Source organism: Pinus tabuliformis, chromosome 6 (genome assembly GCF_031772625.1).
Source record: "Pinus tabuliformis cultivar Carrire ecotype Pingquan chromosome 6, CPIR1, whole genome shotgun sequence".
Lineage (NCBI taxonomy): Eukaryota > Viridiplantae > Streptophyta > Pinopsida > Pinales > Pinaceae > Pinus > Pinus tabuliformis.
In genome coordinates, this window is record NC_142292.1 from 1,226,570,506 (window position 1) to 1,226,858,863 (window position 288,358).

The following is a 288,358-nucleotide window of genomic DNA, read 5'->3' on the forward strand; positions in this document are numbered from 1 at the left end:
TAGAGGAAGAAAAACTTGGATCTCCAACAGAAGGAGTAGCCTTTTTCACCTCTACAGGAGAACATATTTTAGTTGAAGAATTAAGAATACCTAGTGGAGAAGAAGAAGCAGAACCTTTCTTCCACATACCATTGATAGAGGAACCAGAGGAAGAGAAATTAACCTTGTAGGTTGAATCTTATATTAACTCTGAAGAAACTATAATGGTAGAAGAAGGAGAGGATGGAGAATTTTCACTATTTGTAGGAGGAGGAGGTAGAGGAAGAGGTAGAGGAAATAATGGAGAAGGTAGAGAAATAATGGAGAAGGTAGAGAAATAATGGAAGAGGTAGAGGAAATAGGGAAGTTTATAATTCTTTTGGATTCCCTATAGTTGATGAAGAAACATATGCCACAATGAAAAATATCTCACCTTCTGTCCTCCCAAATTTTCATGGATTAAAAAGTGAAGATCTTGAAACCTTCTTATTTGAGTTTGAAGTCTTGTGTAGAACTTACGATTATTTACAAGACTCTTAAAAATCAAATTATTTCCTTCAACATTGAAAGGAGCTACTTTAAAATGGTGCATGGGATTGGTCACTAAATCTATTAGAACATGGAATGACATGAAGAAAGTGTTTTTGGACAGGTATTTGGATTATTGCTTGCCTATCAATCACAAAGATGAAGTGTTCAAAATGATGCAAAGATAGGATGAAAACTTGGAGGATTTAATTGAAAGATACAACTATAACATAAAAAGAACAAAAATGGATAACTTAGATCTAGATACTTTAAAAGCTCTTTTACTAAAAGCCATTAGAGATGAATGGATAGATATCCTTACAATGATGGGGAAGGGAGATATCTCTCAACTCCCATTAAGTGACTTTGGAGAATTATGTGTTCATCTCTCAAGAGGAAAGTCCAAAACTGGGAAAGGTCCAAGAGATCCTTCTCTTGTTAGAGTGAATAAATCTACAACTGGATCAATGAGTTGGGAAGAAATTGGAAACATGCTTGATGAATTTAAAACAGATATGCTAGGGAGCCTTAGTGAACAGATAGACACCCTTAAGTTACAAAACAAGCATAAAGCCGAGACTAATGCTTTATCTATTTTCTATCCCAAATGCAGAAAGAAGCACACTTTAAGAGAATGCCCTTTGGATGAAAAAATCATAAAGACTTATGTGATTTGTTCAGAAAACCATGAGACCAAAAGTCATCCTTCAATTCCTGGTCTTAAGGCTATTTTTCAAGAGGAAACAATTTCAAATCCAACATAATATCTTTGCTTTGTCTCTAGAAGACCTTGGCAGGGGCAACAAATCCAGGGTTTTAACAACCAAATTTATATGCAGCCCCCTCTAAATTGGAATTCTTGGTAGCAACCTTGGCCTCAATATCAATCTCAAACTCAACCTTGGGCTCAAGGAATGAAAAATACTTATGGAAGATTCTCTCCATACTATCAATATCCTCCATCATATCCAAACTATTCTCCCCAATAAATTCCTCAACAAAATAAACAGCCCCATCTTCAAAACCAAAACCCTCAACTTTCATTGCCATTTCCACAGAGACCAAATTAGTTACTTTCCAAACCATTATCAAACCCCGACAATAAAAATCCTCAGAATACCTATATGGTGGAAGGACAACAATTCCCAACTTATATGATCACTCCATTATATCTCAATTATGTCCAACTGAGATCTGGTAGGATATTAGAAAAGAAAAATCCTTCTGTAGTTATTCAAGAACAAGACAATTCCGAGGAAGATTCTCTACAACAAAATAAAATTTTTGAAGGAACATCTCCTCAAAACTAGAATATTGAAAATTAAAAATAGAAAGAACCAATAAACTCAACTCCTATAATAGAGCAACCACCATTATCCACTTCTACACCTCCTTTTCCAGAAAGGTTACAAGTTGATAGAGGGGTAGAAAAGCATATTATGTTGTGTAATTATGATTTTATAGATGAATTGAAAAATGTCTGTATCAAAATCCCTTTGTTACAAGCCATTAAGGAGATCTCAATTCTAGCTAAAACAATAAACGAGTTGAGCATGAAGAAACCAGGAAGAACAACAAAAGAAGTATAAAGAATTCAGCTAGTAGGAAAAATAGCAGACATAATGATGGGAAAAATTGTCATACAAAAATATGTAGATCCAGGAAATCTAGTTGTAAAAAAACATATAAATGGAGTTGAAATTCCGAATACACTGATTGATTTAGGAGCAGCAATAAGCATCATGAGAAAACAAACCATGGAACATCTCAAACTTCCCAATCTTCTTTATACACCTACATTACTGTAATTGGTAGATAGATCTGTAATCAAATCAGATGGTATGTTAGAAGATATTTCAGTGTCCTTAGACTCTTGGGAGTACCCTATTGATTTTATGATCCTAACCCCAAAGAACAATCTAGGAGGACATCCACTTATATTAGGAAGACCTTGGTTAGCTACAACTGATGCTTTCATTAGCTGTAGATCTGGTGATATGTATATCTCTGATGGTAATTCAACTAAGAAATTCACTCTATATCCTCCAACAAGAACAATCACAGAGATAGATGACAAAGAATGGATTGATGATGAAAATGATATTCAGCCTCTCTTTACTATTTCAACCATTAGTGAAGATAGTCAAATCTTAAATACAATGGAAAATTTTGAATCATCTCCAGAATATGAACATGATCAATTTCAAGAAAAATCCAATATTGAATATTTGTCATCTAGGCAGATGTCTCTTTATTCTATGGAAGAATTTGGTAGCTCTATAGTTGAAATCTTTCCAGGAAAAACATTGAACATAAACAATAACTCGAAAAAATTACAACAGGAAAAGCTAATCAAAACTTTACAACAACACTCTTTTGCATATGCATGGGAATACACTGACATGAAAGGAATTAGTCCTAAGGCTTGTATACATCACATCTATATTGAGGAAAATTGTAAACCTATCAGACAATCTCAAAGATGGATGAATCCAAATCTTAGGGAAATTATGAAAGAGGAGTTGCAAAAATTGCTGAATGTAAACTTCATTTACCCAATTTCAGACAGCCAGTGGGTTTCTCCTATAGTGATTGTGCCTAAAATGAATGGTAAATTGAGGGTATGTATTGATTATCGAGAATTGAATAAAGCTACCCTGAAAGATCATTTTCCTTGCGCTTTATAAATCAAGTGTTAGATGCATTAGAAGGTAAGAAGTATTTCTCATTTTTGGATGGTTTTAGTGGTTATAATTAGATTCAGGTAGCACTTGAAGATCAAGATAAAACCACATTCACTTGCCCATGGGGAACTTATGCCTACCAAGTACTCCCTTTTGGATTTTGCAATGCACCTGCAACATTCCAAAGAGCAGTACTAGGAATTATATCTAATCTAATACATGATTGTGTAGAGGTGTATATGGATGACTTTACAGTTTATTGGAATACAATTGAATAAGCTTTAGAAAATTTGGAAAAAGTTCTTAAAAGATGTAAGGAAGCAAACCTTTCACTAAGCCATGAAAAATGTTTTGTGATATTTATAGAAGGGATTGTTTTAAGACATCACCTTTTAGGAGATGGAGTTAAGGTTGATAAATCTAAAGTTGAAGTCATCTCTAAATTATCAATTCCAAGTTGTCAAAAGGATGTTAGAAGTTTTCTAGGACTCACAGGATACTATAGAAGGTTTATAGAAAATTTCACTAAACTAGCATCCCCACTCTTCAAATTACTCACCAAAGATTGTGAATTTAATTGGAATCCTGATTGCCAGTTGGCATTTGAGACCTTAAAAGTAAAAATTTATGAGGCACCCATCTTAAGAGGTCCAAATTGGAAACTACCTTTTCACATTTCAACAAATTCTTTAGATACAACTCTGGGAGTTGTATTAGGACAAAAAGATTTGATTCCTTATGCCATCTATTACACAAGCAAGAATTTGACTCCCACTAAGTTAAATTACACTATAACTGAAAAGGAACTCTTAGTTTTTGTTCATGCCATCAACAAGTTCAGACATTACATAATAGGCTATGAAACCTTTGTTCATACAAATTACTCTGCAATTAGGTACTTAATGAATAAACCTATTACTAATGGCAAAGTTACAAGATGGTTATTACTCCCACAAGAATTCAACATCATTGTTCTAGATAGACATGGAAAACAAAACACAGTTGCTGATTCCTTGTCTAAAATTAAAATTATCAAAGATGACACTCCAGTTGAAGATAAATTTCCTGATGAATATCTTTTTGTAGTCACTACTCAAACCCTTTGGTTTTTAGATATTGCTAATTACTTAGTCACAAGAAAATTACCTTCACATTTGTTTCCTAAGGAGAAAATAAAAATCATTCAAACAAGTGCAAGTTACTCATGGATTAATAATGAATTGTATAAAACAGGTCCAGATCTCATGATAAGAAGATGTGTTCAAGAAGATGAAATGCCTGAAATTCTTAAGGCATGTCATGACGAACCTTGTGGTGGACACTTTGTTGACAAGATGACAACCTATAAAATCCTTCATTTAGGATATTATTGGCCCTCCATCATCAGAGATGCCAAAGAATATGTCAAAAGGTGTGATAGCTGCCAAAGGATAGGGAAACCTTCTCCTTCAGATGAAATGCCACTACAAACTCAAGTACTCATTGAACCTTTTGAAAACCGGGCCTTGGATTTTGTTGGACCAATTAATCCTCCATCTAAACAAAAGAAGTATATTTTGGTATGCACTGATTATGTCACCAAATGGGTAGAGGCTAAAGCATTACCTTTTTCTAATGAAAAATTTGTAGTTATTTTTCTTTTTGAGGACATCTTCAGTTGTTTTGGTGTTCCAAGAGAAATTATGACAGATCAAAGATCTCAATTTATATCTAAAATGGTGGAGAGACTTGTGGAAGAATACAATATAAAACATAGAAAGTCTACTCCTTACCATCCACAAGAAAACGGTCAAGTTGAATCTACCAATAAGGTGATTGAAGGAATTCTCACTAAGACTGTACATGTACACAGAACAGATTGGGCAGAAAGGCTTTCGGAAGCCTTATGGGCCTACAGAACTACATGGAGGAACACAATAGGACATACTCCCTATGAGCTTGTTTATGGGAAGCAATTCATGTTCCCTATAGAGTTTCAAATCAAAACCTTCAAGATGGCAATCCAATTGGGACTGGATTTATCAGAAGCACGGAAACATAGATTGGAGCAACTCAATGAGCTTGATGAAATCAAGCAAGATGTAGTTCAAAGAACCAGTTTAGTACAACAGCAAAGGGCTAAATGGCATGATAAATATATCAAGGAGAAGAAGTTTCAAGAAGGGGATTGGGTACTTTTGTTCGATTCAAAATTCAAATATTTTCAAGGGAAGTTTCAGACTCATTGGCTTGGGCCATGAGATTAAAGAAGTCTTTAATAATGGAGTAGTGAGAATAAGGACAATGGATGAAAGAAAGGTACCTCTTCTCGTGAATGGTCATCGGTTAAAGATATATCATAAGCCAATTTCAAGAAAGGATTTTGTCAGAATTTTCAAAGATAACACTGAAATGATGTTGGTGAAGAAGAATTCTTCTTCTCCACTAACTAAGTTTTTCTTGTATATATATATATATATATAAACATAAATAAAATGTATAAGTATGAAAACCAATTGTTCATTGGCATAATTATACAGGAAATACAGGGTGAAAATCAGAGATTTCTGACATCCTATATTTCCTATTTTCTTTCTATAATAAGTAGTTACATAAAGCTACATTCATTTGTAGTTCCTAATCCACAAATACACTTCATTTCATTTCATCTCACTTCACTTTCATTCCCTTTCACTGTTATATTCCATTTCCATTTCATTTCACATTCATGTTCCATAGACATACATCATTTTTATCATGTTCTGCAACTAATTCCATTCCACAGCTAAATTGATTCTGCAGCCATATCTCATTCTATAGCTCTATTCCAAATAAATGATGATTGTAGAGAATTGAAGAATCTTATTTTTGAATACCGATAAGGGTATCTGTGGATCAACATCAAAGAAAACAATAAATGAAAAGGTTAAGTTCTAAGAGGTAAAGTGCAAAAAATTATTTAAATAGCAAGGTTAGAACATAAAGCATATATAATATGGGTATTCATATGTTTCCTTGATGAATCATCATTTGATTTGATTGCAATCTCCATCATACTGCATATCTGCCACATCTTCCATATTTTGTCACATAACGGTCCATAATTAACTCCCTCATTGTTTTTAACGGTCATGATTACGAAGTGACATACTTATCCACGTTTCTCCAAAACCGCTACCATCTACTTATTTCATACAAACGCGCAGTTCCTTTCACCATATTCGTAGTCAGTCCATCTCATAAAATAGGAAGGGTAATTCTGAAGGTTGAAGAACTCTGCGTAGTAGAAGGCATGGGCTAATTGTCAAATCAGAATCAGTAGGAGCAAAGTACATGGAAGGATACCCACAGCTCAAGGAAATTTTGCAGAATGATGGATGGTTCGAATTCATCAAGAAAATTGATGGTTTTCATAAGGATATTACAAAATCCTTTGCTAGATCTTTTGATGGCACAGAGGTAGAAATTGGAGATATTAAGTTTGTAGTAACTGAGTCACTCATAACCAAGGCTACAGAACTTCCAAGACATAGTGAAAGATGGTTCAAAAACAAGGAATTCCACAGTGAATCATGGAAAGTAATACTCAAAAACCCATGTATGGATGTCTTTGTTTTTAGAAAAGGAATTCCCATTTCAGCTCTTAAAAGTAAGTGGAGGAACATGCTTTAATATTACAGAAAACAGAGAAATGGGAATTCCTGATGAATTTCCTAGAAAACAGAGAAATCAATCTTCCTTTCTTCTTGCTAAATAGTTCACAAAGGATGGCCCCAAATGTGCAAACGAAAATAGAGTTCATAGATACAACCATGTATCATCATGGGTTGATAAAGGTATTGATTGAGTTTCATTCAAAAATCATAGGAGATACCTGGGAGAATTTCCTCATTAGAAACCATTTCCAAGAAGCACCAGAGTCACTTAAAGAAGATAATGTTAGAAGAAGAAAAAGAAATAAGACTAGTATAACTATTAAAGACAAACCTGAGTATTCATTATAGAAATATGATGAAAAATTAATCTCTGAAGCACTAACAGAAATCAGGAAGAAAATCAGGGAAGAATAAAAATAAGAAAGGAGAAAAGGGTCACATAGGAGGAGAATGTATGTCATCCAAAACCTAGAAGAAGCTCTAGACTCCAAGATTTGGTAAAGAAAACATCGTCAAAAGGGATAGAGTTTATAAACTTAGATGAGGAAACCCCAGAAACATCTCCTACTAACATCCCTTCTGCACACAGTCCTCAAAATTCTCTTGATCATCATTTTGAAGGTAGCCCAAGTAGAAGATCTCCAGGCATAGACCCAGTGCAACAACAAATATATGATTATATAGAATCAATGGAGAAGAGAAGTGCCTCAATGAACCTAGAACCTTCTGTCAATCCATAAGAACCTCTAATTGACTCTCTCAAACAGGAAATTTATGAATTAGAGATATTGAATAGACATATCAAACAGGAGAATGAAACCTTGAAGGAACAAAATAAATTGGACAAGGAAATTCATGATAATACCATTCTACATCTAGGACTGTGGTACAAGGAAAATAGGGAGTTGAAAAGAAAGAATAAGATTCTGAACAGAACAGTCATTAACCTCAAGTACAAGCTTCTTATGAGAAAACCTAGAATGACAGACACTTCAAAGAAGAGCAAAAGAAGAAAATTGGATGTACTAGCAGAGGTGTCTGAGCAAATCCATTAGAGAAGAAGAACTCACATTTTTGCCAAATTGCATGAGGACATACAATGATTTTGCAGTGGGGGTATGTCGAACCTCAAAATTACCTTCTCCTTAACATTTTTTCTCTCCTTCTTCACCCATTTTCTCATAAGACTACAGACCCAATCAATGATAAATGCTAGGTTTTGTCTTAGGAAAGCATTAAAATGATCACCATATTATATTTTCATGTTCTTGATATTTTAATATATTTTTACAAATTAGCTACAGAACGCAACTTATTCTGCAGCTAACTATGGATTCCATAGCTACTCTCATGGTTTGGCATGTTACAAGTGTCAAATGAGGAACTGGGCCACATGGGCATTTCTAGAATCATCTCCACATGGATTCTATGCTATTCACTCAGTCCAGATCGACAGAAAAGCGTGCCTAAAGTCATGGTCAAAGATGGAGTCAAAAACGTTATCTGGAAGCAGTAGGACTCTTGATTTTCTCTTTTGTAGCTAATCAAGAGTCTAACAGTTATGTTGAAGATTTAGTTCAAATTGAGCCACCTGTAGCTGTTAAGAAGTTAAATAGTGTTATTATAATTTGAATTAAGCCACTTGTAGCAAGTTTTTCTCATAAATAGTCGTGTTAGATTTAATTTGAATTAGCCACCTGTAGTAAGTTTTTCTCCACAACAGTTATGTTATTTTCCTATAAATATCAGTTGCATGGAACCGAGAGGTAGTTAGAAGCTAGAAGGAATTATAGGCTTTTTGCTGATACTTTGTATTCAGACTTCGTTTTATTCATAATACAAACTTAGTTTTGTCAATGATCGTTTAAAGTGCGTCTTTAACTAGCTAGCATTCCAACCACATCAATTGCAAAGGGCCCCTGCATTGAAGGAGGTTTTTCACTTGTTGTTTTTAGTTTAATTTCTATTACTCTGTTTTCAACAAGTATGTCTTCTTTAATTTAGAATGATGTTTCTTTTCAGTTTTTAACCAATAGTGTAAGGATAAACTCACAATTGTGCAACCTTGTTCTTTTGAGATGTTTTATGAAAAATGACTTTGTTTCAAAACTGAATGAAGATTGAAGTAATAAGAATACACATTTTCTTAGTTTTCTTACTGTTTTGTTATTCATTTTCTTAGAACAAAACTGTCAATTAATTGTGTTGATAGATGTTCTCAAAAACCATTTCAAAATGATGATGATCCTAACTTAAATGGTTAAATATCTAATTCATACAGTGATTGAATTTACTCAGTACATTGTTAGTTTTACATGCTTTTACCTTTTCTTTTATGCTTTCAAGTCCTTACTTAGTTACATCACTTGACATTCCAAAAAATCATTTCAAGGAGATTGATTCCATCATATTCCAAAATTGAATGGTTAAATGTTTAAATGGTTGCAATTACTGAGTTACCTTCTGCATCAATATCACTTTTGTTTATAAGAATTAGATCCATGGATTAGGACTACTGATAAGATAAGATAGATGCTCTTTTTTCTTAATAGATTCTAACTAGTCAATAGTTCTTGGTCCATTTTTAGGAGATTAGACTAACTTAGGAACCTACCCTTTCCTTTAAAATTCATTAGATACATTTAAATCTCTCATAGATTGTATATTCTTAGACATCAAAGAACAGAAACCCCCAAAACAAACATAAAAATACAAAACAACGAAGTAAGAGAAAAGTTAACTAAGCAAATATAGTGCATCACACTTCATCAATCTACAAACCTCAATTGATAATTCATGCAAGAAATTTAGGACCCTAAATTGACTAAACAATAGTTTTTATGCAAGGAGGTAAGCCAGTATGATATCATTCTAATATGCTACATGGGGGGGTCTTGAACTACCCTGCATATGATAAAGAACTTTATTCCCTAGTTGAAGCTATTAAAAAGTGGAAAGACTATATGATGTGTAGGGAAACCATTATGTGCAATGATCACTGGACATTGTAGTATTTATAGGTCTAGATTAAACTTAAAAAATCTACACACTACAAGTACATGGGTTTCTATAAAATTTTCATATGGTTATAAAATATAAGAAGGGAATCACTAACAAGTTGGAAATCATGCTTTGAAATCCACCCACCTCCAAGATTATAATGTTGGAACTCTTATGCACATGAAGCCTTTACTGATGATGCATGGAAATAGGTATAAATAGAATATGAGGATTTTAAAGAGGTGTTTTAGTAACTATAGGTCCAAATTTGCATAAAATAAGCTAATTAAGGCTAACTATCATCTTTGGAATGGGTTACTCCATAAGGTTGACAAGTTTCATGTCCCTAAAGATTAAATAATGTGACTTATCATAGAGGTTCACACCTTCAATAGGACATTTTGGTGTTGGGAAGACAGTTTCCAACTTACAAAGGTATGTGTACTGACACACAATATAATAAGATGTAGCTTCATATATTAGAGAATGCATAATTTACTATACTAGCAAGCCTAATAATATAAAGCAAGGTATATGATCTGTTACTCATACCCACTTGACCCTAGTAGAGAATTTCCATGGATTTATTAGTGGTTTTCCAACAACTAGAAAGGGACATAATTATCTATTTGGGGTAGTTGATAGATTTAGCAGTATGTGCATTCTTATATCCTGTAAAGTTCCATCAAAGGAAAAGAATAAATAAACATGTTCTTTGAGTAGGTTTATGTGCACTTTAGGATACCAATGAGCATCATCTCAAATAAAGATACCAAATTCATCAATGCCCTTTGTATCATTGTTGGTACCATTTCATTGCCATCCTTTTCTTCTAAAAACACCATCATTTGTCTATCTTTTTCTTCCATAAACCCCTCATATCCATTGAAATTGATTAATCAATAGCATTATAGTTGTTAGTTTACATTAAAGTTAATTTGTGAATTTTTATGTTAAAAATTAGGAATTTTCAACAAAAAGATTACAGGATGTCAAGACTTCCTGTAAATGGTTTATGATGTGACACGTGGCATGACAGGCAAGTCAAAGTAATGGATAGGAATGTGATCTGGAATGTACATGCATGGTGAAAAATCGATTCAATAGCAAATCTAACGCTCCTGGATATGCGTTCAATGCTGCTCAAACCTAGCCTTTTTGGTCACAAAGGCAACAAAAAGCCATGGTTTCCCAAACTGATTTCGTTTTGCTTTTGGAAATCAGTTTAGATTAGAAAGGACAAAAATCACTCTTTTGTAAAAGCAGAAACATCTGCTTAATGTATGTACATTCGATTTAGATAGGAGACAAGCAGATAAAGACTGCGTATTGTATTGTTTCAAAAACGACTATTATTATCTCTGTGTATTGTTCTAGAACGCTGCTCTTGTATGTGATTTCAATATTCAGAACTTAATTACAGTCACCGTTTTACTCCAACAGTGCTTATGCGTTAACATTCTCGTTGCTTGAGGTTTCTTCAGTGTGCCATTGAAGCGTGGACGGGCCCTACGTGGATTGGTATACTGTTAATTTCATTTCCATAGCGTTTTGAATTTGAATAGTGTGCATAGTGTTTAATGTTATTTCCATGTCTGTGAGTTTATCGATTTGATTAGAATTTCTTGTAAATAATATTCATGGTGATAGCTTGAGAATTCGATTTCCAGATCATTGAACAATATCTTGTAAAAGATTTGATCAATAATTAGATTTCGAAGTATCCCTGTGGACTCTGTTTTTATGCATTTAAAATTTCAGTGTGTTTAAAAGAAATTTTGATTTTCATGAATTCTTAGTGTGTTAGCTGGAAAGAGATTTTGTGGATAATATCCTTGTAAGAGGGTTGAAAACTCAGTCTAGCAACACGTTGTTTCTTTAGAACAGTTAGATAAACTAGATGATTTGAGTGCTAAAGTGTGAGAGGAAACATATTTTAACCTCCTATAAAGGAGTGTTGTAGCCTGTCACAGTAAACACTTAGTTAGGTAGACGAGATCCTTTTAGGTCTATAGACTTTAGACACGTGCCTCTAATTTTACCTACCTTGGTTGATAATAATTCTATTCTAATCTAGCACCCTAGATTGGCCACTACATTTTGGCGCCGTTGCCGGGGGAGGCGCAGCTAGAGGAATTCTAAAAACAAAATAAATAAATAAATGAACAAAAACAAGCAAAAACATAGATTTAATTTTAATTCATCATTTTAGAAGTCATGTTTACTTATGCCTAGATCTAGAGATAATAAAGGTAGATTCATAAAAACCCCCCATCCAAAAACTAACCTACCATCAAAAGTAGACCCTTTAGGAAAAGTTGAACACACAACACCAGCTGAGGAAGTCACCATACAAACATTAGAGGATAAACAGAAATCAGGGCAAAGACTTACACTCATCGAGAGGCAAATTCTATTAGCACACGAATCACAGAAGAAACATTTCCCTGAATCCTCTATAAAAAGAGAAAGTAGCACAGTAACTCAACAATCTTTCCTTGAACTTCTCTTTGAAACAAGTGACACTAAACAAGAAATTAAATCAACAGAGGAACCTATCAAAATGGCTGAGGAAGGAGATGGATCAGCAAGAGGAACACCAAATCAAGGTCGAAGAGAGGAGGAAGAGTCAACCTTTAAATTTCCTATCCAAGAACCAGAAGAGGATGACGAAATAAAAATGAAAAACATACCTCCATCTGTGCTACCAAACTTTTATGGTATGGCTTCAGAAGACCCAGATTCATTCTTGTTTGAGTTTGACATAGTATGTCGAACATATGGTTACACAGATGATGCCCATAGGCTTAGACTCTTCCCAGCAACATTAAAAGCATCAACATTAATATGGTTCATGGGGCTTGGTGAACATGCAATAACTGATTGGGATGCCATGAGAAGAATATTCCTAAAGAAATACCAGCCTTACTGTAGATCGAAATATTCCAAAGATGATATCTTTAGGATGAACCAACAAGAGGATGAAAATTTAGAGGAGTACTTAGAGCAGTTTGTTTACAATTTACAAAAATCAAAACACAGAACCATGCCTCTTGATCTGATTCGAACAATATTTTTGAAGGGAATTCGAGAGGAATACTTAGATGATCTTAATTTCATGGGCAAAGGTGATATTTCCACTTTACCTTTTGAAGAAATTGTTGAGTTATGTGAAAAGTATTCTAGGAGCAAAGCCAAAATTGGAAAAAGAACCATATCATTCAAAGCCAAAAAATCTGCTTCAGCAAGTGTCACAAGAGCTGAAATAGGAAACCTGTTAGAGGAATTCAAAACAGATCTATTGAGTACCTTAGAACTCAAATTGACACTCTCAAAGCTAAGAAAAGACAAGAAGAGGAAGATCAAATGATGGCTATTTTTTGTCCAAAATGCCGGAAGAAACATGCCTTAAAAGACTGCCCATTAGAAAACATTCAAGTTTGTGCCTTTTGTACTGAAAATCATGATATATTTCATTGCTCTAAAGTCAAGATTTTGCAGAATTGTAATGTGGCATCAAACACAGATATGGAAAATGTATATTTCATGGGCGCAAAGAGACCATGGCAGCCAAAACTTCCACCTCAAGGTATGTTCCCAAACCAGAATTTGCAATTTTCTGCACATGATCAGATGTATGCTCAGAATTCGTGGAATGTACCCATGCGATGGCAGCACCAAAATTACCCACAACAATGATGGAGACCATCTCAGCAATACTCTCAACAATATCAACCATATCCTCAACCATACCAACCATATCCGCAGCCATATCAACAATATCATCAGCCATATTCACCATATCCTCAACCATATCAGCAATATCCTCAGCAGCAAGTTGTTTACCCACATCAACCCCAACCCACTCAACAAGCATTACCTGCTCCTCCACCAATAAATCCACCACAATTACAACTTCCATCTAACCCACAACCTCCTAGACCTACTCAAATCCCTGCTCAACCTATACCAAATCCAAATAACAAAGCAGAGAGACCAACTTACAATGTAGATGAGGGACCCTCATATCCCACATTACCCTTCCAAAATATCAATTTGAGGTTTGGTAATATACTTCATAAAGAATCTCTAGCAGCTGATAAACAAGAAGAAAACGAAGAAAATGAAAATGAAACTCCAATTCAAAGGAAACAAAATGATGACATCAAAAATAAACAAATGCAACCGTTGCATCCACCACCTTTTCCAGACAGATTGGTCCAAACAAAACTTCCCATGTCTATATCACAGTTTGATGTTTTAGATGAGCTAAAGAATGTCTATATAAAAATTCCACTACTACAAGCCATAAAAGACATTCCCATATATACTAAAGCCATCAAAGAACTGTGCCTTAAAAAGCCTACTAGGAAAAGAGTTGATCCACAAACCATTCATGTTATTGGACATTTAGCTAGCCTTATGACAAACACCATTTCAATGGAAAAGTATGTTGATCCTAGTATTCCCAGAGTCACTACAATCATTAACAACATACATATTCCAAACACCTTAATTGACCTTGGGGCCGCAATAAATGTGATGATTCTTGAAACCATGAAAACACTTCAGCTCACAAACTTGCAGCACACAACAATTGTTCTAGAACTCGTTGATAGGTCTAAAGTGATTCCTGAAGGGATTTTGGAGGAAATAATTGTTTCACTAGACTCTTGGGAGTATCCAGTGGACTTTTTAGTTCTTCAGCCAAAATCCAATTTAGGAGGACACCCTATCATCCTTGGTAGACCATGGTCAGCAACTGCTAATGTATTCATAGGATGTCGATCAAGTAATATGATCATTTCACGAGGAACTAAAAGAAAAAAACTCACTCTTTACCCATCAGCACAATCACTAGCAGTAGCACACAACTTATGGCTTGACGATAAATACAATGACAAGGCAGAAGTTCAATCTGTTTTCAGCATCAACCAAATCTATGATTTTCAAGAACATAATAATGATGATCTGGTAGAATTGTTTCTTTCTCAACCTGATGTTTCTGAAGAATTGAGAAATGACCAATACCATGCTGCAGATGAACTTTTGGCACAAAATTTTCAGGAAACATGCACCATTCATTCCTTGCAAACAACATTTCAGAAAAATTTTCCTATCCAATCTATCACAAACACACAGAGGAAGACCATAGAGATTAGTCCAGGAAAAACTTTGAATATTGGCACTCACCTAGACTCATCTCGAGAGGAAAAATTGATTCAATTATTGAGAAAATACTAGAAAGCATTTTCCTGGGACTACACCGATATGCACGGAATTCACCCTGAAACATGCACTCACCATATTTATACGGATAGTAATATCAAACCATTGAGGCAACCGCAAAGACGAATGAATCCCATGCTTCAGGATATTGTTAGAGAGGAATTACAAAAACTGATGAAAGTCAATTTTATCTATCCTATCTCTGACAGCCAGTGGGTATCCCCATTGGTAGTAGTGCCTAAGAAAAATGGTAAGTGGAGGATTTGTGTTGATTACAGACAATTAAACAAAGCAACCCTCAAAGATTATTTCCCACTACCATTTATTGACCAAGTGCTAGACACATTAGTTGGGAAATCATCATTCTCTTTTCTTTATGGTTTCAGTGGCTACAACCAGATCAGGATAGCCTTAGAGGACCAGGACAAAACCACTTTTACTTGTCCTTGAGGTACTTATGCTTATAATGTTTTACCATTTGGACTTTGCAACGCTCCAACTACATTTCAGAGAGCTGCATTAGCTATTTTTGCTGATTTAGTTCATGATTGTGTTGAAGTTTACATGGATGATTTTTCAGTGTATGGTAATTCATTTGAGCATGCATTAGAGAATCTTGAAAAAGTTTTGAAGAGATGTATTGAAGCTAATCTGTCCCTAAGCAATGAAAAGTGTTTTATGATGTTAAATGAGGGGATAGTATTAGGCCACTATATTTCTTTTCAAGGCATTAAAGTTGATCCATCAAAAATCCAGATCATTGTCAACTTGCCAATTCCGAAGACTCAAAAAGAGGTAAGAAGTTCCCTTGGATATGCAAGCTATTACAGAAGGTTTATTGAACATTTTAGTAAAATAGCTTCACTTCTGTTTAAACTTCTAGCAAAAGATACACCTTTCAACTGGAATGAGAATTGTCAGCAAGCATTTGAAACACTCAAAGAAAAGTTATCAACCACAACAGTCTTAAAAGGACCTAACTGGAACCTACCATTTCACATCTTTACAAATGCATCTGATACTGCAGTAGGTGCCTCATTAGGCCAAAAAGAGGAGTCTTTTCATTATGCCATCTATTTCATTAGAAAAAATATAACACCTGCAGAATTAAACTACACAGTCACTGAAAAAGAAATTCTTGCCATCATACATGTTGTGAATAAATTCCGACATTATATAACTGGTTATGAGGTTTTTGTACATACCGACCATTCTGCCATTAAGTATTTAATGAATAAACTAGTAACTAATGGCAGAGTTACCAGATGGCTATTATTATTACAGGAATTTAATATCACAGTGTTAGATAGACCAGGTAAGGAGAATCAGGTGGCAGATTTTCTTTCTAGATTGCAAAATTCAGGTGAGGTTGTTCCGGTTGAAGATTCTTTTCCAGATGAAAATTTATTTGCAATTTCAATAGTGACTCCTTGGTATGCTGACTTGGCCAACTATTTGTCCACAGGAAGAACACCTCCATATTTTACTCCAAAGGAAAAGAAGAGGCTAATCAAACAAAGTGCTCGATACTCATGGGTTAATGGAGATTTATTTTACACTGGTTATGACATGATTATTAGACGATGTGTAAGAAATGATGAAATAATTGATATTTTAAAATCTTTCCATGATGAACCGTGTGGTGGGCATTTTTCAGCTAAAAGAACAACATTCAAGATTCTTAGTCTTGGATACTACTAGCCATCTATTTTTAAGGATTCCAAGAAGTATGTGAAGAGTTGTGATAGTTGTCAAAGAATGGGTAGGCCAACAGCTATAGATGAGATGCCACTTCAACCTCAAGTACACTTAGAGCCATTTGAAAAATGGGCTCTAGATTTCATAGGACCCATCAATCCCACTTCCAAAGGTAAAAACTACATCCTAGTATGTACTGATTACGTGACAAAATGGGCTGAAGCCAAAGCACTAGTCTGAGCAACTGAACAAACCGTGGTAAACTTCCTTTTTGAAGAGATTTTTGTAAGGTATGGAGTACCAAGGGAGATAGTGACATATCAAGGTACTCAGTTTACTTCAAAGCTAGTTAAAGACACCACAGAAAAATATCAAATCAAACACAGAAAAAGTACACCTTACCATCCACAGGCCAATGGCCAGGTGGAATCTACCAATAAAACATTGGAAGGAATTATCACTAAGACCGTAGCAATGAATAGAAAGAATTGGGAAGAGAAGCTCAAAGATGCACTATGGGATTACAGAATCACGTGGAAGAACACTACAGGATTTACACCATATCAGTTGGTGTATGGCAAAGAGGTAATGCTTCCTATTGAATTCCAAATACACACTTATAAGATGACTGCAGATTTAGGAATTGATCTCAATGAAGCCCAACAAGAGAGGATTCAACAATTGAACTAGCTAGATGAAATGAGGCAACAAGCAGAGGAGACAACACTCCTAATGCAGAAACAAAGGAAGCAGTGGCATGATGCACACATCCAGAAGAAACAGTTCAAAGAAGGAGACTGGGATTTACTCTTTGACTCTAAATTCAGAGATCATAAAGCCAAATTTACCACACATTGGATGGGCCCATACGAAATAGTTCAAGTTTATGAAAATGGATCAGTCAAGCTTATTACCATTGATGGAGAAGGCCACCCCTTTCTTGTCAATGGCCATCGGTTGAAACTTTACCATAAGCCCATCAGCAAGGAACATTTTCTTCAAACTTTATCTTAGCAAAGGGAGGTTGAGATATTGCAGCCTTCAGCTGTAATATCTCTACCTTAGTTCATTTCATTTCAATTTAAAAAAAAAATTAAAATAAATAAATACATACATACATATATATATATATATATATATATATATATATATATATATATATATATATATATATATATATTTAATAATGGTTTAGATGTGAAAACCAGACTCTCGCACACTCTAACTCAGAATTCTTACTTGAAAACCAATTCTTTGGCTAGTAAGAATTCTTTGTTTTATTTGTTTCCTGTTTGATTCATAGATTCAATAATGACTTGAGGACAAGTCAAAGCTTTAGTGGGGGAGAAGCATCAGCACATACATTTTTGTTTTCCTTATCTCATCTCCTCATTGTAAATTCTCAAAGAGTTTGTTTCAGCACTTCAGTATTTCAATAAAGAAGTTGTTTTTGTCTTTGTTCTAATCAGAGGGACCTGTTCAAGCAATATGCAGTGGGACCTGTTCAGAAGACTATGTTACCAACACCAACATTAGAGGGACCTGTTCAACAAACATCAAAGGGACCTGTTAAAGACTGCTATCTCAAGCTACTTCAGCAAAGCTTCAACAAGGTTTCAATAGAATTTCAATGGTTGCTTATCACCGAGGCTCCATCAACACCAAAGATCAAGAAAGCTGCACACACATAGTTCTTTTCCAGATTTCAAAGAAGCTGCACAAACATTCTCCAGATCTCAGAGGGACCTATTGTATCCAAATTCATCCCAAAAGGGACCTGTTATGTACAGTGAAGATTAGTCATATCTGAACAATAAAGATCAGTCCTACCTATGCATGCCAACTCAACTCTTGATCAACCAATAAAATGTAATGTATTGTTGTAATTTTTATTTTTAACATTTAAATTCTTGGATTATTTTAGTGTTAAATGTGATGACTATGATTGCTTATGATCAATTTCAAAAACACCCCTATACCCATCACCCTTGTCATATTCCTAACTACTATCATTTCCCAACACACTCTAGCCTATCACCATACTCCTCCTACGATTTTTAAATCTTCTCCTACACCACCCTTCAAACCTTGTTATTAACTCCTTATTCTTGAATCGACCATCCAACCTTATTATCGGTCCAACATTCTCCTAATCGGCCAAGTACCAATGAGCAAGGGACAGGTGGTGAATCATTGGAGAGCCAAGTGTTCAACGATTTCATTCATTGTTTTTTTTGAATCGGCCAAGTTATAACATGATCGTTCGACCCAAGTCGACTCATGCAAACAACTATCCGTTATCATCACTCCAGCACTCCATATATGCTTACGACGTTCTCATGATGGTACCTATATAACCCAGTACAGCTACTCCTCTGTCTTTGTAATATGAATACGCTCTGTCATTATCATTATAGTGAATCGGGTCAAGTCAGTTATTAAAGTTCCATTTCATTCTCAGTTTGTAAAAAGGGCGTTCCATACTAGTAATTTAAACGTTGTGATTTCAAAGAAGGCCGAGAACAGCAAGTGCTATGAAGGGAGAGCATAGTAATTGGACTCATGAGTTTCCACCTCCGCCATAATCCAAGGACATTCATCCGGTCGCTGCCTAAGCCATTGAAGAAGCTGACCCCGAGAACAGAGGGTGCTACCAGGTCAGTTGAGTGGAGCGAAAAATAGAGGTCACAAATCAAGAGACCCTTGTTGAATTATTAAGCATAAACGAGGAGGGTTAGAACAGGAGTTTCTTTGTCAAAATGACTAATAGAGCAGAGCCTAATACATTTTATAGTTCCCAGTATCATGATGACTATATTACAATTTTAAGGGAAAAGCAATGGCTACCCTTCTTGGAGAAGTTTAATGGGAACAATGAAGAAGTAACTAAGCAGTTTGCCTTTACATTTAATGGAGAGAAAGCATTGATAGGCAACTTCTCTTTTAGGATTTCAGAAGACACCATAGCACAATCCTTGGGGATCAGCCCAGAAGGAGAAAAATATTTCAAAACAAAACAATTCAAGGAAAAATCATGGACCCAATTCATGTCTAGGTCGAGGGTTTCATCTGTTAACTAGAAAAAGGGTGTCCCTAGGAGCTGGCTGATGCACCCATGGGATGAAATGGTGTATATTATTCAGAAATTTGTTACGTGTGAGGGTCGTTACAACATAGTCTATTTATATCACATCAAACTCATGTTGCACTTAAAAGGGCAATGCACCATTAATCTACCCTATTTCCTCTTACAGAGCATGAATAAGATGTCAGAAACTATTCAAAAGCAAAAGGGTAATGTGGATAAAAGCTTATATCATTTTGTGTTAATTAAAATTCTAATTGAATTTGAAGTGCAGAGGAGGGGAAAAACATGGAAGGAATTTCTGGTTGCCAATCAAATCAAAGATGTAGAAGATGAACAGGAACAGTAAGAGCACTCAGGATTTATGCTTGACATTGATGAGGAAATCCCTATGCGCAAGACAAGCAATGTCCCTCCACCCAGCAGTAGTGTAAGGACGAGAAAGATGAGGCAAGAAGCTGCCCAGAAAATTGAACAAGACAAGATTTTCACTACATATACAAGAAGATCCAGGAGAATACAAAAGACCCAGACACAAGAAGATCAACCAGAGTCAAATGCACATGCACCGATGGACATTGAGAGTAGTGCTCATTCACAGCTTGGACCGGAAGCCGAAATGGAAGTTGAGAGCAACAACAGACAAGGGAAAGAGTCACCACCTGCAAACAAGAAACAAAGGAGGTTATAAAAACAAATTGAAAAGTTAAAAGAAGAACTGATGGAGGCCAACATGCTAGAGAAGGTCATCAAGAAGGAGAATGAAATGTTGAGAGATCAGAGCAAGGAGACTTAGCAGAAAAATGAGAAGCTGAAGGAGCAAATTAAAGAACTCGAGGCTAAACAAATCGACATTTGCAAGTGGGCAACCAAATGGTATACTCAAAATAAAGCTCTCAAAGAGAAATACAAGAATTTAAAACATGAGATCCACATTCAGAAGGATGCCCAAGCTCAAAAGAATATAGATGCATTGTTACAAGCAGCAGAGGCACAGGCAAGAACAGAGTATAAAGGGAGTACATCACGATTAGCATGAGGACATGCTAGAGCTTGGGGGAGATGTTGGTACCATTTCATTGCCATCCTTTTCTTCTAGAAACACCATCATTTGTCTATCTTTTTCTTCCATAAACCCCTCATATCCATCGAAATTGATTAATCAATAGCAGTATAGTTGTTAGTTTACATTCAAGTTAATTTGTGAATTTTTATGTTAAAAATTAGGAATTTTCAACAAAAAGATTACAGGATGTCATGACTTCCTGTAAATGGTTTATGATGTGACACGTGGCATGATAGGCAAGTCAAAGCAATGGATAGGAACGTGATCTGGAATGTACATGCATGGTGAAAAATCAATTCAACAACAAATCTAACGCTCCTAGATATGCGTTCAATGCTGGTCAAACCTAGCCTTTTTGGTCACAAAGGCAGCAAAAAGCCATGGTTTCCCAAACTGATTTCGTTTTGCTTTTGGAAATCAGTTTAGATTAGAAAGGACAAAAATCACTCTTTTGTAAAAGCAGAAACATATGCTTAATGTATGTACATTCGATTTAGATAGGAGACAAGTAGATAAAGACTGCGTATTGTATTGTTTCAAAAACGATTATTATTATCTCTGTGTATTGTTCTAGAATGCTGCTCTTGAATGTGATTTCAATCTTCAGAACTTAATTACAGTCACTGTTTTACTCCAATAGTCCTTATGCGTTAACATTCTCGTTGCTTGAGGTTTCTTCAGTGTGCCATTGAAGCGTGGACAGGCCCTACGTGGATTGGTATACTATTAATTTCATTTCCATAGCTTTTTGAATTTGAATAGTGTGCATAGTGTTTAAAGTTATTTCCGTGTCTGTGAGTTTATCGATTTGATTAGAAGTTCTTGGAAATAATATTCATGGTGATATCTTGAGAATTCGATTGCCAGATCATTGAACAATATCTTGTAAAAGATTTGATCGATCATTAGATTTCTAAGTATCCCTATGGACTTTGTTTTTATGCATTTAAAATTTCAGTGTGTTTAAAAGAGCTTTTGATTTTCATGAATGATTAGTGTGTTAGCTGGAAAGAGCTTTTGTGGATAATATCCTTGTAAGAGGGTTGAAAACTCAGTCTAGCAACACGCTGTTTCTTTAGAACAGTTAGATAAACTAGATGATCTGAGTGTTAAAGTGTGAGAGGAAACATATTTTAACCTCCTGTAAAGGAGTGATATAGCTTGTCACAGTAAACACTTAGTTAGGTAGACGAGATCCTTTTAGGTCTATAGACTTTAGACATGTGCCTCTAAGTTTACCTACCTTGGCTGATAATAAATCTAGTCTAATCTAGCACCCTAGATTGGCCACTACAATCATACTTTGTGAGAACATGGACACCAGATTTAAGAGATATATAACTTTCCATCCATGGACATATGGGTAAAAAAAAGTAGTCAAAATAAATTTGGTTCATCATTTAATGGGTCGCAATAAGAAATATTTGATAACTTGGAATGAAATATAATCTATATTGAACACTTATAATGGATTAGTCCATACCTCTATTGATAATTCCCTTTTCAAAACTTGCTTTGGGTATTTTCCATCATCATCCTTGTATATTGTTATATATGGAAAACAAGGAGGAGTGAGGGAAGATGTCACATAAAAGGAATTGAAAATGGAGTTTTTTCTAAAAGACTAGGGAGACCCATTTGCAAGTATAAGATACATTGAAGAATAGCATGAGAAAGGTACAAATCTACATGATTATCACAAAAATGTGAAAACATTAAATGTGGGAGATAAATTTTGGTTGTAACTGAAGAAAGAAAGGCTACAAGGTCTTGGTAAGAAGATCAAGGCTCTATGATATAACTATTTTGAGGTATTAGAGAAGGTAGGTGATAATGCCTACAAACTCAATCTAGACCCATACATGTGCATTTACTCAATAGTGAATGTGGAAAATATGAAACTCTATGAGTCTTCCACGTTGGATGACGAAACTGAGGAGTAAGTCCTACCTGCCATATAGGAAATAACACTAGAAGCCTAGGAAAACTTGACAAAAGATATAGTTTTGAAGAAGAAGTATAGAACTATGAGATAGGGGAAACATGAAATTTGGTAAAGTAAATTGAAATAAAAACTTCCAAGGAAAAATGGTACTCTAGGCAAAGGATAAAGGGAAAATTTATTCACCTCATTTTATTCAAGCTTATGGGGACCAAAATAGGGAGATGTGATCCAAAGTGAATTGTTATATAATTTTCATCCATCTTGATATATTTTGGATGGAAAAGTTGGATGAATTGTCTTGCAAGACCCATTTAAGTGGTAGCCTTAATTTGGAGATCTCGGGTTTGCAGCCTTCTAAAACCATTTTGAGGCATCAAAGACAATTTTCCTAGTCAACATTTTGTAGGAGGATCAAAAATCCCCTCAATGTTTTTCTACAAATCAATACCTTCCCAACAATGTAAAAATAACCTTAATTGAAATCCATATGTAGAAGTTATAGCTCCCATAAGTTGACCTACCTTATTGACCACCATGGTAATAGGTGGATGCCACATCAACCCCCATTACTCACATGTGGGGCTAGTCAAATGTGGAATTTAAAGAAGATTCTAAAAGTTCTAAAACTATAACACTAATTGAGGGTTGAGGCATGAAAATTCCTTAACCCTAGAAAACTACTAGACTATGTTAAATACCAAGCAGCTAGGAGAAGCGGGTCTTCCTTTCTTTTAGCATTGTACTTGTTCCATAGTTGAGCAAATAATCTAGGAGTTGGATTTGAAAGCCTAATAAAGACACAAGAAGTATATTTGGTGGTCATTCAAGCCACATTGTTAAAGCAAACTCCATAGTGAGTTCCCATTTCTTTGTATTTGTATTTCCATGATTGAAGAAAAGAGAGAAAAGCATAGGCCTCACATTATAGCTAGATTCTCTTCTATATTGGGTTTCCTAAAATACATTTTGTGTTCATTTGTATGGATGGTGTGTCCATTTGTTTTTTCTTTCATTTTCACATTATTCTAGTAACAATAAATCTAAGTTCTAAGGAAATAAATTGAATTATAAAATATTTTAGTATATTGCAAGATATATTGTGATGAATTATTTAAATGGAATATCAATAGTAGTATACAAGTCATTATTAAAATGTCATATATAGGAGAGATTAGTATCACAAGCCTATCAACATTTTAGCATACATAATTGTAGATATAGTAATGGTTTTTGCTTCGTATGTCAATGTACAATGTTAAAGTGTTAAGTAATTAATCAAAGGACATTTTTTTAAACCACTAGTTTTGACACATTAATGTCAAAATAATGTCATTTTTTACTCCAAAGCTAATAGTGCCATCATCAAACTCATTATGCATGTACTTTAAATGGTCCTTCTAAATCAAGAGATACTTGTTTTTTCAAAGTTTCATTGCTAGTAATCTATCATAAGGGACCATCATAATTATGCATTCGACCATCGTTCTTTGCATCAAAAGAAGGAAGATGCTCCACAACCTAATTGGGTTGATGTTACATATACCAATGGTTTTCGCTTAGTATGTCGATACACAACAATAAAGTTTAAGTAATCAAAGAAAGGAAAATTTTCTTAAAACGCTAGTTTTGGCACATAGATGGCAAAACAATCTCCATTTTAGACTCCAAGCTAATAGTGCCATCTTCAAATTCATTATGCATGTAATTTAAATTGTCCTTCTAAATCAAGAAATACTTGTTCTTTCAAAATTTTATTGACATTAATCTATCATAAGGGATCATTGTAATTATGCATTCAACGATCATTCTTTGCATCAAATGAAGGAAGATGCTCCACAACCCAAGTGGGTTGATGTTGCATATATGTATGTATGTACAATATTGCTCATATATACATGAAGACAATCCAACATCTCTCTCCACTTGGGTTGTCGAGCACCTTGCTCCTAATGAGCAAATATTATACCAAGACACAAGTTGTCTATATAAAGAAACGTATAGTTTATTTGTACATTTATACCTATTAGTAAAAAATAACATAATTTTCAAATCTTGTGATTATAGAGAAAAATCATATTAATATTCACTTAAACTAATATAACATAATAAAACATTTTGATGATAAAAAAAGTCAATCTTTAAAGCTAAACATAAACACCTTCTCTTTCATTTACATGAAATTTTTTTACCCATATTGAAGTTTGAAATTTTGAAATTCCAGAGTCTCCATAACAAGACTGTCATTGAGTCATAACGCGATCAAATATTGAAGTTTGAATTTGCACAGTGTCCATAACAAGACTGTCATAACACGATCAAATATGATGATAACCAACAATTAACATCCACTAAAACTTATATGACCTTATGATAAAAATACATATATATATATATATATAAAAGATTAATTGAATTTTAAATTTGAAGGAATATCGGATATTCTAAATACAAGTCATAACATACGGTATGTTCTATTAAATCTTAGATAAGATTAATGAGAATTCTAAATTTGTAAAGATATACGATAAGGGCGTTTTTCACACTAGTTGATAGAATTTTGTTTTCCACTAAATATATCAGCGTTTTATTTGAGCTGTCGAAGTGATCATAACTGTCATGTGACCATATATATGTCAAAGACAACCAACAAAAATAATAAAAAGACAACCAACAAAAAATAATAAACATATACCAAGAGAACGTTCTTAATGTACTCAAAGTTAGGAAATGACATAAATCTATAGGCAGATTTAGATTTTTTTATATATGTTTAGGATGGATTGGGGTACGAAATAAAATTTGGTTTTGGTTAAAGTGGGCAATGAAGTTATTAGGATGGGATCGGCGATAACATCAAGAATGCAATTTTTGTGGGGGAGGTAGGGAGGGGGCGAGTTGTTAATGGTTTTGAAATGCGTTTCTCAGTCAATCAGACAAATGGAAATGGAAAGAAATCGGAGGGAATTGATTCCCGGAACTAACAAACCAAGACTCGCCACCATTTGTCATTTAATATAACTATTTTAAGGTGGGACAGGAGCCCATGGATGAATAATATGGATATAAATAGGAACATACATGATGCCAAGAAAAGGAAATCGCGCGCCGTGTCTGTTAAGTGGAATGCCCAGGAACAGAAATTCCGAGGGAGGGGGAATCGGAATCAGGGTGGTGTTGTCTGGTTGTTGGTTGGCGAGATGAGCGTTACGCTAACCAAAAATACATAGATACCCTGTAAAGAAAACATGGCTGCTAAAAATAGCAACGAAAATCTTGGCACGATATCTGTTATAGCTATACCTGGCAAGGGGAAACCCCGCCATTCCCTTCTCTGAATGCAATGCAGGTTTCATATATACAATTTTCTCTGGAGTCTGTAGGGTCCAAAAACATTCTAACCAGGGCGGCCTGCTAGGACCCACGTAAAAAACTTGCCTTTTCCAAAAGATTTTGTTGACTGATACGCAAATTTCTAATATCAAAATCCAATTGCAGCCCCGCTCTTTGTTTTCAAATGTCAATCACAGTTGCATTTTCTGTGTGTCACGTTCCTCAAAAGCATATATTAAGAAACTTTAGGGCAACAGCAATGGTATTTATCTAATAAAATGAACACAAGGCATGTGCAAGGACTGTGAGAGTAGTAGTGTCCCTGTCATTGGCCCAATCTTGTTTTCTGTCAATGCTTTTGGCAAATTGTTTGGGTCGGTGGATTGCCTTTCCATTTTAAATTGGGTTTTGCCTTTTTCTCCATCCCAACTTGGAAAGTGGGTTCCTATCTGTCCAAATCTTCCTCTCATGTGCTTGTTTTTTTAATCATTCAGGAAAGGAATAGAATAATCTATCCATTTCTTTCCATTTTTTTTGCTTTTTCCTACTTCTGGTAATTGCCCATAACCCTCTCTCTGCTCTCCATATGTTTTTCCCAGCCTCCAACTTTGGCTGCCTTACAAAACCCAATTCCAGGGAGAGAATTTTGTGATATGACAAGCCTTTTCAAAGAGCTTGCAGGGAGGATTCTTCATCATCATTAGATCTCATTTGCGTATCGTTCTGATAAGGCCAGAGATGGGTCGGGGCAAAATAGAAATCAAGAGAATAGAAAATGCAACCAGCAGGCAAGTTACTTTCTCAAAGCGACGAGGTGGGCTGCTAAAAAAAGCACAGGAGTTGGCGATCTTGTGCGATGCAGATATTGCACTCATCATCTTCTCCAGTACTGGAAAGCTCTTTGAATTCTCAAGTACCAGGTATTTATTTATTCTAATCTCTCTTTTCATTTCTGCTGCCCTGATTGATTGAAATATTGCGATTTTCTGCTACAAGTTGTGACTGCGAATGAAAATTTTCGTTGGGTCATTTGCATTTTGCTTTCAGATAAATATTGCCCTTCTGCTCTGCATTGCATGGTACAAAAATTAATAGAAAATAACTGTATTTGCATAGACCTGGCACTGTTTATGCTGTTACTGCATTTGAAAACGAAAATAGCCAAGTCCAACAATTTATCACCTTATTTGTGAATTCTTCAACCTCATAATGGATATTTCCAGGAATCTGCGATGTTGCAGTATTGTGCTGAATTGATGATAATAGAAATATGCCGTGGTGCATAAAGTGCTGCAGTCCCTCGGTTGTATATAGTTTTGTTTCCCGATTTTTTTATCTGAAAGCTTCTGGTTTCTGTAATAAACACAGTTACACAACCACTCGGGGTGGACCTGAAACGTATTGAGCCAATACAAACCCTGGGCCATCTTTAACATTTTTTAATGTAGAAATATGGGAATCAATGGCCGATGTAAAATTTTATTTAATAAAATAATAATCAATTATTTAATAATGTTATTAATAATAGATTAGGTTCACACCTAAATCTTCATCATAAATAATAGTGCAAAAATGTCTCGAAAGGAAAAGACATCGTGATATTGAAAAGGCTGGCTCATAGTATTTTTTTCCTTTTAATATATTAATTTGACTTGAATATTGATTATTTATAAAAGAAATTCATTTTTAGAAATTTAATTTTTATCCAATTCAATTATATATATATATAGATAGATATACGTTTATATATTTTTTATCATCTTACAGTTATAGGATTTGTTTGATATTGCCCAATTAAACTATGCATGATCTAATTCAAATTGTAAAATTGTGTGCAGTTCATTAAATCAGTTATTATGTACTCACTAATATATAAAGTAGATGGAATATTTTTAATACATTAAACAAATTTTAAAACAGAATGTTAGAATTATAAATAAAAATTTTGTTTTTCATAATCAAGATATTGTATTTAATATGTTATAATACAACAATATTATTTTTAAATTTATAATTTATTAATATTATTTTTAAATTTATAATTTATTAATCTTAATGTAATATTTCTATTTATAAATTAATTAATTAGTGTAAAATTACAATTAATTCAAATTAGATATTATATATATATATATATATATAAACTCTTCAATATTTATAGCTTTTTAAAAGTGCCTTATATTTATATAAATCTATTATATTTATGTTTGTATAAATTTATTAATTTTATAGTAAATAGAAAATATAAAATAATTTTATTAATTATTATTAATAATCATGTTTTTATATTGAAGTAAAATAAAATGTTAATCACATTAAATTAATATTAATTTTTTAATAAAGAATTCAAAATTAAAATAATTTTTTTATATATTTAAAAGTTGTTGCAAATAAATTAAGCAAAACTTTTTGGTAGAAATCACATAAGAGAAATTTGTGGCCTATACGTTTCGGCTTCAAAGTCTACTTTCGCCTATTCAACGACATCATCCTTAGCCTTCATTCCATGTTTTGCTACATTTCAAATCTTCTTCTTTGGCAGCTCCTCACTGGTGTTTGAGTCATCCTGCTAGCCCTTTATCTCTTTGTTGATGCTTGCCTCCATGTTGTTTAGTTTGATTTCCAGAACAACTAATTCAAACTCCATGATTGCTAGCATTCTCTCAGATATTCACTGCACCAATTTGTATTTTTATCCAACAAATCTAGGTGTGCCCTCATTTCCCTATCAACCATGTCAATCCTTTTCTTCATGATGACCAACATGTTCTCCACAACCTCTTATAATCTTTCTAGCAATTTTTTTCACCCTCTTTTGTATCTATTCAAGGGGTTTCAAGTCACTACCTACCTTTATAAATCCCTGATGCAGTGGTATGCTTTGGATGATGCCTATTGTATCATGCTTCTTGACCTCTTTGATTTATGTTTTCAATATGATAAATATGGCCATACTTTTATTAACTATGTTGAGGTATGTTATCCAACTCCTTCCTTGAGTTTTCTTTTCAAGGACATTAAATTCCATATCTTCCATATTCATGGTGCTAGCGTTGCAGTTCCCCTCTGTTAAATCATTCGAGCGACAACCCATACAAAGATTTTGTGCATTTAAATCGTCTTTGAAATGGTTTTCTTTCTTCTTTAAGGCTAAAAGTAATTGTGCCTATGACTGCCATGCATCACCTTATGGACATTCAACTTGTTGCCACTTGTTTGTCCAAATGCTACCATGTTTTAACCAAATGTGGATGCCATTAAGTTGGGGGTACTCTACCATCAAGCCCTATTTATGTGGGGTGTCATTGTACCACCATTCCGCTCTCCATTTTTATGAGCATGTAAACATCGTTGATAGAATTATATGTTGGCATATATTGCTGATTTGTCATTTGATTTTCCATTGACATATTCTGTGATTGTAGATGCCACTCAAGTTTGTTAACAAGAGAATTATTCCGACAATTCATGGAAAAGGTGAATGTAATATTTTCATTTGATCCTGCTCCATTCTTCCTTGATCCAAGGTTGCTGCTTTGTTCACAAGTGCATTGACCACAATGTTCAAATGCCAATATACGTGATAAAATTTAGTTTCTTTGAAATTCTGAATTTGTAGTAGTATCCTTGATAGAATAGGGGGGAAGGGAGTCGTAAGGTATTCTGAATTTGTAGTAGTATCCTTGATAGAATAGGGGAGAAGGGAGTCGTAAGGTTTTCCTTGACTTGCCTTACCTATTTGATCACTGTTATTGAGTCATTAAAGAACAATAAATTACATATTCTTGATATAACTATTTCTAAAACTTACTATAAACCCAAATATTTTGCTTAATTGTTAATTAAGATACTTAATCCCCTCACATATTGTGACTCTTTTTATCATCAAAAACATAAAATAACTCTTCGTGCTCTTATCAATCCATATACCCATATATATTATAAATTACAAAAAAATAAAAACATAAAAACAAAAAACTTATTATCAAATAAACTTATTATTCTAGATCAACTATTTTCATAACAAGTAAAATATATTGGACATTCCTTATTTTTTTTCGTTTTTATGTTTAAAACGTATATATTGATGGTTTGAAAATTAGTTTTCTTTCTTCTTATTTGAGGGAGTGTGGATTCTATAGATTCCGAAAATATATTTATGTAAATTTTAGTTTTGAAATATATTTTGTTATGTAAATCTTTGTTGTTTTTAGTTTATTATTTATATGTTTATAAATTATATACTATTTTATAGTATATATTATAGGTTGTATTAATTATTTTATGTTAATATATTTTTTAATATTTTATTTGATTTTATTATATAATTAAATTTATTTTTATATTAATATTTAATTATATATTTTTGTTATTTTGGATGTCAGCATGAAAAATATATTGGAGAGATATAGCAAATGTCCAGAAGGATCACAATCTTGCCTTATTGAATATGATAATGATGTAAGTATTTTCTCTCCTATGGACACAACACAATATAACACAATGTCATGCATTGATATATAAAAAATGTATATGCATATATTGAATGGTTTCCATAAAAGCATATATATTCGAGTTATTATTATTGCAAATTGTTTTCTTATTTTTCAATATATAAATTGTAACTTACTTCAGTTTTTAGTTAATAAAATTTGTGTGCTTATCAAGGGCTATCCAAGCTCGACCAAGCTTCACACAATCCTAGTGATAACATCCCACTAGTGTATTGATCATTCTTCCATCCAACATCGGGGTTGGCCCTGGCCTAAACTCTCCCTAGTTTTAATGTTTATGTTTAGTTTAAATATTCTAAGAAAATATTATAAACCTTTAAAAGAGAATTTTTTAAGAAATTTGATTTTAAATGTTCAAAATATTATTACAATAAATATTTTATTTATTTTGTAACAAAATTATAATATTATTTATTTTCCTAATTTATAAATTGAAAAAATTATCTTAGTATAGTTTAACATTTAATCATTAGCTCCCGATTCGGTTGACATTCATGTAAAATGTGCAAAGGGGAAGGGGGGCCAACCCTCCATCATCATCCCACTCCTTCGAGGTGGGAGGAAGAACCAATCCCCCCTCCATTTGGCACAACTCATTAATACCCTAACACACATGGAACACACACCAAACATTGCAAATATCAAAGCCTTTTCGAAATGGGGTTCAAAAAGATTAATGCCATGAAGATCATTCCTTCTCAATGCACATCCTTTGCTAAAGAAAAGCTTCATCAAGGGAAACTTTCCACCCAACTTCTTCAACCTATGAGCCTCTATGTTGTTTCCATTTCTAACGAAGGTATAGATCCATGACCCCTTGGCTTAGCTTCCCGTAGGCTTGAAATCTTAGGAAATCACTCAGTTGTGAGTCTAACTCAACCCTCTCTCAGATTGATGATTCCTATGCTAGTGAAGGAAGGAGACTCCTAGTGCAGACATAGTTAAAAAAACATTTTCTCTCATCGCTATTTTAACTTTAGAATTCTTCCCCCTGCGAGCAGGTGCCTCTCAATCTTCTTGGTTTATGGTTTATTTGAGTTGTTGTCGCTCAGTTAATTAGTATTCTAGAAAAGGTTACATTTACCATTTCTCTAATGGGCTTTTGTAATTAAAATCTCCTTATTTTGCTCAGTACATTGCACTCAGTGTGTGTAACACTTGTGAAGTTTGTTTGGCTTGAAGACTCTTTTCTTTGTCCTTTTCTATCTAGTTTTGATTTCTGTAGTCATTTGGAATTTTGTGCTCCTTCGCACCTCCTTCTATTTCTTAAGGTCTATCTTTCATTGTACTAGAGAAGTGTGTCTTTAGTTGTCTCTGCCCTCATCCTCCATAGTGATGAATTTGGATTTGACTCCCCTTCCCACTGTCTCCCTATTGTTATATATACTTTTTATACCCTCTTCTTCCACCCACCATGTCTTTCCAATGGATGCGTTGCAAGCATGGATCTATTAGTAGAGGAGTGGGAAAATCCTGGAATTGATGTTGAGCTCAAAATGTGATGAAAGGATATTAGGAAGCCATCCCTAAGAATATTCAACATAGTCAATCTAGTGGTGGTTAACGCCATGCATGAAAGACAAGCCCATTCAAATGAAGAAATTCTCACTGATGTTGTAGATTGGATATTGTACCCAAGTCACACTTTGTCATCAAAATCAATACCTATATATAGTAGAAACCTACTAGCGCATGAAAACGCTCCTTGGCAAGGTGCTTGAATAGAAAGAAGATAACAAGTGAAAGATTTCTCTCCAACTTAGCATCCTTCACACAGAAAATATGAAAATGTCACTTGACAATTGTGATATGGTGATGAGGCTTTCTAGAATCAAAGCCATGATATTTAAGCGCAAAGGACCAACCTCTCTAGGTACCCATGTGATGGTGATTGATGAATCCTCCTCAACTTAGTCAACTTCATGGTTTCTTCTACATTTGGTAAGAGATATTATAGGTTTTACCAAATACCCCCCCATCACCACCCCCAACTTTGGAAAAATGAATGTTGAATTTCTTGATAAATTTAAGGTTTACAAAATGTTTGGACATTATTGTACGTATAATAATAAAATATTTACAATAATAAGTGGTTGTGTAAGCCATTTAGTTCAACATTTTCTCCTTGGTTGCTTAATTTATTCAATTCAACCATTTATCCCTAGAACATTCATCTTTAATGACTATAAGATGTAAAACAGGATTTAGTCATCACTTTCATTTTGGTAGGGCATAAGGTTTTTGATATTCATTTGTGGATGAGATTAAAATTATGTTGGATTTCATTAAATCAATATGTGATATAATTTGTTGTGAATATATAATCCATATTGAGAAGAGATATATGAAAATATTGACTTATATGTGAAAAGTTAAAATATATCATAAATAAGAAATATCTCAACATATACTCAAAATTAGAAGATACATATGGGTGGAAAAACATCTTGAACATAATTTTTTCCATGATATCTTATTTTTGGAATCCAAAATCTCAATAGATGCAAGATAGAGACCTCCTTCCCATAGTAAAGTTCATGAAGGAATTCATGTCTAGTGAAGAATGTTTATGGAACAAGAGAGAAGGAATCCATCATCAATGCTATTTTTTTTAGTTTAAAAATAAAAATACGAGTTTAAATAGTTGAGGATTTAAATAGGTTTCCTATAGTATGTCTATATGGACCTAAATTCATACTAGTAAACCCTTTATAATATGTACACATTAGATGTACTAACATTATATACATTGTTACTTGTGAGGTCTAGTATTTCTCCTTTAATGAGTAGAAAGAGATTGGTACAAAAATATTTTACATCCATAGCACCCTTCAATATTTAAAATATATAGTATATGAAAGATTCAAATTTTAATAAATGGGAACTCAATGGTGATTCTGCATGCATGTGTGATTTGATTGAACTTGATGCCTTTATTTAGCTACACATGATTACAAACCTTTGAGTTGATCTAGGGATTAAGAGCAATCAATATTAAGAGTGCATATTTATGACAACACTTTTCACTATCCTTCTTGTAAATATTGCTATGAGTTATAATTCATGTAAATAATGTGGAAATGCAACATTGATTGGATGAGAGGAGTGGACATGGATTTAGAGGTATGTGGAGGAGGGGTTGCTTGTAAACCCTAGCTACTATATTTATTTCACTACTTAACTCCCTAACGAATTAATGACATTATCAATAGAAGTATTGAATTCAAGTATGTGCTTCTTAAGTGAAGGATGACCCATATAGTTCCTACATCATGGATCGTGTTAATATGGTCAACACACACGAGAGGAATGGGAAGAAAATATTTCAGGGAGATGGAGGGAGAGATGGTATGCATAATAGATTGCTATGCTTAGCAGTGCAAGTGAAAAAAAATGTGAGAGAACTCATTGAGGAAAAGGAAAGTGAACATTAAAGAGAAAGAGAGCGATATTGGTAGCATACATGGATTTGCTTGAAGAAAATATCATTTTTATATGATGTTATGTGATCAGGATAATTCCTATGCTTTTTCAAGGACTATGATGTGTTCCTATGAATCAGCTGACCAATGAGAGTTTGGTGGAATTGAAATACTTAGTGCTAGAGTCGAGGATGAAAAAACACTTGGATGCTAGCTAGAGGGTTAATACACCACTTAATAGGCTAAGACACCCAAGTGTTAGCTTAGTAAGTAGATAAAGCACTTATATAGTGGAATTTTGATTCCTATAGTGATAACACAAAGAAGCCAACTGATAAAACACCCAGATAGTTCATTCATTCTCTTGGAACTAAGTTTAAACTCACTGAGCCTTGGATGAATTCCTATGGTTGAATTCTACTAGCACAAAGGGTCACTATGGTTTTTACTACTGGAGGAAGTTGATAAGCCACATAGTGAACTCCTCTTATTGATTATGTGATTGATTGGTATTGGTGTGAATACCCTTGAGCATTTAACTCCTCAAATTTTGAATCCAGCTCGGGGGTGGTTAGATGCAAGAAATATTGTAGTGTAATTGGCCTATGGTTAGGTGGAGAGTTGAAGCCCCTCTTTCATCTTTCAATCATTCAAACTAAACAGATAAGTGTGTCTAATTAAAATTATGTTTCACTTTGAATAGTGGATGATGTTGTTATATGTTATAACGTTGTATATACATATATATCATCATTGATTACAATGGAATGCATTATTCTTATTTGTATGTAATGAAATGGTTATCTGAATGATTATCATGTTTGTGAGAGGTTAGAGGCCTTTGTATGGATGTGATGGTACTATTCTAAGTATCGAGTTATTTTATGATCATGTATGAATGTTTAACATGCTCAGTTGAATTATTATAGTGCATGAAATTCTATTATTGGGCATAATATAGTTTTTGTGGGTACAGGCCCTTGTAGACTGTTGAAAGTCTATGATTGATGTTGTGCATGATATGTTATATCAGTGGATCTGATACAACCCGATTGGGACCCATTGTGTGATTGTTATGATGTTGTTGTGTTTGAAATTACAAAGAATTGCTAGCCATGGCTAACCTTGCTCGGGTTCCTATCAGTAGGAATGTTATTGAAGTTATTTATTGTATTTATATCTTGAATCAATGGTTGAAATGCTTGAGTTGGAATGAAGCTTTCATTATTATATAAATAATTGTTCTGAGTAACATTGTGCATCAATGGAAGCCTGGGTCAAGTCCCTGAAATTCATAAAATTTCTAACCTATGTAATGTAGGATCGGTGGATGTGTCTGAGAGTCTAAACATTGAGGCCGATTTCCCTTGTACATAATCCTGAAAGAACCAAATCGAATTCGATCCAGGTATATTGTAGATAAGGTCAGTTAAAGATGTATCTAAGGTAGGGCTTGTTTTGGGAGCCTGATAACTGGGAGTTGGATACATTTGCGACTTGGATTTCAACTAAAAATATATGATAGGTCCCTTGGTAATAGTTTAGTGTGGGACCATATTTCATCACTGTTGGTGGATGCATATGGGCATTCGATGGTGGATGAAAGTCTGGGAGGTATCATATGTGGGCCAAAATTTGATACACTCAAGGAGGTATAGTGATCTAGATGTATCATGGGATTTGGTAGTCTAGATTATTTGCAAAGCACAAAGGTTGTGTGCACCTAGATATGAGTAAGAACCAAATATAAAGGAAAATCATGGCTTGTACCAAGGAGTCAGTTCTAGTGGGAAACACAAGTAAATATGATGTGGAAAATGCCATGGATGCACTGATGAAGTCATGTCGGTGCCATGGAGGTGTCACAAGTGATGTAAAAGGGCCACTTGGGTTACATGTGGGTGCCACACGGCGGATCTTGATGACGTGGTGAGATTTAATTAGGTAATCTTTGAAAAGGCATAACTCTCAATCCAAGAGTTAGATAGAGATAAAATTTACATCATTGAAAAGCTCTCGACAAGTTCGATGTGATTGTGTTATCCAAAAGTTAATTATGCTAGATTTGGAAAGGAAGGAAATTTTGTAGCCCCATTTCCATAATGAGACATTATAGGTTGGGTTAATTAAAGGTAACACCTACCATCATCCTAGGAAGTCCAAGGGGGTGGGAGGGAGGATTACAAAGTGGTATCAAAGTACGTAGGCTTAATACTAATACTAAATGGGCCTAGAAGGATAAAATATAGAGCCTTGTTACTAAGTGTGTGTTCTCCAGTGATTCTCGGTTGTAGCACTTTGACTAATGATTATGTGCTCATTATAGATTGTGTGTTGCATGCATATCCATGCTGATATCAGAATTGTGAAATGATAAAGATAGTATATGCTAATATTTTTGTAATTTCTAACATGCATGCTAACTTGAAATTTGGTGTTTTAGACAACCTTACATCAACATGCTTACTACACATAAGCCAAGGTGATGGCTAAATGTGTTTAATTATATTTTTGATTGGCTAAAATTTATTTGTTTGTAACAACACATAAGAAGACACCAAAGAACACCAAGAGGGTGAAAGGGTGATAAGTAGAATTGTGTGGTACAACACTCATAGATCCAAACATGGTTAGGAATAAGATTTAGTAGGAAAGAGGAGAGAGGAAGGCTCCCCTGATTGGATGGACTCTCACAAAAGTTTAAGGGTGGAGCTAGGAAGTTGCAAGGTTGACAATGAGAATATTGTAGGAGTTCAATAGAAGTAAGTTGAAGTCAATGTAGTTATACTACAAATCCTATTAGAATTACAAAGACATAAGAAACATGAGCTAGGTGCCAACCACTCCTAAGTATAAATATAGGAAAGGATCATTAGGACATTGGAAGCATGAATTGAGGATTGATAGTGTAGAAGGAAACACGTCTAAAAAAAGAAATGTGTAGGCAGTTGAGTATATAGTGAGAGGTGAAACTCCATTGATTAATTCATAGAGTAAGTCAGACAATCATGAGAAACTATCTAGTGCCACAACTAAGAGACATTTCCAACATAAAAGGAAAGAAAAAGGACTGTTTCCAAAATAATTTAAGAAGGAAAAACCTTTTACATTTGAGGAGAGGTGAAGAAGGTTGAGGAAGCAAAGGCATGGTTACTAGGAATGAAGTAATATTTCAAGGTGCATTATTATTTGAAACATATGAAGGCAAGTGTAGCCACTTTCAACTTGAAAGGAAAGGTGGATATATAGTGGGAAGATTGGAAGAATATCAAGAATATTAAAGAGGAGGAGTTATCCTGGAGGATATTTGATAGATATTTCCTAAAAATGTACCTATATAAAAGGTACTATGACAGTAAGACCAAATAATTAGGCCGATAGGCCTTCCTATGCATCAACAATCGTCAACACTTTTAACCTACTCCATTGGATCAGGTGAGGCACTTTCAACCATTGATTTGAAGTGTGATTGCTTTTTCTAAATATCATTGAGTTGCATTACTGCTTTTTCCCCTTCTTTTATGTCACTATTAAAGATATTTTCACTGCTTTTTCTCTGCCAGTTGTTGTTGCTGTTCTTCTTCCCTGGCTTTTGACCAGCACTGTTCTTCTTCCCTGGATTTACTTGTAATGTCTATTGTAGTTACACATCCAACGATAACAGGGACAGGTGAGTTGTAATGGATGCCGGTACAATACATTTAAAGAACGCTAAAAGTTAGATGTAATTTTGAGATCGACATAAAAATACTTTTCAAGCAGCCAATAGTTCACAGAAGGTTCACACAAGGGCTCTGGTAGATTTCATCAAGTGGCATCTCCGCCTGCCATGACTGCCCTCAGTTCTGATAAGATAAACATGAATTCCAATCTGCAGAATGCCTGGACTGTACCATCTTATATTATTGTTAAGAAGATGAAGATGAGAAGAAATCCCCAAAAAAGCAGCAGCATTGTCAGAGCTCAACTGGTACAGTTTCAAGCAAAGAGAAGGATGGATGTTCCATTCAGACAAGGAGCTAGGAAAGGAGAAGATTATATAAAAGAAACAGAGAGGATGGTGAAGATTACATTTCCAAATTCTTCGAGGGTTAACTATTTGGGTGACAATCTCTGGCGAGCTCGTTTGAGGCCTGTCACATTCTTCACCATTACGGCCATCCCCTTCTGTGATGTCAAGTGAGTTCATTCATGTTTAGAAGCTTCTTAAACATCACCCAGTTTCAATTTCTTTGTTTTTTCATCTTTTGAAAGCGACCAAATGTAATATCTACATCGTGTTCTTTTCAAATTTGGAATTATTGTAAGCTATTTCTGTGAAAAATCTGCGTTGCAGGGTTTTACACACAAACTACTCCCTCCAATTAGCATCCAATACATTGATTTTAGATATAAAAGTTTTTCCAGGTCAGAATAATGGATTCGATTTCCAATTTAATTTGCAAGGAGAGCTTCTTGTACACAGGGAGTCATCTTCGGTTTTAGAAAGTGAGCAGACTCCCAGCTTCAGAGGGTGGGTTACAATGGGGTTAGATGCGAATCTTCCATTACCCTTCTCTTTGATGCAAGATTATATTGTTCTCCCGGTTGGGAATGGTATCTTGGATCAACTCTTAGGGGCCGTGGAGAGAGAATTGTCTTCCAGAATTATAATGGATTACAACATTTGGTGCCATGTTTCGACTCAGTTAACTGGTACAGTTCCACAACTGTCCGCTCCATGAGTTTTTAAATATTCTAAATTCTGAGTTTGAACATATCAAAATGTATCACTGTTTGTTATTTTAGTGAATATAATGTATGTAAATCGAATGTTAATAGAGGTTAAATATTTTCTGTACTTATGAATCAGAGAACAAAGCCGGTTGAAATACATTGAAGTTAAAATATTAGTTAGTCCCATGAATAACACAGATACATCTCAGGTTAACGTATTTGATATCAAGAAATTGAATGACATGGCCTTGGAGTGTTGGTGATGTTCTTCTGTTTTCCATTTAATGCTACAATATTCTTAGCTTTTTTATATCTATAAAAACATTAGATCTCTTCTGATGCAAATTTGATGCACCGAGATTTCTTTTCGAACATTTTAAAAAGTTTCAGACAGCATTTCGTCAGTATATTTTTAAGTTTTGCATTACAGTTAAAAATGTTAAAAAAAATAGCTAGATGTTAGGGTGGTTCAGATAAATTTGACTTGGTAAAGTTGACGTGTGGTTTTCATGTTTTATGTTTATAACAATTCATAGTTTTATTTATGGTATTATTCTCTAATATAATTTATTTAAAAACTCAAAAAAATCAATGATGATTATTCCCAGCGGCTATTAAAATCAAACAATAGTGTCTTTAATTGACATAAAACATATCAATATATTTTTATTTTACTTCATGTTTGGTAAAATTCCATGGAAGCCAATATATCCCTTCAAGGATTTATTTTATTTTGGGCAATTTATTGACTAGGTTTAGTTTGAATGATTGAATTACTATAATATTTATTATTTTGAACCAAAATACAATTCTTTCAATTTAACATTTCTATCGGCCTCCCTTTGCACCTTTTGGGGCAATTGCTAGTTTTATGAGCACAAACTAGGGCAATTGATAGCTTATGAATATACAACTAGATTCTTGAAGCTATTGATGTATGCACCTTACCTCGAGGATGAGAAGGAAAAGATCCAAAGGTCTCAGTGGATCGCCATAGGAATTCAGGGACAAAATAGAGTTGGATGAGTGAAGAAATCTAGAGGACACCATCATCTAGAAGATGAAGTATTTCTATGAATAGTCCAAGCACATGACTAAGTCCTAAATTGATTGGAAAGCAAAGGAAAACCCAAATTTAAAGGAAAAGGGAATAAAACTATGAGACATCATTCAGGTAGGATTGTGCAGTTCACTTCTCTTACAAGGGGTGAGTTTTGGTATAAATCAAATATTACTAATTAAGACTAGCCCCCTCAAGTTGCAAGTGAGGAAATGGAGGAGCCCAAGAGAAGACCCATAGAGTGTTGGAAATGTGGGGAAGACCACTTATGGATGGATTTCCCTCAGTAATTGAGGAATATTCAAAGATTGTTCAATGTGTAGGAAGTGGATACAGTGAATGATATGGCTTAGAGCATGCCATGAATCTATGTCATATTAGGGATAGAGAAAACACTAAGTGTTAGTTATCAAGATGGAAGGTATGGTCAATAATCAACTTGTTTAAATTTTGATAAACCTAGGTTCTAGTTTCAGTTATGTTAATCCAAGGATTGCAAAGGAGTGTGCATTGTAGAAGATAGCTCATGGAAAGTCATGGTTAATATAGCTAGTAATGAGGACTAAGAATAAAGTCAAAGATGTGGTGAGGTCATTCAAAATGGTGATGAATAACATTCCCACATGCAAGGACTTGAACATATTCCCACTGGATTCATATGACCTGCTAGTTAGCATAGACTGGCTAGTGAGTCACAAAACCAAAATTTATTACTACAACAAGTCGATAGAATGCCTCAATGAAGAAGGTGAAAGAGTGACACTACAAGGGAAGAGAAAACCTGTGATGGTTTGAAAAATATCAATGCTGCAATTGAAAAGGTGCAACCAAAGGGGTGTGAATTGTACATTGTTCAAGTAATCAACAAATCAAAGGTTAATAAGGAAAGAATGGAAGAGTACCCCATTAAGGTAGTTCAACGATGTGTTTCCCGAGGAAATCCTAGGATTTTTGCCAAGAAGGGAAATAAATTTCTCAATAGAATTGTTTCCATGAACAACACCAATGTCAAGAGGCCCATATATGATGAGCACACTAGAGTTGGTGGAATTAAAATTGTAGTTAAAAGAGATTCTAGATAGAGGATACAACAAACCTAATGTATCACCCTGGGGGAGCACCTGTATGATTTGTAAAGAAAAAAGACGACACTTTGATACTTTGTATTGACTATAAGAAAATTAAACAAATTCACCATAAAGGGAAAGTACCCTTTTCAAATTATTGATGACTTGTTTGATTAGTTAAGAGGGGTTATCATATTTTCAAAAAATGAATTTAGATCTCGGTACCATCAACTGCGAATCAAAGACGAGGTTATTCACAAGACGAAATTTAGAACTAGGAATGGTAACTATGAATTTGTGGTCATGCTCTTTGGACTCACAGACACCATAATAACATTATGTGTTTAATGAATAATGTTCCAAAGTCTATTTTTGGACAAGTTTGTGCTGGTTTTTGTTAATGACATATTGGTTTATTCAAAAACCAAAGAGGAGAATGAAGAACATTTGGTAGAAATGTCGCAATCGCTGAGAGAGCACAAGTTTTATTCCAAGCTCAAAAAATGTGACTTCTTCAAGTTCAATATTTGGGACACATTGTCTGCAAAGGAGTAGTAGTGGATCCAAATAAGGTCGAAGCCATGATGGAATGGAATACTCATTAGAATGTAGCAGAAGTTGGATCCTTCATGGGATTGGCCATTTATTATTGGAGGTTCACTCATAATTTCTTCAAGATTGGACATCCAATCACAACATTACAAAAAAAAGGATTAAATTCTAATGGATAGTGGAATGTGCAACAATTTTTAAGCAATTGAACATCTACTCACACATGCACCAATATTGAGAATATCATACCCAACAAAGTATTTCTTGGTGTGCATGAATTCCTACAAGGAAGGGCTGAATGGATTCCTAATCCAAGAAGGACAAGTGATCTGTTATAAATTGAGAAAGTTGAATGAGCATGAGCAAAATTATGTCACTCATGACTTCAAGCTGGTAGCAATAGTGCATGCATTGAAAATAATGATTCATTACCTCCTTGGAAGGAAATTTGTTTTAATGTTAGATCATGGAGGGTTGATATATTTATTTGACCAAACCAAGTTGAATGCAAGACAGGCAAGGTGTCTATTCTTGATTAATTAATTTTATTTTGAAATCAAGTACATCAAAGGCAAGGAAAACAAAGTAGCTAAAGCACTTAGTAGAAATCTAAAAGTAGTTCATGCAACATCCATTGGTACTTATGAATTTAACATCCAAGAAAATATTGAAGGGGAAATACACTAGGATGAGCATTAGCAACAAGTAAAGGAACACTTGTATTAAGAGCCAAAATGAACATTGAGTAAGAACTACTCCCTCACAGAGGATGGCCAGTTTAAATTTAAAGGAAGTTGGAATCTACCATGCAAGGTTGATTTGAAGAAGCTCATCTTGGATGAATTTCATAATAGACCATATTTTGGTCCTCCTAGTTATTAGATTTTAGCAACCATGAAAATGATATATAATTGGCTAGGTATGAAAAAGGATGTGGTCAAATATATTGTTAGATGGTTGGAGTGCCAACAAGTAAAAGTGGAATGTAGAAATCCAACAGGATTGCTACAGTCAGTCCCTATTCTTGAATGGAAGTGGGAAGTCACTTTAATGGACTTCATCTTTGGGTTGCCAAGGAAATCTAGGCAACATAATGCCATAATGGTGGTGGTAGATAAGTTTAACTAGGTATATGATTTTCTATCTATTAAATCCACGTACAAGGAAATTAACATTGCTCACTTTTTTATGATGGAAATATTTTGATTATATGGTATGCCCAAAAAAATTATTTTAGATCGGGATGCCAAGTACACCTCAAAGTTATGGAAATAATTGTTTTCTTATTTTGGGATAGAATTAGCTTTTGTCATAACTTATCATCCTCAAAAAAATGGGAATATTGAAAGAGTTAACAGGGTGCTAGAAGGCATGCTTAAAATTATGTTATGCATGAGTCGAAAAGGTGGGAAGAGTTTCTTCCTTTGGTATAGTTTTCCTACAACAATGTTTACCAAGAATTGTTGAAAATAAGTCCCTTTGAGGCTCTGTATGGCAAGAAATGTAACACACCCATTAGCTAGAATGATCTAGTGAAAAAGTTACTTGGAAATGGAACAAGAAATAATTACTATCAAGAAGAATTTAAAAATAGATCAAGACAAGCAAAAGAGCTATGCAGAGCAACAAAGAATGCGCTAGGAGTTCCAAGTGGCAGAACATGTTTACTGTCGCATTATGCTAAGGAAATTTGCATTGAAAATTGGATCTTTTGCAAAGCTACCACCTAGATTTTGTGGAACATTTTAGATTATCGAAAGAGTGGGGCTAGTGGCATATAGATTGACCTTACCACCGACAGTGAAAGCACATGATGTTTTCTATATTTCCTTTCATAAAAGATATGTTGAAGTGGTTGGAATTCTCAAGTTGGAGTGAATCAATGGTTAAAATGCTGAAGTTGGAATGAAGGCTTCATTCCTATAAAAATGAGTATTCTTAGTAACACTATGCATCAACAAAAGTATAGGATAAGTCCCTAAAATTATTTAAAGTTCTAAGCCTAAAGAACTACAGAAAATCTGGTTATATTTTAGTCTGGATGCCATATTAGTGTAGTCTTATATCCGAGGCACATATAATGTGAGCTCGGGGTATGTATCTCAGAGTCCAGACATCTAGATTGGATACAATGTAGGATCACTAGATGTATCTTGGAGTCTGTACTAGTGAAGCATGACTTGTATTATACCCGCGAGTACCTGCTGGTCTTGACGGGTTCTAGAGCGATTTGGGTAACTCACAGAACCTATGTTTAAGACCCAGACTTGGTGGGTATCTTGTAGAACCCGACTACCCATATAAGACCTGCGGTTGTGCTATAGGACCCGTATTGGACCCCTATAGCCTGTCGAGCCTCAAAAGGCACATTTTGTTCAATTTTATTATTTATTATTTTTATTTTTTCGTTTTGTTTTGGAAATGAGGTGGACAGAAAGGGAAATTGGAGGGAAGAAAATTCTTTATAAGAACCTATCTCCCTTCGATTTGTCATTCATTTGGTATTTGAGTGTTTGGCTAATTTGTATGAGTGTTGAGTGACTCCATTACATAGTGAAGGATCTCTTGGAGGAGGCTAAAGGAGGCTTCATCGAATCATACCTTGCTTCAGGTAGGCTTCATGAACCTTGTTTGAATGTTTTCCATGTAATTTTTTTGTATTCAATTTAGTTTTTTTTTTTTGAAATTTTTGTAAATTATTATTATTATTATTATTATTATTTAATTTTTGGGCCTACACATCAGCCCTGTGTGAGAAACTCAGCCACAGGGCCAAAAAAATTTGCAGATAAAAAAAATCAAAACAAAAAACTAAAAACTAAAAATTTTCCAAACTTTGTCACCATGCCACCAAAGGGTTCTAGAAATTCTCTTGATTAGGCATGGGTACATGGTCAACGAATCATTTCCTGCAATGACCACCATGTCAAGTGCAATTATTGCAATGCCACAATGCATGCAGGCTTAAGCAGGCTAAAATACCACCTAGCCATAATTTCTAGGAATGGTGTGGGATGTTGTAAAAATTGTCCTAATAAAGTCACTACTGAAATGGTAGCTGCTTTGGAATCCATTAAAGAAGAAAGTTCTAAGAGGGAAAAAAGGAAGGGTGAGATTATTGGGATAGGTAGATCTTCATCTCTAGGTATTGGTAACTCCTCTTCAAGTGCTATGACAAACAAGAGTATAACCTCTTCTTTCTTGAGTCCTCATACAATTCCAAGATCTCAACCAACCTTACATATTTTTAATGACATGAAGATGGAGGCAGATATGGCAGTGAGTAGGTTTTGGTACCATAACAATCTTTCATTCAACTATGCAAAGTCTTATTTTTATCAGCCCATGGTGGATGCCATTAAAAGTGTTGGACTTGGATACAAAGCCCCATATTATAATGGACTTAGGGGCAAAGAGATAGATGAGGAACTTGAGTGTGTCAAGGAACAATTGGAAAGCATTAAAATCTCATGGAAACTTATAGGTTGTACAATTATGTCTGATGGGTGGAAAAATCAGAGAGGTAGAACAATAATAAATTTTGTTTTAGCTTACCCTAAAGGAACCGTGTTCCAAAAAATCCATTGATGCATTTGCAAATGTAAAATATGCACATTTGATTTTTACATTGTTGGCTGATGTGGTGGAGGAATTTCGGGTTACAAATGTTGTCCAAGTAGTCTCGGAGAATGCAGAAAATTATGTGGTAGTTGGAAGGTTTCTTTGTGTCAAATATCCCACCATTTTTTAGACTGCATGCACTACCCATTACATAGAATTCATGCTAGAGGACAATGGGAAGTTGGAGAGGATGCAAGATGTTGTGCAATAATGTAAGAAAATTACCAAGTATATTTATAATCATGCTTGGGTGTTGAACCTTATGAGGGAATTTGATGCCAACCCAAGCTAACAATACCCACATTATGAAAAATAAATTGCATGTCATATACATGTCCCGGAATTCTAAAATTCCATACTTAGGAAACCCTCCATAAGTCAAGGTTTAACTCTCTTAATTAAATGTTTAAGTGGAAACGTTTTATTTAACTATCCAACTGTTAAACTTTAACAAACCCTTTGAGCAGAACCTTATAAACCTTCATAAACTTTTCTTAACTCTTATTGCCCATGCATATTAACCATACCATAGTCTTTGGTTAAAAACCCGACTTAAGTCATAATACATTAATTTCGCTTATTTCTATTATAACTCCCGTATAATAGAAATATTACATCAACACACTTAACCTTACCTTTCCACTATTCTTCAACACTTTGCACATATATCGGTGCTCTCTTTATTGCGTTCAACCTCCACCATTGATTTCACTCCTTCAAATCAACGGCTAGCGTGCGATCTCCAACTTTAACCCATTTCCTGCCGGAACTCAAAGAGGTTAAACTTCTTTGAATAATTCATCGGGTCCGCCAAGAATGTTAACTTGTGCACACTTTTCCACGTGATTACCATCCAATTAATCACCGAATGAACAGTCACGATTATCGGAACTCAACGAAGTTTTAACCTTGTTTGATAAACCCTCATCGCGTCCGAATTCCAAATTAACCTCCATGCGTGTTAGCATGCAATATCTGTCTGATCAATCACACAACGGATGATTGTGATCTATCCAGACTTCAACTGGATTTAGTCACTATTCATAACTTTCTTGGGTTTGTTTTTTAATTACCGCTTATGGTTTTGAGGTCGCACGAGAAACCACTTCCGTCTTTTCAAGACCGCCCCGTCCTTCTACTAACACGTGGCTTAATCTCCACCATTCATCTTCTTCACTTTATGTTGTGCGACTTAATCCTTGTCATCTATCTCCTTCGCTTTCATTCATTGATCTGATTGATCCAACAACTCTGCTTTCCTACTATGCTCTTCTATTCTTTACTGTGTAATAGTCCATTTGTTCGGGTTTTTGCCTGTGTCTTTGTTCTCGCCTTCTGGTCTTTAATTATTCTGATCCGATCTTCAACTTCGTTCTGTATTCCTTCGCTCTTCTACGCTTTTTTTGCATAACTCCTTAGGTTTTAAGAAGCTTACAGTATACCTTCACTGTAATGTTAAAGGTTTCCTCCAACACTGTTTGCATGTAAACCCGATACACTCTTCCCTGCTCTTGATCTCTGCATTCTTCTTAATTCCACTCGCTACACATACTATGCAGAAACACTCTAATTTGCACACAACTAGAATTCCATTATTTATACACATCCCACAACTCAGGAATTGAATTCTCTATGTATATAGAAACAAATAATTACATCATGAGTCTTTGCCTCTCTCTGGCCTGATTTTCTTATCAGTGGCCTTTTCCCTTTCTTGCCCGTAGGCTTACAATCTGTTAATTTTAGGTATGTTCTATGCTAGAGCAATTTATTTCAATTTCTTTTCCACATTAGCAATCACATCAGCATAAAGTAAACTATAGATAGAACATAAATATAAATCACAGAAGACAAGCCAAGATAAGAGGACACAAGATGTGGTGCTAGCTAGGGACAAAACCCACAATGTGGGAAAACCCTTGATCAATTCTTCTTTTATGTTCTTCAAAGTTCAGCGGAGAAAGTGAGAGAGATATTACATTTACAATAGAAGTCAATCACTTTGACCTTTGATATCAGCATGAAATCAGTTGAAGACATATTGCTTCAACTGATTCTCTAAGGTGACTCGTTCACCTATCATAGTGTTGCATCTCATCTATTTGTTGCACATTACCGTGTGACACCTTGCTGTACTGTCACATGTGTTGAACCTTGATGACTGAGCTGCTCTCATCTTCATGCTGCTCATCATGCTACATCTTCCATGGTCTTATTCATCATCAAGCTGCCCATGCTTTTGATCTCATTCATCATTATGCTGCCCATGCTCATATCATCATGCATCATTATGCTGCTCATGCTCATATCATCATGCATCATTACGCTACCCATGCTCATATCATCATGCTGCTTATTATGTTGCCCATGATCTTATACATCATGCTGCCCATGATCTCATACATCATGCTGCCTTCCTTTGGAGACAGATGCTTCGACTGTTTCGACCGTTCCCGGTAGTTCTGACTTTTCCAGCAGTTCCGGCTTTTCCAGCACTTCCGACAGTTCTGACATTTCCACCTTTTCCTCGTTTTCTGGATTTTCCAGTATTTCTGGCTTTTCCGGCAGTTCTAGCTTTTCCGGCAATTCCGGCTTTTTTGGATTTTTTGGCTTTCCTTAGGATCTCTCCTCCTACTAAAACCCAAAGACAAGTAGAGAGAGGAAGAGATCCAAATGTGTGTAGAAATGACTTGAAGTCCTCTTCTATTTATACTAAAATGTAGAGGTTGAACAGGCATGACTGTTGGGCTTCTGAGCCTACATAAGTTGCTAGCCGACTTAACAACTTGTCCATAACATAAATAAATTCATAACTTCATAAATACTTATCGGAATCAGATGATCTTTAGATCAATCCTACACCTCTCAATGAGAGGAATCCAATAATAATATCAGCTACCATAAATAATATGACCCACATGGAGTTTGACCCTAGTTGCCAATTTTAACACAATCAAACCTATCTAACTCTCGAACTAATTCCTAACTAGCTAACCTTCTTCTATGCCTTTTAGGCTTACATTTATACAAAAGGATTCTATAACCAATTCATAGTTTATATCCATAACCTTCTCAACAAAATCCTAAAATCTCTTCGTTATCTCTAAGGATCCTCTCTAATCCACAAAATCATCAACTAATTCTTAATCTAAGCTTTTACAATTAATTCCCAAATCTCTCAATCTCTCAACTATCCTAATTCTCTCATGTTCTCCAACATTCAAGAACATTTACAAATATGCCTCACAATACTTAATTAAGCCCTATTCTAGCTTCTCTCATTAAAATCACTTAAAACTTTAATAATTACATTAATCTTACACATAGGAATCCAACTTCCTTGAAAACACAAGACCCCCTAAGTTAACTAGAATAGAATGAAATTGGTGAGCCGAATGCTCCTGCATCAGAATTCACGTCGGGTGAGCTTAGTCACATCGTTGTCACACTGTTTGCTACAAACTTTCTTTCCCTCCAAAGCATTTTCTATGAGTACCAAGCTTTGAGAAGAATGTTTTGTAGCCAGCAATGGGTATTTTGGAAAGATAGCACAAAACCAAAAGCATTTTCTATGAAAGCATCTGTCTATCATGATAGTTTGTGGGACAAAGTCTTTGAGATTGTCAGCTTCACTGAGCTCCTTGTGAAAGTCGTGAGATTGATGGATGGAGAGAAACCTACAATGGGATATATTTATGAGGGTATGCACAGGGCCAAAGAGGCCATCAAGACTTTCTATAAGGGAATGAATGTAAATATATCCCTATATGGAAAATTATTGATTTCAAGTGAGATAGGAAATTACATTCACCATTGCATGTAGCAAGAGCATATCTCAATCCGAGCTTATTCTATAATGATGGGTCTAGCATTTAAAGAGATCCCAAGGTGATGAGAGGTGTCATGATATGCATTGAGATGATTTTTCTAAATCAAGATATTCAGGACAAAATCAACATACAACAAGATATGTACAAGGAATCATTTCGCATGTTTGTATTTAGCTCAAGCGAACGTCTAAAGGAAAAGAAAATGCCTTGTAACTGCAAATTGTTAGAACTTAGTTTTTAATTTTTATAGTTCTTTTTTATATGCTTGGTATTGAAAATTGATAATATTTTTTGCTATTTTTTTACATCTCATTGGTGGATAAATTGTGGCACTGAGGCACCACAATTACAAGAATTTACCATCAGAGTTCTGAGTCAACCCTACAACGCTTCTTCTTGTGAGCGCAATTGGTGAGTGTATGAGCACATCCACAACAAAAAGAGAAACAGGTTGGAGCATGAGAGGTTGGAGAAGTTGGTTTTCATCTACTACAACCTTCAAATGCTCACAAAACAAGTGCAACCAAAGGATACATATCTAATTTTATTGGATATTATCGATTTAGAGTCTGATTGGGTTGTGGAGGAGGAGTCCCCTAATTTGAGTTGGCTTGATGAAGAGACTAAGGATCTCTTTAGTTTTCCATCTCAAATGGAGACTCCAAATACACCTACCTCACAGTTTCTTCAGGCTTATGATGTTATCTCTAGCTCCACAAGGGCTTATTGTAGGCGTAGTCGTCCATGAGTGATGAGACTCAAGATTGTTATAAACTTATGAGACAATCATTTATCACTTATCACATATGTATTTGAATTTTGAACTTGGTGAAATTTTTTATTTTAATTATGGAATCATGAGTCCTTTTCTTATTTAGTATCTAAATGTCTTTCTTATAAAAATCGAATATGTTATGTTGTACTTTTATATATATGAGATGATGTTATGAGTTATAGCATATATTGTGGTTTTTCTAACTTATAAGGATTGGAATTGTCATTAATTTCTTTTTTGTGCTTAAAATTTACCATATATTAATGTTGTTTTATATTTTGACAAGTCTTATACGAGTCTTATAAGGGTCATTCCCGAGTCTTGTGCGAGTTGACGAGTAAATGTCGTGACAATTCTTATATGATTACGAGTCATGAAACATTGGTTTGTACATCTAGGCTGCATGTAATGCATGATCAAAAGATGTATTTAGGAGTTTGGACATCTAGGCTGATTTCCCTTGTCCATAATCACAAAAGTGTTGGACCCAAATCAATTCAAATATATTATGGAGAAGGCCAGTTAAAGTTGTGTCTAGGGTCGGACCCATTTTGGGAGCCTAACAACTGGGAGCCAAATACATTTGTGAGCCAATCTTTGGATAAAACTATGGGGCAATGCCCTTGATGATAGTTTAGTCAGGGACTAGATTTCATCATTGTTAGCAAATGCATCCAGGAATCAGAGGCATCCAATGGTGTATGCAAAATTGGGAGGTCCTAGATGTGGGTCAAACTTGAAAATGGTGGTGTAGTGATCTAGATGTATCCTGGGATTTGGGGTTCTATAGAATGTTCCAAGCACAAAGGTTGTATGCACCCATATATTGGTAATAACTAGATATAAAGGAAAATCAGAACTTGCACTAAGGAGTCGGGACTAGTTGGACCCACAATTAAAATTGATGTGGAAAACACCATGAATGTGTAGATGAAGTTGTGTAGGTGCCATGGAGGTGTTGCAAGTGACATGGTATGGCTGCTTGGGCTACATGTGGATTCCATGTGGAAGCTCTCAATTATGTGGCAAGAGTTAATTAGGTAATCTTTGGAAAGGCATAACTTTTGATCCAAGAGTCAGATTAAGATAAAATGTATATCGTTGGAACCTCTTAACAAGCTAGATATGATGATGTTATCAAAAATTTGATTCCACTAACTTTGCAAAGGAAGAAAAATTTGTAACCCCATTTGGAGGTTGGGTCAATTAAAGGTAACACCTTCCATCAGCCTTGGAAGTCCAAGGGAGTTGGAGGGGGCATTATAATATTAACTAAGGATATTTAGGATATAGAAGACATTATAATTTATTAGAATAATACTATTTAGTGTTTAATGCTCATTCTTATTAGCTGTTGCTATTTTTATCATTTTAGCAGAAACTGGTTGTTTCTATTTTCTAATAGAAACCTGATGTTTCTATTACTGTAAATATCTCTGTATTACTTATTGAGCTACATTATGCTCATGTAATTTCATTCAATTCATTCATTGGAAATCCATATGCGTGTTTCGCACTGTTTTATGGTATCAGAGCACAGGGATTTTTTTTCGAAATAATTTTTCATAGTTTGAAAAATTCAATACTTCATTTCGAAATTGCTCTTCTGTGGAGAATTTTTTTTTTCTCTCTTCGTCAGTTTCTATTAGGGTCATTGTGAGTGTCTTCGGATCTGGGCAATTTCGTGGAAACTACGTGCCTGCAATCGATTGATTGTGGATTCCATTAAACGATTCAGCGTGATTTCAAAGAAAGTGACAGAAATGCGAGACGAAGGGTACGCGTGGTCACGACAGAAACAACAAACAACATATCGATAAGAAAGCGGATGCATTGATCCTTATATCTCAGATCCGGCAGTGGCTACTGATCTGTAGCTTCCATTTGTAACGCAGATCTATTCACAGCATCCATCGTGAATACAGTAATATAAGAATACAGTGTCCATCGTGCATGTGCGACACTCGACGCCATATTATCCCTTGAATTACACGACGTAGTGTTTAAGGGAACATCACCGTCTTCTGAAGTCTGAGCTGAGTGTGCTACACTATTCCCAAAGAAAAGAAAAAGTGAGGTACGCAGCAAGCAAATTGAAGTGCAGGTTGAGATCTCATTTTTTCAAATTGCAAATTCCATCATGGTTCGATTTCATCCCCGATGCCCTGAACCATGACCGAGAAGCCATCGTGGAAGTATATGGAACTGCGTAGAGATTATTGCTCGTCTTCTTATCGGCACAACCATCGATAAAGGCGTAAAGAAACAACGTAACAAAACAACGAAATTTTTTCTGAATTTCTTTATATATATTTCTTCTACGCAGACGTGTGAGAGTCTGCAGCGTGGTGGAGCATTTACGGCAGATAACGTAACACATATCAGGTGTGAGTATCTTCGTTTTCTGTGTTTCGGGTAGCGTTTGTGTATCTTCGTTTGCTGTGTTTCGGGTAGCGTTTGTTGTGTTTCGGGTAGTGCTGAAAGCCTGTGGGGATTTTTGCTGAGTAAGTTATTTTAGTAAACGATCATGCTATATATATAATTTCTTGAACCCGCTCCTCAGACCGATTTCTGGTTATATTTTCTATTACACCAGCACCTGTCAGATTTTTGTCCAAACTCAGCCGGCATCTGCATTAAAATCTGTGCCAGATTTCTTTTGTATTTTCTATCTTGGGAAACGTGCAGATGGCTTCGCTAACCAATCTGATGTTGGAAGGTAGTCAGCGCTTTAAGGGCACAAATTATAACATCTGGAAACAGAGAATGTTGACCATTTTTGAATATAGGTGTCTTGATCAGCTTGTTTTAGCCAAAGAGCTCCATCTTGGTACAGCTGGTAACGATCAAGATAAGTTTGATGATCGAAATCGAGAGGTTGTTATGCTTCTCAAACTTTCTGTAACTGATGATCAGTTACTGCAGATTCCTTCCGGCAAAATAGCTGCTGAAATTTGGCAACATCTTAAGGAATTGCACAAGACATCCGACAAGAGCAGAGCCTTCTTTCTCAAAAATCAGCTGTTCTCCATCATGATGGACGAACATATGTCGTTACAGGAACATCTTAACAGGATTAAAGACATTCGAGATCAGCTTGAAGCCATTGGTCGGACCATGGAGGAAGAAGATATGGTAGTCATTACTCTGAAAAGTCTATCGAAATATTATGAACACTTCATAGAAACACTCAACATTACCACCACAAATGTTGATCTGAAGTTTCCAGAGTTATGCACCAATCTCCTGCAGCAGGATCGGTGGAAACAACAGTTTGGTAGTGGTGCTTCATCAGTGTCCTCTGAAAATGCTTTTGCTGCCAAATATCACTCCCCTCAGTCCTTTCAGCAGAAAGTTTCTTCGCAGCCGTTTGATCCGGCTAGAAAGAAAAGTGTGCAGTGTAATTACTGTCACAAGTTTGGGCACATGAAGAAAGATTGCCGACAGAGGATTGCTTCTGAGCAAAAGAAACAGGGAGGGCCCCATCAGACAGCAAATGTTGCAGAACATTCCGAGCAGACAGATTCTGCCTTTTATGCCTTTATGGCTAAAAATTCTTCAGATCATGTCCCGTCTTCTGCCTGGTACATTGACTCTGGTGCATCACGCCATTTCTCTCACAGGCGTGACTGGTTTATTGACTTCTCACCTTTCAGTGATTCTGTGGTATTTAGCGGAGGTGAAAAGTACACAGTGGTTGGCAAAGGTACAGTTCAGATTCAGTCTGGTGGGCGCACACTCATCTTCCTGAATGTGTACTATGTTCCTGGTATGGAAATTAATCTGCTGTCTGTCAGCCAGATTATGAGGAACTCTCCTCAGCTTGATGTAGTGTTCAGTGCGCACAAGTGCTCTATTATCGACAGGGAGACTAGTCTTACGGTTGCTGTTGGCCTCGAAGATCATGGTCTATACAGGCTTCTTGACACTGGTGATTCTCCAGAAGTGGCTCTAGTGGCTCGTGTTTCTCCAATCAGCACTCTGTGGCATCAGCGATATGGGCATCTAAACATGCAGTATCTCTCTCAACTTTCTCGGGAGGGACTTGTGTCAGGGTTACCTGATATTCAGACTCAGCAGTTGGGCGTATGTGGCGCCTGTCAAGCTGGCAAGCAACATCGGTCTTCATTCAAGGATGGAGAATCTTGGTGCGCATCTAAGGTACTCCAGTTAATTCATGCTGATATTTGTGGTCCTATGAATACATCTTCTATCACTGCTTGCAAATATCTTTTGCTTATTGTAGATGATTTTAGTAGAAAGATGTGGGTGCATTTTCTAAAATATAAATCTGATGCTGATGCATTTAGTACCTTTCAGAAGTTTAAAACCTTAGTTGAAAAAGAGTCTGGCTATAATATCATGACTCTTCGGACAGATAATGGGGGGGAATTTTGTTCTTCTTCTTTTTCCAACTTCTGTGATACTCATGGCATCAAACGCCAGTTAACTACACCCTACACTGCTCAGCAAAACAGTGTTGTCGAACGCCGCAACCGCACGGTTGTTGAAATGGCTCGTTCCATGTTACAACACAGGAGTGTTCCGAACAAATTCTGGGCTGAAGCAGTATTTACTGCTGTTTATCTTCTTAACCGATCACCCACTCAGGCTATTAAGGGGAAGACCCCCGAAGAGGTTTGGTCTGGCCGTAAGCCTACGATCAGTCACCTCAAAGTATTTGGCTCAGTTGCATATGTTTGGATTCCAGCTGCTAAGCGTTCTAAGTTGGATTCCAAAAGCCAGAAACTCATGATGACAGGGTACAGTGATCATCACAAGGCCTATAGACTAATAGATATAGCCACTGGTCATCTTAGCTTCAGTCGGGATGTAGTATTTGATGAAGACAGAGGATTCTTTCAGTCTTCTTCTTCTGAGCAGTGTTCTGAGGATCAACCTCACAGTGTTCTTCTTCCGGTAGGTCCACCTGATGGGAGGGATGATGCAGCATCAGTGTTTGATAATACACTATCTGAGTTTTCTCCGGAAAATAACCCTCCTCTTGCTGCACCTATTGTTCTTGAGCCTTCTCCACCTCCTCCCGATATTGGTTCCTCTACTCTTCGGCCAAAATGGTGGGCTAAAACCATTGGTGATCTCCGGGATGATGAGCTCCTTGAAGGTAGAACTTCTAGACATAAGAGCAAACAACAGTCTACAGTAAATTTTGCTCTTATGGCTCACCTTCACAGTATCTTTGAGCCTAAAACCTATTCAGAGGCTAAGGGTACATCTGAGTGGGAACAGGCTATGGAAGCTGAATTCCAGAGTCTTCAGAAGAATCACACGTGGACCCTTTCTGATCTTCCTGCAGGGAAAAAGCCCATCAGCTGCAAATGGGTGTATAAAGTGAAATACAAAGCTGACGGAACCCTAGACAAGTATAAAGCTCGTCTTGTGGCTCGAGGGTTCTCATAGAAGGAAGGCATCGACTATGAGGAGACTTTTGCTCCTACAGCCAAGATGAGTACCATACGGCTTGTCCTTGCTCTAGCAGCTCAGTTCAATTGGAAAGTTCATCAGATGGATGTAAAGAGTGCTTTCCTAAATGGTGACTTACAGGAAGAAGTCTACATGACGCAGCCTCTAGGATTCAAGATTATCGGTCAAGAACAGAAAGTGTGTAGATTAGCTAAAGCACTCTATGGATTGAAACAAGCTCCTCAGGCTTGGTACATGAAAATTGATCAGTACCTGACAGATCATGGCTTTCAGCAGAGCCCATCTAATGCAAATCTATATATCAAGCATACTGGTGATGATATTTTGTTTGTAGTTGTCTATGTGGATGACCTTATCATTACTGGCAGCTCTGCACATTTGTTCCATGGGATCAAACAAGACTTATGCAACACCTTTGATATGACAGACTTGGGACTTCTTCATTACTGTCTGGGGGTTGACGTCTGGCAGACTGAGAACAACATCTTTCTCTCTCAGTCCAAGTATGCAAAAAATCTTGTGGACAGGTTCAGAATGCAGGATTGCAAACCGGCCATGACTCCTATGGAACCAGGACTCAAACTTTCAGCTCAGTCATCCTCCCCCCTTGTGGATGAAACTTTATTCAGGCAATTAGTAGGCAGCCTCATCTACCTTACTGCCACTAGACCTGACATCAGTTTTGCAGTGAGCTACATTTCCCGCTTCATGTCAGCTCCTAACGCTGATCATTGGATAGCAGCAAAGCGTGTGCTACGATATGTGCGTGGCACTCCTGATTATGGACTCCTATACACTCGAAGTTCCGATCCTATACTCAGTGGTTACACAGATTCTGACTGGGCCGGTTCAGTTGATGACCGAAAATCTACCGCTGGGTATGTGTTTAGTCTAGGATCCTGTGCTATCACCTGGACTAGTAAGAAGCAGCAGGCAGTGGCTCTCTCCTCAACAGAAGCAGAGTATTGTGGAGCAGTTAAGGCATCTTGTGAGGCAGTTTGGCTTAGACGTATGCTTGCGGATATTCATGTTTCCCAGACAGGTCCTACTCCCCTTTTTTGTGATAATCAGGGAGTGCTCAAACTTGCCAAGAATCCAGTCTTTCATGAACGAACAAAGCATGTGGAAACCCATTGCCACTACATCCACCAACTTGTTGAAAACGGATCTGTTCAGTTGCGATATGTTCCCACAACAGAGTAGCCCGCAGACATCTTCACCAAGCCTCTTGGTCCTGATATATTTGTAAAATTCAGAGGGTCTATTGGCGTTGTAAATAGATTTAGCATTAAGGGAGGGTATTAGAATAATACTATTTAGTGTTTAATGCTCATTCTTATTAGCTGTTGCTATTTTTATCATTTTAGCAGTTTCTTAGATGAAACTGGTTGTTTCTATTTTCTAATAGAAACTTGATGTTTCTATTACTGTAAATATCTCTGTATTACTTATTGAGCTACATTATGCTCATGTAATTCATTCAATTCATTCATTGGAAATCCATATGCGTGTTTCGCACTGTTTTATAATTCATCTGTCAATTAAAGGTAACACCTTCCATTAGCCTGGGAAGTCCAAGGGGGTTGGAGGGGGCATTACAATATTAACTAAGGATTTTTAGGATATAGAAGACATTATAATTCATAATTTTTTATTGATGATAAATTAGTATTGAACATCAAGTAATATATTTGTATGATTGAATCATATAAAAAAATCATATCATTTAATGTTGAAGTTTTGAATCTTCATAATTTTTTTATGGTATTACATGAAGGTATAAAAATTTCCTTTAGAGGCCCCTTGAAACATCATTCCCAATTTTATCTACCAAAATGGAAAAGAAATAATGAAATAACAATTAAATGTCTAGGGTATTACCTAAAATTTGAAATGTTTGAGCCATTCTTAAAACATTTCGAGAATTATTGGAAACATTTCATGCATAGGAAGGGAAATTTTCGGGTAACAAATTAGAAAAACTTAAAAATGGAAAATGAAACTTGTTATGGAAAAATCGAGCAAGCCATTGAGAGGGAGACCCTATAAGGCATAAACTAGACCTATAAGCAACAATGGGTAGTGGCCCACTATCACCACAATTATGGACTTTCACCAATGGGATGAGCCTCAATAGAAAAGAGATCTCTTATAATAGGTATTCTATGGTTAAATTATGAAATGATACTAGGATGCCTTCACGAAATACACAATTTTGGTCCAAGACTTCATAAGGAAGCAATTCACTTTCTATGTAGGTTTTCATATAAATGAAGTTACAAGACCTAGGGTTTGATTTATTTGAAAAGTGTTGGAGTAACTCAAGGTCAAGGCAAGGAGAAAATGTTTCTTACAATGTATATTAGTTAAGCAAAGGCTCATGAAACCTTCAATAAAGGCCTTAAATCTAGGAAAGAAAAACTAATGTTTCACTCTTAGGGAAAACTTCTAAAGCAAGACAATTTGTGGATTAAATTGATGTGGATGCCAATCAAATTGATAGGTTTAGTGGCAAACCCTACCTACTTGATGTCTAGGCTTTCCAACAACCCAAATTCTTCCTCCCTAGAAATTTGTATGAATCCCTAGATCTCTTCTCTAGCCTTGAAAGGAATGAATTGAAGAGAGAAAATATGGATAAAATGTGAGATTGATCACCAACAAGTTGGATAAGTTCCTTGTTCCTTGAGATAATGGAGTCTAGGATGATTTAGGTTAGCTAAACTTGTTTTCAAGGAGGCTGACATTTGATGCCCTAGAAAGCACATTTCAAACATTTACCCACTCAATGAAAATGACTTTTTATGGGAGAGCTACAATGAGTTCACCACTAGGAATTGTCAATACATGTTATCCATGAGAAATGTATGCAATATTCATCTTGAAAGTAATTCAATTTATCTTCAAAAAATTAGGGAAAAATTTCTCCATGGCCAAGAATAAATAATTCGATACATTAGACATAGAAAAATAATTTTTCAACAATATAGAACAGTTGCAAGACAACATGCAAGAACTACTTCCATTATCCAAAGAATAACTCCAAGAAATATCTGATAATAAGCTCCAAATGTCAAAATGCATCCAATAGATCTATGTCCTCCACAAAAGAACACAATTTGATTCTCTATATAGGTTGAATTATCCAAAGATGCCAAATTTCCAAGTGTGCTTATGATGAAAGATCAAATGATATGATATCTAATTTACATATGTCCTATTAATGTCTACTTTACCTACAAGCCCCAAAAATTATAAAACAATGGGCAAAAACTAGCCAAGTTCATAAGTTGACCTTGAAAGCAATGGAAAGAAAATGAAATCTCCCATAGGGAGGCTAAAATGTTGACATCATTCTATCGTTAATGCTTATAGGGCATCCATTGAGATACTCTAGTGCCATGACCAATGTACAGGGCTCTTAAAATCATGGTCTAGGGGTTGGCCGCTATATTGCTCTGCAAATCATCCTGTAACCCCCAAATGTGGTTTGTGGGACAAAATTAGGTCGCATGGGTCTCCAAGTGATAAATAAGTCTGAATTTGCTCCAATATTAAAGGCACTGAATATGGTGTTATCCATCCCATGTCTTAAGTCAAGAGACGAATCTCATATGGACTCTGGGTCATGTTGAAAAGTATAACTAAGGTTCGGTCTTCATAATGACTTGTAATTGTGATTTTTATGTAAATGATGTAAAGAAGAACATAAAATTATTATTGTAATGCTTGCCCCATGGGTTTCATGAACTAGGAATTTTATTTTTAGATGGCTCCCATTGTGAGCCTTTAGGAATTGTCATCTAGTCATAAAATTCAAAGGGAGTCAATGTCATGCATGAAGAACCCTTCTTCGGCATGTTTCAAATGTATATCAATGAATAGGATTGTCAAGTAGCCCTCCAAGACTAGCACAAGTTATCCTTCTTCAAGTCGACTTCAAGATGAAATGTAGAACTCATGTTGGCTCACCTAAATTGGATACACAACTCTTCATATGGTCATGTCAACTAATATACATGGACATACTACTATAAATAGGTATCTCATCCTATTCCACAGTCAAGCAGTTCAATCACCTCTGAAATTTGGATGACAATTGTAGAGAAAAAAATTAGTGAAAGAACTCGAATAAGGGTACAAAAACTCAACCTTATTGCAGAAATAATTTTGGATAATTTTAGAGTGAAGTTTAGATAGATCACAGGGATATTCTTTGCATAATTTTCTGAGATAGAAAGTGGATTACAGTGAATATCAAGAATTCAAAACTTCGGTGATATATCATAGTAAATGTTTCAGTGCTATATCTTGGTGCCTCCACAGCAAATAAGTTTAGTGCTATCACAGTGATAAGGGTTCAAACCTATTATAGTGAGAGGATTTCGGTGCTACCACAAAAAGAGGATTTCAGTGCTACCATAGCGAAAGGATCTTTGTGCTACCAAAGTGAATAAGATCTTAGTACTACCACAGTAAGAATATCTCGGTGGTGATAGTGTCCCGGTGCTAAGAAGGTTGAAGTAGAAGAGGAATCGAGAAGAGGAAAGGAGAAAAAGGTTGATAGTCAAGAGAATTTGTGTCTTGGTCTTGGAGTGGAAAATAGGTCAAGGATCACAATCTTGGTATTCGTCAATTGGAATCTCTATAAGATGAATTTGTGCAGGTTTTCCTCTCAAAGAGTGAGAGGTTTTGGCCCTTGTTAATAGCCTACATTCTGTGTCTCTTGTCTATTTATGTTCATGCATTGGTAGTTGTTTGATGAATAAGAACACTAATAACCAATGTAAAGGAAGATCCCAATCTAAAGAAGTAAAAATCTCTAACAAGAAATTACTAATTAAAGAGAAATCACTTAATATATTTGCCCTAGATTTCTCAACATGGTATCGTAGCTAAGGTGACTAAGACAAGGAAGGGCATCTAATTAAGGGACACACAAGGATCAATCTCAAGGAAGGCATCAAAGAAAAGATCATATTTACGTCAAAGGAAGCATCATAACCCTAGATCAAAGAAGTCTATAAAGAAGTATTGGGATCATCATCAAGACACGAAGAGTTGAAGAGATCTATGAATCAAGTTAAAAGACTATTCATCCAAAGGAAGCTAGATATAAAGATAGTGTCATCAAGAACCCCTCTTTTTGAAACAAGAAGTCATCACTGCTCTCCATCAACAAGACTTCACCATCAAAGGGGATCTCTCTCTCTCTCTGAGATCAAGGATCATTATTGAAGAAAACTATCTTCAACAAGGAGAAGTTTTCTATTCTCTATATCATCATCAACATCAAGGAGGAAGGAAGGAGAAAGGAGCATCATATCAAGTAAGTATATGACCTTATCTTAATTTGTCAAAATTTATTTTTGCAAGGAGAGCAGAAAATTGGTTAGGGCTTCAAAATATCTTCCATGGAAGAAAAGGATAGATCTAAATCTCATTGCAAATGAGGTCATGGGTCGTGTCAAAGTATCTATCACCAAAATAGGATAAGAAGATGCTCAAGAACTTGTAAAGTATATGAAAGGGGAATTTAGGGCTCAAAGGATTATCATGTAATCTATCAAGGATCCCCTCATCCCATATGTATCTAAACTTAAAACTTAAAAATAAATCTATGACAAGCTGGTAGAGTTGTATGTTGTAAGAACTAATGGAGAAGTCATTTCATTGAGACAAGAACTCTACAAGTTGAAGATGTCTAAGGAAGATGCAATAGCCTTATACTTTATGAGGATATCTAAGATCTAGGATATCTAAGATCTAAGATGAGTGGGGTAACTTTACTTCAAGTATTTATGGGAAGAAAGAAGCTGCGACATTCCAGGATCTATGGTCACTATGCAAGATTGAAGAATCTAAACTAAAGACCAAATCTGTTGTGGCCGTAGGTGAGCAAAATCAAGCTTATGCTACCATGACAAGAAGAAAGGGATAATTTGGAAAGTTTGGTCTTCAAAAAAAGAAGCAAAACATGGCTAAAATCCAATGTTATGGGTGTCAAGAATATGGACACTACAAAAGAGACAGTCCTAAGATCAAGAAACACAATAACAAAAGAAGAAGAGAAGAATCTCATATCATTGAAGAAGTGGAGGGAGATGAAAATAAGAAGTCAAAGATAAAGGAAGTAAGAGATCTCTACTATGACTAAGATAGTCTTTCTCACCTTAGATCTTTTCAAATTCCTAAGTCTTCTATTGTAATATAACTATCATGATTCACTAAATGGGATACATCAAGGCATCCATAGAAGCATTGGAAACAAGAGCTCGAGACATTATCATGGAAAAGCATGAAAGATGGTTAGAATCTATGGAATTCAAGGATATATCTCATAGATATCTCATTGGAAACATAAGTGGCAATGTCATCTAGTACACGGTTAATCATATATCTGTCAAAATAAACATTTGTTGGTGGGGATACTTTAGATCCTCAAGATTCTCTAATGGAATAATCATTGAAAGGTTCATTGATCATGAGGGAAAGAAAATGTTTTCATGGGATGGTGGTGTGATGACATAAAAGTGAAGTGGACCAAGGGATTGAATATCTTTCAATCAAGGAAATTGTCGTAGGAAGCTTGGATGACCCAAAGGAAAAATGAGGTATGTGTGATGGAAGTCATGTCATATGGTTACAAATATCTTGAACCATTGCTCTATCTTAAGAACATGATAAAAAAGAAGGATATCCTCCCTCTAATGAATGAATGGAATATGGTTACAAATATCATGAACCAATGCTCTATCTTAAGAACATGATAAAAAAAGAAGGATCTCCCCCCTCGAATGAATGAAGGAATGTATGGGTCACACATTCACTAGATGAAATCAACATAATATGTATTCATATGAAGTATGAGGTAGTTGAAAATAATTGAGGAACTCCGAATGGAAGCTCCTAGGAATGAAATGTTTGATGAAGGGAAGGAAGATATCGTGGAATATGCAACCATGGAAAGAAAATCAACGTCAGAAAGGCCAAGGAAGATTTGACTAGATATCTCCATAAAAGATATAAAGACTCTGATGGAGTTTGAAAATGAAAGAGATCCTTCAAAATATATATTTTTAAGAGATATGTAAATATGTATGCATGATACTGATACAAACTTAAATATGTCATAATGAAACACCATCACAAAGGTAATTTTAATTTAAAACAAATACCTGGATGTGCTTATGCAAGGCTGCTAAGGGAAGAATTGTGGATGTCTTCCAAGGGGACCATGAAGCAGGATGAAGCATCCTTCCAGAAACATGGCATGAAGGAAGGCCACATATGGACTGATGGATCACTTTCTAATGAAAGGAATGATGACATAACTGATTCATGGATGAAAGTAATGGATGGTATGTGCCCTATGAAGAAAAAAATGAAGACTACATGACAAAGAATAAATTCATGACATTGAAGGAAGGAGTTCTTCAAGAAGCTGGTTGCCCCATCATCTCCACTTGAGGAGCTACTTAAGGTCCCTAATTAAGAGGGATCTTGGAAATAAGTTTCTTACTTTATAGAAACTTGGAAGAGAAATTCCTAAGCCAAGAGGGAGCTTAGGTACATCCCTTTCCTAGGAATGAGTACATTCCTTTAGTGGAATAGATATATCCTCCCTAATTAAGAGGGAGAGATAGACACATCATTCTTGTCTTCACTTGGGAAGACATAATGGAGGATTGGGCAAACATTTGGCATAGAATTCTCTTTGAGGATGAGTTAGGGCATCCAAGATAAAAGTAGTTGTAGAGGACTGATATTCTTAGAGGACTAGGAATCCAAGATAAGAATAGTCCTGGAGGAACACACCCTGAGAACCCAAGTGGCATATGTTCTAGGAGAGACAATGATGAGGGTGTTTATAGATCATTGGTCTCGCAAACATTGTGCTTGAATCTCGTGAAGAGATAGAAATGTTAGTCAAGGCCTTTCTATGTGACAATGCTAGTTGATATGATGCTATACAGATGGGTTACCAATTCGATTCTTCCTAGGAGAAATTATTTAGATTGAGAATGACCAAGTACCATTATGAATACCTCCCTAATTAAGAGGGAGTGTTGAAAAGCGTAACTAAGGTTTGGTCTTCATAATGACATGTAATTTTGATTTTCATGTAAATAATGTAAAGGAGAAAAATAAAATTATTATTGTAATGCTTGCCTCATGGGTTTCATGAGCAAGTAATTTTATTGTTAGATGGATCCCATTGTGAGCCTTTAGGATTTGTCATTTAGTCATAAAAGTCAAAGAGAGTCAATATCATATATAAAGAACCCTTCTTGGGCATGTTTAAAATGTATATCATTCAATAGGATTGTCATGTAGCCCTCCAAGACAAGCACAAGTTATCCTTTTTCAAGTCAGTTTCAAGATGAAATGTGGAACTCACGTCGGCTCACCTAAATTGGAGACAACTATTCATATGGTCATGTCGGCTAATATACATGGACATACTACTATAAATAGGCATCTTAACCTATTCCACAGTGAAGCAGTTTGATCACCTCTGAAATATAAATGACAATTACAGAGACAAAATTCAGTGAAAGATATAAGATAAGGGTACAGAAACTCGACCTTATCGTAGAAATAATTTCAGATAACTTCATGGTGAAGTTCAAATAGATAACAAAGATATTCTCTGCATAATTTTCTGAGATAGAAAGCGGGTTACAGTGAAGATCAAGAAGGCAGAACTTCAATGATATATCATAGTAAATGTTTAAGTGCTATATCTCAGTGCTTGACAACAAATAAGTTTGGTGCTATCATAATGATAAGGGTTCAGAGCTACTAAAGTGAGAGGATTATGGTGCTACCACAACATGAGGATTTCAGTGCTACCACAGCGAAAGGATCTTTGTGCTACCAAAGTGAATAAGATCTCAGTGCTACCACAGTAAGAAGATCTTGATGGCACTAGTGTCTCAATGTTAGGAAGGTCGAAGTGGAAGAGGAATCAAGAAGAGGAAAGGAGAAAAAGGTTGAATGTCAAGAGAGTTTCTGTCTTGGTCTTGGAGTGGAAAATAGGTTAAGGGTCGTGGCATTAGTATTAATCAATTGGAATCTCTATAAGAATAATTTGTGCATGTTTTCCTCTCAAAGGGAGAGGTTTTGGTCCTAGATGATAGCATACATTTTGTGTCTTTTTTCTATTTATGTTCATGCATTGGTAATTGTTTGACGAAGAAGAACACTAATAATGTAAGTAAAGGAAGATCCTAATCTGAAGAGGTAAAAATCTCTCACAAGCAGTTACTAATTAAAGAAAAACCACTTAATATATTTTCCCTATATTTCTCAACAGATCAATCTACCACACCATGTATATGGCTAAGCTAGTTAGGGGGATATAGGTCTAGGTGTATCATCCCATGAATAATAAGGAAAATGTAGGAATGCTATAGGTGTTGAAGGTGAAAATGTCTATGAATAATGCTTTTTAAATTTCCAGAGTCCCTTGGCTCTCAACTCATCACCTATGGGTGTCAATATTTCCATCTAGAGGACATGGGCCCTATTTAAATTGCTCAAACCTATAGGTGGACCCCTATCACTTATGCTGAATTTCCAATGCTGCAACTCTCATCATTAGGTACATTAATCATTATTTCATGTAAGTGAATCAAGATTGAAATAAATCAACATAATAAAACTTCATATGTGGCTTCTCTTACAAAATAGGGGCCTTAGTCACCTAATGGTGTTACCTACCTAGGTAGGAGTGGCTGAAAGATGACTCTGTTAGGTGTTCCCAACCCCAAAAGGGAAGTGACATGTCATTTTTCCACCCTTCAATCGATAGGTTCCATGTGAATAACAATGGAATGGAGAGCAAAAATACTCCATGGCCAAGTGACATGGTCAAAGGGATAAACTATGATGGAATACCTCATCCTAGGTGTATAGATGTGAGGAGGGAGAAATTGTGGATGCATTGGTTACCTCAGAATTGGTTGTTCCACCCCTATATATTTCCATTTATTTTTTTTTAATTATTTTTCCTTATATTACCACTCATAGCTCGAGGAATGAGAGCTTGTTTTGTATCATGTAGAGTAGCTATTATCCCCATGAGGATGGGGCAAGTCATCACCCATCAGGGGTTGGGACGTGCAAGGGTTCCTTTTCTTCTGGGAGATAGGGAAGCATTGGCCAGGAATTGGGTGATGGCCATATGAGAGAGGTAAAGGTCATGCTTGGATTTTTCCCATGTGTTAATTTGCAAGTATCATCTTTTTCATTTTTATTATTTTTCGATTATTTTTCTATTATTTTTATTATGGCCATCATTTTAAATTTCTTTTTCTTTTAGCTACATCAACCTCCTAGGGTGCATTTCCAGGACCTACCTAAGGTATGAGGATTTATGTATGCCAAATACCAATGAACCAATGGTAAGTTGAAACTTAAGAAGGGAGGTGGAATAAGGGCTTGTAATGCAAGATAGGAAATGGTAAGTATGGAATAAGGGTAGATGGGGCTACACTATCTCAATCATGGCTTCCTAAGTAGTGGCCCTTCCTAAATCCTTGGGCCATTAGGGAAGGACCCATTGATTTAGTACTAAAATCTTGTAACGTCATCTACGAATTGAGGACAAATGGGAAGAAGTAGCCTATCAATCCCCGTAAACTATAGTCCTTCCAAAAGTGGGGAAACCCCAAAAATTCCCATTGTTAGGCAAGTTTTGGGGTAGCTAGGTGAAGAAACCCAAAATTGGGGCTTGTAGTAAAATTTACTCAATCATTTTAAAAGAAGAGACCCCTCTAGGAAATCTATGAATATGAGAGGGATGAATTCATTTTGGATCATAAAAATGGATCATCATATTTGTTTCTTGAGCGTTAGCTCTAAGGGTTTTAAGACCCCATTTCTCTTGTCAATTTCGATGGTGAAATATTCCACCCTAGTTAAGACCCATATATCTTGTATTCAATATGTTTTGGCATAAGAATACATTTGAGGAGATTGTGAAATTCGGGGAGGAACCATCTAGAAAAGATTGCAAATTTCTTGTTGATTTGAGTTCTTTTATTGGCCAGAGATATTATCTAAAAAGGAAACAAAATCCTCTATTTTATGGATTTGATTCTAGAAGATGTTTGTCCTTTTGAAATAAGCAACGAGATTTTTTTGTGCTAGGTCCTATGTTCACCTTGGCAAGGATTTTCTAGCTGAAATTGTGGTCATATCCCCTTAAGACAAACAAAGTCTGAGCAAGAAATCTAGCGGGTCTCTCTCTGTCTTGATCAGAGTTATATGGATGAAGGTTTTGAGGCTTGGAATCCATCTACAAGGAATCCACAACAGATCAAGTTATAGTTTAAAGTTAAATGCTAAATTTCAGTGGAAATTTGGTGGACAACAAGACATTTTGGGGGCTAGAGCTAAAATGAATTTCTTCTAAGTAGACCGAGATACATATCCTGAAGAAATAGTCGGGTCAAAGTACCTAGGGTGTTTGCAAAGTTTTGTGGTTTGAGTCTAAATTAAACGTGTCACTCAAATTGGTGCACGTTTGACTATTCGTGGAACCTGCCAGAGGAGTGAATCACTTGTTGTAGTAGGTTTATATGTTGAAGAACATACTTGTAGTGACTTTCTTTGGTCAACATTACAATCTAATGATAGATACAACAGTCAAGAAAGATAACCATTTAAAAAAGAATGAATTCAAAGTTTGGTCTAGTTTGGGTATCATCAAATCATATAAGATTGAAATTATGCCTAGCGTATTTTCTAAATTGAATCCAGTTGTCAAATGTGGATTGTATCATGACCCGATATCATCTTTAAACATTACATTGTATTACTAGGGTTTTCCTATGGTATTTATTGAAATAATAAAATATATTTATTGGTTGTTTAATTTATTTCCAATATCGGTACTATTTATTAGAAATGATATCATTTGTGTTGAATTATATATATATATATATATATATATATATATATATATATATATATATATATATATATATATATATATATATATATATATATATATATATATATATATATATAAAGATATATAGATCTATATTGTTGAAGCCCTAGAAATCCTTGTGGGGGGGGAGGAATTCCCTAGCTTATTACAATGGCATTAGAGCGCAAGCATCCTGCCAGCTATGAGTATATCAGCTTTGTATGTTTTTTGCAGATACAATCAATGTCACTGTAAGAAGAAAGAGGGGTACTCAACATTAAACCGTGAGGCATAGAGTAGGGAAGGGAGAACATGACCCTGACATTCTTTTAAATTAATTACTCCATGGAAAACATCAATTGAACCAGTAGTTACAACAATAAGGGAAACAAATGATTCAAGAGCAGTAGGAGATTGCACAGGTTTTAGCTCAAGGAAAACAACAAATTTCTCAACTAATTTTTCATCTCATAGGACAACAAAATGTTGCTGCCAACAATCGAACTGCCACTGAAGGTAGCGGTAACCATAACCCTCGTCTGCCCATTAATCGAGCAAGCAGTGAAAGAAATCACCGACCATTACTTCCACAATTCACAAATAATCAAGCAATGGCAACCCTAGAAGTAGTTGAGCCAAATAAAATTCTTAATGAATATGTTCGAGATTACACATGATTGGAGGAAAACACTTAAGTCGTCATCTCATAAAATTAATACAAAAAATTTAGATATAGAAATGGACCCAGGGGTTAACCAAATGTTGAATTAGCATGCAAGGTAGGTAAAATTTTTGTACCTTCATTTGATGGATCATCTAAATGTACGACGAGGGGTTGGGTGCAAAAATTGGACATCTACTTTAGGTTCAATCCTATGGTGGAAGCAAATGAAATCTAATTTTCCACATTACATCTAGAAGGGGAGATGCATGAATGGTAGTATCATGGTCTAGTAACATTTGGGCATGTCAATGTCACTTCTTATGAAGATTTTACGCAAACGTTGATAGAAATATTTGATCAGAAGAACCCATGAATCCACTTCAGAGAATTAGCATTACTCAAATAGAGAGGATCGCATGAAGAATTTATTGCAAAAATTGAATGAAATGTAGTCATGGTAACAAATATATCTGAAGATAAATTAGTCATGATTTTCACTGAGGAATTATACAAACTCCTACAAGGTTGGGTCAAGGCATTCAACCCTGCCACCCTTTTGTTGAGATTTGTAGCTTAGGAGGTACTCCAAGCCTTAAGGATCAAGGGTTTAGATGGAGGAGCTCCACAGGTGGCCTTGTGGGCTTCAATCCCAAGCCTGGGGTTTTACACCCAAAGTTTTTGGGCCAGAACCATGATGATATTTTGACATGTGATGAATGGAGATGATAGAGGACTTTGAGAGCAACCAATGTTGGAAATTGTAACTAGGTTCGGTCTTCATTTAATGTATTTGAGTCATCATGAAATGTACTTGTCAAAAGAATAAAGAGAATAATTTTTATTATTGTAACAATGACTTATTAAAGCATGGGTTTCATGCTTAGGTCATCATTATATTAGTCAAAGTCCCCATTATGGACTCCTAGGATTAATATTGAGTTTATAAATTCATTGTACATTCAAAGAGACCCTTCTTGGGCTTTTGAATCATGTAAAAAGGTTTATTATTGAGTCAAAAATAATTTATGTATCCTCCACACCAATTCAACCTAAGGACACTTATTCGACCTCACATAAAGCCTATAAATACAAGCTAGTCGAAGTCATTTCAAGTATCACATCTCAAGCTAGTTCGATATCTCAAGAGTAGTTGGGGAGGTGCAAAGTTTATTTCCGGGAAGCCAAAGGAAGTGCTAGTTTGGGGAAGTCTAAGTATAAGAAAAAGATCAAATATTTGGTGCCGTTCTCTCTCTATTTCGTGCCCTATATTGGGAGATCAAAGCCTTCCAAGTTTCACTTTTTCCAGAAGCTTCTTGATGCTAGAACTTGCTAGAAAGGGGTCGAAGATCTAGGAGGCTAACTTGGTCTGGAGTGAAGGTCTATTTTTTGTCTAGGGTGAAGAGTCTCAAATAATAATATTGAAAGGAAGAATTTTTTTCGCTGAGTTTTCCCCTTGAGGGGGATTTTTCCCTATCGTAGTGCATACATCTTGTGTCTCTTGTTTTTTGATATTCATACATACATTATATGGTAATTTCTTGATGAAAGATAAGATAATAACGAAGTAAAAGAAGCCAACACACTCACAAGTAATTATCAAGAAAGGAGAATCAAACCCTAATATAACTACTTTGATTTTCCAACGTGGTATCAGATCTAAGGTCAAGAAGAATCGAAGATCACTTTGTTGGCATCGATTCTCCCTTTATGATAATCTACATAAGAATGGGTATCAACATTGTTGGAAGTTGGATCATGAAGGTCATTTACTACTTGTTTGAAAAGGTCAAAAGAAAAGGATTCTTGGTTGCTCTTACAAGATCTCTTAATGATGACAATGCATGGATCATTAATAGTGGAGCATCAAGACACATGACAGGAGAAATTAAAAAACTTCATTCACTATCAAAGGAGCCATCTTCTCATACAGTGGAATTAGGTGACAATAAAATCTATGATGTCATAGGCCTGGGATCAACATCGTTGGAGATGGAAAATGGATTAAAGTTCCACCTCAACAACATTCTATATGTTCCAGGTTTGAAAAAGAATTTATTTCTATTACTTGTTTAGAAGATAAAGGGGAAAGAATTTCTTTTGTTGATGGAAAAGTATTGGTTTGGGGAAAATACTTTAACATTGATAAAGCTAGGGTTATTGGAGTTCGTGAAGGAAGCATTTATAGAGTCATTACACCACCTCCTCAAGCTTTGGTTCATATGGAAATAAGTTCCATTGAGATGTGGCATAGGAAGTATGGTCACCTACATTATACGGTCATCCCTACTCTTAGTCCACTGGTTCATGGTATTCCTAATATTAAGTTAGATCATGAAGGTGTCTACAAGGGATGCTCTTTGGGAAAGCATACAAGAAATCCATTTCATAATAGTGAAACTAGGTCTAAAGAGATGTTATACCTCATCCATTCCAATGTGTGTGGACCCACGTCTAAAAAATCACTTGGAGGTCATCTCTACTATCTGACATTCATTGATGACCATTCTAGAAAGACATGGCTCTACCTCCTCAAAACAAAAGATGAATTATTTGACAAGTTCAAGGAGTTTAGGGCAGAAGTAGAAACCCTAACCGAAAGAAAGATAAAAACTTTGAGGTCTCACAATAGTGGGGAATACAATTCTAAGGAATTGATTGCATATTGTAAGGAAGCAGGTATTACGAGGGAGCTCATTGTTCCCTATTATCCTGAACAAAATGGATTGGCTAAAAGGAAGAATAGGTTAATTGAAGAAGGCATTCGAACTATGCTCCTTGATCAAGACCTACCAAAGTTCACCAAGTTTGGATCACCTCCAAATATTTTGAAATCCAACATATATCCATATTCCGAAAGACAAGCGAAATAAGTTTGACTCTACAGGTATCAAGGGAATATTTGTTGGATATAGTCTCTCTTCAAAAGCATATAGAATCTACATCAAGGAAAGAAGATATATTGAAGTAAGCAAGGATGCCATATTTGATGAGAATCAAGCATACAAGAACTCAAAGGATATTCCTATTGATTCTGATGACGAAGAAGTTCCCATATTTGAAGAATAAGAAGTTCATCATGAAAACTCTACTAAAAATCTCAAAGAAGAAGGACCAAGCGATCCTATTCAATCAGTGGTCATCCCAACCACAAGAAAGAGGATGAATTGGTTGAAAGCTACATTGGAAGATGCTAAAGGACATGAAGCTGCAAAAGGAACCTTCAGGGAAAGAAAGAGAATGAAAATATATTCTTGTTCTGTTGCATATATGACAAAATTTATTGAAGTTGAACCATCCAAATTTAAGGAAGATGTGCATCAAGAGGTTTGAAAGAAAGCAATGCAGGAAGAATATCAATCCATCATGAAGAATGGGATTTGGGAAATCATTCCTAGACCTAGTGACAAATAGGTTGTCACATCTAAATGGATCTATAAGATCAAACATGCAGTTGATGGAAGTATAGACATGTATAAAGAAATATTCATTGAAAGGGATTTCTCTCAAAAGGAAGGCACTAATTATGAAGAAATATTTGCACCTACAGAAAGGTACGCTACCATTAGATCATTGGTTTCATGTGTTGCACAATCGAGTGGAATATCCATCAAATGGATGCGAATACCGCATTTCTGAATGGGACCATTGATGAGGAAGTGTACATTGAACAACTTGAAGGATTTGAAGTTAATAGGAGGGACTCTTATGTTTGAAAACTTAAAAAGGCCCTATATGGTTTGAAGCAAGCATCTAGGGCATGGTATGCAAGAATGGATGCATATCTACTTAGAATTGGGTCCATGAAGGGTTTTGTTGGTTCGAATATCTACATCAAGGTCATGAATGATGAGCTTGTCATTATTCTACTATACGTGGATGATTTATTCATCACATGCGTGGAGCAAAGAATTCAAGAAATGTTGGCTTCTGAATTTGAAATGAAGGATCAAGGACTGATGCATTATTACCTAGGTCTAGAAGTATGGTAGAGACCTAGGGAGATATATTTGGGGCAAGTAAAATACATTATCAAGTTGTTTGTAGAAATTTGGGATGATGGATTCCAAGCCGATGACTACTCCTATGATCACCAATCTCAAGAAGTTGAGGGACTGATTCTAGTCTTATGGATATTACCTCCTATTGACAGTTGGTGGAATCCCTAATGTAGTTGGTAAATACTAGGTCATATATATGTTGTGCAGTAAACATTCTTAGTCAGTTTAAGTTGGAGCCTTGCCATGATCATTTGATAGCTGCTAAACATATATTGAGGTATCTTTGTGGCACTATATATCACTGCCTAAAGTATGATAGTAATAAATTCAAGTTAATTGGCTTCACAGACTCTGATTCGGGTGGCATTGAGACTGATGGAAGGAGAACTACTAGAGGATGTTTTAGGCTGGGAGCTTCTATGATCTCATGGATGAGTAGGAAGAAAAATCTTGTTGTGTTTAATAGTGACGAGGCAAAATATGTGGCTTCATGTGAAGTAGGGAAGGAGGTTGTTTAGTTAAGGAAGCTTCTGACAGATTTGTTTGAGTAGTATCTGGGTCCTACTATGATTATTTCTGACAATCAAAGTTGTATCAAGATGTCTGGAGATCCCATGTTTCATTCGAGAATGAAGCATATCAATAATATGTTCCACTTGATTAGGAACCTTATGCAGGATGAGATTGTGAAGTTGGAGTATGTCTCGACAGATGAACAAGTAGTAGACATACTAACAAAGGATATTCCGAATAAGAAGTTTGAGTATCTGAGAAACCTATGGGGTTTTGTATCCATTGTTGATTGTATTGATGATAAGGAAATGGAAGATATTAGTTGAGGATTTGCGACTGAAACACTTCCTAGGAGGACATTTGGCCGACACTTTATGTTGATGTCTAGGTCCCAAAGTAGGGAGGGTGGTGTGGGTCACAGAGATCTGACCATGGATACACACTTAGGTCCTTGGGTTGGTGGTTAGGAAGTAAGCTTGATAGTACTTAGAGAGGCTGAAAGCTTGTGTCCACCTTATTCCCACTTGGATAGATTTCCTTGGTTAGGAATCTAGTCCATGGCATTACAGTGCCTAAAGTTCTTCATTGTTCATATGGTTTGAGATCTTCTATTTTATTTGTATATGATGAATACCTCCCTAGTTAAGAGAGTGTTGGAAATTGTAACTAGGTTTGCTCTTCATTTAATGTATTTGATTCATCATGAAATGTACTTGTCAAAAGAATAAAGAAAAAATAATTATTATTGTAACAATGACTTATTAAAGCATGGGTTTCATACTTGAGTCATCATTATATTAGTCAAAGTCCCCATTGTGGACTCTTGGGAGTTTTGTATGTTCAAAGAGACCCTTCTTAGCATTTTGAATCATGTAAAACGGTCTATTATTGAGTCAAAGATGATTTATGTATCCTGCACACCAAGTCGGCCTAGAAAGGATCAAGTCAGCATAAGGACACTTATTCGACCTCACATGGAGCCTATAAATACAAGCTTAGTTGAACTCATTTGGAGTATCACATCTCAAGCTAGTTTGATATCTCAAGAGTAGCTGGAGAAGTATGAATTTTTTTGCCAGGAAGCCAAAGGAAGGGAGACTTTTGGGAAGTCTAAGGAGAAGAAACAAATTGAACTTTTAGTGCATTTGTCTCTCTGTTTCGTACCCTAGATTGGGAGATCGAAGTCTTCCAAGTTTCAATGTTGACGAAATATTATACCTAGTCGAAGTTGCTGGAAATGGGTCGAAGATCTGTGAGGTTGACTTGGTGTAGAGGGGAGATCTGGTCTTTTTCTAGGGTGAAGAGTCTCAAAGAATACTATTGAAAGGAAGAATTATCTTGACTAGGTTTTCCCCTTGAGGGGGTTTTTCCCTGGCATAGTGCCTACATCATGTGTCTCTCATTTTTTGATCTCCATATATACATAATATGGCAATTGATTGATGAGCAATAATATAATAAAGAAGTAAAATAAGCCAACACATTCACAAGTAATTATAAACAAGGGAGAATCAAACCCTAATATAACTACTTCAATTTTCCAACAACCAAACACATTGAAAATCATTGAAATATGAGTTGTAAATCATGAGATATTAATTTTTGAAGTTAATGGGGGGTTTGGTCATGGTATGCCTAATGTTAGGTGACCTAATGACAAGATGTACAATCCATAAAGATATTCATTGGAGGCCTCTATTGAGTGTATAAAAAGAGGTGAAGTGTGAGGCTATTTCTCAAATCCCAAGTGAATTCATCGTCAAAAGAAGCTCTAAAATTAGTGTGAATCTATGCCAAGAAAGTTTGAGGTGAGGAGCCACATCTGAGGAGATATTTTCTATGTCTTAGGTGTGAGTTTCTTAGAAGAAGGAGCCACAGCTCTAAGGTAACTAGTGAGGAGGCTTGAGGGAAAATTTGTGACTATTTTGGAGCAAGCTTTCCTTGAAGACCAGATCAAAGATTTTAGATGATTTGAGTGATTGTCTTATGCATGTTTTGGGCATCTAGGTCTCTGTCTATAGGTTTGTAGTGAGGGGATGTTATAGAAGCATTTGGGAGGTGAAGTATTGAGGGCCAAAATGCTTAGAAAGGCCCTCCTAAGGGGTATTATCCTTTTATATTGGGCTTGTTTATAGTGTTGGAGTGGGAATATTAGTTGTGATCTGAGTTGAGTGTTGTAGGGAGCCTTGTGGAGATTCCAAGGCCTATAACATCACATTAGATACCTTACAACCAATAGTTGAAGGATATGACCTAGTTGGAGAAGGTTAGGGCACTAGCTTAGGGTTGGTGTGTGCCCTAATCAGTCTTGAGAATGCAAAAAAATCAAGGTCATGGAGGAAGCAACAATAAGTTGTAAATGTCACCTTGTTTGATGATTGGATGTTAGATGGATGAGCATCCTAAGAGAGGATTGATTGGTGGAGTTTGTTAGCAATTAGGAGGAGGGGTTTCCTAGGTGTTGGATGCCCTAAGAAAGAGGAAATGTTACAACAAGGATTGTTCACCTATGGAATGTTGGAGGGCAGTGTGAGAGTGGACCAAGTGTGGACAGTGGATTGGGAACTTATGGTCTATAGGAGGACAAGGTGAGAGTGAACCAAGTGTGGACAGTGGATTGGGCACTTATGGTTTGTTGGAGGATAGCGTGATATTGCTCAAGTGGGAGCCCAGTGTGCAACACTTTGATGGATAAAATTAGCTGCTAGAGTGGCAGTTGTTTAGCTCAAGGTTCTAATCATCCAGGAGTAGTTTGAGTAGCCCTAGACTTATGTTTGGAGAAGGACATCTACAACATAATATGGGCAGTCCTCTGAGTCCTTGTTCATTGTGGGAGAAGGACATCTTGTAGTGATAGGTGACAACCCTCCATGCCCTATGTTAGTGTTCATTGAAGCAACACAGGAACACTATAATGGGTTGAAGTCCTTGTTACTGCTCAAAATAACAAGGGTCCTACGAGGGGATCCTAAAGGGACAACTATTAGGTCAAGGGAAATAATGGAGCAATAGCCCACTTACACCTCAGCTAAACCTCCCTGCTCTTTACAGACTTTCACCAATGGGAGGAGACCCAGTACTAAATGGAATCACTAGAAGGATGAATCAATGAAGAGAAGAGGAGTGAGTCCTAAGGCCTATTCACAAGAGAGAATCAATTGTATGTTTCACTTGCTTGAGAACAAAGATGTAAGGCTCTCTAAGAAGGGCCAAGGGAGTTTCAAGGGTTAGGGTTTACAAATGAGACTTATCAAGGAGGAACCTAGTCCTAGAAACCCTTACGAAAACTTGGTTTCCAAGTGGTCTTTGTAAAATTATCTTCCATAAGTTATGGGACAACATAGGACCAAGTGGACCCAAAGTTAGGTCAAGTGGGTCGATTTGATGAATCAGGGGTGTGGTTGACCTAATTGAGGGTGAGAAGGGGATCAAAGGAGAAATATTTAGTGATATTAATGTAATGATCTCTATGTACGAGGTCACTAGCCAATGGGAAACCAAGGGAAAGAATCGATCTTCAAGCTAGGGCTTGGAATATCTCCAGATCCCACCGTCAGAATTGCTTCAAATTTGGAGGGATCCTAGGAGACACAACAACATAGTACAGGGCAAGAGATCAATTTTTTTTAGTCGGTGAATTGTGAGAAATTTTATTCCCTAGGTCACCTATTTTGGGGCTAGGCCTAGAAAGAAAGAGAGAAGGTGAGAAAGATGTGCTTTAGAGTGATCACCAATGGAGGAACAATGCCTAATCCTTTGGAAGAAATGGAGTGAAGGATATTCCAATGGTTGGGATGATTTCTTTTAGTGAAGGAGGCTTCTAGAACAATTTCTCATGGGAGTTATGGTATGGGATAATTGCTTCAAGGTATTTACACTTCAATATGCAATATATGATGACTTATAAAGGTAAAACTTTGATAAAATATCTCTAGGAATATTCACTTATTCAAACATGGCCCATGACATGATGGAATGCTATAAAAAGGCAAATTTCCACAATTGCACATAAGAAAAGTAGTAAATTTAAGCCTAGTAGTGAAAATCCCTAGCAACATGCATGTGACATAAGAAAATGACAAAATGGCATTAAAAGAGTACTTAAATGTAAGAAAACGTATACCCAATCATCATTATATACCAATAGTGAAGCTCCAAGACAGAAATGAAGAGATCCAAACATCCAAATTCATCCATTCATCCAATTTTTTCCTCCAAAAATAATAACGAAAATCTCACAAGAGAGAATGATCCAATCCAAGTGATGATGATAAAAATGATTCATAACACTTGTATTTATACACTTCCTAATGAATTTGATTGAGCTAATTAGGCCTAATTTAGCCCCTCAAATAAAATAATGTGCATAATAACAAAAACTTCCGTGACAAGCCCACCAAATAGCTCAACAATGTAAAGATAAGCCTCTCAAGAGGGTTGAATGGTCAACAAAGTGAGTCGTTGGGTCTTTGAGGGAGCCTGATGAAGTCCAAGGGGTGCCATAATGAAGAGATGGACTCCAAACATAGTGGCCAAGGGGTTGGCCCCTTATTATCCAATGAAGAACATGTGGTGCTCCCAAGTGGGTGTGGGGGCACAAGGACATCCTCATGTGTCTCCAAGTGGATCAAATATGTGTGTATACCATATGTAATGGCTGGACTAATGACATAAGCCCTCCCTTTGTAGCGGGAGGCATCCTGGAATATCTTCCAAGTGTGTGGTGCAACTGTGGAGCCTGGTGGGCATGAGGGACTAGGTGCATCATACTCATCCAAAAGGTGGAACACGAGCAGTAAATGAATGTTGTTGGGGATATATGAAGTAATATCTACTATGGTGTAGGCTTGTGGATCTCAACGCTCATCCTACAAGTGCCAATGTGGCCCTCTAGAGGGCTAGGACCTTGTATAGGGAGACCAAGCCCTAAATGAACACACACTTACAATTGTGCATAAGATCCAATGTGTCCCCTTTCCCTCCAATGCAAAAAATCATTGGAATAATCAAGTAATAATTCTTATAAATCATGGGATCAATTGGGCACTTCATGGTGGTATTCCCTTCCATAGTGGGATTTGGCATGTAAAAGTGTCTCCACCCTCAATAAGGGGTTAAACAAGGACCCTATGAGGTGGTTTCAACCTCTAAAGTAGGTGGCATGTCCATAGTGCATCCTTTAAGAGGTAGGTGGAAAATGATATAATAATGGAATGGAGTGGGGGATCAAGGGAATCATAAAGACCACATGTCAAGGTGCATGACTAGCTATAATAAGGGAAGCCCACACCTAGGTATATGAGTGTAGGAGGGAGGAAATCATGATAGATGAGTAACCCTGGCCTTTGGTTTTCCACCCTTATTCATATTCCTTTTACATTTGATTTATTTTTCTTCATAACTGATCAAGGATATAGAGGATGGAGATCATGATGTGTAGTATGCAACAACGGATACCCCCTTCAAGTGGGGTAGTTCATCGCCCACCAAGAGTTGGGACAATCATGGGTTTCTTAATGATGGAAGGGGCTCATCTAGGGCCCATAGGAACCAAGGTGATGGCCATAGAAAAGGGGTAGAGTTCATGTTTTCCCACGTGCTAAATTTGTATGTCCCAACCATCTTTTGCATTTTGTGGTACATTTCCTATTGAGACCGACCAAATTATACCTTTTATTTTATTTTTAGCTGCATCAACCTCTTGGGCATTGTTCTAGGCTTGATCTCAGGTGTGGAAAAGGGTACAGGGAGGCTAACCCTATGTGGACCTAGACAAGAAAAGAGATGAATGGGGCTCAAATCAGTGGAAAGGGATTAATGTAGGTGGTGTTCGGAGGTGAGACCATACAACCAAAATCGGGATTTCCCATATAGTTCCAACCCTAGATCTAATAGCCAATAGATAATATCCTACGGGACTAGGATACAAGGGTAACCACGAAACCAGGAAATAGAGACAAGAATACAAACCTAACCCACTCTTTCCGTTGAACCCCCCCACCAATTCATGCCCATATTTCCCATGATAAATAATGAAAACTACTCAACTATACCAATGAAAAGCCTTACCTTTGGGGTTAGGAGGCTCACCTTCAAACATACATCCATAACAATTGGGTGAGGAACCACATGGCTGGCTCAGATGGTGGATAAAATGACACATCGAGCTATCTGGGGGTTGTTGGCTTCCAACTAATGACCATGTAGGAGAAAAGATTTCTCCCATATACACTACCCACAGGTGGTGGGTAATAGTTCTTGAGGAGCTAAGGAGCAACAATGGGCAGTTGTGAGTTGTTTAGAAACAGAGTTGTGAACAACTTAATAGGAGTCTCAATGTTTTGGCGTGTTGATGGACGAACGATCAATGTGAGAGCATATTAGGTAGATGAGGTTCAGTGGCCATATGGACTTGGATCATTGATAAAGGTAGTGTTTCATATTAGTAGTCGAAGGACTAGATAGGTACAGGATATAACCAAGGCAATTGTGAGGAGTTCTACATTAGCTAGATGATCAGAGTATCTTGTTGAGGGTAGATTGGTTATCGATGGACTGACACCAAGCCCCAAGTTTGTATCTTTGTATCAGTGGATGTATGAGGGCCATTATCCTTTGTATGGAAGCCCTATATTGTTTTATGTTCAGGCTAATTAATATAACAAAGTTGGGTTATTGTACAAAATTGTGTAAAATGTTATGTATATTTTGTGCAATAGGGGATTTACTGTTGTTTATATTCCACTGTGTAAAGTAGTTTTGTTGCGATTCTTGGTTTGGTAGCATTAGAGATTTAAGATTCTATCCTAGACACCAAGATCATGGAAAAACAACATCTTCAAGAGACTATCAAGAAGAATCAAGATATGTAAAATGCAACCGCTAATTCTAAGGCTCCATCCAAGCCTTTCATTCCTCCAAAAGATAATGAGAAGAAGCCCTTTCAACAAGATTGGCCCAAAAAGGACATCCTAGATGAATAAATGCAAAGTGAACTCAGGCGAAAGGAGCTATGTTTTAGTTGCAAGGAGCCATGGGAACTAGGATGTTCTTGTTTAGGTAAGGGAAAGTTTCACTACATCAAAGTAATATCTGACGATGAGGAGGAAGGAGAAGAAGCCACTCCATTTACCAAAGAAGAGACATGGCAGAGGGAAGAAAAAGAAAATCTTAGTAGTTCCAAGGAAGAACCACCAAAGAGTTCGAAGGCCTAAATGTAATAGTTGTGAATGGATACAACTACGATTGCACCCAAATGATTCTAGGTTTAAATGTAACAATTGGTAATTATAATTTTACTAGTGATTTCTATGTGATATATCTTACAAACATCAATATGGTATTGGGGGTTCAGTGGTTGTATTAATTGGGGAAGCACATGATGGGCTACCAGGAATTGGAAATGGAATCTAAAGCTCCTAATGGTAGAAAAGTAGTTTTGAGAGGAATAGGAAATGGCAAGCCACAGGTTGTTTCATTTAGAAGAATGGTAGCTATACTCAGGCATAGAGATGTTGCATATGCAGCAAATTGGAACATCATGAGCTAAAAAGTCCCCAACAACAATAAACTATAGTACAGGGAAGAAGTTCAACAAATAATCATAAGCATGCTTCAGTGTTTGGTGACATTCCTACAGAATTTCCTCCTAAAAAAGGATTCGAGCACACTATAGAACTAGAAGAGGGAGGTAAGCTTGTGATCATCGCACCCTACTAGCATCTAAAGAAATTCAAGGATGAAATAGAAAATATCATCCAGGAGCTATTACAAATGGGCCACATCAAACCTAGTTCAAGTATGTTTCACCTCATCCATTTTCTTAGTAATGAAGAAGGATGGAACATGGATAATGTGCACTGATTACTGAGCTATCAATAAGAAACTTATCAAAAACAAGTACCCTATCCCAAGGATTGATGAATTATAGGATGAAATTCATGGAGCAATTTACTTTTCAAAGATTAATTTACGTTGACCAAATCCTAGTTCCAGAAGAGGATGTGTTGAAAACAACATTTCGATGCCATTATGTAAACTTTGAATTTCTGGTCATGCCATTTGGGCTAACCAATGCACCTACCACTTTCCAATATTGTATGAATAATATCTTCAACAAGTATCTAAGGAAGTTTTTGTTGGTATTCTTTGAAACCCTTCTCATTTACAATAAAACATGGGATGATCATTTGGGGCATTTGGATACAATTTTGAGCATATGTAGGAGTAGTTTCTATATGCCAAGGCATCAAAGTGCAAGATTGGGTTGATAAATAATCTTTATTTGGGACCCATAATCAACACAAAGTACAAGTTCATCAAAAATAGATTTAGGCAATATTGGATTGGGACACACCTAAGGACCTAACAAAATTATTAGGATTCTTCAGAATTTGTAGATATTATGGTTGATTTGTGAAAGGTTTCTCTCAACTAAGTGTGCCCTTAAAAAAATTAACCAAAATAGGGCATTCAAGTGGATAGACAAATTCGAAAATACATTTAACAAGATCAAAGAAGTGATGAGCTCATGTTCTATGTTGGCCCTCCCTGACTTTAGTCGGCCATTTAATTGTAGTGTGATGCATTGAGTGAAGGCATAGGGGTTGTCTTAGTGAAAAAGGGTCACCCTATTGCATTTGAAAGTTATAAGCTTCAAGACACAAAGAATATTTGTTCCATATACAACAAGGAGATTCTAGCTATCATGAATGTGTTGGCAAATTTTAGATAATATTTAGTAGGAAACAGGTTCATATTCAGGATAGATCACAACAACCCATGTCATTTCCTGGGACAAAAAGACCTAAATGAGTAGCAACAGAAATGGGCAAGCAAGATCCAAGCTTATGATTTTGATATTGAATATGTGAAGGGAAATAATAATGTTGTGGCTGATGCACTTTCTAGGAAACTGACAACATGTGCCCTTATAGGACTTACTGAAGATTGGAAGTCTCATCTGAGTCAACAGAGTATGCTAAGAACCATTTTTCTTGCGCAATTATCGAGTGGGTCATCCAAGATGACATGCACAAATTAGTTGTTGGGATTATTTATGATAAGGACAAAATATAATTGGTTCCTAATTTTTCGCTCAAAGATAAGATTTTGAAGATCACACATGACATCCCATCGGTTGGACTCATGGTTTTTTCATGATGTACATAAAAAATTAGGAATGGTTCTCTTGGAAGGGTCTGAAGAAAGTTGTGATGAAATATATCAAGGAATGCATGACATGTGAACATAATATGGTTGAGAATATGAATCCTGCATGTCTTCTCAAACCTCTACCTATTCCCAAACATAAATGGGAGATCAACTCGATGGACTTCATTACAGGGTTTCCTAAAGTGCAAGGTAAAGATTGCATCAACACCATGGTGGAAAATTTGACAAAATTCACACATTTCTTTGCAATCTCATCTGATTATTCAACCAAACAAGTAGAACTATTTTTTAGAGAAGCCTTCAGACTGCATGGACTGCCAAAGAATATAGTTAATGACCATGACAATAGGTTTATGGGTGTTTTTTGGTAGAAAATCTTTAGGCTGGTGGGGGCTGAATGAACTCCTAGTGCTAGCTATCATCCACAAATAGATGGTCTGACAAAAATCATGAATAAGTGGATTGAAGGGTACCTACACAACTATGTGATGGGCTAGTAGAAAGCATGGATCAAGTGGTTGTACCTTGGGTATCATTGCTACAATGCCACCTACCACTTATCGATTTGGATGTCACCATTCAAATCTCCATATGGGTTTGATGCACCCTCCTTTGTAGACAAGGTTTCGATAGTCTACCCTTAAGAGTGACATTGAAAAGTTGCAGCTTAGGTTCTATTGGCCATACAAGGTCCTCCAGAAGGTTTGCGGAGTAGGGCTTGTGTTAGAAGGACAACTAGAGTTAATCCTAGATACTATCATGGTCATGTAGGAAAAAAAAGTTAGGAGGAAGAGTAATTAAAGAATGCCTTATCAGGTTGAAGTATTTTCTAGAGGAGGATGTGACATGGGAAATGGAACATATTCTACAACTCTCGAATTTGCAATTGCTTGAGGGCTAGCAATTTCAAATGACGAGGACTATAACGTTCTGTACGAATTAAGAATGAATGGGATGAAGTAGCCTATTAATCCATGTAGGCTATAGTCCTCTATTAAAGGGAAAATACCCAAAAGTTACCACTGTTGGGCATGTTTTGTGGCAGCTGGGTGAAGAAACCCAAAATTAGGGGTTGGAGCAAAATTTACTCAGATCATTTTAAAAGAAGATACCCCTCTACGAATTTTATAAATATGAGAGCGATGAATTCATTTTAGATCATCAAAAGTGGATCATCTTATTTTTTTCTTGAGCATTAGCTCTGAGGGTTTTAATACCCCATTTCTCTTGTTAATTTCAATGGTGAAAGATTCCACCATAGTTGACATCCATCTATCTTTTCTTCAATCTATTCTAGCATAAGGATACATTTGAGGAGACAACGAAATTATAGAAAAATCATATGGAAAAAATTATCAAATTTGTTATTGATTCGAGTTCTTGGATTGGCCTGAAACACTATCTGAGAACGAAACAAAATCCTTTCTTTCCTTGATTTGATTCTGGCCTAGTTTTTCCCTTTTAAAAAAGCAATAGGATTTTTTTGTGCTAGGTCCTAAGTCCGCCCCAATAGGGATTTTCTTGACGAAATAATAGTTGCATCCCCTTAAGGAAAACAAATTGAGCAATAAATTTAGCGGGTCTCTCTATGTCTTGACCACAGTTCTATGTTGATAAACCTAAAATATTGGTGTATGCTTAGGGTCTACTTTGAACGAAGTTTATGAGGCTTAGAATCCGTGTGCAAGATGTTTGTAATAGATCAAGTTATATAAATCCAAATGCTAAATTCAGGTGGAAATATGGTGGAAAACAAGACATTTCAGAGGTTGCATCTAAAACGAATTTGTTCCAAGTAGACTGAGATCCCTAGCCTGAAGCAAAAGATGGACCACAGTACTTGGAGCATCCACAGAGTTTTGTGGTCTGGTCTTGAATTAAATGAGTCACTTAGATTAGATTGGTGCATGCGTGACTCTTCTTGGAACCCGTCAGAGGAGTGAATCACTTGTTGTAGCAAGTTCCTACGCTGAAGAATGGATTTGTAGCGACTTTCTATGGAAGAATTACAATTGAAGGAAAAATACAAAAATCGAGAAAGATAAGCATTTAAAATAGAGCAAATTCATAATTTAGTCAAGTTTGGGTATTTTTAATTCATATAAGGTTAAAACCATGGCAAGGGTATTGTACAAATTGACTCCAGTTGTCAAATCTGGATTGTAACGTGACCCAATATCATATATGAACATTACATTGTATTACTAGGGTTTTTCTTATGGTATTGATTGAAAGATTAAAATAAATTTATTGCTTGTTCAATTTAATTGGAATTTTTTTACTATTTATTAAAAAGGATATCATTTTTATTGAATTGATTAATTGTGTGTGTGTGTGTGTGTGTGTATAGATATTTTAAGCCCTAGAAACCTTAGTGGGAAAAAAATTCCTTAGCCTATTACAAAATTAACCCCCAATTTTAGACAAAGGAGAAAGTATATGGGCAAGACCCTTCTTTCTTCCAGGTCACCCTATAATCCATTCCAAAATGTCCAAATATAAAAAATCATAAGCACTCGATTGCAAAATGAATAAAGTACCTTTGATCATAAGCCCAACTTCCAACATGTGCTCTTGATAAATGGGCAAGGCAACATATTATTAATGCAGGTGGCAGAGATATGAACGACACATCACATTGACTACAAAGTGACTTTTAGGGATTTTTGGCTGCTATCTTGAAGAGATGAATAGGATAGAAGCTTCTCCTAGGGGTGACCCACTTTTGGTGGGTAACGAAACCCTAAAATGATATAGTCTAACCTTTACCATAAAAGTGAGCTTCAGAAATTATGAATATGTTATCTACATCCTCCTTTAAGTAGGGATAATTATTAATACTTTCCAAGTGTATTTTTTTTCTGTTCGAGAGAGAGGTTAGTGTTGGATGGTTTTTTCTTGAACTTAAAATTTTTGTGTAGTTTTGTGTGCCTTTCGCTCTCTTAATTTTGTTTCATCATGTGCAAGTTACCCTTAAAAATATGAAATAATTTTAGCGTTAACTAAATTTTATTTGTAACTTCTTGAACTCTAGAGCTACATGGAAAATAGTTCTTTTTCTCGACCAATATCATGGAAATTGTGTAAAGGCCACGTTTTGTTCATAGATCTTGAGTTAACCTCTAAACTTTTATCTTATATTGGGAAAAGTGTTGGGTGTGTTGGATCAGAAAGAAAAGAGCAGAATAAGATTGTGTATCTAAGATTCAATATTGTTCAATATATCAGGGGAAGCTATGGCAAAGGCTTTGTGGGACAAGTTAGGGACTTTGTATGAAGCCAAGTCTTTGGTGAACAAACTATTCCTAGAGAAAAAGTTGTATAACCTGAGGATGAAGGATGGAGATTCAGTGATAGAGCACCTGAACAGCTTTAATACTATGGTAAGCTAGTTGTTATCTGTTGACACTAAAATTTCAGATGAAGATAAGTAAATTAGTTTTTTGTGTTATCTACCAGATTTGTGGGATAGTCTAGTTTTTGCAATAGGTGACAATGTAACTACCTTGAAGTTTGATGAAATAGTCTCATCCTCACTATGTTAGGTCCCTATACTACTAGTGTAACCCCTTATTGTTATTAGTACAACCCCCTTATTATATTGTTGTGCCCATGTAGTCCCCATATTATTATTATTGTGCCCCATATAAGCCCACTATTGTTATTATTGTGCCCTCACATTATTATTGTTATGTTGGCTCTGATTATATTATGACAACTTAGACAACTATATATAGAAAGGAGGTCTTGTCATCTGTATCATCCAAGAATTGTTGATTTGTGTAATGTAAAGGAGGTATCAGAGCTTTGGATTCTAGGGTTTCGCTGCTCCAAACAGGTCATCATCGAATTTTCTGTATAACTGTTTCGCTACGAAGTTTCAGAAGCTAAAAAAAACCATTTCTGACGAAATCGGTCCGATCCTCGGGTCCGAATTTCAGATATTGTCTCGCTATATTTTCAGAGATATAATCTGAGGAAGTTATGGTTTTTACAGACCCCTGAATTACATTCCAAACAGGGGACCTTGGGAAAATCATCATAAATTTCGCTCTGAGCATCAGATTGAATTTTCATAAGAAGTTATAGAAATAGGATGGACTGTAGCTTTTTGGGTATCATTTTCAGAACCTAAGGTTGAAACAGTGACCCTTGGAACATCATACAAGTTCGCTCTACTGAACTAGTCTATACTCAGGTCATCATGGGAGATTTGGCATAACTCTTCCTTGGAGAATCAAATTCTAATCAGACTTGTGGTGTTGGAAAGAGGATGTCGAGGGCTACTGCAGGACACAATTTCAGAATTTGGATATCTAAAATCACTTATTTACAGTGGTTTCAAGATCAAGTTCCTAAAATGAAGAAAAGGCGATATGAGGAAGTTTGATGGCAAGGATCCGATAAATTGGATACTACAGATGGAGCAATATTTTGATCTACATGAGGTTCAACTATTACAAAAGGTACATATTGCTTCTTTATATTTAGAACCAAATCAATTTTTATGGTATAAAGGGCTTTGTTCTCGTAAAGCACTTATCACTTGGTCAATTTTCACAGAAGAAATGATAGCACATTATGAGGATACAAAGAGTAACACCTTCTTTAGCCAATTGATAAATATCGAACAAAAGGGTTCAATAGTAGAGCACATTGAGGACTTTCAAAAATTGAATATAAGGGTAAATGATATTCCAGAGAAACAAAAGATTGATGTCTTCATAGGGACTTTAAAGGATAAAATTCAACATGAGCTTCATTTTTGGGAACTTGATTCATTGGAGAAGGCATTCAGGTTGGCAAGAAAAATTGAAAGTGAAATTATGGAAACAAGGAATCCCACCACTCACGACTATAATTATGGATTTTTTTTTTTCTTCTAGCCTTCCACAACCTACAAGGTTTACATGTCAAAAATTGGAAGAAAAAACAGAAAAAGGGCTTTGTTACAATTGTGATAGCAAATACCCTAAAGGTCATAAGTGTGTTGAGAAGAAATTATTTTACATAGATTATGAAGAGGGGGAAGAAAAGGATCAAGAAACATCAAAAGAAGAGGATATACACTAGGAACCAACCCTAAAGAAAGAATAAATTAATCCCACCATATCTTGTAAAGCATTGGCAAGAATTACCACTCAAACTCGCAAGATAGAAGGACATATCAAGAAGAAAAAGGGTCAAGAAGTGAAATATCACATCGAGAAAGAAGAAATGAATCCGACCATATCTTGTAATGCATTGGCCAAAATTACCACTCCTCAAACTATCAAGATAGAAGGACATATCAAGAAAAAAAATGTTCAATAAGTGAAAGATCACATTGAGCATCAAGAAATGAAGCCAACCATATCTTCTAATGCATTGGAAGAAATTACGACTCCTCAAACTCTCAAGATAGAAGGACATATCAAGAAGAGAAATATTCAAGCAGTGAAAGATCACATCGATCATCAACAACAAGTTCTCCAACTTTTAAAGGATAACGCCACTTTGGTGCAGAATCGAATGAAACAACGGGCACATCAACATCGCACTGAAAGAAGTTTTGATGTAGGTGATCGGGTATTTTTACGGCTACATTTCAAGCAAGATATTAATGAGAAGGAAATGCTGGCAATACTACATGCACTTAAGAAATGGTGACCTTACCTAATCGGAAGACACTTCAATGCAAAAATGGATCATGATAGTCTTAAGTACTTTTTAGAACAAATATTATCTTTAGAAGAACAGAAAAAATGGGTCACAAATATGTTGGGTTATGACTTTGAAATCATCTACAAAACAGGGAAGCAAAATGTTGTTGCAGATGTACTCTCAAGAAAGGATGAGGATGTGCAAGAATTATTTTTTGTTATTTCTATTATCCAACCAGATTGGATAAATGAAGAAAGGGATGAATGGAAGAAGGACGAAGAAGTGTGGCCACTCATTCAAAAGTTGCAGAAGATCCCAGTTCAAACAATATTTCCAGAACTTGAAGAGGAAGGAAAAATCATTTGGAGCCTCGAGCAATTACAGAAACAAGAACCCGATAGCTATGAAATCAACCAATTTCAATGTATCTCATCAAGTGGAAGAACTTATCCGCTGAAGATTCCACTTGATAGGACAAGAATTTTATACAAAAGCATCAAGAACTACTCAAGCGTTGAGGACAACACATTTTGAAGGAGAGGGGCATGTTAGGTCCCTATACTACTAGTGTAACCCCTTATTGTTATTAGTACAACCCCCTTATTATATTGTTGTGCCCATTTAGTCCCCATATTGTTATTATTGTGCCCCATAGAAGCTCACTATTGTTATTATTGTGCCCTTACATTATTATTATTATGTCGGCTCAAAGTATATTATGACCCCTTAGACTCCTATATATAAAAAGGAGGTCTTTTCATTTGTATCATCTAAGAATTGTTCATTTGTGTAATGTAAAGGAGGTTGCCCCCTCGAAGAGGCTGAATTCTAAGGCGTTGATCTATCTTTTCTATATTTTTGTGAATTGGTTTCCATAACACATTGTTGGAGGAGATGATACTGAAAAACATGGAGGTCCAGAAGGGATATGTGTTTTCTATATGAAGACGATCTTAGAAAAGAAACAAAAATAAGTCCTCGAGTGGGAGATCTAAATCTGGAAGGAGATCTTAATCTCCAAGAAAACTTGTAAAGGTGTGTTGGAAATGCGAAAAGGAAGGGTACTTCCAAAAGGACTGTAGATCTAAATCTCCTGAGAAAGGAAAGGGCACTGATGATGCTCCTTCTACAAAGGTGAAAACCACCTCAGATGAAGGTAGGAATGCGTACTTGGCCTCTTCTTCAAGTACACATGTATATCATGAGGCATGGTTGAATGACTCGAGTGCATCCTTTCACTTCAGTCCTGATAGGGATTGATTCTGCGAGTATGAGGTAGATAATGGTGGTGATGTCTTCTTAGGGGATGACGGGAAGGCTAGAATCGTCAGACGCAGAAAATTCAAGCTGAAGTTTCAAAGTGGAAGGAATAGAACACTTCCTGGTGTTCTGCATATTCCTACATATATCTTGGAATCTTGTGGAGTTGTCGGTTGGAATGAAGCCCATTGGAAGAAAATAGGTGTTTAAGAAGAAGATGAATGCAAAAGGCAAGGTGGAGAAATAGAAATCTCGGTTGGTAGAAAAAAAAATTTCCCAGGTGACGGGAATTGATTTTGGTGATATTTTTTTCTCTTGTTTCTAAGGTAGATTCTATTAGATTAATGTTATTTTTTGTTGTTGCTTTTGGTTTTGAGGTAGAATAGATGGATGTGAAGATAACATTTCTTTGTCAAGATCTGGAAGAAGAGATATACATGAAGCAACGTGAAGCCTTTGTAGTGAAGGGGAAGAAAGAACTGGTATGTAGGTTAAAAAATTATTTATATGGGTTAAATCAGTCACCAATGATGTGGTATTTGAAACTTGATACATATATATGGGGACTTGGCTTCACCTGAAGCAAAGCAGATCACTTTGTGTATTTTAAATTAATTGGTGACCGTGTTATTTATTTAGTCTTGTATGTGGATGATATGTTGCTGATTAGAAATGACATAAATTATCCAAGATTTGAAGACCCAATTATCCTCCAAATTCAACATGAAGGATATTGGTGCTACAAACTTTATTTTAGGCATGGAAATTAAACGAGATAGGTCAAAGGGGAACCTCTGGTTAAACCAGAGGAATAATGTCAAGACAATACTATAGAGGTTTAATATGTGGGATAGTAAATCGGTGAAGGTTTCTATCCCTGTAGGTGTAAAGTTATGTGCTGAACAGTTTCCCAAGACATAAGAGGAAGAAGACATGCCCTGTGTTCCTTACACAAGTGCAGTTGGTAGCTTGATGTATGAAATGGTTTGTACTAGACCATAAATTACACATGAAATGGGAGTATTGAGTAGGTTTATGTCAAAACGAGGGAAGGACCTACCTATGGGTAGTGCCCCATAATTTTTTTTGGACCCTATATTAGTTGGGTGGACCTACCTATGGTTTTGTGCATGGGTTTTGCACATGGTTTTGGACTTGATGGTTTTCTGCCAATGGTATTTTGTAGATCCATTCAAGGGAACTATGATTATTTTCTAATCTAGGGTTAATGGATTAGGATTTATGAATGCTTCGACATGTATATATGTATTGTAAAATTGAAAGGAACATAATGAAAAATCAATCTAGTAGTCTCGGATTTGGGATACAGGGTAAATATTTGTGCATTTGCTTTATATTCTCGTCACTGTTTATTTTTGGTTTTTTAGAATTTTTCTATAGGTAATTTCTATACAAGGTCAAAACCTAAAAAATGTACATATAGATTATACTATTTGGTGGATAGTTGTTCGAGCTATGATCTACATGTCTTTCAAGTGGAATACTTCATGGTTTGAATTATTTTGTGATGTTGTGTATGGATTTATTAGAGATATAATGGCTCATAATTAGGTTGTTCACTTCCATGGATAACATAACACGTTGAAATAATATTACTCCCTTTGCTTCTAGGTAACTTTCCATTCAATGCAGGAGAATGATTTTTTGAGGGTGGATGGATAAACCTACTGATTTAGTATTTTTTATTTTCTAAACTAAACCTAATAATAATGTTTCTTAGTTTCATATAAAATTGGAACTATGATCTACATGTCTTTCAAGTGGGATACTTCATGGTTTGAAGTATTTTGTGATGCCATGTATGGATTTATTAGAGATCTACTACCTCATAGTTAGGTTGTTCACTTCCATGGATAACATAACACGTTGAAATAATATTACTCCCTTTGTCTCTGGGTAACTTTCCATTCAATGCAAGAGAATGATTTTTGAGGGTGGATGGATAAACCTATTGATTTAGTCATTTTTTTTTTCCTAAACTGAACCTAATAATAATGCTTGTTAGTTTTATATAAAATTGGAACTATGATCTACATGTCTTTCAAGTGGAATACTTCATGGCTTGAAGTATTTTGTGATGTCGTGTATGGATTTATTAGAGATCTAATGCCTCATAGTTAGGTTGTTCACTTCCATGGATAACATAACACGTTTAAATAATATTACTCCCTTTGCTTCTGGGTAACTTTCCATTCAATGCAAGAGAATGATTTGTGAGGATGGATGGATAAACCCATTGATTTAGTATTTTTTATTTTCTAAATTGAACCTAATAATAATGTTTCTTAGTTTCATATAAAATTACACTCCCAATATGACATCCACTCGCCCTATTGGTATTAGAAACATACATAATATGTCTATACCACAATATCCCTTGTGACTAGTGAGGTTTTTCAATACTAGCAAGGTTTCTTATATGATATAATTGTGCTCATCTATGTATTTAATCAAGTTCCCAAATACATGGAGTGTCAAATAAGACTTTCTCAATTATCACATGAAAATTCTTTGGGATTGAAGTTTGTTTTAAAAATAGTTTTGGGATGGCCCTATTATGAAATGAAATCCTAGAACAACGCTCTAAATGGGAAAGAATCCTCTTATTGCACATGTTTCACTAAAATTCCTTAGTTCCAGAGAAGACTCTTCTTCTTGAATTTTTCATGCTTACACTAAATTTATATTTAAAACCATATTAACTTAATATATTAAAAAATCGAACTTGTTAGTATTGAGCGATGGAAATTCAGGAAATAGGGATACCTTTCCTTTATACAATTATAATAGTATTATATTTGATTATTCCATGAAAAATAAATACCATTGGAAGTTTTGGAATTTGACACCCTATAGATCCTAAGACTAATACACACCACCAATAACAATAAGAGGAAATGAGAGTGAAGGATGAAAGGATCATGGAGAGTGGGATCACCTATTCACCCGAGTAATGTTATTTCCATACAACACATTAACCAACCTAAGGGAGAGTTTTTTATTAGCAAGAATTACTCTCCACAGGCTATATGATTATATATCAAGTTGATCAGTTCTTTTTTTTTTTAATTATATGTGAATTTTCACTCTTTCTAGGATTCAATCTCTCTTTTACACCATAGTATATGGATAACCACTTTGTATGATGATAATTTGGACTTGAGAGAAGGATTGGCATTCATGAACTTCAATTCCCATTAAATTATGATCTTACTAATGCTATATGAAATGGATTCATGTTGCCAAGGATGAGGATTCCATGTATGTGATGGAACATAAATGCTATAACATTTAATGAATGTATAACTTTTTGGGATACACCATGTTATCATTAAATGATTGTGTTACTTTGAGTTACATTCACAACACTAAAATGTAAATTCAATTTCTTTTTTCCTTATTGCGACTATACGAATAAACAATTGGGTTAGGCTTATACTCACATGACATGGGGTCGATTCTCGCCACTACCACAATAACCTTTAGGTAAATACACTTGTCCCAACACATGGCTCACAACACAAATCAAGGGAATTTGAACCTTGAATCACATACTTTACATAATAATTCATAACACAACCATCACCAATTGAGTTTCCCCAGGGGAAAATCATAAAATCAGTTTGAATTATAAAGTATAATGTGAATAAAATTGGGCACATAAACTAATAATTAAACATTATTTGTGACAATTTCCACTTAAGTGGTTATGTCTTTGCAAAGAATTTATTCAGAGTAGAATAGAGTAGAATACTAATGACTTGAAGCCATAATTTCAATACATAATAGGTTTAGAAAACTCCATTCTGAAAATATTTGAAGATATGGTAATACATAAGTCAAAATAGGTGTTGGTTGTTGTTGTTAATCCAAAGTATGGAGAAATGGATTATATCATGATGCTATGTTATGTATATTTTGATTGGTACCTTGATATTTACTAATGGTGAACTATTAAATGAACTAATGGTGAATGCCTCTTAGACTGGTACACCTGCAGTGAAATATTACATAGAACATAAGGTGGGTTTTGGTTAGGATTATAAAACTATCATAAACATAATATTATGTGTGTCAAAAATTTGAAGAACACTCTCTTAGTTGCTTCCTACATCACCCAATTTTTTGTTAAGTATTAGAAGCACAATTGAGTTAACCAAATTTTTAACCTTAGCAATGTTTACTCCTTACTACAAAGTAGTGCCTCAATATGATACAAATGTTGATGGATATATAAATTTCTTTCATAATAAGAATCCAAAATAAAGGAGGGATGTTAGTTCTCTAATATATATCTCTTGTTTTTTTAAATAAAACATTTAATTTGTCAATACAGAGTGTGAGTCAATACTAGTGGGTGGGCATACTTAAATAAAACATTTTTTTGTTAATTGGGTTTATCTTGGGTGGTTGGATGATTTAATTTTATCCTCCCCACACAGGTACAATTCCCATAAGTGACATGATGAGATTTTTTGTAATGGAAGAAAGAGATGGCTTGATGTCTCCATTGGAATGCATATAATAAACTTGGATAGAATATTCATTAACAATTCTCGTGTTCTTTTTTTTTTTTTAGTTATCTAAATTTCTGATGAGTGTAGGTTTAATTTACCATAGGTGTAGGGTTTTTAAATTTTCTTAATCCTTCCTTCTACTTGGTATAGATTTATAATACAAGAATTATGAAGCAAAAAAAACCCAAAACTAAATATCAAATGAAACCATTCTTGTCCCATGGAAATGGAGTAAATATTCAGATATATATACATCATCATTTGCACGAGGATGATGCTTCAACAGTAAATTTTGCGATTGATTCCTAGTACCATTGGTTTTATAAATATTAGTGCATTATATGAAGTCATATTAGGCTTGGAGCCACAATGGCAAGTAGATGGAGATATAAACAACTTTCATATTTCAATGTAAGAAACTTTTGTCTCATATAATGCTTGTGTATTTATCCAATGCCACACTATCAAATATGGTGTGTTATTTAGAATTCTCTTTATATAAAATCCATGGTATCCAAACCATCAAAGTAATTAAAATCTCCAAATCAAACCATTTGAATGCACATGGCTAGTTTTTGTTTACATCTGTATTTTGGAAAGATAAATCTCAAGATTTGCATTTTCATTTTCGAGAAATAAATCTTGGTATTTGCAACATTGCTTAGCAAGACAAATGATTGTACATTTTTAGTATGTTCCAAGTGGGTTGTAGTGCAATGGGATAACCCTTTTATTAAAGCTTGTTATGGCCATAACCTATTCAAGTCTCTTTGACAAAAGTAACATAAGTTCAATAAAAATTATCAATAACACTCATTTAACCTTGAAATTGCTAACTCTCCATAAATTCATGACCGATAACAGCGACATAATTCAACCCCTGATCTAAGTGGTATTTTACATATATTGACAATATTTCCCATCTCCACATTTTCTACCATGACAAAAAATCAACTCTCCATGTGTCTCAACTATGTATTGCGTGTAATTAAATAGCTCTGAGAGCCAATAAGAGCTACAAAAAGTAAAAATGAACTGGTATCCAAGTAGCAACTCTTCCCCATTACCTATATTACTATTGGGCTTTCTCATGTAATTTTTCAACATGAATAGCTTCTTGGAAGTGGATTCATTAACAATCCCAATTGTTCCATGAAACAATAGATGCCTAATGTCGTATTTAAGGACCTGACCTTGGCTTGGTTTTCTTCAGCCTAGATATTAGCACGAATGGTACCATGCAAGAATGAAAACAAAAGGAAGAATTAGTGTAAATGGTATGGGGATAGGTTTTTTAATCACCAACCAAGAATCCATATTGTCCCAACAATCATGAGGTAATATACGGTGACTCTATCCCCCTAGAAAACCATTGTTAGTAGAAAATATTTTTACTTCCTTCAAGCTATCAATCAAACTAATGGGCTTGAGGGAATAACTCTATTTCAATCCTTTTGCAAAGGTGGGGCATATTAGGGAAGTGGTGAAACCCTTCTTAACTCTATTCTTTTGTTCCTATGATATAAATAAAGTAATAGTTAGTTTCATACATGCACTCAAACATCAATGATCTTGGGTGTTTTGTTATGGATAAGTAGGGACAAATGAGAGTTTATCATATGCTAGAAGATGACCTATACCCCAAGAAGGAAGAATTTTCTTGGACTAAAGAAGCGACAAAAGCATTTTAATAACTTAAGGAGGCTATGTGTGCAACTCTTGTCTTGGTGACAACTAACTACAAAAAAATATTCATTATGGAGTGTGATACCCTAGGCAATGGCATTTGGTGCAATTTTGATAAAAGAAGGAAGTTCCCTTGCCTTTAAAAGAAGAAAACATAAAGGAAATAATTTACTCATACCCGTGTATGAAAAAGAAAGGTTGACCATACTACATGCAATTAAGAAATGGCATCTATGACTAATAGGAAGACACTTCAAAGTAAAAAAATCTCATGATAGTCTAAAGTACATCTTAGAGAAATGGCTCTCTTCAAAAGAGAAACAAACATGGGTCATAAATATGTTGGGTTATCAATAAAAATGGTAAACAAAATATGGTGGCAGATGCACCCTCAAGGAAAAAGGAAGACTCAAATGATTTATTGTATGCTATATCCATTCCACAATTTAACTGGGTGAAAGAATCCAAGGATAGAATGGAAGCAAGATGAGAAGATACATAAGATCCTTCAACAATTGCAGCAAGACCCTAATGCAATAAAATAATTTATGTGAAAAAATGGTTTGTTATGATATTATACTTATCTAGGAATTCTCACCTCAACCAAAATTTCATTTTGGAGTTACACACTTCTCTTATAGGAGGACATTCAAGGTTATTGAAGACATACCATAGGATGTTGAAATTCTTTTTTGTGAAGGTCTTAAAGAAGATATGATTTTTTTTTGTAGAATGTGTGGTATGCCAACAAAATAAGGGAGAGCCTATAAATAGCCTATGGCTCCTTCAAGCATTAGCTATACCAAGCCAATGTTGGGTAGACGTTTTAATGGATTTTATTACAGGTTTACCCAATATGAAGCAAAAAGTGTCATTATGGTAGTGGTAGATTGAATGACAAAGTATTCATATTTTTTTTAGTCTCTTTCTCATCCTTTTAAAGAAAGTACTATGGCATAAGAATTCATGGAAATAATGCAAAAGCTACAGGGTATACAAATTATTATTTCAAGTGAAAGAGATCCAATTTTCACTAGAAATTTATGGATTGAAGTATTTTATTGTTTGGGTACTAAATTGGTTCAAAACTCATCTTAAGATCCTCAATTTGATGGGAAAATTGAGATAGAAAATAAATGTTTAGAAGAATATCTAAGATGCTTTGCATATGATAAATAGACACAATGGGTCAAATGGTATACCTTGGTACAATGGTGGTACAACACATCATTTCATACCTCATAAAAAATGTCACCATTTGTGGAACTTTATGGACATCATCATCCTTCCATCACATCGGACTTGAAAGGTATTGTAAAGGCTCAAGTAGTAGAGGAACAAGTATGGCACCAACAAGAGATTCTCAAACTATTGAAGCACAAGTTTGTTATGGCACAAAATAGGATGAAACAATAAGTAGATCAACATCACAGTGAAACGAAATTTGAAGTGGGGGATTGGGTATTTTCACGACTACAACTATGTAAAAAAATTTCCCTTAAGCAAAAAAAGAATTAGAATATATTAGGATAGATGTATTTTTTCCCAATAAGGTGTTGCAAAGGATTGGAAGTATAGCTTACAAATTGGAGTTGTCTCCATATTCATGTGCATATCTAGCCTTCAATGTTTCTTGTTTAAAGAAGGAAATTGGTGATAAGATCTCAATCCATACCAGTTTTTTTTAAAACGGTCGAGCCGACTCCGACTTGGCCGAGCCAAACCGACCCAATTCCTGGTCGGGTCAGCTTGGTGGCCGAAACAGAATGATTGTTTGGGTTGTTTTCAAGCTGGCTGAGCCAGTGAATATTTATAGCGCTAGGATCCTGCACAAAAGATAATCTCCAATGTCATAACCTAAACCCTGTCATGATCCTAATTACATTAAATGAACAATTAATATATATGGAGGAATATCATATTATGGATGGCATAATTATGACACATGAAGTATCTCTAAATACTAGAAAGAATCCTAAAATGATGACACAAAACAGGATATTCACTCTATGAACATGTGATATAGCACATACTATTAATGGGATATTAAAAAACACTCTTAATTTCACTAGATATTGAAAAATACCTTCCAAATCCATTTGTTGAACCCTCTTCCCTATACATATTTCCAATTAAAAAAAACTATTTTTACTAAATACCCCTTTGCCCTCCAATACCTATAAAACTCCTAATAACCTACATCAACCCCTGCCCCCCATGCTCCAAAATACCTATAATATGTTGATTTTTTTTCACAATTATAAAAACCTCCTAATGAATGAACATGATAAGGTACTGGTACATAAGGCGAACCCTTTATGTAATAAGCAAACAAATATAAAAAGTCTTTGATCACCTAAAATGTGGGTTTATGGAGAAAACTCTAGGTACATTTGGTTTTAGGCAAGAAAGGACTACTTGGGTTAATAATTCAATATTATATACCTTATTTTTTATTATTTGTAATGGCTTTCCCTTCATCCCTTTCAACCCTTCCTAAGGTATCAAATAAGGAGATTCCTTATCCTACTTTGAGTTTATCTTAATGGTGGAAGGTTTTGGCACAAGTCTCAAAAATGTCATCATGGGTGGTCCTCTCTACATAATAAGCTTTCTTAGAATGCATTTCCTACCTGACCTTATTTTTTTAGGTGATATGTTGAATTTTTAAGTCTATCCGTTAGAAAATTAATCTATATTCTATTGATTTATTTCTTCTAATTATAAATTCTAAAAAAATTATTTAAAAAATTTAAATACTAAAATAAACACAATAAAGTCACAACATCTACAGATCGTCAGGTAAAAGAAAATAAGCACACAAGTGACATCGTTATTTTTGGACAAATGTCCCCGAAAAAACCCAATGTAGGAAAGCTAGTGCAGCTATTCTGATGGTTTATTATTATGCAGTATTTCCTTGAGTATAACTGGGTGCCTAATCAGCTCACCCAATAGAGAAAAATACACAGTAGAAATACCTCTATATTCGGAAACAAGTATTCAGAAAATTTGTCCCACGAAACCCTCTCCGACGACTCTGAAGCTCAACATTTGGCCCTTCTGGCCTCTGCGTCATCCTCCTGCTGACCTACATTATCCTAGGAGCCTTTGAGGCATTACACAGCCTCTGGGACCTTCTATGTCACTCCAGCAGCCTCTGCGTGGATGACTTAGTCCCTCTGGCCTCTGCATTGTCTTTGCTGGGCTCTGTGTGGCCTGAACGTACTATTGCTCTCTATCTCCCTACTTTTGCGCTGGTCTCTCAGTACGGTCTCTGCCTTTCTGTCCAGTACTCACTGCTAATCACTGATTCACTTTTGCTTAGCATCCCCACTCTAGCAAAATGAATGGCTAATCACTTTGGTGTGTTCTCCAACTGACCCTCAAGCCTCATGTTATACTTTTCTCGTTGGTCCATCAACAACCGAGATTAAAGTTCTAAACGATGGCTAAGACTAATTTGTCTTGATCCATGACTTTTGAACCTTCTAACCCAGTTTTATATTAATACCCATTAATATTTTATTTTTCCTAAGTTAGACTTAGGAACTCTATTAAAAATATTAATTATTTTAATATCTCTCAAACCGGGTACAATCTTCCCAAACCATTTTTGGGTCTTGGAGATCTCATGTGATTTAGTCTCTCCACCAATTTTTATGGATAGAGCACATCCGATGCTACCACAAATTAACACTCCCTCTTAGCAAGGACTGTGCTCTAGTAATACTCATCACTAAGCATTACTCTAGTTGTCTGGCACAGGTACCCATGTTGATGCTAGGCCTCCTCGCCCAACATCCTCTATACTGCTACATCCTATACTACTGCCAATGGCCCTACCACTGCCACTGCTACATCCATACAACAACTCCCTTTGCATCTAGCTACTGCTGGTCCATTCTCCCAACACTGCATCTGCACTGCATCTCTCTCTCATCATGTTGCATCATGCTACTGCATACTGCTACTGCACTACAACTCAGTTACTGAGAAGTAAGTAACTAGTCGACCCAACTTCTGACATCCCTGTCAAGATAGAAACACTGTCGATGTTGAAGCTCCCTGTGCTGCTAACAAGTGCTCCTTCTATTGACCTCTGATTTGTTCCAACAACTCCCTACATCTCACACCATTGCACACCTCTCTGTGCCATCCTACACTGGTGCAACACTCTCGTGCCTCGCACACTATTGCATCCTACTAGCCTCGTGTTTCCTAAGAACTCCATCATTGTAGCATTCTCTATCACTTCATCTCCATCTATCTCTACTGACATCCCCAGTCCTGCTACTCCTCTTCGAGGCTCCCGTAGTAAGCTATAATCCAAGAGGTTGGGTACCTCAAGGATCCTTCCCCTCATCGCATGTATTCTTCTTGACTATAGCTCGATGTCTCCCCACTTTTTCTCAAGTGGCACATGAGCACTCATGGCACAATTGTCATCCTCCTTGACTTCTTTCTCAACCTTCGTTGGTGCTCCCTTCGAGTTAGAATCCTCTCCCTTACTCTTCTTCCTCAAACACTAGTTCGCATAGTGACCCAATTCCCCATAATGGAAGCACTTGACCTTGAATAGGTCCTTCTTCTTCCTTTTGCTCCTGCTTTCCCATAGATGCCAGAGCCGCATCCTCTTACCCTTCCTTCTTGATCCTGACCCCTTTGCTGCTACTCCCTGTCTTGGTCAACCATCTGATCTCTTCTTGACAAAGAGTTGCCCACAATTCTTCCCAATATAGAATACTCGCCATGCCTAGTATGCTTTGGACAAATGTCTCACACTCCTCGAAGACTGCGTTAAGTGTGGTCCTCACCATCAACTCCTAATCCGGCGTGGCCCTTATGGAAGTCAGTTGGTCATGGATCTCCTTCAACTAACAGAGGAAGACATCTATATCCTCTCCCTTCTACATCTGGTATGACCTTAGCTGATTCTCTAGGAGCATATTCTTCTGCACAAAAGTATGCTGGTGCAATGTCTTCAAAGTGTCCCATATCTACTTTTCCATTTCCTTCTCAGCAATATGTGGGACCACATGATCCTTGATCCAATCAAGGATGATGTACTTTGCCTTACCCATTACCTCCTCATACCTTTCAGTAGCTACCAGGTCAACTGGGAGAACCATTAATCTCAAGTCAAAGCCCTTGATATGATGTCTATCTAGAATGGTCAAGATCATGGCCTTCCAGACCACAAAGTTGGATGCTCCGTCCAACCTATTCTGATCCCTCAGCCCATTCACGACCATCTCTCTGCTCTTGTCTGTCAACTCCTCTTAGTCTCTCTACTTCCCACCTTGAAGTTCTTGGTTTGACTCCTCTGAGTCTCTCTACTTCCTGTCTGGAAGTTCTCTTCTGGACTCCCTTTGAGTCTTGATTTCCCTCTTGGAAATCCTTCTGCCAACTATCAAGTTGCTCCTCTCCGATCATCTGTGTAACTGCAACACTGATCCGTGTTCCTTGGATAGAAATCTGCCTCGGAAGAAACTCCCTCTACCTTGGTTTTCCCCTGTTAGGTATTTTTCTGACCACAGTACCCCCCCAGCTTTTCTCCTGCAAACATCCCACAACCTCCTTTGCCCCAAAAACTGAAGGATTGAGCCTCTTGGCCCTACGCAATCTCGACACCGGAAAAACAGCTCCCTCTGCCAACTGCATCAGCCCTCTTGACCTTAGCGTGGCTTGCGTGAGCCTATTTCTACCCTCCTCAGCCTCTGCATTGGCCTCTCTCAGTCCCAGACTGATGACACAATCCCTCTGTGTCAACCATTCCTCTATCACTTCTGCAAGGATCAACTATTGTCACTCGAGATAGCTAATTTTGTTGCAAATGCTCCACTCAACTAATGCCTTCATCTCTCCCGTGATCTACAACCATGCTCTGATATTATGTTGAATTTTCTAAGTATATCCGTCAGAAAATTAATTTGTATTTTGTTGGTTTATTTCTTCTACTTGTAAATTTTGAACAAGTTATTTAAAACATTTAAATACCAAAATAAGCACGATACAGTCAAAACATCTACAGATCATCAGCTGAAAGAAAACAAGCACACAAGTGACACCATTATTTTTGGACAAATGTCCCCGGAAAAACCGAATGCATGAAAATCGGTGCAACTATTCTGAGGGTTTATTATCATGCAGTATTTCCTTGAGTACAACTGGGTGCCTAACCGACTCACCTGACAGAGAAAAATACACGGAAAAAATACCTTTATATTCAGAAATAGGCATTCAGAAAACCTATCCCATGAAACCCTCTCCGGCGACTTTGAAACTTAGCGCTGGTCCTTCTGGCCTCTATTTCATCCTCCTGCTGACCTGTGTCAGCTCTAGGACCCTCTGCGTCAGCCCTCTAAGGCATTGCACAGCCATTGGGACCTTCTGCGTGGATGACGTAGTCCCTCTAGCCTCTGCATTGTCTTTGTTGGGCTTCGTGTGGCCTGAACTGAGTGCTGCTCTCGCTCTCCCTGCTCCTGCACTGGTCTCTCAGTATCGTCTCTGCCTCTTTGTCCAATACTCATTGCCCCTTGCTACTGATCATTGATTCGCTTTTGCTTAGCAACTCCTCTCTAGCTAAATGAATCACTGATAACTCTAGTGTTGGTCCATCAATGACCGAGATTAAATCTCTACTCAACAGCTAAGATTAGATTTGGCTTAATCCATGACTTTTGGAACCTTCTAACCTACTTTTATATTAATACCCATTAATATTTTATTTTTCCTAAGTTTAGACTTAGGAACTCCATTAAAAATATTAATTATTTTAATATCTCCCAAACTGGGTACAATCTGCCCAAACCATTTATGTGCCTTGGAGATCTCATGCATTTTAGCCTCTCCACCAATTTTTATGGCTAGATCACATCTAATGCTACCCCAAATGAACATGATATTATACTTCTTATTTTTCGAATAGTTAAAAATTACAAATCCTTTTTGACATATTTTTTCTATCTTATGGCACCCTAATTAACCAAGCTAGATATTTTATTTTATTTTTAATACTTATAGGGATATCTAAAATGATATAGTCTACGATTTATTCCTTTTAAGGAGGTATACATCCGTTATAATATCATGGTTCCCTTCTCGTTGATAATTTTCGTAGAAATATATCTTGGGAAGGAAATTAGAGGAAAAAATAAATAGTTGAGCCTTCCACTTTCTAGCCAAATATTATAAGGCCACCAACATAATTAACGGTAATTTTTATTAAATAATAACTAATCTAGAAAAAGGCCCTTGTGGCTTAGGAAAATTTGTTTACATAAGCGCTAAAGTGCTTTGGGAATCCATGCCCTCCAATAAATGAAAAAAATATTGGTTGGGAGAATTTGGTGAAGATGGATAAAAGGAAATAAATGAAGTACAAGGAAGGCTATGGGAGTGCACATATATTCAAGATATGTAACAACATGACCTAGTCAAGATGGAGGGAACTTGCTTAGGACAAATGATTTGGAATAATTCCTATAAAACCAAAGGTTATGGTTCAAGAGCATTTATTTCAGGAAAATCACTGAGGGAACTTAACTCTTTTTGGGAGGAATCCTACAAACAATAACAACCAATGTTGATGTTACATTCTTATCTTCATGAGAAAAGAATATATTTCATCATTTTTAACTATATCCATAACAATTAATATTTGGTAAGCTAGGAGGATGGAGGAAACAAGGAATAGAGCTAGAAAGATCAATATTCATTTCCCGTAGACTATCTGTAGAAATATAAAAACCATGGAGAAAATTCTAGAGATAAAATAATCCAATATAGAGAAGTGGAAGTTATGCTTTGATGTGGGTGTTAGGGAGGAGGGATGTATTATGTCAATGCATCTTATTCACTGAAATAAAAATATCAATATGAGGAAAGAAAACATTGGCACTGTTACCCATCAAAATGGGTAACCCTATAGGAGAAAACTTTTCTCTTACATTTGATAGCATATTGGTCAGTGAGATAGACAACCCCTACTAGCCACCATTAGTTGATGATATGCCATGCACCTTTTCCACTTGCAACTGCCTTTTGCTTCTAACCCATCCACCATTAGCACTTAGAAAAAGGTGGGTTGCCACTTAAAAGGTACTTTGATCATTTTGCAATTAGTTGCTTACACTTGTTTGGTTTTGGTAACTTAGTATGGATTGTGGGCTTATTTGGAATATTGATCGAAGTTAATCGCATTAGTTCTCTCTCACCTCACTAAGGGGGGTAATCTTGGACCATAGTCTAGTGGGACCACCCTTGAGGCCCTTTAGGTACATAGGAGGGGCACTACCTTGGAAGTCATGATTGAGATAGTGTAGTTCCATCTCCACATATGTCATAATTAAAACCTTCCATCTTGAATTATAAGCCTATATTTGACCTCCTTTTTTCGAGTACAACAAGTCATTGGTTCTTTGCAATTTGGCACTCATATGTCCACATACCTTGTGTAGGGCTCGAGAACATTTCCGTGGGAGGATGATGCAGCTAAAAGAAATGGAAAGAGAAAAACATGACCACAATTAATAGAAAGAAAATCAAAATAAAAAGGATGGTCAGGGACATAAATAATAGTAGCACGTGGGAAAATCCTGGCATGAGCTCTACCTTTCTCATTTGGCCATCACTTGGTTGTTGAGTGAATGTTGATCCATTACATCAAAAGAAGGAATCCTTTAATGTCCCAAGTCAGATGAGTGAAAAACGAGCTCATCTAAATGGGTAATAAAACGACTACATCATACAAAGCAGGCTCTAACCCTTGAACTATAAGCAATAATACAAGGAAAATTTATGAAGAACTAAAAGGCACACAAAAGGGGTGGAAAAACAAAGGTAGAGATGCAAAATCATGCACCCATGACTGATCTCCTTCCTCGCATATATACACTGAAGATGTGGACAACTCCATCAACTAGTCCCTTTGACCATGCACTTGTCCTAGGAGGTTTTTCGTCTCACTGATTATTTGTGTTTCTAAACATAGATGATTAACAAAGTTTTTCCCTCCAACCGCAACCCCAAAGCTAGGGTGGAATCTATCAACAAGGCCTTAGGTGAGTGCTACTGTTTTAGTCGAGTCTATTGTAAAATTGATTTGGGAATAATTTGCGCTAATTAGCTAAATTATTTTATTACAGATCACTTGGTCTACTAGATCATATTGTGTCACAGTAGTGGGTAAAAATTATGAGGGTCTATAATGAATGGATATTCCCCCTTTGAGGGTTGAAATGTAATTATTTGATGTAAAAAATATTTTATTCCATGGTCCCTCGCAATCAGAAACCATGGCTAAAGTATTAGAAAGTGGAAAAATAATTAATCCCCTCAAGTGCCAATTAATTAATTTTTTGGTAAAAATAAAATTAAATACTAAGCGAGAAACTTAATTAATTTATAGAAAAAATTAAAATTAGAGAAATTAATTTCTCCAAATGGAAAATGACCAAAAAAATTGCGGGTCATGAATAAGTCAAATTTTTGAGTTCCCGCACCAAGGAAAAATTGGATATTTTAAGAAAAATTAAGCCCCTCGACCTTGGTGGTTAAGTCAAAGTTAAAGTTTTGAGGAAATTAATCCAAAATAATTATTTTTGGATTAATAAAAAAAAAATTAATGATAAATTCGAAAATTACTAAAAAATAAGTATTTTCGACGACAAAGATTAAAAGTTGATCAAGTATTTATCGACGACCGAGATTATTTTGTCAAGGATCAAGCCAAACTAGTCGTTATTTTCCACTTGGAGGATTCATCTATAAATTAGAAGCCATTCTCTTCTCAAGATCGGAATGTTAGTGATTATGGTCTAAGTGTAATTCTTTAACACTAGTGTGAAGCCACTGTTCTGTTGGGAACGTTTGAAATTCATAATAAAGGACTTTGGGGTAAAATTCATGGTGTCTTTGTCTCATTGATCTGTGGTACATGCTAGGTATGTGATTTCCTATATTGTGCTTCAATATTATATGAATTGTTATTTAATTTGTAGATCATAGGAACATTCTATTAGTAAGTTTTGGGCTTATCTTAGGTGATCTAATTCATTGTATGATCTAACAAACTTCTATTAAGAAATATATAGAGTTTGCAGGATCTCCAACCCTTGGCCTCCAAGTTCACGAACTATGGGAACACGCTGACCTTGTTTGGGCACTAGGAAATTTATGTGATTTTCTTACTTCGCTAAGGCTCTCGTTAACATCTATCTTTTGAAATAAATCAAGCTATTATCATTATCATAAAAAATTATTCTTCAAAAAATATTTCAAGCATTGAATATTTGTATATAACTTGTAAATTGTTTTTGTAGAGTAATTTTTGTAAAATAATTTTCTAACCATTGTTTGCAGCTAAGGTTTGGGGTTTATTTTGATTTTTTGTGTATATTGGGGTTTTGGGAACTTGTATTTTCATTTGTGGAGGTGAAATTGAAGAAGATTTGTTGGGTTGAAGTTAGATCTAGCTCCTTTGGGGTAAGATCGAGTCTCTAGGATTTTTTCAGGGACACCATCAAAGGAAATTGGACAAAATTGCAAATATGAAGAAAAATTCAAATTTTGGTGAGGGTTTTAATTTTTTTTAGGTCCTTTGGGCCCAATGTCCTCGTCAATCCCTAACAGCTTCCCTTTTATTCCTTTATCCCTTGCCTGCAAGCCTGGTTTGGCCTCCTAGGGATGACCGTGACCCTTCCTCTCTCTGTCGTGGGCATTTTTGTGCCCTATGGGCTTGGTCATAGGCCTAAAGTTCTAATCCCCTACCTTGGCCTACCTCCTATCCTCTTTTCAAGCCCTCCTTATCCCTTCGCTGACATTCATCCCTCCTCTCCTCTCCTTCAATGCCTCCTCCAGCGCTCAACCTCCCATCCTATCTATGTTGTAGGCCCTTTTCAGGGCTCTGCTCCTTGACAACAACCATTTGTGGAATTTTCCCTCCTCTCAGCAGGCCTTCAAGGACTCTATTTCCTGGTTGCAACCCTTATTAGGCTTCTCTTGTCTAGACAAAAGGCCTATTATGTTTGTTGCCCTTGGTCGTGACCCCTCTTGGCCTTAGAAGCCCTAAAGTCTTGCCTTCTTGGCCTTGTTTCCCCTTCATCTAGCTTATTCTTCCCTTTTCTATCCTTATGCGTAATCATTGTTTTCTGGATTGATTTTTGGTGTATTTTGTAGAGGCATTGAAATCAAAATCTTGGGTTTATAGGTAAGAGAGATTGTGGGCAAGTACTCCTTCCATCTCAAAGGCTTTGAGCCTCAAGGGTTTGATCTATAGACCTTTTTTCCTCATTGTTTTCTACAACAAGAATATAAACTCATAAAAATGCTAAAAAAACTAACTTGAATGCCCTAAAATCATTAAAACATTTTCTAATTTCATAAGTTAATCATTGGACAAATAGGGAAATTTTTGTGTGGGTGAAATTTCATAATATTGGTGACTATCATCTATGTTTTAAGCACAATTTAAGGTTTGATCTATACTAGTGATATAAGCCTCCTCATTATTTATCCCTATTTAAAGTGCTCTTAAGGAATTGGGTAATTTTGAGGTTGTTTGACACATTTGTTATAAGTTTACTCATTGGTAGCTCACTGCTCTCATAATTTGTCTACTGTTATCATAGAATTTACTTATTGCTTATTAAATATCATAAGAACATATATGACATAAGTGATTTCACTTGCTCATGCTATGTTGCTCATAATTAAAGGCATTGTTTCCAATTACATTTCCTAATGATTTGACAATTATTGCTAAGAAGAGGCCTAACACTTGTGGTTCATTGTGAGTTTCAAAGTCTCCAAATTTTGCACCTAATGGTATCTTGTTATATGAATGGTTACATCACTTATCTCAAGATCTGATTAATTGGGATGTGAAATTTGGAAACTAGTGCTCTCATTATTTCCATTCTTATCTCATCGCTAATATCTGTTGGTGAATGATAACTTTACATTGGTATTAAATTTCTAAGAGTTATTACCTTGAAGACTTCCTAATTTAATTAAGCATCTATCGAATAATTGGCATGTTGAAATATGGAAACAAGTATATTCCAATTTTAATTTGTCCTTGAATTAAAATCGAGAATTAAAATTGTAATTTAGTCTCATCAGCTACTTGAAAAATAATTAATTAATTCATCTTTAGTTAATTAGTTGGAGAAATTCAAGCTAGAAGTTTTTGTGAAGTCATGCAATATTTATCCCTTTGATTGAGGAAGTTATCCCTTAATTAAGGAGATAAGGATGATTTGTATTTGAGTTGTAATTAGTTAGCTCAGTTAACTAAGTTAAGTCCAATTAAATTAGTTCCAAATAGTTTTGAGGAAATAATTGTGAGTTCAGTTAGTTAATGCATGCATGCATGAAACTAGTGTACTCCAGATAAATGAATATTATCTCATAAATAAATCATGCATGTCAGTTCATACAAAGACTCAGTTGAGATTAAAGGTAGGGTCAATGTACTATTAGTTGCAATATTTTTCCTATAAGAAAATCTCTTGCATGCAGAAGAAATTCATTCCTTGAGATTTGCACAGTTTTACAGTGTGTTGGAGCAGTGTGTGAGATCAGTTTCACACAAGGTTACAGCTGGAACACCCAGAGAAAATAGCGCAAGGAAATAGGAGGCTTGGAGGGCAGAGGAGAAGGTATATGAGTCATCTATTCTGTCTATGAGCAATGAGAGGGATTGTACTGAGAGCTGGAAAGCTATGAGAGCTAAAGCTTTGTGTTATCGTGAGATATTTCCACTTGTATGATAATACAGATAGCGGGGTTTTTAGCTGAGGCTTTCCCCAGAGTATTCTTCTGTGTTTCATGTGTATTGATTCTTCTTCTCTATTATATGTGTTCTATTTGATCTTTCTCAAATCGATTAAGATTCCGCAAGTTTGATTGTAGAAGTAGATTAGGTATTTTGCTTTAGTCTATTGCATAATCAGGTTAATATACAGTGAGAATTTCTACATGGTATCAGAGCAAAGGTGAACAAAGGTGTGAATAGTATACTAAGAAGGGAAATTTGAAGTTTGAAGTTCTTGATTGCAGGTACAAAATCGAATTCTTATCACACCTCAAAGTTCACCAATGGCATTCAATGGCTTGAGACTCAAGTATGCACTGGATGGTAGCTCGAATTACATAGAATGGAAGGATCACATGGAAGCGGTATTAGAAGATAATGGTTTGAATGATTTCATTGATCAAGAAATCCCCAAGCCAACTGCAGCTAATGTACAAGAATTGGCTGAATGGAATAAGTGTGTATCGAAGGCGAGGAGGATTCTTCTGGAGGGAGTTCGAGACCATATTTTCTTGAGTCTCCATGGGAAGGAGACTCCGTTTTCAATGTGGAAGGCATTGAAGGACCTATATCAGAACAGTAGTGACCAGAGGAAACTAGCACTAAAGGATAAGCTTCGGAAAATGAAGTATGAGAAGGGCGACACTATTTCTACATATCTGAACAAGCTCACCACTTACAGATATGAGCTTGGTAGTGTGGGAATAACGACAGCCGATGATCATATGGTGAGTCTTGCTCTCCTTGCTCTTCCTAAGAGTTGGCATAGCTACCAAGACTCTATGAATGGAAGAGAGAAACTTCCGAATTGGGAACGACTATGGTTAGATCTGATGCAGGAGGAGATTAGGAGGAGCACCAAAGATAGTTCTTCATTGAAGCATGATGATGAAGAAAATCTAGCCTTCGCAAGTAAGGCAAGGAAAGGGAAAGGGAAGGCTTCCCATTCCCAATCGAGTTCTTCTCATCAAGGGAAGAAGATTAACAAATCTAAAGTGATATGCTTTAATTGTCATGAAGTGGGCCATTATGCAACTAATTGTCCATTGAAGAAATCCAAGAAGGGATCCTCGAAAGGATCAGAAGGTGGGGCATTGGCCTCTCAGTTCGAATTGGATTTTACCCTCCTCACATGAATGGTTTCATTGATGGTGGGCTTTTTTTGGTATTTGGACAGTGGAGCCTCATTCCAATGATCGACGATAAAATTTTATTCAGTACCTTGGAGGAGAAAGACCTCAAGATGCACATAGAGATGGGCGATGATGGAAAGTATTGTGTCTCAACAGAAGGCACGGTTGCTTTTCAGAGGGAGCATGGAGCTCCTCTCACCCTAACTGATGTAAAGTATGTGCCTGGACTGAAGAAGAACTTGGTATCAGTCGTGATGTTGGAAGACAAAAGCTACGATGTTGTCTTCAGTAAAGGAAAGGTGTTCCTGAGACACATAGCCATGGGTCAGACCAAAAGGATTGGGATTCGAGTGAAGAATCTCTATAATCTAGAGGTATATGACTGTGGTGCATTAAATTTGAAAGAAGAATTGACGCAAAGAAAAGACATTGGTGAGTTATGGCATAGGCGGTTGGGCCACTTGCATTGTGGGGCCTTGAAGATAATGCAGCAGATCTCTACCGGACTTCCCAAAGGTAAACTTGAGCAAGTGGACACATGCAAAGGTTGCACCTTGGGAAAGTATGCCAAGTCTTCCTTCCATGATCGAGATAGTCGAGCTAAAGTAATCATGGAGTAAGTTCATAATGATGTGTGTGGACCATTCTCGATAGCATCCACCACAAAACAAAGGTAGGATGTGATTTTCCTTGATGATTTTTCTCATAAGTGCTGGATCTATTTCATGCAGAAGAAGGATCAAACCTTCTCAAAGTTTTGTAAGTTCAAAGCTTTGGTGGAGAAAGAATCAAGGAAGAAGATCAAGGTCTTGAGAAGTGAAAATGGTGGAGACTATGTCTCTCAAGATTTTAAGGACTTTTGTACAGTGGAAGGAATTAAACGGGAGTTTAAGGCACCTCATAACCCACAGCAGATTGGGTTGGCTGAGAGGAATAACATGATGATTGTGGGGACAGCTCGGGCGATGCTGCATGACTAAGGCCTACCACTCCATTTGTGGGATGAGGCATGCAACACGACGGTCTATTTGCAGAATAGCAGCTCGCATCGCATTCTTGGGATGAAGACACCAGAGGAAGCCTTCTCTAGGGAAAGACCAGATGTGGGTCACTTCAAGATCTTTAGCTCATCGTTATATTGCCATGTGACCAAGGATGGCTGAAAGAAACTTGAGCTGACAGTAGAGTTGGGAATACTTGTGAGGTACACCGATACACCTCACGACTATCGGGTGTACTTTCCCACCAGTAGGAGGACAATGGTTTGCAGAGATCTCAAGTTTGATGAGCAGAAGGCCATGCAGGTTTCCCTTGAGTGGGAGCTCCAACTATAGGCTGTGGAGGAAATTTTGGTTCCTAATGAGGAGGAGCCTCAGACTGATGTGGAGTAGCCGCATGCAGAGGTTCCAGGAGTGGAGACATCCACTCAAGCAGAGTCTTCCAGAGAGGGACGGAAGCACATAAGAGAAGCTGACAGATTGTTGTCAGATGCAAGAGAGAATGTGGGAGAACCATATTCTTAGTGCAGACAAAGGAGGTCACCTAATAGGTACACTGGATACATGGCCCTTATTGGGGAATATGTTGAGACCGAGCCATATTCCTTTGAGGAAGCAGTGCAACAGTCGATTTGGGTTGATGCTATGGTGGAGGAGTATGACTCCATAGTTTGGAACAGTGTTTGGGATGTGGTTCCAAGATCGAAGAACAAGTCAGTTGTGAGTGCTCGTTGGCTTTACAAGGTAAAGCAAGCTACTGATGGTAATGTGGAGAAACACAAGGCAAGATTTGTTTCTCGTGGTTTCTCATAGGTCGAGGGGATTGACTATGATGAGACATTTTCTCCTGTAGAAAGGTACTCATTTATCATATCGATGTTGGCACTATCAACATAGATGGGTTGGAACATCCATCAGATGGATGTGAAGACTGCATTCCTCAATGGCAAGATTGAGGAAGAGGTGTACATAGAGCAAGCATAAGGTTTTTAGACCTTCAATCATGAGTTGTATGTGTGCCGACTCAAGAGAGTTTTGTACGAGCTAAAGAAAGCACCTCGTGCTTGGTACACAAGGACCAACAACTACTTCACCGGGTTGGGCTTCACAAAGAGTGAAGCAGATGTGAACCTATACCACACCATGGTAAAAGGTAAGCAGTTGATCATTTTTCTTTATGTTGATGATCTCATATTGACAGCTGATGATCATTTGATCATGTCTTGCAAGGAGGACCTTGCAAGAGAATTCGAGATGAAAGACATGGGCCTCATGCACTACATCCTTGGCATGGAAGTGTGGCAGAAGGATGGGGAGTTGTTTGTGTCTCAAGGCAAGTATGCCAATGAGATACTTGGGAGATTCCACATGGAGAAGTGTAAGCCCATGCAGATTCCTCTAGCAGGTAACTGGAGGAAGGAGGATTCTACTTTAGGAGAAGTAGTAGAGGCTACTGTGTATCGACAGCTTGTGGGTTCACTGATGTATTTAATGAACATGACTAGATTTGTGTTATGTGGTGAACCAGCTGAGTCAAGCTATGGTTCATCCTACCAAGATGTTTTGGAAGGCCGCTAAGCATGTTTGAGATTCCTTAGAGGCACATCTTAGTATGGATTATGGTACAGACAGACAGAGGGAGTGAAGTTATAGGGCTTCACAGATGCAGATTGGGTAGGGAGTCCATCAGATCAAAAGAGCACATCAGGGGGAATTTTCAACCTTGGGTTAGCTGCAGTTTCTTAGTATAGTAGAAAACAAACATCAGTTCCACTCAGTACAGCAAAGGCTGAATACATGTCTACAAGTCAGGTAGCATGTGAGGCCATTTGGATGCAGAAAATTCTAGTTGGCTTGTTTGATCAGAGGATGGATCCAAATGTGATCTATTGTGATAATCAAAGTTGTATCAAACTCTCTGAGAATCCAGTATTTCATGATAGCTCCAAGCACATAGACATTCGGTATCATCATCTCAAAGACTGTGTGGTGAGGAGGATCATGTTATTGTAGTATATTTCGACTGAGGAGTAAGATGCTGACATTTTGACTAAGGCATTGTCAAAGTGTAAATTCGAGTTCTATAGAGACAGGATCGGGGTGGCAGATAATCCCTTTCTTGTTGAGAGGGAGTGTTGAAATATGATAACAAGAATATTCCAATTTTAATTTGTCCTTGAATTAAAATTCGAATTTAGTCTCATCAGTTGCTTGAAAAATAATTAATTAATTCATCTTCAGTTAATTAGTTGGATAATTCATGCTAGAAGTTTTTGTGAAGTTATGCAATAGTTATCCCTTTGATTGAGGAAGTTATCCCTTAATTAAAGAGATAAGGATGAGTTGTATTTGAGTCATAATTAGTTAGCTCAATTAACTGAGTTAAGTCCAGTTAAATTATTTCCAAATAGTTTGAGGAACTAATTGTGAGTTCAGTCAGTTAATGCATGCATGCATGAAACTAGTGTACTCTAGATAACTGAATATTCTCTCATAAATAACTCACGCATGTCAGTTTAGAAAAAGACCCAGTTGATATTAAAGGTAGGGACAGTGTATTGTCAGTTGCAAGAATTTTCCTATAAGAAAATCTCTTGCATGTAGAAGGAATTCATTCCTTGAGATTTGCGTAGTTTTACATTGTGTTGGAGCAGTGTGTGAGATTAGTGTCACACAAGGTTACAACTGGAACACCCAAGGAAAACAGCGCAAGGAAATAGGAGGCTTGGAGGGCAGAGGAGAAGGCATATGAGTTGTCTATTCTATCTATGAGCAGTGAGAGGGATTGTACTGAGAGCTGGATAGCTGTGAGAGCTAAAGCTTTGTGTAATCCTGAGAAATTTCTACTTGCATGATAATACAGATAGTGGGGTTTTTAGCTGAGGCTTTCCCCAGAGTATTCTTCTGTGTTTCATGTGTATTGATTCTTCTTCTCTGTTATATGTGATCTGTTTGATCTTGCTCAAATTGATTAAGCTTCCACAAGTTTGATTGTAGAAGTAGATTAAGTATTTTTCTTTAGTTTATTTCATAATCAGGTTAATCTACAGTGAGAATTTCTATATGGCATTAAGTAGTATTGACATATCTTGAAGGTTTCCAATCTTTCTCATATCTTTGAGTAATCATCATTGGAATTTTGGATCACTGGCTAATTATTCTAAGTGGATTAAGTGCTCTAATTATCATTTTGATTTATAGTATTATGAATTGTTCTTGTCTTTGAGATCATATATCTTGTAATTTAAACACTTAAGCAATTGTACCTTGTGGGTATCTATTGGCACTTGTTGGAATTTGGCACATATTCTTGTTGATGAGATTGTCTTTTACTTGTTATTATTAAGTACTTGTGGGCATAAATCAAATAATAACTAAGTACTTAAGGAAATCTTAAACAATCTTAACTCAAAAAAACACACAATAATATTGCATTAGCATCTTAAACTAGTCTTGCATTTAATAACTTACCTCCAAGTATGAGCTTGGTTGAAAGAGAATAAGACCACCTTTCTCATATATCTTGAGGAGCCTAGCACCTCTTTATTGGTTAACACGGTGGCCTTGCAATCGTCAAAGCCACAGTCTCTGCAACATCGTATTCACCAGGTGTTTATTACCTAAGGGGAGGTATTGTTAATCAAGTATTTTCTTTCTTCCCCTTGGCCTCTTTCTCACAACCTACTCTAGAGACTAGCTTCAAAATAGTTAAGAAGAAGAATACACTTGGAATATGCATTTAATTAAAAGTAACCAAGATCCTTGCATCACACCTGAGTCTTAGGATTTTCATAACATATAGGATAGTTAAGCATTCAAGCAGTGGTTGTTCATCTTGTTACTTTGTCTTTAATTGATATAAAGTAAGAAATTAACTCCATAAGACATTGGTATCACATCTAAATCTAATATAATATATAAATATTGCTAAATCAACCAAGTGGCCAGGCCATTCAATCACATCTCCCGGGCTTGTTGGTTTCTAGCAAGTCTTGAATTTCTATCTTCCATAGGGACTACACCCCATAGCCTATTATTGGGAGACATCTAGAAAGGAGACGTCGGGGATCAGAGTGACAACCCCCGACCTAAGTCATTGTCGCACCATGCCTGTACAATCTAAATGACAACAAGGTGAATCAATCATCTCTTAAGGAATTTTGAATCCACCCTAGAGACTCCCCATTTGGTTTTATGTAAGACTCAAGGAATTAGATCCTTAGGTTCTGCATGAGATATTCCTTACATTGGATGTCTAGTAAATTTTAGGGTATCTAAATCATTGTGATACAAATTCTATGACAGATGTTCTAAAATTTATTACTCATCCTTGCATAGTTGTGGATCATATTTAAAAATTTATCATGTATGTTTTAGGCATCAATATGGTTCATGTAGATGCTCTCATGACGTTGTTCATTAATTATTTTTGGGTTGATCAAAGAGAGTGGCTTAAATTTTCTTGTAAGCCCAAAAGCATCCCTTCCATTAGGATACTTATTGAAAAGTTTCTTAAGTAATGGGGGTCATGGTGTAATTTTGAACATATCCTTAAGGATTTAGCTTTATCCCTCCAAGAGGGATGCCTACTTGGTCATTTTGAATAAGATAATTTCCATCCAAAAGAGAACATCACCCATGATTATCAAGTAGGTCATGTTTGAGAAATTATTGATCATTCTAATGATGAAAGAAATAAAGGATATGTGGAAGAAGAATACCTTGATAAAAATGAGTTATTTTTGGATCATCCAGCCGAACACATTGAAAGTCACCTTGAAGATTATCAAAGACAGGAGTATGGTGTGGATCATGCTGAAGATGATGCCTTGTTAACTGGACTTGAGGAAGAATCCACCTTTTTCATGAATTTTAAGTTTGATAATGCATTTTATGAAGAACTTGAAAAGGGTTACCCCATGATTTCCCAAAAGATTGAAATTTATGATTTTCTACATACCAAATAAGGGAAGTGGGATATGAATAGCCATGATTTTGAGAAGGAAATGATTTATGATACTGATGATGATGTTGATAATGAAATTTCCTCTCTTTCATTTCAAGTAATCAAGAAGATATGGTTGTTGATTTACTTGAGCTATCCTTAGATCTCATCCTTAGATATTCCTCTGATTGTCCCATAGTCATATTTAGGTCGCTTAATGTTTTAGCATGATGAGCGACCATTTGTTGAAACTTTTGAATTTGTTTGTTGTGGCAAGAAACATAGTTGTCTAGATCTTGTCATCCATCGATATTTTCCATCATTACACTCTTAGCATGTCCCTAAGGACATCATTGAGAGTTTTATTCATGAGATAGATATTCGGAAAAACTTGAAGTTGATCATTTATTACTCCATACTTAGGTTACAAGAAAGGATTAGCGGGAGTGATCTAAATTTGGATTCCCCTTTTTCATTCTCTCCCCTTTCTTATCATAGTGAAAATTATAAATGGAAATTTTATTTTCCCACCTCCCACCCATGTGACTTAATATGTGAATGTTATGCTATGGATTGTGATGTTTTCTTGTTCTCTCTCATGATTATACTTAGTCAACATGTTATATAATCATAATACTTAGTTGCATTGCATATTATGTGAGCATTCTAACATCTTCCATTTTCATATTATGTTTCATAATAGATTATATCTCACTTAGCCTATATCTTATTCTTTGTATGAATTTATGCCTTCATATAAAAAATGGTGATAACCTACACCTAGTGCACATGCTCCTAATCAAGTTGATTGGAATGTGCAAGTTACAAGTATGTGATCCCATGGATTGTTGGATTTATCATGAAATCCTCATTTGATCTATTAAATAATGCACTCTAGAGTGAGCTCATGTCCCCTACTTGGAGCAGAATTCTACCCACCATATTGGGTAACCCCGTAGGAGAAAAAATTTACCCTACTTTTGACATCCAACTAATCATACAGATAGCTAACAACACCTTCACAACACTTTTAGCATACCATTAGGCGATGATATGCCATGTGCCTCCATCACATGTATCATTCATTTTCTTCTCACCCATCCAACATTAGCACTTGGACAAAGGTTGGACGCTACTCAAAATGTACTTTGATAATTTTACAGTCATGGGCTTACACTTGTTTCTTTTTGGGCATTTATTATGGATTATGGTGTGATATGGACATTGACAAACCTTGACCACATTCTTATTCTCTCACCTCACCATGGGGTTTAATTTTTTACCTTGTCCTAGTGGGACATCCCTTAAGTCCCTTTAAATATAATTTGGGCACTACGTGGGAAGCCATGATTGAGATAACATAGTTCCATCTCTCCTATGTCATAATTAACACCTTTCATTTTACATTATAATCCCTATATTTCACCTCCATTCTTCGGGTGTAGCTTGTCATTGGTTCTTTGATATTTGGCACTCATATGTCCACATACCTTGGGTTGGGCCCAGGAAATTTTCTCTAGGAGGTGATGTTTTCTTGTTTTCTCTCATGATTATACTTAGTCAACATGTTATATAATCATGCATAATAGTTAGTTGCATTTCATATTATGTGAGCATTCTAACATCTTCCATTTTCATATTATGTTTCATAATAGATTATATCTCACTTAGCCTATATTTTATTTTTTGTATGAATTTATGTCTTCATATAAAACATGGTGGTAACCTACACCTAGTGCACTTGCTCCTAATCAAGTTGATTGGATTGTGTAGGTTACAAGTATGTGAGTCCAGGGATTGTTGGATTTCTCATGAAATCCCCATTCGATATATTAAATAATGCACTCTAGGGTGAGCTCATGTCCCCTAGTTGGAGCAAAATTTTACCCACCATAGTGGGTAACCCCATAGGAGAAAAAATTTATCCCACTTTTGATAGCCAACTAATCATACAGATAGCTAACAACCCCTTGCAACAACCATTAGATGATGATATGTCATGTGCTTCCATCACATGTATCATAAATTTTCTTCTAACCCATCCAACATTAGCACTTGGACAAAGGTTGGATGCTACTCAAAATTTACTTTGATCATTTTGCATCAAGGGCTTACACTTGTCTCTTTTTGGGCATTTATTATGGATTATGGTGTGATATGGACATTGACAAACCTTGACCACATTCTTCTTCTCTCACCTCACCATGGGTATTAATTTTTTACTTTGTTCTAGTGGGACATCCCTTAAGGCACTTTCGATATAATTTGGGCACTATCTCGGAAGCCATGATTGAGATAACATAGTTCCATCTCTCATATGTCATAATTAACACCTTTCATTTTACATTATAAGCCCTATACTTCACCTCCATTCTTCAGGTGCAGCTTGTCATTGGTTCTTTGATATTTGGCACTCATATGTCCACATATCTTGGGTTGGGCCCAGGAAATTTTCTCTAGGAGGTTGATGCAACTAAAAGAAATGGAAAGAGAAAAGCATTGCCATAGTGAAATAAAAGAAAGAAAAATCAATGTTCAAAGGATGTCTAGGGACATAAATATTAGCATTTGGGAAAAAGCCTAGCATGAACTCTACCTGACTTACTTGGCTATCAACCGGTTTTGAGCACATGTTGCTCCTATACATCAAAGGAACACTAATAAGTAATAAACAGACTCATCTTAGGGGTAATAAAATTGCTATATCAAGGGAAAAATCAAGAAGAAGTAAAATGCGCACAAGAGGGGTGGAAAAATAAAGGCCAAGCTAGTATCTCATGCATCCAAAAATGCTCCTCCTCACATATATACACTCAAGATTTAGACACCCCCATCAGTTGGTTCCTTTAACCATTACTCTTGCCGTGAAATTTTTTCCTCTCCATTACCATCATTACTTTTCACTAACACCTCTCAATTGAAGGGTATACCTGGGAATTATTACTTCCCCTTAGGGTTTGGAAGCACCTAATAAGTTTTACCTTTAGCCACCCCTACCATGGGAGAAAACACCTTTGTGAGATCTTGGTCTCTATTTTGGAAAGGGATGCTTGTTTGAAGTATTAAATTTCCTTTAAAAATCAAGTTTAGTTTTCTTAGATGCATTATTGATCTTCATTCCCAACGACTTGTTGCTTTCACTATAATCTTTGTTTTTTTTAGGTGGTTCAACAGCCCATGTGTAGGGCACCTACTCAATACTACCCAATCCCTTTTAAGTAGTACTATGGCACTGATAGGTGAATCATTGAGATTTTGGAGTATCCTAGTAGCATAAGCATTTGACACATGTTCCGGAGCTCCTCTAGTACCTAGGACATTGGTTGACTTCAACCAAGATTTAAGTATCCTTCAAGAGGACAAAGCTAGGCTCAACATTCCCTCAGGTTGGGTTTGATACAAATTGATGGGAAGTAGTTACATTTCAGTCTAGATGAGGATGGTGTCACACTGAGATATTAGGGAGGGTTGGCTACACTATAGGATTCCCTAATGCTAGAGGAGAGGAGGCTAGTTTTAGCATTTAGAGACCCATGGAGGCCACTCTTTAGTGTATGGACTAGAACTTGGGATCCCACGAGAGGATATGAGGTGAATTTCAGGGCCAGCCCTCAAATCATGTACTTCACATGCATGTACACCATCTTGGACACCTCATCACCTCTCCACATGGGATTTGGAGCATTTATTATTGATGGCATCAACTTGAGAGAGCTTACAACTCACATGCTTGGGAAAATTAGGGCATATTTTGATCAAGCTAGTGGGTTGGCCTATAACCTGAGGGAATTTTAGCATAGAACTTGTTTTAGGTGCTTTTTAGGCTAATTATTAGTCTTAATAATCATATATATAGAGGATATGCTCATTGTATTGGATCATCATAACTTGTGACTTATTTTGGCCCTATTGGATATTTTTAGCCTTCTTGTGTTATTGTGGAGATTTGTCTCTATGATATTTTTCTATTTGGAGCTATTTCTCTAGTCTTGGAGATGTCATTTTGTAGTAATAAAGGCGTGTTCATGCATTCTATTTTGTAAGTGCAACTTGTATGTGAAAAATATTTATTTTTTCATCTAATGTATGGAATGGATGATTATAAATAATTTTTCTTTTGTGCTAATTATTATTGAAAATCAATTGTATGGAATCTAGATGATAGAATTGTATGCATTGCTCACCTATAGAATGTGAATGGCATTCCCATTGGTGAGTAGCTAAGTCACAGGACACATCCCTCAGGGTCTCGTGTCCCGTATTTCATGTGTCGGACACAAAAGCCACCCTAAAACGTGTCGAAAACGTTTTTCTTCATGTCCTCCAATTGAGACATGTGTTTTGGACGTGTCGAAAATGTGCCCTAACATTTTTGGTTCTTAGGACACGTGTCCCATGAAAAGTGATATTTAAAACCTACAACATGGTTTATTTTTGGGTTTTTTTTGTCATTGTTCACCACAGAAGTTGAGTTTGCTCATCGCTGGAATCCAATTTGTTGTGCAGTGTGAGGAATTCCATCAAATTCAAGCACAATGCTCACAACTTCACATCGACCTAGACCTGGAGATGTAGGAGACAAGTGTTCGCATTCTTTGTTGAGAGTTTGGAGCACTTAAATTTCTTGTAAGTTATGTTATAGTCTATGGAAATTAACTTAATTATACACGAGTGACCACGTATAGATCACGTCTTGAAATAAAAATCCCAGTGCCCCATCATGTGCTCATTGCTCACTACAGCTTCGAGTTCTAAAAGGAGGGAAAGCCCGATTAACGCTCTGATCAACAATGAAGTTTCAACACACATAAATTTATAGTTCATAAACTACCTTATGTGAAGTTTGAACATGATCAAACTTGTTTGAAGTTAATAACAAAAATTATAACATGAACAATGGACATTGAATTGTGAACATCATTGATGTAGTAAATTAATAAACTAGCTAGTAAATTACTAAATAGTAAATAGTGGATACTAAATACTAAATAGATATCATCATGATTCATATCTATATGGATCAAGCACTATATTTCAGTATCTCGTGTCATGTGACTTAGGTGAGTAGTTAAACTTTCTCTCCCAATTCATTTTGCTCCCTGACAAAAGTGATAGTTAGGGCTTTGAGGGCTAGGATTTCATCATTGCCTTACTCCTTTCCAAGACATGAAATATTTTTTACTCCCATAGAATGCATCATCCGAAGGAGTAGGCATTTACCTTGTCACTATGTTGATCATACACAAAACATACTTTATATCTTATTTTCTCTCTTAATCTTATTTTCAACCCCTTAAGGATAACCTGCTAGCCAGGGCTAAGGCATAAATTGGAATAGGGTTGAAGGTGTTGGCTTGTAGAAGAATTCAACATTGGGAGTGTTGGTTTCCTTAAAATTAGCATGTTAATGTGGCTAATCCATCCATGTCAAGGCTAAATTAGGTGGATATTTCCCTATAAAAATCCATAGTTTTCCCTATGCTTCAACTTGGGGTTATTCAAGGCTTCTTGTTCCATTGAATTATAGTATTCATTATTTGGAAACCTTTTCTTGTCATTGTAGTTCCAGGTGTGCCATTTTGGCTTGCTATTTCGCAACCCATGGATCATTTGTGCCCAAAATAGGCCCTATTATAGGATGTGCATTTCCCTAACATGCTTGTTGAGCCTTGTTCTTAGAAATAGTTGTCCTCTATAAATGTATCTTGTCACCTTAATCTTTGAAATTAGAATATCCTTTAGGGTACTTAGCTATAAAGGGAAGGCTACCTAGTGGTGAAAGTCCACAAAATATCACTAGGTAGTGGTTGTGGTGAAATTGGGCCACACCACATTATTATCACTTGGTCTACTTTCTTACCTCATGAGCTCCCCTCATAATACCTGCAAAATTTTGAGGCAATAGGCACCAAATTTGGAATGCATCCATCTGGCCGCAATATAACCACTTTTTCTTTGGATTTGATTAACAGTGTTGGATGTTGACAACAAGGAGGGGGTCTCCTCAGTATGAAGTCCCAATTAGACCTCACACCATTTAGAGTAGGAGACCCATCCAGACAATATACTTGACCACCATAATTATGATCTTAGAGATGGGCTTTGGCTACAATAAACAACATAATAGGGCATGCACATAACTTTGTGGACATCAAGTGAGTAAACTTTGTGGAATGTCAATTTTTATGCATAGGAGGTCCTTTCACGTAAGGAGGAAAGAGAGCGAGCCTCTAAAATAAAATTAGTAGTACCATTCTAAAAGAGACACACATGTATGAATGAATCATTAATTAACCTGCAAAATAGTTCACAAGATAATAATGATCATGAAAGAAAATACAACACACAATGAATAAGATATACAAATTAGTTCATTGACCTTAACATGTATGAAACAACATATATCGTAAAAATTAAATAATAGTCTTACAATATCCATGATACATGCATGAAACTTTGTTGGTTCTAAGAGTTTCAAATGATTAAGTGGAAGTTCCAAGTACACAATACAATGATATAAAGCTAGCTCAATAGTGGAACTTGAATCTACCACTTTCTTTTCCAAAAAATGATATTCACTCCTATGCTAAGCTAGAGAAGCCAAGGCTCCAAATCCGTAGTTCCTAGCCCTTTGCTTGAGTTGTGATGGTTTACTTATAAAAAATGAGGTGACATTTCACCTCCCCTTGTGACCTTTGATCTCCCTCATGAATCTTGAGCTTCTTTTGTTCTTATTCTACCTAATGACTCTTCATATTTCCAATATGACTCTAGGACTTCCACTTGCATTTAACTTATTATTTTCGAAATACAAAATTACATAAGAAAAAATGTAGCCAAGTCCTAATAAGACAAAATCAATACATCATGCTTGAGCTTGAGGAAACTATAGCTCGACAACCACTAGGTGTAGTTCAGATGTGACATGTTGGTGCTAGGCCTTGTACTCTATTGCTACGTTTTCAACCTTTGATGGAAGATTTGGATTAATCTAAATCTTCCTTCCATTATTTCTGAATAAATGGTCTTGGAATTGGTTTGAATATTGTTCGAGAATAAGAACAACTTCATATTCAACTTGGCAAGTCTGACTACAAATTATAAAACGTTGTCTTGTGTGATCTCTAACTATTCCTTAGTGGTCACCTATCTCAAGTTGCTAAGAATCCTTCGATCTCTTTCTTGACAAAATGTATCCCCTTTGTGTGTATGAATGTTCCAATGGAAGGTACCTTGTGCACTCATACCAAGGAGTCCAATCAATGCTACATTCAGGAGTAGGCAGATATGGTGTTGGTAACATAAGTGTTGCATTGTTTATTACCATGTATAAGCATTCTGACTTAAACTCTATAAAACTCAATATGCTTCCTTGTCTTCCTAACCAATTCTAATGGTGCATATAAGTACTTAGTGCCCCATTCTTGGATTGAATTAATTTTCATATAAACTATCTTAAATATTTTCACATTCTCTCATGGCTGCTTTTGTATTACATGCAAGGGCACGAACACCTTGTGAAGGGTGGTCATTTCCTCATATAACTGGTGCATAATGTTTCCTAATGAGTGAATTTCTTCAAATATTTTTTCTTGTAGCTCCTTCCTATTAGAACTAGCTGAAGACAACCTCTGATTCTCAACGAGGAGATGATTGATTTGTTGCCTTGCAAAGGCCAACTCCTTAGCATTAGTGTGCACTTACCATCAGATTACCTTCCATCACTTTGTATAGTACATGGGGTCTTCTCTCATTAATACCTTGTATGAGCATAGGATTTGGTTAGCTTTAACATTTATTTTATGACTTGGAAGAATTGACAAGACAGTATCGACCCCTTTTCATAATAACAGCTGTAAATATTATCCCATATTGACCAGGTGAATACCTTTTTACATGTTCATTTTTCCCAAGGATGAGAGCATACATTGACTTATCGTGACAATGGTTAGTGAGACCCTCCTTCACTTCATACCTTGTGTGTGGATTTCCTTTTGTGGAATATGACTGTTAAACAACAGAACTTGATCCCTTGAAATTTTTCCCATGCTTTCTTCACTACCTTGGCCCCACTAATAGCTCCTCCTCTCAGTGGCTTGTAATTTTGATCTATGTCCATATCTATGGCATCGATTAGGCATCAAGCCTCATTTTTTTATTTAATTAAAATAAAGATCCTCTCCATATAGAAACTAAGAGGACCAATTATGGTTTATAAAAACCCATTTTTGACCAAAAATAATTTCCATCAAAAAGAGAATTATAGAAATATGATTCTTGTTATTAAATGACTCCCATAAAAATATGTTTTTTAGAAAACCCAGAATGTCTTCCCTTTGTAGATATGTTAACAAATATCGACAGGTGCCATCAAAATTTACAAATTTAACACTGTGTTGAAGTTTTCTTTTAAAATACTTGACCTTTTAGCTAAGGCGCTTCATGGTGGTATGCCCTTCCATAGTGGGTTTTAATATGTACACATTTCACCAACCTCAATGAGGGGGTTAATCAAGGACCATATTGGGTGGTTTCAACCTTTAAATCGGGTGACATTTCCATGGTACATCCATCAACTGGTAGGTGGAAAATGATATAGTGATGGAACAAAGTGGGAATTAGGGGAATGATCTGTCAAAAAATCAGGAAGGTAGAAATATTTTCTTATAATTGATAATTACTTATGATGTTCTTGACTTCTTATTAAGTTTTATTTATATCTTATTTATTTAGTTCATCAAGCAATTACCAAAGTGAAATCACATAAAACAATGGACACCAGATATAGGCACTATGAAAAACCTCCCTCGAGGGGAAAACCCAGTCAAAATTATCTTTCTTTGAATAGCATACTTTGAGACTCTTCACCCTAGACAAACACTAGACCTTCCTTCCACACCAAGTCAACCTCCTAGATCTTCGGTTTCTCTTCTAGAAACTTAGACTATGTAACATCTTTCGACATCAAAAAAACTTGGAAGACTTCGATCTCCCAAACTAAGGCACAAAACAGAGAGAGAGGTACCAAAATTTTGTTTTCCTTCTTCTCCTTAGACTCCACCCAACTCACACTTCCTTCCCCTTCTTCTTAGACTTCACACTTCTTCTGACCTCGAGATACCAAACTTACTTGTGAGAGTGTGTGCTCTAAATGAATTTGACTGGATTTTATTTATAGGCTTCAAGGGAGGTCGAATTGATGTCCTTAGACTGACTTGATCTCTTCTAGGACAACTTGATGTGGAGGATACATAAATTACATTTGACTTAATACTTAACCATTTTACATAATTCAAAATCCCAAGAAGGGTCTCTTTAAAAGTACAATGACTCTATTGACCAGAATAAATCCTAGAAGTCCTCAATGGGGAATTTGACCTATAACATGGTGACCCAAGCATGAAACCCATTCTTTAATTAGTCACAATAATAATAATAATAATTCTTTTCTTTATTCTTTTTACAAGTACATTACAAGATGACTCAAATACATTTCATGAAGACCAAACCTAGTTACATTTTCCAACACTCCTTGTTGACTAGGGAGGTATTCATCATATATAAGTACAAGGAAGATCTCAACTATATGAACCATGAAGAAATTTAGGCACCACAATGCCATGGACTAGATTCCTGACCTGGGCAGTCTATCTGGGTGGGACTAAGATGGACTCAAGCTTTCAACCTCTCTAGGAACCATCAGGCTTACGTGCTAACCACTAACCCAAAGGTCCAGGTGTGTATCCAAAAACAAAGTTCTATAATTAACACCACCTTTTCCAACTTCTGGACCTAGAAATCAACACAAAGTATCGTCCAGATGTCCTCCCAGGCAATGCTTCACTCATAAACCCTAAACACTCCTAGATCTAGCATATCAAGTGTAACCAATCTCTCCTAATCAAATTGATTGGTAACCAACATGCTATCAAAACCTTCAAGAGATTCATCTGTACAAACACCACCCCAATCAATAATATACTTTTATATGTACATAACTAAATACAAACCTCTGGGGTATTCTAGACAACTTGATGTTGCTTCTCAACTTTTCATAGTAGGGCTATCAAACGAATCTTTGACAGAAGATTCCCCAATCATACACTCTCCTTTCCTACTTCTCATGCAACAACATATCCTCTAAAATTCATTCTTTAATCAAAACCAAGCTATGCCCTCCCTATCAACCACGGAGCATCTCTTTATCTAGACTCCGTCTTAATCTTAGGGACATCTCTTTTATTCATGCTTCCTCAGGGAGATCAACTTCTTCTTTTCGTCATTGCAAAATCTTTCGTGGCTTCCAACCATTTCATCAGATTTATCATTATCATCATCATGCTTATCGCATCAACATGAAGCTTCACCATATTGAAGATTTTGTACCTACACAATCTATCCTCAATCATACACCTTCCTTTCCTACTTCTCATGCAACAACATATCCTCTTAAATTCATTCTTTCATCAAAACCAAGCTATGTCCTCACTCTCAACCAGGGAGCATCTCTTTATCCAAACTCCCTCTTAATCTTAGGGTAATATCTTCTATTCATGCTTCCTCAGGGAGATCAACTTCTTCTTTTTTTCATCAGAGAATATTTTATGGCTTCCAACCATTTCATTAAAGGTATCATTATCGTCATCATGCTTATCACATCAATGAGCATCTTCACCATATTGAAGATTGTGTACCTACACAATTTAGATAACAAGTAAAACCAAATATATAGAAGTATGAAGTTAGCCATATCATAATCACAAAAGCATTTCAACTTTATACATATTAGATACCCAAATTTAATCACAAACAACAGACATATACTCTTGAACATCTTGCTAGGAACTTTTCCATAAACACTAGACTACGTCATAACAAATTTCTTTCCATCTAGGGTTTCAATGTTTCTTTAAAAGGTGTAACATACCCTACTACAACATATAGCAAACCCTAGAGACAATTAAAACAAATATATATCTACAAGGCATCTAACAACTTTCAGAATTCATATGTTAAATTTTCCACTAAGGATTCATGCAAATCCTAGATTTCATCCAAATGAATAATTCAAAACCAATTACAGCTTAGTCATCAACATGACCGACTTCCAATAGGGCTAGTTGAAGTCCCTAGATTTTAAATTAACCATCAAACATGACTAAAACTCGGTTTTCAACAATATTACACATATCTCAAATCACCATATTGTCATCACACATCAGATATTTTTACTTCTACTAAGGTTTAACTCCAAAACCCTAGAATTTCATTTTTACAATCTCAATAATCATTATATAAATAGATCTCACATTGTTATATCACACATACTAGATAATTTAACTACTATTAGCGTTTAGCCGCAAAAACCCAGGTTTCCAAATATCATCCATTAGGGGAATTTTGAGGTCTAAAATGGGCCTCCTAAGGAAATTATAAAATAATAGTGGAAATAATAAAACAAGATTAGATTACATCATCAAATTATAGAGGAAAAAAAGAAAAAAATATATTTTCAACTCATATTTTCAACTTATGTCCCTAGGAGTTTACTCAAATTTCGAGTGGAAACACTCGTTGGATGAAAAATTTTATTCCTCATCCAAAGAGCACCCATGTTGCATACTTTCGATGGACCCTAATACACGAAAAATGAGAAATATGTGAAAAATGTGATTGCAATCACGTTTTTCGTGTATTTTTCATTTTTCATGTAGTAGGGTCCATCGAAAGTATGCAACAATGATACTCTTTGGATGAGGAATTAAATTTTGCATCCAACAAGTAATCCCACTCGAAATTTGAGCAAAACCTTGGGGAGATAAGTTCAAAATACGAGTTGAAAAAGTAGTTTTATTATTTTATAATCTTTTTACTTTTCTACTCCAAAAATGGTGAATCATCCCCCATGGTTGACATCATCATCTTGAATCCTATTGGTTCTTATAAATTTTATTTTGATTGTACATTTTTCTTAGGAGGCTCATTTTAGACCTCAAAATTCCCCTAATGATCCTAGAATTTCAGACGAGGACATATTAAATCCCAAGACTTATGACCATCAATAACTAGGTCAACACACATATCTAGGAATTCATTATCATGAGTAAGCATATCATATGTCAAACAACAATAATACATTAGACATATACTTACCTAGACCAAGCTAGGGTTTCGACCAAATGGACACACACACATATATATACTTAGGGTTTCATTCCTAGGATCTTGCTTTCATACCAAAGGTTTTTCTCAAATACCCAACCAAACCCTAAAAATCTCGGGTTTCATAACATAGAAAATCAAATCCTACTATTCCAAATTTTCAAAGGTTCGAGAATTTAGACAAACAAGTTAAGATTTCATGATCATACTAAAATCCCAATCAAGAACTTCAAATAGAATTTCACAATAACCCTAAGTATTAGGGTTTCAAACATTCACATTAGCATACCCTTAGGTTAGGGATTTCCAGAGAACTTGTCTAAGGTTCTATAAAATCAGTTAAGAATAGGAATAGGGTAGATTTATCAAGTGATGAATCCCCCAAAATAAGAATCAATATGATTCGCTAAAACAATGTTAATAATAGATTGTCAAATGAATAAGAATTTATTATAAAGAAATCAATGTTTTAAATAATACCTTTGTTCCTTGACAAACCTTATCTTGAGTGGTCCTCTTTCATACTTTGTGAGAATATAGCAGTTTTTTTCCTAATCAAGACAATAGAGGGAGAATGGTGATTAGTGTTAATATAACCAAAACCAAATGAGTACATGAAACCAAAAACTGAAAGGAAATGAGATACTTATCTCTGGGAGTTGTTGAGGGATCCCTCGAAATATTGAGGCATACCTATAAACTTATAAAACAAAAGAAAAAGTCTTTTGCAAAAACATGTTAAAATCTATAAATCCTAAACACCATAAATAAAAAAATAGAATCTACGACTAAAATCAAAGGACTTAATAGTGTAAGTCCCTTATATCAGATTCTTCGAGTTTTAATTTCTTTGAGTCCCCTTCTTCAACAATGTTAATATGATCTCTATCTCTCTTCTTATTATTTGGATTGTTGGGACAATCAGTCCTGTAGTGATCCTTCTTATGACATTGATAGCATTTTACCTTGGACATGTCAAATTTCTTCCTTGGTCCTTTTGATTTCTTTCCTTTGTGTTGATAAATGTAGGAATTTGATACTCCTTCAGCATTGGTAAATAGGGAGATCCTCAATTCTTCTTGATTTCAGGCTATGTCACAAGGTTTGTCAAACTTTAACCTTGAGGTTCGAATTTTGGCGAACCTTAAAAAAAATTTGAGATTCAGCGAACCTCATCGAACCTCATAGCCATTGACCAAGTCCATAGATCAAAACTCATAACTTCTTGTCGCAACTCAAGCTTGTAATTTATCCTTGCAATTTCCATGTCTGTGATAGCATTTTTGATGTTTACGGATGTCTATTTCTTACTATTTAATCGTATAATTCATTTTAAATTAATATATGTAGATGAACCTAATGACGAACATTCGAACTCAAACGGAACCTAATCATTGTCGAACCCAAACTCAAACCTGAACCATGTGACAATGATTTCAGGTAGTCCATAGTTCTTCAAAAGTGGGAGCTTCCTTCCAACTGTTAAGTCTTGCAGCAAATGCACCCCAAGTAGTTGATAATCCTAATAGAGTAGTGATCACGAGTTATTTTTCTGGAATATTTTCATCAATGGCCAAAATATCATCTCTGATTATTTCTATCTTCACAAAGAATGAGGCCATTGTATCTTGTTTAGTAATCTTTGTGGTCCTTAGTTCATTCTTCAAGATTTCCACTTGACCAATGTTCCTAATAGTGAATAGCTTTGACAAGGCTTCATACATTTCAGGAGCATGATTGATGTTGGCTATAAATGGGACAAGGTTGTCCTTTATTGCTTCATACCATTAGAGTCATGGCCACCAATTCTAGTTCCCTGAGTTTTACTTTGTCAGCATCACTGGAGTCATATGGAGGCATCTTAACTTTTCCTTTGACCAAGTCTAAAACCATGTTCTTTTCAAGGATGAGGTCAATCCTCTTCTTCCAAGACCTATATTTTGAGGCACATTTAAGTTTGTTCTCTCCAGTTATTGTGTTAGAAATATTCCTTGAATATGGTGGACTTCTTCCTTGAAACAACCCTTTTGAATGGTTCCTTAATCAAGTGTTTGAGAGTTTCCTTTTTCCTCATTCTTCACCAAATATTTGATACCATGTTAGAAACTTGGAAGGTATAAATATTTTATTATACTTGAAAATTACTTATGATGTTCTTGACTTCTTATTAAGTTTTCTTTATATCTTCTTTCTTTAGTTCATCAAGCAATTACCAAAGCAAAAGAACATAAAACAATGGATACCAGATATAGGCACTGTGCCAAGGAATAAGCCCCCTCGAGGGGAAAATCCATTCAAAATTCTCTTCCTTTCAATGGTATTCTTTGAGACTCTTCACCCTAAACAAATACCCGACTTTCCCTCCACACCAAGTCAGCCTCCCAAATCTTCGACCTCTCTTCTCACAACTTCGACTATGTAGCAGCTTCCGACATCAGCAAAACTTGGAAGACTTTGATCTCCCAAAATAGGGCACGAAACATAGAGAGAGAGAGGCACCAAAATTTCATTTTTCTTCTTCTCCTTGGACTCCACCCAACTCACACTTCCTTCTCCCTCTTCTTCAACTTCACACTTCTTCCGACTTCAAGAGATAGCGAACTTCATTGTGAGAGTGTACTCCAAATGAATTTGACTACCTTCTATTTATAGGCTTCAAGGGAGGTCGAATTGATGTCCTTAGGCCGACTTGATCTCTCCTAGTTCGACTTGATGTGCAGGATACATAAATAACATTTGACTCAATACTTAACCTTTTTACATGATTCAAAAGCCTAAGAAGGGTCTCTTTAAAATTACAATGACTCTATTGACTCAAAATAAATCCTAGAAGTCCTAAATGGGGACTTTGACCTAGAACATGGTGACTCAAGCATGAAAACCATGCTTTAATAAGTCACAATAATAATAATAATTCTATTCTTTATTCTTTTGAAAAGTACATTACAATATGACTCAAATACATTTAATGAAGACCTAACCTAGTTACATTTTCCAACATGTTCTAAGCCACATACCATGGTAAAAGAGTAGTTATAATAAGGGAAGCCCACGCTTGGGTATATGATATAAGGGAAGCCCATGCTCGAGTATATGAGTGAAGGAGGGAGCAAATTGTTTACATGAGTTACCTCAATCTTTTTTTTTTCCACCCTTCTTTATGTGCCTTTTATTTTGATTGATTTATCTTCATAACTGCTCGGGGCTCCAGGGGATGAGAGCATGATGTGTAGGATGAAGTAGCAGATAACCCATTTTGAGATGGGGCATTCGTTTCCCACCAGGGTTTGGGAAAAACATGGGTTCCTTAATGTTGGAGGGGGCTCATCTAGGGTCCATAGAAACTAGCGTGATGCCCATGGATAAGGAGTAAAGCTCATGTTTGGATTTTACCCATGTGTTAAATTTGTATGTCTCGGCCATCTTTTGAATTTTGTGGTACATTTCTTGTTAAGAGTGGCCAAATTTATCTTTTTATTTTCTTTTTAGTTGCATCAGTGTATGGGGCATTGTTCCAAGCCCGACCCAAGGTGTGGACAAGGGAGGGGGAGGGTAACCCTATGTGGACCCAGTGGACACATGTGGACCCAATGGGAAAAGAGATGAATGGGGATAAAATGAGTGGAAAGGAGTGATACATATGGTTTCAGGAAGTGGGACCACGCAACCAAAATAAGGATTTCCCATGTAAAGTCAATCCTAAATCTAGCGCCTTCTAATAAAGGATTTCCCATGAAACTACGATACAAGGCTAACCACGAAATTAGTTAGAGGAGACAAGAGTACAATACTATCCCACTCTTTCCACCAAATCCCCCCACCAATCCATGCCCAAAAATTCCCATGAAAAGTAATGAAAATTACTCAACTATACCAATGAAAAGCCATACCTTTGAGGTTGGGACACCCACCTTCAAACATACAATCATAAAAAATGGGCAAGGGACCATTCTAGTAAAGGATTTCCCATGAAACTACGATACAAGGATAACCACGAAATTAGTTAGAGGAGACGCGTACAAAACTATCCCACTCTTTCCACCAAATCCCCCCACCAATCCATGCCCAAAAATTCCCATGAAAAGTAATGAAAATTACTCAACTATACCAATGAAAAGCCATACCTTTGAGGTTGGGACACCCACCTTCAAACATACAATCATAAAAAATGGGCAAGGGACCACATGGTTGGCTAAGGTGGTGGAGATAATGGCACATCGAGCTATCTAGTGGCTGCTAGGGGTTGTTGGCTACCAGTTGAGGACCTTCTAGGAGAAACAATTTCTCCCATATGTACTACCCACAGGTGGCTTCAACTGGGACATGAGCTCTCCGAAAAGTGTGTGATGCTACTTGAACAAGAGTTCATGAGAACACCAACAAACTCTTGGTACCAAAGACCGGTTACCTGCACATATCAAAGACCAAGAACACGAGGCAACATGTTTTTGCGATGTTTTTTTATCACCCATACTTAGTATTAAGCCATAAAATCATCAAGAAAGTAAAATCATTTTCTATGCAATTTTAATCTAAATCCATCTAATCTACCATGATAATATCATATGATGTTAGTTCTAATGAGAAACTAAGCATGTAATGCATCCTACCCTAACATGCATACAACAAGGCTAATACTAAGTGTAATCATAAATCCATTGCAACTAACACATTATTAAATCAATATACATATATTTTCCTATATGATTACTCATGCAATGAATCCCAAATCCAATGCAGACACAATCATGTGAGGGATGATGTTGGTGGGAGGAAGGAAAATATGATACCCATGTGGCATAGAAAGGAACCATGGGTGAGGGAAAGGAGGTCAATCCAAAAGTGCATATCCTCTCTTCCAAGCATAGGATGGAAGAATGAGTAATAAAACTCAATAAATCCCTATCACAATCATTTCTCATAATGTTATGCTTAGTAGATGCCAAAATTCCATGATGGGAGGGAAGCGAGGAGTGAGAAATAGAAGGGGCACAACAATCAAGCTTCTCACTCTGATGGTCACATTAGAAAGGGGAAATGATGACTTGCTCATAATCTTGAGGGCATGAAGGGGGATAAATGATACATCTCACAAATGGCTCTTCCTCAACCTCACATGAAAAGGGGAGAAGGGATCACTATTAGATATGGTATGAGACCAAGCACGGTCGGGGTTCACGAACAATGCAACTAAGTCATTAGGATCCTGGACAGGACAAGGGAAATTAAGGCCTTTATCAATGGCATTATCATTACCATAAAAAAGGCTTGTTATTTCCAATAAACTTCCTTAATTCATGGGAAAGCAATGATCCTCCCTTTCCATGGTGTGAGTAGGTGTATTGTTAATGCCATGGAGAAAAGGAGAATCAAATTCAACTTCATCTTCCTTGTTAGTATCATACATAGAATCAATTTCGAATTGATGGTTGAAAACCCATTTTCTCTTGTTTATACAGAGGAATTCATAAATGTCGATATCAAAGGGGTCCATAATAACCATATCCTCTAGTGTCTTTCCTCGAATGAGAGGCCATACATCATCTTGTTCATCTTTGTCGATTTCAATGGGTCCTCCATTCATTTCCATTCCTAAATCAAGATTTCTCAAGATTTATTTACCAACTTGGTTATCCTGCTTTTCCTCAAAACCACCTTCATTACCAGATAAGCATGACTTCTCTTCTTCCCTCTTCTCTTGGAGAGCAATACCTAAGATATTTGTTACATGATCTTGGTAAATTTCTTCTAGTAAGAGGGCATTAGTATGGTTTTCTCTATATTCACTTTTCATTTTATATAGATTCTCCTCTTTCTTATATATATGGAAGAATAAGTCCTTAGCATTATATTCCTTTACTAACCCCTTGCATTACCTACTATATTTGTACATTCTTTCTTGCAAGGTCTCGATGATTTTAGGGTCAAACTCTTTGTCATCCTCAGAGGAGATGTTACCCACCTCATTTCTATTGGCCTACAATTTTGTATTCGATATTTTCTCATCATTCTCGCTTTCTTGATCATCTTGGTCATCGAAATGCTCATCTAGTAATGAGACATATTTTTCTTCAATCTTGTGAGAAGGAATTGAATGCACTGGTATAATAGGCAAGCTCATAGAAGAGATAATATATGTGTGTTTATTCATACTCTTTCCTTGTGTTGTGGAGATTTAACCTTCTTTTGTTATAAAAATTGAGTATAATGTCTTTGTTCTTATGCTCTATCAGATGGTCACAATGATGAGCCCAGAGATCTAATCTTTCCCACAGGGCTTGGACTTCTTTGGGGCTAATGTCATGGATACTTTCTTCAACTATTTTTCATGATTTTTCATATAATTCCAAAATGGAGTCACCAGGGTGAATTAAAATGTCTTAATAGATGCTTGCTTCACCCCACAAGCATTAGTTTTAAAGTTCAATGAAGAACTAGGGCTTCGTTCTTCCAATGGAATCACTAAGAATGATATGTGAAAGATTTCGTATGGGGAACAAGACACACATCTCATGACCCCATAGTCGACGTAAAAATGTTACCACTCAAACTAGCAGGGGGTCCTAGGATGGGATCCTATATAGAAACTACTAGATCAACAGGCAATAATGGAGCGATAGCCCACTGTCACCTCAGCTAAAGCTCCCTGCTTTTTACAGACTTTCACCGATGGGAGGAGACATGATCTAAGGAATCATGGGAATGAATAGGTCAATGAAAGGATGAAGGGTGATTCCCAAGGCCCATTCATAGGAGAGACAATAATATGGCTTTCTTGCTTAGAATGCAAGGTGATAGACTCTCTAGGAAAGGCTATGAGGATTATTGAGGTTGGGTTTTGGGAGTATATCTTGTCAAGAGGTTTCTTGGACCCAAAAATCCTTGTGGAAAATTTGCATTTACGTGATCTTTGTGGAATTAAAGTTGTAAGTTGCGGGACCACACAGAACCAAGTGGACCCAGAATTAGGTTAAGGATCTAGAGATGGTCAACCAAGGAGGGGCTTGACATAATTATGGAAGAGAAGAGAACCAAAGGGAAAATCTTCTTTTGATAATTGAATGCAATGATCCAAATGAGGACATCATCCAAGGGATACCTAGGGCAAGAAACGATCCTTGAGCCAGAGCTTGATATATCTCAAGATCCTACTATGGGAATTTCTTTAAATTTGGAGGGCCTCTAGAGAAAACCCTAGCATAGTTATGGACAAGAGATCAAACTTTTTGATGGCTACAATAGGAGAAAAATGATGCCCTAGGTGACCTATGGAGGCTATTCCTACAAAGAGAAGGATAGGTGAGAGAAATATTCTTTAAATGTGATCTCCTATGGAAGAATTAGTTCTTTATTCTTTGGGAGAAACGAAGTCCAAGAGAATTTATTGTTTGGAAAGGATTTACCCAATTAAGGAGGCCTTCGAGCAACTTTGCATGGCATTAAGGCATGAGAGCAGTTACTTAATGTCTTTATACCTCGATATGCAATAATTGATGACTTCTCAAGATGTATTCAATGATAATAATCTATAGGAACATTCACCCATTCATACATGGCCCATGCAATAATGTAATTCTACAAAACATCAAAATCTCCACCATTTCGCATAGAAAAGTAGTAAATTTCAAACTTATATAGCAAAAATCCTAGCAACATTTCATGTGACAAAGTAATTAACAAAAATAAACATGAAAAAGGTCACTTACATGTACAAATGAGTGTATTAAATCTTAAAATCTGCTAATAATGAAGCTCCAAGACAAGAGAAATAGATCCAAACAACAAATTCATCCATGTAATCCAAACTCATCCTCCAAAAGGGAACTTGAAATTCTCAAGTGGCTACTAAACCCAATCCAAGTGATCATGAGAGAATGGATTAACTCTCATATATTTATACACTCTCTAATGAGTTAGATTTGCCTAATTTGGCCTAATTTAGCCCCCTTGCTCCCCCCAAATAATAAAATTATGTCCAATAATAACATCGCTTGCTAACAATCCCACCAAGATAGCCCAATAACATAAGAATAAGCCACTCTCAAGAGGGTAGAATGATCAATAAAATGAGTCGTTGGGACTTTGAGGAGGCCTAATGAAGTCCAGAGTGTTACATGATGATGTGTGAATGGACCTTAAACATAGTGGACAAGGGGTTGGGCTCTTGTTTTCCAACCAAATTCCTATGGTGCTCCCAAGTAGGTGTGGGGAACAAGGACATTCTCATGGGTCTCCAAGTGGATCGAAAATGCCTATAAACCATCTGTAAGGGAAAAGATGGTAATATAAGCCTTCCATTTCTCTCCTATAGTGATACACATCCTCATTCAGACCCAGACCCTAGAACATTTGCCTAGTGTATAGTGCAAGTGTTAATCCGGTTGGGCAACCAGGTGAATCATCCTCATCCAAAAGGTGAAACACGAGCAATATATGAGTGGTGTTGCAGATCCATGAAGTACTCTCTGCTATGTTGGAGGCCCGTGTCTCTCAACACTCACCCTACAAGTGCCAATGTGGCCCTCTCAAGGGTTAGTACCATGTATAGGGAGACCAATCCCTAAATGGAGACCCACCTGCAATCATGCATATGATCCAATGCATCCCCTTTGCCTCCAAAACAAAAATTCATTAGAATAATCAGGTAAAAGAGCTTACAAGTCCTGGAATCAATGGGTCACTTCATGGTGGCATGCCCTTCCATAGTGGGATTTGCCATGTACAAGTGTCTCCAAGCTCAATGAGGGGGTTAATCAAGGAACCTATAGGGTGGTTTCAACCTTTAAAGGGGGTGACATGTCCATGGTACATCCATCGAAAGGTAGGTGGAAAATGATATAGTGATGGAATGGAATGGGAATCAAGGGAATTCTCCAAGCCACATGCCATGGTACAAGGGTAGTTGTAATAGGGGAATCCAACACCTAGGTATATGAGAGGAGGGAGAAAATCGTGGTACACAAGTTACCCCTATCTTTGTTTTTCCACCCTTCTTCATATGCATTTTTCTTTTGATTGATTTCTCTTCATAACTTCTTAGGGATCCAGGGGATGAGAGCATGATGTCTAGGATGAAGTAATAGGTACCCTCTTTTCAATGTGGGGCATTTCATTTCCCATTAGGGGTTGGGACAATCATGGGTTCCTTAATGATGGAGGGGTCTCGTCTAGGGCCCATAGGAACCAGGGTGATGGTCATGGATAAGGGGTAGAGATCATGTTTGGCCTTTCCCCACGTGCTAAATTTATATTTCCTGACCATCTTTTTCATTTTGTGGTAAATTTCTTGTTAAGAGTGGACAAATTATGATTTTTCTTTTCTTTTCTTTTTTAGTTTTATCAACCTCTGGGGCATCATTCTAAGCCCGCCCCAATGTGTGGAGAAGGGGAGGGGGAGTCTAACCATATGTGGACCTACTGGACACATGTGGACCCAGATGGGAAAAGATATGAATGGGGCTAAAATGAGTGGGAGGGAGTAGTGATGTATATGGTGTCAGGAAGCGGGACCACGCAACCAAAATTACGATTTCCCATGTAGTTCCAACCTAAACCTAGTGGCCAGTAAAAGAAATCCCACAGAATTAAGGTACGAGTCTAACTATGAAATTAGGAAAAGGAGATGAGTACAGACCTAGCCCAATATTTCCACTAAATCCCCCCACCAATCCATGTCCAAAAGTTCCCATGATAAGTAAGGAAAATTACTCAAGTATACAAAATAAAAGCCATACCTTCGAGGTTAGGAGGCCCACCGTCAAACATACAATCATAACAAATGGGCAAGGGACCACATGGCTTGCTCAGGTGGCGGAGATAATGGAAAATCAAGTTATTTGGTTGCTAAATGGGTTGTTGGTTTCTAGCTGAGGGCCATCTAAGAGAAACAATTTCTCCCATATGTACTACCCATAGGTGGTGGGTAACAGAAGCTACAATGTAGACAAAAAATGTAGACAAAAATTTAAAGCTAGTAGTCATAATGGTAAAGGAGTTTTGTATTATATTCATTATGATCTCTGGGGACCATTTCCTATAGTGTCTTATTGAAGTGCATCCTATTTCTTAACATTTATAGATGACTATTGTAGGAAAGTTTCGATTTATATATTAAAAAGAAAGGCTAATGTATTTAATGCTTTTAAACAATAAATTTAGGTATCATGGAAATACCTAAATTGAGTTGGAGACTCAACCTTTTTTGGAAATTCATTAGCAAGAAGAAACTTTTGAAGAAAAAGGTGAAGAAGATATAAAGGAAAGTGTAGAAGCTCAACAACTAGTCACTCTTAGGAGGTCTATAAGGGAAAGAAAAGCTCCCAAAAGGTAAGAATAGTTCGCTTCTTCTATTGCCTTGATTACTGAGGATGGGGAACCCTCATGTTATCAGGAAGCAATAAATGATGTGGAGAGTGAAAAATGGAAGAAGGTTATGGATGAAAAATGGATTCCTTGGCCAAGAGAAAATTCTAAAGAAGAAGGTTAAAAAGATATAAAGGAAAGTGTAGAAGTTCAATAACTAGTCACTCTTAGGAGGTCTATAAGGGAAATAAAAGCTCCCAAAAGGTATGAAGATTTAACTTCTTCTATTGCCTTGATTATTGAGGATGGGGAACACTTATGTTATCAAGAAGCAATAAATGATGTGGATAGTGAAAAATGGAAGAATTTTATGGATGAGAAAATGGATTCCTTAGTGAAGAACAAAACCTAGGATCTTGTAGAACTTCCTATGTTGAGAAATGTAACTAGTATTAGTCTTCATAATTGTATTTGAGTCATGATGTAATGTATTTGTCAAAAGCGAAATTATTTATAAGCATGGGTTTCATGCTTTATTTATTTTGTTTCTAGGTCAAAGCACCCATTGAGTGTTTCTAAGGTTTATTTCATGAGTCATAGTCCTTATCATTATGATCTAGACCCTTATTGGGCTCATTATGTCAAAGAAAGAAAATTATTTTTATGTAATTTGATCTTCTATAACTCCTCCACCAAGTCGGTTTTCCTTTCTCCTCATTTCAGCCTCATAAAGGGAGCTTCAAACCACTATAAATAGTTGGGCCACTTGACCTATTAGATCATCCATCCTAAGAAAGTTCAATTTTTAGTAGAAGTGGAACTGAAAAGCCTAGAAATGAGATGACAAAGGCGTAAACAAGGATAAGAAATCTTAGCAAAGGAAGGAAGAAGTCTAGCAAAGTAAAGAGGGAAGCTTTTCTCTTGATTTTAGTTCACATGTGTGATTTTCTGAAGTGCAGGAAGGGGTCGAAGTTGCAGGTCTATAGAAGGGATGAAATTCTTGATGTAGGAGGCAAACATTTGTGACTAATGCAATATTGAAGCAATTTTACTTGAGTAGACTTCTGGAGTTTGGCTAATCATCTTGGGAGGTTGACTTGGTAGATTAGAGTAGGTCTTCGTCTTGGTCTAAGGGTCTTGGTTGTCTCATTTGATTTGGTTCTTGAAGAAGAGAAGAGAATTTTGGGTTTTCCCCTGGAAAGGGGGTTTGCACTAGTTGAAAGCCTACATTCTATGTCTTTGATCTTCATGTTTATGTTTTGGCAGTTTCTTGATGATAAGAAGATAAAATAAGACATAAAGAAATTTAAGAAGAACTAAAAGAAGATAAATAAATATCACAAGTAATTATCAAGATAAGAAAATATTTCTTCCTTTATGATTGTCTAACATGGTATCAAGGATAAGGAAAAGGAGAAGGGAAAAGGTAGCTTGAAGATCAATGGTTATCATCAGATTAAAAGGGTTTCAAGCCTAGTAAAAAGGATTGTTTACAAGGTCGAGTCAACAAGAATCAATACCAAGTTTAAAGTATACATTTCTAGGCTAGTTTATAAGTCAAGAGTCCTCTGTAATTAGGACCGAAGTCCTATTCTAAGAAACCGAGGGCCTGAAGAAGCATAAATTCATCCTACAGAAATATGTAAGGCACTGTTAGAATCTTGTACTAGGTTGCATACCTAGGCTTGAAGGACAAATAAATTAAAGGAACCGAGAAATAAAAAGAAAGGATAGAACTGAAAGTTTTGTGAAAAAGAACGAAGACCTATGCTCAATTTTAAGATTCTTGAAATCATCTCATAAACTTGTGCTTTAAATTTGTGCACATTTATATAAAAGGATCGAGCTCTATCAATGATAGAAAATTTGACCTAAAGGATAGGAAGAATATTTGTTTTATAAGACAAATATGACACTTACCCAAACTTAAATATGACAATCACCTTGGAAGTTACCTTGCATGGGTCATTAGAGAAATTTTTAGGTCTAAAATGGGTCTCCTAAATAATATTATAAAATAATAGTGGAAATCATAAAATAATATTAGATTACATCATTAAATTTTAGAGGGTAAAATGGAAAAACTACTTTTCAACTTGTATTTTCAACTTATCTCCCTACAATTTTACTCAAATTTCGAATGGGAGAACTTGTTCGATGCATTATTTAATTCCTCATCCAATGAATACCCATGTTGCATACTTTCGATCAAACCTACTACACAAAAAATGAGAAATACATGGAAAATGTGATAACAATCACATTTTTTTGTATATCTCATTTTTCGTGTAGCATGGTCCATTGGAAATTTGCAATGATGGTGCATACCATAGAGCCTGCACTTAAAACTATACAAACACAAGAAAATGTACATAGGTAATGCATTCCGACAATTAAATCAATTCATTATATTTACAGGAGAACTATTGGCCTCTCATTCCTCACTTTCATTCACACACCACTTCACATGTCTCACTGATTCATACAAATATATTTGAACCCAAAGTTGATTCTAGATCTTAAATAAACTCCTACAATTTATCTCTAGATCCTCCCATGATCCATAAAACTCTCATCTAATCCCTTATCTCTATATGAGATCCAACTAACCCCTCAAATCTCTCTACTCTTCCCAAATATTCTCAAACTCTCTCATATTTATAATAATTCTCATTCTCTCCTAAAACCGTAGAAAAATGCATTAAATGGTTAAATCATAACTTATGGAACCAACTCCCTTGGTAAACATTCAACTATAGGTTAGATGCTTCTCCATCATGCAACATGGTTACTCCTTGGATAAGGAATTAAGTGCATCCATTGAGTGCTCTCCCTCGAAATTTAAGTAAAATTGTAGCTAGATAAGTTGAAAATATGAGTTGAAAAAGTAGTTTTTTATTTTTATTTTTTAATCATTTTACTTTTTTACTCTAAAAATGGTTAATTATCCCCCATGGTTACATCATCATCTTGAATCCCGTTAGTTCTTATAAATTTGTTTTTGGTTGTACATTTTTTGTAGGCCCATTTTAGATCTCAAAATTTATGTAATGAACATTAATGTATTAGCAACAATATATTTAGGAAAGTATAACATCAATGCATGGCTAGTTGAGACTCTAATACAGATCCATATGACGATTTTCACCATAATATCTATGTTATCCTGTGGAGGTTTTGATCTTGGCATCACTGAAATATTGATATCATCTTGAAGAAACCATTACAGTAGACTTATTATGATCATGGAGGACTACGTTAAGTAGTCCTTGAGGTAAGTATGGTTGTTTTTATCCATATAATTGTCTAATTCTTATTTGATTAGGGTCGTGGAATATCATTTTTGGTTTTAGGGTTTGTAGTTGAAGGTTGTTGACATTTAAGTTTTTGTAAACCCTAGTTGAGAATTTCAATAATAAGAAACAATATATTGAAAGTGATTAGGGTCGTGAAAATATAGAATGTTCATATGGGTGAACTAGTAATTGATGTGTTGATCTCTCCCTAAAGAAGTTTGAAACATGTTTGGATTGATGGATGTCTCTGATTTGGTTGAGAGGGAGAGATGAGTATTATAAATTTCCTATATGATGGTACTTGAGAGGACACCTTGGCTATGTTAGTATTGAGATCTTATTTTTTGGTTTGGCCTTGATGATGTCTAGATCCCATTGTGGGAGGTATCTTGGTCTTCTGGAGTTCCATTCATTAGGGGAATTTTGAGATCTAAAATAAGCCTCCTAAGAAAATGTACAACCAAAATAAACTTTGTGTAGTGTTATCTTCCGGACCCATCACATCCATGTTTTTTGGAATCGATGTTTCGAACCAACCCCTGTGGTTCATCTTTAGGAATAGATCCAAGAATGAATAAGTCAGAACTCAATATGGTTGATAAATAAGGTTCTAACTTATTCATTCTTGGATCTATTCCTGAAGATGAACCACAAAGGTTGGTTCGAAATGTTGATTCCAACAAACATGAATGTGATGACTCCGGAAGATAACACTACATAGAACACAGATCGCAGAAGCCTCAAATCATTAAAAAAAAATTATAAGAACCAATAGGATTCAAGATGATGGTGTCAACCGTGGGGGATGATTGACCATTTTTGGAGTAAAAAAGTAAAAAGATTAAAAATTAATAAGATAATAAAACTACTTTTTTAACTCATATTTTCATCTTTTCTCCTAAGGTTTTAATCACTTTTTGAGCAGGATTACTCTTTGGATGCAAAATTTAGTTCCTCATCCAAGGAGTACCCATGTTGCATACTTTTGAAGGACCTTGCTACATGAAAAATGAGAAATACATAAAAAAACGTGATTGCAATCATGTTTTCATGTATTTCTCATTTTTCGTGTAGTAGGGTCTATTGAAAGTATTCAACATGGGTACTCCTTGTATGAGGAATCAAAATTTTCATCCAACAAGTGTTTCCACTTTAACTTTGAGTAAACCCATAGGAAGATAAGTTGAAATATGTTGACACCTAATCTTCATGATTGGGTGAATTTTATGTAAATAATTAAATAAGGCATGTGAACAGTCATCGGGAGATGAACTGAACAGTCACTCCTTATTGTATATAACAATGACCTACCTATGGAATAATATACAAATCAGTTTTTGTTTTGTGGAGTTACTGCCTGGCCTGACATGGTATCAGAGCCAACTCCTTGTTTTAGCTCTTATGCTCCTATAACTCCTATGTCTGCCATATCCCCTCTGTCCTGACATGGTACAGTCCTGAATTACCTAAGCTCTCTACTCTGTCCATAACGCGCTGCCTCTGCCATATTCCTTTCCAGCACTGCCTCTGTCCATAATGCATCTGTCCATATTCAAAAAAAAAAACCGATGGCAGGCGCTGCAAACTCACTATCGACCGCCCATTTTTACTACACCTCATTATTGAACGCTGGTGACATTATTGTACGTTGTTCTGACATTATTGACAATGTTGTTTTGACATTATTGAACGCTATTTTGACATTATTGACAATGTTGTGTGTTCATTCCATCGTAAATGCTGTGTTGATCTCTCCATTCCATTGAAACGTTGTATACCCTTACACCCCTGCCTGTCCGTCAGTCACACCATTTGCAAATCACGCCATTAGGTTGGGAGCTAGAAGACTTGGCATCATTGACAACATTGTTTATTGAACGCTTTCTATTCATTCAGATTTATGCTTTGATACCTTAAGCTCGTCTCTTGAATGCTTAAGCTTGACTATTGAACGCTTTTATATTCATTCAGATTTATGCTTTGATACCTTAAGCTCTTCTCTTGAACGCTTAAGCTCATCTATTGATCGCTGTCCTACTGTATACTAATCTGAGCAGAATTTTTCCTCCAACAGAAACCGTAAGCTCCATCTACCTGCCAATGCCAGTGCTTCAAGCATGTGTCTCCTGGTTTTAACGCTGTCCCATATGTTTTAACATTGTCCCATATGTCTTAACGCTGTTCCATATTTTTTAACGCTGTCAAGCACTTTGGAAGGAAGTCTTGCTGCGTGGCCCTAAGAGCCATCGTGAGGCTGTCAGGCACTTTGGAAGAGCACCAGGTGTTCCTCACAACCACACTAAACCATATGTTCGATCATAGGGTAGGAAATTTGAGATAGCTCGTGGTAAGAGAAACAGTCATGGCTTCAAGGTCTAGAGAATCAAAGGGATTTATGATGATTTTTTAGTCTTTTCAGTGAGCTTTGTGGATTTCATTAGTTCTACTATTATGTTGCCGCAAATTGTAAGCAACAACTCTAGAATATAGATGTTTAATGTTTTGTTTAAAACATTCTCAGATTACATGAGATGTCTGCCATCAGAGCTTGAAATTGTGATGCCATTGTTGCTCAAACTTTGTAGAGCTCATGGTTGATGCCGTTGCTACTCCAACTTTGTGGAGCTCACGGTGAATGATTGATTATTTACTGTGATATGAATTAAACAACCAAAATCGTTTCCCACAGAAATTTTTAAGTACATTTTTATTGTATATTGGCAAAAGTATTCTTTTCTATTAGCAAAAGTTTTTTACAAAATGCATTCAATCATATCCATGGTAGGAATAGTTCTCACTGGCAAGGATAACTATCCTGAATGGTCCCGGATGATAAAACACACCCTCATCTTCAATGAGTTGTGGAAAGGAGTGTGTGTCGGAGAAGGAGACAATGACCCAGTACAGCCTACCTCAGACAGAGAGCTCGTCATTTGGGAAAACAAGAACAGCAAAGCCTATGCATTAATCACAGCTTCTATAAATGAAGAGGTGAGTTGCCATATTTCATCATATTCAACTGCCTTTGAAGCCTTGCAAAAGCTGAAAGAACTCTATGACTCACATTCTGCACTTGAAGTTGTTCAACTCATGATTAAACTCTTCACTCTTGAACTACAAAATAATGATCCTCTTGCTCTTGCATCTGAAGTAAAGCCTATAATGCATGATATCAATTCCACTAAGGTTGAGCTGGATATCCCTCTTATTTCTTTTCTCAAGGCACTTTATCCTACTTACTCCAATTATCTTGAGTCTTTGCAAGCAAATGGAAATCTCAAAGATATAACCTTTGACTCTCTTATGAAAAAGTTTGTTGAAAGAGAGAAAGATTTTGGAAAGATGATAGCCCTTGAATCTTCTGAAGAGACTGTGTGCCTTGCTCATAAAGAAAAGCATCCTGCTCAAGATTCTACAAGAGGAAGAGGTGGACGAAGAGGAAGAGGAAGATATTTCAGAGGCAGGGGGGGCAGACATTCTCAAGGAGAAAAGGCGGATTTGCACTGCATTCGCTACAAAAGAAATATCACATGATGCCTCTACATGCAAGCTACCATGGGACAAAATTGAGCAGAAAAGAAATCAACAGAAAGGTAAAACTGATGATACAGAAAAAGGTAAAGCACCTGAATCTGCTCACTATGTTGAGGCACAATGGAACATTGGAGTAAATGAAGATTTGTTTAATGCTTCACTTGCTTCCTGGAAAAATGATTGGTTGCTTGATTCAGGAGCAACCTATCACATGACTCATAGAAAAGATTTTTTTGAAGATTTTACTGACAATGTTGATGGAGCAGTATACTTTGCAGATCAATCAAAAATCAAGCCATCAGGGCTTGGCACAATCAGGCTTAAACTGCCTGGTCTTCCAGACTTTCTTCTGGATCATGTTCTATATCTCCCACAGCTCCAGAGAAACTTGATGTCCTTGGTCCACATCCGCCAGCAAGGTCACTCCATTCATATGTTTGATGGCAAGCTTGAGGTAAGAAAAGCATTTGACCACTCACTTGTCATGAGGGGAATAGAAGAATAAAGGCTTCTCAAACTACAAGGAACCTCTGCTCATGCACAACATTTCTCATATATTTCTCATCATGAAGAAGGTACACTTCCATCAAGTTTATTATGGCATGCTAGATTTGGACATTTAAACTATGATAGTCTCTGCTTATTGAAGAAAAATGGTGTTGCTGGTTTGCCTACAATTCCTAGGAAACTTAAGCAATGTGATGCTTGCATTCTAGGAAAGCATAGCAAACAGTCTTTTCATGATTCACATTCAAGAGCACATAGGAAGCTTGAACTCATTCATTCAGATTTATGTGGTCCAATGCATGTTCCTTCTGCAAATGGAAATAAATATATCATGACATTTATTGATGACTACACCAGAATGTGTTGGGTTTATTTATTGAAGAACACATCTGATGCTTTTCAAACATTCAAGAATTTTCATAAATGGATTGAAAATGATGCACAATCTCATATTGGGTCTATTCGCACTAATAATGGAAAAGAATATACATCAAATGAATTTGAAAACTATCTTCGCCAACATGGGATCAAACATCAAACAACTGTGCCTTATAATCCCCAACAGAATGGTGTAGCTGAAAGAATGAATAGAATAATCTTGAATATGGTAAGATCCATGCTTTTCTTCTAAAATGTAAAGATAATGTTTTGGGCTGATGTTTTTCTATGTGCTGCATATAAAAAGCATAGATGCCCATCTAATGCTATAAGAAACAAGACTCCTTATGAATTGTGGTATGGACATGTTCCTTCGGTAAAACATCTCAGGGTCTTTGGTTCCACCTGTTATGCTTTGATACCAAAGGTACATAGAAACAAACTTGGTTCTAGAAGTCATAAGTGTATCTTCCTAGGGTATTCAAACACCTCCAAAGCATACCGCCTCTATGATGAAGTAAATAAAAAGTTTGTTGTATCTAGAGATGTAATTTTTCTTGAATCATCCAAAACTGACAATGTTGTTGAGCGGCAACTTGATTGCTTGGATAGATTCACAAAAACAAAATCATTTCAAGAATTTGATAATCAGATTCCACATCTTGAAGGGGGGATTCCTATACTAGATCAACATGTGGAATCTTCTTCTGAAGGACACTCTCCCCCGCATGAAACTCCAACAACGAATGATGCTTTAAGTGATGTAATTGATAGAATTGGGAGACTCAATCTTGATTCAGTCCCAACTCAATCAACAAAGAAGCCTGGACCATCTCAGAAAGGTCCCCCAAAGTGGCTGACGAAGACACTTGAAAGTGTTGCTGATGAAATTGGAAAAACAAGAACCAGAAATTCAAACCGATAAAATGGAGGTGATGTAGATGACTCTAATTCACCTGTTGATATGGATGTTTCTTATGATTGTGAATTGAACTTGTCTACAGATTTTGAACCAACTTCCTTCAAAGAAGCTGCTTATCATGATGAATGGAAAGAAGCGACGCAAAAGGAGTATGATGCCCTCATAAAGAACGACACTTGGAAGCAGGTTGATCCTCCATTTGGAACCAAACCAATTGGCTACAAGTGGGTCTATAAGAACAAGTATAAAGTTGATGGCTCACTTGACAAGCACAAAGCTAGGCTTGTGGCAAAAGGTTTTGCATAGAAGGAAGGGGTCGATTATGAGGAGACCTTTTCCCCCACAGCAAAATGGGCTACCATCCGGACACTCTTTGCTCTAGCAGCTCAGAATGGTTGGAAAGTCCATCAAATGCATGTAAAAACTGCTTTCTTGAATGGAGATCTAAAAGAGAATGTTTTTATGTCCCAGCCGAAGGATTTGCTGTGAAAGGACATGAACATAAAGTATGCAAACTTGTGAAGTCCTTGTATGGCCTCAAACAAGCACCGCGATCCTGGTATGAAAAACTAACTGAGCATCTTCTGAAACTCAATTTCAAACATTTTGATCTTGATGATGCAACTTTATTTGTCAAGAAAGTTGGCAAAACAGTTGTATATCTTGTGGTATATGTAGATGATCTTTTGATGACAGGGAACAATGAAAGCTACATTTCATCCATAAAGAAGCAATTGGGGAAAAGTTTTGAAATGATTGATTTGGGCTATGTTCATTACTATCTTGGCATTGAAGTAACCCAACATCCAAAGTCCATATTTCTTTCTAGAAAGAAATACATTGGAGATCTGTTGAACATGTTTGGCATGACAGAGTGCAATCCTCTCACTACTCCAATGGAAAAAAACTTAAAGCTCACATCTATTGAAGGAAAAGAATTTGAGGATGCAACAAAGTATAGACAGCTTGTAGGAAGTCTCAACTACCTAACTACAACCAGACCAGACATTTCGTTTGCTGTTGGAATTCTCTCCAGGTTTATGCAAAAGCCTTGTGAGGGACATTGGTCTGTTGCTAAAAGAGTTCTAAGGTACTTGAAGGGAACTCAAGACTTTGCAATCAAGTATACACAGGCGGACGACTTCAGTTTGATTGGATACTTTGATTCAGACTTCGATGGAGACAAAGAAACTGGGGTATCAACTTCAGGATATGCTATGAGTCTTGGATCAGGAGCTGTCTCTTGGAGATCACACAAAAAATCAGTTCCAGCAGATTCCATAACAGAAGCAGAATACGTGGCAGCAACTGAATCAACAAAAGAAATTGTGTGGCTCAGGAAAATTCTTGAAGATTTGCAGGTAAAACAAGTACAATCAACTCCACTCATGATTGACAACACCTCTGCAATAAAGTTGGCCAAGAACCCAAAATTCCCCTAATGTGTGTTGAACTTGTTGAGATACCTAGATCCTTGAGGATTGGTGTCAGAGCATGGAGGCTTGGATGGTATCTATATTGAAACCAGGGTTGTATCTTGATGGTACATATAGAATAATGTTTCCTTGATGACTCCTTAGTCCATGACAATGTCTTATATCCTTGTATTAGTGTCTTGGAAATGAAACTTGGATCCTTGAAATAGTTTCATTGACACTTGGATCTTTGATATCTTGGATACCTTAACAGTGCTGGTATCCCTAGCATTGCATATGTTGTTGTACTATTCTTGGAAAATTTTAAATTGAGGTCAACCTCGTACCGATTGAAAAATTATAAATACCTCCGTAGTTAATGTAACTAGTATCAATCTTCATAATTGTATGAGTCATGATGTAATGAAATTATCAAAATAAAAATTATTTATAAGAATGGGTTTCATTCTTTGCTTATTTGTTTCTTGGTCAAAGCACCCATTGAGTTCTTCTATGCTTTACACCATGATTCATAGTCCTTATCATTATGATCTAGACCCTTCTTGGGCTCATTATATCAAAGAGATTAGTTTGCAAGCTCATGAAACCATTGTATGGCATGAGACAATCACACAAGCAATGGTACAAGAAATTTCATAGCTTCATGGTGAGCTAGAACTTCACTAGAAGTGAATATGATCATTGTGTGAATTTTTAAAGTTTCAACAGTATTCATTATCTTGGTTTTGTATGTTGACAATATGCTTATTGGAAGCAAAAACATGGAGGAGATCAACAAGTTAAAGGTGTAGCTTATTAGGACATTTGTTATGAAGGATCTTAGAGCTGCAAAATAGATCTTGGGCATGGAGATGCACAAAGACCGAAAAAATGGAAAGCCTTGATTATCACAGTGGAAGTATGTGGAGAAAATACTTGTAAAGTACAATATGAAGAATGTAAAACTTTTCAATGTTCCTTTAGCTTCCCATTTTAAGCTTTTTTCAGGTTCAAGTCCTAATATTGATGAAGAAAAGGAGTATATGTCTTGTGTACCATATGCAAATGTAGTAGGAAACTTAATGTATGCGATGGTGTCTACAAGACCTGAAATTTCACATGCAATTGAAGTTCTCAGTAGGTTCATGCCAAATCTATGAAAATAACATTGGCGAGTAGTGAAAGAAGTGATTTTTCTATCATATTCAATGGTTGTGGTGATTCAATCTGTGGATATGTTTATTCAGATTATGTTGGTGAATTGGACAAGAGGAGATCTACTATAGGATATGTATTTACTCTTGTAGGTGGAGCAATTAGTTGGATGTTAAAGATTCAGGAAACAGTTACTTTGTCCACTACTTAGGCATAATATATAACCTGCTTTACAGGCATGTAAAGAGGCAATCTGGTTGAAGGGTCTATTAGGTGAGCTTGGAAGGATGTAGGAAAAAGTAAATGTATTATGTGATAGTCAAAGTGGTATTCTTTTTGTTAATAATTCAACTTATCATAGAAATACTAAAGATATTTATGTAAAATACCATTTTGTAAGACATGTAATTGATCATGACAAAGTTTCTCTCAAAAAGGTCAACACACAAGAGAATTGTGCAGACATGTTCATGAAACCAGTTTTGGTAGAGAAGTTGCAGTGGTGTTTGGATTCTCTTGGTATGTAGAAAAGATGATGGGCGAGGGTGAGTAAGGGATTAGGAAAATTGTTTCCAAGGTGGAGATTGTTAAAAATGACAACAATTTAAAAGATATTCTAAATGTATTTTTTACCTTAATCAACTGGTTGTATAACGATAAGAAGTTTTTCAACAGTGTCTTCTTATTAAAATGTTGTAGTCCAACAAGCCTATTGTATTGGAGAGTCATTATTGACCTTAAATAATAAAGTATTCCAATCCCTTGCCCCATGGAGGTTTCTTTGACACATTGTCGAGGTTTTACCACATAAAGTTGTTGTCTATCTATATGAATTCATTTTCTTGGATTTTGTGTGCATTTTCTTTCTTATTTAATTAAATTACGATCTCAAAATACTAACAAACAAACATGGTGCCCAACATATAAAAGTATTTTCAAAATCCTCTCACAACCAACAAAGTTCATGAACTATGGTGACATTCATGAGAAAGTTGGTAAAGTAGATAGGTACGGGTGAGTTACAGATTATTGGCAAACATCAAGTCCAATATAAAAGCATATCTAGAATCGACATAGTCTAATTAATTATTATATGTTTTAGAGTTTTTGGTTTGAATTTGGAAAAATAATTTTTTATATTTTTTTAAATGTGCTTTTACTGTATATATAAATTCAACATCCTAAAAACATCTTAGGTCATTTAAATTGTGGAAAATTTACCACTCAAACTTGTGATTCCAGCACATCCTTGCAAAATTGTAGGCAAATTCATCTAAAAAATCTGCCTAAAAAAGCTCCAAAACTTATAACAAAGTAGGATGTGGTTTCATAATCCTCTCACAACCTAAAAATTTCTTGAACTGCCTTGAACATTAATGAGAAAGTCTATAGAGTGGAAATTTAGTGTGAGTTAATGAGTAGATGCATCAAATTAAACATATTCATGAGAAAGTCGAAAAAGTGGACAGTGAGGGTGAGTTAATAAGATGAGAGTGTTTACTTTATTATTATTATTTAAATGGGAAATTTTATTATATTTAGTTGTTAAATTAAGAGAGGGAGTAGTCATTGCTATCAAAATTATTTATTTATTTTTGAATTTAAACTTATTCGTCATTATTATTTTAGGAAAATCATATTGCATAGAAAAATGTATTAGTGGTCTGTAAGAGGGTAGGCTTTTACTCCTACCCAATATTGTTGGCTCTTGGTCAACTCCTTTACTTGTTTTATAATTTAAATGGAAAATATTAACAAATGTTACAAATATTTAATCATATTTAACAAGCAAACCGCTCCATAACAAAAAACTAACAAATAATTCGCTATTAAATTCCAACCCAGCTCCCACTTAAAATAACATTTTTTCAAATCAACTTTCAACAAGGGAAATAGCTATAAATCATCTAGTCAATGTGTTCAATAGACCAATAATTGTTGTATAGAACTTTATAAACAAGGATTATGTAACACTGCTCAATATGCATATCACAGAAGGGAAAAATTTGTAGCCTTAGCAAGCACAGGACAATTGATAGCATAGGGATCTAAGAAAGTGAAGTTTTGATAAAACATGCTTTAGCTATTTGGGATTTTCTTTTAATGGCTACTATTTTCATCCCTTAATTTGATAGTTATCTACTCTTAATAGTCCAATGTTATCCAACAAATTATTATTGGAATTGGATCAACGAGTGCTTCAATAATTATCTACAGATTAAAATGGATAAACTTAGTTGACTAGATAAACTACATCTATTTTTGCTAGATATATAATTGATGCTACTGGGTATGTTGCCAAAGCATGACTGATCGAATAAAATTTCCCAATTTGTCAAAAATGGTCACAAAAATTTGATTAATAATATTTTTCCGTAGTTGATCAAGTGTATCAATGGGCATAGATATGTGAAGAATGCATCATCTATTAGGAATTTGTGCATTTAGACTTGATATCCTCACCTTTATAGGTGAGCAATAAATAACCTACAATACTAAGCATAATGCATTGAAGTGGAATGGACCAACCAAAACTAATAGGGAATGTAGGTCTTATTATGTAGTAGGATCAACTTATATCAGTTTTTTTTCTATATCATACGACCCTATTATTCATTGTTAAAGCTAACCATTTTGTAATTCTTGCTCCAATGATGATTAGATTTGTAAATAAGTTAACTCTTCCTTCATTGTTAAAGTTTAAATGATTATTCCACCAACAAAACCATAAGTTTATGTTGTCGCTGCTACAATACCCTCCAAAATTTTCACTACATTCAAATTTTTGAGCTTACCTCACTATTATATCAAGTTTTTCCTTGGTCTTCAAGTGTTGTTCCAAGTTATTCTATATGTTTCAAGTGTTCTTGATCATTCTTATGTTTCATAGCATTGATTAGAACATATCTAGTGTATTTCATGTTCATAACATCTTTATTTGTTGTAAAACCATACTTTTCGGTCACATTTGCACATACTTTGCTTGTTTTACTTGGGGAGTGTATGTAAAGTGGCGTTTTGATGCCTATTTATCATTGTTCAAGATTTTCTAAGTTTTCTTGATGAGTTGGTATGTGTCACACATGATTTTATGTCAAAATTAATTGAGTTTTCCCCTTGTTCTAAGCTCCAGACTTATGCAAATTTTGACTATTCAAGAGAACCCATTAAGGAAAAATGCACAAAAGTGCATTCTTAAACCTTGAGCAAGAATCCTTCATTGTTTTGAAGTGCACATGTGCCCTCTAAGAGTGCATAAGACATTGCTAATCATCTTTCCCCTTCATTGTTATGAATTGCGCCCTCTTTGAGTGCTCTCCTTCGAGTTGAAGTATTGCACCCTTCTTGAGAACATGGTGCACCCCGAAGACCTGAAGATTAACTCCTTCAGCCTTTATCAATGCACCTTGTGCCCTCCTTGGCCCCTTTTGAGCGCACCATTAAGCCCTAAAGCCCCATCCTTCATCCTTCAACACTGCACCATGTGCCCTCCTTTGCCTTCTTAAGCACATGAGCACACCCCAAAGCTTTGAAGCCTTTCCCTTCAGCCTTTAGCAATGTGCCCTGCACCCTCCTTGTCTCCCTAGAGTGCATAATGCAATTGGGAAGCCTGAAATCTTCATTCTTCATCCTTTGAGCATGCACCCTATGCCCTCCCTTTAGTGCCTCTCTCTCTTTAGCGCATGAGTGTATCTCGAAGTCCTAAAGCTTCTTTTGCTCAACCCTTCAGTGTTTTGAAGTGTGCTGTTGTACCCAAAAGCTCTCCTTACTCCTCCCAATCAGAATGTTAATACACAAACATAAAATTCGCATGAAGCATGTTAGAATAGGAGAATTTTCAGGCTGATGTTTGCATGCCATGAGTGATTGCAATTATAGGTAATTCAAGAACAACATGGTAAGGATGCATGAAGAATATTAGGAAAAGAAGGAAGACAAGGAAGCATTCAAGAACTTAGAACACATTCAATTCTTAATGATCGAAGCACCTTGAAGACTTCATAATAGCACCCTTTAGAGGGTGAAGGCATCAACAATTAGAATACACGAGTGGCAGCCATGTCACTATTGATGAAATTCCATGTCATCAGTCACTATAAGTCCAAGTCATCAATGATAGCGACTTGTTTTGTCCCGATCACATGATGATGTGGAAATTATGATGTAATCATGTAATCATTATAAAGACAAAGAAGTGGAAGTCCAAGAGTCATGTATGGATAAAAGAGCTATGCATAGAAGTCCAAAATACATGTAATACCAAGTGTAATATGTAATTCCAAAAGTCATTTGGAAGTCCAAAGGTCATTGGAAGTTGGAAAGCCAAGAGTCATGAGGATCTTAAAGGTCATGCCTCAAGTTATAAAAGGATCCTCATTTCTCATGCAAATGACTTTTAACCTTGGCTTCTCCCATAAGCTTTAGAGAGATAGAGATAGTATTTTTGGGGAGCAATTAGTAGCTCTAATTCTCCACTATTAGAGCCAGTGATGTTCATTGTACTTATGTACCTTGGAACTTTTTCTTAATACTTGAAGCCTTTCTTCCCAAACACATTTTCATGCATGAATCGTAGATGTTTTAAGACCATTATTCTAATGTTTGCAGTTTTTGTCGGCTTTGATATATGTACTTAAGTAATTGAAATATTTTGGTGACTTTGGTTATGAAGTTTTTGGAAATGTGTTGTAATAATTTAACGATCGTGGCATCTACGTGAACTATTTTTCTTGATGTTCAACAGTTCTCTCTTGTTTATGTGTATGTGTGTACTATTACTTGTCTTTTAGAGACTCACTTTCTCTCCCTCACAGTGAAATAACCTTGATACATTGAAAATTGAACATTTCACAAGGCAAACTCACTTAAGCCAAGGATAATATTTAAGTAAACGACAACCAGGTCGCATTCTGGATGGGACTCCTACACCAAAAGCTATGAGATCTAATTATGACCTCATATTAGGGAGATCCCTTATATGTTGGCAATATCGAGCATCATCAACAGATTAGAAATGCACTAGACATCACAATGATATGCCTACACACATAACTGATATATTGCAATTAGTTGGAAATCAATAAACTTCTTTCGATATTATATAAGATGGTGCACACAACCTAGGAAACAGGTTCACTCACATAGAGGTGATGGTCATAGAGATGTGCACCGAGGGTCAAGAGCCAAGGATAGAGAACAATCCTATGGCCAAATATATCACATGTAGATGCCACCTGAGATTCAACAAAAAATTAGAGAAATTGAGGGGAGTATTTTTAATGAGCAATATTTTCACTTAGATAGTGGACACTAATGTAGTTACCACTATTGTTGACTCGGTGTCGAATACTAGGCACACAAGTAGTAAATAGAATCAATACCTTCATACAATTGACCTATACTACAAATTGAATTTGTTTCTAAATAAATTCCTCCTTGAGAGGAATGATACAAAAGGTGAGCTCCTATTAATGATGGATAAGCTCCAGCTTCAATTCTAAGAAATCGATAAGTTCTTGATAAAGATTGAGACCATCCTTCTACATGGCAAGGGACTAGGCCCTCTTGATAATCATGTGAATCTTGAAACCAATGAAGTTTGCACCTCCTCTTAGATTTCCAAATGTCTAGTAAGTTTTTGTTTCTGGTTGTCGTTATTGTGGTTCTAGAGGTCAATTTTTTTGTTCTAAATATAAGTTCATGGTTAGATATCATTATGATCTTTCAAGATAATATCCCTAGTGTTATTATAGTTTTTAGAACATATGTTATCTACCTAAATATGTTATTTTATTATTACCTTTTTGGGAAAAAATTGTACTATTTTCCCTTTGGTTTGGTTTCCCGAGTAGGGGAGCCAAGGAAAATAGTAGGTTATTTTCTATTGTAACTCTCTCTTACAAATGGAAGAATTTAAATTTTATATAAATAAGAAAATCATCCTTAAAACAAAGAATGGTATATGAGTTTTGAAATTAAATTAAAAAATTAAGGGTAGTTACAAAAGTGGCCTACAATTTTTCAAAACCATATTTATGTGAGGGGATTACATAAAAAAGTGTACCAACTATTTCCTTCATTCTGGGTTATCATCTCCAATGCAAGAACCAATTGAAAAAATATAGAATGATGCACATGTAATCACAAAACTTATTGAATAGATGTCCCAGAAAATAAACATATTTGAGAAGGTGAGAGTAGAAACATCAAGAATGTGAATCATGTTGTCTTATGAAGGTTGTTTTCAATTATTGGGTCAACCACCACTCAAAGAGCTCCAATAAATTTCTAAAACCATAACTACAACTTTCCTTGTTTTTGACATTTCGTTGTTAAGGTATAAATAAATTCAACATAGCCCATCATACATGGCCTACAATGTGCTTGCATTCTCAAAATAACGTCAATTATATATTAGTACATCAATAAATAAAACTATAAGTTCTTTAGGTCAATGCGAGTTATAGAAAGAGAACAACCAACTCAGTTTCACCCTCCCAAAGAAAGGTTAGGCTAGTGGAAAGATATGTGTGCCATACTATTAATCATTGTAGTTGCGTGTTAACCTTTACAAATAAGTCCTAGCTCCCAACATGCACAATTCATGTGTGTCATCATAGGCCTTCTTCCCACGTGCCAAGAATGGCCATTTTTAGGAAGGCCAAAATTTTGGGTAGTGACTAGAAAAATGTTTCTTTCTTGATTTTATTTCTTTGTCAAGTAAATTCGTCACCCCTTAGCTCACATGAAGTGACTAATATAACCTTAATAAAAGAATAATTTCCCCCCCTCTCGTCATTTTCCATCTAAGGATTTAGTAGGAGACACGACGTCACTAAGCATGAGGGAAGACAAACCCACAGTGACTAATACAAATAACACCAAATTATAATAAGAATGATCATAGTAAGTGGACAATGTTTCTTCCAAATCCTAATCGATATATATCCTTTCTTTATGGATGTCCTCATTGGAATTGGATCAATTGAAACTAATTATGATTATGTGAGATAAAATCCAACTCCTATCATCTATTCCAATGCTAGATGTTAATTATATACTTTCTAAACCAAAAAGAGAACATGTCCTAACTCTATTGGTGTGGGATTTAAACATTACATTTTTCAAATGGACCCTTCAAAAGCCACCAACCAGATCCATTCATCGTATATAAGATCTATGGTGCAATAAACTAAAATTGAAAGGAAGAAGTAGATAGGGGAAGTATAGACCACTAATTCTCATGGATTTTAACAACATTATATATATATATATATATATATATATATATATATATATATATATATATATATATATATATATATAGGGTCTTGAACATCACATTAAAAAATGTGTTGAAGGACATCTTGGCCATAGTTAGAGACATGGTTCCTATATGCTACTCCCTCAATACCAAATGTATAATGTCCACGACTACTCACTCTAAACTTATTCCACTCGAGACTTTACAATATTCCCTTGACTCAAACGTTGTTTAGAAGTGTCATCCAACAAGACACATAATAATATTTCAAGGAAAAACAAACTAAATCCAAAGAATACCCACAGAAGAAAGAAAAAAATGAAATGGAATAGACAAAGAACCTAATAACCATTGAAATAAAATAAGTAGAGGAAGGATTGGAAAATAATTAATTATTATATAGAATTTTTACCCATAACCAAGTTCGATGAGGTTAAACATTAACCAACCTCTAAACATTCATTACCAAGTAAAAATCTGAATTTTCCAACTTCTAAACATTTGGGAACATTCTCAACATCTAATTATTTGCGTAACTTGGGGTTCTAAAGCCATTTTAGACTAAATCCATGGAATGGAACTAATAATATAACAAAAATATATCTTGTGTAGTTGAATATTATAAAATATTAAAATGAGCAAGTTGATAAATTTAAGTGAAATTGTTTCGACTAGTGGCCTTCAAATCTAAAATTTTGGAGTGTTAATAACATTTGATGAAATGAATTCAAAAAATTAGAGTGTGGTCATTTTCACAATCTCTATATACTCGACCATGATTCCATTTAAGCTATTATGACATTAATTAAATTAAATTTAAAAAAAATCAAGTAAATTCAAATAAGACAAGAAGAAATAAAATGATGTGGAACTATGCATCATCTATTTAATAAAACAAGAAGAAATAAAATTATGTGGAGTTATGCATCATCTATTTATCATTCACATAAGTATGTAAATGTCAATTATCAATAATAAGTTATATAGAAAATGCCACTTTTCATAACCAAGTTTCTCTGGTGTTTAAGCTCCAAAATAAGAAGACCACTCAAAAATCCCCTCGATAGGAAGCCCCTAGAGTCTAACCATTCATGTTTCAGATTTTTAGAGTTTACAAAAACAAGTGGAGGAGGGTTCAACTTGAAACATTTCAATCTTCCTTTGATAACAAATTGGAAATCCCATAGAGAAAATGTTCTGATTATCTCTAACTTAAAAGGAGAAGGTGGTAGTTATGGGGGATGTCATGGATATGTGTAAATGGAACCACCCTTCAAGATCCGAGGTGTAGGAAGGAGTTTAGTTAGGGTTGTTGAGAAATCTAGGTGTAGCTAGATTAGGTGATTTCTCTTACTTTGATATCTGCTTGTGATGTATTTTTCTTAAATTGATTATCTTATTATTTCACCCTATTATAATTAGTGTTTTTATCATCAAACAACTACTAAGACAATAAAAAATAATGAGACAAGAGGACACAAGATATAGGCTATCGTCCAGGGCCAAAACCTCTCCTCTTAAGTGGAAAACCCACCAAAACGCTTCTCTTATTATAGAACTTCAAATGAAAAATTCCAAAATCTAATAATATTGTTAAAGCCCCCTCTAAGACCAAGTCAATTCTTCCTCCTTGACGAGATTTCCTCTCAACAACTTGATCTCATCTATTTCTACAACTTCAACCTCCAACTACTTCTTTTGTAGTTTCAACCCCTATCCACTTCTTTTGCAATTTCAACCCCAAAGAGTTTTTTTTGCAAAAACTCTATATTTCATATGTGAGATGAATGTTATTCCTTTCCTTCTTCGCTTGGATAAATTTATCCTTCTTGAGTACTTTGCCAACAAAATTAGTCTTTTACACACCTAATTTTGATCTCCTAAGGTAGTTGCAATTTCAAACTTCGTGTTGCAAATGATGCCCTAGTTTCCTTTTATCTGTGAATGATATTAGCCCAAATACTATCCCAAAACCTTCGCTTTCTTCTTCTCCTTCTTTGGTAGATATTAATATTCCTTTTCGTCCTCTTTCTTTTCTTAGACCAAACTTCTTGAGAGCTCATTGTAGGATATTCAAATGAGTTCGAAGTCTTCTTATATATTGGCTTCTTTCTAGGTCAAATTGTTGTCTTTAGGATGACTTGTCCACTCCTAAAGATCAACATGTTCTTTTGATGATTAAAAGGTCTTGGAGGGTCTATTTGGCACTTTTGACTTGATATAAATTTTCTTTACAAGATGTAACATGCCAAAAAGGGTCTTCCATACATGGCAATGACTCAATCAACTTGTAGACTCAATCACAAACACTAGAAGCACACAATGGGTGCTTGACCTAAAACTAAATTTCCCTTGAGCATGAAACCCATGCCTCAAGAATAAAAATAATAAATTTATATCTCTCTTTACATTAAATACATAAAAACATGATTACATATGTTGTCATTATGAAGACCGAACCTAATTACATATTTCAACACTCCCTCCTAACTAGGGAGTTATTCATAATCTATACAAGGTACTTGGACATTATCAAACCGAAGAATTCTCATAAGAAGAGTAAGAATGGTAAGCCATATCATAAGCTACTTCCTTAGCTTATGCTAGAGAATCTCATCATAACAATGACATTGTCACATAGCAAGGCCTTTGACCAACAACTCTATCTTTCCACAAGATCAGAGCATAATGTTGGTGATACCAATGAATGATAGACACCATCAAAATTGTCTCTCAAGGCACATACCCCACTCGGGTGTTCATAGGGTATGTCCTTTTAGTTCAATTCCTATCTTGGAATAACACATCCAAAAGAAAAAAAACACATCCTCAAGGAATTTCCTCTTCGACTACTCTTACCTATTGGATGCCCTTGTTGAGAAATAAATGCTAGTAGGATTAGGGTTAGATTTCTATTTCTTGATAATTACTTGTGAATTTTTTTGGCTTCTTTTACTTATTTTTATATTATCTTTCATCAAGAAATTACCAAATTATGTGTGCATGAATATCACAAAAAAAAGACACAATATGTAGGCACTCTGTCGGGAAAAAACCGCTATCTAGGGGAAAAATTAACAAAAATATCTTCCTTCAATAGTTTTCCTTGAGACTCTTCATCCTAGACAAAGACATACTCCACACCAAGCCAACCTTTCCTTCTTCGATCCAACCTTTGACCTAACAACAACAACACTTTGATCCCAAGAAATTCGACTTGGAAACTTCTGACATCAGTAGGAGCTTCGACCTTGATAAGGATACTTCGATTTACTAACTAGCTCACACGCGAGAAAGAGAGAGACACCAAAACTTTGATTTTCTTCTTCTCTTTCTCCTTGACCAAACTCACACTCATTTTAGCCTCTTTCTTCAACTTCACACTTTTCCCATCTTCGAGCTTGCAACTTCAAATATCGAACTATGTGTGAGAGAGTGAGATTCTCCAAATGAAGTTGAATTTCTTTGTATATATAGCCTTCCAATGAGGTAAAATTGTCGTCCTTGAGCCTGACTTGATCTTCTTGAGTCTGACTTGGTGTGGATGTTACATAATTCAATTTTGACTAAAAAATAATTATTTTTACATCATTCAAAAGCCCAAGAAGGGTCTCATAAAATATACAATGACTCTTAATGACTTTTTGTTAATCCTGGAAAACCACAATGGGGACTTTGACTAATAAAATGATGACCCAATCATGAAACCCATGTTTTAATAAGTCATTATACCAATAATAAAAAATCTTTTGGAAAAATACGTTTTTATGAAGATTGAACCTAGTTACAATTTTTCAAGACTCTCTCTTAACTATGGAGGTATTCATACGAAATATCTCAAACTATATGAACTATGAAGTGTTTAGGCACCACAATGCCATGAACTATATTCCTGACCAGAGAAATCTATCTAAGGTCTCTCAATAGTTTAGGCACTGCAATGCTACAGACTAGATTCCTAAACAAGGAAATCTATCTATGTGGGACTAAGATGGACTAAAGTTTTCATCTTCTCTATGTACCATCAAGCTTACTTGCTAACCATCAACCCAAGGATCTAGGTGTGTATCTGAGGTCATATCTCCATGACCAATGCCACCCTCCCTACTTCGGGAACTAGACATCAACACATAGTCGCAACCAGATGTCCTCCTAAGCAATGTGTCTCACACACAAGGCCTCAAAAAATATCTTTCAAACTCTTATCATCGTCAACAAATTCAGAAATATCAACAAAACCAAGCATGCTTCTAAGGTACTCAAACTTCTTATTAGGAAGAAACTTTGTTAGTATATCAGCTATGTGATTGTCTATCGGGACATACCGTATCTTCACAATCCCATCTTGCACCAAGTTCCTAATATAGTGGAACTTATTGTTGATATGTTTCATCCTCCCATGAAACATGAGATCTCCAAACATCTTGATACAACTTTGATTATCACAATTAATCACAGTAGGATCCAGAGGCTTCTCAAACAAATATGTCAGAAGCTTCTTCAACCATACAGCCTCCTTTCCTACTTCACATGTAGCCACCTAATCTTCTTTAGCACTACTCAAAGCAACATGATCTTTCTTTCTACCTCATCCATGAGATCATGGCAGATAGCAAACTAAAGCATCCTCTAATAGTACTTCTTCCATCAGACTCACTACCAACCCAATCAGAAATTGTGAAGCTAATCAACTTAACTTCCTTGCTATTATAATTTTGGCAATGATGTATCTTACGACGAAGATATCTCAATATATGCTTGGAAGCTATCCAGTGATCATGATGAGGCTTCAACTGAAACTCACTGAGGATGTTGACAACAAAGCATATATCCGATCGTATTTACCAGATACATCAGAGAACCTACCAACTGATGATAGGAGGTAGGATCCATGAGACTTGAGTCAAAACTCCTCAACTTCTTGAGATTGGTGATCATAGGAGTAGTCATGGGCTTGGAATCCATCATCCCAATTTTTTGCCACAACTTGATGATGTGTTTTCCTTGCCCAAAATATATCTCCCTAGGAATTTTCCATACTTCCAGACCTAGGTAATGATGCATCAATGCTAGATCATTCATCTCAAATTCTGCTACCAACATCTTCTTACATTCTTGTATTCCTCCCTCTATACTTGTGATGAATAGATCATCCACATACAATATAATAATGACTGACTCATTATTCACAACCTTAATGTAGAGATTTGGATCAACAGAAATATTCATGAACCCATTTCTTAGAAGGTATGCATCCATTCTTACATACCATGCCCTAGGATCTTTCTTCAAACCATACAAGGCCTTCTTGATTCTACAGAAATGAGTATCCCTGCCATTTACCTCAAATCCTTCGGGTTTCTCAATGTATACTTCCTCATCGATGGTCCCATTCAGAAATGTTGTCTTCATGTCCATTTGATGGATGTTCCATCCCATTGTAGCAGCCAATGAAACCAAAGATCTAATGGTAGTATACCTTGCAGTGGGTGCAAAGGTTTCTTCATAATCTATGCCTTCCTTTTGAGAGAAACCCCTTGCAACAAATATGGCCTTGTATTTATCTATGCTTCCATCAACAACGTGTTTGATCTTGTAGATCCATTTTGAGGTGACAACCGATTTGTCACTAGGTCTAGGAATGATTTCCCAAACCCCATTCTTCATGATGGATTGATATTCTTCCTACATGGCTTTCTTCCATACTTCTAGATGAGCAGCTTCTTTAAATGTAGATGGTTTTGCTTCAATTAGTCTTGTCATATATGCAACATATCCAGAATATCTCTTCGAAATTTTTCTTTCCCTAAAGGTTCTTTTTGCAACTCCATGCCATTCAACATATTCAAGAGTAGCTTTTAACCGATTTGGCCTCTTCCTTGTGCTTGGTATAACCATAGGTTGAATAGGCTCACTTGGTCCTTCTTCTTCCTCTTGAGTTGTAGAAGGGTTGTCGGGTTGTACTTCTTCTTCTTCAAATATGGGCAGATCTTTGTCATCAGAATCAATAGGAATAGCCTTCAATATTTTGTATGCTTGATTCTCATCAAATATAATGTCCCTCCTTACTTCAATGTGTCTCCCTTCCTTGATGTAGATCCTATATGCCTTTGAGGAGAGGTTATAGCCAAAGAAGATCCCATTGATGCTTGTAGAATCTAGCTTCTTTCATTTATCTTTTGGAACATGGATATATGTAGGAATCCTAAATATTTGGAGATAGTCCACACTTTTCTTCTTTCATGTAAATTCTTCCTCGAGTATCATACTATCGAGAATTGTATGAGGACTTCTATTTTGAGTATATACAGATATCATTGTTTCTTATCCCCATAGAAACTTTGGTAAGTCTTGATCAAGTAGCATTGTTCGTACACCTTCTTCAATTATCCAATTCCTTCTTTTAGCCACTCCATTTTGTTCGGGATAGTAGGGACCAATAAGCTTCCTATTAATTCCCACTTCTTTACGATATGCAATAAATTATTTAGACGTGTATTCCCCACCATTGTCAGATCTCAAAGTCTTTATCTTTCTTTTGGTTAGGGTTTCCACTTCACATATAAACTCTTTGAATTTCTAAAAAACTTCATCTTTTTTCTTGATAAGGTAGAGTCATGTCTTTCTAGAGTGATCATCAATAAATGTTACATAGTAAAGATGAACTCCAAGTGATTTGTCATACATGGGCCCACACACATCAGAATGTATGAGGTCTAATATTTATTTCGACCTTGTTTCACTATTTGAAAATGGTTTTCTTGTATGTTTTCCCAAAGAGAATCTCTTGCAAACTCCTTCATGATCTTCTTTGATATTGGGGATGCCATGAATTAGATGTTTAAGAGTGGGAATGACTTTATAGTGAAGATGACCATATATTCTATTTGATATATCAATAGGAGATATTTCCATATGAAATAGGGCTTGAGGAGGTGGTGTAATGACTCTATACAAACTTCCTTCATGAACTCCAATAGTTGTAGCTTTAACAATACTTGAATCATTTCCCCAGACCAATACCTTTCCATCAACAAAATAAACTATATCCCCTTTATCTTCTAAGCAAGAAATTGAAGGAAAATTATTTTTCAAACCTAGAACATATAGTATGTTGTTGAGATGCAATTTTTCTCCATTCTCTAGCTTCAAATATGTTGATCCCAGGCTTCTAATAACATATCTTTTTTTGTCTCCCAATTCCACTGCATGGGAATATGGTTCCTTTGATAGAGTTTGTAGTTGCATGGGAAGATGTTTCTTTGATAGAGTTTGTAGTTGTTTACTTTTCCCTGTCATATGCCTTGATGCTCCACTGTCAATGATCCATGCATTATCATCATTAAGTGATCTTGTAAGTGTGCAGCTAAGAACCCTTGACTTTTGACCTTGTTGAATAAGTAGTAGGCAATCTTCTTGATCCATCTTCCTATAGAAGTGAATCCCGTTCTTATCATAGATGGAGTAATCATTTTATTCAAGCCAACGAAGTGATATTCAATCTTCTTCAACCTTAGCTCTAATACCATGTTGAGAAATCAATGCTAGTAGGATTAGGGTTAGATTTCTCTTTCTTCATAATTACTTGTGAATTATGTTGGCTTTTTTTTACATATTTTTTATATTATCTTTCATGAAGAAATTACCAAGTTATGTGTGCATTAAGATAACAAAAACATAAGACACAAGATATAGGCACTATGCCAGGGCAAAAACCCTATCTAGGGGAAAACCAGTCAAAATATCTTCCTTTTAGAGTTTTCCTTGAGACTCTTAAACCTAGACAAGGAGATCTTTCATAGTAGATATATTTCACTTCCTCCTCCTTTGTTTTCTTCTTCTTAGGTTCTTCCACTTCTTCGGTGACATGGGATTCATTTATTTATTTCCTTTTATTGTTGTCCTTCTTGAGCTTCAGAAAATCTCTCTTGAAATGCCCATATTCTTGAAAGCCATAGCATTGGATCTTTGGCATATTGATCTTTCCCAAATTTTCCTTTTCTTCTAGCCATGGCAAAAAATACTTGAACTTGTTCATATGATCCCACATTGGTTTTTGCCTTTAACTTAGTTTCTTCAATCTTACACAATGACCAAATTTGAATGAATGGGGTAGCTTCCTTCTTTCCATACAAAGTTTCCCCATTCATTAGGTAGTGCATTGAGCACCATGGTGGTCATTTATTTGTCGGACGTTATTTCCCCAAACTATTGTATCTAGTCTCTTATTTGTGACACCCACATAAGGTATGAGGTTATCCCTTCTTCATTTGATACCTTCATCTTATATAACTTACTTCTCATGTAGTGCTTACGAAGAATAATTCTACCAACTTGGCATAGATGTCTTTTGACTTCTCCGAATTTTCTACATAAGGGATGAGATAAGCCTTGATTGATTCTATAAGTATTATTTGAGCCCTTATATCCCCCTTCATGTACTTTGCTAGAGCTTGAAATTCTTCTTTTGGAGGTTCACTGATTGAACCCTTAACATGTTCAATGACTTCACTTTCTATGAGGATCAAGTCTGTCCTCTTCTTCCATGCAAGGAAATTTGATGACCCAACTAATTTGTTTCTCTCCTTGCATAATGAAGTCATTTTGATAGTAGATTCAGTCATAGATATAAGGATATGGAGGTTCATTGATTGAACCCTTAACATGTTCAATGACTTCACTTTCTATGAGGATCAAGTCTGTCCTCTTCTTCCATGCAAGGAAATTTGATGACCCAACTAATTTGTTTCTCTCCTTGCATAATGAAGTCATTTTGATAGTAGATTCAGTCATAGATATAAGGATACTTGTCAAGTCAAGATGTTCCTTTTATGGTGATATATTCAACTTGATGCCTTCTTAATTTTGATGATGATGTTTGCTTCCTTGAATATGACAATAGTTCTTCTAGGGATGTCTTTCTTCAAGTATGCCTTGAAAATATCACTTTGATTTCCTTGATGATGATGTGATGGAAATGCTTCTTCCTACTTTCCTTTGATGTAGATACTTCAAGATGCTTCAATGTGTAGTCCTTCTTTCTTTGAGTGGAGGTAGGGTTCTTCTTTAAAGTAGAGTCTTTGAGGTATTCTTCTTGTTGTTGCTTCTAGATGGTGTGATCCTTGAGATGAAACGGGGTAGCCTTCCTTTATGCTTCTTAGATTGCTCAGCCCTTATGTATCCAACATGCCAAACATTTGAATTATTAAAGTTAGACTTAGGAACAAACCCGAGGGTCCTACGTTTGAAGATGTTCCCATAGGGTCCAATCCCTCTACTTCATCCAAGATGTGAAGGCCTACAATTCAATCACAAAACTATAGATAGAATGTATAATTAAAAGTACATTCATAGGAATATGTTAGATCATCGTAAATAACAATTTACACTATCATTCCTAAGATGAAAACATATAGTGAGAACAAGACATGAGCTTCTTTATTGATGAATAACAATAAGTATAGGATAGATACAACCTAATCCCAGCCAAAGGCACTAATGAAGCCTTCCTCTGAATCCGTCCAACCAGAGCCACAAAGACAACCTCTCTAATAGATGCAAGAAGATGCTAGATAAAGGGACTGAGCATCTTTGCAAAGGAAACCATGGTTTCCTAGAGACTGGGAATGTAGGAGGCACGGGAAAAGTAGACTTGATATGGGGGAAATAGAGTATAATGTCGATATCTCTCTTCTTCTATAAATTAGGCCTAACCAAGGGGTGTATATATACCACCTCAAATTAGTTTTTTCAGTTAGGCCACTGGCTCCTATAGGTGGGCTCTTGGTAATACCCATAAACCCTACCCAAAAAATAACATTTTATTTCGTTTTTTCTAAATTTAAAAATGTATACGTGGGTATAGTGTTTTGGGACTCGTGTATGTACGCGTTTTTGTGTGGGAAGAGATGCATATGGAATTTGAAATATAATTTTTAGAGATAAATTCAAGTCTACAAGGCTAATTTTCCAAGGCCATAGAAGAGCATTAGGTTTATAGGAGTTTTGAATGATGCTATAACATCGATGTATTCTTTGATTCCTTGACCTTTGTTGATATCCCTTTTGATGGTCCTCCTTCAAGCCACCTTTCCTTGTCTTGTCATCTTAGCTTTGATAACATGTTGAGAAATCTAGGGGAAGCTAGATTAGGTCATTTTTCTTACTTTGATAACTTCTTGTGATGTTTTTTTCTTAACTTGATTAGATTCTTCTTTCACTTGATTATAATTAGTGTTTTTATCATCAAACAACTACCAAAACAATAAAGAACAATGAGACAAGAGGACACAAGATATAGGCTATCAGTGAGGGCCAAAACCTCTCCTCTTGAGAGGAAAACCCACAAGAAATTTTTTCTTCTTATAAAACTTCAAATGATGAATTCCAATACCTAAGAATATTGTCAAAGTCCCCTCCAAGACCAAGTCAATTATTCCTCCTTAATGAGATTTCCTTTTAGCAACTTGACCTCATATATTTCTATAACTTCGACCTCCACTTGCTTCTTCTACAATTTCAACCCCCAACAACTTCTTCTGGAATTTCGACCCCTAGCAGATTTTTCTGCAAAAACCCTAGATTGCACATGTGAGATGAATTTGCTTCCTTTCCTTCTTCATTTGGATAACTTTCTCTTCTTCAGTACTTGGCCAGCAAACTTAGTCTCTTTCATAGCTAATTTCAGTCTCCTAAGGTAGCTGAAATTTCATACTTCCAGCTGCAAATGATGCTTCCTTGTATGTGTGATGGATACTAGCCCAAAAATTATCCCAAAACCTTCGCTTTCTTCTTCTCCTTCTTTGGTAGGTATTCAACTTCCTTTTTGTCATATTCTCTTCTTAGATTGAACTTCTTGAGATTTGATTGGAGGATATTCAAATGAGGTCGAAGTCTTCTTATATATAGGTTTCTTTCTAGGTCAAATTGTTGTCTTTAGGCTGATTTGTCTAGTCATGAAGGTTAACTTGTACTTTTGATGATGATAAGGTCTTGGAGGTTCTATTTGATAGTTTTTACCTTATATAAATTTTCTTTACAAGATGTAACATGCCCAAAATGGTCTTTCATACATGACAATGACTCAATTGACTTGTAGACTCAAGACAAACCCTAGAAGCACACAATGGGTGCTTGACCTAAAAATAAATTCCCCTTGAGCATGAAACCCATGCCTCAAGATTAACAATAATAAATTTATTTCTCTTTACATTAAATACAAAAAAACATGATTACATATGTTATTATGAATACCAAACCTATTTACATATTTCAACAAGGGTTTGGGTTAGAGTTAACAGAATCACTGACAAAATCTAGCCACAATGCACTAGGAAGAAATCACCAAACATCAAAAGGGTACACATCATGAACAACAAGAAAAATATGTTGCCTTGTGAGTGAGAATTACAAAATTATGCTACTCTTAATGATTCTCCTAAATTAATTTCGGATAAAATATAGTTTACTTGCATTCGTTTCAACTAAGCTTTAATCTTTATTTTCTGCATCAAGGATCGCACAATTTCAATTTCGTGCTCTTTCCTTTATCCTAACCATTAGTGGATATAATTAATAGGATATAACCATTTTTTCACAAGTCACATAACCTCATGCTCATTCTTTTGTTCATTCTTGTTTCTTTTTCACCATGCCCAAAACCAAGAAAACGTCCTCTAATCCTACATCCTTGTACAAAGTCTAAGCATCTACCTTCTTTAGTACGATTGTTAACACTCCATTTCTTCCTTCCCAAGTCGTCAGTTTGATTCTTAGAGAAATCATGGAAATTTTCTTTTATTTTCCTTGTGTGTTTTGCTCCACTTCATACAAGTCCTTGATTTGATTCTCATAAAAATCATAAAAGACTTTGTTTGATCATTGTCATTAATTGTTTTTTCTCTTTCTATTAGGAACAATCTCAAACCCAAGTCTATTTGTTGTGGGAACCTCATTAAATCTATGATGATCATTGCTGCAACAATCATTTCAAATTTCAATTGGCATGAAGTGTTCGATCCATCTCCAATTCCATCATTAGGAGATTCATTAGTTATGGCCTTGAGGAGCTTTTGTGAATCAATAGTTTTTCCTAATTTTTCCAGTGTTGGCATGTTGGTTTACTTACTTGACCTTTGAACACTCAAATATTTCTTAAACACAGTAAATATTGGGTATCTCAACAATGTATGAATTGTTATTGATTTCATATAAAGACACGAGCACGCTCATTGGTGTTCATACCTACAATGAATGTTGTTGATATCTTCATTACAAGGGAATGCATTCTATTTACTCTGAATGGGGTTGGGTGGCAGTGACTAAGAGGATAAGTTTCAGGTTCTAGAGCCTCCATTACAACATCAATTGTAGCATTTTCAAAGTATTTCAGAACTTCCACTATACTATTTAGAGCCTCCAAATATTCTCAAAATCTAAATGATGACAATGTTGTTAGTAATTGCAAAATTATATTCTCTAAATACATTGTTAATTGTGACAATTGACAAAATTAGATAACTCACCTGGAAAATATTTAAGTCACATCAAATACTTGTCAACCCATAAAAACTAAATTTATTAATTTTTTTAAATAAGATATTTTTTATTTTTTAAATAACTGATACCCATTTTGATTTAAAAAACATTCCAATAGAGATAAATTATCTAAATGTGAATAAGTAACGAAAAACTATAATCCCTGGGCAAATCCACCCAATACATAATTAAATACAGTACACAAATAGTATATGGACTGTTCAATATTTTTCAATTTAGGATAGTAATGATGTATATACTAGTTGAAACCCCGTCAAATCAACCTGCATCGACTTGCATAACTAACTAATCAGTTTTCCAAAAGCTCATATTAAAATAAATAAAACAAAAAGCAAACACTAAAAGGCATGACTTTAACAAACCTGGTATGAAATCTAAAAAATAAATAGAACCAAAACTTTAACAAAACGTGATACAAAATGTAGAATGTAAGTTTAAGTTTTACTGAAGGTAATACCAGCGGTAGCCGATTTCTCTCTGGTCACACAGACTGAGAATCAGCAGCAATAAATTTGCATATTGATTATTTTAACCCTGAGGTTATTGCATATTGATTAAATCAGCAGCAATAAATTTGCATATTGATTATTTTAACCCTGAGGTTATTGCATATTGATTAAATCAGCAGCAATAAATTTGCATATTGATTATTTTAACCCTGAGGTTATTGCATATTGATTATTTTAACCCTGAGGTGAAGGGGAATTTATATTAGTTCCAGTTCCAAAAGCATATAATATTTTTTTTGGAATGCTTCAATATCCCCTTGGAATATAAGTATCCATTACAGAAATGATCTTCACTGGAAGGCTGTACTTGATTTACCTGAGCTTTAAGGGGACTGGTCCATGGAATTAAGAAAAGATTATTACCTGCTCTTTATCCAAATACAAGACCTAGGATATTTCCAAATGATATGTACCCATCATTCGTGCGAAGAGTTTCATATTAATACGCTTATTTTTAATGGATTTTTAGTGTGGTTTTGTTTGTATTATTAATATTAGTATAGATTTATTTTAAATACAGATTTAATATAAGAGGTTAGGGATTTATTTTTTTATGTGTAAATTTTTTATCAGGAAATATTATTTGGATATTTTGTATAGTTATTTAATTTATTTATTTTTTAATTTAAAAAAAAATATTTTAGTCAATAACATCAAAATTTCAATTTTAATAATGGATAAACAAAATTACACATCATGGTGGGTTATAGAATGAGCCTCTTAACTCAACAAATAAAAAAGCTACCATTTCTGAATTTTTTTTTATTTATCAAAAAACTATCATCAGTTTTAAATTTTCCCTCAATATTGAATATTGATGTTGATGTTGTCATCGTTATAATAGCAGAATCAGCAGCACGAAGTCGCAAGGCTGAAGCTTCAGGTGGAGCAGTTACAGTTGAGACACAAGTACGTATCTGAATGAATGAAGTTTTATCTGGTATGTATTTGTGCTATGGTTTCCTGGATTGATGCGCAGCTTTTCTTGACTTCCCATGCAGGCGTATGATGGGAGAACAGATCGCAGATTTGAGCATGAAAGAATTACAGCAACTTGAACACCAGATGGAAGTAGGGATGAGTCGGATAAGGGCAAGAAAGGTAACACTAATATGAAGTTTCAGTTTAAGTTAGTAGTGTTGGGAGTAATTAAGTGGCCATTACCTATAATAACGTGTTGCTTTCAGGATCAAACGTTGCTGGAACGCATAGAAGAAATTGGAATAAAGGTAGCTTTTAAGCCATATTCATTTTCTCTGTATCAACTTCAAGTGAGGTGAAGTAAGTTAAATTTTATTAACAAAGAAATTTTATGAAGTATCAATGTCAAAAGATCCAAAAACAAATATACTTTATAGATTATAATAAAATAATATAATATAGTGAAAAATTAATATGTTGGGGATTTTTTGGAATGTGATTTTTTTGTTTGTCAAATGGTTAAGAGTATGTGTTTTTTTAGATTGAGTGGGTATAATAGTTAAGAGCATGTGTTTTTTTAAGAGGTTGCAGGTTCAAAACCAGAAGGGTAGAGTATGTATGCCTTCATAGATTTAGTGGTTAAATCAGTGTATAGAAGGGGGTCTCTTGTCCTACAAACAAGAGGTCTCATACATCAATGTGGTGTCTTGCTTGACCAAGAGGTCTCATACGCCAATGTGGTGTCTGGCTTGGCCTTAATCTTAAATTTGGATAATAATTATTATTATTATTTACAGCAATTTATCTTTTTATTATATGGTTAGCAATTTATTTTTTTATTATATTTTTAATTTATTTTCTTATAAAATTACTCAAATTTCAAATTTCAATTATAGATAGCTGTTGGATGTGGATTATCTTCTACATCCACAACTACCCTGTCTGCATGTTTATAAATAAACCGACATAAAAACAATTGAAAATATAGGAAATTAAGAAAGCTCAATAAAATTTTGCCAATAATGTGATGGTGTAAGCCAGGAAATTTTCTGCATCTAATATTTGGTTTTTGTGTTCAACTAAAAGCAGGAGCAAGATTTGTTGGAGGAGAATCGCAGTTTGCGCAGACAAGTATTTTCTCTTCTCTAATATTGTTCACTGTCCATGGTTTTCTTCCAAGATCACCACTATAAAATTCCTGGATTTGACATTGAGAACTTGTTGTTGGAACAGCTGGAAGAGACAGCACGCAAGAATTCTCTAACAGGTGATCAGCGACCTACAGCGTTTCTCGAGTTTCATCCCCTGCAAACCAGAGAATCTCCATCATCACATGCCATTGCAAGGCCGTTGATTACTCATAATTCTAGTATCGACGAGACCGAAACTTCCGAGACATCGTTGCATTTAGGGTAATTTCCCATTTCTCGGCGACAAACCATCTCTGTTTCTCATTTTGTAAATCTGTGTACTCGTTATATTGTTTGGCCTGTTGTCAAATTCCGATTGTATTGGCATTTTTTATGATTGAATTGATATTCCAAAAGAGGTTTTTTTTATTTCGGAAATGAATTAGAATTACTTCGATTTCAGTATAAGTACCTTTTCATTAGCAAATTTCTTAAAACCTGCTCCCTGTGATTATGGCTCTGCAGTGAGATATATCTTGATAGATAGTAATGCTTATTAGACTATTTCATTATTACCCATTATTATTATGTACCAGTTGTAGTAAACTAGTCCAAAGCAACTTTACCTACTCTTACAACTTCATTAAACTTCCAATTACAGTACTTTTACCAAATCCCAATGAGTTGCAACTTTGATGAACATCTAATTATAGCCTTACCTAATCCGAAATGCATAGTCTAACGAAGCAGAGGAGTTGCACGGAAAGTTATAGAAATTCTGGATGTATATAGAGAAAATCTATTAAGGATTTTTGTAAATCCAAGTTATAGTTGTTAAACTTCAAAATTTCAGGTGTTCTAGACGTTTTTGATGGTGCTAAATCCATTTCCACCATCAAAAACACGATTCAAACACTGCCTCTACAAAAATTTTTGAATTTTTTTCCCCGGATTCCGACCACTTTTAGCCGTCCAGACAATTCCTTTACCTCATTAAACTACTCCACTCCGAAAAACCACAACTTTGCTCCACAACTCTTTCCCTCTAGATCAACTCAACAACTTGGACCAAAGACTTACAGCTTTGCTGACCAACCCCATCTTGGTATAACAACTTGTCCCAATTTAACTTCATGCCAAAAGTATCAAAGGATAGATGTTACGAATGGAGAACGTTTATTTATATATAAAAATATTCAGAAATCACCTTTTTATTTTATTTATTTTTATTGAGCCAGGGACTTAGTTTCTTCCAAATCGCTTTATTTATTATTGAGATTTAACTTATTTTTTTGGGCCAGTCAGGGAGTTAGTTTCTTCCAAATCTCTTTATTTTATTTTATTACTGAGATTTGAAGTTGACTGTAATCCATCGTATTACTGAGATTTGGAGTTTACCATAATCTATTGTAGTTAACTATAATCTATTGTATTATTGAGATTTGGAGTTAATCATTGATAGTTTTGGGTATGTTATTACTTTTTTTCCAGAAAATGTATTTAGTTATTTCCAAATTTCTTTATTTTATTATTGAAATTTGGAGTTAATAAATTAGTATTTTTTAACGTATTATTGTAATGATTTTTAAATTTAAATATCAAAGATATTTTTATTTTGAAAATTTATTTAAATTTATTATAAAAAGCTTTCATTATTTTTTTTGTTGTTCATATTATATTAACAAAAATGTTATAGGCATGAGACTTTCTGTAAGCTTGGGTGGACCACCGGATCTATCTCCATGAGGCTTGTTTTTATCTTGATACATGTCAATGGCTTGAAGACTCCCTGGGAGGTTTCTCTTGAGAGTCCTCAAGTCATTGACATGTATCAAGATAAAAATAAAGTATAGACAGCTTGTAGAAGGTAGTTGAGACTTCCTACAAGCTATCTTGATACATGTCAATGGCTTGAGGCTTGATCCTACCAAGTTGGTGATGTCCTGATGTAGGAAGTGCCAACATATTTTGAAAAAGGAAATTGTAAAGCCATCTGGTCTTGGGATCTTTCCTTCTGGCATATTGAATAGAACTTCATGAAATTTTTCCTCCATAATTTCTCTAAATAGGGTAATGTGTTGTTCTTAAGAGAAGACTAGTGATATGATATGTTATGTGCTTAATGTCATCGTCTCTTTGGATTATAGGTTCTGAGAGGATGTTCAAGAAGTGGCTAACCAAAGTGGCTTCCATGTCTTCCTATTTCTCCATGTTGTCCCCATTGTCCAAACATGATAATGCATTGTGGTTATTGGCTCTGTGTTGGATGGATGAGCGGTGAATGAATGTCATGTTCCTTTATCCTTCTTTCAACCATGAGATTTTGGATTTTTGTCTCCAGTGGATCCCTTCTTGTTTGTAGTGTTCCTCTAATTGTTGCATGAGTAGGTCTTTCTGGTATGTGAGTTATGTTGTGTGTCTCCTTGATATGATGGCCTGCTGGAGAGACGATAATTGTTCTTATAGGATTATATTTTGTTAGAATATGTTTCCGAACTCTTCTGGATTTCGGAGAATATATTTGATTCTTTTTAATTTCTGTTGGAATATATACATCTTGGTGCCATGAAATTTTATGCTCTACCACCAGTGCTCGATTTTGTTGACTATTCCAGGGTCTGTTAGCTAGAATTGTTCAACTCAAAAAGGGTGTTTGAGAGGCTTCCCCAAATAGCATCAGGATAAAGAGATCGGTCAGTGATTTGAGCCCACTGAGGTGAGGATGTCTACTGCAAGATCATTGTTGCCCATTAGCCAATATTTTGCAACCAAGAATATATCAAGATGAGAAGATATCTGGGAAGCACCTTCCCTCCTATTGTTCCAAGTATAAATTCCATTTGATGTATTTATGTCCACCAGATTGGAGTCCTCTATGAAATTTTGTAGCTCCTCTACTTTTGGCTCAAGATGCATGCATCCTCCCTGCTTCTTCCCTAGGGAGAGGATTAGGTTGAAGTACCCTCCTATGTTCCAGAGGTTGGGGTTGAGGTTACCACAAAGGGTTGATATATATTGTATCATTTCTTTTTTCCTTAAGGAATTTGGGGACCATAGATGTCAGTCAGGTAGTCATGTTGATCTATACCTAGGAGGTGAAATTTAACTATTAGGGCATTGGGGCGTTATGCATGTTTCTCTACTTGAATGAGTTGAGGGTTCCAGGCCATTTTGAGCCCTACAGATCCACTTTCAACACTTATTGCGTGTGTATGGGCTTGCCTCCAAATTTCTTTCATATAGAGATTGAATTCAGTGTTGGAGCACTTGGTTTCTTGAATTAATCAGATTGTCGAAAGAGCTTGTTGCACTTCCCAACATAGAATTTGATTCTTAGAGGGGGCATTCAAACACTTGAGATTCCAAGATATGATATTCATTGATGGGGAGAGGTTTGTGAGGCATAGACCTAAGTAATTTGTTTGTACTGACTTGAGTTAACCAGCTTCCTTCCTACTACATCTATGGGCTGCATGGTGGTTTTACGACCTCTTTTTTTGAATTCCTTGCTTCTCTTATTACCACCTTTGGAGTTATTTACTTGAACCTGGCGTTGTTGATATGTCTTTTATTTTTGTTTTGTTGCTGCTAGTAGATTGATTTTCTTGGGTGGGATGTAGTTGAGGGTATTTCTTTTTCAGGCTTTTTCCATAGCTAGTATGTCAAGACCTTCCAATTCTACCAGGTAATCCTCATCCATGGTGGCAATTTTGTCAGTGGGTAGTCAGATTTCCAAGAGCTCTGGATTTGGAGTTGTCTATTGCTTAGGTAGGCTTGGATCTTACATTAGAGATTTACCTTTTATATTCAGATCTGGATCAAGGAATGAAGCCTTTAGTTGTGCCTTTTCTAGATCTTGGTCCATTTGATCTTCTGGTAGTTTGCTCAACACTTCGAATTTGTTGCTATTGGTGGTTTGTTTCTTTGAGTTGGAAGCATTTTCTTTCCTATTGTGATGATTTGTACTAAGAACTTTGGTAAAAAAGTCCTCTCCTGGTCTGCCTGCTTGGTGGGTTTCTGGATTTGATACATTTAGGGGACAATCTCTAAAGAGATGGCCATGTTGATGCCACTTATGACAATGAAACAGCTTGGTGGGTTTCTGGATTTGATACATTTAGGGGACAATCTCTAAAGAGATGGCCATGTTGATGCCACCTATGACAATGAAACGGTACATGCTCATTGTCTAGAATTTGAATACAGGCATCATGTTCATATTTGAGGGTTATTGCTTCAAGAAGTGAGCTTGAGATGTTCAAGTAGGCGCAAATCCGTACATAAGAGGAATAGATACCATTCTTGGTTTCCTCTAACTTGTAGACAAATTGAACTAATTCGTTATCGATATCTTGTAGGGTTTCAGTGTCCCAGTATTCAAACGAGAGTCTATATAGACAGATCCATACTAGAGCCCAAGAGAAATATTCCTTGTCTGGGTTGAATTTTGTTGTCCAATGTCTCATAAAAACGCCAGTTGAGTTGAGAAAATGTGGGCCACCTTCCATGAAATCTTTCTGGTCTTCATGGCGGTCGAATACTACTGTGAAGAAGCCTTTTGGGCCAAGTTTGACTTCATAGTGTACTTTGGGCTTCTATATTTGCGCGATCCAATTAAGGAGGTTGGTTTTAGATAGCAAAATGCCTTACAAATCAAAGCATGATCCTGCATGAAATGGATATTACTCGGAAGATGTGTAGGTGGGGACATGGAGCTTTGGGATAAACATAGGACAACTTTGCAAGTGTGCGTAGTGTGCTACGAGTGCTCGAGTTTCTTGGATATGGAGGCATGATTGTCATCATGTGTGCTTTGCAGAGGTTGTGTTTCCTGATCGTGTAGTTGAGGATGTTCTGTAATTGATTGCTCTTGGGGCGATAGAGGGGCAGAGTGGTTTGGAGCCCCTCCTCCCAGTGATGTCATGGTTGAGGCCCTTAGAGCCGAATATAATTCTTACTATATTATGACTAAATTATAATTGCATTAATTATGTTTATACATAAAAATATTAGGATAGTTGATTTAGAAAGTCTGTGCTATGTAAAATTATGTGAATGATGAAAGGCCCATGTTCAGTTCCCAAATTGACTAACTAGTTTGTTTTTTATGGGGATATTTATTACACCTCAGGGATATAGTGGTCACAATTAGAATTGACCCCATACCATGCAAATATGAATTCGAGCCAGTTACTAAATCCTCTAGTATATAAAAATAATAATTTTAATGTATAATATTAATAAAATAATATAAAAATATTTATTAATATGATTATAATATAAAAATTAAAAATAACATAAGAAATGTCTTATTAATATAATCATAACCTAAAAAGGAAATTCTACTGATCTATTTCAATTGTGAATTGTGATTTTCTCGGTTGGTTAGGAGGAAGGAATGGAATCCTCCCAACCCAATTTCAATTGCCACAAGTGACATGACATGTTGACAATGTTGACAATATATGTATATTCCTCATATGGAATATACAACATTGTATCCGTGAAAAAAAATTGTATTCTATTTCAATTATAATTAAATAAGTATATGCCCTAAGATATTCAATTTAATTTATACATTCATTTTTATATATTATAATGTCTAGTCAATCCAAACTTAAATTGTATATAAGTTAAAGTGTAACATAAGAGGTTAGGTATTTGTGAAAGAGGGAATTTTAATGTTTTTTAACTCCATCTTACAATTGTGAGTCGTCGTGGACACTTTGCCACTAAGATAAAAGAGTGAATGATTGAGTGAGTGACTATTGAGAAAGCCTCCTTTGTTGTACTAAGATCCTTCCCGTGCTAACAATGCATTTGTTTGCAAGGTAATCCATCTAAAAAACCTACCTTTTAGAATTAGTGTAGTCTTTAGAGACAACATAAAACCTACTCTAAAAAAAATTAAAAGATAGGTTTTTTTTAGATGCAACACCAAATAAGAGACAATTGAAACTTCAAGGTTGGTGGTTGTCCAAGAAATAAGAGACACAACATAAGGGGTGGTAGTGTTTTCCTTACATGCTAGAGAGAACATGCTAATTATCCACACATGCACTATTCTTTGTTCCCTTTATGAAGTCTTTATTCCCTTTGTTTGACACTTTCTAGTAATTATGGTTTGCTTGAGATTTCTTTTAAAAGTAATCTAGACTTCATTTACCTTATTTTTATTTCAGTTGAAAACACATTAAGTCATGTTTTCTCCATAAGGTCCATTTAAGAAAATATGGCAGTTTTTTTAGTTTGTTAATGATTGGGTTTTTGATAGGTCATTATTCTAGTTTTTCAAAGTGTTGATGATGTCTTGCTTGCCCCTACCAAGTTGATGAAAGAGTTATATTGCTTTGTCCTTAAGGTTGTTTACCACCAAGCGATGATTGAATAGTTATTGGTAGGGAATAAAAAACCCATACTATAGTGTCCCATGTGAGAGTAGAATTTTATACTAAGAGACATATGAAAGTGGCAATACTTTTCCCTATGTTGGGATTCTGAACTTTGGACTTGTTACCCACCCAAGGTGGGTGAACACATGGGAGAAATTTTTATCCTATCATCTCTTCCACCCAATATCTGGTAACCCTTGAAAACCACTAATGGTTGATGATGATGTGTCATTCGTATCTCTGCCACCTACATCAATCATATGTTTCCTCGCCCATCTAGCAAGAGTGCATGTTGGAAGGTGGAATTTTTATCAAAACATACTTTATTCATTTTTCAATCGGGAGCTTATGCTTTTTTATATTTGGGCATTTGTCATGGATTATTGGGTAAATTTTAAGAAAGAAGGGTCTTGGTTGTGATCTTGTTCCCACAGCTTAAATGGGGGATTAATTTTCAATCTTAGTCCATTGGGACCTTCGCTAATGGCTCAACGGGTATAGGAAGGGAACTACTTGAGAATACATTATTGAGATAGCATAGCATCATCTCTACCATAGCATAGCATCATCTCTGGGATTTGGCACCCTCACATCCTCATGTCTGGTTATGGCCTAGAATTTTTTTTAGTAGGTTGATGAAACTAAAAGAAACATTTGATGGCGATAAGAAAAACAAAAGAAAAATCGAAAAAAGATTGATGGGCATCTAAATTAACATGTGGGAAAAATCCAAGCATAAGCTCTAACTCACTCGCTATGGCCATCACCTAGTTCCTAGGCCAATGTTGCCCCATCATCATAAGAAAAGGAACCCTTGCATGTCCCACCCTTGATGGGCGATGAATAACCCCATCATCAAGGGCATAAATAACTACTATGAACCATACAAAAGCAAGCCCTCCTTCCTCGAGCTATGAGCCATAATACAAATAATAATTAAGAAAAAGTAAAAGGCATCAAAGTGGTGGAAAAAAAAAGTCTGTTTTGGTAACTCATGCATCCATGATTTCTCCCTCCTCACATTTATACACCCAGGATGAGGATTCCCATTAGGCTATTCCCTTTGACCATGAGACTTGGCCATGCAGTTTTTCCCCTTCGGTCCATCATTATTCACATGCCACCTATCAATTGAAGGGTACACCAAGAACATGTTGTTTCCCCTTGGGGTTTGAGAATACCTAATAGGGTCATATATTAACTTCTCCTACCAAGGGAGGTAACACCATTACGTGACCAAAGCCACAATTTTGGAAGGGAATCTTGTATGAAGTGTTAATTTCCCATTACTTTCAAGTATGGTTCACCTAGATGTAATAACGATTAAATGTACCTACTAGTGAGAGTTGTAGTACTAGATATTATGTGTTATTTGTAGATGGTTCCATCTATAGGTCTAGGAAAATTAACTAGGTTCTGGGTCCTCCAGTGGGGCATATTAACACCCACATGTGAAATGTTGAGAGCCCTAGGACTCCAAACAATTATAGAGCATCACTTGCATCCTTGGGCACCTCCAGCACCCACAGTGTTCTAGCACTTTGCCCCACATTTTTTTCTTTTATGGGATGATGCACTTGAACCATCATGCCCTCATTCGGCTTAGAACTAATTAAATGGGATGTCCCAATATAGGGACGATATGAGGATGGTATCACACATTGAGACATGGGAGGGCTAGCAACACCTTGAGAGTCATCAATGTTGGAGCAGAGATAGGTATTTTGGCTACTTGGAGACCCCTTGAAACCACTTTTGTGCCCCAAATCCAAAATGGGGTCCACATATGGATTATGTTAGATATCTAGGGGCCAAGCCCTAGAGGTTTATTTTTTAGGGGCTTCTACACACATTATGGCACCCACTATGTTCAACGTAAGCCTTAGAAGGGCCTACACTTGCATGATGTCAACATCCTCTCATATTTCAGCTCACATGTGGAGATCTATTATGTCTTTCATAGACTACTATTAAACACACATGGGTAGCAAGAGAATCTGGAGGATAAAACATGAGAATGCATATTTTATTAACAACTGATATACATTTATAGTACATTGTTTGACTGTTGGGTTTCACATCCCAAGGTCTCTTGGACTTCTTTTTGTCTATTCAGCTTCCACACTAAACATTTGAGGATTAGGTATCCAACATTCCCCCCCTTAATCCGAAGGGTTATGTATGATTCCAAGAAGAGAGCTATAATACAAAACGTGTAAAAATGCATGGCAGCACTAGGCTGAATGTGCTCTCTAAAATGTTGGTATAAAGGGTGGTGGTTTAAGGATGACCACCAACACTGGAACGCTTAGTGCAGTTCTCGAAACTCTTCCAAAACTGGCAAGAAGCTGAAGTCTTTGGCTAGAGGAAGTGCTCCTATTGTTTTGAAGAGGGAAACCTTCAACCATGAAAGGGAGGTCTCACCCCGCATAAAAGCGAGAACTTCAACCTAAAAAGGGAAGTCTCAACCTGTGATGGTTTAAGGATGACCAACAACTCTGAAAGTGTTCTCAATTTTGTTCCTAGAATTCTTCCGAAACTAGCAAGAAGCTGAAGTCTTCTGCTAGAGGAAGGGTCCCAGATTACCAACTGAAGGCATGCTCAGGGGCACCTTTGTCTCTGGCAACAACTCAGAATCTGGTATGGCAGGTTGTGGCTCAGGTTCGCTTGATGTGGCTTTGAAGCTTATAGGTGACCATCATTTTCCCCCCTGTCAGATACAAGGTGAGATGATGGAGAAAACTCAACTGCAAGACTATTCAATACTCTGGAACAAGTTTTGACATGTGATTGGAATATCTTTTTGGTTGTTGATGCCCATTTCCAAGAAGCGATCCATCCAAGATGAATCATTGTTCTTGCAGGACATTTGTTTTTTAAGCATCTTTTTTAAGAATGGGTGGTTTTATGACAATTTTTACATGGATGAAGATCAAAACAATGATCTTTCAAATGGCCAACTCGATTACAGTGTTGGCATTTCACAATCTGTTCTTGTTTTTGTTGTTGTGGAAGAGGGGCAGAATTTGGAACAGGTGGAGGTGAACTGTCATGAAGGAATCCAGCACTCTGAAACTGAATGGGCTTTGAGTAGTCTGGAATATGAAAGGACAAGTCCTTCTCATATCCGAGATCGGTTCTGTGTTTGTTGTGGACAAGTTGTTCCCAAGGTCTGATGATGGGCTTGGGAAGTGCAGACTGAGTTTCTGCATCTGCATGTACAACGGCTGCTTTATTGGGTACTAAATCTAAACCAACTATAACATTATTGGCTTGCTTCTGATGGGTTGCAGTCTCAATGTTCTAAATAGAAACATGTTCAGAATGATTCATCTATTTTAGTTCTTCTTACTGTATTATGAATAGTAGAATGTATCAATTTCTTCAATAACTCTAGTAATTTTTCAATGTCCACCATTTTCTCAACAAATCAAACTCAATAAATGAAAGTGTGAGCTTGCTCAGAAAATGTGCCAAAAAAAAAAAAAAATTAATGAAATAAATGAGTAACAATTTCAGGATATTTCTTTGAAATATCTACCCTTATATTGCTTGGATACTAGATAGAAGTCATGTTTAAATAAGCCTACTGGAATGAGGCTAAACAAAACATGTTCCCCGTGCTCGCTCCAGCAATACGGCAAGCTGCAAAGGCTAAAGCATCCAATGCAAATGTGCGGGCTCTTGTGTTCACTCTCTACTATTGTCTTATAATGATTTTGCAAGGTATATTTTCCCAGGGCAATGGTGGTCCTCAGATATTTTGATTCTCTATATGATCATGAACCTAGAATCCATGAAGTGATACATGTTCCACCAAATCTAAGCTCTTGAAGTTTATACAAATTCCTTTCTTGTTTTTTTTTTATAACGAAGTCAAGTTTCAGGCTTTGATAAACGCACGAGGAGTCTACTAAAGTTCAAACTTAGTTGTTTTTCATTTGATCTTCTATCCAAGGACTCATCTGCTCTTTTAATCTGATACAATACCCTTATTCTATCAAATTGAAAGAATTCTTTAACCAGAATTGTCTTCTTTCTTTAGTGCGAGCAAGTCAATTTCTCTTATTTCACTTACAAAGAAACTAGATGTAGCCCTCACATTAATCTAATGCCACCTATTGTGCACTATTGAACATATTTCAATATAAAGAATCTATCTTCATTATTGGAAACTACAGCCAGTGACGGATAGTGTTAAGATTTCAACTGAATAGAGCAATTGTGTTTTTAAACAAAGTATGTCTCATATGGTGAGAAGTTACAAAATATGTGTAACAGCCTGCGAAATTTGAAGGCGTTTGGAAGTTGCCATCATAGATTACATTAATGAATGGTGCAAACTTGCAACCATCCCTCACTGGAAATGGAGAGTCAATGTTGAAGGTCTGCACACTGGAGTGGAGTATGGAGTACAAGATAATAACTCAATGCACATTACACATTACTAGCTTCTCTACTTAATAGACCTCCCTTTGGAGAGCCCCTTGATTCCAGGCAGAATACGTCCCCATCGAAAATGACAGTGGCATCATGGCTGATGGTGATGGATCACGATAGGTGTGGATGTACCAGATAGGTGTTTAGACTGCACAACTACCCAACTGTAATGCAACTTCACTTGGACAATGTCTGAGCTTCTCTCTTAATATGTTGGAGCTCAACAACAGCATTCATAACAAAAATTATGTATTCAAGTAGCAAATACCTAATGCAAAGGTTACCAAATATGCTTCATGCTTCTAGAAAAACTTTCCAACAAAACCTTTGCACCTCAAACACTTCATCTTTCTAATAGTGACAGAAATGGTTACATCAAATCTATGCACTAACAAGGTAGCCAACTAGAATACCTAGAAACCCAACAATCAAACAAAACAGGATGGAAAAGCGAGAATGTGTGTTTTGAGTTCCTTGACGCATTGATTCCAATTCCTGACGTAGTTGTTGAGTTCAAACCCTGATTTGCCTCCGAGCTTGTTGTTGTCAATAGCGATGGCCTCAACACTGATGGCAATGGCAATGATAACTTCGCAACAGCACATACCTACCAGCCGAAACCTTCATCTCAGCACTGCAACCATTTCTCGTAGTTTTTTTTTCATAGCCAAAAAAACATCGATACTTGGTCAAGTTTCAGCCTTTCAATACAAACCTCAACTCTAGTTTGAGTTTATGTACCAAAACTGCCCGAGCGACAGTAAGCGAAATTCAAAGGGACAAATAGCTTCTCAATGTACAGAGTAATGTAATTGACATCTTGGAAGAATGGGTCCAGATTGAATACAATACCCACTGAGATCTCAGGTCAGCTTGCTCGAACCCTAAGATTAAACCCATTAAAATTTATTCTGGTTTTGATCCAATTGCAGAGAGTTTTCTTTTGGGAAGCAAATTGGTGCAAGTTTCATTTTCTGGCAGATTTTGACCACAACGAAGAAGGAAGGAAGGTGTGCACCCACTATGATTTGACAGAGAACCCATCAACACTTGTTATTGATTCCATCATTGGACAGAAAATGCAGGCTTGGATAGGCCAGATTAACCCAGAGTGATTGTTAGAGGACCTGATACCTTTTATTGAAAATGGCCCCTAAGGAATATAGTCATCAAAGCAGAGAATACGAGGCAAGCGGGTAGGAAAGAGGCATACTATGGCAGTGCTGGGCATCCATTCAACAAAAATCAGAAATATGAAATGAGCAGTGTAAAGGTCGATGCATAGAGAGGAAAGGAAAGATGAAACGCTCATTAAGAAGCGTTGTGAGAGAAATGGTTAGGTGATAGAATGTAAATGGTCACAGAAATAAGCGGAGATCACAGCTACAATTTAGCTGACAACATATTCATGAAATGCAACACTTACATGTATAGAGAGGTCACAAAATTAGTGGCTCATATTAGGGTAGGGCAGGAGTACCCCTGCTCTGATACCATGTTAAACACACATGGGAAGCAAGAGAATCTGAAGGATAAAACATGAGAATGCATCTTTTATTAACAATTGATATACATTTATAGTACATTGTTTGAACGTTGGGTTTCACATCCCAAGGTCTCTTGGACTTCTTTTTGTCTATTCGGCTTTCACACTAACCCAACAAACTTTCTTCTTAGAGAGGCTAAATGAATGGATTCTTAAAGAGGCTTACTGTTCGATAAAGCCAGTATGATGCGAGGGCTAACTGACAGGATTATGCTAGGGGGTTGACAAAGCTCTTCTTCGATGGCTAACTAAGGATTAGGTCTCTGACAACTACTAGGTCAGCTTGTGATTAGGGTGTTTCTTGCACATTATTTTATGATTTTAAGGGGTTAATAGGCTAATTAGGCATTCATATTCCTCATATAAATAGAGGAACCTCTCATTATAATTTCTCATCATCGCATCACTAGGATTCCAGCCTCTTGAGTTATTTTCAACCTTCTTCTCTTGGGATAAATTTGAATCTATTGATGCACTTTGACATTTAGAGCTAAAACGTCTTGTTAGGATATTTCGACACATAGGAAATAGTTAAGTACAACTTGGTCTAGTATAGAGTTAGGTATAGAGTTAGGTAAAGTGTGTTTCTTTACCGTTGTACATTTTGTAACTTACAATCCAACGGTCACGATATGTAGTGATCCGACGGTTCATTCTCTCCTCGGTATTACCGACACTTGATCCGTGGCTTGACACCCGATTGGTCCATGAATTCTATTTAAAGCGCATGGAGGGTCATTTGTAGGGTAATCCGTGCATGAGAGAAACATATGTAAATTTTCATTCTTTTATTAATAAATTGCCTGAAGTGGCCGCGTTGGCTCAGGCCGTGGACTGTTTCCCTCTTTGAGGGTTTTAACCACGTCAAAACACTGGTGTATTGATCTGTGATCTGGTTGTGAGCGATGTCCTTTTGGTGTTCTGTCTGAGGAACTTACCCTGTAAATTCCTACACGTCTTTCTTTGGAATCAATGATGGAATATTTTTACATGTTACCTTGTAAGTGTTATTGTTGTTGAAGATCCATTTTTCTATAATGCATGGAATGTTGTTTATTCTAGTTTATCTAGATGAACTATTGCCTGCATTACTCATACATAACATGTGAATTGATTGTCTTAGTGGTGATACTTCATTAGCTCTCCCATGAGATATTGATTTCCATTGCATAGGTAATTGTTCAAATTTTTGGTGATAGGGAATCAAGATTTTGGCATCCTTAGTAAACTTTTGGAATATATATCACATCATAGACTCCAATTATCTAAGGTACAAGGGACAAGGAACTGGTCCACATAGTTGGTGATCACACTTCATTTTTATCCATAAAATCTCTTTCTCTGAATTCGACCCCTTTAAGGCCAACCTTGCTAAGTGGGGCTTGGTACGAATCCTTGGGTAAGGAAAATTTTTAGGATTGGAAAGCCTAAACAATAAGAGGATTGTATTTTCCACAAAATATATCCTTTTGGTGGGCATCCACTTCAATCTTGTCCATAAATTTCTTTTCCCTAGTTTTTTTTTCCCTAAGAGAGAACCCTAGGTTAGTCTTGCTTCACCTTGGAGGCTTGTTGAGGGTTTCATGAGCCTTGGAATTGCCTATACATATTGCAATAAATCCTTTGCCATAGCTTGGCATTGGGTTACTCCAACACTCATAATATATATCAAACCCTAGGTCTTTTGTCTTGTATTATAGGTATATTTATAGAAAGAAAATTCCCTCCTAGTGGAGCCTTGAACCCAAATTATACCTTTTCTATTGAGATCCTATTTAGGTCACCTTGCTCATCAACATTAGAATACCTATTTTAAGTGACATTTTTCATATTGGAACTCCTCCCACCGATGAAATTATGTAAATTGCAAGGGGTTTTGGCTGTGGTGATAGTGGGTGACTATCACATTGTTGCCCCTTTATCTAGTGTTAGCCTAATAGGGTGTCACCTTCTTAGGCCTGCTAGATTTTGAGGAAACACAACCAAATTGTAATGGCCTCTTATTATAGATTCCCATATATAGATGTTATGCTTCTTTGATTGAGTATCCACCACTTCCTTCATGGCCCTATATTATGACATTTGATCATTTCGTGAGGACAATTTCTAAATGAGATAAGGTATTCTAGAAAGTGGTTTTTCTTTGATGGGGATGTGAATCCAACAAAAAATAAATGGATTCTAGGTCTATCAACAGAGGATATTGGATCCATCCTATTATCCTTTATTTAAATCATGGCTCATTTGTGATTATCGAAGTGTGTTTTGATATTGGAAAGTTTTGTAATGTCACTGCATTTAGAGTTATACTATTGGGAATCTTCAAGAAAGAGAACAACGGACTTTCCCTAATTTTCTAGAAACTTTATACTACATTACTTTTCCTCTTCTTTAGGCATTATTCCAGATATGAGATTTGAGGGAGGAAGTCCATATGGATGATAAAGGAATAATTATTTTTCTAAACCTTCATCCCAAAATATCATCTTTTTCTTTGAGTCATCTCTACCAAGTTTTCTTGTTGGGAATGAGAGCCATAGAATGGATTGCTTCTATGTATAATCATCCAATCCTTTTGGGAAGGCATGATGAACCCAAATAATCTTGAACCTATACTTTCTCCCTAGCTGATCCACTCAATAATAAATTGCATTAGATGATTTATATGAGGTTGAGAAATTTTATTGGTGTTAAGAGTACTAAAAATAGACATGTGGGTGTATGGATTCAAGCGGATTTAATGAGGAGCGCTCCCCTTGTGAATGGGGAAACAATAGGTCTCATTTGTTTCTTCCAAGATGATCAAGATAGATTCCTATGAAATTTTTCAGTATGCATTCTACTAAAGGAATCCCTAGATACTTATTAGGGTAGAAATCTTTTTGAAATATAAGGAGTTTGTGGATGTATGATTGAGAAGATATTTGGGTGTTGAGAAAGAATATTTGTGATTTAACTTGGTTAATCAAGTCTCCAGAATAACATTTAATAAGGTTTCTAGGATTGATTTGAGCTCATGGGATTTCTTAATGGTAGGTATCCCTATTATCAACATGCCATTAATGAATTCAAGGTGAGAATTAGGGTACCCCTAGGAGGAATTTTATTCCTTAAAAAATATCATTAATATTAGCATTATTAATGACCTTCAACCTAGGCCTTCATTCAATAATGATGGAGAGGAATGGGGAGATGGGACCACCTTTAAAATTTCCTTTGAAGGAAATAAAGTGGAGAGAATGACCTCCATTTATTAGAAGGGAGAAAGAATAAGGAGGAGACCATAAGTTTAATATATCTTATCTAGTTATCCTGAAAGCTAGAGGTTGTCCATAATATTTTCAAGAAGGTTGAAGTTTGGTCCATTAAATGCTTTCAACATGTCTACATTTATCATCATCCCCAGTCTTTTGGTAGCTTTTACGGTCTAGATAACCTCTTCAGGAACTGTGATATCACCATGAATATCTTGACCAACAACATATCCTCCTTATTCCTAAGGATTTGCATCATGACAAATTCAAGTTTGATGTTAATGAAAATGGTGATAGTTATATGGATGACATTGCAGAAGCATATTGGTAAAAATTTCTATTATAAGGTAGCATCCTTTTACATAAGCGTCATGGCAAGAAAGGTTGCATTAAGTTCGTCAAGGATTCCCTCAACTTTTTGAAATCTTCAACCACTTCTCACACCTCTCCACAAATGATAGAACATTATGCATGGAAGAATTTTGAAGTTAAGACATATTTTCCAAGATATTTCCTAAAATCCATGCCTTAGATGCCATTTCTCACTTACTTCTTTTTCCTGAGAAGTGATTGAAATCATGATTAATTTAATTTTATTGGTAATGGTTTTATATATGACTTGTAAAGAGATATTGGTCAAAATGTATCTATTAAGGTAGCATCCATTTCCTTGATGATCAATCCAAAAAGTGTTGCATTGATGGTTAAATGACACTTTCCATTTTTCATGCCTTTCTACCAATGATAAGCCAGTGTTCTTAGAAAATTCTAAATTAAATGCATCTAGGCCAAGATAGTTTTTATAAACCATGTCATTCATGGAATTTTCAATTCCTTAAAGGAGAATTCGTCTCTATAAATTAATTTAGAGCTTTCAAGACTATCTTAGATATGCTATCAATAATTTTCTTCATGGAACCCTCTTTATCCATTTCTAGTTTTGTTAGGAGGTTGCTAAAGTAGGATCATTGTTCTTCTTTTTGTGATCATTATTTTTATACTAGAAATTGTTATTATTTTTACATTTCATGGAGGAGTCATAAAAGGAGAGTGTATGTGTGTTCCTTTGGTTGAGCTACCTAACTCTATATTTTAGCCACTAAAGGATTTCTTATTGTTCTTATGTTTGAGTATTGTTGTGTTGGAGGTGATTCTTTTAGGTTTGCACTTTTGAAGCTCTAATTCATACTTATATTGAGAGAGGTTACCAGAGATAAATTTGTTCCAACTTTTCATTTTTTTTTTCCTTTTTTATGTTTCTATTGGAATCTAAATATCTCGATACCTATTGAAATTTATCTATATTTCCATCACATTGCTATGTTGTTCCCAAAATTTGGATGAGTTGTCTAGAAATTTTCAAAGTGGAAATGGGTGGCTCTAGGTGATCCATCATTAACCTAATGCAATGAGAAGGGCCAATAATTTGATCCAAGACTGGGAAGATTCACAACATCCATGTTATTAAAAAAAATTATAAGCCTCTCCAAAACTAGGAATCCATTTAGTTTGAAAACAACATGATACATAACTCCATGTTTGTTGTTCTAGGTGTGCCAACCATTAACAATATAACATTCAAGAAGTCACCTTTTTACTTCAAGGGGAGCATAGAAATTGGAAATTATGTGTCTACCCTTGGAACCTAATTCCATAGACGTGCCTATGATTATCTTCTTTGGGAAAATATTTAAGCGTAAAAGTTTATCTTAAAGTTTAGAAACCCTAAATGAACCTTACTAGTCCCTCATATGCAAATTTTAAAATTTTTGTCAATGTTTTTGTAAAAATATTTAGATTTCTAATGATTTTATATTAGTATACATAAAATTTTGGTGATTTTTAAGGTAAAATAATACTTACTTCCATGAAGGTGCCTATGATTTCATATTCATGGAAAATTTTAAGGATGGAAGAAAGAAAATCTTACTAGTCCCTAATATGAAAATTGTAAAATGTTTGGCAATATTTTTTTAAATTATTTAGATTTCTAATGATTTTATATTAGTAGTCTATATAAAATTTTGGTGATTTTTAAGGGAAAATAATTTTATACTATAAAATTTGGTCAAATCTTTTTTTAGAAAAGATTGAAACTAGTGAATATTTCTTTTCAAAAAAGCATGGAAAATTAGCTCACTTGAGAATATTAGCCCATAAATTTTTCTCTAATCCTATTTAGGGAGTTTATATCTTTCATGATAACCATAGAGGGGTTATGGAGAGACATTAGACCTACAAACATCTATTATGAGCTAATAAATTTAATTTTATATCCTCTCCAAACACTGTTTTTCAAATTTTATTTTATTTCCTTATTGCATTTAGTTTCTTGTAGTAGTAGGATATCCAAGTTTTCTATAAGAATATTATTTTCTAGAATGTCTTGCTTCCATTTCATTTGTATATCCCTTATATCCAAGAGATTATCGTCATTTTAAACTCCATTTAGTTTGAAGGTAACCCAATATGTTTTTATATTTTCCATAGTTAATAAAGTAAGCCCATATTTTTTGGGTTTTTTCAATTCTTTGGCGTGAGCCCTTTCCTTTCTTTTTGTACTCCAATTTCAATTTAAGGGAAGCTTGTTGAACAAAAATGTGTTTTAGGCTTCTACTTTCCATTTGAAAACCCTAATTGGAGTAGGCTTAACTTTTCTTTGGAAAATGATCCCACAAATTCCAGATTGTAGAACTCCTTTAAGCGCAAGAAAATTTATCTTTTCCATGGTCTCATTTATATCATGCTCCCCTATTTATATTTTTTATTCCTCTAAACTATCTAGTTCCTTTATTGGGCTTTCCTTATCTTTCATTTCCTTTTCTATACTCGTCTTTTCCCTTTCTAGGTAAGATATGACCACAATTATGGGATTTCCAAAAACATAAGGGTACATGCTCATAGCCTAGAGTTTGGTGCCATTATTCATCTTGGAAGCTTTTTATTGATTTTGGAAGGGGAACCTAAAACATAAGTGTACTTATTGGTCTTAAACTTTAACAAAGTTTTCTATAGTGTTTCTCGTGCCTTAAAATGCCTCCAACTCTAAAAATTATGATGAGAGAAAGTACATTTGTATCTAGTAAGGAGAACATAAGAATTATTATTTCTTAACTATAATTATTTAGAATGACAAGTGGATGGAGCTAAATAAGTACATTCCATTTTTTTTAATGTGCTCTATGTCCTTTACACTAGTGAATATAATTGTAAAGTGAAAGCTCAATCTCACCAACCACTTGGGTTTCCAACTCTTTTTCACCGACCAGGTTAAGGCTCTTTTAAATGAATAGATATTAAGGAAGTTCTCAATCATTGCATGATTTTTCATGTTGTTGGTGTAGCTACGTATTTTTATATAAATGACCTTGTAACAAGGGATTTTAGTTAAGTCAATAAAAAATCTATTGGTCATGCATGGTTGAAGAAACCCTTTATTAGAGAGAAATAGAGATTGGTAATTGTTATGGATTCCTCCCATGGAGGGATTTTCCTGTTGGAATATGTAACTAGGTTTGATCTTCATAATGACATATGTATTGTTTATTTCATGTATTCAATGAAAAGAGAAAAAATAAATTTAATATTATTACTCTCGAGGCATGGGTTTCATGCTCAAGGGAAATTTATTTTAGGTCAAGCTCCAATTGATAGCTTCTAGGATTTGTCATTGAGTCTATAAAATTCAAACAATCATTGTCATGTATGAATAGCCCTTATTGGGCATGTTACTATTTATTTGAGTCATTACAAGAGTCAAAAGACCCTCCAAGACCCTTTCATAAGTTTTCAAACAAGTTGGTCTTCCAAAGAAGATATAGATCATTCTAGAAGGAGATGTTGACCTAGTCATGAGGATAAGTAGGCTTATTTACATGGGCAGATCACTATATAAAGGAGAACTTGGCCTCACTTGGGAGATTATCAATGAAGCATACACAAAGAAGAAAGAAGTGTGAAAAAGGAAAGAAGATAACCTCTTTAAGTAGCAAAGATAAGGAGAGAAATATCGAAGGATTTTGTGTTTCTTTTGGGTCTCTCCTCCCACATTTCTGACTGCAATTAGGGTTTCTGTAGTAGGGTCACATCAGTCCTTGAAGAAGCCAAGAAAAAGGTCACAAACCAAGCATTCTTGCTGGCCAAGATCTCAATAAGAAGTGTTCAGGTCAAGCAAGGCGAAGGAACCTCACCAAACTCCTCCAATTGGCTCACATGTGTGAAATTATAGTGGTTTCGGTCATGCTAAAAATTGCAGGTCTGTGTAAAGAGGCTTAATTTCAGAGAAGCTGAGAACAGAGGTGCAAGAAGTTAGTTTGATTGGTGTTGACTTGGATAAGAAGAAGAGTTGTTCAAAATGCATTGTGACTTGGTCTTGGAGAGGTTATTAGGTCAAGGGTCTTGGTATTGTAATTCATCAATTGAAGATTCTATAAGAAGAAGAAGTCATTGGGTTTTCCTCTCAAGCTTGGAGAGGTTTTGGCCTTGGCCGATAACCTTTATCTCGTGTCCTTTGTCTCATTTTTCTTTATGATATGGTATTTGTTTGATGATAGAGAAAATTAATGTAATCAAGTAAAAGAAAGAAACTAATTAAAAATACATCACAAGAAGTTATCATAAAATAGAAATCATGTACTAGCACTGCTCTAGATTTCTCAACATGGTATCAGAGTTAAGGTGAAAAATCAAGGAAGGGAAGCTCAATAAGGGACACTCAAGCACTCAAGGATTGAAGGATATCAACGACACCAAAGAATCAAGAAGATCCTATCATCGCCGATATATTTCGAAGTCAAGGACTACATCATCATCCTAAAGAAATTATGAATACTCTAACTCATTCAAGGAAAGAACCATTACTTGAAGCATTCTTGGAAGCTCGCTCAAATCGTCATCACAAGGAAATCACAAAAGACCCTACCTCTACTCAAAAGTGAAGAGGTCTACAAATCAAAGCATATTGAAGTCTACTTATCCAAGGGAAGAAAGATCAAGAATGTTGTCATCATCATTAATGTTTCAAGGAGAAATATTCCATTACCATATCATCATCAATCTCAAGAAGGAAGCATATTGAAGATATTGACAACAATAAGTATCTCCTCAAGTAACTATTTTTTATGTCCACATTTGAATCTATCAAAATATCTTTTTTCAAGGAGAGCAACAAGTTGGTTGGGTCTACAAACTTTCTCGCATCAAAAAAGAGGACTAATTTGATCCTCATATAAAATGAAGTAGTGGATCATGTTAAGGGCTTAACCACTAAACCTCCAAAAGAAGATGCCCAAACACTCACAAGATATATGAAAGGGGAAGTAAGGGCTCAAAGGATTCTCATAGAATCCATCGAGGATCCCCTCATTCCCTATGTATCAAAATTAGAAACATCAAAAGAAATATATGAAAAACTTGTAGAATTATTTTCCGTAAGCACTGCAAGAGAAGGGAATATTTGAAGGGTATCCAAAATAAGGGACCAGCTACAAGAGTTGGGAGAAATAATGTCTGACAAGGAATGACTACCATAGTACTCAATGCACTACTAGAGGAATGGGGTAACTTTACATCAAGCATCTATGGGAAGAAGGAGGCTACTCCATTCAATTTTCTATGGTCACTATGCAGAATTGAAGAAACTGGGTTGAAGGAAAAAACTGATGTAGGGTCAAATGAAAAAACTCAAGCATATTCTCCCTTGGAAAATAAGAAAGGAAAGTTTGGGAAATTTGGTCCTCAAAAAAGGAAGAATAATATGGAAAAATTTCAATACTATGGATGTTAAGAATAGGGGCACTACAAGAGAGATTATCCTAAGCTCAAGAAGGACAACAACAAAAGAGGAAGGGAAGAAACCCATATCACTGAAGAAGTGGAAGAAGCTGAAAAAAAATGAAATCTAAGAAGGAAGAAGTAAAATATCTCTACTATGATTGAGATAAGCCTTCTCCACCTAGTTCTTTTTCACTTATTGTAAAGTATATATATCATGATCGTAATCATTATAAGCATAATAGGGTGCATCATGTTAGGAGATGGCATCATAGAAGCATACGATTGAAAGCAATATCTCGTGACATCATCATAAAGAAGCATGAAAAATAGTTGAAATAGAAGTATATTGTTATCACCTATAGAAGGATGTAGCTCTTGGTAACCTCATTAGAAGCATAAGTAGTAATTGTGGGAAAAATAAAGTCATCTAGTATATATCTCATCATACATCATTAAAAAGGAGCATTTGTTGGATGAGGATGATCAAGATCCTCTATTGGAATCTTCATTGGAAGGGTCACCCACCAGAAAAAACAAGTTTCTCACCAATAATTCCACCTTGTATGGGCATTAGGGGAATTTTGAGGTCTAAAATGGGCCTCCTAAAAAAATGTACAACCAAAATAAAATTTATAAGAACAAATAAGATTCAAGATGATGATTTCAACCATGGGGGATGATTCACCATTTTTGGAGTAAAAAAGTAAAAAAAATAAAAAATAATAAAACAATAAAACTACTTTTTCAACTCGTATTTTCAACTTATCTCCCTAAGGTTTTACTCAAATTTAGAGTGGGAGTACTCAATGGATGCAAAAGCTAATTCTTCATCCAAATAGTACCCATGTTGCATACTTTCGATGGACCCTGCTACATGAAAAATCGTGATTGCAATCACGTTTTTCATGTATTTCTCATTATTCGTGTAGCAAAGTCCATCAAAAGTATGAAACATGGGTACTCCTTGGATTAGGAATCAAATTATGCATCCAATGAGTGTTTCGACTCGAAATTTGAGTAAACCCATAGGGAGATAAGTTGAAAATACGAGTTGAAAAAATAGTTTTTTCTTTTTTTTCTCTCTAAAATTTGATGATGTAAGCTAATCTTATTTTATTATTTTCACTATTATTTTATAATTTCCTTAGGAGGCCCATTATAGACCTCAAAATTCCCCTAATTATTCATGGAATTATGGTATGATGTCAAAAGAAGAGAAGAAGGTCAAGTTGATTGAAGTTATTTCAATCAAGGAAGCTATTGAAGGAAGTCTAGATGACCTAAAGGAAGAAGATAAGGTATGTATGCTTGTACTTGATAAAATTTAGTAATTTCATATAGTTGTAGCTAGCATGGATAAATACTCTACTTCATGAGCACGATTGAGAGAAAGGGATCTCCTCCTTTGAAAGGATGCATGAAGGAAAGGTTCACATATTGACTAAAGATGAAATCAACATAATAAGTCCTCATATGGAATATGAGGTGGTTGAAAAAAATAAAGGAACAATGGATGGAAGTTCCTGAGATGCAATATGTGAATAAAGTAAGGGGATCGTGAAAAATGCAACTGTGGTCACATAGAAAAGGAAATTAACATTTGTTGACTAAAAGGGTTGATTGTGACATATCCACGGAAAAGGCGTGAAGACTTTGATAAAGTATGGAAAGGAAGATGACCCTTGGCATGTAATATCTTTTTGGAGATGTTTCAATATGTTTGTAGAATGTTGATATGACAACAAGTAGATGTCATGATGAAAAGACTATCACAAAGGTAAGTTTGATTTAAGGTAAGTTTTACTCTCTTGGTCACTATATAGATAGATCTGAACCAAAATTTCATGTGTTTACTTGTCCTAGAATATGTTTTCAAAAGAATCCTTTTGACCCTAGGTAATTGGATTTAGTTACAACCCATGGATTATGAGTATCTACCTTTCAAGTGCAAAAGATGCTATGAATATGGTCATTTTTCAACTTGAATTAGAAAAAAACAGTAAACCTTACAACTTAAAAAAGAAAAAGAGGAGTAATGGAAAATATATAAAAGGAAAAATCATTATAAACAAGCTACATCGTAATCATCCATAAAAACTAGTACACGTCTATCGGGCACTTCGAGTCCCTTAGGATCCAGTTAGGGAAAACCTAATCCATCTTAAACAACCAAACCTAGTTCACCAATGCATATCACGAGAGAACAACCAAGTGTTTCACAAAATAGTTTCATGGTATCATCACAAACGAGTGTATGCCATACTTAGAGATACTTGGTAGTATCTATAGGAGTTCATATGGCTCTATAGATCTAGCTTTTGTATTGGAAGATATAGGAATTCCATTAAAAGAGGAAGGTGCAATATTAGGGAATCAATAAGAAGTAAATCACATGACATATTATACATAATTATCTTCAACTATGATAACACACAAGAAATCAAAGCAGTAGGTTGGAATATAAAGAAGAAGAAAATTTGAGGACAAGCATGAGGTCTCCACTTAGTGAGTTTCTAGCATAGCATGTAGGTTTATTAGATATTAAACAATACCAATAAATTCACTATATATTGATAAGTACCTCCCAAAATCCTTTTGTTCAACAACATCCTCTCCCCACCCCCTTGCCCCTCATCCCACTCAAATACATATTTCCAATTAGAAAACACTTATTTTGACTATATATCTCGTATTGTTACCAGGAAACCATTTTTATAACTACCTCTAATACTTATAAACCCATCATACGCCACGTCTGCTTTCCCCCCAATACCTACAATATATTGTCTAATTCTCACAGTTTTAAACACCCCTTTACAAATGAATGTGATAAGGTATTGGTCAACATGGTGAAGCCCCTAGGAGTATAGTTAGGTTATGAAAATAGTTAGGAAACCTATTGTTAATTTTTCATAGGGCTACATTGTTCTTTTCTTTGATAATCATATTCCATCATCAATACATTAAGTTCACCCCATATCATCATTAAATTATTCAGATCTACACCATTATTCATTAACATATGCAATTATATATAAATAACAACACCATCATCATCAATGCAGCAGAACATAACAAAAATAATAAAAGAAAGGCATGCGCACACATAGAGACACTCAGATTGGTCCAAGCCCAAGGCAAAGCCCACTAACTATGGGGAAAACCCTTGCAAATATTCTTCTTCTTAGATTGTCATCAAATGATGTAGCAAAATAGAGTACAATGATCCATAACTTTATCTGTGCAGCAAAAAAATAATGATATCCATGAAATAGATCTAATCATGCTAGAAATCAAAACCCTCATACTGATGGTTGTAATGTGCTATCACAAACTGAAGTTAACTATTGTATACCATTGTCATTGTTCTAAACACTATTGTTATTGAGCATAAACTTTAGAATACTGAAATCTCATCATTGAGTCTCGAACGTAGGGAGGAAAAGTTTTGTGAGAAATTATAGTAGACATGAACAATCTCTGTAAACTATGTGCCGACGACTAAGGTAGAACGAATGCTCGCATACCATTATGTGCATGCATCCAATGACCAACTCATCAGATCTACTAAAAAACCCTTGGTTGCTCCCTTGAATTTATTGTGCGTGCGTCAGAACAACTTGGACGATCTTAGGACCACTTTGTGTGAGAGTCTGGGGACTGATACCTCCGGATTTGCCTCTAAAGCCCTGGATGCTCCCATAATCCTCTATGCCAGCGTCCAAGGCTCTCTGGATGCTCTCATAATCACTGTGTTTCAGCGTCCAAGGCTGTCTGGATGCTCTCATAACCACTGTATGCTAGTGTCCATGGACTAAAATGCCCTGTTTTGTGCCAACGTCTAGAAACTAGAAAACCCTAACTCAGAGTGAACCTCACGCCTATGATTTCGGACCCTTGCATGAACTCCTTCTGACAAACCTGTGCGAACCAAGGCAAAAGAGAAGAGAAGATAGCTTAATTTAAAATGTTTCCAAATGAGCTTGAGGTCTCTTCTATTTATAGGCTTTCTTGAGGGTTCACTTGTGGTTAAGGCTGACACAAGAAGTTACTCATGTGGTTAGGGCCGACCCATTCCATAATACATGTATGAATAAAATAATTCGTAAATCAACTTCCACTTGACCAAATTAGCTGATATTTAGGTTGATTTTGGTCCTCTCGAAAAGGGGAATCTAATTCCAACATTATCTCAATCATTTGAGTTGTCTATGGTGGAATTTGACCGCAGTTGCAAAAATTAACACTCCCTCTCAACTAGGGAGAATTCCACCTGCTAATACATGTCCATCGATCACTATGCCATTATGGAATGTTTAAGTGTCGTCATGTATCATCACAGAGGATATTTGCCGTGTAGTGATCATGACATGTCCATCTCAAGTGTCGTATCATCACAAGTCATCATTGTAAATCTCGATCTATCCTTTGCTTATTCCTGCTTATCTCTTGATTGTTCCTTCTCGTATGTTAAACATTCTTGGATCTAGAAGAATAATAATTTGTTACCAGAGGGGATCTTAAGCTACCACCCTTTATCCATCAGGTTACTACCTAAATCTCTATCAGCGTGCTACTACCCGGAATATCTTCATTAATCATCCTCGGAGAGCATATCATCAAGGAGCACATCTCAACCTAGAACCACGTCAGGGAGCACATCTTGACCCGGAATATCATGGGGGAGCTATACATCTACAACCCGATATCTAGCAATAGGATATCCAAACACATAGGGGAGCACATCTCGACCTTGGTTTCTCATCATGGGGGAGCTATACATCTACAACCCGATATCTAGCAATAGGATATCCAAACACACAGGGGAGCACATCTTGACCTTGGTTTCTCATCAGGGAGCACATCTTGACCTTGGTTTCACATCTTGACCTAGAATCGCATAGGGTTATCTCAACCCATCCTATTTCCTACTGATCTTCCCATCAATGACCCTTAACAGTCATGTGGTAGAACACCTGCATCATAATCGACTTGGATTATACACCCCAAGTACACTCTCAACTCATTGGCCAAATGAGGAGCGGTATTCCGGACAAGCTGGCATGATTGTGGGTATGATGCCAACTGGGGTATACTTTACAAAGACCAAATAGGTGAGCAGCATTCTCTGACCCTATGAAGATAGGGGAGAATCATTCTCCAAACCTATGGGTAACAGATAGGGGTAACACCCATTTTTTGGAGTTCCCTCAACCCCGTGAGCCCTCCATCTCAATTCCTCCCTCTGGGAGCTCAAACAGGGAGGAAGAGTTTGGCTCAGTGTTCTCGATCAATGCTCTCATCATCAGCTTGTCTTAATAGCAATTGTTTCTTGTCCATACAAAACATGAAATAAAATATCATGTCAGATCATATATAATCATATAAATCAACAATGGATACCATAATCATCCTCCCTCTCAAGGAGGTGCCAACCACAAGCCTGAGATTGTTTCAAACAGCTGTACTATCTCAATATATGAGAGTATCTTGGTCCTAACTATAAATATGGGACTTTCTGCTAATATGCTCACAATGTATCCATGTCATATCCATATCATGCTCAAACAACTCTGTAAGGATATTCTTCAAGTTGCCTCACAACTAGCCATTCCAGCAACATCGTACTCATTCTCAATCGTGCTATGGACCTTTCATCCAAGGTATCATGTCATATTTCATACTAAAGAAGCATCCAAATGTTCTTATCAACAGTAATCTCGAATATCAACAATATATCCATGAAGTCACATATCATAGGAGAAATATCTCAACTTCAAAAATAGAATATCTCATGCAGATATTTCAAAGGATGCTCGGTGGAAACTCTATGTGAGCGAAGCAGCTCAATCATCAATTTACTTAGGTTCTATGCACATCATACATATACATATGGATCTTCAAAACGGAACATCAATGCTTCAATCAACTGTTGGGTGCCATGTCAAGTTCAACAACATCTTTGAACTTCAAATCAGACTATCCAAGGATTTGCATTTTCATTATTCAAAAACATTTCCCAATAGTTTTGCAATATGGAATCTCTTTCCCAAATTCCAAAAATTGATTCATCATGCCATGATACATCATTTCAAGCTTCATATTCTATCTCCCTCTAATTTAGATCATTAGAGGATCATCACCTGTCAAGAGTAGACCATTAGGTTATAAAATCAAAACCATAATCAATATCAAGGCCATGCCTTGGAACTTATCATCATGACTTCATCAAATAACTGTCAAATATAGACATATCAGATTAGGAAGCTTGCCTCATGCAATGCTCTAAGCATAATGTCTTACTAAGCCAACATAATTAGCCTTCCATAAATCACATCAACAAATTCATCTCATCAGAGTTTAGAAGCCAGATTACGACCAATATCAAAGTCATTATTATTACAGTATCAATTCTTTCAACCAGGAGACATGTGGTGCTCATATCAAATCTTGATTAATTTATTATCATGCCAAAAAAATTTCATCAACCATGCATTATCAATCTGAACTTTATCAAGTCAATTTCATAATCATAATGGAATTCATTTCTATCACTAGGTGCAAATGCATACATAAAGGATGAGTCATGCATGTTCCATTTTCACGTTGAATCACAACTATCCAGTACCTCAACCATTGTGCTAGTAAAAAATCATTTTCCGAATACCCACATAAGTCATTATGTCCAAATAACATAGATATCAGGGAAAATAAATAATCATCAAATTAGATTATTAGATATCGGTTCAAGTCCAAATTAGATATATCTATATTCCAAGCATATCTCAGTCATCAATTCAAAATTATTGTCAAGCATCATGACAAAACACTGATCATATATACCAGCAAGCCAAATCATGCCAACCTCTTTAGCACAAACATAGTGGCATATATGTATGTCTTTATCACCTACAAACACAACTTCAATCTGCCTTCTCATGTTATGGAAAACATTCGAGCTTTTCCTGCTTACAGATATAGCCATCCGCAACACATCTATGGAGATGACATCTTTCAGGTGACCATCCAGTTTCATGCACAATACTTCATTATGTGATCAATAATTTAACCCAACAACTTCAAGAATTATATTACAGTGGTAGGATATGTCAAAAATATCTTGATTCAGAATTCAAACAACTTTAGAAAGCTTCAGATGATGGTCAACTATAGTCAAAACTCTGGACACTCGCTTCAGGTTAGCATGGGAGCGTCTTTAGCTGCCTAGACGCTCTTTGCGCCTTAGCATGTGTGCGTCCAGGGATGAGATATCCTAGATTTGTGACCATGTTCGGAGAAAAAACCCTAATTTATGTATGGGCTTCAAAGCTGGGACTAGTGTAGATCAATACTATCATATGCATATAAATCATACAGAATGAAAATAGTTATATGAATATAATCCTTGAGAAGAGATTCTCCCTCTGACTAGGGATCTGCATCATTCATATTCATTCATGTTATCAACCTGTCTCTACTAGAGTTAATAAACAACAGATCTATTAGATCATAAACATATATCTATCATCGGAATAAGCATCATAGCATCAATCTTTCATCAAAGGTTAGACGCAAAGTAGAAGATAGATGCAACATCATATCTTAGAGATTATGAGCACAATAATACTTTCTATCAGGTCACTCCACCAAGTTAGGGCATTCAGTTTAACCATATGTCGTCAAGACATGACCATAGTTAGTAAGAGATATACTTATCAATCTTACACTTATACTTCTCACATCAAGGTTACCATGCTCTTCATGACCAATGAGATCATATTAGATCATTCAATAAAACTTTATCAAAACAATAAGAGTGTCAACCATTATTTCCATATGCTTTCATCATGCTTATCGCAAGCATTACCAATAGACTCATGTATAGGATTCAATAAGCTATCCTTCTATATGAAATTTATCATGACAGGTATCAAGAGTATAATTTTCTAGAGTCAAGGTACTATCCTTCATTATAGCATCAAGATATCCAACAGATAGATCATAGATGTTAGCCAAACATCAAGTGTATCAATGTACCAACATCATATAATTCAAGAAGATCAAAATATCCAATACCAGGTGCATCTTTTCATCATAGGAAACATAGATCCAAGTCACTTTCATGTGCATGTATGAGCCATTAAATAAAGATACATTCTCATCATACCTTAGGGCTTACCAAGCCAATAGCTGAAACACAACATACCATGCATACCTAGTGGTATTCAAATACTTGTGCACCTGCTTGAAGCACTTTTTCGTCTAAGTACCTTTTTATCTCTTTCCATATCTGCATCTCAAAATGATCCTCAAGAAGGATCTACTCATCACATCTCATCAAGGAGGTTAGAAACATCCATATACTCAAATGCATATGTAGGAAGTACAAGCAATTAACATAATCATCAGATCTATAAGTCTAACAAGTAAGAAACATCATAAGAAATACTTATCTTCAATGAGAGGTGATCCTCTCCCTTTTGAACCAATCTTCAAGAGCCATCAATGTCCATGGTCCATATACCATTTTTTCCTTCAAGTATCCAACCAGGTCTACTAGGGATTATCCCATCTAGGGCGTCATCAAATCTTTATCAAGTGCTTGAGCATATTCACATTAACCATACTAGATTCCATATCTCATGTAGTTTCCATAAACCAGAGTTTTCTCTCAAACACTAACCTCATAGAATCCATCAAACCCTAATGACCAAGTTACCTAGGGTTTTCTTCAAACCCTAGAATTATTTTAGGTCTCCACCATCCTCTTCTTGCTTCCGTTAAAGGTGTCATCATCAGAGTGATCTCCATGACTTTTCTTCAGCCCAACTTTGATACCATGTTAATTTTTCATAGGGCTACATTGTTCTTTGCTTTGATAATTACATTTCATCATCAATACATTAAATTCACCCTATATCACCATTACATTATCCATATCTACACCATTATTCATTAACATATGAAATTATATATAAAGAACAACTTCATCATCATCGATGCAGCAGAACATAACATGAACAATAGAATAAAAGAATGCACATGCATAGAGACACCAGGATTAGTCCAAGACCAAGGCAAAACCCACTATGGGGAAAACCCTTGCAAATATTCTTATTCTTAGATCATCATCAAATGATGCAGAAAAAGAGAGTACAATGATCCATAACTTTATTTATGTAGAAAAATAATAATGATATCTGTGAAACAAATGTAATCATGATAGAAATCAAAACCCTCATACTGATGGTTGTAATATGCTATCGCAAACTGAAGTCAACTATTGTACACTACTATCATTGTGCCAAACACTACTGAACACCATTGTCACTAAGCAGAAACTTTGGAATATTGAAATCTCATCGTTGAGTCTCGGACACAGGGAGGAGAAGTTGTGCTAGCGGCTATAGCAGACCTGGACGCTCTCTATGAACTATGTGCTAGTGACTGAGGTAGCCCGGATGCTCCCATACCATTATGTGCATGCGTCCGGGGACCAACTTCTCAGATCTACTCAAGAACCCTTGGTCTCTCCCTTGAAGTTACTATGTGTTCGTTTCAGACAACCTAGACGCTCTCAAGACCACTCTGTGCAAGCATCTGGGAACTGACACCCCATATCTGCCTCTGAAGCACTGGACACTTCCATAAGCCTTTGTGCCAACGTCCAAGGTTCTCAAGACTCACTCATAACCATTGTGTTCCAGTTTCCAAGGACTAAAATACACTGTTCTGTGCCAATGTCCAGAAACTAGAAAACCCTAACTCAGGGCGAACCTCACACATGTGATTTCAAACTCTTGCGTGAACTCCTTCCGATGAACCTATGCGAACCAAGAGAAAAGAGAAGAGAATATAGCTTGATAAAAAATGTGTCAAAATGAGCTTGAGGTCTCTTCTATTTATAGGCTTTCTTGAGGGTTCACTTGGGGTTAAGGCCAACCCAAGCAGTTAGGTCCGACCCATTCCATGATACATGTATGAATAAAATAATTCATAACTCAACTAATTCATAACTCTAGAAAAGAGGAATCTAATGCAATCATTATCGCAGTCATTTGAGTTGTATATGGTGGAATTTGACCGCAGTTGCAAAAATTAACACCTACTAAAGAAAGCAAGAGAAGATAAAATACAAGGAGAATGTGATGGGAACTTAGAAAACCATAGAGACATCTTTAGGATTTGTGCCAAGAATATAAAGGAACAATAGAACCTAACACCCACCCTACAAGGGAGAACCTAAACCCTTAGGTAAGTAATGATTATATTGATCTGAATTGGATCGTTGTATTTTTTTCATCCATATTGATGCTTTGAAAGTGGAAAAAGGTGGGGGAATAAGCTCTCAGGACCATTTTTACTAGTGAGACCCAATTTGGAAAATTGGTGTCCGAAACATTTTGGGAGCATTTCAAGGCATCAAACAATATGATTTTTGGAGATAAAATTTTTCCTCTTTAGCTATGCACCTTTCCTTCCTATTATACACATAGATACATTTCCAATGGCACACAAATCTCCTTAATTAGAGTTTGTTTGCAAAAAGAATTCCACTCGAAAGTTGATCTTCTTGTTTTGGCCACCATAATTCAAGAGAATTCCATCTCATCCCCCATTATTAATGGAAAAGGTGCTAGCCACATGATCATGATGAAGAAGACTCTAGAATATTCCATATTGCAACTCTATTTAAGAATTGAAGGAGTCAAACGTAACCACTATTAGGCTATCAAGCTATTTTATAACCAAAATTTAGGAGGAAAAGGAGTTCCAATTCTTTGTGAGGGAATATTGTTCCATATATGAGAAGAGTAGCCAAGATGGATAGGGAGAGAGCACATTGAGAAGATTTATGTATTTTAGTAGCCCACGGGGTACAAGCCTTCCTATTTTGTACTTGCATCCATTTTATATTCATAGAAAGAGAGCAGAGTGGCCCCACCTTCCACCTGGGTTTTCTCCTAAAAGGGTTTCTTAGGATATATCTTGTTTCAATTATGGTTTATGATTTTTTATTTCATTATTCCTTATTTTCTGCATAATTGTAATTTACGTGCATGCACAATAAATAATAATTTACAAATCCAAAAATCTAAAAAGAAATAAACTCTCATGGTGTAGATTTCAAATTTTTAAGTATAATTTATCATATATGTTGTGACAAACTATCTAGTGGAATATACTCAATAGTTTATGGATCAATTATCTCCTATAATTACAATAGAATGTGTAGTAAGAGGAAAGCATGTTTGTTCATAGGCCTCATCAAACAATAAAAACCATCAAGGTTGATCATATAGGAGATGAAACTAAAAGAGAAGAAATGAAAAAGAATAAGAAAAGCATAATGGAGAATTAGAAAAGTAGTAGAAATTAGCTTGATAGGCACTCCTATGGGTATATGTAAAACATGGAATAGTCTCAGTCTTTAGCTAGACTTATGTTATTAAGCCAAAAATTTGATCATAACGAGTTTTACTCATCATCATACTAGGTTGAAAATTAATATCGTAAATCTCAATACATTGGTGGTGTATAAAGAGGAGGAATATTAAGAGTTGCTAGTCATGTTAAGAGATTATATCAATCCTAGAGTAGAATAATTCTTAGAGACTTTAACGTCATGCCACAAATAGAAAAAGAGGAGGGAGTGTAGTTAGGGGAAATATGGAGGATTTAATCTCAAAATGGGGCATGTTATACAACAATCTAGCTGGAGGAATTTATATATGCCTAAACAATAAATTGGATTGAGATTCATTACAGCTTGTCTACACCAATTCCTAATTCAAATCAATGTACTCTTGAAAAATCATTTTATCTCTTCTAGAATCCCTCGTTCGAGGGATTCTAATCATTGGCATATTTTTCTTTGAATTTGAGAAACCATTAATTACAAGCCCATCCCATTTAGGTTTAAACCATTATGGTTGCAAATATTGAATAAAAATCTCATTTTGAGTACCATTTTATTAAATAGACAAATATAATTGTGATACGATAAACCCTTGCATTCACATGTTGTTGAAGATTAGTTCTTTCACCATGGATCTAGGTTTTATAAGGGAGTACCCTCCCCTTCTAAACCTTGAGACCCATTTTCAATCCTTTATTGCATCTCTCAAGAAATAAGTGAAGTCATAACTAACCCACTTTTTCAAGAGGGTGTAAAATATTTCTACTTAGCTTGCCCCTTTTTCATCTAGAAATGGTTGTGGATATGGTTAGTGTAGGTATTGTTGTCGCTCAAAATGTATAGGCACCGCGACAACAAATCAAGTTGGGGGTTCTCACCCTAATCCCCAACCTCTCCATTTAAGTTGTCTCCCAACAACAGACTATGGGGAAGTAGACCCTAAGGAAGTGAGATGAAGAAGTACTAGTTGGGAACCAACTAATCTGCGAGACACAGTTGAGTGGCCATGCACTTGTTTAGATTTATCAAGATATTAAGGATTCGATTAGATTTATAAGATTTGAAACCAGTTCCTTATGGAGTCAATACTCTTGCTTTACAAATTTTAAGACCAAGTACAAGATGGAAAACTACTGCTTTGATGAGTAACTATTCTATATGAAATGCAATCTCTAAGACTTAAATGAAATGCAGGAATCTTGGTTGATTTTACTTAAATGCCTATTCTAAGTGTGTCATTTGATCTTTGTCTGTATTGATCCTAAACTTTATAACAAATAGTAGAGAGAATTCAAGGTGAAGCACATGAGGGTCTGATTAACAATCCCTCTCCTTGAAATCTAATGTACCATGTGCCTCTGGCGCTACAGAGACTGTGGCTTTGACAACTATAAGGTCACCGTTTTAGATACTGAAAAGGTAGAATTCTCAAGATAATACATAAAGGGATTCCTATATTTCTATAAACCAATATTATGCTTGGAGGTCGATTATTAAATGCAAGGCTAACTTAGAATGTAGATGTAATGTGAGATTAGCAGATGATTAATGAAGCAAGATTGTTAAAACTTCGAATTACTTAGATTACGATTTAATCTGAGTTATACGCTAAGTACTTATTTAGGAGATCCAATAGACGATTCCAACCACAAAGATAAATGTCAATTTCGGAAAGTGCCAACAAAGTAAAATAGATAACTTAAATGAACAATTTGCCACCAATTCACAATAGATATCTCAGTGTAAAATTCTAATGACAATTGCTTGAAATTCCGAAACTATTTCTCAAAGAGATATTCAAGTAGCCTATTCATTTAGATCCAAATCAAAATGCAACTTCGAGTAAATTCCTTAGCTCAAAGAGAAATTAGATTTAAGAATAATTATCATTCACAATTGAATGGAACAAGAATTAATAGAAATTTAAATACCAATAACTCCTTATAGTTAGCTTCTTGACCAAATATGTGAGACAAATTTTCATTAGGTAGTGAACTTATGTGTGTGATAGCTAATATTTGGACTTAAATTCAATGCCAAAAATCTTGTTGAAATGAACTAAAAGCATAAAATTTCAGAATAAGTTTTCAAGACAGGAATGAAGTTTCTTATGCGAGCAATAAGTTTCTACTACTTAAATTAGTGTAGAAATACATCAAACAATCCCTGATTAATGAGCTAACAACACTGAGATTTTCCAAGGTATGACTTAGGACAACAATAAATTGTTTTACGACAGTAGTTAAGATATTTAATATTAAATCAGTGTTTAGTATCTTAAATGGTTATGAATTTACTAACCAAAATAAAGTGCAAATCAGTGCTATAACTACACTTTTAGACAATGTATGACAGTCACTTGAAATTTAGATTTATGCCCAAGATTGTCTTACCAATGTGTTCAGTTAATGTCACTTTTTAGGAATTAATGTTTTGATTATTTAACATAGTTTTAAAAACCAGAACAAGTGACTGGACCAGTCCACCTAATAAATCGGGTTTCAAATTGGAACTTGTCAAACCGGAACTGGTTAGATCTCAATGAACCGGTTTAAAAAAACACATGAAATAATTAATTTTTAATGAAAAAAACTATTTTTAATATTTAAAACCATGATTCCAAACCGATAGACACAAAATATGCAAAGTTTTCTCATATATATACCCATGTAAAGGTGAATATGCCAAAATGGCACCAAGTGCAATACATATCAGAAACAAAATATATAATCAATGAGACTCTAAATGACCTCTAGAGTTCAAAAACAAAGCATAAAAATATGGGGCCACTACCCTACTACAATTCTACATATATGATATTAGTGATCAACATTATCACTTGAAACTTCTCATCATGATCAAACTCAATTGGTTGAGTCTCGAGTCCCAAACTTTGCAAGCAGCTTGACTCATAAACTTCTCTACTGTTTCAGTGACTTGATTCACAAACTTCTGATGATATTCTATCGTAATATGCCCTATTACTTCATTTGGTGCTCCACATTGATTTACATGGCCTCTTATCCCAACCAGTGTTGCTTGAACTTGTTAATACCCCCTCCTTCAATAGATTTTTAGCAATATTTATAGCTCATTTTGCCATCAATCATATCACAATGAGCCCATGCAGTATCCTTGGCTTTTGGAGGCATGCTAGCTACTACCTAGCTCAAACTCTTTGTCGTCCCACTGCTCCAGCAAAAACTCAACACTCTCCAATCTCTCAATCAGTCACACAAAAAATCCAAATGTGATGTGTGAGGCAAATGAGGGGGGTGAGCTCCTTCTAAAGGCTTGGAGAGGGTGTTTTTGGAGGGAAAAATCCCTTACTTTCTCTCCAAAAGACCTACAAAGCTTCCAAAAAGACTTTGTGTGGGTTTGTCGCAGCCTTGGCAATGAACCGACTGGTTTATGATGGAATCGGCTAGTTTGTGGTTAAACCAACTGATTTGGTTTCGTTTTTGTGTTTTTTTGGCTAAGTTGACCCTTAAACTAGGTTTCTTTCCCAGTTCGACCCAGTTTCCTAATGATTTGTCTCGTTTAACTGGTTTCCAGTTCTTGCCGACCAGTTTTTAAAACTATGTTATTTAGACAGTGAATGGATAAGGGTTTATAAGAAAAACTTGAGGCCTTAGGCCTTGAGGTTACTTTTCAAAAATATTCAGTGATGAGTAACCCAAATACACAGTTCTTTGTCAACACTACTCTTCAAGATTTGATAATGTACTAACCCAGAAAATTGATTACTCTCCGCAATGGCTAAATAAAATTTGATGAAGCTCAGACAACAAGGAAAGAAGGCCAATGGTAGGGTTGAAATTTTGTTTACAGGCAGCAAATAAGATGACAACGTTAAGGGATTAGGGAGAATTGAGGAAAAGAGGCAGTGTGAAGGGTTGGAAGGAGCAGGATAGATAACCTTTGAAAGGTTGGATGGAGGATAAGGGACAACGGAAATGGTTTAATGGGATAGAAGGCACAGGGAAGAAGGCAGCAGAGGTGAGGTGCAGAAATATGGAGGCTCCCGAGAGGGTTTCAAGTTGCTACAGGCAGGGAATATAGCTACTATGAAGGAGGAAAGGAGGAAGAGGAGGAGGATGCGATAGTAGGAAAGGAGGAAAGATGGAGTTGCAGATGGGAAAGGAGGAAAGACAATGGGTTGCAGCAGAGGATGAGAGCTACTGCAGGCAGCTGCAAGTGAAAAAAAGAGTCACAAGAAGGGGAAAGAAAGGTTTGTGGCCTGGAGAAAGGCTGAAGCCCAATGCAAAGCTAGAAGATAGGTTGCATTAAGCCTTGGAGGAGGCAGATCAGAGGAGAAAAAGCAATGTAAGGGCTATGTTAGGTCTCTAGAGCTTTAAAAAAAATTTCCAATATTTCACAAAAACTTTCAAACCCCAATCTTCTTTGTTAAAATGGAAAACATTTGATTTTTGGTCTTGTAAAAAATATTTGAGACAATATCTTGCCCTCCAGGCCCTAGTTCTGTCTCAAAACTCCAAAATATCCTTGAATACTCTCATATCTACACCTGCACAAGTAAAAATAAAATAACCAAGACCCAATATATACAAAAATTAAACTAAAACCCAAATGTTCGAAATTAAACATTATTTTAGATCTATACAATTAAATTCTAGATTTACCATATCTTATGAGTATGATTCCAACTCCGTTCCCAGATCTATAGATATAATGTCTTCCTAGCCAGATTTATCTATTGAGCACAAATTATAAAAGATGATTAATTTTTAAAATGAGGCATTAGCCTTAAAGGCCCTGCAAAAGGAAAATCCTAAGATAAGTCTAGAAATTTAGATTAGGAAGACTCTTCAGATCTTATGCCTTGGGAGTCAGTTGATCCAGCTGAGAAACACTCAAATTTTTTAAATCCAAATGATTTTTACACACTTCACATTAAACTGACAGATTAATAAAGACATGAAATAACAATGTAATTTTTCAAGAATTAGAGATACATGTTAACTCTATTAAATTAAAATGTATTTTCGAAGCCAATAACCTATTCAAAATACCTGTGCAATATATTATTCCACAAAGGCTATTAACCAACAATTTATTAAAATAATATTCAACATAACATTAAAAATAATATTACCATAAGATGTAGGAGAGGAACACCACCATCAATGTAAACCTCAAAGACTTTGTGTTATTATTATTCCAGAAAAGATTACAAAAGAGCTTCAAGAGAAAGTACATGACTCAATGATAGAGTCCTTTGATGTGACAAATGACCTCTAATTTATAGATAAATTCTCCAAACAACTAGTTGGTTTGATCCTTGTCAAAGGATCTCGATCGTTGATAAAGATTTAATTATCTTTTAATCTCTATCGTCGAAATATTTATTTTTTTAGGAATTTTCGAATTTCTCTTTTAATTTCTTTTTAATTAGCTCAAAATTAATTATGTTGAGCTAATTTCCTAAAAAAAATGACTTTGACTTAACCACCAAGGCCCAAGGGTCCAAAATTTCTTGAAATCTTCAATATTCTCTTGGTGGAGGACCTCTAAAAATTAATTTCTCTAGAATCCATGAATATTTTATTTTGGAGAATTTATTTTTCCTAAGACTTAATTTGGAATGTAATTAATTAAATTTTTGGCTTAGGTTTTTTAATTTAATTTTTACAAATTTAATTAATTGACACATGAGAGGATTAATTATTTTTTCCAACCCTTTAATATTTAGCATCGTGGCTAAATTATTATTTACATCAAATAATTACATTTAACCCATGAAGGGGGAATACTCGTTCGTTATAGAATCCCAATTATTTACCCAATTAGGTGACTCAAATATGATCTAGTAGACCAAGTTATTTGTAATGCCATAATTTAGCCAACTAGCTAAAATTATTCCCAAATCGCTTTATAGAGACTCAATAAAAAACACTATGACTCACCTAAGATCTTGACGACAAAATTCGCCCTAGCTTTGGGGTGAGGTTGGAGAGAAAAACTATGTCAATCATTTGTGTCTAAAAACATAAATGCATCAATGAGATGAAAAACCCCCTAGGATAGGAATTATCACCAAAATAATATGCTTATATAGGTTGTTACATACATAATGGTCTTACTAAAATCATTTACATTACAAACATGCCGAATGGGTTTACAAAATTTGACAAATTGTTGACTGATGATGAATCTTGGATTATCTGAACACTGGAACATAATGAAATCTCTTTTGCGAAAAAAAGGGGTGTATTGTTATAAGGTCATTGACATGGAGTGTTCAACATGTATTATTGGAAAGTTCATAGGAATTTGGTTTTCTCTCAGATCAATGCCTTCATGTATTGAAAAGATTTAGTAGCCTCTAATGAAAGGTTAGATGACCCATTATTTTGCAATAATGGGTTTTATGCCTTCCTATTTGAATCAAAGGAAGATAGAGATTCAATATTTAGGGGTGGTTCTTAATTCGTAGGATCTTTAGGATTGTATTTGATTAAGTGGACTTCTAATTTAAATCTAGAGAATGATGCACTCTCAATAGCTTCAATATGGGTGAACCTTTCTCATTTGTTACTCCATTGTTAGAACTAAAGGAGACTCATGTTTGTTTATGCTCAAATATGTGTTTAAGTGTATCTAGAAAAGGGGGACCTTCAAGCAATATTTCTAGCCATGGATAACTGGGGGCATGTGAAACCACTATATTATGAAAAACTTACATTTCAAGTGTATTTTTTTCCCAAAAGTATAGGCACTTCACCAAATATTGTAAGAAAAAAATTTGTTGAATATCATAGCAAGCACCCCAAAAAGGTCTTAATAAAGAGAATCAATGGATTTGTCAAGAAGATATTAGGCTTGAATAAAAAACAATAGAAAAATATACAATCTTCAACAATAAGCCCATCAATGTTCTAAGAGTGCACCCTAACAAGATTGTGAATTCCCTCTCTCAAGTTCAAGATGGGAACCCACCTATTTTTACATAATAACTTATAATTATTATCTCAAGGAGAGAAAAAAAAAAAACTATTGAAGTTCAAGAAGTTCTATATTCAACCTATATAGGTATTGATGCTCCATATTTAGATCACACTTTATTGCAAGTAAAAGAATATCCCTCCTTCAAGTAAGATGATATGGTACCCTAAAAGATAGAAACCAACATTTAGGATAAATTCCAAATAGGATCAGATGAAAAAGATAAGGAAATGAAGGTACATGTCTATAAGAGAGCAAGAAAAATCACACCAAAGAAAAAAAGAGAAGAATCCATATATAATAACAAGATGTTGGGAACATAACAAATCATAAATAGATGCTTCATAATAACAACAAGATCTATAATAATGACAAGAGTAGGTGGGCCATCTAGAGGTGGAAACTACAAACCCCCTCATAAATAATAAATATCATATCCTGGAACTATATAAGAATATGGAGAAATCTCAAAGAGGAAGTGTTGAGGGAAAACATTTTAGTAAAAAAACCTCAAATTCCTTTATTTCAAAATGAGAAAATGGAGGCCCTTGAAGCCATCCCCTATCTCACAAAAAGTAGTTGCATTCAAGTGAAGGAATATTGGTAAGTTCTCAAAGAGCTGCAAGGGATTATGTACAATGTGGAATAGTAATTATCTAATACTTGTTAATTCTTTCAACACCTACCGTTGGATTCTAGATAGCTTTGTTCACTTTCAATTTGGAAAAAGTTCAATATTTTCAATGTATACATGTTGTCAACATATATAAGAAAACAAATATATTTGAGTTCACTATTTTTCTCTAAAAAAATTAGAATACCTTATAATAATATGATATGGTGGGACTTTGCTATTTCTTTCAACGATAAATAGAAAAGAGGTGGAAACATTGCAAGGGTCTTGTTTCTGGAGAAATTGGAGGATCTAATATATGGATGGGACCGTTTCTACATCAAGCCATCAAAAAGGAAAATTGACTTGGTCAAATAGAAGGATAGGAATTAGGGATATAGTCACAAGGCTAGACAAATTATTTGTACATAATGAAATTTTTATCATAATTCTATCTGATAAATTCAAAAATAAGCCCATCAACCATTTAAAATCAGAAATTTATCATGTTGGACTTAGAGGAATATCTAGAGTATTTTCCTCTTACTTTTATATATATTTAACCCCTTGTGGCAATAAGACTCGGGGATGGATTTCATAGTGAAATCTTGGCACAGTAGGCCATGGGATCCCCAATTCAAATTCAAGAGAACAAAAATTAAAATTGGTGAAATTAACACTAAAGTTTTGGGGAAAATACTCCTCATCCCCATCCTCTAAAAATAATTATTTTAATTTCAATTGAAAATTATTCAGAAAAGGTTGGAAGATGAGAAAGTTACAAATGAGATCCAACAAGTTTTTCTTAAAATCAGCCAAAACCTTCATAAAGCTCTCAAAGTGGAAGAAGAGATTTGGAGAATTAAATCAAGAAGTATTTGGATAAGCATGGAAATTGCAACACGAAATTTTTTCACCATCAATCCAAGGAAATAAGGAAAACTAATATTGTTTGGGAGATAACTATGGAAAATGGTAGGAATATCAATGACTTTCAAGAAATGAAAGTAGAAAATATGGGTTGTTATGATTCCTTATATTCTCAGTGCAAAAGAGTTGAATTGGAGGTAACAAATAAATTTCTATGTAATACCCTTTCTTTTAACCCCTAAGGATAATGAGAATCCTTGATGCTTGATTGAAGAACCTAAATCTTATAATGAAATCTAGAGTTTGGAGCCAAATAAGGTGCGAGGACTAGATGGTTTCACCAGCCACTTTTACACTGCCTATTTGACCTTGGTCAATCACAATATAATCCATATGTTGATATATGTTCATAAATATTTCAAGTTGGAAGGTGATAAAAATTTGTTTCGTTTATCTCTAATCCCAAAAAAGGCTACTCCATCCAGCATCTCTAGATTCAAACCCATATCATTTTGTAATGCATCCTACAAATTGATGATGAAGATAATGGAAAACACATTACAAATTGTGCTCCCTAAACTCTCTTAGAATATCAATGTGGTTCCATGCAAAGGTAAGCCACTCATTTCTTTTTTATGTCATGCATAAATTTCAATTTATTCATTATATTATTAAACATATTGTTGCAAGAATTAGTATTCCTTGTATCACCTCATTGGAAAATGGACGACCCACCCCCATTTTTTATTTAAGCACGGGGATGAAGTAAGGATGTTCACTCTTCGCCTTACTCTCTATTTTGATGGTAGAATATTTGAGAGTGAAACTGGAGTATGAAATATTTATTGATAATTTCTTGAAGATCAAGATAGTTATAAGAATGCATAGCATCATTCAATCATATTTTGTTGATAACACCATTTTGTGAGGATGGGATTCCAGCATTATAGTAGTTCAATTCAAATTAGTCCTTGACTCTTTTATCTGTTCTTTAGGAGGGAAGGTAAATAATAAAATAATCCAAATTTTTGGACAAAATGAAAGTCTTTAGCGCCTCTGTAGCATTTCTAGGATTCTCCAATTTCATTTCGATGAGAAGTGGTTTTCCTTTAAGTCTTTAGGTATGCCACTTTCTCTAAGTAATCCTTATGTTTAGTCCTAGTAGAGTATATTGGAGAAAATCATAAGGAAATTTTAGTAGTGGGTTCATAATGGATAAATCCAACTAGGCATATCATCCTAATCAAATGTATTCTTATTACCAACTTAGTCTTCCAATGCTTAGATATGCTAGCATTTGATAGGAAAATGCAAAAAATAGCAAAAGTATCTATAAAATTCTTGTGGCAAGGAACAAAAATAATGTTAAAAATTCCATATTGTAAGGTGGGAAATTGTAAATGCCCCTAAAGAAAGAGGACTAAGAATTATAGATCCTATGCTTCTAAACATTGCATCTAGAGGAAAACTAATTTGGAGAGTGATCATTGCAAGAGAAGCTTGGTGGAAAAATGTCCTATGGAAGAAGTGTTTGAATTTAAAAATAAATTGATGTATTGAAGGGGAATGATGAAATTAGAGGAAATATCACATTTTGAGGCTAATTAGAGAAACTACTCCTTTAATTCAATCAAGTGTCAGTTGCGTACCTAGAAATGGGAAAGACATAAGGATATGGATACATAGAATAATGGGAAATCAAGAGTCTAGAGAGTATATTACATAGAATTTATTCAATCACTTTGATATACCAATATGGTCTTAGAGCTTTGGTAACTATCTAGGTTGCAAATGTGAGGAAGCATTGAACCATGTATGACATGTTCCTTTCTTGCATAATTGCTTCAAGGAATATGTGCATTAGCATATTTAGAAGTCGTATTATAGAGTGTGGGGCACCTCTATTTCTATCATAAATACGTATTCTTCCATCATCTTCTCTATCCTTATATTTTCCTCAACATTCACCCATCTGAAAAAGGTGTGATTCTCAACAATCTTCCAAAAGCTAATTTTCTTGTTGGTTAATTTTTTTTGTCTTATAGTTGAATCTTGACTACTAACAACCTTCAAAAAATAGGAATCCATTCCCCCAATGGATGCTTATTTTGTATGAATGCAAAAGAGATGACACCTTTTGCAGGTATGAACCATACAATTTCCAAACCAATATATTCGACAGATGTGTTTACATGCTAGATCAAAAATTATAGAGGGCATATAAAAGCTAAGTGTATATTTCAATGGTATTTTATAGACCTGCCAAAATATTTATTTTGGAAGACTTGGTTAGCTTGAAAAGAGTTATTTTCAAACAAATTTTAGACCCTTCTGCTATGGTGGTTTCTAAATCCAAAAGTGATGGAAAACCTTAGAGAGAAAAATATAATTTTGTAGAATCAACAAACTCTTGACAATGAGGGGAGGGGGTGATTTGAAGAGTTAAAACCAACACAAAATGCTAAAAAGAATACAAAAAGCCTTAGCTAGTAGCACAAAATAGGAGAAAAAGGATTTGCAAATGTGTAATCAAATCTTGATGCTAAATTTGTTTATCACTATTATAAGATACTTTTTTATTATTCTAATTATCTCTAGACTAAGAATGAAAACTTTGAGTTCAACCCATTTTTTTTCTATTATCTAACGTGAATCCTAGAGACTTTAAGGAAACCCATATGATCCTAAGTACACAAGAAAAAACTCCACAAAGCATTAGCATCTCCCTTGGTCCTTATACATGGAAATGAAGAGCAATCTCTAACACAAAATGTTAACATTATGTGTATTTTTTAGGAGAAAGTAGAAAATCGAGGCACTTGAGGTAGAGTAATGTATGCTAAATAGTCTAGTCTATTTTTTAATGAAATTCAAGCTGAGATTCAAATCAACAAGTTATTAATCATCCAAAGGGGTAAATTAAAGATGAGGGTTCTAGGAAAAAAGCAAAGGTGCCAATAGAACTAAACTGGCCAACTTTCTTGGAGGATGCAAATAATAAACAAGCACCATTTTTATGTATGTTTTTCAAATTACTATGTATTTTGGAGGTTTCTTATAGGTGGTATGCCTACATTTTTAGTACCATTGTAGTATAAGACAAGAGAGGTAATATTATTTTTGTAGTAGTTGAAATTGATTGGAACTATGTATGAAATGGATTTTCAAATCTTTTATACTTTTCTAGGCATTTATGGCCACTTCTCATTAAAAAATTTCCAATCCTAGTTGCAAACTAATGTATTCATGGAGATAATTTCTATATAATGGAGAAAATGGATAGTTGAATCACATGTTTATATTTGGGAACAAAAGCTTTAAGAAATCAACTAGGAAGGAAATTATTGAGCCAAGAAGAATTACCCCTCTCCATATAGAGAAAAGAGAAGTTGGAGAGAAAAATGGCATTATTGCAACATAAAATGGAAGTAGAAAATATAAAAATAATAATTATTAATGGAAGAAATTTCAATCCACAGAAATATCAAAAAATCCTATTGTAGGAGAAGGAAATGTGGAAGTTGAAATCATGTAATCTTTGGTTAAACTCAAGGGATAGGAGTATCATCTTCTTCCGTAATCAAGCAAGAGTGAGGCTACATGGGAACATTATTAAAGATATCAAAAGGTAAGCAAAAATAGTGCTAAGAAATTTTTTTGATAGAAATGAGGTAGGAAAAAAAATTATGAGGAGCTATATACATAAAATGTCTGGGTAGAGCCATAAGCAACAAAAAGATATGTTAGAAAATATCGCCTCTCTTAGTGATGGAAGAGAATGCATAAATAATGAAGCAAAATAAATGAACAAAAAATATCCACTGTAGTGTGGGGACTAGATCTACACAAAGCTCATACACTAGATGGATTCACAATACATTTTTTTTAAAAATGTTATAACATTATGAAAATTGGCCTCAAAAGGATGCTACAATATGTTTGAGGTCTAGTGAAATTGGAGTAAACAAACTCAAGGATCCCTTGATATCATTCTCAAAGCTACAAAACCATATTCTTATTCTATATTTTGGCCCATATCCTTATACAATGCATGTTACAAATAATAGCAAATAGGTTGAAAAATATTCTTCATAAGGTAATTTTTGACAATCAAGGGGGATTCATGTAGAAGAGATAAATTTGTGGACAATAGCATATTAGTTCAATAAGTCATTCGTTCTAACTAAGCCGACAAGGATAAAGGTATGACCATTAAAATTTATATGGAAAATTCATTCGATAGGGTTTGGCAGTCTTTTCTTTTTTATGTTCTCCATTATTTTGGTATCTAGTCGTATTTTATTTGGTGGGTGTCAACGTGTAGTTGTAATTCTTGGATATATCCACTAGTTAATGAAAGGCCAATAGATTTTGTTTTAAGGAGCCATGGGACTTTATCAAGGTTATCCTTTATATTCTTTACTTTATTTTTATTGGTTGAGTCTTTTATTAGAAAATTAGAACTTGAAAGGAGTTTTGGTAACATGTCTAGAATTAAGATAGTAAGAGGAGTGAAGAGTATAAACCATTCAAAATTTGTTGATTATACTCTCCTTTTAGGGGAACATCCTCTATTATGGAAAAGAGATTAAAAAAAATCCTTGATATATTCATAGAATCTTTGGGAGTAAAAATAAATAGCAACAAAATTCAGATTTATGGATGGAATATTACCCAACACATCCTCCAAGTAATTTCAATGACACTTATATACCCCTATAAAGAATCGTGGAATTTCTAAAATATCTAGGAATTCATATCTTTTTTTTTAATCTATCATCCTAATCTTGGAAAAGTGTACTAGGGAATATTAGAATGAAGTTTCAATAGTGGGGATCATAGTGGTTTAATCTAGTAGTAAGATTGGTTCTCATCAAAATCATTCTTTATCTATTGTGCCAATTATTTGTTGCTTAGTCATGTTGGCACAATTGGAAGTAATGCAACAATTAGCTCAAGCATTAAAGACATTTATTTTCCAAGGGAAATATAAATGTTAAGAAATTACACTCGATAAATTGAAATTTTGTAAGAGAAATATAGGAATGCAGGGGATTGGAAATAAGGGATCCTTTCCTCATAAATTTAGCATTGGGTGAAAAATATGTATGGAGACTAATAATAAGTAACTCAGACTATTGGAAGAAAACATTACATAAGAAATACTTCAATATAGACTATTTCCGATGTATAATAGGTCATTGGAGAATTTTCAAGGTTCATTATCTTAGAAACTTATCAAAATATCACCCCCAATCATTTGAGTTAAACTAATGTGGATTTCTAACATTGGAAGATCTACATTTATTTGGATAGATGGTGTGACATAAAATCAAGCATTTTAAGGGTAAGTAAACCTTATGCCATTGAAGAATTGGATGAATGGATGAAACCTCAAAAACTCCTTATGATATCTTAGCATGGTCAACTAGATAGGGCATTGGTTGGGATGGTACCTTGGCAATACACTAATGCATCTTCTTCCGTTGGCCCAAATTCTAGTTGAATCTCTTAAAATTTGTGTTCCTTGGAATCTCAACCTGACATTGTAGAGGATGGGGGTCCATAAACTACCACATGAAAGGAGGATATAGTAATTAGCTTCAAGCCTTTTTAATTCCACAAAGATTGAAAATATGGAATCACATTTGGCTTTCAAATGAATGGTAATATACTATGGAAAAAATATTAAAAAGAGGATTTCAAGGACCTCTAAGATTGGCACTATAGCTCTCACACTCATAGTCAACTCAACATTTATTTTTGGAGTCCATTTATGCTTATCAAGTTTAGAAATTAACATACTCCAAAACTGCCCAAAAAATGAGAATTCCCAAGTATTTGAAAAGCATGCTCTCTAATTTCATAAAATTTTATATAGGATATTTCAAGAAAAATCCATTTCTCAAAATATTATGGGTATTCCTCCCCAAGTATCTATGCTAGAAAATCTAACTAGAACATAATAGGGTTGTCTTCAAATAGGAGTTGGACTTTCCCACAAAATTAATGGAAAATTTATAGAGGATATTAGTAGATTACATCAACTTTAAAGTTAAACATATCGCTAAAGTAAACATTCGCATATGTAAGAGAAAAGTCGATTCCTTCAATTCCAAGCCTTCTCCAATACTAACCAATAGAGTGAATTATAAGCCTTTCTTCAAATCGAACTAGAAATTTCTTTTTAATGCTACTATTTTCTAATGTTGTAGATCATAACAATATTCTTTCTTTAATTTTATTTATGGTGCATGCAAAGGGAATATAGGGGTAGAAAGTGTAGGGGGTGTCGTCGTTGATCTTGAAGATAAAATAAAAATTGTTTATGCTTAGTGATTGGGGACTTCAACTAATAGTCATGAAGAATGTATGCATTACTTCAAGATTTGAGGCAAGCAATGTAAGCACATATCCAATTGATAATAATAGTGGGAGATTCTTTCATAATTATCAAGTTGCTTGAAACTAAATCCCTTCCATATGACTACAAGATCACTTCCATCCTAAGTGAAGCACAATATGAGGTTACAAGAATTAAAAAACTCTCCTTTCACCAAGTCCTAGGGGGGTATAGTCACCTAGTTAGTGTGTTGGTCAATGAGGCAATGTGATTAAAATTGGGGGATCTTAGGGTTAATGTTCAATTATCCACCTAAGTCATTCCTTAAACATCCTTAAGCAATCAATAATAAATAACAAGGATTTACTATACCACATTTCTGTTACACATCAATCCCACCTCCAAGATAAGAAAATAAACACAATGTGACCTAAGCCTCCCTCACACATGCTTAGCTCTTGAGGACGTAGGAATTTGAACACAATGGGTAATTTTATCCCAAGTGAGGTGGAATAACAAAGTATTGGCCCCATACATAGTGAAGAATCCTAAGAAGCTCTTTCTAGTTGACCTTCATGTTGGAAATAATACTGAAAGGGGGGGTGAATCAGTATTATTAGATCAAGAACTTTTCTTTCTCATAATCAGATTTATATACACTACTTCAGAGAGGGGAACTAGCATGTACATGCAATTGTCTTTAAGGCAACCAATGTTTATGCTGCAAACTTATGATTCAGTTAATTCATCATATGTTGATCTTTAATCAGTGCATCAGTACTTCATCAATCATTAAACAGTAACCATGTGAAATATAAACATAATAAACCATTACACATATGCAACACACATGAACACCAAGATTTAAGGTGGAAACCCAAGGTGGGTGAAAACCACCTGCTGCTGTCGTCTTTGTCTTCTTTTAATAATAAGAAAATATGTTTACAATCTTGTATTGGTGAAAACTCATACTAGTACGCAGGCTTCTACCTGCAGAAGTTTACAACCTTCTCTCTTTCTCTAGCTTCTATTGGAAGGGAGCTACAACCCCCTAGCTCTTGTACTAGCCAATATGTTTACTAGTACGTAGGTGCCAGCCTACAGAAAACTCCACTCTTCCACCAAGGACCACGTTTCATGAATTTTCAGACTAGATGCTCCTGGCACGTATCAAGACATATGAAGACCTTGACTCATCAATGAACGATCAGAAATTTAGAAACTCAAACTTCATTAACCAACATGCAGTTAATCTAAAACATCAGATCACTATCATTAGAACACTGTGCTGAACCCATAAACCTGTATCAACATTCAGAACCAACTGAAACCTCAACAATTCATGTGTCAGACTGTATACACTACTTCAATGAAGAAAACATGTGTGTATACACTACTTCCTTCAGCCCAACCTGCATATACCTCTAAATATTCTGAATCATAAAATATCTTAATCACAAACTATACCAACTAGCAGTGTACTGAACATCTACTGTCAACTTACAGAACTTTACACAGGCAGGAAACATAAAACACTTCTTCTCACTTATACAATCAATCAAATATCAACCTCCTTATGCATTCAGATTTACATTTAGATCTAAGAAGACTCCATTAACAAACAATAGTAAAATAGCAACAGCAATAAATCGACAATACTGATCTGATAGATTAGTCATCCTTGAACATCAAGCCTTTCTTTTGTATACACTACTTGAAAGAAGAAAACTTGCATGTATACGCTCTTTTGTCGAGATGAACGTGCATACAACTTTGCAAATATTGGCTCAGAAATTTGTTGCAATTCCAAACTTCAAACAAACCCAGATCATGATAGATAACGAATAAAATAGATGCAAAACATTAGATCTAGCCTCAACCAATATCAGATCATTCAAGAATAAGTCATTTCAGGTCTCATGATCTGGATCCAATATTGAACTCAAGGTTCACATAAATATTACAGATCTAGTCCTAAACATAACCCTGCAACATAAAATATACTTCAGATAGAAGTATTCCTTCGAATCTTATTCACCTGCATATTTGGCCTTATGATCATCTCTTCTTTATATAGTTTTTGGCCTATCTCAATACCATGGACCGAATCCACTTAGGACCAATACCTTGGATCAAATACCACAGACCGAATACCTCGGACTAAATACCTAGGGTCAATATCATGGTCCAAAGATACCTTGGTCCAAATACCTCGAACCAAAACCATGGTTTTCAACATGTACACGCTTTGCCTTCTGTGGGAGTGCGTGTGTACGTTATACGCTATTTATGTTCTGAGTACCTGTGTGTATACGTTGCTTGGACTAAGTGAACCTACGTGTATCTCTTAAAATGTTCCTACATCATCTTCTTCCTTCAACTTCTTTAGTCTGATTAATAGACCTTAGTTCCATCTTCCTGATCCTTTGTACCACTGCCCTATTGCCTCTAAATATTCCTATTAGCCTCTTATCAAAACTGAGTTGACCTGTAGAGTTTCCATCAAGGACAATACTTGTATCATAATGCCAACACTTCACTTAGAATTTTCTCTAGTTCTCATGTTAGTGGTTTGTTTCCTTGTTACCCTTGGTGCATTGTGTTTTTTTTTTTAGATGGAATTTAGGAGTTGATTGCAAAATTGTTAATCCTTTCTTGCTTCCATCTATATGGAAATTAATATGTTAACTAGGCGAAATGTGTATTGGGTGTTCAACTTGTAAATTCTAAGCTTTAGAACTTGATCTCATTTCTATTCTAGTTGTTTGGTCATGGGTGGTGTTGCTCTAAGTTTTCGTTTTATGGGTAAGGGCAGTATTTCTTTGAATTAGGGGTCATCTCTCACTAAGATTACTTAGGTTCGAGGATATGGGCCTGCCATATTGCAAAGACTCGGGAGTTCTTTTGTGTCCTTTGGCTTGGGTTTACCTATCATGGACCATCATGATTTGCAAGAATTGAGGAAGATTCATAGGGAACATAAAGAAATGATCAAAGGAAACATAACATTCATTTTCCATTTCACTTCTAAAATCCATGGCTATGAAAAATAGTGTAGTTCTCAAATCACAATGATTATGATATGCATAAAGGGAAGAGGATATTGTACATCATCTCATTGAAGACTTGGAAATTGGAGAACTAGGAATTAGATGCTACAAATTACCATAATTTACACTAGTTTATTTTTTAAGGCTATTAGTGTTTTAGATATCTTTTATAGAGTGTATAACATCAATAAAAATTGAGGAATCTTACTAATAGATATATGTAAACTCTATATCTTGTTGTGGATATGTGTGGAAAGTTTGAAATTTGAGGACATTATATATGTTTTATTAGTGTCATTTAGCTATGCTACAATGATTTTGACAATGTAAATTACCCATTTTTTGTTTTAAAAAAATAAACAATTTGGTTTCTTGGCTAGGCATCCTCCTTTTCTTTTATTTTCATACATCAAATCTACATACTTCTTATTTATGGTGAGTTGATCCTTACTTGAGCCACCACCTCCCATGATAACATCATAAAATTAAATTAAATAAAAAGATGGACATTCCTTGTCCATGGAAAACCTTATTTCCAAACTATTAAAATAAAAACCACTTATAAATAAATCCTAAAATATCTTGACAAAGTTTCTAAATCTATTCTAAAACATCCTTAACATGATTTTCCATAATTACTTTCTTGAAAAACTTGAATTATTTAACCTACTCAATTCCATGTTGAATTAGGTATTCCTTTCTTCTTTATTCATAAATAAGACAATATAACATTATGTATACTCATTCCCAAATTTTTAAGCTTTACAAAATAAACATAAACAAAATTATTGAGATTTACAAAATAAACCTAGACATTCTTATTGATCTAGGTTTTTCCAACCTCCCATTTCCGTACAAAATAAATTGAATTAACGGTCAAAAAGACTATTTACTCCGCCCGAGGAAAATCTCTCTTTATTTCTTATTTTTCGCAAGCAGTTTTATCGTTGTCCAAATTCCTTCCCATTAAATGGTCGCGGGATAAATCAGAATATTTTTTATGCTGACTACTCATATTTTGCTCTAAAATGATCCAAACTAGTTGGCAACCTGAACGACCAGTTTTATTAAAATATTATGACCCTGTTAACCATGGAAGTTCAGTTCTCTACGGTTTGGGTGGGTAATGGTTTCCATAATAAATAAATAAAACACACATTTTAAGTCTAATTTTATTTTATATTATATTATAAATATATAAATAAATTATTATAAATAGTTAGTTTGAGTAGTTTGATTGGTAATGACTCTGTAAATGAAATCTTATTAAACCAAATATTTTAAATTCAAATTTCTTACTATTCTCTTATTAAAATAAAAAATTAAATATAATAAAAATATAATCTTAAAAAAACAAAAAAACTTATTCTAAAAATGGTTAATAAAAAACTAAAAATATCATAAATGTATTATTAAAACTAAGAATACAAGACCTCATAAATCTTAGAAAAATATGTAACGAATATAAAAAATAACCAACAAAATTACGAGAAATAGATGTAAGAAATATAAATAATAACCAACAAAATTTATGAGTATTAGATATTAAAAAAAATTTAAAAATTTTAATTATTTCATTGCTGAGAGAATTGTTTTTTCTAAACACCAGCTTTATAAAATAGTCTGATCGTGTCAACCTTGGATGTTCAGTGCTTTACACTTCGGGCAGGGTAGTTTTAATGCACTAAAATCATCTATGCCTATAAATATGTATGGGTAATTATGAATGTTTCCCAAAGTTTGATTTATTAAAAATATGCCATTTAAATATTTGATATTTAGAATTTTTTATTGAAATTTAGTAATATTATCTAAAATATTTTTTAATATATAAATATAATTTACTAATGTGAAGTTGTGATTTTTTGCTATTTAAAATATGTTTTTAATATATAAATAAATTCATTGCTTTTAAATAAATAAATATATATATATATATAAAAGACTTCTAGATGTAGATTATATATTTTTATTTTATAATTTTAATAACTCATTATTTTTTAGGAAAATTGATTAAAAAGAGTGAAAATGTTGAATGAAATGCAATAATTCATATATCTGTAATAAATAGTGACAAGATTCTAAAATAATATTGCATACAATTCTCAATAATTAATATATATATATATATATATATATATATATATATATATATAATGGTGGGAAAATTTATTATTATTGGGAAAAACATTAATGAGATCTGTGAATGTAAATTTACTCATCACTTTTATTTAAAGAAAATTATACCATTTGGATCTCGTGATGGTCTTTTCATTCTTTCCAAATACTTCTAGATTTTAGCTTGTTACCGGTTTCTTATGTTTGAAGAAAACAAGCTTTTAACTAATTGGAAACAATTATATATATATATATATATATATATATATATATATATATATAGACAATTTTGTATTATTAATTAAAACTCGATTGCTGAGAAAAAGTGTTGAAGGACCTTCTTTGCCCAACCCAAGGACACTCCAAGATCATTTTCCGAACTTGGAATGGACTACTCCATTTATTCTTCTCCAGTATCAAAACCAAATTTTATTATCTAGATATTGAAAAACTCTCTATCTATACTAGAATGTGAGGACTAATCTCTAGAGTTTACCTAAACAACAGGCTCAGTCCTACTCGTAGGGATCTTGGTTTAGGGGCGAGATCTTGGTTTAGGGGAAGAAAGGGATACAGGAACACTAAATCGTGGGATTCGGTAAAAGCGGGATAATAAATCAATCTACTGGTTTTTCTTTGAAGGAAGGATTGGTATAAAGGATGGCTACTCGTAGGGATCTTGGTCGAGAGGAAGAAAGAGTTACAAGAACACTAAATAGTGGGATTGGGTAAAAGCAGGATAATAAATCAATCTACCAGTTTTTCTTTGAAGGAAGGATTGGCATAAAGGATGGCTACTCGTAGGGATCTTGGTCTAGGGGAAGAAAGGGCTACAGGAACACTATATAGCAGGATTGGGTAAAAGCAGGATAATAAATCAATCTATCGTTTTTTTTGAAGAAAATATTAGCATAAAGGATGGAAAGGAGCTCTAACAATTGAAAGGGTTATTTATGTTTTCAAGAGGGATTCCTCTAAAGCGTAAAGGTTATTAGTTGGAGCCTATTATTGTAAAGATATCAGTGTAGATTAAATTACACAAATGAGTAGGGGTCTTGTAAATTACACAAATGAGTAGGGGTCTTGTATTAAAAAATTATGTTCACTGTAAATATTTTATTTTATTTTATTCAAGGTTGTAGATTAAATTACACAAATGAATAAGAGTTTTGTATTAAAAAATTATATTATATTTAAATATTTATACACAAATGAGTAGGGGTCTTGTATTAAAAAATTATGTTCACTTTAAATATTTTATTTTATTTTATTCAAGGTTGTAGATTAAATTACACAAATGAATAAGAGTCTTGTATTAAAAAAATATATTTTATTTGTATTAAAAAATTGTATTCACTTTAAATATTTTATTTTATTTTATTCAAGGTTGTAGATTAAATTACATAAATGAATAAGAGTCTTGTATTAAAAAATTATATTTTATTTAAATATTTTATTTATTTTATTGTTTTCAGCGAAGAAAAATTACAAAATTTTATTTTAGTAAACTTTATATATATATATATATATTAGAAAATAAATCATAAAACATTAAACTATATATTAAAAAATAAAATGAAAAGGTATTATTTTAAATTAAGAATATATTTTATTTAATTTCTAAATAATTTTCTATGTATTTCTCTGGATTTATTTTGAAAAAACAAAATTTCTTAAAAAAATTCTATTTATATATAAGATTGTAAACATAAATATGAAATACTTATTATTTAAATATTGAAAAAATAAGTCAATTAATTAAAAATAATATTGAAATTTTGTATAATTAAAAATTTGGTTATATATTTATCTTAAAAAATAAATGAGAAAAATAGGAAAATTGTATATACATACACTTAGATGAAAGGAAAATTGGAATTTCAAATACTTTAGTACTTAAATTTTAGGTTGTATAAACAAATATCATATTTAAATTTAATTTAAAAAATAAATCTATTAGCCAAGATAGTATTAAAACTTTATATAATTAACAATTTTGTAATATAAAACAAACCAATGTATATTTTATAATGTCTTTATTATTAAGTTAATAGTGTTTATATGAGATACTTATTATTTAAATATTGAAAAAATAAGTCAATTAATCAAAAATAATATTGAAATTTTGTATAATTAAAAATTTGGTTATATATTTATCTTAAAAAATAAATGAGAAAAATAGGAAAATTGTATATACATACACTTAGATGAAAGGAAAATTGGAATTTCAAATACTTTAGTACTTAAATTTTAGGTTGTATAAACAAATATCATATTTAAATTTAATTGAAAAAATAAATCTATTAGCCAAGATAGTATTAAAACTTTATATAATTAACAATTTTGTAATATAAAACAATCCAATGTATATTTTATAATGTCTTTATTATTAAGTTAATTGTTATTAAGTTAATAGTGTTTATCAGTAAGTTAAATATTGCATAAATTTCTTCCATTAAATAACATTTTGTATTCAAATGTTTATTATTATATCAATAGTGTTTAATAGTTAGTTAAATATTATTTTTATTAATATGATGGATAATTTAATTATTGATTTCTCCATTTTAATATTATTTGGTATTCATAAGCTTTTATTGAAAATTTTATATAACTAACCATTTTATAACATATTTTACATTTTGTTTATTGTTCAATTAGTTGTATTTATTAGTAAATTAAATATTGTATAAATTCTTCCTATTTAATAACCATATTATATTTAAATTATATTTTATATTTATATTTATTATCAAATTATTTATATTTAATAATCATATTATCTAATTAATTATATTTATTAATAAATTAAATATTTCTTTTTTATGGATTAATGAATTACTGATTCCTTGAATTTAATACTATTTCCCATTTATAATTTTTCATCATCATCATCATCATCATCATCATCATCATCATCATCATCATCATCATCATCATCATCATCATCATCATCATCATCATCATCATCATCATCATCATCATCATCATCATCATCATCATCATCATCATCATCATCATCATCATCATCATCATCATCATCATCATCATCATCATCATCATCATCATCATCATCATCATCATCATCATCATCATCATATAACAATTAGCTATAAGTAAATTTGCTATCTCACTCACTTATATATAGATATATATATATATATATATAGATATATATATACCCACTTGTTCTCAACTACTCTCATTCACATACATATAACAACTATCCATAAATTCAGTATTCACTATTTGGAATAAGGGTATGACACTTTGATTTAACTGGGATGTGTTTCAGATTGTTTGACACTCATGCTCAAAGCAAAGTATCTCAGAGAAGCTCCAGCACAGAGGAAGTCCCCAAACAACAAAGCACATGGATGGAAGAATAACACCATTGTAAGAATTTATTTATTTTAATTAGATTATAGTTGCACTCTTGTTCTTTTATTGGCTTGGGTTCTCCTTCTCCTTCTCCTTAACCGATGCAACGATCTTGACTGTAAACAAATCTTCTTTTTATTTCGCAGGGACCTTCAGCTTCAGTCATAAAGTATAGCCCGTTCGAGTTTTTTTCCAAGAAATTCTATGCTGTATATAGCATTAACGCGACACTGCAAATTTTCAGATTCTCTCAGCTAAGAGAGGACCGAATGTTGCAGCATTTAGGGTTGGCCTTCAACCACGCCCCCATATGTGCTATCTTCGACTTCTGTATGGGTATAGATATGCGGTCTTGATGAAGAACATGAATGATCGTTTTTTGGTCTTGATGAAGAACATGAATGATCGTTTTTTTTTCTAAAACATAAATAATCTTGATCTAATTTTGTTCCAAGCATCCCATACAATTATCCTCCCATTTCTTTGTGCATTTAGAATGCCCTATATCTCTTCCTTAATCTGGAACATGGTCTCTGACTCTGAGAATAGAAAATAGATATAACAGTAATGTTCATCTAATTTGCTTCAGAATTATGTTCCTCATTTAGCGTGCCCTATATCTCTTCATTAATTTCGAAAATAGGCTTAATGCTGAAATGTGCACCAATAAATTAAAGCCAACTCCACCTTACTATAATTCTTGACATCTTATAATCATACGTTCATTTAAAGTAGTTTCTAAATTGAATTCTATTTTTTATTAGATTCGTTAGATTGACATGTATATTATTTAATTAGACAAGAATTAAAATTTATAAAGTATTGTCGTTGAATGGTTAATAGTTGTTTAAGGATTATTTGGTATTATTTAATGTGAAAAGGGTTTGGAAATTTTAATCATCCATTTATATGATTCATCCATAGAGATGATATTTTTTTTTTTTTATTATCTGATCTTTTGAATGAGAATGTTAATTAGTTGTTGCTAAGTATTGCCATTATTTGTCATGAATTCTATATAATTTTAATAGAGAATGTTAAGTAGATGTTGGTAAGTGTTATTACTATTTATCATACTAATAGTAAATATTGTTTGATTTTTATAGAATCTAATTAATTTCTGAATAAATGTAATTTAAAATTAAGTAGGGATTTGTTTTTAAAATAAAGTTGTTAATAAGTTAAAATTTTATAATAATAAAAAAATTATCTAACTTAAAAATAATGAAATAAAGTTTTTAATTTTTTAATATTTTATTTTATTAGAATTCATTTTAATATTATTTTTATTTAATATTATCAAATTGATATCTCCTTATATACTTAATCATTTGACAAAATTATTAAACTGTGCTATTTCATCTAGTCAATATTCTATGTTTTTATTAAATTACACTATTTCATTTTGTCAATATTCTCTTTCTTTGAAATTCTCTCCATGATTTATCATATTATCTTCATATTAATAAATCCCTTAACTCATATCTGCACACATTGAAATATTTATTATATCATTTCAATCAATTTGTAAAAATGTCACTAGATATTGTTAGTTAAGATTATGGTGAATTTATAAATTTATTATATAATTTTTTTCTTAAAGATTTATTTTTCTAATTTATAATATTGTTGTGTTTGTTTTATGAAGATATTTATTATTTATAAATTAAATTAGTTTATTTTTTATAATATATAAATAATTTATCATCTTAATGACATAAAAATATTATATTATATCAATTTTTTTAATTCAAAAATATCTAAATTTTTATAATCCATTAAATTTTGAGCAATATTAAAGATTAAATATTCTCCTTTAATTATATAATATTTTCAATTCGATTTCTAAACAGTGATTTTAGAGGAGTAAAAATGAAAGAGTTTAGTACTTTAATTATAATGTACTTACATCAATTTGGTTTAGAGGAGTAAAAATGAAAGATTTTAGTACTTTAATCATAATGTACTTACATCAATTTGGTTTAGAGGAGTAAAAATGAAAGATTTTAGTACTTTAATCATAATGTACTTACATCAATTTGGTGTAAAGAGCTTGGTAATCATTATCAAGAGTTTGTTCATTATTGTCCAACTCCCTAAAGTATTTGTTTTTATTTCTAGACATTGATTTTTAAAAAAGTAACATTGAAAGATTTTCTTATGATGTGAGTTCATCATTATTAAGAATATTTTCATCTTTGTCTAACCTCCTAAAATATTTGTAATACAGGGACAAAAAAATTCTAAAATCTTTTGCAAGCTTTATAAGTAATACAAAAATGATATTTTAATTAATTTCTCATTTTATAGAAACTACAATCTCACCGTCTTTACAGTAATGTTGAGCGTTAATTTATTAATGTTGTCTTTACATTAAGCTTTTAAGATTTTTTTTAATATATGTATTATTAAGACAAATAATAGAGGATATTTATTAAGGAAGAATTAAGTTTTTTTGTTAAATTTCATATTAAATATAAGATAAGATTTTTTTTGTTCTTTTGTAAGTCATGCGTCTTGTCCCAATTAACACAGGTCGCCTTACTAATGAAACCCTTTCTCAAGCAGTTGTGCTACTAGGACTCAACTAATATAATATAAGATTTTAATTTATGCAAGTTTTGCAAAAAAAATGGAAGTGTTTCAACAATGTTGTGTTAATTTATTAATGTTGACTTCAAAAATTACATTAATCTTTAAAAAAAAATTGTGTAATAACCCAGCCATGAATGGCTTGATTTGGCCATGTAACCTCATCATGTAAATGAATTCCAAAAATTAAAGGGATTGAGTAAGTGACACAGATTCCAAGAGGTCTAGGGATGTCAAATTACTTGCGAAATTCAGCTTACTTCTTACAAGAAGGAAAAGTATAAAGTATATGACAACCATTAAAGGCTCGCTCTTGAGACTTAAATGCACGGGGATGGTTTATGGAAAGGGACTATTGTGGGAAATTTGCTTGGAAACCACAACAAGTAAAAATAGACAACAAAAGGGTAGGAGAATTAATGAGAGATGGAGTGATGGCAGGGAAATGTGCAGAATCAAAAGAAAAAGAGTGGAGGAAGTCTCTCTCATATGAAGGGGTCGGGATCATTCTCATTCATGAAGAGAGGGTGCTCAACCTCAAGAGAGGAAAATGAGAAAACAAAGATAGGGAGGACTAGATCTCATAGGGAAGTAGGCAAAGAGGGACCGAATTCTAGAGGAAAGGGGATCGTGCTGTGGGATACATTCATTTAGGAGAAGCGAGTATCAGCCTCAAAGAGATTAAATTATCCATAGAAGAGTGCAAAAGAGAGAGACATGGCAAGCCTTTGTTTATCTTTGAGTATTGTTTGTCCTTCATTGGATAGCGGGAGGGTGGAGGCAGTTGGCCTCTAGAGATCCTTATGTGTTGGTGGACTATTGAACAGTGAGTGGGTGGAGGAAGAAGAACCTCTAGAGACCCTGTTTCATTTGGTAGATTGGTGTTTATTCCCTTGAGCAAGCTCGAACCCTTGGAATCTGGCTCAGGGGTGATAGTTGCAAGTAGCTTAGTTGCAACTTGTCTTTGGTTGGGTGGAGAGTTGAAGTCCTAAAATCAGTTGCCCATCTTCATTATAAATGCCAAATAAGTATTTGTTGGCTCCCCATAATACTAGTGATTTCCCCATTACTATTGTAGTTGTATCAGTTATTAGTATTGTTGTGCCCCTATTGTCCCCATATTGTTATTACTGTGCCCCATAGAATCCCTCTATTGTTATTGTTGTGCCTTTATATTATTATTGTTAGGTCAGCTTGGTTATATTGTGACCCCTTAGACTCCTATATATAGAAAGGAGGTTTTGTCATTTGAAGCATCCAAGAATTGTTCATTTGTGTAATGTAAAGGAGGTTTCCCCTCAAAGAGACTGAATTCTAAGGCGTTGATCTATCTTTTCTATCTTTTTGTGAGCTGGTTCCATAACATTTGTGGTATAAGAGCTTTGGATTCTAGGGTTTCGCTGCTCGAAACAGGTCATCGTGGCATTTGCGTTATATAACTTTTTTTCTACGACATTTCAGACACTAAAAAAAACCCATTTGGGCCGAAATCGTTCTCAACCTCAGGTCCAAATTTTAGAGCTTTTCACACTATATTTGTGGAGATATGATCTAAGGAAGTTGACCTTTTTGCAGACTCCCAAATTACATTCCAAACAGGTGACCTGGGGAAAATCGTCATAACTTTTGTTTTGAGCATTAAATTGAAATTTCTTAAGAAGTTACAGAAAGAGGACGAACTGTAGAATCACTAATACAGTACAAAAAACTAGAACAGTCTCTGCATTGGTGGTAAAATATTTGGAAGCTTACCGTCCCCCCCGCGCACCAGACTATTCTTTTGGTGTATTCTTAGAGACATAGTGCCCACGAGGGAGCACCTTACACATAGAGCGATTTACGAGCCTACCTAGTGTGTACTGTGCAAATGTGCATCGGAATCCACGGAACATCTTTTCCTACTCTGCACCGTAATTCGATCACTTTGGCAAAGTATTTCCTCATCTTCAGCTGGGTTATGGACCGACCTTGATATATACAGCGATTGGGAGGAATGGTTTGGCAGACATACAGGATCAAAACTATAGAGCCTCCCCTTACTAGTATGCTGGTATATCTGGCAGGCTCGAAACCAGTACATTTTTTACAACTTGGTTGTGTGTTGGCTGCGCATTGAGGCCGGCATTATCTCTACATACAATGAACTGCTGGATCCTACACCCCCTAGGGAGAGACACACTCAACTACCTCCCAGCATTGATAAAACTACCCCGTGGGTGTTTTTTGATGGGGCCGCAAATCAACAAGGCTGTGGAGGTGGTTTCATTCTCTACATAAATGAACAACATTGCTACAAAGTTAAGATGGGACTTGGTGCTGGCACAAATAATTTCGTGGAACTCATTACCCTCCGCCACTTATTACATTTCTCTTTGGGTCATCAATGTTACAATCTTAACATTTTTGGGGACTCAAAGATTATTGTAAATTGGTTCAACAACATATCTATTTGTCACATTCACACACTCAGCAACATATTGCATGAAGTACATACTTTCAAGGCGAAATTTAACAATATCTCTTGAAACCACATATACAGCGAGTATAACTGCAGCGCTGATCAATTATCCAAGGAGGCCACACTACTAGCCAGAGGAGAATGGTTAATACTGGAGCAGAGGGGGACCGAAGAATACCGCTATTATCACAGGCCATATATAGATCAGCATTATCAGAGGGACATTAGTCCCTGAACTACCAATGGTTTTTAGTGTAAAGTTCTGAAACTCAATTTTTGAAATCTTTTTGATGTATAAAAGACACACCACTTATGAGATAATATACTGAAAAGGACCCTGCATGGTCATGTACAGGCTTATACAGACATATAAATAGTTTATTAAACAGTTGTTTTGTTTTATAGTCAGATCGCCCTGCGTGGTGTATCTGGACAGCACAGAACCCCTCATGTTAGTACATGGATGGCATTGTTTACAGCATATGCAACTGCATTTACAATATGTAATTTTCTCTATATTAATGAAAATTACGGATTTTTCCAGTGGAAAAAAAAAAAGAGGACAAACTGTAGTTCCCTGTGTATAGTTTTTAGACCCAAAGGTCAAAATAGTGACACATGGCACTTCATACAAGTTCGCTCTTCTGAAAAGGTATATAATCAAGTCATCTTGGGAGATTGTGCATAATTCTTTCTTTGAGAATCTAAATTCGATCAAACTGGTGGAATTGGAAAGAGGACGCAAAGAACTACTGTAGGTCGTAATTTCAGAACTTGATGATCCAAAATTACAGAGATACATCAAATTCAATATCAAGCTCCTACAAAGTGAAAAAAGATGTGTAATTTTTTTAATTTTGCATAAGATTGGTTTGAAAATTTAGTTTGATGGAATTCAAAGGGACTAGTGAAGAATTATTATCATTAATTAATGCCCCAAAGAAAGAAAATGGAAACACCTAGTAAGAAACCTAAAAGCTCTAGCATGATTCGTGAAGAAGAGGAAGAAATGCAACATGATATATCAAAATTACAAGACCAAGTACAACAAATTTCACTCTCACTAAAGGTAAATGAAACCAAGATGAATGGTGTGGAAGCTAAGATGAATGGCATGGATGTTAAGATGAATGGCATTGATGCTAAGATGGAAGCTAAGATGAATGCCATGGATGATAAGATTGAAGAATTGAAGATAAATTTGAATAAGTTGCTACAAGAAATGGTCACTAATGGTGAAAGGGTAGTAAAGGAAATTCATGATGAGAACAAAAGAAATGTTAATCATGATTTCATAGACTCTAATGTTGGATTGAAGACCCACCATACTCCAAAAATCTATATGAGAAAGTTTGATGACAAGGATCCCGCAACATGGATACTACAGATGGAGCAATTTTTCAATCTCCATAATGTGTAAAACACACAAAAGGTATGTATTGCAACTTTATATTTGGAACCAAATCATTTTGTATGGTATCGATGGCTTTGCTCTCATAAACAAATTGTCACTTGGGCAATTTTTATGGAAGAAATGACAAGACATTATGAGGATACAAAAAGCAACACCTTTTTTAGCCAATTGATAAGTCTCAAACAAAAGGGTTCAATGATGGAGCACATTGAGGACTTCCAATAATTGAACATAAGGGTAAAATATATTCCAAAGGAGCATAGGGTTGATGTCTTCATAGGGACTTTAAAGGATAATATCCAACATGAGGTTTGCCTTTGGGAACCTGATTCATTGGAGAAGGCATTCAGGTTAGCAAGAAAAATGGAAAGCAAAATTATGGCAACCAGGAAGCCTACCACTCACAACTATAAAGATGGAAGTATTGTTACCCCTAGCCTTTCACAACCTATAAGGTTGAAACCACAACAATTGGAAGAAAAAAGAGCAAAATGGCTTTGTTACAGTTGTGATAACAAATACACTAAAGGTCATAAGTGTGCTGAGAAGAAATTATTCTACATAGATTGTGAAGAGGAGGAAGAAAATGAACAAGAAATGTCAAAAGAAGAGGATATACTCCAGAAACAAACCCTAGATAAAGAAGAAATGAATCCGACCATATCTTGTAATGCATTGGCTGGAATTACCACTCCTCAAACTATCAAGATAGAAGGGCATATCAAGAAGAAAAATGTAATAGTGTTGATTGATTCAGGAAGTACCCACAATTTTATTCATTGTAAGATAGCAAAAGAATTGAATTTCTTCCTATATCCAGCACTAGAGTGTCAAGTGATGGTTGCAAATGGGGGAACCATAAATTGCTCTGAAAAGTGCCATAATACAAATATTGTAATGTGAATGATTGGTAGGCTAATGGTTTGCATGATGAGTCTTGAATCATTGTGTATATATGTTAAATGATAGGTTATGGTCTGTATGAGGATGTACTGGTAAGAATGAATGTTTCATAGGATCGATGGCTTTATGCTAACCTTATATTGCAAGAAGGGTTCATTGGTGATAATGTTGAGATTTCACTAGAGAAATGCTTTCTTAGTGAAGTCAATGGGGTTGTTTCAGAGGCCTAAATGACCTGGATTTTGTTCTTGGATCCATCCTAAATGAAAAGCTCATATCTCTCATAGATAAACAATGACTGCATTGTTGTCTTTAATATTCTAAATGGTGTAAGATGCAATGTCTACACGTCATAGGAAATATTAGGTTAAATTTGAGTTGAAATAGTGTGCTAAGGAAAGATTTGAATGTGCTATTTTGTAATTGAGTAAATAGCATATACAATGAAGCCCTGAAGGCATTAAAAACATCTACAAATATTTGAACCAAGAATTGCGACAAGATTGGCATAAGGACATTTTTTTAATCAATGAACCATGGTTACATGGACGATGCCCATGTCGATATGTTCGGTGCATATATATATATATATATATATATATATATATATAGCCTATGAATCAATTCAGAAGGTGTTGTGCTAACACTAAGGGATTGGTTCCTCATTTAATTCTAGTCAAACCCTATACCCTTTACCATGCAACCTCTCAGCCATGCATCACCTACATCCTGTATTCTTCCCCTAGGGGTGACTTGGTTTTTGTTCCTAGATCCATCCTAAATTTGCATCCCTATTGGGTGCATGAAAAACTCATACCTCTCATAGATAAACGATGACCACATTGTTGTCGTTAAGATTCTAAATGGTGTAAGATGCAATGTCTGCACGTCATAAGTAGTATTAGGTTAAATTTTTGAGTTGAAATGGTGTGCTTAGGAAAGATTTGAATGTGCTATATTGTAATTGAGTAAATAACATATACAATGAAGCCTTCAAGGCATTAAAAACATCTAAAAAGATTTGAACCAAGAATTGCGACAAGACTGGCATAAGGACCTTTTTTATCAATGAACCTTGGTTACATGGACGGTGCCCATTTCGATATGATCGGTGCATATATATATATATATATATATATATATATATATATATATATATATATATCAATCCAGAAGGTGTTGTGCTAATGCTAAGGGATTGGTTCCTCATTTAATTCTAGTCAAACCCTATGCCCTTTACCATGTAACCTCTCAGCCATGCATCACCTACATCCTGCATTCTTCCCATGGGGGTACCATCACTAATGGTTGAAAGTCATCGCTAGTAGCCTAATGCCTTGGAAACTCCTAAGCAGTTCCATAGAGCCATTTGCAAGCCTGTTTTGAAATAGGAGGCGCCTATGTTGATATGGTCGGTGCATACATAGATTATATATATATATAGATAGATAGATAGATATATATATATATATATATATATATATATATATATATATATATATATATATATATATATATATATATATATATATATATATATATATATATATATAGATAAGCCTATGAATTAGAACGTGTTGTGCTAACATTAAGGGATTGGTTCCTCATTTAATTCTAGTCAAGCCTTATGCCCTTTACCATGTAGCCTCTCGGCCATGTATCACCTACATCCTGAATTCTTCCCCTGGGGGTACCATCACTAATGGTTGAAAGTCGTCATAGTAGCCTAATGCCTTGGAAACCCCTGAGCAGAGCCATAGAGCCATTGGCAAGCCTGTTCTGAAATAGGAACCCCCTAGTGTGTGATTTGCGAGGTGAATGTCGGTGTTGATCATGACTCTTAAAAAGAATTTGTGGTAGATCCATGGCCCAAATAGCTAGCTGAAGGTTCTTGACAAGGAGTTGGAACAAGCTCTCTAGATGCTTATCGAAATCCAAATTGGGCACAACGCTTAAGGCTTGGTAAGGTTTCCTGAGGTCGAGTTTGGGAAATGTTGTGGTGGAAGAGGGATGGAACTTAGCCTTATAACTCAGTCAGTTAATCCTTATCCCCTCATACGGTAGAACCCTAGTTTTGGGAAGTTACTATTGGCATACCCATATTTTTTAGTCTAACGCAATTGGACAACACCGCGAGGATGTGGCTAGAAGGCAAAAACTCAGAACTCGTGAAGTATCATATGCACATTGGGGGTTGATGTCAGTCGGGATGAGATAGCTGACGCACCAGCTCGACGATCCGAATATTAGTCAGAATTGGACCCTTTGATATGTCACCTCATTGTAATGAAATCGGAGGCATAAGGGCAGATGCAACAGAAAATGGCAGGATAGGATTAGTGCGATGATGTGGTGGGGTCACCATGTGTACCAGCTGGGAGCAAGGAGTGTGGGCAGAAGTTACCCCAACCAGGTTATTTGAAAGGAGTAGTAGTTGAAGGCACTAAGATAAAGTGTTGGGATGATGTAGCAAATATTAGATGTGCCCAACAGTCATGCCATTAGCCAGAAGGGTGGCCCACTTCCCATGTGACCTAGAAGTTTAGCTTGGAATAATAAATGGAGGCGCACTAGGAAACGTCGTGAATATAAGGGTGGGATGACTTCACCTGACATCACCTTGAAGATCACACCACGGAGGAACACTAGGGTCGAAGAATCGAATGCATAGGGTGAGGCCTTGTGGGATGACGTATGATGGGTGTGTGGTAGGGTCCGCACTATTATAGTGGTGTTATTGGTCAGGAATCGACCCACTTGCTAAGTCTACTCGACAGGTCCACCCCGGAACATTCACAAGCAAGGGCATAATGGAATGGAAGGGCTAGCGGAGCGCAAGGCCATCTAGGCCTAAAACTTGGAAATGGAGGAGCGTTCATATTGGAAATTAGTGGGGCCACTTAGGCCAATCAAAAATAGTATCTCATGGAGGTGAGACCCACGAGTTCATGTAGGCCCAGAGGTCTCACGCTGAAATTTTAAAAGGAGGAGTCAATTGTAAGTGTTGGGAGCATATTTGTGGGATAGTGTAACTCGTACCACACTAGCATAGCATGTACTTTATTGGTGTAAAGGGGGTCCCACCGGCCTAGTTATCCCGATGTTATGACCTCAGAAACATAAAGAGGTGCAGCAAAGGGGGCGTCAGGATGAAGGAAGCGGGAACGTGGGGTAGATTGTGGTGGCAGTTAAGAATGGAAATAACAAGTTGATATATCCCTACACATAATCTCAAAGGTATAAGGAGAGTTAAGATGAAGGTTTAGCGACAATGTGGCTAATCCATGACCAATAGATTCATTCAAACGCAATGAAGAGCTCTAGGGAGGCGAAATGAGAAGGTTGAAATTGATTGGTCCAAGAGCTTGACTGCCACACAAGCCAGTGGCGGGATGCCACATGGAAGTTAGATGATGTGACAGGGCTTACTCTTTAAGAGGAAATATTTCTCAATCTAGATTTCAGCTTGAGGACAAATTTATATCACCAAATTCATCTTGACAAGACAAACGTAATGGTAATGGTTATTCTGAGTTTAGCTAAGTTTGGAAAAGGTCAAAATTTTTATACCCCATTTTCATAATAGTAATTTGAATATTGGGTATGTATAGTGACCACCTCCTACTATGGGTGTTGGGTAAGGCTGTTGTTATAGAGTGGTATCAGAGCAAAGTTCAACACTGGGTTTGGATGGGCTTATCATATGCAAGAAATCAGAGCCATCATTGGACTCTAACATGATCAAGTAGCAGAAGGGACTCCCCAATGCGGAGGGCCTCATAAATATTTTTAGAAAAATGAATAAAACAAGTGTTTATGTGTTAAAAGTTGGTTGTAAATGATTATGACATGCATGATTGATGCATTTGTATTGTCCTCCAGTTATGTGGCATAGTTGTGTATATGATTTCTTTAGTGTGTCGTCATTGTTGGTCATATGGTAAGCCTTTGCATACTTGGCATAATAAGTATGTTACTATTAATGTAAAGCAAGGAAACTTAGGAAAACTCTTTGTTTTTTTGGAATTATCTATATGTATGAATTTCATATTTATATGTATTCTAGCTAATTGAGACATGTCTATGTGAATGCTTGCATGATCCTATGTTTGTTTGATCTGCATGGCATGATTACTACTATTGAGTATATATATACATATGGATATGCTAATTGGATTGGAACATCCAATGGCCCATATATGATATAGTGCCTCAAGAGATTAGAGGCATGAAGTTGTGTAGATTTTAGGAAGCCAAATGATTGATAAATGTACGGTTACAGGCACTTGATATAGCAACAAGGATCATGGTTAGTTATTGAAAAGTTGGATGAGTAGAGCACATGTTGACAGGGAATGTATTACGAAATGTGCTAACTTGAGTGTATGTAGGCCCTATAATGCTTATGTGTGAAGAAGATAATTGTTAATATAACATGAGCTTTATCTAACTAATCCTTTGAAGTTTCATATGCCATGGTTATTATTAACCTTAATAAGAAGGATTAATTCTTCTTGTGTTTAAAAATTTGTTTAAAAATACTAGTGTGGCCTCAGTAGAGAGGATGATTTTAAATAATGTTGTTAGTATGGGTCAAAGATTAAACTCTAGTTTTTGCTTCAGCATGATGATTATTGTGAATAATATCAATACACATCTATTTCTAAATTTTGAAATCAAGCTTATATATGTGATCATTGGTGTCCATGTTTATCACATGTATGATGTGTGACAACTACAGGATTCCATACTTAGCCTGAGATGGTAAAAGAAGACAATTGGCATATGTGTTATTAATTTATTTTATGAAATCATAGTTGAGTGTATTTGGAAGCACATAACAAGACTCAATGGTAGAAGAAGGAAACAGGTATTGTGGCATTGTGCAATAGGATATATACCAAACCCACCAAAAATGAGGGGGGATACTCCTCCAAGAGAAGGGAACCTTCAAAAATATGGAGGTTAAGCTTAAGGACTTGGAAGCTGAGTTAAATTTCTCTAGGGAAGAACTTAGAAAACTCATCAGGAAACAATAAGAATCAGTTGAGTGGAATATTGAGTTGCAAAGGTAGTTGTGAGAAAATACATACCAAGTTGAATCCTCTAAAAGAAAGGATAGTAAAAGCAGGAAGAGGCATCATGAGGCTAAGAAGGAGGAGAAGATAATCTCCTATTTGAAATGTGGGAAAGGGCATCGGAAAAGGTATTGCCCCCACAGGAATCAGAAGAAAATAAATAGCCCCTACAAGCCATGGGAACACACATCAATGATGCAAAATGCCAAGGAGGAGGAGGGGGTATTCCCTCAAACTCCTTGACATATATATGTGTACATGTGTGTTGAAAAGGGTCCCCTGTGAACTTTTGAGGAATATAATACTTAAAGGTTGTTGTGAGACTTGTGAATAATTCTTGAACTGGTTTTGGTACATTAATGTGCATATGTACATATATACATATGTACCTATATGAATTATATAATGGTTGAGAGTACCATGAATGTTGGACGCATGGGTATTGAGTTGATTTTGGGGATTTTTTATTTTATTCTTATGTGCTATGGCTTAATTTATTGACTTCTTGATTTGTTATCATTTTGTTTTATACTTATGCATGGTAATTTTGGTTTTGGTTTTGGTTTTGGTTACCATGCTTGTTTTTGGTCTTGGTTATCATGTTGATTTTGATCTTATTTATGATGTTGTTTTAAATGTTGTTTTTGTTAATGAATTTTGTTGTGAATTTCATATCCATTTGAAATAGTTACCTTTATTATCCTCTTGCATTGATTTTTTATCTTTAAATTTCAAATTTCCTGCCTTGGACTAAAGAGGTTAGAGTGGTTGGAATGCCATGGAATCCTAAAAAGGGGAAATGCTTGATAGGCATGAAGGAGAACATGTCGAGTAAAGTTCGAGGTAAGATGGAATTTTATTGGTAAATAGACATGAACAGAGCAAGAAATAGGAATGAAAATAATAGCATTGTGAAGAAACTGTACAACATATGCTTGGCCTCAATCATGGAGGCCTTTAAAACCTCGATCTATTTAAGCACAAGATAATTATAGTTGTTTCCATGATTAAGTAATGTAACAGCCTAATGGACTTATTTGGTCCATGAGAATAATGGACAGATACATGTGCAGCCAGGAAACTGGTAAGACGGGAGTCCTCTTAACCCTTGGTTATATTTGCACATGTACTTATTATGTTGCATACATTCATTACGTTGATTACCTTGCATACATGATTATGCTGAGGGATGCTTATATATTGCATATGTGATTATGTTGATGGACACTTGTATGAGGCACCATGATTATGCTAATGGATGGTGGTGTATGGCATACATAATCATGTTGATCGATATATATATATATATATATATATATATATATATATACCCTTGTGAAAGTGCCATTTTTTTTACAAGAATTTCAAGGGTTAGTCAAGTGAAAATATGAATACTTAAAATTTAATTGATGATATGGATGGCGCGAAACGATTCCCACTATGATGGGGAATTTATTGGGAAGAAAGGAAAATTCCGCTAATTTATAATCATTTGAACATATCTTTTACATTATGCCCATTTCAGTGCTAAGAATATTATGGGGGGCGGGGGAGGGGAGGGGATTGCGAATGAGGCGGTATGGCCTAGTTCACATGCATGGAGACAAGGTGGTATCTAGATTAATTGTGACATGGTGATATGCCATGAGAGACAAGGTGGTCTCTAGATTATTGTGATATTGTTTAATGTGATATGTTGTGTGTATATGTATTTATGTTGTACATATGCATTTGATGTGCATGGGAATAAGGTAAATTTTTATTACGTATGTTGTTTTGTACCACGTGTAAGTGTGTGTTGTGAAATTTGTTTAGGCAAGGAATGTATAATGCTATCTAGACTTGTGCGTTATGTTCATGTGTTCAGGATAGCAAGTATGTGACTGTTTGGGCCTATTGTTGTGTATGTGCAAAATTGTTTACATAGTATGGGATTGTCTAGGGCCTTGTATTGTGTAGTGCCACACATAGGAAGGTATGGGACTGCCTAGGGCCTTGTATTATCCTTTCACAAAGACATTGATACCATACATGTTGGTCTTGTTCTAAATACATGGATGCAATATCTACCTTTTGTAAGGCTTCCACTTGGCATAGATCAAAGTATTCATCCATCTAGAATATCTAGGTTATAACATCATTACTATCAAACTTCCTCATATCGATCTTCCAAATGTAGTAATTCCTTGGTGTTAACTTGAAGCCTAGATGGTGTGGATCTTAGGTTGAAAATTCATGATTATAGTTTTGTGATTCAATATTTGCTCTCCAATAGTGATAAAATATTTCACATAGGTTATTTAGTTCCAAAAAAATGGTTCTCCATATTTTCATGATTTCTTTGGATCTCGATATCCCTTTTAGGAAGCCTCTCCAAGAAAATCTTTTCCATGGTATTCATGTATTTTTTGTATTTCTTCCTTATTTTCATTCATATTTTTTTTTCCATTTCATGCATGATTTTTTTTTGTGTTTTTCTTAGGAACCTAATAAATCCACCATTTCAAGATACTACCATCTATTTCATGAACTTTTTTCTCTAATTGGAGAACCTAAATTATAAGAAAGTCACTTTATTTATGATTCTAGGTTGAGCCTTTATAAGTTTTATTTGGTGTAGTATCTTTATTTGGAGTTACGTTGGAAAATAATAATATTACTCCTCTTTATAACAACTTTCAGTCCCCAAAACAATTTCAATTGGGGTTACCTGAGTAGTTGGGTAGAATGGTTGTTATCTCTCCCACCCAGGTTCAATTCCCTGTGAATGATATGATGATGAGAAATATTATTGTAATGGCTATGTTCCAATGAATATTATTGTATTTACCCTCACTCTCACCCTCAAGATGAGAGATAGGATGATTTTACTTTTAAAAAAATTACTTTCAATCACTAAAAAAATGGATATTCTATTAAAAAATTAGGTCACTTGTAAGTCGCATATCTTTAAAACCTTAATTTTGAGAATATCTAAATGGTTGAAATTTTTCTTGATATATATCTGAGATTTGAGGTTTTCTAAATATGAAATTTTGGTCTATAATACTCTATTATGTATTCTCTACAATTACATAGGCTTGCCCATAATTTGATAATCAAAGTTATGGTAACTTCCCAAAACTTGCTGATTTTTGGCCTCTTCCCACAAGCAAACGTATATAGCATGCCATGTGTCCAATTATTCAAATATAATTATAAACTTTGTATATGAGGTACTCATGTATGTCTCCTATGATTCTTGAAGATTTCACAGTGTGAAACATCCTAGAAAGGAATTTATAGAAAAATACTAAGATGACATGTTTGAAATTGATTTCAAGATCCTTCACAAACTATAACTTCCACAAATTATTTCTTTTAAAGTATAGTGAACAAAACTCTGAAATTTAAATTAGATGTTACTTGATATTACTCCTCAATATGATTCAAGTTTCACCTTCTGAAACCTCCTAGGAAAAAATTATAGCGAAAATTCCAAACTAGCCTATTTGAAATTGATTACGGGAGCATTTAGGAACCCTAACTTCCTTAGAGCATATATCCAAAATTATAGGGAAGAAATAATGGAACTTTAAAAAATAGGATATTAGATATTTATCGTCAATATGATCCAAGTTTCACCGTCTAAAACCTTAGAAAAAAAAACTGTAAAAAATCCAAACTAACTTGTTGGAAACAAATTTTAAGAGCATTTAGGAACTCTAAATTCCTGAGAGCATATCTCTAAAAATATAGTGATTAAATATGTAAAATTTACACTAGATGTTTCTAAAAATTTATCCTCAATATAATCTAAGTTTTTCCATCTAAAACCTCTTGGAAAAAGAGTTTATGATGAAAATTCCAAACTGACATTTTTGAAACTGATGTCAAGAACATTCAGAAACCCTAACTTCCTTAGAGAATATATCCAAAATTATAGGGAACCAAGATCTGAAATTTGAACCAAATGTTCCTTGATATTTCTCCTCAATATCATCCTTACATAAAAATGTGTATCAAAAATTCCAAATGACCTATTTGAAGCAACAAAACCCTAAGTTTGTATGCTCTAATACCAAATGTTATAAACCTTGCACCATAAAAATGATAAGAAACCAATAATTATAGTCAACTTCAAGGAGGGAACCTTCTTTTACAATGAATATAATGTACAAGATAATATTTGATGATCCTAACACTAAGTATCCTTAGTATATATATATATATATATATATATATATATATATATATATATATATATATATATATATATATATATATATATATATATATATATATATATATATGATATGGTCTTTACAATTATAATAAATTGAGACCATGAAAGGTTCTAGCATACATAATAGTATAAAAATAGAAATGTAATCATTAAATATCTAGGGCTTAATAATGGGTTTTAGGGTTAAATGGGGAGTATATAGGGACTAAAAAAACATATATTGTGGTATCAATATCGCTTATATTTATGTAAAACTTCCCAACTCAAACAAAAGGTCATTTTGGAATTACACTCTTCTACTATAGGAGGAGATTCATGGTTCTTGGAAACTTACCACAACATCAAGAAGGATTTTTTGTGGGGAAGGTATTAAAAATGATGTTCAAAATTTTTTGGTTAAATTTTTAGTATGCCAATAGGATAAGTGAGAGACAATAAATACCCCATGTCTCCTACAAGAATTAGCTATACCAAGTCAATGCTAGGAAGAAGTGTAATTCAATTTTCTTACAAGTTTATTAAAATCTAAAGTAAATAATATCATCATTGTAGTAGTGGATCCACAGATGAATTATAATCATTTTTTCTTTATTCCCATCATTTTAAAGTAAGTAGTAGCAGTAGCATTCCTAGAAATAATTCAATCACTACATGGAATCCCCAAGGTTATTGAAAATAGTGGAGATCCAATCTTCACTAGAATTTTTGTATTAATATATTTTCTTGTTTGGAAACTCAATTGGTTCACGGATCTTCTTGTGACACTCAATCCAATGGGAAAACTAAAATTGTGAATAAATGTTTAGAAGACTATATTTATTTTTTGAATCTAATAAACAAACATAATGGTCCAAGTGGTTTCCCTAGAATGGTGGTACAACACATCCTTCCATACTTCATCAAAAGTGTCCCCGTTTATGGAACTTTATGTATATCGTCCCCCATCCATCACATCACCCTTGAAAGAGACTGCAAAGTTTCAATCAATGGAGGACCATATAGCGTATCAATAATATATTCTCAAATTATTGAATAACAACTTGGTTATATCACAAAATAGAATGAAAAGAGAGGTTGATAAAAATCATAGTGAAATGGAATTTAAAGTAGGGGATTGGGTTTTTAGATGCTAAAACCATATAAACAAGTGACCCTCAAGAAACATAAGGATATCAAATTAGGAACAAAGTATGATGGCTCATATAAGGTGTTGCATATGATTGAAGTACGCCTTACAAATTAGAGTTTCCTCCATCTTCACATGTACACCCAATCTTCCATGTTTCTTTATTAAACAAGGTAATCGATTATAAGATCCCAGTCCAAACTACTTTACTAGAAATTAATGAAGAAAGGAAAATCATACTAGAGCCAAAAATAATCCTTGAAATAGGGGTTAAGCATCTATGAATAGAGAAATTATTGAGTACGTCATCAAATGGAAGATCTTATTGGTGGAAGAGGCAACATCAAAATATGATTTATTCATGAAAAAACACCCATAGTTAGTGTTGATAGCTATACTTGTTTCAAGGGGAGGAGCATGTTAATCCCTAGATAAACCCCGTTGTTGAGCATAAAACCTATTACTAAGCACTAGATATTGAATCATTAGATTTTTGTGTTATAGTTGTGAGTCAACTAGAACCTTCTTTTATCACCTTTCATTATACTATACCATTTATCTCCCATATATAACAAGGAGACCTAGTCTTAGGAGCATATCATTTCATTCTTAAACATTGTTCTATTGTAAAAGAAGGTTGGATCCTTGAAGAGGCTACATTTTTTATTCATTATGATAAGAAGAACTGTATTGATCCAAGGAAAATGTATATGTATGCATTTTTACAAATTAATGAGAATACTAACACAACTAACTTGAAGCATATGAGAATCAATACAGTGTATGATACTATGAGTGGAAATAAGTGGAACTAGTGACGAGGTTGCAGGAATTACCTTTCCTTATAAATTCTCAAACCTCACTTATGCCATATTAAGAAATTCAAATTTGAATATATCTATTTCCTTCTTGCCCAATGTTCATTCAAGAAGAGAAGCTTGGTAGTTGGGACAATCACCTTTCGTAATTATGAAAGTTGGGTGGAATTCGAAGAGTCTCCTCATATTTTAATGGTGGTGGGGATGAGATAATAGATCCTAGATCATTTAGAGTTGTCTCACAAGCTACCTTGTAAGAGAAAAAATGATCACGAAGGCTCGAGGAATGAGAAAAGGTTTGCACAAGAAGGAATGGAAAGGGAGAATATTCAAGACAAGAGAATGAATATGGATATTGAATCATGCATAGACTCATGAGTGTAAAACTTGTAATAAGACAAGTAGATAACAAATATACAGAGCATTGAACATGGAATTAAGAGAATATAAACTAGAATTGAGAGGGCAGAGCATAGGAGAGTGAGTGTAGAGCATAGAATTTTGATTTTCTACCATGATTTCAATAAAATGAGTCCATAACCTAAATTGAGAGTAAGGGGGTATGAATGGATGCATGCTAAGGGAGAATATATTCTTGAGAGGGGAGAATGTTGGTAGATTGCAAGGAAATGAAGGGGCTCTATGGTGCATTTTCAAACTAGCTAAGGAGGAATTTGGAAAATTCATGGAGGTTGTGGACTTTGTGGGAAGAAGGATCCCTACTTTGTGTTTCTTGATGAGAGAATGGAATTCATTTTCACCCTTTACCTTAGTAAAATTGAGTTCCCCTTGTGATCTCATAGCTTAGAGCAAGAGTGATAAAATGGAGATATATTAAGTTGTAAATAGCTCATTCCTATTTAGTTTGGAAGCTCACATTCTAGATAAGTTCCTCTACATACTTATTGACATGTATGTATATTTAGATGTGAAAATGATTTACTTTTCTCTAGTTAAGTTACATGGAATGTCTCTGCTGTGAGAAATATTAATGAATGAACATCCAGGTTTACAATCATATGTGATTGCTTGTTGATTTAGATAGTAGAGGTAAATGAAATGAATATTTGCTACATTCATATGAGTTTGGAATTTTGATGTGATCACTCTTTAAAAAAAGGCAAGAATCATAGAGTCTAGCACATGTTTGTATAAGTGAATGATTAGAAGTTGTGCCAGTTGTGTTGAGGTGCTTCATAGAAGTAGTGAAATCATTTTTAATGGCCAACAAATATAATTAAATTGACTTCTTGATTTGTTTGAAGTCCATGGTGGAGAAACTTAGTGGTTTATGAACTTGTTAGATTTGACGTCCCTAATTTTTTTGGATGGACCATATTAATGTTATATTTTTTGCATAGAAAAGTTGTTGTTATTGCCTATTTTTGACATGTATAAATAGATGTGAATCCAATATATGCAAGATATGTCATGTTATAATATCACTTGTGCTATGGAGACAATGGTTATATGGTTCAATTTGGGAAATAGTTGTAAGTTCTAGTAAAATGTTTCTTAGTGAATGTCTAGAGTCATTTGCGTGATTGCATTCAAGAAAATGTAACATGATCTATTCAAAAATGGTAGGAAAGCTAAGGATTGATTCATTGATTTATTATAATGAAGATTAATGTATCTTACTCTTCAAAAAATATTTTAAATAAAACTTAAATATAATCACTTATGAAATTTATAACCCTATTAATGATAATCATGTTAGAAAATCGGAAAGGCAAAAATATTTTCTTATACTTGATAATTACTTGTGATGTTATTGACTTCTTATTAATTTTTATGTCTTCTTTCTTTTATTTCATCAAGAATTTTCCAAAGCAAAAGCACATAAAACAATGGACACTAGATATACGCACTATGTTAGGGAAAAAGCCCCCTCTAGGGGAAAACCCCGTCAAAATTCTCTTCACCCTAGACAAAGACCAAACCTTCCCTCCACACCAAGTTAGCCTCCCAGGTATTCAACCTCTCTTCCAACAACTTTGACTATGTAGCAGTTTCTGATATCATGCAGCTTTCGACATTAGAAAAACTTGGAAGACTTTGATCTCCCAAACTATGGCACGAAAAAAAGAGAGAGGCACCAAAATTTCGTTTTTCTTCTTATCCTTAGACTCCAACCAAATCTCACTTCCTTTGGCTTCCTTATACCCACTTTGCACTTTTCCAGCTTCCTTAGAGATATAGAACTTGCTTGAGATGAGATGCTCCAAATGAGTTCAACTTACTTCTATTTATAGGCTTCAAGGGAGGTCGAATTGATGTCCTTAGGCCAACTTGATATCTTCTAGGTCGACTTGATGTGAAGGATACATAAATTATATTTGACTCGATACTAAACCTTTTTACATGATTCAAAAGCCCGAGAAGGGTCTCTTTAAAAGTAAAATGACTATATTAACTCAGAATAAATCCTAGAATTCCTCAATAGGGACTTTTACCTAAAACATGGTGACGCAAGCATGAAACCCATGCTTTAATAAGTCACAATAATAATAATAATAATTCTTTTCTTTATTCTTTTGATAAGTACATTACAAGATGACTCAAATACATTTAATGAAGACAGAACCTAGTTACATTTTCCAACACTCCCACTTAATTATGGAGGTATTCATCATATACAAGTACAAGTAAGATCTACACTATATGAACCATGAAGAACTTTAGGCACCACAATTCCATGGACTAGATTCCTGACCAAGGAAATCTATCCATTGGTCTCTCAACAATTTAGGCACCACAATTCCAGGAACTAGATTCCTGACCAAGGAAATCTATCCAAGTGGGAATAAGGTGGACTCAGGCTTTCATCCTCTCTAGGTACCATTAGGCTTACTTGGTAACCACCAACCCAAAGATCCAGGTGTGTATCCAAAAACAGAGCTCTATAGTCAACACCACCTTTTCCAACTTCAAGACCTAGACATCAACAAAAAGTGTCAGCCAGATGTCCTCCCAGGCAATGCTTCACTCATAAAGCCTCAATATTCCTAGATCTAGTATATCAAGGATAACCAATCTCTCCCAATCAAACTGAGTGGTAACCATCATGTTATCAACACCTTCGAGATATTCACCTAGACAAACACAACCCCAATCAATAATATACTTTCATATAAAAAAATAAAAATCTTTGGGGTCTTGATGTTTCTTCTCAACTTTTCATAGTAGGACTATGAACTAAATCTTTGACAAAATATTCCTTAATCATACACTTTCCTTTCGTACTTCTCATGCAACAACATATCCTTCAAAATTCATTCTTCAATCAAAACCAACCTATGCCCTCCCTCTCAAAGAGGGAGCATCTCTTTATTCAGACTCCCTCTTAATCTTAGGGAGATCTCTTCCATTTAGGATTCCTCGAGGAAATCAGCTTCTTCTTTTCTTCATCAAAGAATCTTTCGTGGCTTCCAACCAATTCATCAGAGTTATCATCATCATCATCATGCTTAACGAACATCTTCACCATATTGAAGATTGTGTACCTACACAACCTAGATAGAAAGTACAACCAAATCTATAGAAGCATGAAATTAGGCATATCAGAATTACAGAAGAATTTCAACCTTACATATATCATATACCAAAACAAGAGACGCATACTCTTCAACATCTTACTAGGGACTTTGTCATAAACCCTAAACTACTTCATAAAAACTTTCATTCCAACTAGGGTTTCAATGTTTCTTTTAAAGGTGTAACATACACTACTACAACATATAGCAAACCCTAGACAAAATTCAAACAAATATAGATCTACAAGGAATCTAACAACTTTCAGAATTCATATGTTAGATTTTCCACTAGGGTTTTATACAAATCCTAGATTTCATACGAGAGAATGAATGAAAACCAATCACATATTGGTCATTAACATGACCAGCTTCCACTAGGGTTAGTTGCAAACCCTAGATTTTTAATCAAACATCAATCCCAACCAAAACTTGGATTTTAACAATCTTGTACAAATCTCAAATCATCATATTGTCATTATACATCGGACATTTTCATTTCTACTAAGGCTTAACTCTAAAACCCTAGAATTTCATTTTCATAATCTTAACAATCATTATATAAATAGATCTCATATTGTTATATCACCCATACTATAGAATTTAACTACTACTAGGTTTTGGTTGCAAAAACCTAGATTTCCAAATATCATCCTAGAATTTCAGACAAGGACTCATATTAAATCCTAAGACTTAAGACCATCAATAACTAGGTCAACACATGTATCTAGGAATCCATTGTCATGCATACGCATATCATATGTTAGACAATATCAATACATTAGACATATATTGACCTAAACAAAGCTAGGGTTTCGACCAAATGGACACATCTATATATACCTAGGGTTTCAATCCTAGGATCTTGCATTCATAACAAAGGTTTTGCTTATAGGCTTGACCAAACCCTAAATATCTAGGGTTTCATAGCAAAACCCTATTTTTCTAAAATTTCAAAGGTATGAGATCTCAAACAAACATAATTCAACCCTACCAAGTTAAAATTTCATGATCATACCAAAATCCCAATCATGACATCATCAACAAGAACTTCAAACAACATTTCACAGTGTCCCTAAGTAGTTTAGGGTTTCAAACATTCACATTAGCATACCCTTAGGTTATGGTTTTCCTGAGAACCTACCTAGGGTTCTATAAAATTAGTTAATAATAGGAATGGGGTAGATTTATCAAGTGATGAATCTCCCAAAATAAGAATCATTATGATTCAATATAGCTAGACACAATAGTGTTAGTAATAGATTGTCAAATGAATAAAAATTTACTAAAGAAGCCAATGTTTTTTTACTTTAAGGCATACCTTTGTTTCTTGACAAACCTTATATTGGGTGGCTTTCTTCCATACTCCTTGAGATATATCAAATGTCTTCTTAATCAAGACAATAGAGGGAGAATGGTGATTAGTATTAATATAATCAAAACTTAAATCAATACATAAAGCTAAAAAACTAAAAGGAAATGAGATACTTATCTTTGGGAGTTGTTGGGGTCTCCCTCTAAAGCTTGAGGGATACCTATAAACTCATAAAACAAAAGAAAAGGGTCTTTTTCCAAAAACATGTTAAAACCTATGAATTCTAAATATCAAAAATATAAAATAGAATAACTAAGACTAAAAGAAAAGGGCTTACTAGTGTAAGTCCCTTATGTCAGATTCTTTGGGATTGACTTTCTTTGGGTCTCCTTCTTCAGCAATTTTGGCTTGATCTCTTTCTCTCTTCTTGTTTCTTGGATTGTCAGGAGAGTCACTCCTGCAGTGACCCTTCTTATGACATTAATAGCATTCTATCTTGGACATGTTAACTTTCTTCCTTGGTCCTTTAGATTTATTTCCTTTATGTTGAGCAATGTAGGCATTTGATACTCCTTTGGCATTGGCAACTAGAGAGATCCTCAATTTTTCTTGACTGCAGGAAGTCCATGGCTCTTCAAAAGTGGGAGCTTCCTTCCAACTATTAAGACCTAGAACAAATGCACCCCAAGTAGGTGGCAATCCTAAAGAGAAGTGATCACGAGTTCTTTGTCTAGAACAATTTCATCGATGGCCAAAATATCATCTTGGATTCTTTCTATCTTCATAAAGAAGGAGGCCATTGTATCTTCTTTAGTCATCTTTGTATTCCTTAGTTCATTCTTTAAGATTTCCACTTTACCAATGTTCTTAATAGTGAATAAATTTGACAAGGCTTCATACATTTCCTTAGCATGATTGATGTTGGCTATAAATGGGACAAGATTATCCTTTATTCCTTCTACCATTAGAGTCATGGCCACCAATTCCAATTCTATTAATTTTACTTTGTCAGCATCACTAGAGTCATCTATATACTTCTTTACGTTTCCTTTGACCAAATCTAGTACCTTATTCTTTTGAAGGATGAGGTCAATCCTCTTCTTCCAAGACCTATAGTTTGAGGCTCCTTCAAGTTTGTTCTCTCCCTTGATTGTGTTAGACATCTTCCTTGAATATAGTGTACTCCTTCCCTGAGATAATCTTGTTGAATGGTTCCTTAATCAAGTGCTTGAGACTACCTTTTTCTTCTTTCTTCATCATAGCTTTGAAACCATGTTAGAAAATCAGAAAGGCAGAAATATTTTCTTATACTTGATAATTACTTGTGATGTTATTTACTTCTTATTAAGTTTTATATCTTCTTTCTTTTAGTTCATCAATAAATTGCCAAAGAAAAAGCACATAAAACAATGGACACTAGATATAGGCACTATGCTAGGGAAGAACCCCCCTCCAGGGGAAAAACCAGTCAAATTTATGTTCCTTTAAATGGTATTCTTTAAGACTCTTAACCCTAAACAAAGACAAAACCTTCCCTCCACACCAATTCAGCCTCCCAGATCTTCGACCTCTCTTCCATCAACTTTGACTATGTAGCACTTTCGGAATCAGGCAACTTCTGACATTAGAAAAACTTGAAAGACTTCGATCTCCCAAACTAGGGCACGAAACAAAGAGAGAGAGGGACCAAATTTTAGTTTTTCTTCTTCTCCTTAGACTCCACCCAACTCACACTTCCTCTGGATTCCTTAGACCCACTTCGCACTTTTTCGGCTTCCTTAGAGATATCTAACTTTCTTGAGATGAGATGCTCCAAATGAATTTGACTTACTTCTATTTATAGGCTTCAAGGGAGGTCGAATTGATGTCCTTAGGCTGACTTGATCTCTTCTAGGCAGACTTGATGTGGAGGATACATAAATTATATTTGACTCAATACTAAACCTGTTTACATGATTCAAAAGCACAAGAAGGGTCTCTTTAAAAGTACAGTGACTTTATTGACTTAGAATAAATTGTAGAAGTCCTCAATGGGGACTTTGACCTAAAACATGGTGACCCAAGCATGAACCCATGCTTTAATAAGTTCCAATAATAATAATAATAATTCTTTTATTTATTCTTTTGACAAGTACATTGCAAGATGACTCAAATACATTTAATGAAGACCAAACGTAGTTACATTTTCCAACAACTCATAGGTTGTTTAAAATATTCCCTTGTGGGAGTGATGTTGTTTTGGATAAATGAGTGAATTGAGCAGTCTAATAGGGATTCCTTAAAGAAATTCTCCATTAATATATTTTACTTGGATTTTAAGATAATTATTCTAAGAGAAATGTTAGGAATTTTGAGGTTGTTTTATGACTCCTAATATAGGAAGTTTTTTTACGAAATTTAAATGGTTGTGCTCCTTCCTTCATGGTCACAATTTATTGAATGCCTATTATAGGTTATTAAGCCTTATAAATCCTTAGAAACAAATCTAGTCAAAAATGACTAAGTATAGAAACTAAAACACTTAGATGATTTTTGTGTAGCAACGCCGAAAAATATCCATTGTCAATATCTCAGCAAGGAATTTTTTCCTCAGTCCATATAAACATGCAAGGAAAACATCTCATTGTTGAAACAAAAATCTTATGAGGGTGATGAATTTATGTGGCAAAGGAAAATGTTGTTGACAATTATGTATCAACAAAGATAAATTTTCATGGTGCAGTGTATCAACAAGTAGAGGAAGATAATATTTCACCAAAAACAAAAGAGAATGTAGCCAAGATATATCTGTGGGAGTAATATGATGGAATGTCAGTGACAGAGAAAAGATTCACCTTTCAGCAAACATAAATCATTGTGGATCTATTTATTGACAAAGATAAAATTTTGTGATGCAATGTTTGGTGAAGGAAAAAATTGTATTCACAAAGAAGGAAGATATGCAAGAACTAATACATTAGTCCAAAGTAAAGTTTACAGTACTCATAAAGGAAGCTATAAATGGAGAGAATATAGTTGTGCCTATGAAGGTAGTTTTAGTGAAAATAAAATATAAAATCACTGACATGACAATACTTTCCACGAAGACAAAAGATGACATCACTGATGAATGAGATCTTATCGACAAGAAAAAAGAAAATTGATTCAAGAAATATCTCAACAAAGATAGAAGATGATTTTGTTAATAAAGGAGTGTATTAGTGAGAAACAACAATAAATTCACTAATGCAGAGGAAGTTTTTGGGAAATAGAGAAAGAAACAAAGAAGAGAACATTGTAGTTGTGGCCAAAGGAAAGGATGAGAAAGTAAAGCATCTATGAAATAATGAAATAAGATATTGAAATAGGAGAAATGTCAATAAGGTGAAAAGAGGGCTTTCCCAATGAAGGGAACATCTTGATAGGGGGAATGATGCAATGTCGATGAAGGAAGGGAATTTTCAAAAGAGAAAGATAACTCGTTAATACGTTGATTGAGAGAGGTTGGTATTGATGAGGAGAAAAGATGGCTTTGCTAATATAGGGATTCCTAGTGAAAAAAAAATATGACTTCATTGATACAAAGAAATGTTTTAATGGAGGAAAAATATCAAGTCACCAATAAAGGAAATATAATTCGGGGTTGATGATATGCCATATAAATGATTATGCGGATTGTATAGATGCCATGTGGCCAAGATGATGTGTCCAAAGTACATAGATCGGTGTGGAAGGAGAGATAAAATCCTTAAGTCAAATCTTAAGATGGAAATTAATTTGTGCTACAAACTCATATTTGGGAAAAAGCACATCCATTAGAAATATCTTGATGAGTACAAGGTGATAGTGAGATTAGAATCTAATTTTGAGGTATATTTAAGTGGAAAAAATGGTTTACCCCACCACTTTAATAATGCTTATGGGTTGGGTATGTTATCAATGTGTCTTTTGTAATTATAGTTTGAAAAATATGTCATTGATATATGTTGTAATATTCTTCATCTAAATAAAGTTAAAGCACCTCCCTTGGTTATCGCCCCTGCATGTGTGTTGTGGAATTTTTATGTTATGCCCCTCAGCACCTATATTAAGGACCTAATAATAATTCATTATTAGTTTAATTGTTATATTAGTAGGTCAACTAGAACGTTTCATGGTCCCATTTCATTATAATTGTACCACTCGTCTCCTATATATACTGAAGAGACCTACCCTTAGGATTATCAAATATTGTCTTGTACATTGTATTCATTGTAAAATGAGATTTCCCCCTCGTACAGGACTATAATAATTTGTTTCTTATCACTTTTAAAATGCAAGGTTCATAACAATTGGTATCAGAGCATATGATATTAAGGTTTTGTTACTTCAAATGAGTCATCTTAGAATATTTTCCATAATATTTTTTCAAGGATGTTTTAGATTATGAAATTTTCAGCATATTGAGGAGAAATATCAGGGAACAACTAGTTAAATTTCATATCTCAGTTTTCAATGTATTTAGAGATATGCTTTGAGGAAGTTAGGGTTCCTAAATGATCCTAAAATTGATTTCAAACAAGTCAGTTTGGCATTTTCAATATAACTTTTTTCTTAGATGTTTTAGATAGTGAAATCTAGACCAAAATGAGGCAACATCTTTGGGAACATCTACTTAAAACTTTAGAGTTTGGTCTGCTACACTTTCTAAGATATACTCATTGGAAGTTAGGGTTTGTGAAGGATCATGAAATCAATTTCAAACAAGTGAGCTTGCCATTTTCGCTAAAATTTGTTTTCTAGGACGTCTCAAATAATGAAATTTTGAATATATTCTAGATATATTTCTAGGAATATCTGGTTAAACTTTCAGATTTTGGTTCACTATACTTTTGGAGATATACTCCCCATAAGTTAGGGTTTTTAAAGGGTCCTAAACTCAGTTTCAAACAACTAAGCTCAACATTTTTGCTATAATTTTTTTTTGTGATATATGAGACTATGAAATTTTCAAGTATTTGAGACATGAAAACATACCTTAGGTAAAAAAATTATAATTATATTTGAAGAATTGGACACATGGAAATCTATACAAGTTTTCTGTTGGGAAGAGGCCAAAAATCGGTAAGTCTTGGGAAAGTTACCATAATTTTCACTTGGTATATCAAATTTTGGTCAAACCTATAGAATTGCAAAGAAGAAATATCAAAGTATTACAAAAAAAATCAAATTCATAAGGGATCAAATCTCAGAGATATATCAAGAAAAAATTCATCCATTTAAATATTCTCCAAATTAAACTTTTAAGGTATGTAACTTACAAGTGACACAAATTTTGATTACAGGACTCATTTTATTTTTTGGTTAATGAAAGTTGTGATAAATAGGAGTATTATTATTATTACTACTTTCCCAAGTTCCTCCAAATAAAGATCCAAAATCCACTACGGCAATTAAACTTCTTGAAATCTATTCCATAACTCATGAAGAAATAGAGGATGTCAACTACCAGGTAACTGAGTTGGAAGGTAAGTTGTCAAACTTACAAGAATCAGTTAAAAAGGATATAAAAAATGGAGGAAAATATAGGAAGATGAAAAAATAAAACAAAATATTAGAGAATTTGTAAATGGGAGGTTCCTTGAAATTGATAATGTGTTTGAAGGAACTCATTAAATAAAGGTGATATTAAAGTTGAACAACTTTCCAATACTTAGAATTTTTCAAGTGGCTTTGACTCTATTTGTGGAGCTACTCATGGATGTTTTCTTAAAGGATAAAACCTTCTTGAAGTAAATAAGTTTGATGGAACAGAGGTCTTTACCTAGGTGCACCAAATAAAGAAATATTTTGACTTGTATAATATTATGGATGCCAAGTGAAGGATTCACATAACAAAATTGAACTTTGATATAAAACCCTACCAATGGTATCAAGGGGTAGTTAAAAGGAATTCCCATTCTCATCATTATACTTGGGGTTTATTTATAAGAGACTTAGAAGCACAATATGAAAAATATAAGGAATAATACTTCCAATCAATTGACAAGAATCAAGCAATTTAGTGATATTAAAGACTATGATTTAGAATTTCAAGTTTTGGCCACAAGGATGGATAATGTAAGTGATGGAAAATTATTGGAATGTTACCTGGGAAAATTTAAAAAATGCATTAAACATGAGCTTTTCTGAAAATAGCCTTAAAATATTATGGAAGCTATGCAAATTTTGTCGTCATAATCAAACTAAGAATAAAGCTACACACGAGTATGCCATGGGAGCATCCATAGAAAGAAAAGGAGATTTTGGGTTTCACAAGACAAATCTACCTCAACTTGCTAGAATATCGTAAAAGGAAATGGAGGAAATAAGAGCAAAAGAACTATGCTTTGGTTGTAATAATAAATGGTCAAAAGGGCACAATTGTAAAGAAACAAGTTTGTTCACTTTGGAAAAATAATTATGAAGAGGAAATGCAAGCATCTACACAAAGAATTGAGGAAGAACTTGTCAACTTAAAAGCACGAAATATAGATGAAAATTGTGCACACCATTGATTTAGATAGGTGTGAGATATTTGTTCATGCATTGGCGGGTTTGTTAACTCTGTAGACCCTAAGGATTGTTGGTTAGATTAAGAAGCAAAGAGTCATAGTGCTTATTGACTCAGGTAGTAATCATAAATTTATTAATAAAATATTGGTAAACAAATTCAATTTTTTTTTATATCCACTAACAAATTTTCAAGTTTTAATTGCTAGTGGAGGGAGTATTAATTGTTTGGGAAAATGTCACGACATCAAAATGAGTATGGGGGAATATATATTGGAAATCTCAATGTATTCCATTCCAATTAGTGGTGTAGATGTTGTTCTAGGGTACAATTTCTACAAATTATAATGAATTATTCATGAGTTTTGTATTTGAAGGAGTTCAATATGAGATAAAAGGGTTAATATGGATATTTTTCAACAGTCTACTCTCATAGAATGGAAAAGCTCCTAAAAATGGGTATCATTGTAATTGTAGCTAAATTGCATTCTATGGGTGTTGAGGCATACACACCTCCCCTTAATTTCCTCATAAATTAAAGGGCCCCCTACATAAATTTTGCAAATATCCCTTTGCATTGCTTTATTCTCTCCCTCACAATTATCCAATAACATAAAGTTTGCATAATCCTGACTTCTAGATTGAAATTTATTATCATTGAACGTCTCAAGTTATTTCAATGTCTTGGTTGAGTGACATGTGTTATTCATAATGAAACTTGATTCACTTTGGTCTCCATGTAGCATCATTCTCACACTCCCATACTAAAAAACATGATCATATATGTGTGTGTGTGTGTGTGTGTGTGTGTGTGTGTTTGTGTGTTACATTTAAATGTGTATATATAAATATATATATGTGTGTGTGTGTGTTACATTTATATGTGTATATATAAATATATATATGTATGTGTGTGTGTTACATTTATATGTGTATATATAAATATGTGTGTGTGTGTGTGTGTGTGTGTGTGTGTGTGTGTTTGTGTGTGTTATTTTATTATTTGTTGTGAATAAATTACCCTAAAACCTAAAAAATACAAATAAGGATTATATAAAAAAAAAAAAAAGATACAAATAAGGATTACATATATAGTTGTAAATAATAAATAATAAAATTTTATGTTCATGTATTAAATAATTAATTGAATCCACAGGGGCTTCCTCCAAAGGAAAAAATGAAACTTGTTGTGCAATTTCTATATCTTTTGTGACGAATACACAAACCTCTGGATCTTCATTTAATAATTCTCTTCAACAACCTCTTGCCAACACCAGAAAAATGTCCCTCGATCCTCAGTGAACCTCTGGAAAACCTTAGATGAACCTCTCCTCTCACAGAATATTTAAAATAGCATAACAAAACATAAACTCATGCGAAACATTTTGAAAAACTTCTCTTTTGTTGATCTCAAAAGATGAATTACAATCTTGGAAGACTTAAAGAAACTTCAATCAGAGATAGACTAATTGGGAATTTACTAGATGCTACACCTCAAATTAATATGCACTCCAGAGGCTACCTCACCCTTCGCAAACTTTGTCTTTGAACTTTCTGAAACAAACACAAATTTAAACTTAATGAGTTCAGTCACTTTAGGTTCTTACCAGGGTTGTTAGGCTCTGATATGCACACTTTTCAAACTCGACTCTAAAAGAGACTTTCTTCATGATGCAAGCAAATCGAACACAGACATTCGCAAATGCAGAGCAGGAAGATTATCTCGGAATTCAAACAACAAGATTCTAACTCTCAGACTCTCCAACTCCATACCAATGAGCATTACTTCTCTCTTTTTATAGGATGAGAAGGGGACAAACATCAGACAATCGTACTGAGATTCCGAGATATGGATCAAATCACACCAAAAGATAATCGTATTGAGATTTCGAGGTGTGGATCAAATCACACCAAAATTCGTAAAAGTGCTTCGAGTCTCGAAAAATAAGAATTTTTACAAAGTATAGATTATTCCAAATCCTACAGAAAAGTTATTTACAATGTGGAGATTTTTGTCGTAAAATCCCACAAAAATCGGTTACTATTAAATTCAAGTGACAAGGCATTATTGTATATTATGGATTACTTTCAGGAGAGTCCCACAAGTACCCTTAGAATATTTTAAGTTATGTTCTCAATGGATTTGTACCAGGGAATCTGCCATTATTATGATGTATGCTCCACTAGTCTCCCATGCTTTTGTATAAATCCTTCGAACAATCATTGGTTTCCCAAGGATAATATGATGGTTTACTTTGGTTAAGACTAACTAATGATGATGTCCTCTCATGAAGTACCCTAATATGTGATCATAAAAAAAAAAATAGACCTACAATAGTTTTACAGGGAAGGTGAAAACACTCCATGCACTCCTCGCAATCACTTTGAAAGTCTCTTTCAAAGTACCTTGGATCCATAGCAGTCTTATTTATCCCATACCATCTCCACCATTCTTGTAACCAAGTTGGTTGTAACAATAGTTGTGTAATGAAGACATGCCCAAATTTTAATAATGTATAATGTATTTCTCATCTTTCTTCTCTACATAAGAGATCTCACCAGAGATCTTTATAGCCTTGGAAATTATAAACAGTGTTAGGAAATACAAGGTTCGGATCCTTTTGTGGCCACATTATTCTTACGGGATGTTTAGGATATCTCGTTCTGTTGATAGTACAATATTTATGAAATGTTTTGGTTCTATTGCTTCCCAAATTCCATATCAGACCGATATCAAGAAAACTTTCCCTTTATGCTTCGTCTGCAAGATCAAAATACATCATTGAATTCTTATACATGATATCATGTATCTAAGCACTGGACTTAGGGTATATCTTTCTTTCTGGTAGAAGGTGTTGCAAGTCCTAATGAGGTTGTAGATTTGCATCCATACTTTGGTGTTTCTTAATTGCCAAGTGGCTTTCCATTTTTCAGCATAGATTGGCCATGAGGTGTTATCTAGAATATTTATAGGTTCTTCTTGTTGTGTTTTAGAGTCCCATTCAGTGACAATAATGATTAGATAGTTTTATTTTTTCAAATACTCCTGACTCGAAAATCGGGTAGACAGATTATTTCTTCCTTTATATGCTCGACATCAAAATAAAAATTTGCAAACAAAGCTTGCCATCTAGAAAACTTGGATTCTCCAGGCTTTTTGATGTCTTTTGTTAACACTTTCTTTAAAGCAAAAGCATCAGTCCTGAGAAGAAACCTCTTATGTTTGAGGTTGATGTCAAATTTATCTATAAAATTCCATGCAGATTTTACGTATTTTTCAATTGTAGAATAGTTTTGTTCTGCTTAGTTCCATGTGCCTAAAGCAAACTGTATAACTTGTTCTTGTCCTTCTTTAGTTTTCTTGAGAATACCACCTCATCCAATGTTGTTGGCATCACTTTCTACAATGTTTGGCAAATCCTCATCTGCCGTGGGCACATCCCTCATAGAAATTGTTGATGTAGTGTAAACAGCCTAGGAATCTCTACAATTGTTTTTTTATCTGTGATCATATCTGGAAATTTATCAACAAATTCAAGTGCATTCTTTTGTAATGTGATTTGGCCATCCTCAATAGTATGTCCTAGGAATTTGATATTTGTCTAAAACAATTCCATTTTCTTCTTGCTTAGTATGAGTCCACTTCTCTTGACTACCTCTGCAAAAATATGTACATGTTTGAAAAATTCTTCTACAGATTTAGAGAATATTAACACATCATCAATATATACGATGAGCCAATCAAAGTATGGCTTGAAAACATGGTCCATGACCTTTTGAAATATGGATGGTGCATGTTTTAGGCCAAAGGGCATAACATTCCACCCATAATGACCAGCAGCAATGCTGAAGGCAGGTTTGAATCTATCTTATTCTTTTACCGCAACTTGCCAAAACCTAGATTTCATATCAAATTTGGAGAAAACTTTAGCTCCTTCTATTCGTATTATTAGGCTTCCTTTGTGGGGAATAGTATATGTATCATCTGCTAGTACAGAATTTAAAGGTTTGTAATTTATGACTAATATGGGAAAACCTCTAATCTGTTCTGAGTGTTTATTTACATAGAACCTATAGCAGTTCCAAGGACTGCTAGATTCTCTGATCGATCCTCTTTTTAAGAGATCTAAGATTCATTTTTTTCACAAAGTTTTGTACTTGTTGTTCATATGTATGGCTTGGCTCTTGTATGATTTTCCATCATATTCTTGTTTGAACCGTAATGAAACTGTGTTGCTTTCTATGCCAGAAAGCATTTGGGTTTTCAGAACAACAATATTTTTCTAATTTCTCTTTGAGCTCTAAGATTTTTTGTTGTACGTTTGGGGACTGTAGTTTTTCTTTTATTCTGAGATAGGACTTGAATTCTTCTAATTCTCCTAGTTTTCTTTCTGTCATATTAGCTTCCTACATAGTCTATACCATGGTTGATATTCTTGGTGTTGATTAAAGGCAATGTGATGGTTTGTAAGAAACCTTTGTTATCAGGGACAGATATAAATTAACCATATTTTCCATCTTGTAATCTAGTTGATCCATGTGGTTCAACAGTAGCAAGAAAAATATTGCCTAAAATACAATCAATTGGAATATTTCTGATTGCAAACTTCATTTTCATACAATATCTTGACAAACAAAGAGTTGCACTAGAGACTTCATATTGAAAATCCTGTGTACTTACCCCTGTGACTTGCCTATATGCAAGTGTCTAGTATTTGGCTTGGATCACTTTTTTGTTTAAAACATTTAAGTCTGCACCTAAATCTATTAATGTTCTGAGAGTGAAGTTTTATCCTTGTATATTAACATTTAATATTACATGGTGTTGTTGATATTGAATGGTCATGATCTTCATATTGCCAAAATCTATGCCACTATTTTCCATATCTTCCAAAATCTCAACATTAGGATTTTTTGTTGGTTCTTAACATTTTCCCTTTTCTATCTGAGAGAATTTTACTTTCAGCTCAACTATTTCCTTTTTTAAATGATGAACCTCATCACTGACTTCTCCTAGAGTCAAAGACCTTGGTTTTGTATGTTGTTGGTTTCTTTAAAAACATTTTGTGTTTTTTTCATAAGAAGCGTCAACAAACAATACTTTAGAAATATTACCTTTTGAGGTATTACCAAGATCTCTGTGTCTGATTTGTACAAAAGTTTCTAGAAGTTTTTCTTACGTTTCTCCTTCTGCAAGAATCTTGATGCTTGCGAGAAATTTTGATTCATAATCATCAATAGTGTGTTCCATACACACTTTCTCTTTGGCTGGTGCCTTTTCTATTTATGTTTCTGAGCTAAAGTCTAAGTCTATCTCAGAAGGGTTGTAGTTGCACTCATCATAATTTGCGCAATTGCACTATTGGACATTCACCTGTTCTTCACTATGTTCAAACTCAGATAAACTTGAATCAAATGACTCTGGTGAACTGCAACAATTTTTCCTCGTCATATGTACTTCTTCCTTGAATTGGATTCTAGGTCTTCTAGAGGCATATTCTTGTGTCTTTTTTCCTTTATTTTCCCCTGACTCTTTTCCTTGAGGACATTTGTTTGAAATATGTCCAGTCTATCCACATAACCAACAGGTAATTCATATTTTTTCTTTGAGACTTAAGATGTATATATTTGGGCTCATAGTAGTGTGTTCTGGAAACTATTTTATATGATCCTTTCTTGTGCCTATTTGACTTATGGGGATGACTTTTAGCAAATTGTTTATGACCTTTCTTCTGGGATTTTCTGTGTTTTCTTCTTTACACATTTGGATCATCAATAATCAATCCATATTTACAGCAGATGGATTTGTTGTCAGGTAGTCTGGACATATTTTGTAAGGACTTATTGACTTTCATGCTGGTGCAAAATCCTACCAAGGCTTTTGTTATATTGCAATATATCTCTCCCCATGTATAGTTTTCAAAATAATTTTGGAACACTTCTTGTTGCTAGATGTATTCAACAAATTTGGAGGGTAATTTTGTTAAATATACTTGTTTCCACAAGTCATTTTGACTTTATTTTACTCTGTAAATTCTTTGTGTCCAATCTCTGTGGAAATCTTCATATTGGGACATTTTCTTACATTTGAGATTCATCAAGATCATCTCATGTTTATTTTCAATTTCTATTGTTGTACCACACAATGTTCTAGGATGAAGGAGGTTAATGCTCCAATCATATTATTTTTCAGGTCACCATTTTCGTTGTGGATAACATCTCTAGCTTCATCCTTAATAATTTATGCATCCATTTTTGCAAGTAATTTAGGGGAAGATTCTACTTCCCACCATCTTTGTAGGGTACTTGTAAAGTGCTGGATGAGAGTTTTGTAGGATTCAATTTCATATTTTCCTCTCATACACATAATCTTATATTGAGTGTACATCTAGTCAATCATTTTCCTAATTTGACTAGCACTCAATCCATCAATATTCCATTCTTTATAAGATCCAGACTAAATGGTATGATTTTTTGGCATCTTTCCCTTCCCATTGAGGTCAGGAGGTGGATATCTAGTGAATTGGCTAGACATAGGTTCATATATAGGCAAAAAATGTTGTCTTAAGGATCCTGGCTCTTCTTCTTTGGTCATGATCCCTGTGAAAAGAGAATAGGATTCACTAAAAGATTCTTTCGTGCCAGTGTGTTTCTTTGGTTTTTCTTGAGGAAATAGAAATGGAAACTTTTCTACAAGTTTTGTGGCATGTTGAATAGGTACATGGTGGCTAAACAACATGGAGGTAGGGATATCCTTACCTTTGGGAGATATTGCAAATTTCTCAAATTTTTCAAATAGTTTATCCATAAGAGTCTGAGTAGATTCGAACTCATAATCTACCTTTCTCTCCATGCTTTCAATTTGTGTTGTTGATTCTCTGACAAAACCTTTTAATACAGAAACTAAAAATTTGACGTCATTCAAAGTTTTATTCACACTATCTAAAAATTTGACATCATTCAAAGTTTTATTCACACTATGTACACCGATTGATAGTGAGTCAAAACATTCCTTTTTTAATAATTTTTTACCATATTCATCTCTAGCCCTTTAATTGTTGTATTTTTCTAGTTTACTTGTTTACTGGACTTCTGGATCCTTCCATCTATTCCTAGGGCTTAATTGTCTTTTAATAGTAAAGGAAAGGCCTTGGCTAAGTTTCTAGCTAATCTTAGCATGATTCCCTTATATGGAGGGAATGTGGTTTTTGTTTCTAACTTGCTTCCATCACAAGTTGTCCAGAAATGTTTTTGTGCAGATGAAGTTTCTGCATCTGCCATATGTACTTCTAGTTGTTCCTTTAATTTCTTCTAGACATAAAAAGAAATCCATGATTTTGTTTCTTCCATGTACTTTTTCCATTCCAAAGAAAGAGCATATTTTTCATCAACAGATGTACTGAGACTAAATTCTTTGGATTCAGGATGTGTATAGAGATCCCAATTTAGCATGTTCTTCATCCAGTCTCTATTAATCTTATGTTTTGGACACCCATCCATAAGGGGAGAAGAATTTGTACATTTCTGGGATTGATGACTTTTTTCAGTCTGATGGAATAGGATTTTGAAATCTTGAAGATGGAATGAGACTGTCTATTATTTCAAGATATCCCAAGCCATATGTTGGCATCCTAGGTGGTCTCATCTTGCTAAACATTTTAGTGAGACGGGGGTCTTCATTCCCCAGAGTGGGTAATTCATGAATCATTAGGACAGTGTCATGAGGAAATGGAATGTCGAGCATTTTGGATTTGGAAATGCATTTGTAGTAACAGTGGAAGGGGCCTCTCTAGTCTTGGGATTATGATTTTTGTGGAGAGTAAGATCTACGAGAGATTGTAAGCAAACTACTATTTGGTAGACAAGATATTTTACTTCGAGAGTGGAAAAACGTAATAACTGAGCGAGTTCAAATAAATCAACATGTGAGCAGCTTAAAGATGGAGTATTTACAGATGTGGAAGTAGATGGATGACATGAAATATGATTTGAGTTTATATGGTATTTTGTGGCTTGACAAGCTTCTCGTATTCTTTTGCAATCCAAAGTAGATCTTCTAGGGAAGGAAAAAGTAGATTTTCTGGTCCTTCTTGTATTTGACCAGTCATGATACTTTGAACATTGGACGACTGAGGTAGATCTACTACCCAGTTTTTAGGAAAGCTAAGATCTACTATACCAAAAGAAAATCGTATTGAGATTCCGAGATGTGGATCAAATCACACCAAAAGTCAGAGAAGTTGTCCAAGTCTCGAAAAATCATAATTTTTACAAAGTAGAGATTATTCCAAATTGTACAGAAAATATATTTACAATGTGGATATTTTGTCGTAAAATCCCACAAAAATCGGTCACTATCAAAGTCAAGTGACAAGACATTACTGTACATTGTATATGCTTTTTAGGAGAAGACCACGAGAGCCCTTGGAATATTTTAAGTTATGTTCCTAATGGATTTATACCAGGGAATCAGGCATTATTATGATGGTATGTTCCACTAGTCTCCCTTGCTTTTGTATAAATCCTTTGGACAATCATTGGTTTCCCGAGGATAATCTGATGGTTTACTTTGGTTAAGACTAACTAATGATGATGTCCTCTCATGAAGTAGCCTAATATTCGATCATCAGAAGAAGAAAAATTAGATCTACAATAGTCTTACAGGGAAGGTGAAAACACTCCATGCCATTACACTCCATGCACTCTTGGAAAGCACTTTGAAAGTCTCTTTCAAAGTACCTTGGATCCATAGCAGTGTTATTTATCTCATACCATATCCACCATTCTTGTAACGAAGTTGGTTGTAACAGTAACTGTGTAATGAAGACAGGCCCAAATTTTAATAATGTATAATGTATTTCTAATCTTTCTTCTCTACATAAGGGATCCCACCAGAGATCTTTATAGCCCTGGAAATTATAGATAGTGTTAGGAAATACAAGGCTCGGATCTTTTTGTGGCCACATTATTCTTGCAGGATGTTCAGGATATCTGATTCTATTGATAGTATAATATTTATGAAATGTTTTGGTTCTATTTCTTCCCTCATTCCATATCAGATTGATATCATGAAAACTTTTCCTTAATGATTCGTCTCCAAGATCAGAATACATCATTGAATTCTTATACACCATAACATGTATCCAAGTGTTAGACTTCGGGTAAATATTTCTTTCTAGTACAAGGAGTTGTAAGTCATAATGAGGCTATAGATTTGCATCCATAACTTTGGTGTTTCTTAATTGCCAAGTGGGTTTCCATTTTTCAACATAGATTGGCCATGAGGTGTTGGCTGGGATATTTCTAAGTTCTTCTTGTTGTGTTTTAGGGTCCCATTCAGTGACAATAACCATTAGATTATTTTCTTTTTACAAATACTCCCTTCCATAAGCCCATCAAAATTTTATGGTGATTTATCTATGTTTCATTTGAAAGCGATAACTAGAGTCACTGTTAAAAAATGTGTCTCTCTGATCCAATAATGTTAAGAAACCAGCCCACAAAAAGATAGAAAAGATAGATCAATGCCTTAGAATTCAACCTCTTCGAGGGGGAAACCTCCTTTACATTACACAAATGAACAATTATTGGATCATACAAATGACTAAACCTCCCTTCTATATATAGGAGTCTAAGGGGTCACAATATAATCAAGCCAACATAATAGTAATAGCATAAGGGCACAAAAATAACAATATTGGATTTCTATGGAGCATACTAATAACAATATGGGGACAATAGGGGCACAATAATAACAATAAGGGATACAATGACAATAGTAATGGGAGAATTACTAGTATTATAGGGGCTCCTTCTGAAAAGCGTTGTCCTCAATGCTTGAGTATTTTTGGATGCTTCTGTATAAATTTCTCATCCTCCCATGTCGAATCTTCAACGGATAAGTTCTTCCACTTGATGAGATACTCCGAAATTGATTGATTTTGTAGCTGTTGAGCTCTTGTTTCTGTGACTGCTTCGGGTTCCAATATGATTTTTCCTTCCTCTTCAAGTTCTATAAATATTGTTTGAACTAGGGGCTTGTCACCTATAACCTTCTTTAAACATGAAACATGGAAAACTGGGTGCACTCAGGAAGCTGCAAGAAGCTCCAATTTGTATGCTATAGTACCAATCTTTTGCAACACCTTGTACCGACCATAATACTTTGGTGATAATTTATTTTCCTTATTAGCTTGCTTGAGGGACATTTGTTTATATGGTTGTAGTAGTAGGAATACCTAATCACCTACATCAAAACCTCTTTAGCTACAATGTTCATCTCCCTGTTGTTTCATTCTATTCTATGCAAACGTGAGGTTATCCTTTAAGAGTTGGAGAACTTGTTGTTGATGCTCGAAGTGATGTTCCACTGCTTGAACCTTAGAATTTTCTCTTAAATATGATGTGATGGATGGTGGATGATATCCATAAAGTTCCATAAATGGGGTCATTTTTGCTGCAGTATGGAAGGAAGTGTTATACCACCATTCAGCCAGGGGAAACCATTTAACCCATTGTGTCTGTTTATCAGATACAAAGCAAAGAATATATCCTTCCAGAAATTTGTTTACTATCTTAGTTTTCCCTTCAGATTGAGGATGATAAGATGAGCTATGAGCTAACTGAGTATCGAGACAAGAAAATAACTCTGTCCAAAAATTTCTAGTGAAAATGGGATCTCTGTCACTTACAATAATCTTTGGGTTTCCATGTAGCTTTTGAATTGTTTCCATAAATGCAGTAGAAAATGCACTGGCTTTAAATGGATGTGATAATGCACAAAAGTGTGCATACTTGGTAAGTCTGTCAACTACCACCATGGTGACACTCTTTCCTTCGGACTTGGGTAAACCTGCGATAAAATCCATTGAAACCTCCTCCCAATGTTGGCTTGGAATGGATAAAGGTTGTAATAGACCTGGGGTCTTAATTGTTTCAACTTTATTTTGTTGGAAAACCAAACATTCCGCCACAAACTTTTGAATATCCGATTTAAGGCCATCCCAAAAAAATTCCTCATTAACCTTGTGGTAAGCTTTTAAAAATCCTGAGTGCCCTCCTAAGGGAGAAGTGTGCAATAACATAAGAATCTTTTGTTTAAGTTGGGAATTCTTACATAGGTATAAGTGATCTTTGTACCATAGCAAATCATTTTTCCAGCTAAATGTATCAGATGTACTAGGATCTTGTTGTAACTTTCAAATGAGTGCCCACACTTCTTCGTCATTCTTCCATTCCTCCCTTGCTTTGTTTATCCAATTTGGTTGGATAATAGAAATGGCGGACAACAATGCTTCCACATCCTCATCCTTTCTTGAGAGTGCATCTGCCACAACATTTTGCTTCCCTTTTTTGTAGATGATTTCAAAGTCATAATCCAACATCTTTGTGACCCATTTTTGTTGCTCTTCAAAGGATAATCTTTTTTCTAAAAAGTATTTAAGACTATCATGATATGTTTTTACCTTGAAGTGTCTTCCCATTAGGTAGGGTCTCAATTCTTAAGTGCATGTAGTATTTCCAACATTTCCTTCTCATAAATAGCTTTGTGTAAATACTTTCCCTTGATTGGAAGACTTTCGAAAGCAATGGGTCTTTCATCTTGCATTAAAACAACACCAATTCCATTTCCTGAAGCATCACATTCCACAATAAAGGTTTTTGTGAAGTCCGACGTAGCTAAGACTAGTTCTTGGCACATTGCCTCTTTAAGATGTTCGAAGGCCTTTGTTTCTTCTGGAGTCCATGAAAATGCATATTTCTTCAATAATGTTATTAGAGGTGCTGCTATTATCCCATAATACTTAACAAACTTGCAATAATACCCTGTCAACCCGAGAAATACTCGCATATTCTTTATGGATGTGGGGATTTTCCATTCCTTAATGGATTTAATTTTGCTAGGGTCTACCTTAACACCTTCATGAGATACAATATGACCCAGATATTCCAATACTTGTTGTATATTAGTATATCATCAAAAAATACTAACACAAATTTTCTAAGGGTGGGTTTGAAAATGGAATTCATCAAACCTTGAAATGTAGAAGGTGCATTGGTAAGGCCAAAAGGCATGACCAAAAATTCATAATGACCCTCATGAGTTCTAAATGTTGTTTTAGGAATGTCTTCAGTCTTCAATCTAATTTCATGATATCCTAAACGAAGATCCAACTTGGTGAAGTAAATTGATCCATGAAATTCATCCAATAATTCATTAATGACAAGAATGGGAAATTTATCTTTAATAGTGAGCTTGTTGAGCTCCCTATAATCCATACACATGCACCATGATCCATCCTACTTGTGCACCAATACTACTAGAGCAAAGAAAGAATTTTGACTAGGTTGAATTATACCATCCTCTAGCATTTCTGCAACCATACGTTCAATTTCACTTTTTTGGGCATAGGGATATCTGTACGGCCTGATGTTTGGAGGAACACTTCCTGGAATCAAATGAATAGCATGATCATGATCACGAATAGATGGGAGACCTTTGGGAGTTTCAAATACCTTGGAATGATTGTCCAAGAATTTTTGGAGATCTGGAGAAATAGATGATTTCAATGTGGGAACCTCTAGCGAACATAATTGTGCAATTACACCTCATTGTTCCTTCTTTAGAAGCTTTGTCATAACGTTAGAGCTGATTATCTTTCCCAGTTTCCCTGCAATGCCCCTTAATTGAACTTCCTTTCCTTCCGCACAAAATTTCATGAAAATTTCTTAAAAATTAAAATCTATTGTACCCAAGGATTGTAGTCGTTGGACTCCTAGTACAACATCAGCACCACCCATTGGAATGGAAAGGATTGGGCTATTCAATACACATTCTCCCATGGATAGATTGATATTATGGCACTTTCCGGAGATAATTATGGTTCCTCCACTTGCAACCATCACTTAACACTCTGGTGCCAGATATAGGAAGAAATTCAATTCCTTTACTATCTTACAATGAATAAAATTATGGGTACTTAACACTATTACCTTTTTCTTCTTGATATGTCCTTATATCTTGATAGTTTGAGGAGTGGTAATTCTAGCCAATGCATTACAAGATATGGTTGGATTCATTTCTTCTTTATCTAGGGTTTGTTCCTGGAGTATATCCTCTTCTTTTGACATTTCTTGTTCCTTTTCTTCCTCCTCTTCACAATCTATGTAAAATAATTTCTTCTCAACACACTTATGAACTTTAGTGTATTTGCTATCACAAATGTAACAAATACCTTTTGCTCTTTTTTCTTCCAATTGTTGTGGTGTCAACCTTGTAGGTTTTGAAAGGCTAGGGGAAACAACACTTCCATATTTTTAGTTCTAAGTGCTAGGCTTCCTGGTTGCCATAATTTTTCTTTCCATTTTTCTTGCTAACCTGAATGCCTTCTCCAATGAATGAGGTTCCCAAAGGCGAACCTCATGTTGGATATTATCCTTTAAATTCCCTATGAACACATCAATCCTATGCTCCTCTGGAATATATTTTACCCTTATGTTCAATTTTTGGAAGTCCTCAATGTGCTCCATCATTGAACCCTTTTGTTTGAGATTTATCAATTGGATTAAAAAGGTGTTTCTTTTTGTATCCTCATAATGTGCTATCATTTCTTCCGTAAAAATTGCCCAAGTGTCAATTTTTTTACGAGAGAAAACCCATCAATACCATACAAACTGATTTGGTTCCAAATATAAACTTGCAATACGTACCTTTTGTGTGTTTTGCACATTATGGAGATCGAAAAATTGCTCCATCTGTAGTATCCATGTTTCAAGATCCTTTCCATGAAACTTCCTCATATCGATTTTTGGAACATGGTGGGTTTTCAATCCAATATTAGAATCTATGAAATCATGATTAACATTTATTTTGTTCTCATGATAAGTTTCCTTTACTACACTTTCACCATTAGTGACCATTTCTTGTAGCAACTTATTCAAATTTATCTTTAATTCTTCCATCGTATCGTCCATGCCATTTATCTTAGCATCCATGCCATTCATTTTAGCTTCCATGCCATCCATCTTAGCTTCCACACCATCCATATTAACTTGCATGCCATTCATATTAGCTTCCACGCCATCCATCTTAACTTGCATCCCATTCACATTAGCTTCCACGCCATTCATCTTGGCTTCATTTACCTTTAGTGAGAGTGAAATTTGTTGTACTTGGTCTTGTAATTTTGATATATCATGTTGAATTTCTTCCTCTTCTTCAAGAGTCATGCTAGAGCTTTCAGGTTGCTTACTAGGTGTTTCTATTTTCTTTCTTCGTGGCATTAATTAATGTTAATAATTCTTCACTATTCCCTTTGAATTCCTTCAAACTAATTTTTCAAACCAACCTTATGCAAAATTAAAAAAAAAAATACACACCTTTTTTTCACTTTGTAAGAGCTCGATATTGAATCTGTTGTATCTCTGTAACTATGGATCTTGAATATCTGAAATCTCATCTTGCAGTATCCCTTTGAGTCCTCTTTCTAACCCTGCATGTATGATCAAGATTGGATTCTCTAAGGAAGAGTTATGCCAAATCTCCCACGATGAGATCAAACTTGTACAACGTACCACGTGTCACTGTTTCAACCTTAGTACTTGAAACTGATACACAAAAAACTACAGGCCATTCTCTTTCTGAAAGTTCTCATGAAATTTCAATTTGATGCTCAAAACAAAAGTTATGACGATTTTCCCCAGGTCACCTGTTTGGAATGTAATTCGGGAGTCTACAAAAACCTAACTTCCTCAGATCATATCTCTGCAAATATAGCGCGACAAGCTCTGAAGTTCAAACCCGAAGTTCAAAAAAATTTCAGTTCAAATGGGTTGTTTTTTTGGCTTCTGAAACATCGCAGAAAAAAAGTTATGGCGAAAATGCCACGATGACCTGTTTGGAGCAGCGAAACCCTAGAATCCAAAGCTCTGATACCAAATGTTAGGAAACCAGCTCACAAAAAGATAGAAAATATAGATCAACACCTTAGAATTCAGCCTCTTCAAGGGGGAAACCTCCTTTACATTACACAAATGAACAATTATTGGATCATAGAAATGACTAAACCTCCCTTCTATATATAGGAGTCTAAGGGGTAACAATATAATCAAGTTGACATAACAGTAATAACATAAGGGCACAAAAATAACAATAGTGGGTTTCTATGGGGCATACTAATAAAAATATGGGGACAATAGGGGCACAATAATAAGAATAAGGGATACAATGACAATAGTAATCAGGGAATTACTAGTATTATAGGGGCCTAACAAATAAAATGTTGAATCCATTCAAACCATTTCCCTCTTAGATCCTAAAAAGCTTAAGGAAGAAGATCTCTTTCATTCAGAGAACTTCTGAATGAAGAAACATAAGAAAATATTTTTGATATGGAAAATATGTTTCATAGTGCATCATCTTCAATGATTAAATCTACAGAAATAGACTTAATTGAAAGTCCACCATCTACTTCCACATATGTAAATACTTCATCTGTAAGCTGCTCACATGTTGATTTATTTGAACTCGCTCAGTTATTACATTTTTCGACTCTCAAAGTAAAATGTCTTGTCTGTCGGGAAGGGCATAAATGCGAGAAAGGCATATTGGCTAATGATTGTGAGGCCCCAATTCTGAAAAGGATTAGGGCCATGTAGAGAACCCTCCTCTGCCCTTCTATCTATCCAATGGAGAGGGAGGGCAGAGCTCCAAACATTAGTTTGCTTACAATCTCTCATAGATCTTTTTCTCTACAAAAATCATAATCCCAGGATTGGAGAGGCCCCTTCTACTATTACTACAAATTCATGTCCAAATCCAAAATTCTCTGACATTCCATTTCCTCATGAAACTATCCTAATGATTCATGAATTACCCACTCTGGAGAATGAAGACCCCTGTCTCACTGGAATGTTTAACAAGATGAGACCACCTGGGATGCCAAAATATGGCTTGGGATATCTTGAAAGACTAGACAATCTCATTCCATCTTCAAGATTTCAAAATCCTATTCCACCAGACTGCAAAAAGCCATCAATCCCAAAAATGTACAAATTCTTCTCCCTCATGGATGGGTGTCCCAAACATAAGATTAATGGAGACTGGATGAATAACATGCTATAGTGTGATCTCTACACATCCTGAATCCAAAGAATTTAGTCTCAGCACATATGTTGATGAAAAATATGCTCTTTCTCTGGAATGGAAAAAGTACATGGAAGAAACAAACTCATGGATTTCTTTTTATGTCTGGAAGAAATTAAAGGAACAACCAGAAGTACATATGGAACATGCAAAAACTTCTTGTGTACAAAAACATTTATGGACATCTTGTGATGGAAGCAAGTTAGAAACAAAAACCACATTACCTCCATACAAGGGAATCATGCTAGGAGAAGCTAGCAACTCATCCAAGGCCATTCCTTTAGTATTAAAAGATGATTCACCCCTAGGAATAGATGGAAGGATCCAAAAGACTTAGTGGAAAAATAAACTAGACAAATACAACAATTAAAGGGCCAGAGATGAATATGGTAAAAAATTTTGAACAAAAGGAATGTTTTGATTCACTATCAGTCGTTGTACATAGTGTGAATAAACTTTGAATGATGTCAACTTTTCAGTTTCTGTATTAAAAGGTTTTGTCATAGAATCAACATCACAAATTGAAAGCATGGAGAGAAAGGTAGATTATGAGTTCAAATCTACTCAGACTCTTATGGGTAAACTAATAGAAAAAATTGAGCAACTTGAAATATCTCCCAAAGATAAGGATATCCCTACCTCCATGTTGTTTAGCCACCATGTACCCATTCAGCATGCCACAAAACCTGTAGAAAGATTTCCATTTCTATTTCCTCAAGAAAAACCAAAGCAACACACTAGCACCAAAGAATCTTTTAGTGAATCCTATTCTCTTTTCACAGGGACCATGACCAAAGAAGAAGAGCCAGGATCCTGAGGACAACATCCTATGCCTATATATGAACCTTTGTCTAGTCAACTCACTAGATATCCACCTCCTGACCTCAATGGCAAGGGAAATATGCTAGAAACTCATACCTTTCAGTATGGATCTTATAAAGAATGGAATATTGATGGCTTGAGTGTTGGTCAAATCAGGCAAATGATTGACCAAATGTACACTGAATATAAGCTTATGTGTATGAGAGGAAAATCTGAAATTGAATCCTGCAAAACTCTCATCCAGTGCTTTACAAGTACCCTACAAGATGGTGGGAAGTAGAAGCTTCCCCTAAATTACTTGCAAAAATGGAATCATAATTTGTTAAGGATGAAGCTGGAGATGTTATCCAGAATGAAAATGGTGACCCCCAAAATAATATGATTGGAGCATTAACCTCCTTCATCCTAGAACATTGGTGTGGAGCAACAATAGAAATTGCAAACAAACATGAGATGATCTTAACGAATCTCAAATGTAAGAAAATGTCCCAATAGATATTAGACACAAATAATTTATGAAGTAAAAGAAAGTCAGAATGGCCTATGGAAACAAGTATATTTAGCAGCATTACCATCCAAATTTGTTGAATACATCCAGCAACAAGAAGTGTTCCAAACTTCTTTTGAAACTATACATCGGGAGAGATATATTGCAACATAATAAAAGCTTTGGTAGGACTTTGCACCAACATGACATTTAATAAGTCATTACAAAAGATGTCCAGACTACTTGACATCAAATCCATCTACAGTAAATATGGATTGATTATTGATGATCCAATTGTGCAAAGAAGAAAACACAGAAAATCCTAGAAGAAAGGTCATAAACAATCGGCTAAAAGTCATCCTCATAAGTAAAATGCGCACAAGAAAGGATCATATAAAATAGTTCCCATAACACACTACTATGAGCCCAAAGATATCCATCTTAAGTCTCAAAGAAAAAATATGATTGCATGTTGGTTATGTGGATAGACTGGACATACTGCAAACAAATGTCCTCAAGGATGAGAGTCAAGGGAAAATAGAGGCAAAAAGGCACAAGAATATGCCTCTAGAAGACCTAGAATCCACTTCAAGGAAGAAGTACACCTAATGAAGAAAAATTGTTGCAGTTCATCAGAGTCATTTGACTCGAGTTTATCTGAGTCGAACATAGTGAAGAATAGGTGAATGTTTAACAATGCAATTGCACAGATATTGATGAGTGTAACTCCATCTCTTCTGAGATAGACTCAGACTTTAGCTTAGAAACAGAAATAGAAAAGGCACCAACAAATGAGAAAGTGTGTATGGCACACACTATTGATGATGATGAATCAAAACTTCTAGTGGGCATCAAGATGCTTGCATAAGGAGAAATAAAAGAAAAACTTCTAGAAATTTCTTTACAAATCAGACACAAAGATCTTGGTAATACCTCAAAAGGTAATATTTCTAATGCATTGTTTGTTGACTCTTCTTATGAAAAAAACAAAAAATATTTTCAAAGAAACCAATAGCATACAAAACCAAGGTCTTTGACTCTAGGAGAATTCAGTCATGAGATCCATCATTTAAAAAAGGAAATAGTTGAGCTGAAAGAAAAAATCTCTCAGATAGAAAAGGGAAACTCGCAAGAACCAATAGAAAATCCTAATGTCGATATTTTGGAAGATATGAAAAATAATGGCATAGGGTTTGGCAATATGAATATCATGACCGTTTACTATCAGCAGCACCATGTACTATTAAATGTTAATATAAAAGGAGAGAAATTCTCTCTCAGAACATTAATAGATTCGGGTGCAGACATAAATATTTTAAACAAAAAAGTGATCCCAGCCAAATACTGGACAACTGGATATAGGCAAGTCACTGGGGTAGGTGCACAGGATTTTTAATATGAAGTCTCCAGTGCAACTCTTTATTTTTCAAGATATTGTATGAAAATGAAGTTTGTAGTCGGAAATATTCCAGTTGACTGTATTTTAGGCCATACTTTTCTTACTGCTATTGAACCACATCGATCAGCCAGATTACAGGATGGAAAAGTTGGTTATTTTATATTTTTCCCTGATAACAAAGGTTTCTTTCAAACCATCACATTGCCTTTTATTTCAACACCAATAATATCCACCATGGTTCAAACTATGAAGGAAGTTAATCTTACAGAAATAAAACTGGGAGAACTTCAAGTCCTCTCTCAGAATAAAAGAATAGCTACAGTCCCCAAAGGTACAACAAAAAATCTCAGAGATGAGAATGAAATTAGAAAAATATTGTTATTCTGAAAACCCAAAGGCTTTTTGGCATAGAAAGAAACACAGAGTTTCATTACCATTCAAACAAGAATATGATGATAAATAATGCAAGAGTCGAGCCATACCTATGAAGAGCAAGTACAGAACTCTGTGCCGAAAACAAATCTCAAATCCCTTAAAAAGAGTATTGATCATAGAATCTAGCAGTCCTTGGAACTGCTACGAGTTCTATGTAAATAAACACTCAAAATAGATTAGAGGTGTTCCTAGATTAGTCATAAATTACAAACCTCTAAATTATGCACTAGCAGATGATACATATCCTATTCGCCACAAAGGAAGCCTAATAATCCGAATATTAGGAGGTAAATTATTCACCAAATTTGATATGAAATCTAGGTTTTGGTAGGTTGTGGTAAAAGAAGAAGATAGATTCAAAATTGCTTTCAGCATTCCTGCTGGTCATTATGAGTGGAATGTTATGCCCTTTGGCCTAAAACATGCACCATCCAAATTTCAAAAGGTCATGGACCAGGTTTTCAAGACATACTTTGATTGGCTCATTGTATATATTGATGATGTGTTAATCTTATCTAAATCAGTAGAAGAACATTTCACACACACACACACACAGAGATATATATATATATATATATATATATATATATATATATATATATATATATATATATATATATATATATATATATACATGAGTAATTAAGAAAAGTGGGATTGTACTAAGCAAGAAGAAAATGGAATTGTTTCAGACAAAGATAAAATTCCTGGGACATATTATTGAGGATGGCTAAATCACATTACAAAAGCATGCATTTTAATTTGCTGATAAATTTCCAAATATGAGCACAGATAAAAAAAAAAATTGCAAAGATTCCTAGGTTTTTTGAACTACGTCAGCAATTTCTATGAAGGATGTGCCCATGACAGAAAAATAAATCAAATATTGAAAAAAACTCTAGTGCCTTGGACTTCAAAACATACCAATGCCATCAGAAAAATAAAATCTAAGGTAAAAACTTTACCTAGTCTCTACCTTGTAGATGAGGATTTGCCAAAAATTGTAGAAAGTGATGCCAGCAACATTGGATGGGGAGGTATTCTCAAGCAATCTAAATAAGGAGAATAACAAGTTATATTGTTTGCTTCAGGCACATGGAACCAAGCAGAACAAAACTATTCTACAATTGAAAAAGAGGTAAAAGTTACATGGAATTGTATAGACAAATTTGACATCAACCTCATACATAAAAGGTTTCTTCTCAGGACTAATGCTTCTGCTTTAAAGAAAGTGTTAACAAAAGACATCAAAAATCCTGGAGAATCCAAGTTTGCTAGATGGCAAGCTTTATTTGCAAATTTTGATTTTGATGTTGAGCATATAAAGGGAGAAAGAAACTGTCTACCATATTTTTTGAGTCGGGAGTATCTGAAAAAAGAAAATCATCTAATGATTATTGTCACTAAATGGGACCCTAAAACACAACAAGAACTTAGAATTATCTCAGACAACACCTCATGGCTAATCTATGCTGAAAAATGGAAACCCACTTGGCAATTAAGAAACACCAAAGTTATGTATGCTAACCTACAACCTCATCAGGACTTACAGTACCTTGTACCAGAAAGAAAGATTTATCCTAAGTCCAGCACTTGGATACATGATATGGTGTATAAGAATTCAGTGATGTATTTTGATATTGCAGACGAAGCATTAAGGGAAAGTTTTCATGATATCAATCTAATATGGAATGAAGGAAGCAATAGAACCAAAACATTTCATAAATATTATACTATCAATAGAACCAGATATATTGAACATCCTGCAAGAATAATGTGACCACAAAAGGATCCGAGCCTTTTATTTCCTGACACTATCTATAATTTCCAAGCCTATAAAGATCTCTGGTGGGATCTCTTATGCAGAGAGGAAAGATTAGAAATACATTATACATTATTAAAATTTGAGCATGTCTTCATTACATAGTTACCATTACAACCAACTTGGTTATAGGAATGGTGGAGATGGTATTGGATAAATAAGACTGCTATGGATCCAAGTCACTTTGAAAGAGACTTTCAAAGTGATTGCCAAAAGTGCATGGAGTGTAATGGAATGGAGTGTTTTAACCTTCCCTGTAAGACTATTGCAGATCTAAAAAAAATGATGATTGCATATTAGGCTACTTCATGAGAGGAAATCATCATTTGTTAGTATTAACCAAAGTAAACCATTAGATTATCCTCGGGAAACCAATGATTGTCCGAAGGATTTATAAAAAAGCATGGGAGACTAGTGGAGCATACCATAATAATAATGGTCAGTTCCTTGGTACAAATCCATTGGGAACATAACTTAAAATATTCTAAGGGTTCTCGAGGGCTTCTCTTGAAAATCGTCCACAATATATAGTAATGTCTTTTCACTTAACTTTGATAATGACCGATTTTTGTGGGATTTTACAACAAAAATATCCACATTGTAAATATCTTTTCCATGGGATTTGGAATAATCTCTACTTTGTAAAAATTATTATTTTTTGAGACTCAGAGAACTTCTCCGACTTTTTGTGTGATTTTATCCACATCTCAGAATCTCAGTACAATTTCCTTTTGGTGTGATTTGATCCATATCTGGGAATCTTAGTACAATTGTTTGATGTTTGTCCCCTTCTCATCCTATAAAAAGAGAGAAGTAAGGCTCATTGGGACATTCAGAGTTGGAGAGTCTTAGAATTAGAGTCTTGTTGTTTGAAGTTTGAGATAATCTTCTGGCTCTCCATTTATGAACTTCTGTGTTCGATTTTCTTGCATCACGAAGAAAGTCTCTTTTAGAGTCGAGTTTCAAAAGCTTGTGTATCAGGGCCTAACAACCCTAGTAAGAACCTAAAGTGGTTGAACTCTTTAATTTGAGTCTGTGTTTATTTCAAAAAGTTCAAAGACAAAGTCTGCAAAGGGCCAGATAGCCTTTGGAGTGCATCTTAATTTGACGTGTAGCGTCTTGTAAATTCCCAAGCAGTCTATCTCTGATTGAAGTTTGTCTAAGTCTTCCAGCATTGTAATTCATCTTTTGAAATCAATAAAAGAGAGAAGTTTTTCAAAATGTTCTGCATGAGTTTATGTTCTATTATGTTATTTTAAATATTTTGTGAGGGGAGAGGTTCATCCAAGGTAGGGAATTGGCCATTATTATGATGGTATGCTCCACTAGTCTCCCATGCTTTTGTATAAATTCTTCATACAATCATTGGTTTCCCGAGGATAATCTGATGGTTTACTTTGGTCAAGACTAACCAATGATGATGTCCTCTCATGAAGTAGAGTAATATGTGATCATCAACAACAAAAAAAGATCTGCAATATTCTTACATGGAAGGTGAAAACAATCCATGCCATTACACTCCATGAACTCTTGGAAATTACTTTGAAAGTCTCTTTCAAATTCTATTTTAAAAAGTGTGCATATCAAGGCCTAACAACCCTGGTAAGAACCTAAAGTGGCTGAACTCATTAAGTTTGAGTCTTTTTGTTTCAGAAAGTTCAAAGACGGAGTCTGCAAAGGTCCAGGTATCCTCTGCAGTGCATCTTAATTTGAGGTGTAGCATCTGGTAAATTCCCAAGCAGTTTATCTCTGATTGAAGTTTCTCTAAGTCTTCTAGCATTATAATGCATCTTTTGAAATCAATAAAAAAGAGAATTTTTTCAAAATGTTCTACATAATTTTATGTTTTGTTATGCTATTTTAATTATTTTGTAAGAGGAGAGGTTCATATGAGGTTCATCAGAGGTTTCACCGAGGATCGAGGGACTTTTTTCTCGTGTTGGCAAGATGTCGGTGAAGATCATTATTGGGTGAAGATCCAGAGGTTCGTGTACATGATCATGTAAGAGTTCGTGTATTCATCATAGAAGACATAGAAATTGCACAGCAAGATTCATTTTCTCCTTCGAAGGAAGCCCTTGCTTCAAATTTTTATCATAGCCAGTAACGTCTAGTTCATACAGGTATTTATCTTTTAAACTCTCTCAAAAGATAACATGGAACCAAGAAGAAGATCTGTTTCATTCAAAGAACTTGAGAAAGAAGAAACACAAGAAAATAATTTTGATATGGCAAATATGTTTCATAGTGCATCATCTTCAATGATTAACTCTACAGAAATAGAGAATAGAAATTCAATCATCAGCCCAATGGGATCTCCCTTCCATAAGCCCATCAGAAGTTTATGGTGATTTATCTTTGTTTCATTTGAAAGCTATAACTAGAGTCACTATTAAAGAATGTGTCTCTCAGATCCAAGAAAATGTTGAATCCATTCAAACCATTTCCCTTTTAGATCCTAAAAATCTTTAGGAAGAAGATCAAAGACATGGTACTTCTTATCTACATCTTGGTTGTATTTGAGTGGGCATAAATTCCTTAACCCACAGAGGGCGTAATACATATGCGTTGGCTACTATCAGAGAACTCACGCATGATAGATATATTGATTCATTAATTTGTGGTATCGTGGCTCCTTTATCAAATGGTACTGTATGGTTTGATTGCCACCCAAATTTCTCAGTATATGTGTATGATGAATACATTAAGGACATCATCCAATTGCAAATAAAAACTAGTGGTTTTGATATGAAAAGAAAAAGGACAAACATTGTAGTATATACAAGAGGTTGTTTCAAGCACACCAACACATTATATCCATCCATTCTGCATACACCCAGTCAAGAGTTAAAATCCAACACCCTGGTAATCATTTATGCTCACAATCAACAAATTGAGCATCAAACTATCAAATTGGAAGATCTCAACTTTCTTGAAAACTGGGTAGTAGATCTACCTCAGTCGCCCAAAGTTCAAAGTATCATGACTATTAAGATACAAGAAGGACTAGCTAAAGCTACTTTGTCCTTCCCTATAAGATCTACTTTGGATTGCAAAAGGATACAAGAAGCTTGTCAAGCCACAAAATATCATATAAACTCAGATCATGTTTCATGTTAGTCATCTACTTCCACATCTGTAAATACTTCATTTGTAAGCTACTTACATGTTGATTTATTTGAACTCGCTCAGATATTACATGTTTCCACTCTCAAAGTAAAATGTCCTATCTGCCAAATAGTAGTTTTATTACAATCTCTCGCAGATATTGTTATCCATAAAACTCATAATCCCATGACTGGAGAGGCCCCTTCTACTGTTACTACAAATTCATGTCCAAAAACAAAAATCTATGACATTCCATTTCCTCATGACACTATCCTAATGATTCATGAATTATCCACCATGGAGAATGAAGACCCCTGTCTCACTAAAATATTTAGCAAGATGAGACCACCTGGGATGCCAAAATATGGCTTGGGATATCTTGAAAGATTACACAGTCTCATTCTATCTTCAAGAATTCAAAATCCTATTCCACCAGACTGCAAAAAGTCATCTATCCTAGAAATGTACAAATTATTCTCCCTCGTGGATGGGTGTCCCAAGCATAAGATTAATAGAGATTGGATGAAAAACATGCTAAATTGAGATCTCTATACACATCATGAATCCAAAGGATTTAGTCTCAGCACATCTGTTGATGAAAAATATGCTCTTTCTCTGGAATGGAAAAAAATACATGGAAGAAACAAACTCATGGATTTCTTTTTATGTCTAGGAGAAATTAAAGGAACAACCAGAAGTACATGTGGCAGCTGCAAAAATTTCTTGTGTACAAAAACATTTCTGGACATCTTTTGACGGAAGCAAGTTAGAAACAAAAACCTCATTCCCTCCATACAATGGAATCATGCTAGCAAAAGCTAGAAATTTAGCCAAGGCCATTCCTTTAGTATTAAAAGATGATTTGGCCCTAAGAATAGATGGAAAGATCCAGAAGGCCAGTAAAAAAATAAACTGGACAAATACAACAATTAAAGGGCTAGAGATGAATATGGTAAAAACTTCTGAACAAAAGGAATGTTTTGACTCACTATCATTCGTTGTACATAGTGTGAATAAAACTTTGAATGATGTCAACTTTTCAATTTCTATACTAAAAGATTTTGTCATAGAATCAACATCACAAATTGAAAGCATGGAGAGAAAGGTAGATTATGAGTTTGAATATACTCAGACTCTTATGGGTAAATTGTTGGGTTGTGTTATATTCTTTCCACGTAGTTAATAGGGGTTTTGAGGGGCACCGGTAACCCCACTTTATGGTTTTGGACCCTATGTTAGGTTGGGCAGACCCACCTATGGTTTTGTGCATGATTTTCGCACATGTTTTTTTGGACGCGATGGTTTTCAGTCCATGGTATTGGACGCGATGATTTTCGGTCCATGGTATTGGATGCTTCGGCATGTATAAATATGTATTATAACATTGAGAGGAAAATAATGAAAAATCAAGCTGGCAGTCCCAGTTTTGGGATCTAGGGGAGAATCTTTGTGTATATGTGTTTTATGTGTTCTGCTCTCGCATTATTTATTTTCTGTGTTTTAGAATTCATATGCAGGTAATTTCTATACGGGGTTAAAACCTACATAAACTATCTGAAAAATTTGAGCAACTTGCAATATCTGCCAAAGGTAAGGATATCCGTACCTTCATGTTGTTTAGCCACCATGTACCCATTCAGCATGCCACAAAACATATAGAAAGTTTTCCATTCCTATTTCCTCAAAAAAAACAAAGAAACAAATTGGCACCAAAGAATCTTTTAGTGAATCCTATTCTCTTTTCACAGGGACCATGACCAAAGAAGAAGAGCCAGGATCCTTAGGACAACATCTTTTGCCTATATATGAACCTTTGTCTAGCCAATTCACTAGATATCCAACTCCTGACCTCAATGGCAAGGGAAAGATGCCAAAAACTCATACCTTTCAGTCTAGATCTTATAAATAATTGAATATTGATGGCTTGAGTGCTGGTCAAATCAGGAAAATGATTGACCAGATGTACACTGAATATAAGCTTATGTGTATGAGAGGAAAATCTGAAATTGAATCCTGCAAAACTCTCATCCAGTGCTTTACAGGTACCCTACAGAGATGGTGGGAAGTAGAATCTTCCCCTAAATTACTTGCAAAAATGGAAGTAGAATTTGTTAAGGATGAAGCTGGAGATGTTATCCACAATGAAAATGGTGACCCCCAAAATAATATGATTGGAGCATTAACGTCCTTCATCCTAGAAGATTGGTGTGGAGCAACAATAGAAATTTCAAATAAACATGAGATGATCTTGATGAATCTCAAAGGTAAGAAAATGTCCCAATATGAAGATTTCCATAGAGATTGGACACAAGGAATTTACGAAGTAAAAGAAAGTCAAAATCACCTATGGAAACAAGTATATTTAGTGACATTACCATCCAAATTTGTTGAATACATCCAGCAACAATAAGTGTTCCAAACTTCTTTCGAAAACTATACAGGGGGAGAGATATATTGCAACATAACAAAAGCCTTGGTAGGACTCTGCACCAACATGAAATTAATAAGTCCTTACAAAAGTTGTCCAGACTATTGACAACAAATCCATCTGTAGTAAATATGGATTGATTATTGATGATCCAATTGTGCAAAGAAGAAAACACAGAAAATCCCAAAAGAAAGGTCATAAACAATCAGCTAAAAGTCATCCTCATAAGTCAAATAGGCACAAGAAAGGGTCATATAAAATAGTGCCCATAACAGACTGCTATGAGCCCAAAGATATCCATCTTAAGTCTCAAAGAAAAAATATGATTGCTTGTTGGTTGTGTGGACAGACTGGACATACTGCAAACAAACGTCCTCAAGGATGAGAGTCAAGGGAAAATAGAGGCAAAAAGACACAAGAATATGCCTCTAGAAGACCTAGAATCCACTTCAAGGAAGAAGTACACCTGATGGAGAAAAATTATTGCAATTCATCATAATCATTTGATTCGAGTTTATGTAATTCTGAACATAGTAAAGAACAGGTGAGTGTCCAATAGTGCAATTGTACAGATACTGATGAGTGCAACTACAACCCTTTTGAGACAGATTCGGACTTTAGCTTAGAAACAGAAACAGAAAAGGCACTAGCCAAAGAGAAAGTGTGTATGGAACACACTATTTATGATGATGAATCAAAAGTTCTGGCAAGCATCAAGATGCTTGTAGAAGGAGAAACAAAAGAAAAACTTCTAGAAACTTTTTTACAAATTAGACATAGAGATCTTGGTATTACCTCCAAAGGTAATATTTCTAAAGCACTATTTGTTGATTCTTCTTATGACAAAAACACAAAATCTTTTCAAAGAAACAAACGGCATACAAAACCAAGGTCTTTGACTCTAGGAGAAGTCAGTCATGAGATTCATCATTTAAAAAAGGAAATAGTTGAGCTGAAAGCAAAAATCTCTCAGATAGAAAAGGGAAAATGGCAAGAACTAGCAAAAAATCCTAATGTCGAGATTTTTAAAGATATGAAAAATAGTGGCATAGGGTTTGGCAATATGAATATCATGACCATTCAGTATCAGCAGCACCATGTACTATTAAATGTTAATATACAAGGAGAAAACTTCACTCTCATAACATTAATAGATTCGGGTGCAAACATAAATGTTTTAAACAAAAAAGTGATCCTAGCCAAATACTAGACACCTGCATATAGGCAAGTCATTGGGGTAGGTACACATGATTTTCAATATGAAGTTTCTAATGAAACTCTTTTTTTTTAAGATATTGTATGAAAATGAGGTTTACAGTTAGAAATATTCCAATTGATTGTATTTTAGGCAATATTTTTCTTGTTGTTGTTGAACCAAATGGATCGGCCAGATTACAGGATGGAAAAGCTGGTTATTTTATGTTTTTCCCTGATAACAAAGGTTTCTTACAAAAAATCACATTGCCTTTTATTTCAACACTAAGAATATCCACCATGGTTCAGACTATGAAGGAAGTTAATCTTACAGAAAGAAAACTGGGAGAATTAAAAAACTTCAAGTCCTCTCTCAGAATAAAAGAACAGCTATAGTCCCCAAAGGTACAACAAAAAATCTCACAACTCAGAGAGCAATTAGAAAAATATTATTGTTATGAAAACCCAAATGCTTTCTGGCATATAAAGCAACACAGAGTTTCATTACCGTTCAAACAAGAATATGATGGAAAATCATGCAAGAGTCGAGCTATACCTATGAATATCAAGTATATAACTTTGTGTCAAAAAGAAATCTCAGATCTCTTAAAAAGAGGATTGATCAGAGAATCTAGCAATCCTTGGAACTGCTATAGGTTCTATGTAAATAAACACTCAAAACATATTAGAGGTGTTCCCAGATTAGTCATAAATTACAAACCTCTAAATTTTTTACTAACAAATGATACATATCATATTCCCCACAAAGGAAACCTAATAAGCCGAATAGCAAGAGCTAAAGTTTTCTCCAAATTTCTTATGAAATATGGGTTTTGGCAAGTTGCAGCAAAAGAAGAAGATAGATTCAAAAGTGCCTTTAGCATTCTTGCTGGTCATTATGAGTAGAATGTTATTTCCTTTGGCCTAAAACATGCACCATCCAAATTTCAAAAGGTCATGGACCAGGTTTTCAAGAAATAGTTTAATTGGCTCATTGTATATATTGATGATGTGTTAATATTCTCTAAATCTGTAGAAGAACATTTCAAACATGTACATATTTTTACACAGGTAGTCAAGAGAAGTGGGCTCATACTAGGCAAGAAGAAAATGGAATTGTTTCAGACAAAGATCAAAGTCCTGGGACATACTATTGAGGATGGCCAAATCACATTACAAAACCATGCACTTGAATTTGTTGATAAATTTCCAGATATGAGCACAGATAAAAAACAATTGTAGAGATTCCTAGGCTGTTTGAACTACGTCAGCAATTTCTATGAAGGATGTGCCCATGATAGAAAAATTGTTAAATCGGATATTGAAAAAATATCCAGTGCCTTGGACTTAGGAACATACCAATGTCATCAGAAAAATAAAATTTAAGGTAAAAACTTTACCTATTATCTACCTTGCAGATGAGAATTTGCCAAAAATTGTAGAAAGTGACACCAGCAACATTGGATGGGGAGGTATTCTCAGGCAAATTAAATAAGGAGAATAACAAGTTATACAGTTTGCTTCAGGCACATGGAACCAAGCAGAACAAAACTATTCTACAATTGAGAAAGAGGTAAAAGTTGCATGGAATTGTATAGACAAATTTGACATCAACCTCATACATAAAAGGTTTCTTCTTAGGACTAATGCTTATGCTTTAAAGAAAGTGTTAACAAAGAACATCAAAAATCTTGGAGAATCCAAGTTTACTAGATCTCAAGCTTTGTTTGAAAATTTTGATTTTGATGTCGAGCATATAAAGGGAGAAAGAAACTGTCTACCATATTTTTTGAGTCGGGAATATCTGGAAAAGAAAAGAATCTAATGTTTATTTTCACTGAATGGTACCCTAAACACAGTAAGAAGAACTTATAAATATCCCAGACAGCACCTCATGGCCAATCTATGCTGAAAAATGGAAACCCACTTGGCAATTAAGAAACACCAAAGTTATGGATGCAAATCTACAACCTCATCAGGACTTACATCACCTTATACTAGAAGGAAAGATTTACCTTAAGTCCGACACTTGGATACATGATATGGTGTATAAGAATTAAATGATGTATTCTGATCTTACAGACGAAGAATTAAGGGAAAGTTTTCATGAAATCAGTCTGATATGGAATGAGGGAAGAACTAATACCAAAATGTTTCATAAATATGGTACTATCAATAGAACCAAATATCCTGAACATCCTTCAAGAATAATGTGGCCAAAAAAGGATCTGATCCTTGTATTTCTTAACACTATCTATAATTTTTATGCCTATAAAAATCTATGGTGGCATCTCTTATGTGGAGAAGAAAGATCATAAATACATTATACATTATTAAAGTTTGGGTCTGTCTTCATTACACAGTTACTGTTACAACCAACTTGGTTACATGAATGGTGGAGATGGTATGGGATAAATAAGACTTCTATGGATCCAAGGTACTTTGAAACAAAAAACATACCATTAAACATGTATATGGTACATCTAAACCCCTTACGTGACATACCACCATATATTAAAAACATAGAGATTGTTTTAAATTTCATTATGTTAAACATATATATATATATATATATATATATATATATATATATATATATATATGCACTTTTATAAGCGTGAAGAGACCATGTAAGTCTGGACCCACAGACCTCAAATCAACGTAGAAGTTGCCCTGAATAATGTGGTTGAAAAGTCAGCTCGGGGTTTTCAAAATTTTGGAAGTATCTTATGATACCAAAAAAGCCAAAAGGCACAAAGAGGGTCAATTAACAATTATCCTCATGGCTTTTGGAATGGTATTTTAAGATGCATCATTGAGAGAGTTTGGGAGAAAAGGAAGAAGTTTTTTGTTGCTTTGTTGATTTCAGAAAAGCGTTTGACACAGTTCCTAGGGATAAATTGTGGCACAGAATGGAGGAACTTGGGGTTCCTAAACATTTGAGAGCAATTGTGCATAGGCTACATGAAGAGGTGAGTCAAAATTATAACTTTAGCAGGCATTTTTGAAAGTTTTAGAAGTGATATCAGGGTTAAACAAGGTTGTCCATTGTCTCCTACCCTAATTTGCAAGAGCACTTTCTATCCCTTGAGAATTTTTGTAGAAGGGTGGGGATGTGAGATAATATTAGCAAAACAAAAGTAGTGGTTTTCTCTATAAAAAAACATAACTAGCATAAGTTCTACTTTGAAGGTAGCATTCTAGAAGAAGTTGTGATTACAAATACCTCGAAATTGACTTCAACAAAAATCTACGTTAGGATGGTTGTAGAAAGAAAAGAACTTTGGGGGGTTGGAAAAAAATGTATGCTTTTCAAAATAGGTGTAGAGAGGTAGAGTTATAGGACTAGAAAACCACTCAAACTTGTTTTTGGCTTCTAGTGATTATGGTGATTCTCTATGGTTATGAACTGTGGGCCAGCACTACATCTGACATGCAATGGATGCATAGTGAGAAAATTCAAAAGTGTTTGATTACAAACAAATTCAAAAATAAACATTTCCTTATGTTATCTTGTTAAGTGAAAGAGGGGCTACTCCTATTGAAGAAATTGATATGGTGCGAGTCATAAAGTATTTTAAAAAAATGGGCAAATAGAAGAGGGCAGATGGCCTAAGGTTGTCTTTAATGACATATTGTGCACAAGAAAGAAAACTTAGATGCAGCAAAATAACAAATGGTTTAATAAATGGGGTATTTACTTGAACATGTGTCCCATAAATAGCAAAGAGATAAAATCTTTTGTTATTTATAAGTTTCACAAGCGCATTTGGGATAAGGATCTAGGGAGAAATAAAAAGTACTATATTGAAGTGTTTAAACTCACTCATAAT

General features: G+C 35.0%; 2 protein-coding genes across 4 annotated transcripts; both read left to right on the forward strand.

The window, feature by feature from the left end:
- The first annotated feature begins 25,982 nt into the window (after window positions 1-25,982).
- Window positions 25,983-226,979, forward strand: LOC149263113 (MADS-box transcription factor 23-like). Of its 3 annotated transcripts, none has more exons than XM_089425768.1 (9): window positions 25,983-27,099; window positions 30,565-30,640; window positions 169,341-169,405; window positions 169,498-169,597; window positions 169,684-169,725; window positions 170,504-170,548; window positions 170,651-170,829; window positions 226,629-226,729; window positions 226,861-226,979. In XM_089425768.1, exons 1-8 carry the CDS (start codon window positions 26,918-26,920, stop codon window positions 226,720-226,722), a joined length of 783 nt encoding a protein of 260 aa, XP_089281894.1. In that variant the 5' UTR covers window positions 25,983-26,917; the 3' UTR covers window positions 226,723-226,729; window positions 226,861-226,979. The 3 variants fall into 3 exon arrangements, with proteins under 3 accessions (XP_089281894.1, XP_089281901.1, XP_089281898.1); XM_089425775.1 differs by having other exon boundaries at window positions 25,985-27,099; window positions 169,344-169,405; XM_089425772.1 differs by having other exon boundaries at window positions 25,987-27,099; window positions 170,507-170,548.
- On the forward strand, window positions 37,890-38,839 carry LOC149263114 (uncharacterized). Its single transcript, XM_089425779.1, has 2 exons — window positions 37,890-38,294; window positions 38,452-38,839. Exons 1-2 carry the CDS (start codon window positions 37,945-37,947, stop codon window positions 38,837-38,839), a joined length of 738 nt encoding a protein of 245 aa, XP_089281905.1. The 5' UTR covers window positions 37,890-37,944.
- Window positions 226,980-288,358: the final 61,379 nt, after the last annotated feature.

Coding starts and splice junctions, on each gene's coding strand:
- LOC149263113 (XM_089425768.1), top strand. CDS start 26,918: ATGGGTCGGGGCAAAATAGAAATCAAGAGAATAGAAAATGCAACCAGC. Junction 169,598..169,683: donor GTCGGATAAGGGCAAGAAAG/GTAACACTAATA, acceptor TGTTGCTTTCAG/GATCAAACGTTGCTGGAACG. Junction 170,549..170,650: donor ATCGCAGTTTGCGCAGACAA/GTATTTTCTCTT, acceptor TTGTTGGAACAG/CTGGAAGAGACAGCACGCAA.
- LOC149263114 (XM_089425779.1), top strand. CDS start 37,945: ATGACTGCCCTCAGTTCTGATAAGATAAACATGAATTCCAATCTGCAG. Junction 38,295..38,451: donor ATCCCCTTCTGTGATGTCAA/GTGAGTTCATTC, acceptor TCTGCGTTGCAG/GGTTTTACACACAAACTACT.